The 288,358-nt window shown below is 49.3% G+C and overlaps 1 protein-coding gene and 1 long non-coding RNA gene across 2 annotated transcripts; one reads left to right on the forward strand and one right to left on the reverse strand.

The window, feature by feature from the left end:
- Positions 1-3,548: 3,548 nt before the first annotated feature.
- ASIC2 (acid sensing ion channel subunit 2) lies at positions 3,549-210,195 on the reverse strand. Its single transcript, XM_016207016.2, has 10 exons — positions 209,482-210,195; positions 72,806-72,956; positions 58,755-58,882; positions 16,109-16,259; positions 13,933-13,989; positions 12,280-12,433; positions 10,291-10,382; positions 6,724-6,803; positions 5,791-5,859; positions 3,549-3,911 (listed from the first exon to the last, which is right to left on the reverse strand). The coding sequence occupies exons 1-10, from the start codon at positions 210,193-210,195 to the stop codon at positions 3,810-3,812; spliced, it is 1,698 nt and encodes a 565-aa protein (XP_016062502.2). The 3' UTR covers positions 3,549-3,809.
- LOC107532589 (uncharacterized) lies at positions 14,167-64,200 on the forward strand. Its single transcript, XR_001602756.2, has 3 exons — positions 14,167-14,254; positions 58,705-58,981; positions 63,774-64,200. It is a non-coding gene; the product is annotated as an uncharacterized LOC107532589 (long non-coding RNA).
- Positions 210,196-288,358: the final 78,163 nt, after the last annotated feature.

Genomic DNA, 288,358 nt, shown 5'->3' on the forward strand with positions numbered 1-288,358 from the left:
AATAAGTTGAAAAACAAACCGATGTCTCTCTCTCCAAAATCAATCAATCAATAAAAAAAATAGCTGCAAGCTGGAAAGGGGAACATGAAAGAACTCTGGCCTCTCTCTGCTAAAACAACAAAGTCACAGTATGTAGGCAGCCTGTTCCATCCTGGGAAGGCTGCTCATGAAGTGCTGAGTCCTCTCCCTCCCTCACTGCAGCAGACCCCACTGCTTCTGTTTATCAGGTCAGGTGCCTTTGTTTTATTGATTGATTAATTGATTGATTGAGCTCACCCTCTGTGGTTACTGACAATCCAACCTTGTGTTTCGGGTTTGTGATTTGTCCAGACTCCTGGCCTTTGTATCGCCACTTGGGTCACTCTGAAAATGTGACATATCCCCATGTCTCCTCTGTCTACAAACCTCTCCAGGTCTCACTAAGGAAATGCTTACACACATGGTTATTGTCTGAAATGATGGTAATAAAAACCCCACCCTTCCCAGGAGTTTAGGCAGACAGCTAGGTCTTTGGTTCACAACCAATCAATCATAATCAGTAGCTGGCTATTGATTTGCTCTCCTGCTTTTAATTTTTTTCTCTCCCTTTTAAACAGGTTAAGTTTGTAGACCTGCTCTCAGGTGAACAAAGCCAGAATCCCCAAATCGGAAGGAGCACATGGCTACGTGAGGCTGGAAGCAATGCAAACCCATTAGAATATTCTTTGCTCCATCTCAATTGATCTGAAGTTGTATGTGTGTGTGTGTGTTTATGAAAAGGAAGCCAGAAATCCAATGAAGCACTTTGAATTGCAACTTAATCTATGGATTTTTAAAAATTTATAAAACTCTTAAACTGGGGCAAGGCAGAGCATATGATAGTCTCCAAACTCACTGAAGAGACATCTCATTTGGCTCCTGTCCCTGATGGGAGGAGCATCTGAGGACACTCTCTGCTCCTCTGAATCTGACCATCTAGGCACCAGCAGGGCATTTTCCAGCCTGAAGTAGTGAGAAGTGAGTTTGTCTCAGGAGAGGGATTTCAATGCCCTGGCAGAGTCTGGAAAAACGATCGCTCTCAGTCCTTCTTGCTTTAAGTGGGTTTACAAATGGAAGTGTGAGCTTGGGGGCCTAGGGGCACACCACTGGCACTGCCACTAACTTACTGGGTGACTCTAAGCAACTCCTTCCCTCCCCTTTTGGGGCTGCTCATTTGGAAATGCAGACAGTAGGCTATAGGGTCCAAAGGGCTCTATAGCAAGATAACAATGGCCCCCAAAGTTGTCTTCACCATGACCCTGGAACCTGTGAATATGTTACTTTACCTGGAAAACTAGGCTTTGAAGAGGTGACTGAGTTAATCACCTTGAGGTGGGAGGTTATCCTGGGTTATTCATTGGCCCAGTCTCATCACAGGGTCTTGACCAATTAAAGAGGGAAGCAGGAGAGGCTCTGAGTTGGAGGGAGCAGTGGCTACTGACATCGCTGTTGTGTGAGTGAGAACTGGCCTGTCATTGTTGGCTTTGAACCGAGGAAGAGGCCCTGAGGGGAGGGACGTGGGGGCCACCTGAACCTGGAAAAGGTGAGAAAAGGGTTTCTCCCTTAGAGCTTCCAGAGGGAACCCAGCCCTCCTGACGCCTAGATTTAGCCCAGTGAGACCAGTGTCAGATTTCTGACCTCCAGAACTGTCAGATAATATATATGTGTTGTTAAGCAGCTAAATTTGTCATAATTTGTCATGGAGGAATAGAAAACCAACCCAGGGCCCCTTCCCTCAACTTTACACTGTTTTTAAGAATTCAAACCCAGCTTTGCCAACAGCCATGGACAACCTCAGCTGAGAGGAGACGTCACAGGCACATTCTGTCTCAACTGTCTCCTGGTGGCCCCGGTATTGTGGGCTCCCAACCACCGCTTATGCAAGCGTGAGGCTGGTCTGACTTGTCCCCTGGGGCAGGGAGGGTTGCTGTCGTGGCACCCCAAGTGTGGAGGGGCCTCTAGGGGTCATCTGCAGAGACACAGGTCAGGTATTACCTTCATCCTCAAACTGAAGGAACTGAGCCCAGAGAGGTGTAGGGTCTCACCCCTGGTCAGTCAGCTCCTGAGAGAAGAAGGCATGGGACTGGCCTCCTAACTCCTGACTCCTGCCTGGGCTTTTTCAATTGGTCATATGGGGGAAATACCTTTCCCTTGTGTGAGTGGGTTGGGGGGGGGGGAAAGCCAGCATGCATGCATGGCAGAGCAGGGACGAGAGACGGGGATCTCTGGTCTGGCCGGTGCTTTTGTGCATCTGCACATGAGCTGAAGGCACACACCACAGCTGACCTTTCTTCCCGGGCTGGGGACAACTTTGAATTGGGAGCGGTGTGGGAAGGAACTGTCCCCATGGAATTAGCATATGGCTTGAGAACAAGGATTCTGCCTGAACAGGAAGCTCTCTTTGCCACAGTGGGGCTGGGCAGAGCAGGCCCCCTCCCTACCAAAGGCACCTCCCACCTCCTTTCCCACCTGGACAACCTCTGAGGTGCTGTGAGGAGTGAGACAGGATGCAAATGTGACCTCTTCAGGCCTGTGTGACTGGTGAAGAGGTGAGGTGCAGAGAGGGTCCCAGAAGGCTGATGTGTGGGAGGGAGGCCACACTGGGCCTGTGTCCAGCCAACTGCACTGATGGGGCGAGGAGGAGTCAGGACAGAAGGTAGAGAGCAGAGGGGCGTGAAGGCCTCCTCTATGGTTTTCAGGGCTGGGCAGGTTCTCTGCCTCCCCCTCTTCATGGCATGGTCCAGGGCGCGTCACTCAGACCCTGGGCTTTGACCTGTCCGTGGGTCGTGAAGTGATTTACAAGGTCACGATCAGTAGTTTTTAAAGATTTCCAGTAGAATCCAGCATGTACACAATCTGTAAAGGTAAGTGTTGTTGCATAAAACTTCACATAATCTGTGGTTTTTGACCTGGAAGGTCTGGCCCTTTCCTGAGCGCTCGGGGAGAGAGGCCTGAGGGTGGGGGAGAGGCAGACGCCGCTGAGCCACTTCCACAAGACCAGCTTTTAATGTGACCGTGACTGGAAGCACGAATAAATAAACGCCAGAGAAAATGGGAAAACCAAACCAAACTCAGAACATCAAACCCAAAATCAGAAAACAAAACAAAATGGACCTCTGACAGACAGTAAAAGCCCCCCAAAGACAGAATCAGACTGTACAAGCCAGGTCGGGGGAGGGCAGAGCGCCGAGGGCGCCGTGGACGTGGGCTGGAGTCACCAGGCCACCGCTCCTCCAGCACAGGCGCAGGAGTGGGAGGCGCGTGGGCCCGGCACCGGTGGGCCAGCTGGGGTGGGGAGGGGTTGGTGGGCAGGTTAAGGACCTTTAGGAACCACACAAGGACAGACGGAGTTGACAGCTCTGCGGTTTCCCTTGATTGTGCAGCTGTGATTCCAGCCTGGCCTCATGGTGACTTTGGGGCTAGAACCTGGTCCCACTGCGTGGAAACCGCGTGGAGGAGTGTCACGGACAGAGACAGACTTGGAGGTGGCGCCATGAGGAGTCTGAGCATGCAGGTGCTGTATACGTCTGGCAGTGAGATGTGATGGCAGATGGGTTCTGGGGCAGTTCCAGAGTGTGACTCGTTTCTCCTAAGAGGGACTCACGGCGGCCCGAGGACGCGTCGTGCCCCACGCAGCTGTAGCGAGGCTTGGCAGAGAGTTTGCTATGTGTGCATAGGGGGCTCTTGCTTCTTTCTGTCACCAGGGGCCATCCCGCCTGAGTCTGCTGTCCCCTGTCCTGGGTCTTGGGCCTCAAGGTCTGTTTGGGGGGTGCCGAGTGGTCCGAGGGCTGTCAGCAGGCGATCTCCTCCAAGGTCCCCAGGGCTGTCTGCAGGGGCACGTTCACAGTGTGGCTGATGGTTTCAGAGTGGTTTGGCATTGTGTCACAGGTGCTCTGGAGAGAAGGGAAGGCAGTGTTTATTTTCATTCAAAAATTCCTTGGGTGCCCCTGGCAGCCTGGGGGAGAATGTTCCTCACTGTGGGCTCCCTGGGGCACTGCTGCTCCTGCCTCAGGCATCCCAGGCACCTGTTTGTCATCTAAGGCATGAGGTTGAGGGACCTCACTGCCTTCAGAATCCTTGCCATTGCCCACCTAGGTGCCCCCTGGGGCGGGGAGAGGGCTCTGGTGATGGGGTTTGTCCTTCTCTCCTAGAGGCCCCCTGATGTGCCACTTGAAGCTACATCTGAGTGATGTGTAACTTTGGGGCTGGATAACCCATCCTAACCTTGACCTTGGGGGCCTCCTTTGGGGCCTATTTGGGATGAGGAGGTGTAGCTTGTGGCTAGGCCTGGAGCAGGGGTGTTGATCGCTGAGGCCAAGCTGCAGGGGCAGAGGCCTCCAATGGCCAGAACCAGAGCTGGTCACAGCTGCCCAAATGACCTTTGGGTTAGGCTGGCCACAGGAAAAAGTCCTCCTGGGTCCCTGAGCAGGGTGTGGCTGAGATGGTTGTGAGTCTTCAGGCAGATTCCCAGGCTGTCTTGGCTGCTGTGGGCGGAGGCAGGGAGGGATGGGAGCAGAGAGACTAGCCAGGAGGCTGTGCCAAGAATTTGGAGAGATTCGATAAGGACCAGAGTGGGGGAGAGGGAAGGGATGGGGGGCTGGAACTGAGACATTCCGAAGGCAAAAGGAAAGGTGCTGGTGGGAAGCTGCACTTGCTGAGCTCTTACTGTAAACTAGGCCTGCTGATTGCTTCACAGGCTGGTCTCACTTCACCTGAATGACCCCCCCCACCCCCGCCCAGTGCCTTTCATCTCCAGGTCCTTCCACCTGTGATGAGGCAGATGCTCAGGGAGATAAGTACTTGTCCCCAGGCCCACAGCTAAGAAGCAGGGACCTGGGATCCAGCCAGGTCAGCTCTGTACGGAGCCTGGGCCTTCCACTCTGCCCTCCTCAACAGCAGCTGTCTCCTGTTCACACAGAGGCTGCAGGAGCCTGAGAGAACCAAGGGGAGATTCTGAGCCTGGGAGAAGGGTGGAGAAATGGTGTCTGGAACAGAACTGGGAGCCAGCAATACCCGCCCCAGACGGCTGAGCCTGAGCCCAGGAGAGGCCTGAGCTTGGGAAGGAGAATGGACGGCCATGAGAGGGGCTGCCTCTCTGGCTCTAGGAAAGACAGGCAGAGCAGGGCAGTGGTTAGGGGAGCTCTGTGTCCAGGTCTGACACCCCCAGCTCCGTGACCTTGGCCTGTCGACCCCACCAGCCTCCAATACAAAATGAGGTAAATATCGACCCTTCCCTGGGTGACTGCCCAGCTAAAATGACATGGCCTTTTAGGTCCCGGAGCAGAGTCTGACCACGTGCAGGTGAACAGGAGGCCGTGGGTATGGGTATGTTGCTGCTCCAAGCTTCACCAGGCCCCACGCCCTCTGTCCCCTTCAAATGGAGCAGAGTTCCAGGGACATCCCTGCTTGCATTCTGCCACCCAGGGCCTAAGGGAACAGACCTCCACAGAGCATGTCTCCCTCTCCCAAAGCCATGAAATGGGAATAGAGCCCTGGCCTGGGAGGAACTGGACTGGGCCAGGCAGGACCAACCCTTGGAAGCATCTCCTGGCATCCACTGCATCGGTACCTCACTACCAGGCTCTGGGATGGGTCTCAGACAGAGGCTCAAGGCTTAGTCTTGGATCTGGGAGCTGACAGGCAGGGTGTCACGAGCCATGGGAAGGTGTGTGGCGAGGCCCTCCCCTCCTGCTCTGGCCCCCGAACCTGGTTTCATGTCCCCTGTATAGGCCAGAGGAGCAAATGGACCTACAACCCACAGACGGCCCTTACCACGTTCTCGTCGTGGCTCCCTTCATCTTCTTCTTTGCCAAGCAGGTCTAATAGTTTCTCTTTGATCAGCTGCAGGAAAGGCAGGAAGGGAGTGTCACGCTGGGGTATGTGCGGAGGTAGAGAGACCTCCCTGCGCTCGCCTCAGCGGGGGGAAGCAAAGTGGCAGCAGTTGCCTGGGCTGTGGCTGGACAAACGGTGGCAGGAGCTCAGCCTGGCAGGAGCCCCTGCCCAATCTTTGGGCGGCCAAGGGATTTTGGTGCAAGAGCTAGAGTTTGGAAGAGGGCACAGGAGGGCCCTGTCTCGCGGTGTGAACCACCCTCCCTCGTGGGTGGAGAGTGTGATTAAGTGGCACGTGCTTGCGTGGCTGGCCCCCCATCTGTCCTCAGGAGCAGCCTGGGCCCCTTTCTGAGGCTGGGCCTGGGGGACAAGTTTGCAATCACTTTCTAAGCCTGTTAACTCCACAGTTCATATGATCAGGGCACACTGGAGTTCGTAACAATTTTTTCTAAGCAGTAAAGGGAAGTTATTAACTATGTTACCTAGTGTGATTCAATTTCCATGACTTTATATTGCTTCTCACAAAATTAATAAACAAAGCAGAATAAAATCTGGCCATGGGATGTGGTTTGGGCTTGGGGAAGGAGGTTACCACGCTGAAAGGCATGGGGTGGGGCTCCCGGGAAGCCTGGTCGCAGGGGCCCTCCAGCCCCATCGTGGTTCCCAGCGACTGAGCTTTGGCCATTGGCAGCCCTCCCTGGGAGGCAGACCCTGTTTGCTGGGCTGACCCAGTGCCTGGGGCCTGTGCAGAGCTGGTGTGCCCGAGGGATTCCGAGTCCTTGGGGCCAGCTGGGTCTGCGGACATGTGGGTGGGAAGGCCGACGAGCACCAGGACTCGCATGTAGTCATTTCCCCACGACTAATTCCAAATCTTACCTCATAAATATAATCAAAGAGCTCTAGTATTGTGAGGATACTAGCACCAATAAACAATCCCATCTGGCCACCAATATCACCTGGAGAGAGACAGAAAAGACCAAAGGTTTGGCTTCACTCGCACTTCCAGGAAGGGCGAACAGACTCAGAACTCAGACACCAGACCTTCTGAGTGGTTCTCCCACCACGGGGAGCCTGGACTTGAAACCGGAAGGCCAGGCCTTTGACAAGTCCCTCCCTCGAGGCACAGCTCTCAGAGCTGACAGTGTGCAGCACCTAGTGAGGATGACAACTAACCTGAGTGCTTATTGGAGGGTTCTAGAATAGACCTCATAGACTAATGGGCTTGCCAATTACGTTAGAAACCACACTCACTGGGCCCTGCTTTGGCTCCGGACTAGGTACAGAGATAAGACATGTGTGATCCTTGCCCTGGGCAAAGGCACAGTCTAGCCTGAGAAATGTGCCAGGTGCCCTGGGTGGGAGTGTTGGGAGCAGTGTCACAAGAGGCCTCCCCCTGCCTTTAATCATGACACGGCCTTCAGGGCCACCTTGGGGCACCTCTCACCTTTGGGATAAGGCCATTGGAAGCATCTTCTATCTCCCTTACCCAAAGGTAAATGTTCAATTTGGTCTCTTTCTAGAGCAGAGGTTCTTACCCTGGGATGAATGGACCCCCTTGACCAAAGTTATTCTAGAATGATCATCAGACCTCCCTGCATCAAACTCCTGGGAGACTTGTAATCGATACAGAGGCCTGGACCTACTCTAGGCTACAAAATCAGAATCTCTGGGGTTGGGGTCTGGAAGTCAGGATTTATGTGCTCTCCAGGTGGTCCTCTGCCCACCAGAGTTTGAAAACCACTCTCCTGTGGGAGCTTCAGATGGTTGGAGACCTCCCAGAATGGATGAAAACCCTATTATGTGCCCCTGGGCACTTGCAGTGGAAGAGTTCATATTTGAGAAGATATTAGCTGATTTTCCAAGGAGTTATGATCCCCCAGAAGCCCAAGGTGCTTTTCCTCATTGCTCTCTGGGGCTCTGAGCTCGGAGTGGCCACCAGCTTGCTGTGTGGTTTTGATGAGCCCTGATCTTCTCAGTAGCATTGCCTTCAAAGGACCCTTGGTGGTGAAGGTGGTTGGGAGGGGTTGGAGGAGGTGATCTGTGACGTCCTTCCCAGTTGTAATCTCTAAGACTGGGCTGGGGAGAGTGCTGGGAGTGGGGGTGCTGTTGGGGGTGGGCATACAGTCCTGGATATTCCAGGATGACCTCTGGTCTGGAATTTCCTGATGGGTACATCTGCCCACTCCTACCCTGATGATAACTGGGAGGAGCCCAACAACCACATCCTGAACAAGCCGAGATTGCGGGGAGGGTGTGTTTCCTGGCGGGACTTGGTGCTGAGCTCAAAAGCCTCCCTTCCTTCCTTTCCTCCCTCACCGCTCACTCTAATGTCCTTAATGGGAGTGTGTCGGGCAGTGTGCACTTATGTGTGTGCTCACAGGGTGTGACTGTGTGTTTGTACGTGCATGAAGTGTGACTGAATGCAGGAGGTATGTGCCAGGGTGCTGGGTGCGCACGTGTTTGTATAGAAATAGGCAATACATCTGGCTGTTGACAGCTCTATGTAGGTGGCTGTCTATGTCTAAGTGTGTGTGGCTTTGTGGAGGTGGGCACAGTGTGCCTGAGTGTGGAGCATGAGTGAGCATGTGCCGGGTGTGTTTGTGTGCATAAGCAGTTGTAATGAGTGTGAGTCCGCAGGCCTGCAATGGAGTGCAGGTGGGTCTGTGCAGCCGCTGGGGGCCGTGTGCGGTGAGGTGCGGGTGCGGGCCCTGTGGCAGTGAGAGAGGGCCTGAAGCCCCGGTGGCTGAGGTTCACAAGGGCACACACTCCCACCACGAAGCTACAGATGCCGGGTGCTTTTCTCAGTGGCTATTCCAGGTGGGAAGGAACAAAATGCTGGGGATTCTCATCCTCATAGCTGATGGGGAGACGAGCTGTCCCTCCTGACAGATGCAGAGCTCAGGCCCCCCTCGCTGTGTGTGTGTGTGTGTGTGTGTGTGTGTGAGAGAGAGAGAGAGAGAGAGAGAGAGACACTGTGAGCTTATGTGGGAGTGGGGAGGAGGCATGTCCTGAGCCCCCTTTAGGAAATGAAGGTGGCGAGGGCAGGGGAGGGACCCACATCTCTGGTGCATGACCTCTACCTCGGGACCAGGGCACAAGTCTCTAGGCTCAGCCTCTTTGGCCACAAGGGTCTCAGAGGCCCAAGTGACAGCGATCCAGCTAGGACCCAGCTGTGGCCCAGCCCCTAGCCTCCTGGGAGAGGTGCAGAAAGGCCCGCTGGCACCTGGAAACACCAGCTGGGTCCTGGTCTCTGGCATGAAGACTGTCCAGGTACTAGGAATGACTATTAATGGACTTTCTGTGAGCTGGGGCTTTACCACATTTAACCATCACAACCAACACATAAAGTGGGTTTTATTAGACCCATTTTACACATGAGAGACCTGAGGGCCAGTGTGGAGAAGCCACTGGCCTACATTCTCACAGTTGATTTCTTTTATACTTGCAGGTAGAAGGTGTCTAGGTCCCCTCCCTCAGCCCAATTCAGCTCACAGAGGCAACAACAGCTATTTTTACTTGCAGATCTTTCTTTTTATTTTTTTAAATAATTTTTTTTAAAAAATATGTTTTTATTGATTTTAGAGAGAGAGGGAGAGAGATAGAGAGTTAGAAACACTGGCTTCCTCCTGCATGCTCCCTACTGGTGATCAAGCTTGAAACTTGGCATGTGCCTTGACTGGGAATCGAACTGGTGACCTCTTGGTGCCTGGGTTGATCCTCAACAACTAAGCCACACTGGCTGGGAGCAGGTCCTTTCCTGAGAGTGAGTGGGAGCTGGGAGGAGGGCCCAAGGAGCAGGTTTTCTAGCTGTCTGCCCTCAGGGGTCTTGTGAATTGTGCATTGGACTGAGGCAAGGTTGAAATGGACTCCCTGCTTCCATCATATGCCTATGGGGCCGGGGAAACTTGTGTGGGGTGGCAGTCAGGTTTGTAGATATTTGGGGATGAGTGGACTTTCTTTTGTGTTTAATAAAGGACTCAGTCCAGGGGGGCACCTGGCCTTCCAGGTGGGGGTGCTACTGGGGGCCCTCACTGTGTCCCTGGCCTGGGACCACCCACAGCTCCGCCTTCCCTGCATCTTATCGCTCTTTCTTCCTGCCAGGCCCCAAGGCTCTGACTCCAACCTGGGGGCAGAAGGCCTCCAAATCCAAGAGGGCAGCTCTGGAAAGGCCCTGGGAGACCTTCAGCCCACCTGCCTCAATGTGTCGATGGGGAAACTGAGACAGAGAGTGCAGCATGAACTGGCCTAAAGCCTGCAGCACACTGGAGCTCTTCCAGTTCTGGGACAGGAGTAGTGCAAGGATGGAGGGAAGTGCCTGAGCATAAAGGCTGGGCTTGTCAGAAGGCGTGTATAGCAACCCGCCTGCCTGCCGCCCGCCCGCCACCCTCTCCCTCCCACCTCCTGGAAGAGATGGAAATCTGTGCAATAGACGCTCCAACTTACCAAGTAAGGCAGCGACTTCATACGCCTTCTTCTGTTCAATCGTCTCATAATTGAGAGCTTCAAAAAATATATCCAAGACAAGGATGTTCTCTCTGCAGGGGGAACGTTTGTACCATGCATGGGTGGAACCACCAGGATCCACGGGATCATCTAACACAGCTCTCCCTTGGCCAGATGGAGAAACTGAGGCCCCAGGAAGCGAAACAGCTGACACAGGGTTTGAGCTGATCAGTGGCAGAGCAGGGCCTTGAAACCCGTGCTCCTCACAGGACTGGGGGCACATATCAGCTGTCCCCCTTTGCTTCTTACTTCTCTCCCCCCCTCTGCACGCTTTCCAGGAGTGCTGCCTGGCCTCCAGGTTCATGGGCCCCCAAAGGATCTGCCTGGGTCCTTACCTGCAAGTGAGCTCAGGACTCTCTCATCGAGGCTTGCCTGCCTCAGCTGACCTCCCTGCCCACTCCCGAGAGTCCCCCCAGTTCCCACTGGGATTTACAACAAGGTTCTCCCAGTGGGAGGCCCCAGCCTGGCATTGCCAATGAGCTGCCAGAGCCCGAGTGGCTTTTGAGGGCACAAACCTATATCTGGCTTGGGGGTTTTCTGGCAGAAGTACCTTGGTTCCCTTCTTTTCCTCTAGGCAGATGCGTTAATGAGATACATCTTGGCAGGAGGAGTCGCTGCCTGCAGAATGTCTGCTCAGCAGTGGGACCTGGCGCCTCCTACAATTCCCCATCTCCTTCAATGCTGCTCACAATGCCCTTAATGCCTGGTGCCCAACCCACCGAACAAGAGCAGTCAGCTTTGCAGATATCAGTCCCAGGATGGGCTCTGGCGACTGTGTTGGCAAGAGGGAGTGGCTGGAGAGAGAGGAGCAAACCCTCCTCTCTCCATGCAGGGCTCTCCAAGGCGCCCAAGTGCCACCATCTCTTGCCTGGTTTATGGCAACTACCTCCTAACGAGCTCCTTTCTGCCCATCTGGCTTCCCATCTATCTTCTAAACTGCTGCCCAAAGGATCTTTCTAAAACTGCTAAAGTAATTCAAATGAAATAAAATTACAATTCAGTTTCCGAGTCACTCAAGCTATGTTTAAAATGCTCAGTAGCTACATGTGGCTCGTGGTTACCATGCTGGACATCACAAATACAGAACATCTCATTGCAGAATGTTCTATTGAAGAGCAGTGGTCTAACACACAAATCTGAGCCTGTCACTCACCTACCTGAGGCTCTTAGGATAAAGTCCACTCCCCGCCCAGCACCCCCACCTCCTCCTCACACCCAGCTCAGCCGACAGCACCCTGTTGCTCAGACACAGCCGCTGGTCCCACCCAGCTTTCCTTGCAATTCTTTTGTGTCCAGTGTTGCTTCCCTCTGCTGAGCTCTGCCTGTGACACCCTCTTTGGGTGTCTTTCATTCATTTATTCTGTTAAAAGACATTTTTTGAGCACCAACCATGTGCTAGGCACTCCACAGCAGAGAACAAAAAGGGAAAATTCCTGCCCTCAGGGAGCTTTCAATTTAGTGAGGCAAGCAGGTAATAAAAAGGAAACACACATGTGAATCTAGAATTACACAGTGAGTGTTATAAAGAAAAACGTAAGAGCTTCGAGAAAAAAATAATAGGAGGGGTTCTCATTCAGCTGTCTGAGGAGATGACATTTAAATGAAGACCTGCACAACAAGGGACCAGTCAGGTGAAGAGTGAGAGGAAAAGCATTCTGGGAAGAGGGAACAGAATGTACAAAGCCTGCCTGGAAAACTCCTATGCATCATTTTTAAAAACCTCTGGAGCTTTCCTTGACCGCATCTCTATGCAAGGTGCAGTCAACCATCTCCCTGTATCCTTACTGCCTGTGCCAGCCTTTGTCGCATTCAGCTGTCTACTTGTCACCCTGCAAGACTATAAGCTCCTTAAAGGCAGGGGCTGCGTGTTAATCATCTTTGTCTTCATATTCCCCCCAACTCCCCTGTCCACATGCACCCTGTGCTTACGAGATATATTTTTCTGATTTGTTAAATTTCTTCTCGAGGTACTTGGCTGATGTCTTGCTGGGGATCTTCACCATGGAGAGCTCTTTGTTGTAGCGGGTCAGGTTGCAGGGTGTCCTGCAGAGACAGTAATTACTGTCCTTTTCTGCCAGCAGACCTGGAGGGGAGAGGGAGGTGGGGCTTAGTCAGATGTGGGGACTGGGACCTCTGAGCCCAGAGTAGCCAGACCAGCTGCAGATAAATGAGCTGGGAAGAGGTGCCCTCCGGGGTGAGTGAGGGGTGAGGGCTGCGGAGAGAAGGGAGCTGGGCCTTTGCTCTAGGTTGAGGGTGTGAGCGCTTATGAAAAAGTACCCACTCTTCCTGAGTTCCTCTTGGCGCTGTTTTCCTTCTGCTTCTTTTACTGTTTGGTCGCCCTTTAAAAATTGTTGAAAAGGCACCACTTTTGGAGAATAAGCTTCAAGGGAGTCCTGGCCCCTTCAACTTCCCAGGCCTTCTTCTTTGCTCTTAGCCTCAGTGTTCTCATCCACAAAATGGGCCACCCAGCAAAGGTAAATGTGGGAGACCACGGCATCTGAAACCCGGGGCTCCGCAGATTCTCTCTGGGGCTCCCTCCTAGCTTATGCTCAGCTCCTGTGCCCCCTGGGTTAGGCCACAGGCCACGATTCGCCACTCCTTTCCTTAAAGGCAATCTCCCTGTGTCCGCATCCAGTGTCCCTCTCCTCTCTTCTCCATTTAGAACCCCGCAGTTGAAGACAGCATTTCCCTCCCCACCTCCTCTAACCATCTCAGAGTTTCTGGCTACCCATCCATGGGTTTTGTTGACTCTTCGATCCAAGGAGAGTCTGAGTCTTTACACACATTGGAAGTCACTTCCTCTCCTCTCAGCCAGGCCTCCCCCCACTCGTCCCGGAAGCATCTGGAAGTGTGAGTCCGAGGCTGCCCCCACTTAGCTCCAGCAAGTGCAGCCGCCGAACGAACTCGAGTCCGTATGATTTAAGAGTTCGCTCTGCTCGACTTGGTTGTAAACCGCTTCCCAGTCCTGGAGAGAGGCAGGCGTGGGGAATGGGTCTAGCTTTGGGGATGCAGCTTGTTGGTGGATCTCCCCCACCTGACGTTTCTCAGCTGGGGGCTGGGGAAGAGGGGACGGAGGGAACCAGCAGAGTTACTCCAACCCCAACACACCAAGCAGGGCGGGGAGTGCTTGGCGCCTTCAATTTGCACACATGGAATGCACGCCGGCCTTACCTCTTTCCTTTCCTGCACCTTCCTGGGCTCAAGGCTTTGGCACAACCTTGGTGGCCTCCCTACGTGAGCCACCAGCACGCGGGGAGGGAATATTGCCAAGCCCTTGCTGCGCCCCTCCAGGCCGGCTGTGCACTCTCTCACCCCTGCCCCTCCTCCGCGTCCCTCAGCGCCCTCCATTCCCCCTGAAATCCACCCCTCTCCACCTCTCTGCCTCCTTTCTCTCCCCAGTGTCCTTTCCAGCCCTCTTCCACCCCCCTCAATCCCCTCCCCACCCAGCACCGCCCCCTCTCCTGCAGCCATTCCACCCTGTCCCGCCCCCACCCCTCTGTTGCCCCTCCCGCCCAGTCTCTCTGCCACAGCAGGACGTGTGATCTCAGGCCCCCCATCACTGCACGTGTCCCCAGTACTGACCGAGGGCAGGCTCTGCGCACTCCTTGTGCTGCTCAGGGGTACAGAAAGGGGCATCGCCTGCAAAGGAGAAACACAGGGAGAGGTACGCAGGCAGCAAAGCCTCCCCTGCTGGGCAGGGCCGGGCAGGGGCCGGGCAGGGGGGCACCCCGTTAGGGGCGGGGCAGCGGTCTGCCTGTGGCAGTCTGAAGGGAAACCTCGACCAGGGCAGCCTGGGAGCGCCGGGGGAGAAGGGTACCCGGAGCCAGAAGACTGGGTTCCCGTCTGCTCGGTGACCTTGAGCAGGCGACGACAGGACCCTCCCTGACCGCTGGGCTGGTGACGGGTGAGAAAGCCTTGCTGGCCGACGGTGGGGGGAGGTGAGCTAGGAGCGGGGCGGGGTCAGATCCTTAACTCACACGGGCACCGTCTGCGGTAGGAAACGCTGCCCTGCTTCCCAGGACACCAGCATGGCAGGGACGGGGCGGGCTTTGACCCCAGGCCGGCCCGAGCCGAGGCTGGGGCCCTTTCCTCCACACCACAGTGCCATGTGAGGAGGGCTGCTTTGTAAGTCCCTCTCTGCTGTGCCCTTAGCTCCACATTAGTCATGGAGATGCCAGTGCCAGTGTCCCGGGTGGAAGGATTGAAATTTCCGCCGCTTGCTTTTAGCTTAGGCTCCATGAGGCCCAGTGCGAGCAGCAGGCAGGTAACATTAACTATTGCTCTTCTGGCCTTTCTGGCACATCTTTGCAGAAGTCCAGGACCTACTGTTTTCTCTTTCACCAAGTGCTAAAGTGAAAGTCACTGCGATGTCTCTTCCTCACCATTTCCCCAAATACTTCTTTTCAAGAGCTGAGGGGCTGTTATGCTCCCTCTTTTCCAATAATAATCATTGAATGACACGTTTTCCTTTTTGCTCTGTCTTCTAGGCAGCTCAGAGGCAATTTTATTTATTTCTAGATTTTTTAATCTATTGATTTTGATAGAGAGAGGGAAATATCGATATGAGAGAGACACATTGATTGCTTGCCTCCTGCTCGCATGCCGATGGGGGCCGGGGACTGAGCCTGCAACTGAGGTACATTCCCTTGGCTGGACTGACCCTCTAACTACTGAGCCAGACTGGCCAGGGCTGGTTGATTCTTGTATGTGCCCTGACCAGAGATTGAACTCGAAACCTTGGCGTAGTAGGACGACACTTTAACCAACTGAGCTACCCGGCCAGGGCCTCAGAGGCAATTTTAAAGATCAATAACTCTAATCTTAGATTACTAAATAAATTACTGATTATTAATGAAATAATTCAGAATTTAGCTGTGAGGATGTTCATTTGAGGATTGGTTAATATCAGAAAACAACTGGTAATGAACTAAATGTCCAATATAAGGATTTCGTGAAATATGCTTAACTAAAGCATGCTATAAACATGAAATAGTAGCTGTTAAATATGACAGCAAACTTCCTGGCACATAGTAGGTCTTTAGTCAACAAGACTTTCAGTTCCTCTGCTAACACAACCACCACTGACTTTTGCAAAGCATTTTTATGTCTTAGCCTAATTTTATCCTCATAACAACTAATGTTTTGTTTTAATGATAATGAAGGCGAGAACAGAAAGGTTTAGAAACTTGGGCCAGGTCACGCAGCAGGTGAGTGGAGGAACCTGAATTAAAGCTGAGGCCCCTGCCTCCAGCCCCAGTCATCCTTCCTGCCCAAATTAGCCCCCGTGTCCTCCTCAAGTCTGCCTCTGACATGCAGACTGCCTCTGATGAGATGGCCACATGCACTGTAAGTCTGACAAGATGTATGTCTGCAGACGCACATTTACTTGCTGGCCTCATTTGAAAGGGTGCTGGACTTTTAGAAGAAAAGAAACATCTGCATGAAAGCAACAAACATCTGGATGTGTGAACATGTACCACCAGGATGCAATGATTGCAAGCATCCAGATAACTGGACACAGCAGTTAGCAAACATATCGAACATTGGGAGGAATGTTCTCCAAACATCTGGATGCTGTGGACACCAGGGTGCTGCCTTGGTTACTAGAGTGAATGTTTCTGTCTGCCCTCTAAATGTTTGGGCACCAAATAACACCCCTTTGGATACTCATGGGGTAGGCCAAGTGTTTTCCATTAGGGTGAGAAATGCAAAGAAGGTCCCAGGCGGTCCCTGTGGCTGCCCCTCCCCTGGCACTGACCTGGCATGTGGACCATGCGGCAGTTGCAATTCTCCACGATGTAGCGGGTCTCACAGTCGATCCTGCAGGCGGTGATACTGTAAACAGGAAAGAAGTCGAGCCCCATCTCTGATGATCGGCACTCGCCCCATGGCGGGGGCAGGTATGTGAGCTGCAAGACAGGAAGGTTCAGCCTCGATGGACTCAGTGTCTCCTTCATTCACTTATTCAGTCAACAAACAATTATTGAGCATCTGCTATATGACGATCTAAACTCCATTGACCTGACATGCTTTCAACATCTGACTCTAACACTAGTTTTCCTATTTTATCTCTTACAACCTTTCCAGAAATGCTGATCTTCGCAGAGCCTTTCACACATGGCACATGTCTTGCCGCTTCCACACTTTGTCATCTCCCGTCTCTTGGAAGGACCCAGTTAAATTCTACCCTCTTGACTTGGGACCCGAGACCTAGACGAAGCCTGTGGGAAGGTTTGAGATGAAATGGCCTTAGGCATAAACACTGTTATTTATGATCCTCCTGACTAGAGCAGCTCCCGGGTGTAAGCTGTGGACAAACTCTTTTGGGGAACATGTCACTTAGTCTCAGAGGTTCAATGACCATAAACTGTCCTAACACCTATGGCACTTACCTCCTGAAGATGAAGAGGGTGAAGGGTGAGGGAACTAATGGTTGTTGAGCACTTACTATGTGTTAAGCCCCAAGCCAAGTCCTTTACACTTTAAAAAAAAAAAAATTAAGAATAAAAAAATACAATAAAATGCAGACATTTTCAGTGCATAGTTCAACAAATTCTGAAAAATGTATACACCTATGTAACTACCACTTCAATCAAGAATAAGACGTTATTGCCCTCGCTGGGTAGCTCAGTTGGTTAGAGCGTTGTTCCGATACACCAAGGCTGCAGGTTGGATCCCCGGTCAGGGCACATACAAGAATCAACCAACGAATGCATAACTAAGTGGAACAACAGTTCAATCTCTCTCTCTCAAATCAATAAGTTAAAGATATAAGATATTTTTAATCACCCTAGAATGTTCCTTTCTGTCCCTTTCCAGTCAGCCTCTCACCTGCCCAGGCACTCACTGTTGGCTTGGCTTTGCCTGTTCTCAAATTTCATATAGGTGAAGACTTACCCATGTGCTCTTTTGTGTCTGGCTTCCTTTGCTCAACAAAATGTCTATTACAGAAAGTAAACTTCAAAACAAAGATATTGCATGAGATAGAGAGGGTTATTTCCCGGTGATAACAGGATCCATCCATCAAGGGGAAATGATAATTCTAAATAGGCATTGCCTAAAGATAAGTTCCATAAACACATGAAGCAAAGCTGGACAGAACTAAAGGGAGAAGTAGACACAGCCATAGTTAGAAACGTCAGCTTGGCCCTCTCAGTAACTGATGGGTAGACAAAAAGTCAGCAACACCATCAAACAACTTGACCCAGTTGCCTTTTTAAAAATTTTTTATTTTTAAAATATATCATTATTGATTTCAGAGAGAGGAAGGGAGAGGGAGAGAGAGATAGAGAGAAACATCAGTGATGAGAGAGTCATTGATGGGCTGCCTCGTGCGTGATGCCCCCCACTGGGGATCGAGCCTGAAACCCAGGCACCTGCCCCAGCCAGGGATCGAACCGAGATCGCCGGGATCCTAGGTCGATGCTCAACTGCTGATCCGTGGCCGGCTGGGAGACCCAGATGCCTTTTAAAAAGCACGATACAAGCAATTACAGAATACGCGCACTTTTCAAGTGAACGTGGAATATTCACCATGATACAACATATGCTGGAGCATAAAACAAATCTCAATAAATTAAAAAAAAAAGTGAAACTGTAGGGAGTGTGTTTTCTCACCAAAGCACAACTGAATTAGAAATCAGGCCCTGCCAGGCATGGCTCAGCGGTTGAGCGTAGACCTGGGATCCAGGCAATCGGGGTTCGATTCCCGGTCAGGGCACATGCCGGGTTGTGGGCTAGATCAGTGATTCTCTCATCATTGATGTTTCTATCTCTCTCTCTCCCTCTCCTTTCCTCTCTCTGAAATCAATAAAGATATATTTAAAAAAAGAAAAGAAAAAGAAATCAGTAACAATAAGTAAAAAGATAACACGAGGTACCAATATCAGGAATGAAAGAGAGAATATCACTACCGATTGTACAGACATTTCAAAAATGATGAGCAACTACTACATACAACTTTATGTTAATAAATTAAAAAACTTAGATGAAATGCACAATTTCCTTGAAAAAACACCCCCCTCCCCCCAACTTAACACAACTTGCACAAGGCAGAAATAGAAAAGCATAAATCTTATGCTTACTGTTTAACTTTCCCCATTTCTTGCCCTTCCTTTTACTTTTAAACCGTCAGAATATTTATATATTTAAGCTAATCTCTTGTAAACAACCCATTAGAGTGCTGCTATTTTGTCCTATCTGACAATAGCCGAGGATTTAATCCACTTAAATTTAAAGTAATTCTCAATACCATTGAGTTGAAACCCATTACCTTGCTTTATTTCCTATTTGTTCCTACTGCTATTTCTTCCTTAGCTATCTCTTTCCTGATTCCTTTGGGGTTAATTGACTATTGTTTTAGTAGTTAATTCCGTTTCCTCTATTGTCTTTTGATTTATACCTCTTTAAGTAATTATTATTATGGAAAAAAAACCCTGAATCCCCACCTGAGAATATGTTTTTATTGCTTTCAGAGAGGGAGGAAGGGAGAGAGTGTGAGGGAGAAACACTGATGTGACACCTCTGGGATTTCAATGGAAAGCCTGAGGTGTTTATCAAGTGCAACTTGGCGAGACTTGAATTACAAAGTCTGTCTCCCCCACACTGGCAGCTGCTGAAATTACTGCCCAGCTCTTTCAACGATTGTCCTGGACTTCTTGGAGTGTCACCCCTCCCTATGTGAAGTTCAAGATTCAGTCTATGATTTTAAGGAACTTTATATAAAAATTTTGGAGCTCCCCCTCTGTGGGTCTCTCCTTTCTAGGATATTTCCCCCCAATTTTCAACCTTTCTGGCAACGCTGAACCCTGGCTTGTGCCTTTGTAGCTTAATGACTGCTGCCTTCTGCCAGAGCCCTGCCTCCAGGGTTCCCTTAGAACTTGACCAGGCCTTTCCACGAATCTCCTGTATGAGTTTGAATGATTCACTGCTCTTCTCTGACCTACTTTCCCCATCTGTAAATAGGAAGGATTTGGGGGTTGATATTCCATGATGTGAATGGATGAGGCCTCCTACATTGCTCAACATCCATAAACACACTAATTGGATTTGGGAAGGACCAACAGTGACTTTTGGAAAAGCTGGGGATCTATAATGATGTATTTTAACTTTAGGGGACACTCATTTCTTTTTCTTCTACTAAAACAAGTACCCATAATGGGTGGGCCAAGAGTTTAGCTGGTGAAGCTCTGGTGATGGATGAGCCAAGGCCTATTGGGGGTCAACCACTTCCTTTTTTTTGCAGAGGTCATGGTTCAGATACCATGGCTACCCTGCTGTGGCTGGCTCATCCTTTGTTCCATCAGCTTTTCTGAAGCCTCACACCCCACAGCAGCTGGAAAATCACAGCGTGTACATATCAGCTCTTGCCTAGCAGTGAGTGTCTGAAAGTAGGTTGGAGTATTTGTTTATCCTGGGCAACCAATGCCTCAGGGGGACCCTGAAGCACTGTCTTCATATATAAGAAGGGCTGTTTCTGGGAAAAGAATTATATTTGTTTTTGGGTATCCCAAGGGAAAGACAGACTCAAGAAGAGTTGTAATAAGGGAAGTGGAGACCATGATAGCATTTATTGATGTTTGCAGGCACTACGGTAGGCACATTACACATATTACGTTATTCAATCTTAAAGCAAGAAAAATTCTGGCTCAACTTTCTAATTTACTGTATGATGCAATAATAAAATCATCGTCTTGAGAGTAAGTTCCCCATCATGAGGGGTGTTCAAGCAGAAGCTACCCAACTACCCGGCTGGGATGAGAAGAGAGAGATTCAAGCATCGAGTATGCAGTGAATGAAATGACTTCTAAAGTCTCTGAAGCCCCTATGTTTAATCATAGGCCCTAAATCTATTATTCTGATTTAAGAACTAGAGGCAGTGGAATGAGCCAGACAGGACCCCCCACTCTTTCCTGGACTAGCTGTGTGACTTCAGGTAAACTTCATAGCTCCCATCCCTCATCCTCGGCAGTTAGTCTTGTCTGATTAAATAAGTTAAGTCTTGGTACTCACCAAGACTTAGCTCCCATCCCCTTCTCTTAATAATCTCTTTCATGTTTTCACATTCTTTCATTCATTCAACAAATAGCCCAGCTCCACCTCTGCTCTCCTTACAATTTGGTTCTACAGACAAGCAAATTTTGGAGCCAAGTTATTTTGACTAGGGTTATTATGATAAGGACTCCTGCTATTTCAGATATCCAAGTCAGGATGACACCAGGCAGCTGGATCTCGGGGTCTGGAGCTGGGAGAGATCTGGGCTGCAGATGGGAGTATGGGAAGCTTTGGTGCCTAATGAAGCTGTGGGGTGGATGACCCAGCCCAGGGAGAGAGAAGAGGGACGCCCAGGACGAGCCTTGACATGTTCTTGCATTTACTCGACAGCTCATCCTCTCTTACCATTTTTTTCCCCATTGTATCGTGGACCTGGTGGCTTTGGATAATTGCTTAACTTTATGAACTGAGCAAAGAATCAGAACTTTTGTGACTGAATACTCTAGGGCTTGCTTTTCATTGCTCCACCGCCTTGAGGCTTCTCTCTAGAGTCTTTTTCATTTTATCACTAGAAGCTTGCGTTGGCTCCCTTGCTGCCCTCTGGACATCCTGCGCTGGGGCTCAGCCGCCGGCTCTCCCAGCCTCTCCCAGCCCACAGACCCCGAGGCAGCCAGCAGGTGGCGCTGCAGGTAGCGGAGCTGCCGGAGGCCTGTCTGCAGCCGGAGCTGCTCCAAGCCGCTCTCCCAGGCCGCTGCCAAGTTCCCTTGGCCTTTTCCTTGTGTCTGCAGCCCACTCTCTGAGCCCTGGGCTGGATGCTGCTGTGTGTGTGTGTGTGTGGGGGGGGGGAACGGGACGACACACTGAGAAGATGATGAAATTGCATAAGAATATATTCATTCTGATCCTAGAAATGGCAGGAAAGGCATGAGGGGAGGGAAAAGAGGAGGGGGCAAGGAGAAATGCTCACCTACCTCACCTGATGCCCAGCTGGCTCTTTTGTTATGTGAACCACCTGGCCTCTTGTTTCAGTGATGACACAAAATGCCCTCCTGGACCAAATCACTTTAGTCTTGGGGGTACTCCTGCAGGCTCCCTCCCTGGCTAGATCAGGGGCTTCGTTCTGATCTGCCTGGCACCTCCTCTTCTTCATTTATCCACCTGCCTGAGATCCTGAGCCCCGTCTGCTGAGAGCAGCCAGGTTAGGAGCATGTGCTCTGTGGTCAGAGCCAGCTGGGTTTCAATCCTGGCTCTGCCACTACTTAGCAGGGGACTTGGCTGAGCCTCTCTGACCTCTCCTCTCCGCATGAGAATCACCTAAGATATTAGCTACTGCAGAGGGCCATGGGGAGTTTTGAACATGAGGTACGTGTAACCAGCTGTCACCCTTGGCTGCCATCTTCCGGTCTCTGTTCAGTCAGATGAACAGATGTGAAATGAAGCCCTTGTTAGGATCCACAGAGAGCCACTCGCTCGAGGCATTAGAACATATGGAAGCTGCCAGAAAGAGTTGGAGAAGGGGTTTGCATCACCTTGCCCAATCTTAGGCCCTCTCCTTTCTCTCGCATGTGCTTGGCTGCCCTTTCCAGGAGCAGAATCAACCTATTCTCAAGCCTTTTCCCAAGAGAAGGCAGTTCTAGAGGAACCGTAAAGCTGAAATGTTAAGATGCTTTTTCTGCCTTGTTCTGTAACAAGATGAAACATCTCCCAGATTGCCCAGTGCATAATAGATGCTGCCTAAACTGGAGCAATGGTCTCACTGTGAGCCTTCATTGCCCTCCTGTCTCCCCACTAGGGGTCTGGCTAGAGTGCAGCGACCTGGGAACAGAGCCACAGATACACACTCGGGTGACCAGAAACACAGAGGCACACCCTACCGACCCGGGGCCCACACCTATTTTGCGTTTCCTCTGAAGTCTCTCTGGGATCTCTACCTGCACGTCATTGACCAGAAAGCCAGCATTCCACAGTTTTGACCACTTCTTCATTGTTGTGCCAGAAATGAAATGTAGTGGGCAGCGCTATGAGAGGAGCACTGTGGGGCTTCTGGGAGGCGGGCAGTCCTGTCTGTTGGGTGCCCGCCGGGCCTTAGGCTCTGTGCTGGGCCCTGTTATTGAGTAAGCTTGTTTCATCTTCCATCAAGCAGCATTGTTATCCCATTTAATGGAAGATGAAACTGAGGCTCCATCAGTTTCGTGCTTTGTACATTTCCCTGAGTCACAAGTTGCATGGATTCCAGGTGTCTCAGACTCCCAAACCCCTCTCCTGTAAAGTGATTTGCAAACTTTCAAAAGCCATAGAACTCCCCCTACCCCGCCACTTCAAATCAAGTATGATGTGGACACCGATATAATGAACAAGCGACGGTGAGCTGCTGTGTGTGCAAGTGCGGGTGGGGAGCCCAGAGTTTTGTGCTCAGTCTTCTGGGCTCTGTGGTGCCCTGAGGATCTCTCAGGACCACCAAGGCTCACAGTGCAGAGTCTGAACAACCACCCGCGTGAGGTGCCAGAGACTTATGTGGTTTCTCAGGCAGGAATTGTGACCTCTCTGAGCCTCAGTTATCTGCTCCACTAAACAAGGAGTCTGGATCAGAAAACATCTAAACCTTCCAGGACCTTCAGCTTTGAGTCTGAGTGTCTCACGACGATGCAGAATAAAGGGTGGGAAGTGGGTGTGCTGTTCTCCAATGACTGATCTGGTCTAAATATTTGGCTCAGGAAGTGTTTTCTTCCAGTCGTGTGTTTGGAGAAATGGATCAAGATGAGCCCAGTATGGCCCTGGCTCAGAGCCAGCAGGAAGCCTTCACTCTGGGAAAAACTGCCTTCAGAGAGGAGGAAAATAGGTCCGATTTGTAATCCGTTCCACAGAGAACATGGTTAGAAGGGGTGTTCCTCTTGCTCAGAGGCTCCCATTGACCAGGGCCTGCTGCGCCTGAGGGGGTGGTCTGGGGGTGCAGGGAGCAGGAGCCAGGGAGTATAGCCTGGGCTGTTCCAGAAGCCTCAGGAGGGCTTTTGTTGGCCCAGCCAGCCCGGTGGTCCAGCCCACACAGCTGAGGGGCAGTAGGGAGAACATGGAGGCACCACGACCAGCAGGCTGTGTGGCCTTGGCTAAGTTACCTAACTACTCTGGGCCTCAGTTTCCTGACCTGCAAAACAGAGCTGAAAATCTGCAACTCAGAGGGCTTCCTTGAGGGTGAAATGAAACAATAGGCATGGATGCACAGTGTTTATATGTGTTTGCTGATTTTTTAGGCTAGGGAAGCACTTGTGAAAGTCCTTTGTTCCAGGTATAAGTCCCACCTAGCACTTCCCTTTCCAGCTGCACCCGTATGGTCCTGCTCTCTGGACCTCGGGCCTCTGGTACGGGATCTGGCACACAGCAGGTGCTTGATACTTGTTTACTAAATGAATGAATGAGCTGCCAGAGCCATCCTGCTTTCTCCTCGCCTTGGTACAGAGGACGGGTGCAAGGGTTGCCCCCTCCAAGCTGGCAACAGCAGAGGGTCCACCGTGCCGGTGCCCGTGGGCTCTGTGTTGAGGTCGGCTCAGCACTGAATCCCATCTGAGTCCCAGGCTAGCTGAGGTCAAGTTTTCCTGTGTGACGTTGCACATGCCACTCAACTTCTCTGTCCCATCTGTAAGGGGCGGGCGCAAAGGGTACTGTGCTCTGAGATGCCCCAGGTTCCAGGATCAGGTGGCCCATGAGGTCCCCCTGCTAGTAGCCGAGTCCTGGGATCACCCCCACACCCCCATTTTCCACCTTCCACTGCAGTGCAAAACTTCTGCCTCTCCTACCCCGCTGGACGGGAAATCAGAGCCTGCTTTTTAAGCCATAATTTTCGGTTTGATGTTTTTATTGCATCCCACCGAGTGATTTAAGCATGTTCACAAATGATTATATTGTTCTCATTTTAAACAATACTAAAATCAAATCCAATGCTCAAATCAAACCCACAAATCAGCTGGTAACAGAGGCAGCAATGGGGTCCCAGGGGAGACATGTCCTCGCAGGCAGCACGGCAGCCGGGAGGCGCGCCGTCCCCCCGCCTCCCCCAGCTTCAGGGAGAGTTCAAGCCACAAGGTCAAAGCGGAAGAGACGGCATCAGGAAGAAGCACGAGTCATCGTAGAGACGCAAATACTGTCCCTTTCAGCCCTCACAATGACCCTGAGAGAATAGGCACTGCTTGCCCAAAAGACTGGCTGCAGCCTCATTGATGGCACAGACGTGGCTGGTGTCTATAGAGCCCTTGGTAAGCTCCGTGCGTGGGCTGTGTCCTTGATCCTCACAACAGCCTCATGGAGTTGATATTTCTCTCTATTGTGTACCTGGGGAGCCTGGGGCATTGACCTGACCGTGGCCATGGACAGCAGGGACCGAGCTGGAATTAGAGCCCAGCAGACTACACTTGTCATAACTACCTACGTTGCCTCGACTGCAGGAAGACTGTCCCGCAGGGGTGGGGTCGGCAGGGAGCAGAGGCAATTCCTGGGCGGGTGGAGGCCGTGGCAGGGATTAGAGAGATGGGAGCGCGAGTTCTTTAGATGACGACGTGGGAAATATTGCACAGGGTCACTGAACAGGTTAGTCCTCACAACAACCCTGCCAGTTAAATATTATTACCCCTGTTTTACTGATGAGCAAACCTGGGTAACTTGCCCAATACCACATGGCTAAGAAGCAGCAGAAGCAGGATTCAAACCCGGTTCTGTCTGGCTGCAAGGCTCCTGACTGTGGGGGTTGGGAGACGTCCTGTCCTCTCCAGGGGACTTAGCTCTTTCACCTGCAGCACCTGGGTTCAGACTAGATAACCTCCAGAGGTAGTGTAATGTAGTGTATAGGTGGAGCTCTGTAAGGCAAACCAGGCGGCTGCTCCCCTTCCCCTATTCTGGGCACATGGCAGACATTGCCAATCAATCACAGATATGGTCTTAGAACGTATCTAAAACTGCCATTTGATTGAAATGGGAACCGAGGAGAGATGTATTTTGGGAGGTCTCATCTGTAGAGCCCATCAAACTACACATTCTTAAATATTCACATATACCAGATAAAAATTATGATGTACTATATGAAATACAGGCTGTGACTGCCCTCAGGAAGAACAACCCCAGCCTGTCCCCTCGTGTGGGAGCACCCTTGACTGGCCTTGGCACCACCTGGGCCACAGGGGGACTCACCCAATCACAACTCGGCGCTGGGATCACACACAGAGCTGCTGGCTGGAAACTAAATAGTAGTAGCTGATGCGGCACTTTAACAAGCAGCGAAAATCAATTTAGAAAGTGAATTACTCATGGTTTGTGACTAATAATAAAATAATAAGGTTATAGCCATTGCAAAAATGTCTATGAGTGGAGAGAACATGACAAGAGCAGAAAATGTGAATTGTCTATGCAAAAGAGCAACAGGATGTTTTTCTGAAAGACTGACTCGCCTCATTTCAACATGACTTTCCCCTTGGACCTTGCTGGCTCTAAGTATTGAAGCTCTACAGGAATCCTTCCAGCTTTGGTGGCACGGGGCACACAGCCTCTGCAGCTCTATTTCCATCTATCCACCCAGCCACCCACCTATCCATCCACCCGCCTCCCATGCTCAATAAATATTTATTTAGCACCTAATCTGTCCTAGGAGCACTGTTAGGAACTGAGGCTGCGAAAATGAACAGGATGTGGGTCCTATGACCGCAAATGGGGCTCCCAGTCTGGAAAGCACAGACACGCACACAACAAAGCGAGTGCTATAATGGGGTAACAAGGTGCAGGAATAGCGGGAGCCCTGAGGGGGGCCTGGCCAGGCCAACTTGGAGTGGGGGGGGGATCAGAAAAGACTATGGAGGGGGTAGTTCCCTTTCAGCTGAGCCCAGAATGACTGTGTGGTTCCTTAGGCAGATCAGGTGTGGGAAGGGTGTTCTGGGTTGAGGGAACTGCCTGGGCAAAGGCGCAGAGGCGAAGAGTGGCCTGGCCTGGAGGGGGAGCCTCCGGCAGCCCAGAGAGGTGAGTGTCAGGCTTGGGCACAGGGCTTAGTGCCTAGGGAGAAGCCCCAGGCATGAACAATTCTCCTGATTGTTACTCTGACTCCTGCACTTGCGGCAAAGCTGCATCCCCCGCGGGAGAGAGCTGGCTGAGCTCCGGGCGTCCCCCCGCCCAGCGCAGAGCTGCCTCGCAGGAGTGTTTCCAGCGTGCCCGGGCATGCCGCCGCATCATTATAATCACATCTTCATCGGGACACAATTTCTTGGGCAAGTGCTGGCGGTGCTGCTGGCAGCGTGTTCTCAGCAAATCGCCTGGGTGTGTGATTTGTTGGTGGAAACAGTGAGAGGGAAGTGTTGCAGGGATGCCGGTGGGGAGGTGGCCTCGTGCCCGGGAATGAGCTTGGAGTCACACAGCCCTGGCCTGGCCACTTACTCACAGGCCCATGTGGGCCAGAAGCCCCAGTTTTCTTCACTCCCTCCAGCCCTGTGCCGGGATTCTGCCTGAAGGGTCCCTTTGCTTTTTCCTGTCCAGGGCCCAGGCAACTTCTCCCCCTGACTTGTCAGTGCTGCAGGGACCCCTGTGATGTGGTACGAGGGGGTCCCGTCCCCCTGTTCCTTTCTCTGACCCGCACTCTCAGCCATGTTAAGCTGGAAAGGGGCCATTTGGGTTCTAGACTGCTGTTCTGCTCTGCCTTTCCTTCCCTTTTCTTCCTCACCCCCCAGCCCACCTAGTTGCATTTTCATCTTTCTAAGAGACTCTGTCAGTCACCCTTGAGCATCAATGGAAGAGTCTGGAAGAGGCTGGAAGGACTGACCTCTCTCTAGGCTAAACTGGACTATGTCAGAGCTGCTGTGCACAGTTGTGCAGATGTGGACTGCACAACAGCAGGACGTTCCACTCACTCGGACTAAAGTGTGAATGTCGCCGCTGGACTGTGCACCTGGCAGCCCTGCGCAGTCTGTTTCTTTATTGCAGTCCCACCTGGGGCTCCACTCTGCTCCTTGGCAGCCATCTGGTTTCAATCCCAGTCCTCCCACTGTCTCCCTTAAAGCACATTGGTTTTACATAGCCCTGGAGACATTCTTGTATGAGCGGGCGGGGCAGGGGCTGGAGGGGTAGTTGTTGGGAGTGTGTTTGTAGGGGCAAAGGTTCACCTCTGTCCACAATCTTTTTTGGAATGAATGTCTTTTATGACCTTGCTTTTTTTACTGGGTATATCTGAAACAGAAGTTGGATCCAGGTTGAAATGTTTACTTAGTGGGTTTTCTTAAAGTGAAGCCCACCTCAATGTGTTTGCCACAGCGTAGGCCTTCTGCTCTACTCCAAACCCACTTTCCACACGTCTAGGAAGGGGCCGAGGCTGGGGGAGCCGTCCATCTTCTCAGGGTGGCTTCTGCCCAGGCTGGCAGTGAGGAATGGGTGCCAGGCATAGGGTGGGCTGAACACAAGGCAAGGCTCTGGCCTCTGCAGCCCTCCTGTCCTCCCCTGGGACCACCTGCCTGCCCCTCTCTGCACCCCTGCCCGAGCCCTCCACAGGCCCTAGAACAGATTAAGAGCTAGGTGGCAGGGTTTTCAGCCGAGTCAGCACCAGGCTTCAAGTCTAACTCTGAAAAGGAAGGAAGGGATGTTGGTTGAGCCCCTGCACTGACTACTTCAGTTCATCTTTGTGAGAATTCTCCAGGTAGGCTCAGGTAGTTTCCCTGAGTGTCAGGGGACAGCACTTAAACAATTCCACGCCCAACACTCCACAGGGAAGCCTCTGAAGGCCTAGCAAGGGCATCGAAATGAGGCACAGGGCCCTCTCCCTCCGGGACTCCACTGCTGCAGCCGGAGCCTGGCAGGGCAGACCCCACCCTGGAGCCCACGTAGGAGCCCAGATGGATGTGCTGCCTGGGCTGGTGACAGTGCATCATTAAGGCTCCGTTGCATCCCTTCGAGCCTGAGATGGCGCAGTGTGGGGGCGCTGTGTGCATGGAGCGGTTGCCATAAAACACATCTTTTATCACCCCCTTCCTGTAGCTTTTTGGTGGGGGGATGGCATAAAACGTGTGGACTCTGGAAGGGTAAGACTGATGTTCGCCCCAGGGAAGAAAGGTTGGAGGACTGGGCGAAAAGGTGAAGGGATTGAGAAGCGCAGACTGGTAGTTACCGAACAGTCACGGGGATGTAAAGTACAGCGCGGGGAATACGGTCAATACTATTATAATATATATGGCGCCAGGTGGAAATATCAGGGGGAACACTTTGTAAAGTATATGATTGTCTAACCACTGTGCTGTACGCCTGAAACTAATACAAAATAATACTGAGTGTAAGCTGTAATTGAAAAAAAAGACATGGAATCGAAAGTTTATGCTCTTGGGCTGCTTTGCTCTCAGAGGGGAGGGTGAGCTCTCAGGTCCTAGCTCAGCACTGTACCAAGTGGAGCCACATTTAATGGAATCTCACATAATTTTCCAGAGGGGTAATCGCTTTGTACCGACACTATTTATAACACCACACCATGGCCCATAACTCCCTAAAGAACTAATATTCATGGGGGGCTCATTATAATTGCAAAAGCCCACCTATCACTTTCTATTAGGCCTTCAAACTGTGGTTCCTTTCCACCATCCCTAGAAATGCCACCATCATCAGCACCCTGGGCTGTGTTTCTCGCACAGGCCAGAGTGCTTTACAACCGTAAAAACCATTATTTTCCACTAAATGGTTCCAATTTTCAATGGCTGAGCTGGTGGTCTTATATGGCTCCCTGTGACACTTCCAAGCCTACAGGGTGCGTCCATGAAACACTTCGAAGGGGAGCTGGGCAGACGCTGTCCTTTCGTGGACAGAATCTTAACTGTTTTGACCATTAGAAAGGACTGCAATGGAAAAGATCAATAGACTGCTGGCCTCGGGAGTTCACTGTCATTTGTACCTGTGACAGGCTGAGTTGTGTCCCCTCCAAATCCATATATTGAAGCCTTAACCCTCATGTGACTGTCCTTGGAGCTTGGGCCTTTCAGGAGGCACTAAAGGTTAAACAAGGTCATTCTGGATTGAGGCCTTGTCCTGATTGGATTATTGTCTTTATAAGAAGAGGAAGAGCCCGGCTGGTGTTGCTCAGCGGTTGAGCATCGACCAATGATCCAGGAGACTGAGGTTCGGTTCCCGGTCAGGGCACATGCCAGGTTGCGGGCTCGATCCCCAGGATGGGGCGTGCAGGAGGCAGCCGATCAATGACTCTCATCGTCGATGGTTCTATCTCTCTCGCTCTCTCCCTTCCTCTCTCTGAAATCAATAAAGGCATATTAAAAAAAAAAGTGGAAGAGACACCAGAGCTCGCTCTCCCCACGTGTACACGGGAAAGGCCACATGAGGACAGGATGAAGACACCGGTCCACCCACAGGTTTGCTGTGGGGTCTGACCACGGTGGTCAGAAGGGTGTCAGCTCCCTGAGATAGAGCGGGTTCCGAGTCTACACGGGGGAAGCACTGCATGGGTAAAAACTGGGCTCTGGACTCAGGTAGACCTGACTTTGGGTTCTGTCACTTACTGTCTTCGCTTCCCCACCTGTAAATTGTGAGTAATAGTACATATTTCACTGTTGGGAGAATGTCTGTATTCCATCGGTTACAAAATACACATTTTCCCACATCCTAACATCAGTGGCCTCTTAGCATTGTGTTATAGTTTAACGAGTAGTGTTTTTCTTTCTTTTTTAAAAAATATATCTTTATTGATTTCAGAGAGAGGAAAGGAGAGGGAGAGAGAGATAGAAGCATCAATGAGAGAGTCATTGATGGAGCCCACAATCTGGGCATGTGCCCTGACCGGGAATTGAACCCCGATCGCTTGGATCCTAGGTCGATGCTCAACCGCTGAGCCACGCCCGGCCGGGCGAATTTTTCTTTCTTAGTGGCTCATAAGAAAATGCTGACCCTTACAGTTGTCTTAGATTTGATAAAATATAGCAAATGAGCGCATGCTTGAAAGGGCTCAGCAAAGTGCCTGGCACAGAGCAGTTGCTCCATAAGTGGCCACTGCTGCTATGACTTCTTCTGGGACCGTGGCAAGTTTTAACATGTCTGTTAGCCTCAGTTTCTTTATCTGCACGATGGGACTAATGATCTCTACTTCCTAGAGTTTGAGGGAGTATTAAATGAGATAACATGTAGGCTGAGACACCTACCACAGTGTTTGGCATACAACAAGAGCCCCAGAAATACCTGGGGCAAAGCTCCGCATGGTGGAGTTTTGGTACAGGTGGGATAATGAAGGGTGAGGAGTCCTTACGCCCGAGCTCCTTGGCTGGATAAGGTTCCCTGCTCATTGCTGCCCCCCTGGTGGCTCCAAGGTTACTTGAACCAGATGGGAAGGTTAGAGAGGAAAATAGTGGCAGGCAACCCTGCTCAGTGTGAGGAAGACCTTGATTGAGATTGTGACTAAGAAAATGTAAATGAGCCTCTAAGTCCTTCACTGAGGTTGTTTTTATACTGAATGTGGCTGCTGGGAAAATGCCCCAGATCACACATCTTAAACTGAGAGCCACTCCTTGGTCTCTGCCTGCCTCCCGGGAGAACACACGTCTGGGCTGGAGACATACGGCCCCTGGCTGGCAGTGTGGGTTGGCAGCATCCCTCCTCCTGCTTTGCCCAGAGACCACAGTCTGGACTGGGACCAGTCAGACCCAGTGTCAAATCCTGGCTCTGGGTGAGCATGGGCGCATGCCACTCCCCCACAGGTCTGGGGGCTGCCAAGTCAGTGTGTATAGAGGGCCTGTCATATTGTGGATCCTCAGAGTGTTACGCAGCCTGCCCCACTTCCCTCCTCCCGGACTCAGAGGAGCGCTGGAGGAACTCCTAAGCAATACCGGCTTAACTACAAACTGCTCAGATGTACCTGTCGCTCTGATAAAACGGCCTTTGAAGTGAACCTTCCCCTGCAAGTCTGGAGCATCTCAGATGAGCAGATGCAAATTGTCAGACCACAAGGAAATCCTGGGTGCTCGCCTTTCCAAGAGGAACAAATAACCCCATTCAGGCTCTTTGCTGGCTCCCCGAGATTGTTCCATGGCCCCCAGGCCTCTCGTTTGGCTGTGGAGAAACTGGCCTATCCCACCACAAGAGAGGGTGGGAGGGTTGATGGAGGAAGGGGGCCTGGACTGACATTCTTTGGTCCTGGCACTTTGCATAGATTAAGTATGAGGGGGGTGCTATTGTTGTCCCCGTGTTAGAGATAAGGAAACTGAGGCAGAGATGTGCAGAAGCTTGCCCAGGACCTCACTGCTGGTAAGTGGTGGAGTCAGGATTCAGACTTGGACAGCCTGACGCCGAAGCCCTGCACCACTACCCTAGAGTCCTCTCTCCCAGGTAGCCCTCCTTGTCTAATCCCAGGTGATGGCCACTGCCCCAGGAAGAGGCCATTCATGATCAGAGACCTACCAAGAGATCCTGCATGTCTCAGGATGTGCCACTGAAGGCCTCTTCTCTTCTTTCCCTCTCACTACATAGGACAACTGTTATCACCATTTTACAGATGACAAGACTGAGGTTCATAGAGGCAAAAGGATTTGCCTGAGGTTATCTAGCAAGTTGAAGGCGGTGTTTGTATAGGAATCCATGTCTTTTGACTTCTGTTCCTGCCCCATACTGAACCAGGTGCCCCCCCTCCCTTGTCTTGTCCAGCCCTCTTTCTGGGGCACTGCCCAGCCATTTATGAGGGGCAGGATGATCCCATATACTGAGTTGCCCATCATAGTATCCTGTGGATTCAAAGTTTTGTTCTTTTCTAGGAGCTTTTTTAAAAATACTAATCCATGGACTTATCTCTGGGATCTTCTGGAGAAGCCCACAGACAGACACTTTACTTGGGGATTGTGTTGTGAGTGGCAAGAATTAGAAAGAATTTGGAGTCAGACATTGTAAGCTTGGAGCTCAGCCTCACCACCTGCTAGCTTGGTGACTTTGGGAGTTACTGAACCTTTCTATCAGCTACCTCTATGTGAAAGAGGAATATTAGTCTGTCTTGGAGAGCTTTTATGAGATAATATATGAACATAAGCCAGCATGTTGTTTATATGACACATAGCAGGTGCTCAATACAGCGGAGATCCTGTCCTCTGTCATTGGCAAAAGAGTCTAGAAAATTTTGTTTACCTTTAGGAAATCTGGTCTGTAAAATTCACCCAACCTTGAGCCAGGGCAGGGTTTATTTTAATTATTCAAGGTTCCCTGGTTTTCACAAAGGGCTTAGGCAGGGTGACTTTAAGTGGCAGCTACATGTGCATGCTGTCCTCCCTGTTTATGACTCATTAGCTACTTGACAGTGACGTTAGTGGGGAGAGAGAGAGAGAGCACAGCCTGTGTTGTTGGAAGCTAGTGCTAAGAGCTATTACCTGCTAGCAATCAAATAGGATTGGGGAGAAAAAATAGGTCTGAAAGAGTAACCTAAGGAAAAGATTTCACTGATTGATATCTATCTCACCCTCTTCCCAGGAATCCATCCTTCAGTTGTTCAAAGCAAGATGTAAATGCAGAGTCAGGCACCCTCAAATGTTTCCCCTTAAACTCTAAAAGCCTGGTGACAGGTGATTGGAATGAGCCTTCCCAATATAAGATGCCAAGGTTATAACTGTTCATTCTTCTGGCTGTAATTTATCCTGCTATCCCTTTGGGTAGCTAAACAGCTCTGATCATGAGTTGCCCAATCGGCTTATAAGTCTTCTTGATGAATCACTCTCATTCTCTCAGTCCTTTCTCTGGGCTGCAGTAATTCTTGACAATTGTCTTAGAGCCTCTTGTCTCCTGCGGGTGTGAAAGGCAAGGGCCATCCATTAGGAAGAACACGCGGAAGACAGAAAGCTCCTGGCATTGGGGAGGTAGGCAGGTGGAGGGCAGAGGGAACAGAAAGCAGGACACGATATATGCTCAGTGACCTCCAGACCATGAGGCACCCTTGCCTGCTTGGGGTCTTTGGATCAGGGGTAGCTGCCCACTGAGCTCCAGTAAGTATCTAGAGCATGTTCATTAAGGAAATACCGTGTGCTAAACTGTGAATCCAACACATAAATTCTGGCAGCATGGCAGAGACCACAAGTGCTCCATATGGGAGCTCTCATCTTCCTGATGAGGGTTGGTTTTCCCAGCCCCCTTTGCCTCGAGGTGGGGCATGTGAGCAGTTCTCACAATGAGACGTAGGAAGAAGTGATGTGGTTGGGATGGTTAAGAGTAGATGTCCTAGAGGACAGAGATGCAAGATGGGAGAAACCTGGATCCCTGGATGACTGAATGGAGCAGAACTCCACTGCTCATTGCACTGGGCTGGGACATGAGTGAGGAATACAATTTTGTTGCAGCAAACCACTCAGATTTAAGGGTTGGTTGTTACAGCAGTTAGCCTCTCTTGCTTACAACAGGCAACAGGTTCTTGAATAGGACTCGAATGTTCAAATTTAAGGAAATTCCAGTGGGCAGATTATTCTGAGTTAGCAGGGTGGCTTCTACTAACTAGATAGCACATTGTAACTCACCTCTGATAGCTGTTGTGTGGACATTCACTTATAACACTGGGTATACGGATTCTCAATTTTTAGACCTGATAAATTGCTCCTGTTGGGGGTCTGAAGGAAGGACCTTGACCCCTCCTCTCTCTCTCTTAACTTCCACTGAATGGGTGAGCAAGTCAGATTCCATCGCCAGTGCAAATATCCCCTCTTCTCCAGAAGCTGAGGCTATCATCAGTTCCCCCCTGGACTACCCCAACAGTTTCTTATCTGGCACCCCCTGCTTCCCATGTACCTTCCTCCAATCTGACTCCCCACCTGATCTTCCAAAAATGCAGACTCAGTCGTGTCACCACCTTCCCTTGAATAAAAACCCAAGCTCCTTTTCTTCAGAGGACCCTTGATCTGCTTCCCCGTCTCTCCTCTCATCTTTCCCCAAACCACCGGGCTGCCATATCCTCTCCATCTGTGCTCTTCTGCCTCCCTGCCTGGAAGGTTCTTTCTGTTTCTCAGCCTGTAGCCACCTACCCAGTTTTTAAGGCTTGTGTCCCTCTGCCAAGAAGCCTTCTCCATCCATTCCTTCCCCCTTTGGACCTGGTGTCCTGGCTCACGTCTTATCGCAGCACCTGCAATACCTTGTTGTAGTTACTGGCTGGCACCCTGCCTCCTGCTAGCCTTCAAGCTCTTTGGGAACAGGGGGCTGGGGGCCTGGTTTCTCTTCCCCGGGACGGCACACAGCTGGAGCTCAGCTGCCTAAACTCCCAGCTCTGTTGCAGCCAAGCCAGGTCACAAGGCAACCTTCCCTCCCTGGGCCTCAGTTTCTCCATAAGCAAAATCAGGAGGCTGCTTGGCAAGGCTAGTCCTTGACGGTCCCCCAGGGCTTTTCCAGCTCCTGTGCTCCAGGATTCTAGGATTTTATCACTAACAGTGCAGTCATGGGAGGGGAATCAATACTCCGAGTTTTTCCTGAGCCACGTGTGAGCCGCAATTCTTCAGAAGGCTGTCCTCAGGGGCGCCGGGGGCGTTCGGCTTTGCCTGACACTGGAGAGAATTTATCATGACAGAAAAGCTTATGCTGCAGGTTTAGCAAATGTGGCGTCTCAGGTGTTCCAGCACCTCATTTATCCACCAAACACCGCTTGCTACTTAGACCTCAGTTACTGGGAGCATAAACCAGCTCAGAGAGAAAGCTGGCGTAAGTGGCCTCTTTTACTGACCCGAGGACAAATGGACGAGGCCCACTGTGCCCTGGCATGGGAAGGAAGGTCATTGCAGGCTTGCCACTCGCTGCGTAGATCCCTGACTTTAGACACCAGAGTGTGTGGGGGGCAGGCACACTTCATGCAATGCCATTAGCAGGCTCAGGGGGCTCTGAGGCCACTGGCCATGTGGCCTTGGGCAAGGTCCCTCTCCTCCATGGGCCTATTGTTAGCCCCAGAGCTGGGCCTCTCCTCTCTGCACATTACACTGGGGTGGTGCCATGGGTGGTGCTGGGCTGGGTTGTCACTTTCCCAGTACTGCAGAACAGTCAGTGTGTCCAGTGGAATTACATTCACAGGTTAACAAACTCAAAACAGTGAGAGTTCAGTCCGTGTTTATGAGGCTGTTCATGCCTGGCCTTGGCCTCCTAGGACTTGGCCACTGCTGGCTGCTTGTGGAGTGAGTCGTTGGGCATCTCCCGCTGGGTCTTGCTCAGCTGACTGACTCTGACTCTGGCGCAGCTCCTCACCTATGAATGAGCTCAGTTGCCACATTTTCCTCTCCTGCCCCAAGATCACTCATTCCCCAAGAGTCACTTCTGATTTCTGGTCAGCCAGTCTTCTCAGCACTTCCGTCTCCCCTGTCTACCTCACATTTCTACATCAAGGCTGAGTCTGCTAATTTGCATATCAGGTCCTGCCTCCTCCAGGAAGCTTTCCTGGCTTGTTATTCCACTCTTTCTCTTCTTGGCTCCTGTAGCACTTCCCATCTTACTGGATGCTTATTAACGCACGCAGCTGGGAGTCACCATTTATCTATGATATGATATTTTTCTACCTGTCCCAAAGGCCTGGATCTTTGAGAACATAAGCCTGCCTGGTGGTTCTATATGACCTTACTTCACCTAGTGTGGGGCACCCTGAAGGTTCCCATTAACTATTTGTTGCATGGCAACATAGCAAAAGATGGGGATGAGCCAATCCCTAGGGTTAAAGTCAAAATTCTTAACCTGCCCTGCTTGATCCAGCCCTGCCTGCCTCCCAGCCTCCCCTCTCCACTTCCTGATTCAGGTTTCATGATCTGGAATGTGAATTCCTCACCAAGTGGCTGTTACCTTTTTTGTTTTTCTTCAGGCTATTCACGGTGCCTAGTGTGCCTTTCCTCCCAGCAAGTGCTTACCAATCCTTGAATACCAGTTTAGACAGCGCCTCCTCCAGGCAGCCTTCCCTGACCCCTAGTTGAGTAAGGATCTGTCCTCTGGACTCCCACAGCACCCCCTGCTGTTCCTCTCCTAGCACTTACTACAAGGCATTAGTGGTTCACATATTGGCTGCCCAGCTCCACCAGACTCTGAGCTCCCCATAGGTAGGCCCACGTGTTAGGCATCTGTGGATTCCCAGGTTGTGAAGATGCTCAGTAAATATTTGCCAGATTCATGGATGGCTGGATGGTGGGCTCAGCTGGAAATAAGAAGAGCACAAGGAAAATGGGAAAGACAGACTTAAAGTTGAAGTCCAAGGGCAGAGAGGAGCAGCCAAGACTAGGCTGGCCGTCGTGGAGCCAGTGAGGTGACGGGCTCTTCGGGCGAGGGAGGGTCAAGGAGAATTCCAAGGGCAAGGCCCAGGAGGAGAGGGGAGAGCAGGTGTCACATGGTCAGTGAGGGGGAGCGGGGCCTGCTGCTGGCACCTGCCCAGGCCCAGTCTAAAAGGGCGTGGCTTCAGCTGCGATTATGCACCTGCCCCACCTCTGGCTCTTAAAGGAAGAGTTTGTGCCTCTATCCCCTCAGGGGGGTAGAGAGTTTACACAAACTGCTCTCCACAGCATATGCAAGCAGGAAATGAAACGGAGCCCCACGCAGGTTCTTACCTATAGTGAGGATCTGGCTGTGTGTGTGTGTGTGTGTGTATGTGTGTGTGTTTGGCAGAGTGCACGTGTGAACTTTACTGTGCCTAGAATCACCTGGGGATCCTGAGGACATGTAGGTTCTGATCAGCAGGCCTGGAGTAGGGTCTGAGACTGAATTTCTGACCATTCCTGGCTGCATTTCTGGTGTTTCTGATGTTCGGTCTTGCTGATGTTCCTGGCCCATGGACAGTAGCACTGAATAGCAAAAAAACTAATTAAAATCAGTGCCCCTGCATCGGGCTTGATGAATATACACTTGGAAGGTAAAGATGATCTGAGTGAAGGCACAGAGTCTTGGAATCATGGAATTTTTAGGATGTTTGAGTTGGGAGGGGCCAGAGATGTTACTATATTTTCCCCGTTGCTTGCTAACTATTCCCCAGATGCTAACCTGTGTAAGATGCACCATTGTTTTGTATATCGCTGGGAAAAAAGGTATCCAGCCAATTAATGACGAGAGGCCATCAACTGTGAAATCCATCTCACTGTCGGAGATGTTAAATGTGTGACTTAGAATTGCTGGAACAAGACATCGGTTGAACTCCACCCTCCCCCTTTTACTAAGGAAAATGTGAGGTGTAGAGAGGAAGGACTTGCCTGGGGTGTGCACGTGGCCAGCAAGAGGCTGAACCAGGATTTGGTGCAGTTTCACTGCTGGGGAGGCCTAAGACTGTGCTCTGACAGCATCGTGGGCCCCAGGGCGAAGCAGGGGGATGTCCCTGTGATGGCTGCATGGCCATGGGGCCTCCGAGATCCCCAGCTCATCCAGAGCTCAGGCGGCACCCTGTGGGGAAGGATCCCTTCTTGTCCCTTGGCAGGGTACTTCTGCTAAGAAACCTCAAGCCCAGGGCTTCCGTTGCCTAATTTTATATTCAGAGCACTCTTTTCTTTCTATTCGGGAAACTCCTAAGGGTAATTGAATCCCAGATGGCGCAGTGTCAGCCGTTCCGCCCTTGGCCTCGCTTCATGGGAATTAGAAGAGAAGGGGCTATTCCACCGTTTCTCTCCGTCTTGTCTCCTCCATGACAAATATTGGAATCAACTGAAAAGCAGAACTGGATCACCCAGGGCAGTGGTGCTCAGCCCACACTGGGTCAGAATCCCTGGGGAACCTGAATAAACCACAGCTGCCCTGGGCTCACCTGCGATTAGGATGCTTTTGTTCTGGCATAGGGCCCAAATATGCATATTTTTCAAAAGCTGCCTAGAGGATTCTAACCCTGTAACTAGGTTGAGATCCAGTCCAGCCTATTTGACAGAGGGGAAAACTGAGGTCCAGAAAAGCCAAGTGATTTGCCTGGGGTCATGCGGTTGACTGCAGAGGTGGGATTAGGCTTCGGGTCTCTGGGTTATCGCTGAATTCCTCATTCAAAGCTTGAACTAGCCTGTCCCAGTGAGCCTTTCCTGCAGGCAACAGACTGCATAAGCACACAGCTGTGTGTGTGTGTGTGTGTGAGAGAGAGAGAGAGAGATAGAGAGAGAGAGAGAAAGAGAGAGAGATTCACTCTCTCTTGGAAAATCCATGCAGAAATTAACAGTAGAGCTTGGAAGGAGTTCAAGTAAAAAGACCTCAAGTTGAACATGAACATGTTCGATGCTGTTGCCTGATTACCATTCTTGACAACTCAGAGTGGGGAGTCTAACCCCTTCCCAGCTCCCCAGACGGAATTCAGCCTCTTTTGGTGAAATGGGCACATCACCAGGGCTCACAGGCCTTATTTCCTAGCCCTGAGGCCATGTTAGGGGCCATCTGTGGACCGTCTCCAAGTTCCCTATGCCCCCGTGTCAGAGAGCCTGCCATCCCCAGGATCAGGGGCTGGCTGTCCAGGGCTGGGTGGCCTGGGCTGCTCTATAAAGTTTACTGACCATGGAATGGCTCATCAGAAAGCGATGTAGTCCCCGTCAGAGACTGCCCTGAGGAAGAAATTAATGGGAAGGATGAGCTGTTAAATTAGGCAGAAATGAAACACCCCGTTGAGCTGGTGTCTTCAGGCAGGTGAGCCGCGGGCACTGGAAGGAGGTGGGTGTGTTTGCAGCCCGCCGCGGCTGCCCAGGGTTTCCCTCCGAAGCAGAGCGCCTCTCCCAAGGCCGCTGACCATCCGCCGAGAGGCCCAGGCCACAGTGCTCAGTCCGCCCGAATGTGGAACTCGCCTGTGCACTCACCTCCACGGCAACAGCCCAGTGTGAGCGTGCTGGTGCGTGTGTGTAAGGGGGTGCCGGGAGTGCAAGCAGTACCAGGGAGGAACCAAGCCAGGGCTGCCAGCAGCATCACTGGGGCTCTGGCCATCGAATGGCAGTGGGTCTTCTGGTCCTTCTCACCATTCGGAGTTTTCCAACTTTGGGGTGCACCTGCATTCCTGGAGGGGCTTGTTAGAAAGGCAGATTCCTGGGCCCCACCTTCCGAAAGTCTGACATAGGTGTGTGTGTTGGGCCTAGGAATGTGCATTTAACTTTCTTCCTATCTGCTTCTGACACACTGAAGTTAGCGAGAGACCAGCTTTGGAAAACTTCATTCTCAATACTGAGGTGATGGGGGGAATTTTGGACCCTGATATCTCAACTGTAAATCAGGAGGAAGAACTAGATGACCTTTAGCATCTTTCCAGCTCTATGCACCTGTTGTTTCCCTACCTGCCCACGGAGGTGGACGCGAGCATGGCAGCTGGAAGCCAAGGTGGAAGAGGCGTGGACGTTTAAAATGCGGCCCAACGTGTGCTCCTGGCAGGGCCGGCTGCGCTGTAACCACTGACAGCCAAACCCCAGGGTCTTCTAAGATCTTGCTGGTCGGAGGAACCAGACACCTTTCTGGAATAAGCCTCTGGAGAGTGGAAGGAAGATCATTTTCAAGCAGTGGGGCTCCGTGGTGTTTGGTGGAACTGAATGGAGGCTCTGGTGTCTGTGCCCGGCCTCCAGGGCTGGCTCAGGGTTGGGGGCTCTGGCAAGATTGTGGCTGCGATCCTCAGTGTGGTTAAGCAGCCTGGTCACACAGATGCGAGCAGCTCAGCCCCAGGGGGCACTCGAGGCAGCACAGTCTTATCTGGCATTGGAGTGGGGGGCAAGGGACAGACAGAGGCTGTACCTGTCCAGATTCAGAAAGAAGTCGTTGTGCTTTGGTTTATACAATGAGTCTTCCAGTAAAATTGAGCCTGCCTCACTTTGATCAATTGATATAAGCCTATTTTTTTTAAAAAAATATGTCTTTATTGATTTCAGAGAGATGAAGGGAGATGGAGAGAGAAAGACAGAAACATCAATGATGAGAGAGTCATTGACCAGCTGCCTCCTGCACGCCCTGCTGGGGACCGGGACCGCGACCCGGGCATGTGCCCTGACTGGGAATCGAACCCCCATCGCCTGGATCCTAGGTTGACGCTTAACCGCTGAGCAACGCCAGGCCGGGCGATATAAGTCTATTTGAACAGAACTACATAAAGTTCATTGGCATATTAAAACATTTTGAGGAACGATTCTGGGATGCCTTCTGCAGAGCCACGACGGTCCTTGTACTATGCATGATAATTACTAGGAAATTAATTTTTCACCAGCACATCAGAAGTGATTGAAATTTTACAAAGGACTTTCATTAACATGAGCTAATTTATCCTCATAATAACCCCTGGGAGGTAAGTCAGGCAGGCCTGCAATCCAAGTACAGGGAGGCCAGCGGGTCACAGAGCTGCTGGGGACAGACCTCACGTTGGAATCATGCTCCTTCCTTGAAGCACAGAGCTGTGGCAGGCTGGGAAAGGCAGGGAGGATTGATAAATGAGAGTGTATTTCCATGTGTCATTTTTTTTTTTTTTTTTTTTTAGCAAGCATACCTGTTGTGCTTTTAGAGTGATTGAAAATATCTTTATTTGACTTACCCACATGCAGTATTTATATCTGTTCTTTCCCTCCTGAGAAGTAAGAGAACGCCTTTTTGATTCCCACTATAGCTTCTCTCTGACATAACCCAGTCCGTGATAAAGCTTTTTCTTGTCTGTGGCTGTCAGCTGTCTAGTCACCATCTATCTTCCTTTGGTCGCCTACTCTCTTTCTTTTTTGACATGAAAATCTTTGGGAAAATATTTTTCAAGAACCTTGCAAATGCTGATTTCCCTTGACCCCAGTAATCTCATGCTTCTAAAAACCACACTAAGGAGAGAATGAATATTAGCCTAAAAAATGATCTTCAGGCTCTGCGCACAAAGATGTTCGGCGGAGTATTAGTTACAACAGCAAAAACAGATAAAGCCACTCAAGCGTTCAACACCAGAGGGGGGGTCGACAGGTAAATTATGACACGTCCACTTGATACAAATGTTACGCAGCCATTCAAATGGTGGCTACGGAGCGCAGGTAAGGACCAGGAGAAATGCTTTCAACAGCTTGTTAGTGAGGACACACACCTGCTTACACCATATGACAGTGACCTTTTCACCTCATGGCACATAAGCTAATTACTAAAATTCTGTAGCACACCAAGAACTTTATTTTTTGCTAATATGACCAAAAAAAGGTATAATTCTGATTCATTCACACCAGAATAGTTGTGTTGGCTGTTGTCATTTTTTTATTTGACAATCTCAGGGAAAAGAGGTCAGTTCCCCTGCATATTTTAAACATTCTTGCGGCACACCGGTTGAAAATTGCTGCTGTATAATTATGGCTCTAAAACAAAAAAACCCACAACAATGAAAACCCCACAACAACAAAACCCAAATCCATGAAATCTATAGGCAGAAAAATAAATCTGAAAGAACATTCCAAAGCATTAAACTCAGGATGTCTTTGGCGGTTAAGCTTTCATGCTTTCTATTTTTCTGTCTTTTCCGAACGTACGGCGATGCATGTGTGTGATTCTGAAGGGAAAGGTGGCAGATCCTTTGGTGGCGCTGCAGGGAGTGGTCAGGAGCGTGGACTTAGAGAAGGGCCTGGGCTTGGTTCAGGGCCCAGTCACTTCCAAGGGCCGTGGGTAAGTCCTCTCAGTGTTCGTTTCTCAGATGGGAAATGGGGACCCACCCTACTTAATGGACATGGTCATTTGGGGTTTAGTTTACTAAAATTAATGGCACATGGTAAGGGCTCTACCTCTAGTGAAAACGACTGAATGAATTCTTACTCCAACGATACCGGGAGCAGGGTGGGGGGCAACGCCCGGCCTTACCTGACGGGTCTGAGCAAATGTGTGTTCATTCATCCATGTATGTTTACAAACTGTCTACCATGTGCGAGAAATCGCGCCAAGGAAACGGTTTCTGTGCCACTAACATCAGCCTCATGCGACATAACAAGCTAAGGAGAGAAACAGAACTGGGAGGAAGATTGGGCTAGGCAGCGGAAAGAAAAAAGTGGAGTAAAATGAAAAACGAAAAAAGCTCTGGATCAGATTTTGAAAGCATTTAACCTTCACAACAGCTCCCTGAGGCGGGAATGCTTGGCCTTGGACTTTGACAGAGGGGGCCTGAGAGATTAAGGCCCTTGATGGGGAAGCCACAGCGGTGGGGACGCTGAAGCACACACTGAGTCACCTCCCACCTCACAACAGACGGGCTCTGTCTCCCCAGGTCCTTCCCCGCCAGGCCAGGACACAGGGCCATCCGTCCGTCAGGGTTTCCTCTGGGCCCTGGGAACACTGCCTGCCAGTCTTTTCACTGTGCCCTTCTCTCTCAGAAAGGCAATGGCTTAATTAGTAAAGAACTAGAGTTGGGGACTTATTTTTGGTGAGCCACGAGGGTTAGAAAGACAACTCGGAGCACAGGCACGTGGCACCTGCGGGGAGGGTGGTTGGCCACCCTAGACTCAGCCCCTAGAAGCTGCAGGGAGGGATTGCGGATTTGAGTCATTGCAGGCCACCATCCGGCCCTAAGCTGTTGAATTTATTGGCATACAGTTATTAAATTTTCTCGAATTACCCCTTTTATATCTGTAGATTCTATACTCTCTCCTTCCCTTGTGTTTTTCTCTTGATCATTTTAGCTAGAGGTTAATCAATTTTATTAATTGTATCAAACAATTTCTTTGGCGTCATTGTTTTTCTCTGTTTTTATATTTCATTGACCCCTGTTCTGAACTTAATTATTTCCTTTCTTGAGCTTACTTTTGGTGTAATTTGCTTTTCTTTCTCTCGTTTCCTAATGTGGAAGCTGAGGTCATTGATTTGAGACTTTATTTTTTTTAATATAGGTGTTCAATTCTATAAATTTCCTTTTTAGTACTGCTCTAGTGGCACCCACAAATTTTCATTTTTCCTCAGCTTGAAATGCTTTCTAATTTGTCTTTGGATGTCTTCTTTCACCCGTGGATTACTTAGAAGTATGTTATTTAGCTTCCTCATATTTGGGGGTTTTTATATCTGTCTGTGATTGATTTCTAATTTAATTCCATTTTGACCAGTGAACCTAGTCAGCATAACTTTGAACCCTTTTAACTTTATTGAAATCTGTGGCCCAGAATAGGGTCTATTTTGGCAAATGTCCTTTGCGTACTTGAAAAGAATGTGCATTTTGCCATTTCTGCAGGGGGTGTAAATGTCCATTAGGTTGGTTGACAGCGTGGTTCAAATCTTCTGTTTCCTTGCTGGTTTTCTGTCTACTTGTGCTAACAACAATTATTGAGAGAGAGGTTTGAAATCCCCAGCTGTCATTGTGGCTTTGTCTACTTCTCTTTGCAGTTCTATCAGTTTTTGCTTTACGTATTTTTGCAGCTTTGCCATTAGGTGCATAAATGTTTAGGGCTGTTTTGTCTTCTTGATGAACTGGCCCTTTCGCTGTATGTAATGACCTTCTTTATTCGTGGGGATGTTATCGGCTCTGAAATCTACTTCGTCGTGAGGATAGCCATTCGCACTTTCTTTTGGGCGGTGCAAAGATGTCATATACGAGTCCATCCTTTCCTTTGACCTCTTTGTATCTTATACTTAAAGTGCATGGCCTTGGTAGCCAGCGCAGTGTTGGGACTTGCTTTTTTATTGCCTGACAATCTGCCCTTTAATTGTCGCGCTGAGACCATTTCCATTTTATGTGATTATTAAGCCTACAGTCCTGCTGTGTGTGGTCTGTCGGGTCCCCCTTGCTCTCCGTTCCCCTTCTCCTCATTTTTTGCCTTCTAATATTCGCTCTTGAAAACTATTGTTTCATATATCTTGTCTGGCTTTTTTTGGTAGTTTTGTGTGAGAGAATAAACCCACTCTGTCACTGTTTCTTGACTAGAAGCAGGAGTCAGGGCCTCTGCTGCCACCAGCCGTCCAAGCCATGCCAGCGCCAGGCTCACTTTAATACCAGGGGCTCAATGCTCTTCCCAGGCAAAGAGCAGGCCTGAGTCAGGGATGCCCGGGCCACCATGTGGCATCGCCTCTCCACCCAGAAAAGAGTGATGGAGCCACTTCACGAGGAAGCACTTACACAGTCATTAGCAAATCTGATTCTCTCAAGAGCCAAGTGAGATAAATAGGCATTATTAGTCCGCTTGACAGGCAGGGAGTCGGAGGCCCGGAGAGGCATAGTGAGCTGCCCGTGGCTACATGGGGAGCAGCCGGCAGGGCCAGGGCGCTAACCAGGGCCCTGTCTTCCACTCCTGGGCTGGGCTTGCTGCTTCCTTCCCCCCTCACAGCCAGGCCGCCGGCAGGGAGCTCAGCTTTCATTCGGGATTGTGAAGACAAACGGATTTCCCTGCTGGGAATAGGAAAAACAATCCAGTTTGCTGCTAGAAAACATGTGGAAGAGCAGGGCCACAATGGGCGCAGTCCCAGGAGGGTCGCTGCGCTGCAGGGAGGCGTGTCGTGTATGGTACAATCCTGTGGTTTTTGACCGTTGCCATGGTGTGTGGACAGAATGGCAGTGTGTTTCCTTGGAAAATTTCAACAGTCACTCATCCTCATTTCTACTAGGACCCACTGAAGGAATGGGTGAGCCTGGGGGAATTGCCATAATAATAAAAATGTTTGCTACCCATCAAGAAGTAAGTTGCTATCACTAAGCGGCTTCTTAAAAGCTTGTAAAATAAAGCCACGTCAATCACATTTGAAGGGGAGTTGGCATTAGAAAGTTGGGGAGCTCTGAAATGGATTCTCTTTCATTGAGGGTCTTCTTTCCTCTCGGTTACCAGGAATTCTGTCGCACACAGCTGTCAGAAGGCCCCGGCCTCTTTGGTGGCCTGTGAGCTCAGACAAAGGGTGGGATGGTAGAAAGAACACAGGCTTTGGAAGCTGAAAGGTCTGGGTTTGAATTGTGTCTCTGAGCTACTAAGCCTTAGTTTCTCCACCTTTAAGATGGGCACAGGAAAGCCTGTCTTGAAGGCAGGACTGATGAGGCAGCCTGGATTAGGTAGCTGGCCAATGGTGCCCACGGATCACCACCATCACACGGGGGGTCCTGAGAGTTGAGGCATAAGGAATGATGGAGCCCTCTCCTGCAGAGGAGCAAGTCTCAGTGTCAGGGACAGACACACAACAAGTAAAAGACCTGGAAGGTTGGCAACCAAAGTCTTTATAGTGGGGCAGGGAGGTGCTGTTGAGCTGACAGCAGGGACTAAAACTGAGAGCCTGGACATCCCTGTGACGCAGCGCAGTACCGAGGGCATTGAGTTAGGGAAGAGGCTTGCTCATTTTAGGAGCAATGGAGTGGTTAAGGACAGCTGTGGATCTAATCCAACCTAATCAACCCAATCCAATCTCATTCAAGCTCATCCAGCCTGCTGAGCTGATAAATCCACCCCACACGGGTGGAAGTCAGAAGCGGTGCCGGGCACTGCGCTCTTCAACGGTCCTTGGGAACTGCACACTGTTGCCCAAGACTGGGGGGGAGGGGTGCCTTTAAAAAAAAACTAACTACAAACACAGAAAAAAAATATTTACAAAAGTTGCTTTTCCTAAAAGGGAACCTTCAGAGCTGCAGGCCTTTCCCTGTGGCCTCTGCACGTGCTGGGAGCAGAAGCAGGGTTTGGGGGAGGATGTCCCTGGGGAAGGCATTGCAGGACCAGCTTGGGGAGGAGCTGTCCCTGGCTGGAGGGAGCAGGCCCCCCCACCCTTACGTGAGCTTGTCCGTCTGTTAGATGTTGGGTCCAACAATAAAACATATTTGTCAATAGCTGCATTATGCATATCCTTAAAAATCTGCACAATTAATACATATAAATACACACATTCATTCCAGGGCTCCAGAAAAATAAAAAATCTTGCACCCTCAATTCTGTTCCTTTTCTCCAAGCAGCTCTCAGTATGGCATGCTCCTCTCTGGAAGTTTTCTGTGGCTACTGTGCATACATGAGCATTTAATAAATATATCTCTTAGTTTAATGTGTATTTTTAACACAAATGGGATTACACTGTATGCATTGTTCTGGAATTTGCTTTTTTTTTTACTTACTAGTATATCTTGGAAAATGTCCCCAAGGGACCTCCAGGTCTTTCTAAGCTGGTTTACCTGTTGCAGGGAGGTGGGGGGATTCATATGCATTTGCCCTCCTCTATTTAATCATTCCCTATTGACGAATATTTAAGTTGTTTCTAAATTTTTGCTCTCACAAGCAGAGCTGCAGGAAAGATCTTTGTGCTTCTTGGGGTACATTTGTAAGTAAGTATTTCTTTTAGAACAGATTCCAAGGAGTGAAATTGTCGGATTGAAGAAGATGTGTGCTTTTGTATTTTAATGGATCCTCCCAGGTCCCCACCCATCTCTCTAGCCCGAAGGCTCTCCCAGTTTACACTCCCTCAGCAGCTGTCTCATTTGCCCTCTCCAGAGAGGGTGGGCTTATTTGCTGGGATCTCACGCCCCTTCTGCGTGTTCCTTTTACAGTCCTCTTGCCTCTCCCTATAGACCTTGGCTAAATGCCATCTTCCTGTCCTTTGCCACCCAACTGAGTCAAAGGTCCCATTTTAAGGACTCTGAGTGCTATCTCAAAACATAAAGCAGATAAATCAAGGAGCAAGGACTCCCATTTGAGAATGATTTTTTGTTCCACCATAAGATCTGCTGCAGGGTTTGTTGCAATCCATTAACTGTTGATTAAATCTGCAATTCATTCATTCATTTATTCATTCATTCACAGCATTAAGCTCTGTGCTGGCTTTTTTGGAATCTTTTCTTTCAAAGGGCATACTCTCATTGCATAGGGCAAGACATGCCAATAACTTGTGTTATTAGATAAACATGCATTCATAGTTGGCTGGCTAAAAAAAGAGAGAGAGAGAGCAAGAGAGATCTCAGTAGGTGAGAGACCAGAGATACTTTGGGGATAGAGCAGTGTAACAGATTAGCACTAAGATTTACTAGCGCACAGTGGATGATTACTGGGGCTGTCCAGCCAGTTTGTCACAACAGAAACAAATGGAGGGACTTCGCTATCCCTGGGCAGCAGTTGTTTTCAAGCGTGAAGGAGAAGGGGGGAAATAGAAAAGAGATGTCTTACCAGGCCCCTTTCCTGTGCCCTTGCCAAGGCAGTGTGACAGTCAGCAGGACCGTTCACATTCATTCATTCATCTTTCAGTCATGTTGATATTTCTTTTTTAAAAAAATTTTGGTTAATCCCAGCCAGAGGATATTTTTTCCTTTTTTTTTTTTTTTTTAGAGAGAGTGGAAGAGAGGAAGGGAGAGAGAGAAACACATCGACGTGAGAGTCTCCCTCATGTGGGATTGAGCCTGCAACCCAGGTACCAAACCTTGACCGGAACCCAACCTGCGGCCCTTCAGTCCAAGGGCTGACACTCTAACCACTGAGCAAAACTGTCCAGGGCATATTTCTAAAAGACTTGTTTGTGATTAACCTTCCCGGCTGGCAGGAAAAAAGATGAAACAGCTTTCAGCTGCATACGGAAATGTCCTCTACAGATAATTTTTTATCCCTTATTATAAACAAACCCATCGGAATCCAAGGCCGCACTGTTTGGAGTTCAGATAGTGAGCTGCTCATGAATCAAAAGAGAATGCGGTACTGGGCCGCAGGACCCAACCAAAGAATGTTCTGATTTATTAACTTGTCCCCCGAGTAAGATAAAGTTGATGAGTGAATGGACAGTGGGCCTCCTCCCTACTGCCTGGGTTTGAGGAGGAAACAAGCTGTTGAGAGATAAGCAACTGGCGTCTGATGCCAGTTAGTGCAGAGAGGGTCCAGGAGAAGTCCCGCCCTGATGGATGCTGGTGAGCGTGGGCACCCACCTTGGACCAGACTGGGGCTGCCCTGGCAGTTACTACAATTTACGGCTTACCCTTTTTTATTTTATGCGCTCAGTAAAGGGATTTTTATTTTTATTTTTTAGATCCTCGTGTTAAAGACTGTTTAACTCATATCTGAAGGCTAAGTAGAGCTTAAATGGACTGTAAGTTATTGAACATAGCCCTCAGAGATCATTCTACAACATTCTATCCATCCATCTAAGCATTGTAGGACCTAGTATTTTCCCCTAAGAAATTTACAGTATACTGTGCTGGGGCACATTATATAGACACATATAGCTCTTACTCTATGATTGATTGCCTGCCTCTCCTGCTGGACTGTAAGCTCTGAGAACCAGGTCAGTCCTGTTCGCCGATGACTCCCTCGTGCCTAACACAGTGCCTGGCACGTAGTAGATGCTCGAAAATAAATGAGTCAGCAGGAAATGATCAGGAACAGGGCAGGAAGGCTCCAGGCCTGGAGGGGGGGGCAGTGGGTGGAGCAGAGGGGGCCGCTGAAGAGCAGTGGGATGTAACCTCTGGGAAAGGTGAGAGCTGGAGCCAGGGCGTGGCATTTGGACTTTGTTCTCTGGGTTGGGAAAGGCAGTGCTGTGCATCAAGCAGGAGAGTGACATGATAAACAAGGCTCCTTCTCTCTCCCTCACACGTTTGTTTATTTATTCATTCCACTTAATACAGTTTGTCAAGCATCTTCTAGGTGTAAATGCTGAGGTATAAAACCCAGAAATAAGATAGGGTCATATCTTCAAAGCTCACAAGCTGGTAGGGAGGACGGGTAAATAAACAGATGATCACCGTGCATAAATTTTAGGCGAGCGAGTCACACAGAATACTCTAGGATGGCCTTCTGGAGGAGGTAACATCTGAGCCGAGTCTCAAAGGCTCGTGTGAACTAGATAAAGGATGGGTGGGGAGGGCGTTGTTGGCACAGGGAGAGAGAGGGAGGGGCATGCGGGATGCTCGGGAATGACTGCACGCAGCTCAGGAAAGCCGGTGCCTGTGTGGGAGGCGGGGAGTGGGCAGAGAGGGGCAGAAAAGGTAGGCAGGGGCCCGAGCAGAACCACCCATGCGGGCATTCCTGGGCTTCACCCCGTAGGTAATGAGGGGGGACATGCTCGGATCTGTGTTTTAGGAAGAGCATGTTGGTGCACTGACTGCATCGGAGAGGGGCAAGGTGGGCAGCAGGGAAACCAGCAAAGCAGCTGCTGTTCTTCCCCAGGTGAGGAACCATGGACTGAGTTCAAGTAGTGCCCGGGGTGAGGGGTAATAATAGCTAGGCATTTACTGAGCGCTTACTATATGCCAAGAGCTGTTCTACATGAATTCGTTAACTCACTCAGTCCTCCAGTCACTCACTGAATGGAAGGATCATTATTCCCATTTCACAGGTGAGGAGACTGAGGCACAAGGTCACACACATCTAATGAATGCAGATTTGTATGCAGGCCATTCACAGGGTTGGGGAATCTAAGGGAAGCAGCAATTTTAGGGTGCAGGTGGGGGTCACAGGAAGAAAAGGAGCCCAGTTTAGACTGTTCATTTGAGATGCCCATGGAAATCGGAGAGGAGGCGCCTGGCAGCTCCCGGACTGCTGGGTCTAGAGCGCAGGAAAGAGCTCTGGGCTTGGGGTGGCAATCTGAAAGTCACGGTCAAGGCCGAACTCACTCAAGGACATTGCAGACTGGGAGATGACAGAAACAGCATCCTGGAGTGCCTGTCATCTCAGGGGTGATCAGAGAAAGAACTGCTTAGGAAGGGGACTCGGAGGAATGGGTGGAGAGGCGAGAAGAAACCCAGAGCGGGGTGGAGACATGTGCCACAGGGAGGGGGCGGTCGAGCCCACATGAGGCTTCGAGACCCAGTGGGCTGAGGGCTGAGGAGGGAGCTGCGTTCTTACCAACAGATTGGGGTTAGTCACAAAGACTTCATGGCTGACCTTGACAAAGAAAAGTTTCAATGGCATGCTAGAGGTGGCTGGGAAGGGAAAGAGAGGTAGAGACAAGTAAGTCTAGAAAACTCTTTGGAGACTCTTTGTTGCAAGGAAAGGAGAGGGAGGGGCTCAAGGCAGAGGGGGGCAGGATGGGGCAAAGCTGCCTCCTAGACTTGAGCTCACTGCGTGTGGACTCCCCAACAGAGCTGAGCGCGCCGGCTCACCCTAGCCGGTCGACTGTTTCTTCCTCCCTCCTCCAGTCCTTGCCATCACCTCCCCCTGCTAACATCGAGTTCTCATTGGGTAGGAAAAAAATGGTGAAAATCTGACTATTGGTAAAACCATGTGGGGATCTGAAGATATTTCTAGTTAAGAGGCTGAATGGCAACAAGTGATGAAGTGGCTAAGCTGGTAGATGTCTAATTGATTTTTATTTTCATCTGTTGATGGGAAACAATGTTCTCTGTTGCTCATGGAGCGAATGGCCTCACAGTGGGCTATTCTGCCGTCTGATGCCTTCCTGGTGCTTTCTGGAGCAGAGTTGAACGCTGCTGTGTTTATGAGGCTCCTGCTTTGGCAGTTTGAAAATTGCTGAAGGCATGCATAACAAATTCTCTCCCTTGCCTTGAAAACAACAACAACAACAACAACAATTGGGCAAACCTCCATTTCTAAAGGGCCCATGGAAACGCAGATATTAAGGATCATGTATTCGCCTGTCAGATTGACAAATGAGCCGTCTCTTGTGAAAGGCACTCGGGAAGATGTGTTCGGGAGCTTGAGGGAGCTGTCCAAAGTGGGCAGGGGGCACCCCACCCAACAGTTGGGCCTTTTTGCTTGGGGTGGGGGATACTGTTTCTGGTGGTGAGCCACAGAGGGATTCCCTCCGAATGTTGGAAATCTGGTCAACCTATGTCAAAGGCAAAGACTTAGGCTTCTGCAGGAGCCAGCTGGCCTCACACGTCCTGCCAATGACCTAATTGAGGCCAACAGGACACAAGTGTTAGTGTTTGTCTTCATTTACAGCCTGAATATGCTAGAGGGCAGCTGCTCCAGGCAGGGTGCGTGTGACAATGGGCGTTCTCATGGCACTTAGGATACAGCTCAAATGAGAAACCAACACAGAGTCCAGGCTATGGAATTAAAATCCTTCTCATACCCAGTGCTTCCAAACTGGTAGTGGAAATGGTTCCTGGTGAGAATGAGATGCCTCTGAGTAGTGATTTCTAACCCGGACTCCCCAAGGTGTTTCTGACACCCTCAAATGTAAACCCAGGGCCACATTTTCCAGAGAATTTCCTGGACCATGAAGCTGGTGTGCCAACCACAGCCAGGTTCTCCAGATTTATTCTCAGGCCTACCAAAAAGCACAGGCAAGGGCAAGGTGGTGGTTTAAATATTTGATGAGACCTAGCCGGGTGGCTCAATTGGTTAGAGTGTTGTCCCAAACACCAAAAGGTTGCAAGTTCGATTCCTGGTCAGGACACATACCTAGAGTGGGGGTTCAATTCCCAGTTGGGGTGAGTGTGGGAGGCAACAGATAGATGTTTCTCTCTCACATGATGTTTTTCTGTCTCTCTTGTGCTCTGTCTCTCCTCTTTCCTCTCTCTCTAAAATCAATAAACATATCCTTGGGTGAAGATAAAAAAAATATTTGATGACTACATGGATAAACATTTAGAAAACAAGAATCTCCGCCAGGCTCTTTGAGCAGGGGGTGGGAGATGATAAGTCTTTTTTGATATCAAATCATGACTGAGGCTCCCACCAGGATCAGTAATCACCTTAACTTTGGGGCAAAGAGTCTGACTAGTGATGTCAATACCGAAGACAGCTTGTCTGGTGCTCCTACCACGTGACTGCCTCAGATTTGCACTTGCACATATATTTGCTTACTAATTTAATTCCTCCCCAATTCCAGAGCTCTGTCCTGGCCCTCTCATCTGTTCCCTCAACTCTCCTGTGCACAGATGGCTTCCAGACCTGTATCTCTAGCCCTGACTCCTTTTATAAGCTTTTGGTTTGATTCAGGCCTCTATGTGTGCACCCAGAAATGACACAGAGGTCATCATCTCTCACAGGTGGGCTTCACGGCCTCAGGGGGAAGGGCCGCGAGGGCAGATTCTAATGGGAATTTTGGCAGGGGTGGGCGGTGAGGCGGGGAGAGCATTAGAGTGCTATTTGAGCATAGAGTGCAGACTGGAGCATTAGAGGGTGTTTATTTTTTCAACAATGCACTTTTACTGAGCTCATATCTAAGCAAGGCACTGGGAATATACCATCTGACAGACAGTCCTTGCTCTCAGTTCCTAAGAGGCAGGTGGAAGGAGCAGTGATACACAGGGAAAGCAAGTCTTATAAAGTTTTAGGAGTGTGACAAAATTGTCCCGAACCCACTTCATCCTATGAGCTCTCCAAGGCCAGGACCAGGTGTTGCTTGTCTTCATATTGCCAGCACACAGTAGGTGTTCAGTGAATATTTGTTGAATGAATGCACAACGTGGAATATGGATGGACAGAAAGGTCTTCTTAGAGACCATGGTCTATGAGCAGTATTTGGAAATAGGAAGAGGCCTTTGCCAGGTAGACAGACAAGGAAGGGATTCTGGGTAGAAGGAACAGTGGGTGCAGATGCACCGAGGCAGGCACCCAAGAGCGTGGAGAGTTTGGTGGATGGGTCTCCATTCTGGAATGTAGGGCACCTGTTGGTCAACCACAGGCAGATAGTGTGGCTGGAGAGGGGGCAGGGGGCAGGGGGCAGTGGGAACAGGGTCTCAGAAGCCATTCTAAAGGGCTGGGATTTTGCAGATTACAGGAAGCCTGGGGAATTTAAGGGTTTTAGGCAGGGACCACTATGTGAGGGGACTGAGGAAGGGGCACTAACAAGGCGCATGCCCAGAGCCTCTCTTCTAAAGTTAGGGCTGCTATTTATTTTAGCTCCTGCAGAGGATATTTATTATAAATAAATTAATAAAATTGCTGTCTGCCAAACTTCCAGGCAATAGCTGTGTGCTTGAGTGACACGGGCAGGGACTCCCAGGCTGTGCATGCTGGAGGCCCTTTGAAGTCATTTAACCCATTCCTCCCATTCTCTGGATGGGAAACCTGAGGCACAGGGTTGTAGTCTGGTTTTCTCTCCACAGAAAGATCTGGCTCAAAGCTGAGCCCTGCTACTTCCCTGCCTATGTGACCTTAAGCTCTTACTTAACTACTTAGTTTTGTCATCTGGACTGTGGAGGTAACAACAGTCTCCTTTTGGGGTTGTTGTGGGGGACTAAAGAAGATAATGCATGACAAGGGTCACTGCAGCTCAATGCCTGGCAGGTAGTGTGCGCTCAGTTAGTAGTAACTTTTTGTCTGAGCCTTCGGGGTTCTGCTTCTGCTCCCAGCATGCTATCCCAATGTCTGTCTCTGGTGGTGGTGGTCTTGGGATCATGCAGGGGCTTCTGTAGCAGCTGAGCTAGCTGGGGGGGGGGGGGGGGGTGCATTTCTCACATTGTCCACAAAGGCAGGAGCATACCTTGGCCTAATTGGGGTTAGGGCAAATACTGATTTAAAAAGCAATTTGGGCCCGGCTGGTGTGGCTCAGTGGTTGAGTACTGACCTATGATCCAGGAGATCGTGGTTCTATTCCTGGTCAGGGCACATGCCTGGGTTTTAGGCTCAATCCTCAGTTGGGGGCATGCAAGAGGCAGCCAATCAATGACTCTCTCATCATTGATGTTTCTCTCTCTCTCTCTCTCCCTCTTCTTTCCTCTCTCTAAAATCAATAAAGGTAAAATAAACAAACAAAAAAAGCAATTTGATTCAGCTGGTGTGGCATTGGCCCATGCACCAAGAGGTCATCAGTTCCATTCCCAGTCAGGGTACATACCTGGGTTGCGGGCTCGATCCCCTGTAGGGAGCGTGCAGGAGGCAGCTGATTGATGTTTCTATCTCTGGCTCCCTCTCTCTTCCCCTCTCTCTAAAAAAACCAATAAAAACATATATATATATATGTGTATATATATATATATATATATATATATGTAAAAAAACATATATATTTTAAAAAAGCAATTTGGTCTGGATTACAAAATAAAATGAAAACATATTGAAAGGATTGTGTGGGTAATTTTGCATGGCTGGGATGAGTTTTTCCCATGCGAAAGGACTTTTCCATTTACTTAAAGATTCATGGCATGATTCCTTTAAGTCACCAGTTCCTCTTGGAGCCCTCACTCAGGAGTCAATTTCCCTAACGCGATTCACACCAACTTTCCAGGAAAGAGCCCTCTGCTCCCACAGTCCTGTCTCCCCTTCCTGGCCTTCTTCAAGACTCCCGTGAGCTTTGACCCCAGGCAGCGGAATCCTGGAATGGGAACGATGCAGACTCCACAGGCTGTGACACCCACCATGATCTTATGTGCCACCAAGAAAGAAACAGCACCGCCGATTGTAACTGTGAGATACAACTGACTGGGGAACAAACCCTGGTTTCAGAAATGTTACAATGTGAAAAAATAAATATGAAACACAGTGTTTGAGGAACAGGGTCAGCTGGATGGGATAGGTCAGTACCAATGGCAGAGCGAAAATGTACAAATGGGGGCCGATCCCCAAGTTATATGTGGCCTCGAGTTATTGGATTACTATCTTTTCTTTGTGAGAGAAACCACGACTACACAGGCTCTGTGAGGACAGACACTGGCTCTGTCGTGTTCACCACTGTGTCCCCATCACTTCACTCATAGTAGGTGTTCAACAAACATTTGCCGAATGAAAAAACCAAACAAAGCCGCATTATAAAACACGAGGAAAAACCCAGAAAAGAAAGTAAATCATTCATAATCCCCCAACTGTGGGTCTTTTGCTTATTTCCTTTGAGTCTTATTTCCTATGAATATGCTCTTTCATATACGTGTAAACATAACGCATTATCAGATTTAGCTCCGGGACGTGTCTTTGTATTTCTCTATTAATATGAATGAAATGATCAAATGAGATGATGCGGAAATGCTTTGAAGACTGTAAAATGTTTAACTGAATATCTTATTATTAGTTATAATTATCATGGCAATAAGGGTATGAATGAGGCTGCTTTTCTGCAAATATACTTCAAAGCAAACAACGAATTTGCCCTGGGAAGCTGGGAATGTGTTCTGCTCCCACTCATGGTGGGGAGCCCCCTGCCTCACATGGGGAAGGGAAGGGGACTGAAGGGTGGTTAGAAGCCATCAGCTCCAACTCCCTGCCCGCCCAGGGATTTCTTCAGTGTGAGGGATGGAGGGGAAGAGGGGGGCAATAAGTGCATCTTTCGGGCCCACGACAGACAGCAACTTGCAAAGAGCTTTCCTCTTTCCAGCCATCGCCGGTGGCTAGATGGAGTCACACAGCGGCTTTCAGAGAACGCCGCTCCCCTCCCCTCAAGCTGATAGCAACGTGGTCAGAGATGTCAACACGAATAAGTGACAGGTGTGGCACTTAACAGTAAACAACCCACAAAGTCGGATTTGCCCTGGACGGCTAGTCAAAAACTTGCCTTTGGAGAGTCAAAGAAATCATGTTCACAGCTAGTAAGAGGGGAGAGTTTACTCACACAACACGCAGAAGGAAGGACCGACAAAGATTCTCTCCTTGACCAAACCCTAGCCAGGCCCCTCTGAGCCGCTTCCCAACTAAGCCTCAATATTGGTCTATAAGGACCTGAACAGACACTAACATAGTTTCTAACAACTCAAAGCTACGTCTCTGGAATGACCTTGCCCCCGTCCCCTTAAAGTCCCTGCCAAGAGAATTCACTATTTGTTCCTGCCAACCCCTGAAGATAGGGCCTCCATCTCCCTGCGCTTCCAGGAGGGTGGGAGCCTAACTTGGATAAGCGCCAGTCGGACACTCAGATGGACCAGCCTCTCCTTTCCACTCTGTAACTTTTCACTCCCCTGACTGCTCAGGCCTCTTCTGTTCCCACTCCTTCCACCCTGATTTTTCCTTTAAAATGCCCAGTCACCTCTGTACAAATGGAAGTTGAGTTCAGTTCATGCGGAGCCCTCTCTCCTCTTGCAGTGAGTATGTTACCGAGGCTGGCAGCCGCCTAGGTTAACCGCTCGGGCTCCGGTTCACCCTGACTGCCCATCCGTCCGCACACCTCGACTTGTCAGTCTACATTCTCACTCTAAAAATTTTTTATTTCAACTACAATTGATATTCGATATTATATTAGTTTCAAGTGCACAGCATAGTGGTTAGACATTTATATAACTTTTGAAGTGATCCCCTCAATAAATCCAGTACCCACCTGGCCCCATACATAGTTATTACAATGTCATTGACAGTATTCCCTGTGCTCTACTTTCCATCCCTGAGACTAGTTTTCTGACTCAAGCCCTCAGCCATGAATTTGGGTCCCTGCTGTCTGGTTCCTGCCTCCTTCTTTGTCCTCAGAGAGGTTGTTTTTGGGTGTACAGCTCGGTTCCCACCTCGCACACCCTTGCACGCTCCATTTCTGCTCACACCACCTGTCTTAGTCCCTGGGGCCGGTGAGGCCGGGCCAACCTCCCAGCCTCCTCTGCCTCTGCCTGTGCCTGTGCCTGTGCCTGTGCCTGTGCCTGTGCCTGTGCCTGTGCCTCTGCCTGTGCCTGTGCCTGTGCCTGTGCCTCTGCCTGTGCCTCTGCCTGTGCCTGTGCCTGTGCCTGTGCCTCTGCCTGTGCCTGTGCCTGTGCCTGTGCCTCTGCCTGTGCCTGTGCCTGTGCCTCTGCCTGTGCCTGTGCCTCTGCCTCTGCCTGTGCCTGTGCCTCTGCCTCTGCCTGTGCCTGTGCCTCTGCCTGTGCCTGTGCCTGTGCCTCTGCCTGTGCCTGTGCCTCTGCCTGTGCCTGTGCCTGTGCCTGTGCCTGTGCCTGTGCCTGTGCCTCTGCCTGTGCCTCTGCCTGTGCCTCTGCCTCTGCCTCTGCCTGTGCCTGTGCCTCTGCCTGTGCCTGTGCCTCTGCCTGTGCCTGTGCCTCTGCCTGTGCCTGTGCCTGTGCCTCTGCCTGTGCCTGTGCCTGTGCCTGTGCCTGTGCCTGTGCCTGTGCCTGTGCCTCTGCCTGTGCCTGTGCCTGTGCCTGTGCCTCTGCCTGTGCCTGTGCCTCTGCCTGTGCCTGTGCCTCTGCCTGTGCCTGTGCCTCTGCCTGTGCCTGTGCCTGTGCCTCTGCCTGTGCCTGTGCCTGTGCCTGTGCCTCTGCCTGTGCCTGTGCCTGTGCCTGTGCCTGTGCCTCTGCCTGTGCCTGTGCCTCTGCCTCTGCCTGTGCCTGTGCCTCTGCCTGTGCCTGTGCCTCTGCCTGTGCCTGTGCCTGTGCCTCTGCCTGTGCCTGTGCCTCTGCCTGTGCCTGTGCCTCTGCCTGTGCCTGTGCCTGTGCCTCTGCCTGTGCCTGTGCCTGTGCCTCTGCCTGTGCCTGTGCCTCTGCCTGTGCCTGTGCCTGTGCCTGTGCCTCTGCCTGTGCCTGTGCCTGTGCCTGTGCCTCTGCCTCTGCCTGTGCCTGTGCCTCTGCCTGTGCCTGTGCCTCTGCCTGTGCCTCTGCCTGTGCCTGTGCCTGTGCCTGTGCCTCTGCCTCTGCCTCTGCCCCAACACTGCCACCCCACCCCTACGTGCTGCAGTGGAGGCTGGACTTGGCCTTTAGCAACTGCCCCGGCATTAGGTACAGGGCCCAGTTCCTGAGGCCTCCACCATCCATTTCCCCCCAGAGATTCAAAACTACAGCTCACAGATTTCAACCCAGTTTCTAATACAGAATTTTGTTTTATAAAGTGGCGAAAGAGCTCCGGTCGGTACTAGATGAAAGATGACATTTGAGTTCAGTTTTAAAAACAAGGTGAACTTTTAAGTTACACGTGTACCTCCTTGCTGATCACTCCTTCCCTGTTCTCCTGGATTCTTCCTTTCTGACTCGCGGCAGCTGGTGTCACCTCCCTCTCACTGCCCTCACTCTTTGCCCCAGGCCTCCCAGGGCGACGGGACTTCCTCAGAGCCACAGCCTCTCCCGCATTTATTCTAGGCACACCACAGATAGTAGAAAGGAGGGTCCCTGTGTTTCTCTGCAGTCCTGCTTTGAGACTTCCATGCTATTGAGATTCTGTGAACGTCTCCCTTCTAAGATGTGAAACCCATGTCAGGCATGAGCTGTGCCAGTCCTCACTCCACTGACAGGCAGGGTTGACGCAGCAGTCCTGCATGGCTGGGAGTGTCCCTTCCCTGGCACTAAGTCAGAGAGATCGGGCAGGAACCCACCCATGCAAGAGGCTTCCCTCCACTTAAGCTCTATTACGGGACTCCCCAATCCTTTGCCTTTGTGTAGGCAACTTCGAGTTCTATTAACACAAGTGATGCCACATATGAAATCCTGCTTAGCAGTTTCCTGTAGTATCCCTGTTCTCTCTCCCCACCCTTCCAAATATTTCCCCTCCAGAATGTTCCAGCAAAAAGAAAACACAAACACGAAAACCAACGAAAACCAAAGTGAAACAAAAAACCCCACAAACCCAACCAATTCAGAGCAAAAGATAATAAGCTGGGTTTCTTTCACACCCACTTTTTGGAACCAGTAGTTTGTACTGCAGAATCGGGTCGCGAAGGTTAGCTGACACCTTCTCCACTTTCAGAGTAAGTCCCTTTACGGAGCCCAGCTGTGCCCCAGCCTCCAGGGTCATTCAGAACCTTCCAGAAGTGGGAATCCCATTTTTCCTCCTCATGCCTTTGCAGGTAGCCTGGAGAGGCCGAGGACCACGGACCAAGGGAGCCCAGGAACTTACCCTCTGCTCCTGTGTGGCCACGAAGGTCTGGAACCCTGGAGCCACCCCAAAGCCCAGCTCTTGGATGAAAGGCGGCTCAGACTGGCTGTGGATCTGAACTTTCACTCCTGCTTCAAATGTCGTTTCCTCTGAAAAAACAGAGAAGGACAGGACCGTGGGTCAGAGACAACAGGTGCTATGGAGTCCTGGGACTGAACAGCTCCAAGGGACACCAATGAGGCCATGTGGTAAGCAGAATACAAGATCTCAAGGTTGACCACCTCTGTATCCCGTGAAACAGTCAATAGGTCGCCTTCCATGGCAAAGGGACATGGCAGATACCATGAAGTTAGGGACTTGAGGTGGGGACAGCATCCTGGACTATCTGTGGGTTTCAGTGTAATTACCAGGGTCCTTGTAAGAGGGAGGCAGGAGAGCAGAGCCAGAGAGAGAACGGAAACATGCTACACTACTGGCTTTGGAGGAGCCACAAGCCAAGGAATGGAGGCAGCTTCCAGAAGCTGGAAAAGGCAAGGGAGTGGGTGTTCCCTAGAGCCTCCAGAGGGAACGCAGCCCTGCTAACACCTAATTGTTAGCCCAGTGAAACCCATTATGAACTTCTGGCCTCCAGAACTGTCAGACAATATGTTTATATTATTCGAAGCCTCTAAGTTGATGGTAATTTGTTTCAGTAGCAATCAGAAACGAATTCTGGGCAGTTAGGCCAACACCTTGCTTCGGTCTCCAAAACTATAGAACAGGGATATGATGTGGACGGAGCACCTTTATTTTATTTACACACTTTTCTACGGGGCTGTGAGCTGAAGGTGAGGAGATCAGGGGGAGGAAAGCAAGATGATACGGCAGCAGAGATAAAAACACAGGCTTGCCTGGATTGTACGCCACATGCCTGCGCCTCGGAGCTGCAGGAGATGGGCAACTAAAACAGAAGCTTCTGCCTTTTTTTCTTTGGCAGGAGAAATGGCCCTTGGCAATGGGAGGTGGCAGAGGTGACAGGAGATGATGGGACCACAGAGCCTAGCTCATCTTAGATGTTGGCACTCAAGCTTGGTGGAGAGTGCACCTATGTGACATATAAGCCTTTAATGGGCTTCCTTCTCTGTCTTAATCTTCCCAAACAGCCCGCAGAATAAGCTTTCCAAAGTCCAAACCTGTGTAACTCCCCCGTTCTTATCCGGCACCCAATCCCCCTAACCCGCCCTCTCCCAGCCTTGCTCCGAGCAGCCTTGTGCTTCGTGGTGCGAAGGGTCCAGCCCTCCAGGGCTGCCCAGGTTGGTTGTTACCGGTCCTTGTTCTGCACAGAGGCACGTATATCTCATTCTGCCCGGATGTCTCTACCTCGGCACTGGCGATTTAGCTCCCAGCCCCACCCAAAGCAACTCCTTCGCTTGCTCTGTTGAATTCTACACACATGCCTGATATGCCCCTGCCCTCCATGTATCAGTCCTTTATCTGACGGCTGTGCTTCCCCAGGCTGGAGCATCCTGATACCAGGTTCTGGGCTCTCTCTCAGGATCTCGAAGGTCCTGCACAGGACCAGGCATCTGGAACGAGTGAAAGATTTGTGACTCAAACCTCACTCACTTACTAAACGGGCAAGGCCAATTTAGAGTCCAAACCAAGGAATGCTCTGAGCACGGGGGCCTATATGACTGCCCAGGTTGCATATTCAGAAAGCCAGCCCTACAGTAACCTGGATTGGTGCTGGACAGAATTATTCACATCCTCACATTCCCCTCCCCGCTAAATGATTCAACACAGAGCTGCTTCAAAGGGTGCCAGGCCCCAGGGCAGTGAAGGATTTGTTTACCATCAGGAACACTGGGATTCAAATCCCCTGGGGATGGGGGGGGAGGGGGAGAGAGAGGGAGAACAGGGAATGGGGAAGTCACTACACACACAGTGTTAGGAGCCCTTGTTAATTGGGACCAGGCTGAAACCCAGGCAGCCTGACATGAAAGATGATGTTGAATCAGGAGGAGGGTGGTAGAGCTTGTTCAACCTGCAGCGGCTGAATGTCTCTTTCATTTTTCAGGAGCATGGCCACAGTGGCACAAGGAGGCGAGGTCCACCTGTGGTGTTTTCTGCTCATGCAGAGAGGAGGGGGCTCTGCAGGAGGAGACGGGGAGCCATGGGCAGAATGCATAATTGGGCAGGGAATGCACATTGCAATAAAAGAAGCTTAAATCTTTAATCTTTGCAAATTACAGGAAACACGCCGAGGAAATAAACACTGGAGAGAGGTAGGAAGGGAAGCTGCTCTGAAAATCCGGGGAAATTTTCTTGGCTAACGCAGGGTTGTGCTGATACAAAGCAATTTTATGCTGGATGAGTCTGACTTTGTGACAGTGGCTGGGATGGCCAGCTTGGAAGGAGGGGTGGGAGGGAGGCCGGCTGTATGGCGGTGGGGTCATCTCAGCGCAAGATCGCTTCTGTTTGTCCATCCCCTGGCCAGTCCTCTCCTCTGTGCTCTTCCCTTGGAAGCTGCCCTTGTAGAGACTGTACTGATGGGCTCCCTTGCCCTCTGCTTCTGGTTGGGTTCAGCCAATGGTGGCCCAGGTGGGAAACCGGAGGACAGTGGAGGATCAGGCTGGGACTTTCAGTCTGTCAACTTTATTTGCTGGGTCCTGGCAGGTTAGCAGCAGGTCACCTTGGGAGACCACAGCTCTGGGGTGGGGAGCTGGAGGAAGCTCTGCATACCGCTCTCTCCCTGGGTTCTGATATCAGCTCGTTCTCCTGTTTCTCTTCGGGAAGTTCTCCCTCTTACCAGGCCCAGGACACTGCACCATCCCATATTGCCTTCCCTAAGCCTTGCCCACGCCTTTGCAAACAGTCCTCCATGAATTTTTCCTTGTATTATCCCATCGATGGGTGCTGTTGATTTCCTGTTTAGGTCCTGGTTGGTCGAGCCCTTAGGGGCCTCTGAGAGACTACAGGAGGCCCCTCTTTGACACCATTCACTGAAGGCCAGCCATGATGTTTGAGCCTTTTAGGGGTGCAGACCTCACTACCTGCAGGGCAGCCATGGTTTGCAAAGTTCATCCTTATATGGAGTGGAAATTGCCTGCTAATAGATTTTACCCCTGTTCCTAAAATCCCTTCTTCCACTTGACAGCCCTTCAGGGATCTGAAGGTGGATACTGTGGCCACCATAGTCTTCTTGTTTCCATGCTAACCTTCCCCAGTAGAACGGACCCAGTGTGTCTTCATTGCTGGAGGCTTTGTTAGAAGGGGGGCACTCAGGGTTGTGCTCAGCCTGGCCAAGGACCAAATTAGGAGATATGGATTGAAGCCTGACTTCCAATACTTTCAGCCATGAGATCATGGGAAAGTCATTCAGCGTCTCAGAGCGTTGCTTACCACATCTGTTAAATGGGTTCATCTGTTAAATCATAGACCTGCTCTGTCTATATCATAAGAGTGAGTGTATGAGGATCAGAAGATAGAATGCAGGCAAAGCACCATATATACTGTAGAGTGATGTGCCCATGTTGGGGGAGGAGACAGTTAATGTTAGGTCTTAGTTGTGCAACAGAGAAGAGTGGCTACACTTAATACATTCCTGTCAAATAGAATATTTACAAAACCGACATTAGTGAAGGCACTCTGTCGTGGAGCTGGGTTTGGTCTCATTACAGAAAGATTTATTCCAAGTCTTTTTAAAATGAGTTTCCTGGTGCATTCAGGCTCAGAGATTATAAATTACTTGCTAAGAAGGCTGATAAGTCCGGGTGGACGACTGGCATGCAGGAGACACCACCCTTGAGAAGCTGCCAGGAAGTGTCATGTCTCTGAAATTACAGGGGAAGTTGGTGGATGATTAAGATTCTATTCATAAAAATTCTGTTGACATACACTGGCGGCAGAAGTAAGGTAGCAGCAGACTGCCGGACAGATCAGATATGTAGATGGCGAAGTGATTATAAAATTCAAAATCATTCAAAGCATTACTGAATTCATAGCAGCTTCTTGTTACTATTTCCTCAGCCAATGAATATAAAAAAGCACGATAGTGTTCATGTGGGAGTGATGTTGGAGAAATAGCCAGATGTTAAAAAGTCATCCTCGTATTTCCAAAAGGTGAGAAGCTCAGAGCTTCCCACCCTGGGTTGTGAGCCACCTGGGGACCATCAGTTACAGTGCAGATTCCGGGTGGGGCCTGAGAGTCTGCATTGCTGATGGGTTCCCAGGGGACAATGATGCTGCTGGTGGGAGGACCACACTCTGGGTAGAAGAACTCACAGGAGAATATCCATGCATTAGCAGAACCCGCCAGGCCCGTGGTGATCTGACCTCTGCCTACCTTTTAAGCCACAGGGCCCATCCTTAGATCCAGCCACTGCAGGACACCCACGATGTTCTTGGCCTTTGCTTCTGATTCCCCTTCTTCTCCATGGCACCTCACGTGCCACGACCCACACCCTAACTCCCACAACTGCCTAGCCACCTGGCACACAGGCCTGAGACTAAGACCAAGGTCATCTCCCCTCTGAAGCCTCCCCCTAGATACCCTTTGCCTCCCTTCCAGAGCCTATTGTCCCCTCCTTTGTGCTCCATCTCTCCTCTATCTGTCATAGCACTTGATGGCATTTAATTGTTCACATGTCCCCTGACCAGACTGCGAATGCCTGACACTCCTTAAGCACTTTACATGAGGGCTGTTGGATCAATGAATGTCCATCTGCTACATAAACGGAGCCTCAACATGGTCCCTAAATTGTGAAAAAGCCTGGACTGGGCCTTTTCATCTGTATCCCTGTGTGCCTGGCACACAGTAGGTGCTCTTGGGGATTTAGTGACCAGGCAGATGTGAACTCTGAGCTGGGTGTGTTTCACCCACCTCTGAGATGTTTCCCTCAGACCATTGCCTGCTTGGCCGGGAGTTTTAACTAGAGCACGTATTTTCTCTGCATAGCACTGAGCAGGTCTTCTAGAAATTATAAAAGTCAGGTTTCTTCTCACTGTGTCAGGGATGCCTGACTGCAGCAGTGCTTCTGACTCACGGCATCATTTCTCCAGGCACCTGCAGAGACCCTCCATCCAGCACGAAGGCCACTCAAGGAGTGAGCTCAGGATCCCAGCTGCCTGCTGCGTAGCCCTGTGCTCGGGACTCTCCAAGATCAGGTCACAGCCTGCAGCTGAACTTCTGTGGATGTCCTTGTCACCAGGCACCAAGGCCAGAGTTTTTCCTGGGAGCAGAGTTGTTGGAGAAACCGTAGCAGCCACCTGCATCCGCTCCTGCTATGTTCCATCTGTGATGGAGAAAGGGGAATGGGCTACCCTTGATAGCTGCTCAGGCCTTCCAGCTATGCGGAAAATTCATGATTATTTTAAATTAAATTTTAATTTTGATCAAAGCAATATATGCACATAATTTTAAAAGCTGACTGGTACCTTGAGACTGCTAATGAAAAAGAGCAGGGCCCGGCCCCACCTCTCCCCAGCCAGCCAGCCCCGAGTCCCACTGTTCGGAGCAGCTGCTCTCAGACGCTTCACCTGGTCCTCCTGGCGTCTCCTTTCGCATGTTCATGGACATCAAGTGCTTGACGGTTATTTCTTGGTTTCTAAAATTTTAAGTCTTCTCTGCCAAAGTTCTACCTTGGAGATGAGAATATAGGCTCCTTACCTGAAGAGTCCACCGTATTTGCTTTCCTGTCACCCTCCTAGACATAGTTCTGTGATATTTTGTGTAAGTCGGTGTCCAGCTTTTACATAATTATGATTATGACTACTGGCTCCCCCAGCCTTGTAGTAGATTCTGCTTTTTATTTCTTTCTTGTGAAACTATTTTGTTCTTATTGTTTGTTGTTGTTTTTTTTATTCTTGTCTGCTGGTTTGTTTGGCTTGCTAGGTACCCTATCACAGAAATGGCAAAGAAAAGTCAAACTCCTAGAAACAGAGTAGAAAAGTGGCTTCCAGGGGCTGGGGAGAAGTGGGGAGAAATGAGAAGCAGGGAGAGGCTGGTAAAAGGGCACAAACTTTCAGTTCTAAGATGAGCAAGGTCAGGGGCTTGCATGTAAAACGTGGTGGCTGTAATTGATAACACTGTACTGTATAATTGAAATTTGCTAAGAGAGCAGAATTTAAATGTTCTCATCAAAAATATGTTTTTGAATATATTTAAATGTATTTGAATATTGGAATATATTTGAAACCAAATTCTACCTTCACACTTCATTTGTAACTTGCTGGATCTAGAATTCTATCTGAGAGCATCAGGGAAATACAAATCAAAACAATGAGATACAACCTCACCCCAGCCAGAATGGTTATTATAAAAAAGGCAACAAAGAATGTGTTGGCGAGGACTCGGAGAAAAGGGAGCCCTTGGGCACTGGTGGTGGGACTGAAAATTGGTGCAGCCACTGTGGAAAACAGTATGGAGATTACTCAAAAAACTGAAGATCGGTTTACCAGATGACCCAACAATTCCAGTTCTGGGTATTTATTCGAAGAAAACAAAAACACTAATTGGAAAAGATATATGCACCCCCCATGTTAATAGCCAAGATATGAAAGCAACCTAGGTGTCCACTGATAGATGAGCAGATAAAGAAGATGTAGTGTATATACATGATGAAATATTATGCAGCAATAAAAAGGAATGAACCCTTGCTATCTGCGACAACAGGGATGGACTTAGAGGGTATTATGCTAAGTGAAATAAGTCAAACAGGGAAAGATGTGGATTCTAAAAAAGGAAAACAAACGAACAAAACAAAAACAGACTCGTAGAAACAGATCAAAGGGGTGGTGGTCAGAGGGGAGGAGGGTGGGGATGGGTGAGAAAGATGAAGGGGACAGATGATTACTTGAATGGAGGGGTGGTGGTGACCACGTTGTAAGGTATAAAAATGCTGAATCACTATATTGTACACCTGAAACTAATATAACTAATATAACTAACATAATATTGTAGACTACCAACTATACTTAAATTTAAAAAAAAAAAAAATTTTATCCTAGAAAAAAAAGTCCCCTTTTCCTTCACCCTGGATTTGAAAGCATTGTGCCATTGTCTTCTGGCTTCAACTCTATCTGTTGGGAAGTCCCAGGCCATTCTGATCCTAGATCCTAGGTATGTGACTTGTTTTCTCTCTCCAGAAGCTTTTAAGGTTTTTCTGTTTATCTCTGTCAGCCTGAATTTTAAGGATGTGTCTTGGTCTGATTGTTTTGCCATTTACTGCAGACAGGATTTGGTGAATTCTTTTGATATGGAATATCATGTGCTTCCGTTGGGAATGTTTCTTACATTATTTCTTTGGCAAAGTCCTCTTCTTCATCTCTCAGTTTTCTTACTCTGGGACTCCTCATAGGATGTTAGACTTCTTGGATTTACCTTCTCATTTTCATATTTTTTTCTCTCTCATTTTCCATCTGTTTGTGTTTTTGTTTTACTTTTCAGGAGACTTCCTCAATTTCAGTCCTTCTGTGAGTTTGAAAAAAAATGTTTGCAATCATATTTTTAATTTCCAGTTTTTAAAACTTCTTTTTTTGAATGTTACTTTTTAATAGCATCCTATTTTAATAGCTCATGTTTATGGATGTAGTACCATCTCTTATCTCTTGAGAATTTTAATTAAAATGGTTTAATGTTTCTTTCTGGTCCCTGCATTTTTTGTTTTTGTTTAGACTTACATAGTGCCTAATATTATTAAAGCACTTTTCTAAGCACTTCACAAATATTAACTCATTTCAATCTTCCTAAAACAGCACAGATAATAATATTATTGCCATTTTACAGGTGATGGAATTAAAGCCCAGAGAAGTTAAGTAACTTGCCCAAGGTTACACTGCTGGCAAATTGTATAGGTGGGATTTGAACCCAGGCTCTAGTCTGCCTCTAGAGGTTGTCCCATTAACCATGATCTCTATTTCCTCAGCGATTCTTTCTTGTTTGGTTGGTTTTAGTTCCTCCTCCTCACACATCTGGCTTTTTGGATGTCCATTCATAGTTAAGAGGCTCTTAAAAGCTGCACTCATTCCCTGTGTGGGAGGACCTGCCAAGGGACTTCACTCGAGAGTGAGTTAACCGGCCGTTTGGTTCGGAGACTCCTGACTGCCATTCTGTGGGGGCCTTTTCTATTGAACTTGTCAGTGTCTCCAAGAAAGGGTTGCCCCAGAATCCCATTTGGGGGTGGGGTAGATGAGCCTGGCTGAAGGTCTCAGTACTCAGTGAGCAGAGTTTCAGCTCATCTGGGTTCACAAGTGGCGGTTTTCTGGACGGCGCCTCACCTGGCACTCAGCTCGGCCGCTTTCCCCAAGCCCAGAGCCTGTCTGTCAATCTTATCTTCCTGGCGAGAGATTTGTTGCTGCTTTGGGCCAAGGGAGGGTATCTGGGGGACTTAACTGCTCCTTTTACAGACTTTGAACTAATCCTCCCAGTTTTAGCTCCACTTCTCGTCTCTCTCTTTAGTAGAATCCGATGCCTTCAACCCCTGATTCTTTTTTGAGAGTCTGTGATGAGACCTGCTTGGCGTTAGCTGGCTCCCCAGTGCAGAGCCTTATCTTTCAGCCTCGCCTGCTCTGCCCAGTCAGTGACCGACCATCTGCTTTCCATCTTCTAAAAGTTTGCTGACATCTACTGTTATCTTCTCTCCTATCCACTTTGCCCTTAAAAAAAAAAAAATCTTTCATTGCCATTTAGGTGGGGTTTGGGGACAGAGCTCCATAAACACTGATGTTCAATCCACCGCGTTCAACCTGAAGTCTGGACAGTCAACCTCCCTGAGGCTCTGGAGCTCAGCAGACACGTCCCAGGCTCCTTTCACCATCCCAGGAGAAGGGGAAAGATGTTGAGAGCTGGTCTCTGTGATGTACACAGCCACAGATCCAACAAACTCTGCTTCCATCCCAATAACATCAAACTGGGATGGTTGGAGCCCTTGCAAATTTCCTTAGGGAATATCCTAAGGTTGGCCACAGTGAACACAGAGAAATCGAACTGGGTCTCCACCTCCAGTTCAGCTAGAGCTGCTCTGCCTTCCTCTGTTTTATAAATTGGGGCTGTGCGAAAGCTTTTGTTCAACACAAGGATTCTGCCATTGGAAAAAAACAAACACACAGGAAAAAATAGGAAAGAACATCAACAGACCTAACCTTATATGTCACCGAACCCTTCCTTCCCTGAGCTATTTTCATGGCAGTGCCTTTACAATCACATTTTGAACGTTTAAGGGATGTAGTGAGAGGAGAATTGCCTTTGGGTTCACAAGTAGGGTTTGGGTTTGGTTCAGCTACGTAACGAGGGGTGTGTTCTTAGGAAGCTTACGCAACCTGTCTGGGCTTCAGTTTCTTTATCTTTCAATAGGGATTATAACCCTTGACAGCAAGGTAACTGGGAGGATTCATGGGACAGAATGTTGAAGGCACATAGTCGCTCCTCATTAAAGTTAGTGTCTCCCTCATCCTGGCCCCATCAGTGTGCACAGCAATTTCTTTTCTCTCTCAACAAACATATCAACAAGTATTTATTAACCTGGTATATGTAAGTGAGCCAGACATTCAAGATCCCTAACCTCTTGGAGCATATATTTTTGTAAAAGGGGAGGGGCAAGAAAAAATAAATAAGTAAATTATATGGTATATCTGAACGTGACACATATCCTAGAGAAAAGGACAGGCAGAGCAGATGAAGAGAGGTGACGAGTGGGAGGGGCAATTGTAATTTTAAATAAGGCGGTCAAGGGACGCCTCCCTGAACAAAGACTTGACGGAGACGAGGCAATTAGCCACGTGGGTCTGAACAAAGAGGAGGATTCTAGGTGGAGGGAATGGAGACTGCAGATGCCCTGAAGTGACAGCGTTCCCGGAGTGTTCCAGAAGCCACAGGGGAGCCAGTGTGGCTAGAGCCAAGTGAACAAGGGGACAGAATAGGAGGTGACGGAGCAGAGGGGAGTAAAAGGGGGCGGATACACACCTCCATTAGAGCACAGGCTCTCAAAGTCACTCCTTTGTTCAAACATATAGTATCAAATTCATTTTTCTACAATATTAACATTTGGAGAAACCAAGGAGATAACATTTGATAAAAACGTATATTGCGTTGGAGTGAACGAAGGATAGAGGGAGATGAGAAAAGGAGGGGCCCTATTTGAGTCTATCTATCCAGAAATTGAGTTCATTTAAGAGCTCCCTGTACAGGCCCTGGCCGGGTAGCTCTGTTGGTTAGAGCATCATCCTGATACGCCAAGGTTTCGGTTTCGGGTTCGATCCCCGGTCAGGACACATACAAGAATCAACCAATGAGTGCATAAATAAGTGGAACAACAAATTGATTTTCTCTCTCTCTCCCCCTCTCAAAATTAATTAAATAAAAGAAAAGAAGTCTATTTTTTTAAAAAAGAGCTCCCTGAACACTGATTCTGGTTTCCTCAGATGTAACCACTGCCACCCCTCACCCTGGTCCCTGCCTCCCTCAGCATGGCCGTTCATGAGACAATCTCTTGGGACCTCCTTCCAGTTGCCATCTCCCCAGCTTCCTTAGGGCTCCCATGTCCTTCCATGAATTCACCCCCTGGTCACAGGTTGGACCAGGGGCGGGCACCTGACTGAGCTGGGCCAAAGATTCCCTCCCCTGATTTTTTTTTAAAAAAAAATAGAGGATCAGTGAGAGACTCTGAATAGTCTCTTGATAGTGGTAGGATGTGTAAAATATAAAACTATTGGGGACCGTGTGTGGAAAAAAAGTGTGAAAAAACCCGTCTCTACTGCAAGAGAATGAAGGGACCCAGGGAGAGGAGGGGCCAGAGAAAGAAGGAGGGACACGAGAGGGCCAGAGCCCTGTTCCAGTTGTTTCTGAAGCTGCGCCCTCCCCCGCCCCTGTCCCCTGCTGTTTGGTTGTTGAAGTTTGCCTTGGATTCTGGGGCAACACAATCCCTTTTATGCCTAAGCTTGTTTGAATCCGGTTTCTCTCATGTGCAACCCAGATAACCCACTGCCTGTTTCTGTTTTCTTTGAAGTTTCTCAGAGGCATCTACACAGAGTTTCATTTTTAACAACCTCCCGCCTGCCTTTGGTTTAATTTCCTTTAGAAAATGCTGGCCATGAAAACCGCACTCCCATAGCCTAGGACAGCTTTTCTGTCTCCTTTCTATTTGCAAGCTCCTCCACGAGAAAGGAAGTTTCCACTCAAAGGCATCTGGGAAATAAATGCGGCGTGCAAGGTTCCTCTCTGGGAGGATTCACGGTTCAGCGTATGAAAGCCTCCCTGCGATGAATACACGTGTCTAACTTGTCTAACAGGAGTTTCCCTGGTCTTCTTTATTCCTGGAACGTCAACTATCCCAAACGCCTGACATTGCACAGGGCCATCTGGGGGCACAGACTAGGCCCACGTGTGACTGACGGAGCCTGCCTTCTTTCGAAGGGCTCATTTCCAGGGCGCCCTGCACAAGCATATTTGGCTAAGGGGGGTGTCCTGGTGCACGGCACTGTCAGCCCAGAGGAAAGGACTCTTGATCATTTTGATAGTCACCTTCTTTTCACTAAGCAGGAGTCCATTGGGCTGGGTCAACCCGACAGAGGTGCCTTTTCCTAATTCACCTATGGGTCCCAAGGTCCTTTCCGTCAGTCAGAATTACACCCAGGGGGTGGTCCCCTCACTCCTTCTTAAATTTCTGAGAGATGAAGCTGCCCAGGCCAGGCAAGAATGTCAGAGGCGCTGCTTTGAACACATGCGACGTCAGATGTGGAGGTGTTTTAGGACCCCTGTGACAGCTGTGAGACACGGACAGTGTTCCCTGCCTCTGGGACCGCGTGACTGTCCCCCCAGCTTCGACCGTCATTATTGCCCTTCTGCTGGGTACGCTTGGCAGAGAGCTCTCATTCGATCCCTCAGCCACCTGCCAAGGGGATGGTTTTACTTCTTCTATTGATCTGTTTCACAGATGAGGTAACTGAGGCTCGTTCACGGGCCCTCTGTCACACCAAGAGTAGTGGGAGAGCTGGAGGTTTGACCCAGTGTCGGTCTCCATGATGCTACTTTCCTGCCCTATGACACTGCCTCTGTTGTCAAGCCATACGTGGCCACTCCCTCGAGAGACATATTTCAATTAATTTCTTCTTTATCATCACCCAGACGTCTCCTGTAAGGACTCAGGCTGCTTTCCCCTGGGGCTGGGAGGAGGGGGGAATGCCAGGAAGCCACGCGGAGTGTGCGGCCCGGAGGCAGGGAGGCGGCCTCTCTCCTGCGGCCCACGGGGGGGAGGCCCGGCTGCCACAGACCTCGGGGGCAGGACTCATTTCCATGGCCTCATTGCTCTCCTCTTCCACAGGAGGTCCAATAACAAATATGCTCTGATGCTTGTAAGGCAGGGTCTGTTTTTGGACCAAGATCCAGCTCCCGGGACCCAGGGTTATTGGGGGCCCCTGTGGTCATTAGACACGGGCTGGCCCCTGGGATGTCTGGAGAGCCGGGCTCTGCTGGTCAGCGTGCAGGATGCCCGAGCTTGGCGGGGACGCACACCTCCGTCCATCTGCTGGAGCGGTGGCATTGAATTACTGAATTTAGAAAAGTGGACGGGATCAGCTGTTTCCTTAGCCAGTGGCAGACGGGGTTTGGAGGGCCTGGAGCATGAGGGCGTGGTTGGGAGGTGTTGCTGGAATGACCCTGGGGTGCCCATTTTACCTTTCAGTGGAAGGAGTAGGAGAACTGACTGTCCCATGAGGTAAGTGGCCACACGCACCTCTTCCCGCCAGGGTGCTCAAGCGAGAGATGTGGGAGGAAGGGGGAGCCTGCTGGTGGGGGGAGAGCCTGGAGTTTGCCATCAACCCTGGGTGGAAGCCTTCGCTGCCTCAGAAGCCTGGAGGGCCGGGCGTGGTGAGGGCTGGGCACAGGGTGGGGGCTGCGGGCAGAGGGGGCTGGGCTGCTTGGCCTCCATCCCCTCCCCATCCTCAGCTCCAGTTTGAGGGCTCAGGCCTCCCTCTTGCTGGAACCTTCTCTCTCCTCCACCCTCCCCTGTGGTCCCTCCTCAGGCCCACCTCGTGAGCCCCTCCCCCATTCCTAACAGCATTAGTCTTACTTGGGTCTCTTTTGCAGCCACGGCCCCACTCCTGGCCCCTCTTTACTTCCTCCACCTGGTGGAGTTCTAGAGGCTGCCAGCATCCCTAGGCTCACTGGCTGCATGGCCCCATCTCTGCTTCTGCCTTCACATCGCCTGCTCCTCTGTCTGACCTTCCTGCATCCCTCTTACGAGAGCCCATCTGTATAACCCAGGATGATCCCAAGACCCTGTTCAAATGCCCCATGCACTAGGATGCTTTCCCTGACCCCCCCCCCCCATGCCGCCACCTTCCCCTGCCCAGGTGGAGGCCCCCATCCCTCCACAGCACCGGGCACACCCGGGTCACAATGGACTGCAACTGCGTGTCTCCTCCAGCCTGTGGTCAAGGCCTGTCTTTTCCACCTTAATGTCTTTACTTTGGCGAGGAGCCTGAGGTGGCATACATGGCGAATAGATTGTTTGAATGGAATAAATGAATAAATGAATACATGCAATAAGCTTTGAGCCCCGTACACACACAGGCCCCCAGGGGCTCACACAGGTACGGTGCCGGCCCCCTGAGTCCCTACCTTTTGGCTTTCCAACACTGCACAGCCTCCCCACCTTCCCCCAGTGAAAGGAGCCTGCCTTCCTTTCTGCTGGGCCTCCTAGCTGGGCTGGGATGTTCAGTATGGCTGGGAGAGGGAGGGGCTGGCTCATCCTTTCCTCTTCTCCTAAAATCAAGCCAGGACCTGGCTTGATTGACCAACCATACTGTTGATTCAAACCTTCCTCCATGGCTCCTCTCAACACCTATCCTCACCCTACCTGCCTCCCCTTCCCAACACTCCCATCATCTGCCCCTCTCCCATCTAGTGAAATCCAAAGAAACTCATCCCAGTCCATGCCAAGGGCATCCTTACCACTCTCCAGCGTGCCACCAACTCTTCGGTGGAGATCAGTTCTTCATGGAGTGGGCCACGACAGCCCACCCGAAGCAAACCAGTCTTTCAAAGTCCTGCGCCCCTCCACCATCACCCACGGCCCAGGTCCATGTGCCCAGCTCACCTGTCTCTCCCCAGATGGGCAGGTATTCATCTTGCTGAATGTCCAGCATGATCTCCAGCCCGTTGCCTGTCCCCCCCTTGACCGTGGTGAGCAGAGGTTTGCCATCCTCGCCTGAGTTAAACATGTAACACTTCCCATATTTTGTAAACACCTGAAGGAGAGAAGAGAGAGAGAAAGAGAGAGAGAAGCACATGGGTGACTTCAGACAGGGCTCCAGAGACAGGTGAGACCCCAGAAATCCAACAATAGGCTAAAGTCCCCACAGTTCACCACAATCAACCCCTCTTGGGGACCAATGATTTCTTGCCCTGGCTAATGGCTTGACTTTTGTGATGTGGGATTCTGGCATCAAAGAACAAATCTGGATGCCAGATTTGTTCTGGCAAAACCCCTCTGGGGTTTGCTACAATGGCACCTGGGCTCTTCTCCCTCTGTGTGCTCCCTCTGTCCACTTCCAAGTGTCAAACACTGTTAGTAAGTTCTTGACCCTCCAATCTGCACCTCTGGCCCTGAGACCCTCTGGGCTCCAGACACGCTGATCCCACTGCCTAATCAGCATGACCTCAGGGGGACCACAGACCCTCGGCACTCAGCACGTCCCAGTGGGAACAGATCTTCCTCAGCTCCCCCGCCCCCACCGCTATGGGTCTCCCGCATCCCTGTTCTAGGAAATAGCACCCCTACCTGCCAAGGGCTCACGCCAGGCCCTCAAGTGGCTGCCCAGGCTTCCCATTCCTAATCCTCAAGCCCCACGCAACAGCAAGGCCTGTCCACGCTGTCTCCACAACCCCCTTGCACTCTGCCTTCTGTCTTCTGCATCGCTGCATCCCAGGACCCAGGCATTTTGTCCTGGGCTGCTGCAGCCTCCTAGCTGGGCTTCTGGATTCCAGACAACTTTCTCTAGCCCATCCTTTAACCGTGGTTCTCTCTTTCTGACATGCCAACCTGATGTTGTGAATCCTGTGCTTAAAATCCACCTGGGCTCCTCTTCCCCCTTAGGCTGAAGTCCAGGCCCTTCACACCTAGCCTTCTATGATGCCTCCACCTCCACCATCTACCATTTCCCTTCTGAGTCCCCGGAAACCCACTAGAAGGTAAGCTTTGTGGGCTCAGGGACTACATCCACTGAGATATCTATCCCTAGTGGCTAGGGCAATGCCTGGCACATGAGGGCGCTCCAGAAATATATGTCGAAGGAAGGAAGGAAGGAAGGAAGGAAGGAAGGAAGGAAGGAAGGAAGGAAGGAAGGAAGGAAGGAAGGAAGGAAGGAAGGAAGGAGTGGGTGGGGCCAGATCAAGCAGCTTGCAGCACCCCAAGAAGTGCCCTGCTGGTTCACACACTTGTAGCTTTCTCATTCCTTTTCCTGCCTGGGCAAACTCTAGTTGTTCTCCAAGACTGGATTGATGCTTTCCTGAGGGTTGGATCAAGTTGGGGTTACCCCCCACCCCCAACACACACTGTCCCCCTTACCCCTTCACCATGGCAGCTACCACATGCTACTGAGCAGCTGGTCCTACATCTCTCCTGAACTTGACTCTGCCTTTCATTTCTGAATCGCAGCACTTAGTACCTGGCCTGGAGCACAGTAGGTGCTCCGTCCACTTTTGCTTGATGAATGCACAATTACAAAGATACAGTGTGATGGTGTGGGAAAGCCCAGAGCAAGGGATAGAGCTCTTTGTCCAAGTTTGATGTTGTCACTTATTAGTTGTGTGACTTAAGGTGAGCCAAAGAAACCCTCTAAACCTTGATTTCTCCATCTATAAAACAGTGGTTCTAGCCCTAGCCAGTGTGGCTCAGAAGAAACCCTCTAAACCTTGATTTCTCCATCTATAAAACAGTGGTTCTAGCCCTAGCCAGTGTGGCTCAGTTGGTTAGGCATTGTCCCGTGCACCAAAAGGTTCCCAGTTCAATTCCCAGTCGAGTCACATGCCTGGGTTGCAGGCTCAATACCCAGTGGAGGGTATGCGGGAGCAGCTGGTCGATGTTTCGCCCTCCCATGTATATATGTCTCTCTCTCTCCCTTTCCCTTCCTCTCTCTCTAGAAATCGATAAAAATATTTTAAAAAATGGATGTTCCAGTCCTTGTCTTAGCTAGCTCCCAAGGTTATTGAGAGATCGACTGAGGTAATACGTGCAAAAGTGCTTTGAAACTATAAAAACTCTCTCCAAATTCTAGGGTTGTTATGATTACATAACTGCTTTGAATTTTAAGCGGAAGCCAAATTACATCTGGCAAGACTGGCTGGAAGAGAGCCAGGCCAATGGTATTGGATTCCTGCAGCCACTGAGATTTGGGCCTGGGTCACCTCCCCAACCATGCTCCACTGCACTGTCTCCTCCTGGCACGGAGACCAGAGATACTCTTCGGCTTCCCATCCTTCAGCACAGGGGCAGGTAATAGCAGGGGTGAGTGCTGCAGGCTGCCTTGCTCATGCAGATCTTGATGGCTGCATGGAAGGAAGGGAGAGGGGCCTCTACCATGTGCCAGGCACTGTGCTAGATAGATGCTTACCTATGTTGTCTCATTTAACCCCTGCAGCTGTGATCACGAGTGGTTATTGCTGCTCCCTTTGTGCAGGGGGGGAAGCCAAGGCCCAGAGAGGTTAAGTGACTTGCCTAAGGTCACACAGCTATTAAGCAGAGAAGCTAGAATTCAAGCTCATATCTGTCTGATTCTAACACATGTGCTCTTTCTGGGTGTGCTGTCCTGGGTCTTTGTCATTGGGATGTTTCTGAGCCATATACTCTTCCCTTCTGCCTGGCTTTTTCTGTCAGTTAATCAATATTCATATGCATGTGGTCCTACTATGAGCAAGGATTTGGGAATTGCAAAGAAGTACAAGCCTTACTACCTGCCTTCACGATCCATAGGAAGGGTCATCAAAACAACAGATTCCACATTTTTCTCCTCTAGACAACATGGCTCCGAGTCCCTGGCAGCCAAACTATTTGAAAACAGACAAGCCCCACTCTCTCAGCTTTGTGGTGGAGACGGCTGGAACATGATTTTTCAAACTGAGCTTTATCATCAGTACTGTATACAGCCACTGAACTTGGCTAATGAAACTTTCCCCCGGAGAGATGCTCTTGGGGACCTCTATAATGAATGGAGGAGAACATTTTATAGTTAGCATGTCCATTGAAAGGGGATGAACCCATCAACCCATCTGGAGTGACTTCGGGGTGCTCCAATAGAGTTTTTCTTTGTAGACCCACCAAATAACCTCTTTGGTTCCAAAATTGTTTATAATATTAATTTCCCTATCTATCTAAAGAGAGTTGTAAGTAAAAGTACATTTCAGCTTAGCACCAGATCATTACAAATTCTAGCCTCCCCCCCTCCATTTGGTACTTAAGCTTTAGAATATCATGCTGTGTGGCACTGATAAAGGTATTGACCTCTCTGTGCTTCCGAGGGTGATGACAAGGTATGAGAACTAAAAGGGGAGTTAGAGATGATTTCCCCCACCCACCTGACTTTATAGGTAAGGAAATGGAGACCTGGGCCAGAGGAAGTGACTTGCCCAAGGCTATGCAGCAAGGATGTATCCATTTGCGACAGGGACTCCTGGCTCAACCTATTTCTTCCTCAGCCTCCCTCAGTTTCTCCACTTGCAAGAGGAAATGGAGGGTCTATGGCAGTGCTAAGTTCAGATGATCATTGACTGAGTGCCTGCTCTGTGCCAGGCACTGGCTGGCAACATCGAAGCCTTGTGAATCAGTCTTTCCCTACAGAAGAGGGAGCAGACAGGTCCTTGAGATGGGAGTGATAGAGACTTGCTACCCATCCTTGATGCCTCCTTACAGGCCTGGGACTCATCCGAGGCCCAGGCCACAGCTCCTGCAGGTGCCTCAGTGTCAGTCCCATCTCTCCTGCTCCCTCCTCCTGGGCATTGGTATAGGGACAAATGCATGAAGTTGCCAGGTGTGGACTGACACAGAAGGGAGCTTGGTGGGGACTGGTGGCAACCACAGTGGCAGAGGGTGACCACAGCCATGTCTGAGAGACGGCCAAGGAACAATCTACAACAGCCAGGTTCTTTATGGAGTCAGACCACCATCAAGAGGCCTAACACCCTTCTGCGGCTTCCTGGTGCATTTAAGATATAGGCCCAAATCCTCACTGGGTCTCCCATGGCTCGGCAGGGGCTCCCTCTCTCCCCTCCCACATGCTTCACACCCTCTGGGCTCTTCAGCTCTGGGAGTGTGCGGCCAGCTCATCCCCACGCGGCCTTCTGTTTACTGTTCCTTCTGCCTAGAGTGTTCTCCCCACATCCTTCGCCTGGCTAACTTGTGATCCAGCCTTGGCTCAAATGCCAAGTCCCCAGAGGCCTCTCTTCAGCACCTGGCTCCTGCTGCCAGCTTCCACTTAAACTGGGGCTCCTTGGTATACAACCTTGCACCCCTGCTTTCTTCCTTTATAGTACATATCAAAGTATGCAACTAGGTTATTAGTTGGACACGTCTTACACTGAACTGTAAGCTCCAAGAGAGCAGGGACTGTGTTTGTTTTGTTGCGTGAACGAGTGAATGGGTTCCAAGGTGCTGTGGCCCCCCACCCCCTTGCCCACCTCTGGGAGGCGCCCTGAGATGGTCCGGTTCTGGCGGGAGCTCAGGCCGACACCTCATCCAACTCCCCTCCCCTCCCTTTCTCTGCTCTGGCCTCTCAGATGCCCACTTAATTTTACCTAAGCATTTTTTTCTTGCTCCCCTGTGAAGGTATTAGAGGAAATAATCCTGTCAGGAACTAAGACAGTTTACTTTGGTGGGGGCAGGAGAGGGGGCGCAGACACAGCAGGGCACCCTCAGTTGGCCCGCCTGCCGCCTGCTGAGCCCTCTGCTCTGCCCAGCTTTTCTGAAAGGATTATTTTCCTTTCCACTCAACATCAAAGGCTTGAGGGCTATTGACACTCAGTGCAGTTTTGCTACAAACTTGGGATAAGATGCAGCTCTCTTTCCCCATCTCGGGGCATAGTGATGTATAAGAGTAACACACGCTTCAAATTTAGGCTTTATCACCTCCAGCCGAAACCCACAATTTATTTAAGTCCAGACTGTCAGTCAGGTGAGCTCGCTGCTGCTTCAGACCTGCCAGTCTCCCAGGCTCATCTCTGCTCCCCAGTCCCACCCCCTGGCAGGGCTGGGTGTGCAGGGCTGCTGAGCGTCTGGAATTGCTCTTAGTTGGGTTGATTTGGAAGAATTCATTTCAAACCTGCATCTCCAGGAGTGACGGGGGATCCTGAGATAAAAACGGGGCCACGACTATCATTTCCATTGCGAACATTTTGCATGCGCCTGACAGTTTAGAGATGGCATCTACTTCAATGACTCAATGGCCCATGAAGTTAGAGGAAAAGGAACTGATAGTTCCTGAGCCTCTGCCTTTTCTCCTCTGCAAATTGGGCGAGATAACCTTGCCGTGTGCATGCGGGGCCTAAATGAGGGAATGAAAGTAGATTTGTTTGGAAGGTTCATAATAGATATTTTTACTAGTTATGAATCCATACCCGGAGTGGGGGGATTAACTGTTTCTCCTTTCAGCAGAAGACGGATCCGTCTTTTGGGTCATCGGGGTAGGTCAGAGATGAACAAAGACTGGGAGGATTGAGTGGTCCTGTCTTGCCCGCTTACGCTCATCCTGAAGTAGTCAGAGGGGAAGCAAAGCACCGGCGCCACTGACTGCTTAGTCCTTAATAAGCTAAGCCTGCTGCTAGAAGCCCAGGGCGGCCAATGAGATACGGGGACCGTGGAGTTCTGGAGGAGAGGGAGATGCTTTGATGCTTACAACTCATTTTGAAAATCTATTTTTAAATTCCAACAACTGAATTTTACCCAGTTATTGGTACAGTGGATAGACACCACCAATCCGAACTTGGCACATTCTAAATCAAAGAAACACGGATATGGGGGCAGGGAGAGGGTCTCACTGCCTTCTAGTAGCTCTTGAGTCACAGACTGGCTTTGCTGCCTTCCCTGGAGTGCCACTCACTTTATATTTGCTGTCACTAATTTGTGCAACAGCCCAGCCACGTTGTTATCATCTCCCCCATTTTACAGATGAGAAAACTGGGGCCCAGAGGGGCAGAGCCAGGTCACAGATCTGGCAAGTGGAGAATCCAGGATGAAATAGATCTTTTCCTAATTCCAAACCTGCGCTCTCTGCTCCCTGGTCCCTTGTAGCTACAGCTCACACCCATACACCCTCCCAACCAGCTCTGTTCCCAGCAGGTGAGATTGGTGCCTTGCTAACACTAGGGCTCTCCCACTTGGCAGTGGGGGAGGTAGATCTCAGAATCAGGGAATCCTGAAAAAACGCAGGCACCAAAAATATTATTGCCCAAACATCTCATTTTGCACATGGAGAGTCTAAGGCCCAGACAGGTGAAGTGATCTGTCCTAGGTCACACAGCTAGTTTGGGGGCAGAGTTGAGGTCTGACCTGGGTTTGCTGGCTTGGGTCTGTGTGTGCTCTTCCTCTAAAGCCTCTATCTGCATATGCAGTGGGCTGCAGATAATGGCTGGCCCCCCCCTCCCAGGCATTGCATCAGGAATAAGAGAAAGATTGGCAACTGCTGCCTGCCCAGGTGCCAGCATCCAGGCTCGGCCTGATCTGTTGGGGCGCCCTGCCTTAGAGTTCCGGAAATGTGAAGTGGAGCCCTTGCTGGGAAATTTAGGAAAAGCTGGTACTCATAAAGACACAGTTTTCTGGTCCAATTAACAGTGCAACCAACATTTCTACACCACGTACCTATTTAAGAAAATAAATTATGGATTAGCTCCCTTACGGACTGCTGAAACACCCACTTACCGGCACACAACGGGGCCTGCAAGCTTCAAACCCTCCAAGCCATTCATTAATCCTGACCTTTAAGGCTTCTCCCAGGCAGTGGGTTTCTTGTCTCATCTTGCTTACTACACTTGCAGGAAATGAAACTGTACTGCTCCAAAATGCCTCTAAAAAAAAAAAACCCTTTTTTTTTTTTTTCCCTCCCTGAGTTGATAGAGCTTTCTTCTCGATGAATTGCTAAAGTTTCTCATTAGGCTGTTTGCAAAATATTGTGCATGTTGAAGCCAGCCATTTAGTGTCATTTGTTTTTCTCTAACTCCTCAAACACGTTTCATACAATCGGAAAGTGAGAAAGTCTGTCAAATAGGTTATCAAGCTTCCAGTACACAAAATGAATCTGTCTTTTGTTTTCTGAAGCTGCAATTAATACGTTTGAAAATTAAGTACAGCCGAGGGATGTATGTGTGAGGAGGCTGCCACAGACGGCCAGCTCTCTGATGGCGAAGACTGTATCCCTGACAGGATCATGAAAAAGTCGGCTTGCTCAATCATTTGGTCCTGTCCCAGGAATTTCTGACCATCCATTATTATGTTCCAAGGACTGTTGTGTGACTCTGCCCACAATGCCCCCATAATGAGATTAAAAAGGCAATTTTGACAAACACCTAGGAAAGCACCTCCACGTGGCAGGTGCTGTCCCTGGGAGTGTAGGAGATGAGGGACAAGCCATACTTTTGCAACCACTTGTCCTTTCTTCCCAACAAGGGGGCCACCATCTCTCTTAGGACATCCTTAATATCAATCTCCTTAGAGGCTACATTTCTTGGGGGGTGGCGGGGGGAGCATGAGCAATCAGTGAGCATTTACCATGAGTCGGGAATGGTGCCGATTGCTTCATGTACCTTCTATTTTTTAAGGCCCATTGATGTAGATATTCTCCCCAGTTCGCAGATGAGGAAACTGAGGCACTTCAAGGCTAAATGCCTTGTCCAAGGTCCTACAGCTAGAGAGCGGTTCTCCTTTTCCCCTTTATGCTTGGGTTGTCAGAAGAACGCTTAGCATGATTTGAATGTATGATACGGTAGTGGGACCCCCTTCTCTGTGCCCCTGTACCCATCTGCTGGGATATGACATTTCCTGGGCCATTTTCACAAAGAGGCCCTGGATCTCTCCTCTCCCAGCCTGAAGCGCAGTTCAGGCCTTTTCTGCTGGGCAGCTGTCCAGACAGCTTCAGCCCGTGCAGGAGATGTGTGAGCGCCACGCAGGAGAAAAGAGCAGCGAGCGACTGCAATCTCTCTGTCGCCTGGGAAAACAGCACCCGGCTCTGGGTAATTCTGAGTGTTCGCCTTCAGCCCAAACATTTTGCCAGCAAAGGTTCTGTTGGCGGGCGGCTCGCCGAGGGAGAGGGAAGCGTGAAGGCGTTCCAGGGGCTCATCTGGAAAGTTGCTCGAAAGGCCAGGCCTCCGCTGATGGATCGCTCCTGACGCCTCACGTGAGAATCCAAGTTGGGCCCGACTTGAGGTTCTGAAGTGGGAGGTGGGGAACCGGCTTCCAAGTTGGACAGCAGCTTGGCTGGTGGAAGTCTGGGCTTGATGGAGGCTTTACACGGGACCCAACGGCAGCTTGGTTGCTCTTTCTGCTGAGAGGCCCTCCGCTGTCTGTCTCCTGTGCAGAGAATTTTCATCTCCAGGTTCCCATACCTGGCCCCGTACCAGGCACAGAGCAGGCACTTCGTGGGAGGTGTCTGGGCAAGAGAAAAAGTCAGGCGTGGAACTGGGAACCAGGCAGCCCCAGCTTCCAGGGCTGGCTCTTCACTGATTTGGGGGAGACATTTTATTTCCTTTGGATCTTGATCGCTCATCTTGGAAATGCTGGTAAGAGCACCTTCCAATGAATTACCGTAAAGATCAAAAGGGCTTTAATGGGTCTGAAAGCACTTTGCAGAAAAAACAGTCTTCAGCCCAGGCAGAGAGCATTGCTGTTTACGGTTTGTATGATGCCTGAGTTCCTCCAGAGCAGGGGAGGGAAAGAGCTGTTGTTTGGCTGTAGAAACGGAATCTGAGCTGTCGTTCCATCTGGGACCACGTTGGTGGCTCATCCATTCATTCGCATAGTGAACATCTATGAACCCCTCTTGTGTTTTAGGCACCTTCCCAGGCGTTGGGGATGCAGAGATGAGTCAACCCGTAAGGAACCAGTTCGTAGGGAGGGTGGCTGGGCAGACTGATGCTGGGTGGTGCCAAGTGCTCTGGGAATGCACAGAAGGAAGCTGGCTGGTGGGCAGTGATGGGGAGAATGTGGGAGGCCGCTGCAGAATTCTCCCTAGGGACAGTAATAGGTGCCACCAATGGTATTTGGCAGGTTGAGACAGATCCCTCAGATGGCCTCCTGGTCTTGGCAGGGCCATGTTGATGCTGTCAGGGAGCCCAGAGGTGCGGGTCTAGGGTGCTGGCTGCCGGCTGAGCCCCGCCTAGCTGCCTATCATTCTAGTTCTTGTGCGCATCCAGAACCTAATCCCCAAGCTAGACACCTACGGGCTCTACTAACAGGCAGGCAGGATTTTTGGAAGAACAGTCTCTGGAGTCACATTGTCCTGGCCGAACACCTACTGTGTGTCAGACATTGTACACAATGAATAATGGAGCTTTGCTGTCAGATGGTACATACTCATTAAGACAGAGATGCAGTGACTGAGAGGAAGTGGCATCTGGTTCTGTCCAAGGAAATCGGTGTCAGTCCTAGAGGTACCTCCCCACCAAGCCTGAGTCTCTGACCTGCCCAGTGTCAATAGGGATGGGGCACGTTTCTAGCCAGCCAAGGCTAACTCCGAGGAGTGAACTCTTAGCTGTTGCAGGAGTTGGGGATGCAGAGATGTGGGGAGCAGGACTCAGGAGGGGTTTCCTGCGTTCAAGGAGGGCAGAGGCTCAGGAAAAGTGAAGGAGAAAGTGTGGCTGCCAACTGTCCACAGTCCCTTTACCGTTTCCCTCTGCTGCCCTCCTCCCCCACTGCTAACCCTACTGATATTCCAACTCTCAGGCAAAGCAGACTGGGGGCCGGGTGGCACCCAGACACCCTGGGGAGGTGGCACCGAGTCCTGCCACATCCGGCTGCTCTGGGGTGCAGAGCCCCACAGTGGGGCACATCTTCGTCCGCATTCTGATTACTCATGATATAATGAAAGTGCCCGCAGAGGGTACCCACTTGATAAAATTAGCGAATGTAATTATTATTAGGCAGGACTGTGCAGCTGAGTCCTGAAATCTGAGCTTCTACGGGATGTGGCTTCTGGGTTCGTGGCCCTTGCCACACGTCCTTTTATAGCTCAGTGCCTGATCCTGTGAGCACAGCCCTGTGTCCATTTCTCAGTGCTGCCTGTGGGACCTATAGGAATATGTGCCTACTTGGTTTTCCTGTGGCGTGCCCAGGTCCTTTCTGGAACATCCCTTGGGTATTCTCGTATAAGACGTTTGTATCAGCCTTGCTGGAAGTTTCTGCTTGTCTGAACTTCACTTCTCCCGCGTGTTTCCAGCACCTATCCCAGGGGCTCAGGTGGGCTTCACCCTCCCACTGTGAGTGTGTTTTATACCCGGATAACCGACCCTGACATAAGACACGTGTCACTCCTTGCATCTGCCTCACTACATACCTTCTGGGAATCGCCCTTCTTGTGAGCAGATGTGAGATGGGAGAGAAGAAGGGAGGGGACCGGCGATGTGTTCTGTTGTGTTTCTGGCTAATTTTGCATTATTCTACAATGCTGCATTGAAAACGATGCAGCAGTGAAAACCAAATGATGGTTTATGATGTTTACAGAGGAAAAGCAGCTGTTCCAATTAATGCAAAGGCTAAAAACAGTCTCAAGGCGGGTGGATTCTAAAAGCTGATCAAGAAAAGGTCAAATAAGTAACTACCCACATGGCACTGAAATCCCCACACCGCATTCTGGCCCGTTTCATGGTTTCGCACTTAGAGTGTACTTCATCATCTTCAGGAACTACTCAGAGGATGTCACTGTCTCCTAGTTCTTCCCCAGGGGGGGTCCAGAGGTTTCGTCCCATGGGATTTTAGCAGCAAGGCTTGCGCGACGAGTGGTTGAAGCCATTGCAGACTCAACAACGCAGAGGCTTTTCGGTAGTTTAATCAGATTGCTTTCCTGGCATTTGCAATTAAGGCCCGGCTGGCAGATCCCCAGCATGCACGATGCCGCTCTCCTTCCAGGTCCCTGGCAGATGTAACTGATTGATCACAACACTCTTTCCCTCTGGCTCACAGTTTCTTTCAGCCCAACAATTCTGGAGGCCACTATGAGCGAGATGAATCCTATTTAATCCTTGTGCCAGAAGAATGTATGCTCTGCTGGGTGTGCCAGTGTTTCTGTGCTCAGGGACAACATCTGAAGGTGGGGAAGGTTTGGGCACATGCCACAGGACAATTTGAGGGGCACTATCTTGGGGGTTTAGGTAGAAGGGACTCTAGCCGGTGACAGTGGCAGAGACAGGACTTTGTATATTTAAATATATATATTGCTCAGACTTGGGCCCTGCACTATAGTGGTGCGAGTGTAACCTTTGGAATCAAATCCTGACTTTGCCATTTTTCTAGCTTTGAAAATTGGGCTAATATTTATTGAGCGTCCCTATGTCTTACTGCCTCAGATTGCTGGACTGGCCTCCCAGAAGACTCTAATTTTCATTGTACCACAGGACTTATGATCCATGTTTCAAAGGACCTAAGATGATTAAAGGTTTTCAAAATGAAAGACAAAGCATTCTTTAGTTCATTCAACATCTAATGAGCAGGCATTACCTATCTAATACCCTGCTAGGTTCTGGCAATACAAAGATAAATAGGACACGGACACTGCCCTGAGGTAGTTCGTGTGCTGTCTGGGTGGAAATGGAGATAAAACTGCTTCAGATCCTCAAGGAGGCAGCGCAGCTTCAAGACCATCATTGATATGTGCACATTAGTTTACAGAATGCAGCTTTTGGGGGACAATTCCACGAAGCAAGGCCCACCCTTCGCTTCTGCGGAGCCGTGCGCGTCCCTAGCAAGGCCTGTTTTCAGCTGCTGCTTTTACACCCCCATGCCATACAGCCTGTCTGCCCTGTCCTCTCCACACTCCCCCAGCCCCACTTGTACCTCCTCACCTTCAAATCTGGGCCTGGACAGGGGTGAGGCAGGTGAGGGGCCTTGGCTGTTTGAAGGCTGTGGAATTTAAGGAGACACTCACTTCTGGGGGCTGCACTCACACTCAGCTGAGAGGGAGCCCCTCCTTAAATTTTGCACCCTTTTGGTAGACACACAGCACCCATGATGGTGTCTCACTTGCCTCGCCCTAGTCCTGGCCACAAAGCCAGGTGAAGACAGGAGTCCAGATATTTGTGATGAAAATGACAACCGATTTCACAACAAGCTTGCAAAACAGACACTACTGTCCCATCTGCAGGTGAGGAAACTGAGGCTCGGAGAGGGTGAGTGACTTGCAGAGTCATCATGGAGTGGTGAAAGATTACAGGTTGTTTTACTGAGACAGATCCAAGGGGGGATCCCAGTTCCACCAGGCTTGAGCCACGTGACCTTGGGCCGGTTACTTATGTTCCCTAATTTCTGATTCCTTATCTGAAGAATGGGGATAATCACACCCCTTGGGGTTGAGTGGCCTTGCAGAGCTGTTTTGGCTTGAGACCAGGGGCCAGCCACTGCACCCCACTGAATTTGGACCATCTCTGGGGAGAAGACAGAAACTAGGGAGAGGGACCTCTCTACACAGAGGTGCCAACACTGCAAATGGTGAGTCAGTCCTGCGGGGTGAGTCTATCTCTGCTCCATCCCCAGACCGTGAGATTATGTCTTATTTACCCAAGTGCTCTATGCAGAGCCTAGCTTAGCATAGGTACTCAATAGAAGTTTGTTGAATGAATAATTTAAATTAAAAGAGAATGACTGGAAGAAATGATGCTGCAATTTTTTTTATAAAGAAAGATAAATTTGCACACAGCTTAGCTGTTCAAAGGCTGCATAAAGTGAGTGCCTCTGTATGGCCCCACCCCAGGAGCCAGCCGTCTTCTAAAGAGAACTTTGGCAAGTGGACAAGACCTCCCATAATAAACCTTTGCCTGTCCTCATGGCTCCAGGTTGAATGGACTAGGAAGGAATTTGGTAAGGAGGAAATCAGGTCTCTTTTTATCAATGTCAGCAGCTAGTCCCCCATTTTCTGAAAACAAAGAAGAAATGGGGTCTGGGGAGGGTTTATTTGGCTGTGACCCTGCCCTAGGCCCTGAGCCAGTCCGGACCAGGCCCTGAGTTACACACAGTGAAACCCACAAGGGCAGAAAAGGCATCTCTTTCATCTGTCTGTCTCCAGTTCTTGGCACACACTGGGTATCTAATAAATGGGTGGCAAGCAAATAAATTCTCGAGCTGTGTGTGGAGATAGGCGCGGTGGCCAGGCCTGCCCACTCTAAGCTTATGTCCTGCCCTCCCCCAGCTGGGCCCACAGAGACCCAAGGGGACCACTGACAACCACTGGCAGCAGGCAGGGCTCCCAGCAGATGGTGGTGGCCTCCTTATTTCTCCAAGCACCAGCATGGCCACCCCTGAACATCTATATATCAGGTGCCTAATGGCGCATTTTAGAACATAAGTGGTAACCACCAAATGAGACCCGGGAAGGGAATTAGAGCCAGATGCACAGCAGGGAGGGGAAAAAACTAAGAAGAGCCTCGGAGGAAATGAAGCCAGATGCAATCATTCTGAGACAGGAGAAACCATCTCCCAGTATCTACAAGCCAGGGGAGTTCATTTCCTTTAAAATTGGCACCGTTGACAGAAAGCTGGGCTGAATGCTGGGCCCCTCCCATCAGCGATGCTGGTCCTGGTCCTGACCATAGCATTATAAAGGCTCTGTGAGCTTCTCCTGGCCACTTATTCTGGCTTTCATTCAACAAATATTTTTGCACACCTACTATGTGACATGAGGTTATGTATCATAGCATTTAAACTCACAGGTTCAGAGTCAGAATTCCTGGCTTCAAATGCTGGATCCGCCCCGAGCCAGGGACTAAGTTAACTTCCCTTGCCTCCGTTGTCTGTGTAATAGCCTCCACCTTACAAGATGTCACGAGGTTAAACAGGACAGTATGGAGAAGGGGTTTAGAGCAGCAGTGACCTGTCCCCAAGGGTGTCTGCCCTCTTGAGGATGCACTCTGCATTCGAGTGGAGAGAGGGGACAGTGGGCCAGGTCCCGTGTCCAGTTAGGGACCTCCACACAGAGGCATTCAGGTCATTCATCTGAATTGAGCAGAGAACATACACACAAGCATACATACATGGCACATATGCATGCACACACATACACACACACACACACGCACATACATTTATACACACACATCCATACACACATGGCTATCCCCATGCACTTGTTGAGTCCTGGCTTCCTGCAGGCACTTGTTTTCAGGGCTTGCTCCTTCCTGGCACTAGAAATTTCCATTTCTCTAGGGCCTGGCTCTGCATTAACATTTTTTTTTAAATTGCACTTTGTCCTGCATTTCTATGTGCATGTCGTGGAAGATAAGTTTGCATTGGCTCAGTTCATCACGGAAATGGAACTAGAAATCATGACCAAAATTTTAACTTTACTTGCTCATGCCCTAACCACATTTTACGAAGTTTCTGAGGTCGTTTATAATACAGAGACGAAGAAGATAAAGTTCCCCCTCAAGGACTCTGTAGTCCCTTTGGGGGGAAAGGAGAGTAAGCACATAGCTACTACAGACAGGAGCAGAGGAAGCATGTGGTAAGTGGAGGGACCAGCATTTTACGTACAGGAAAGCTGGGCTCAGGCACTCCTCCAAGGTGGAGTGGGATTAACGCCCAGGTCAAGGCAACACCAAGTCCGCTCCTTTCCCTGTGCACACCTCCCGCCTCCCTGCTTTCATCCCCACCCTCGGGAGCTTAGCGGTCAGGATGGTTATAATCTTTATTGCCCTGATGAGGACTCCTTTGGGAGTAAAAGGTGAGGGCGCTCTCAGTAATGACGCCAGGATAGCAGGCATATGCTGGCACTGCCCAGGGCAAGCTGGGATGTAGGCTCACCCTATACTAAAGGCGAACTGTTTATATGCGCACAGGGCTTTAAAAGTGTGTTCCCACCTTCAGTCATGCTTCATATGGTGCAATGAGAAAGTTTCCCGGGTAACTAAAGTTCATCCTTTCAAACATTGACATTTCAAAACTTTGGATGAGTCTGGATGGTAAAACTCTAAAATGCAGCCCAGGTTTCCTGCCTGAGTCAAGGGCACCTCACCCGTGGCCTTGTCCCCCACTCCACCGGGAAGAGCGTTCCAGAGCATTCCCTGCCCCAAGAGAAGGATGGCACCCACAGTCGCTCTGTCAGACCCTTGGATTCTTAGACCGCAATAGCTCCCCACTGGCCTTTCTGTGGCCGGCTTCTTTCAAACTCACTCAAAACCAGCATCAACCACGTCAGAGACTTAGAGCGGCAGTGTCACCTCGGGAAGATAAGGAGGCGCTGGGGATGAGAGAAGATCTTTGAGCTCAGTGAGTTCAAACTCTTCATGTTTCAGATGAAGACATTGGGACTCTGAGAAGGACGCCGACTTGCCCAGAGTCACACTGCTAATTAGTGGCAAAGGTGGGACAGGAACCCAGGTTTCCTGACTCCCAGGCTAGAGGTCATTCCTCTGAGTCCCACGGCCCTCACAGGGACCCTCGTCTTCCCCCCTCCACCCCAAAACATGGAACCTTTGGCAAATGCCTGGATGAGCTCTGCTCTTCCAGCCCTCCGTGCCTTTGCACCTGCTGTTCCACCTGCCCAGCACACCCTTCCTGGGAGTACCCTACATGGCAGACTCCTTACTGCCTCCCAGAATCTCATCTGGGCATCTTTACCCGAACACTGTGTCTCGCCAGACCTTGTTCTAGGGTTAAATTTTGGTATCTGTTACACTGTGGAATTTATGTGTCTGTCTCTCCATTTGATTTTAGGCTCCCAGAGGGCAAAGATTTGTTCTTGCTCATCTCTGTATCCCCGCACCCTGCACTCTGCACCCCGCACCCCGCACAGGGACTAATATAGGGCAAGCTTTCAATCAATGTTACTGCATTAAATTGAAATGCCTTCGGGGGAAGGGAGCTATGACAAGAGAGGCTAAAGAGAAGGGGCAAAAGATGGGGGCCGGGCAGGGGACAGGCACTGACGGCTCCTCATGTCACCATGGGGTGCTTCTGTGTGCAGAAGTGGTTTGGAACAGGCCTGAGGGCGCAGGGGGGCCTCGGGGGGCTGGCAGGCCCCGAGACTGCTCCACCCTGCATCTGCCTGCTGGAGTCAGTGTCTGGAAAAGTACCAGTGAGTTAAAGCCCAATAAAAAAGTCAATTAAATTCAAACTCGTTTATGCCTTAAGCTCCCCCAAACCAGTGAGCTAGAATGCAAGCCGGGCTGATATTTCTCCACCTCCCTCCACGTCTACGTCGGTCCGCAGTGAAGCAGCTGTGACACATTTTATTTCAGCTATAATTGGGGAAGATAGGCTGATAGCTGAATGATGGCTGCTGGGTCTCTCTGGATCCCATTCAAGAGATTCATGTCAGTGGGCGTGACGTGCCTGTCCTGACCTTGGGCTCTGGATGGGGCCCTGGGGACCTGTGCATATCTGTGTGTTCCCAAGTACATGTGTGTTTTCATGCACATTCTGGGTGGGGCAAAAGTAGGTTTACAATTGTTCATATGGAAAGTAATACAAGAATTAATCAATAATAATACAATGGTTAGAGCGTCGGCCTGTGGACTGAAGGGTCTCGGGTTCAATTCTGGTCAAGGGCCTGTACCTCGGTTGCAGGTTTTATCTTGGCCCCGGTCAAGGTGCGAGCGGGAGGCAACCAATCGATGCGTCTCGCTCACATCGATGTTACGCTCTCTCTCTCCCCCTTCTACTCTCTCTGAAAAACAATGGGAAAAATATCCTCTGGTGAAGATTAAAATTAAAAAAAAGAATAAACTCTGTCTTTCACGTGCTCACAACTGTAAACCTACCCCTGCCCCAGCCAGCATGTTGTGTGCACTGTCATTTGCTACATGGTGCGGTTTGCACACTTGTGGGTGGATCCATCCATTTATTGCACAGGCGCTTATTGAGCACCTCCTATTTGATGGACTCTGCTTGCCTCTGAGGTTCTCACGGTGAGAGAGAGTCTCAGCCCCTGCGGGTGGCCCAGCCCAGAGGCCTAGAAGAATAACAACACTGAAGTGAAGTAAACGTCGTATGGGAGCCGGGACGCCTGTGCACGCTGGAGTATAAATGTGAGTGCACGCCTGCCTGGCAGTCCGCGGGCGGGCGCAAGAATAAAGTGGGGTGTGCTGTTGCGTGCTCACCCGGGGCCTGTGAAACATCCTTTGATAGTGATTTCAGGCCAGTGATGGCTAATGTGAGGTGATACGTGCGTGTGAGTGGGGGGAAGGCGAGAAGGGGGAATAAAGTTGTCGGGGGCACCTGAATCGGAACTGGTGTCTGCAGAAAGGGCCTGACAGCAGGAAAGGGGAGTGAGGCCGCGGACAGAGCCCTGACAGCACCTTTGCTCAGGCCCCTTCCGCCCCTCGCCTCCAGCCGGGCCGCCGCTGGGCCCTCACTCTCCACGGCTCGTCGCACCCCGTGTATTCCTGGGAGGCTCCCCGCCGCCTCAGGCACTAAGGGCATGTTCGGTTCCCAGCAGTTCTGGCAGCAGTGCGACGGGCACGCGCTCACGCTTCCGTCTGGGGTTATGTTAAGACGCTATCCTGGCCCGACATTTAAAAACGGCATACTTCAGTTGGTGCCTCTTCTGTCTCCACGTCCAGGATTGTGTAGCATTTACTAAGTGGGATGGTGGAAGTTGTTGGGGAGATGCCCTCAGCTGGAAGGAGTGCTGTCCTGGGGGTCAGAAGTCACGGGGTCTAGTCCCCAGTCATGTGGCCTTGGGCAGGTGACTTGTCATGTCCGGGCCTCGCTTTCCTCATCTGGAAGGTGAGGAGGTAGGACTCAACAATCCCTCAGGCGCCTTTCAGCTTAGCCTTTCATGACTTTTGAACTGCCAGAGTCCCCCCAGAGCTCTCGCCTTCTTCCATCATCTTTTCCCTGGATGCCAGGGCCACCAGCAATGTCATCGCTCTCCTGGGACTATTTATATGCTGGACACACTTTTACCCGCCTACTTGGTAGCTACCTGGCTCTTACCTTCCAGACCTCTCACCCTGAGCCCAACTCCTGCCCCACCGGAGTTAAATATGCTAAAGATGAAGCTGTTTCAAGTCCCTTCCCCAATCCATCCTTCCTCCAATGCCCTAAATAATATTTCTTGGAAAATCTTGGGTCCTTCCATCCCTGACTCTATGGCCAATGGGTTGCTAAACATGACCCCCTTTTTGCTCATCCAGTACCTAATGGTGACTACTGGGGGCAACACTGCTTGGGCACAGACCTCCCACACCCCTTTCCTTGGTGTTGTCTCCCTTCACTTCAGTGGCTTCCCCCATCAGGCCTCTGTCATCTCTCACCAGGGCTCCTGGAGTCTCCCTGGCCCCCGGGCCCGCTCCCTTCTGGCTGGTCAATAATGCTTCTAAAGCCCCCTTGTTCCCTGAAGCAGCCTGTCCCCTCCTGCAGGCCCCAGAGACCGGCCCCTGGACCCACTGACCCACTCCCAAACACCCTCGCATGGGCCGTATTGTGAGGATCCCTGAGCATCTCCCCTCCATGGCTCCCCAGGGATAAGACTGTGTGCTCAAACAGGTGCCAACTTGGAGGCAGGAAGACATGAGTGCCGGCCCTGGCCTCGCCACTATCTGCTGTATTCTCATGCTATTGCTATACAGAGATTCACTCTCCTGTGTGTAACCTGGGACTAGGAGGTCTTGCCCTGCCCACCTGCCAGATGGCTGCAAGGATCACATGAGATTATAAAAGTGCACATGTCTATAAAGGATACCACACTGTGCTTGGAGTAGGGCTATTTGGTGTTTCTGCAGATGTCTTCGGGAGGCTCAGCTGCAACAGGACTGCCTAGAACATCAAGAAAAAATGCATTTCCAAAGCCTGGCCCAGAGCTACCACACTCTGGCGGTAAAGCTCAGTGATCTGGGTTTTAAATAAACCCCCCTGGTGATTTTTATGAGTCCCGATGTGTAAGGATCATTGACTTATTTTATTATGTCTGCACCTCTTAGATTGCACACTCAGCTCTCCCTTTAGCTACCTGGGTCCACTGAGCATGCTCTGGAGGGTTACTACGTGCCTAGTGTCTGGGTGGCTTCCCTCCCACTCCCCCCGACTCCAGGGTATTTTCTGAGTATGTGCAAGAGGCACCATGGAACAGTGGGAAAAGCAGGTGCTTGGAATTAGACTATTATCTGGCAGCAGTTATCTCAGGGTTATGGGCAGGGTTACAGGAAGTAAGTTAATATAGGAAAAGTAGCTGCCACATTGAACAGGCTCATTAAAAATGACTTCCTTCCACCCAAGGGGCTGAGACCTGCCTTTGCTTGTTTAAAGCGGGTGTCATGTCACATGGCATGTTTGGACCTCTGGAGGACCTGATTCTCAGAACCTGGCAGCTGTTGCAAAACTTCTGCTGAATTCCCCTGAGCCTGAGCCCTGTCCTGCGTGAGACCCACTGCTTTCTGCGCAGGACTATTAAAGTTTAATTAGCAGCTCTGGGAGACGTGCATTATTAAAACCCTGCTGGACCGGCTGTTACACCCACCAGGGCTGCCCCCAGCGAATGGGACTCCCCTGGGGCTGGGGTGTGTGCCAGGCCACCAGGCTGAGCCAGAAGACACTGTGAGAGGGTGGGGAGAGCCTTCACTCTGGTTGGGGACTGCAAAGCTTGGGTAGGTTAGCACAGTGGCGTCCTGCAGAGCTCTGTGGCCATACATATCTGTGCTGAGTTTGGCAATGGCTCGGAGTTGCAGCTCTCCATCTGCAAAGAAAAGGAGCCACCTGTCTCCCTCATTGCACTGGAGACTCTCGGGACAGAGCTTTGCCTCTCTCTTCAGCTTAGGATTCTCTAAGGCAGGGTTGTGTCTCTCCCATCAGACTGGGGCTCCAATTAGGGCAGAACGGTGCTCTCCCCATCAGCCCAGGAGGTTTCCTGGGCAGGGTTATGTCCCCAGGATCAGCCTGAAGGCCTCTCCCCCAGGTGGAGGCTGCTTGCTGGCCTCTGTCCCAGAGACTGTCTAGAGTGCCCTGTTTATCCCAGACCTGAAATGCCCGTTGCCCCAGGTCTCTGCCCTTTGCTTTGTAAGCAGTAATAACAGAAAGCAACCAGCTTTCTTTCACAGCTTGTTGGTTTTAAAATAAAGATAGTTAAGATAATTTATATTTTGCTCAGGGGAAAACTGGAGAGAGGAAGGAGGAGTAGGTTTTCCTGGCAAGAAAAAGCTGCATAAAATGTCCTGCTAAATGTTCACTCGGCGGCCTCCGTTCCTTTAAGTGCAGGGCAAACACGGTGATTTAAGCTCAGCTTCCGAGGTGGGTTAGTGCTAGAGCTGTGGCCGCAGATTTGACCCAAACACTTTGAGGTTGGAGTCGGGCTTCCCAGAAGACAGAGGAGAGAGACGGGAGAGCTGGTTCCCAGGCGGGGAGAGGGGGGGCTGGAGAGATGCTGGTAGCTCCCAACTACCATTTCTTGGGCATCAATATTTGTTTACTAATTTGTATTCTGAGCTTTAGCGCAGGAACTGAACTAGGAGATCAGGGCCTGGGTGTCTCCTAGCTACTAATTACCTGCATTACCACAGGTAATCCCTTACTCTCACTAAGCCTCAGTCTTGAACGACCTTGAGGTCCCTTCTAGCCCTAATATCACAGAGTGCTCATCCCAAGTCATTCTGTTAAGCACCTCTTAGCCTTCTGAGGTTTTTGTTAACACAGTTTGTAATTATACGGGGTGTCCACGAAGCCCGTAAGCAGACAACTCTACCTAATGTCAACAAGGACATCTTCACTGTGTTCAAAATAAAATAGTCCTTATATTTCCAGACCTTATTGGCATATATCTATGCATGTAAGATTATATATATCTGTTTCCTCCACTGGGCTGTAAACCCCGCTAGTGCAAAGCAAGAAGCTTGCTCACTGCTGCTTCTTCAGTACTTTGTGCAGTGCTTGGCACACATGGAGGGCTCAAAAAATATTAACTAAATGAATCAACAAATAAGGGAATAGCAAGGCTTATCTTGCCAATGAGGAGGTCAATGAAATAAAGTGAGACTCAAAAGTGGGCTTTGAGACAACATGTCAGGTGTTTGGGACACCCAGCTCATTAGCTGAGCCCTCTGTGGAGTCCAAAGGTAGAATTTCCACCCAGAGGGTTAGGTTGTGGAAAGAAAATAAAAACCAGACAGAGAGCTAAGAGTCAGCACGCACAGATGAATCTATTATCACTCAACTTCTTCTGAACATTTATAGATCCTATCTTTGTCTTCAAAGGATAGCCATATCCTTTGATAGAGGATCACACTCCTGCTTGGAGAATCTGGGCTCATGGCAGGTCAATACACGCCCAGTCTGGAGTCCTCAAAGATACATAGCAGGCTATCTCTCTGGACAGGGCAGACTGGTACTGGGCCTTGGGGCCCTTGTGGGATCTTTGCACATGGTGCTCCTCTTGCCTGGAATGTCCAGCCCCTCCTAGGCCACTTGGCCCCATCTTTCAAGGCCAAGTTCAATGACCACACCCTTTACTCAGGTAGAACTGTCCTCTTCTTCCTTTGGACATCACTGGAAAAATAGATATTATTTTATTATGTATCATAATGTACCAGCAATAAACCACTGATTAGGTATTCATCCATGTCCTCAGATTTGGTGACCATCCTGTATGTGTATACTGTAGGTGGTAGGCTCACTGAGCTGTTGGTGTGGCCAGAATGAAGTCTGGCTCCCCACACACGGGGCATGTGTTACTGTCCATGGTCCCGAAGGCCAGGGCCTTGTGTCTTTCTGACCCTTGGGATACGGGTGCTTCCACTGCCTCTTCCATATATAAACCAAGAAGGGCATGGTGGCGGGCTGGGGGGGGGGAATGCATGTTGTCTAGTGGGAGGAGAGGATCATTAGTTCTTCCTGTCCCTTGTGGCTCCATGCTACCTGGTGGCAGGCAGACACAGAGATAGCATAGTAGGTGGGTTGCTTAGACCTCTGAACCTTTCCTAGTTCTTGTGTGTGCTGGCTGGTTAGGTAAAGCTTTTCTTTGAAATGCAGCTATCTCAGGTAGACAGCATTTGGAGATAGCTACTGTTTGGACTCGTGGTGTGTTAAGGTCTCTCTCATTCTGTGAGGCTGTGAATGGTCTATATTGACTAGTATTAATCTAATGATAAAAAGCGACTACTACACCCATCAAAACATTTAAGATATAATATAAAAAGTACAATTTATAGAAAACTTACTATGTTCCAGGCACCAAAATGGTTGGTTTTGCTTTTTATATATTCTCCCTACTCCTCCAAATAACCCAGTTAGGAAAACTATGTTTATCCCATTTTTGGAAGAAGAGAGAATGGTCAGAATGGTCGAACCACCTGCCCAAGGTCACAAAGCCTGTTGAAAGCTGAGTTAACTCCAGATTGTTGGCTCTACAGACAGACTGTTTGTGTCTTTTTACTAGTCTTCACTACCCAATTTTTTACCAATTGCCTAGCAACAGAAAAAACAGTTTCCATGGCAACAGTAGTAAAATCAGTGTTGGTATTTGGATAATCTAATTTTTAAAAATCCACATAAACTCTAAGCTATGTTCCACATCTGGGAATGTACATAAAGAAAACAATTATAACTATGAAAAATATTTATGCATAGAGAAATATACTGAAGCATTATTCATAATCTCAAACATGTAGCAACAAGAAATGTCCAATAGGGGGACAACTAAGTGCAGTGTGGTGCTATTGTTCAGTGTAACATACATGCTCTGTTGTAATGTGGTCCCACTGGTTGTCCACCCATCTCTCTTTCTAGGAACTGCCCCAATTTTCTGGGAACTGACTACCCCTGGGCAGAAGTCATTTACGTGACCCTGCCCTCTTAGTCAAGGTGGCTGCTCCAAGGTGGGCACCACCTTACTTAAGCTGGACCAATCAGTTCTTTCCCTGGAATTTCTTAGAATAGGTTTGGAGTGAGCTCCGTTTTTCTTTGGGAACATGGACTATATTGTAACATCAGGCATACTGGTTGATGGCCCTGTCCTGTCTCTGTGAACCAAGAGATGAAAGGGAGTGGGGGAGAGAGAGAGAGAGAGAGAGAAAGAGAGAAGGAGGAGGAGGAAGAGGGGAGGAGGTGGTTTGAGAGCAGTAAAGGGACAGGAGGAGGCCAGCTCCCATTCCATATGGCACTCCAGGTCCTGGTTCTGACTGTTCCAAGAACTCAGCTGCACTTGAACTCTGCAAGATACCCTATCGCCCTCCCCATAAACGCTTCCCATTGCCCAACTCAGTTAGAATTGGATTTGTGTTACGTGCAACCAAGACAGTCCTAATTGAAATGGCAGGGGTTTAAGAGACTGTGTTCTGTAGAAGAAAATGTGGGGCTGCAGAGGTGAACAGGTGTAGTTTCGAGGTGGAAAAGGCCTGGACCAACAAGAAAAGGCTGGATGAAGAACTAGACACAACCCCTGAAGAAGGTGTGCCCTGACCCCAGAGCTGGTGAAAGCTGGGGGCTGGGCCACCCCACTATACCGGCATGTATACGGGTCTAATGTGGTGGCCTTAGGGCACGTACCTAGACTCCTGTCCTCCCAGAAAACTCATCCTCCTTAAGATGCTTCAGGAGAACCTGATGAGCACAGGATGGATCTGATCAGAGGGGCTGCAGCTTCCTGAGACCCAGGCTGCCTCCTGTTCAGCTCCGTGTTTCCAGCACTAGAACAGGGCCTGGTACAGAGAAGGGGTCAAGCCAGCGCCTGCTCACTCCTGGGAGGCAGACTGGGGTTCCAGTGCAGTCCCCTCCTTACTTGGCTTATGGGGTTATTTACACACAGTCTCTCAGCTCTAACCTACCCTTCTCTTCTCTTCTCTGATGCTGGGGCCAGGACACTGCACCCTACATTCCCCAGATGCCTCTTGCCAGGAGACTGGCAGATCTAGGTGGCCTTGTAGCACGGTGGAGGCAGGGGAATGGAGAAGGGACTGTCTACCAGCTAGCTTCCAGCTCAGCATCCCTTGGGCATCAGGGGACATGGGTGGCCCCGGCCTTCAGCTTCCTCTGTCACTCACAGCACCAGAAAAGTGCCGGCCACTCCAAGATCTCATTCCCTGGGCTGCCATCCCCTTCTGTGGCCTGGACCACGTCAGACTGCACATCATGGTTCGTTTCACACCACCCGACTTGATTCCAGCAAACCCATATGTTCCCTTTCCTTCCCCACCTTAGCAGGTGGCAACCGCTCCTTGCAGACGCTAGCCTGTGGCTTCCCTGGGCACCCTGCCCTTCTCCTAGCCTTCCAACACACGAGTTACAAATCTCCCAGATTAAACGGCCTGTGTTTGAAACCCCTTTTCTATTTCTCTACTCCCAACAATATATAACTTTTTAAACTTTTTTGAATCTCAATTTCTTCATCTCTGAAAACAAAGTAATAATCTTTAACTCATGGAGGTGTTCGGGGGATTCAGTGAAATGGCAGTCAAGTGGCTGGTATGCAGTAGGGGGCTAATAAATGCTGGTTACTCCCTTCACCCTGTGGCCGAGACAGTCAGTTCATGTACGAAGGAGTCTTCCTCCTCCTGGTGATCTGCCGAGAGAACTGGTCCCCAGTAACTGTACCCTACGCGGTTAGAAGCGAAGCCCAGTGGGCCCCCCTCCCCTTCCTGCCACAGCCAACCTGGAGGCCCGGCCAGCTCGGCTTCACCTACAGGTAGGGGCAAGAGTGTTCAGAACGTTTAAAAAAATCTTTCTCCCTCTTGGCATCCCCTATCTAATTTCCTCGAGCAGATTCTAATTTGGTCTCAAAAATATCCTTCTATGGCCCCAGGCAGGTGCAGGGAGCTCGACTTTCCATCCGGCCTCCTTGGAGTCAATGACAAATCCCTGGAGATCCGCCTGAGAGAGGAAAGAAGAAAAGCTACCCTCCCTTTGGCAGCGTAAGGAATGACGGACTGGGTGACTGAATGAGCACCTCTGGGCCTCGGCTCTGTGTTTGGGACCTTAAAAGCATCACCCCTCATTCAATCGTCCCTACAACCCACAAGGCAGGAGGGATTATGTCCATATTACAGACCAGAAACCTGACCTTTGGAGGGGTGAGGGAGGGGCCCACGTCCTGTCATTCAGGTGGAGGAGCTGGCTGGCCGCAGGGCTGTCAGGTGGAGGGTGAGCTCTGCCCTCTAGGTCTGGCCCGTGGACACCAGACTCCACTGCCCGTGATGAAAAAGTAGGAAACGGGTGGGTACGGAATCTGAGTAGGTGACATTCAGATCACATTTCCCAAACCAGGAGGCTCCATGCAGGTTAGGCAGACAGAGGGCCCTGTCCCCGGCCCGGGTCCTCAGGGCTGGGAGGGGACTCTGTGCCACCGGAGAAGACTGCATCCCACCTGCGGCCTCGCCTGCGGGACCTTGGCTTCTGGCTGGATTCCCAAGAGCAGCTTCGGTCTAGACTGGAAGGAAGGGGGGAAGCATTTGGAAGGCCCTAGAAGTCTACGTGGTAAATTCCAGGGGCGTGAGGCTATCCTTTTGGGAGCTCTGGCCACTCAGTGGCTCTCTGGGGAAACTAGCCCATAGGAAACCAAACCTGGGGGATCCTCGGTGTTGATGCCAACTGACGGGCCCAGTCGAGTCCTTCTGTTTTTCGCTGCTGCTGTATCTGTTTTGCTCCTTGATGTCTCTCAAAGAACCCTGCTTCCCACTCTGAAAATGTGCTCGTTTTATCTCACATTTGAAGGAAGGGCTTGATAACATCTCAAGTCTGGGCAAGGTTAGGTTGACTGATAGTATCACAGGGCTGGGGATAGGTGGGAGGAGTGCTATTATTTTTATTACTGTAGAGAATTTGAGGAAATAGAAAGGTTTCAGAATATATAAAGTGAACAGTAAAAATTACTCCCCCACCCCCAAAAGGGCAGATTAAAAAGCAAGTTAGAGGAGAGAGAAGCTAGTTGAAGGAAACATTTGAAATGAGTTAGTAAATGCATGGGAACTATGAACTCAGATCTGAAAAGAGAAAGTGTTCACTGTTTGATAAAAGACGCTGTACAGGTTCAGCGGGTGTTTCAGTCTAGAAGCACAGATGGGCTGATGACATCTTCCTGAACCGCAACTTGATCACACTAATAAACACCTCTGCTTGGGCCACAGGAAGTGTGTCCTCTGACAAGTTTCAATTCACTGTCATTTTTTTTTTTTTTACAGTTAATGAGACACAGCAGGGTCATCCTAAAGAAACTGTGGGGTACTGGCACAGAGGAGGCAACCCAATCTCACTGCTATTTCCACCACAGGTTTTGGTTGAGGAAGGAGCTGCTAATGATTTTTCTAATGAGCAAAAATGACCCCACAGTCAAACCCAGGGCCGGTGCCAACTCGACTCGGCTGGTGAGCGGGGAAAAGAAGGGAACTCATGTTCCCTGAGCACAGTGCATCCACCATCACTTTTAAATGCTCTCAGCAAGACTGTGGACCCGAGTCCAGCTCTGACCAGTGGTGTCCCTCTCCCGGTTGGAGCTACCTGCCTTGGGCACTGGTGTCATCACAGGTTGGAGGACCAGGAATGTCTAGAGCCCTGTGTTCACCTGGATCCTGCAGTGCCCAAGTTGGGGGAGCTTTGGAGGTCAAAGAGTCCCTTTGCCCCTACTGAACAGATGGGAAAATGGAGGCCTGGGGAGGTGCTGAGGCGAGACTAGAACTAGGCCGCCCACTTAGGTCAACAAGAAAGCCTCGCTACGTGAACCATGAATAACAGTGACAGTTACCTATCAATGCACAGTTTTCAAGCTGCACTCAAGCCACTGTGCCATCCCATCCGCCCCACAGCCCAGTGAGGTTGGCAGGGAGATAACCAGACCTTACGTTTGTAGAGAAAGTCGTCCGGTGCAAAGAAACACTGACCCATGTCACGTACCCCCTACGTAGCCCAAGGCAGGGATTATGAAGCCCATTCCACTGATGATGAAACTGGGGTTCCGAAAAGGAGAAGTGAATTGCCCAAGATCGCCAGGAAGTCGCAAGGCTAGGACTTAAATCAAGGTCACCTGATGTCACATTTAGGTCTTGTTCAGTTACCATGCGGCTCTCTACGTACACGCTGAGGAGAGCTACAAGCAGCGAACTTAAATACCAACAGGCCATTGACAAAACGCAGAGTGATTCGCATCCTAGGGTCTGAGGTCAAACTGCGCAAGTTCAAACTCCAGTTCTGCCACTCCCAGGGGGCTGTGCCACTTACCCTTACAGTGCCTCAATTTTCTCATCTGTAAAATGGGGATAACAATAGTACATTCCTCATCGCTCTATTGGGGGAATTAAACAACCAAGTCTGAAAGCGTTCAGAGCAATGTCCTGCTTGGCCCTCAGTAAATATTAGCTAATAGTATTTTTATTATAAAAGTAATAATAAAGTGGTAATATTAAGAAATTAAAAAGTAGACCCATATCTTTCTTGACACTTCAGCTTCAGATTGGCACTTTGATTTGTAGAAAAATGGAAAACATAGAAACACAAAAAAGGAAATAAGAATCACTGTAATCCCAACACACAGTGATAACCACAATGTTCTGACACTTTTCCAGCCATCTTTTTCTAAACACATCTAGAACTATATACACGGAGAGTTCTTATCCTGCCTTTTAAATTTAGCATTATAACAAGGGCCTTTCCCTATGCTATTACCTAGTTTTTAAAAGAGAACCTTTAGTCATTACAAAATCATGCCATTTTGCAGGTGAACCATAATTTATGTACCCATCACATAACGGTGGATGCAGTTGGCTGTTCATTCATTCTTGGTGGAAGAGGCTGTCTCCGGTCCACGGCTGCCTGCCTAACCCTAGCACTGCTTTGTACACGGTGGATGTGTCATAAATATTTGGGTAAATGAAAACTCATGTTTTGATAGGAACTTCTAGAGAGTTTCTACCAATTTACTTCCCTACATTTATTGTATGAGTGTTTTTCTTACTCCAATCTCACCTGCATTGGGTTTTAAATTAAAAAAAGAAATCTTTACCAAAAAGGAACCCTCATTCACTGCTGGTGGGAATGTAAACTGGTACAGACATTGTGCAAAACAGTATGGCGGTTCCTCAAAAAATTAAGAATAGAGTTATCATATGGCCCAGCAATCTCTCTTCTGGGTAGCTACCTGAAAAATTTGAAAACATTTACCTGCAAAGATATATGCACCCCTATGTTCATTGCAGCATTACTCACAGTGGCCAAGACATGGAAACAGCCCAAGTGTCCTTTGATAGAGGATGTGCTACCTACATACAATGGAACACTACTCAGCCATAAGAGATGAAATACTGCCATTTGCGACAACATGGATGGACCTTGAGAATACCATGCTAAGCGAAATAAGTCAGTGAGAAAAAGCTAAGAACCATATGATTTCACGCATATGTGAAAGTAAAACTCATAGACACAAACAACAGCATGAGGGAAGGGGGCAGAGGGGTAGCAAAGGGCCAAGGGGGCCAAATATATGGTGACTGAAGATGATTTGACTTTGGGTGGTGGGCACACAATGCAATAGACAGATCGCGTATTATAAAAATGTACACTTGAACCCTACATAATCTTATTAATCAACGTCACTGCAATAAATTTAATTAAAAAAGTAAAATAAAAAATATTCACCAATTTGCTAAGTAAAATACAGAATCCCATTATTATGATTTTTATTTCATTGATATTAATATATAAACGTTCACTCATCTATTCGTCAGCTGTCTGTTTTGTAGTTTTCCCCTTTCCTTTCCCATCCTTCCCACTTTCCTTTGAAAGGAGCCTTTATGAAAAGAGAGGCACCAGCCCAGCAGTCTCAACATGTTTCCTGTGGATACCTTCACCTTTCCAGGTAATCCATGAGGCTCATCACAGTGAATTGCGTGCTTGCTAATTATTTTAAGGTAATTGTGTTAATAAGCTCACGTAGTCGTTAATTCTGAGGAACGTCTGACGCTCTCGGGTGTTAATGAATTTCTCTCTCTAGTTTAGGGAGCTTGGCAGCTGCTGCACACTTTGCTGACATTTCGGCATCAGAATGCCATTTAGTTTTCCTGTAATTCCACACACACCTTATTAAAGTTCAATCGTGGCGTCGGAGGAACCTTAATCTAAGGCATGAGCATCCCATTAATTACTAAGAAGTGAGGACAATAGAAGAAAAATGGGTTTTATTTCCTATCATGACAACATGCTCCCTCCCACCCACCTGCCCAGTACAGGTGCATATTTCTTTGGCACAGATGTCCCGCCTGCTGCTCAGGGAGTCACAGAGAGCCTCACAGAACATCCTGGAACTGGAGTGGTCAGGAGGTTTGATCCTTTGTCTCCAAGTGGATGTCCAAATCCTCCTGGAAACACATTCATTTTCTTCTGGGAGCATTTTTGGAAAGCAAAACCTCCCGTTGACCTGTAATCAATCATCCCAGGGTCTTATCACTCCTGAGCAAGACTTTCTCTTTAATCAGAGCGAAGTCATTCCTGCTTTAATTTCTGCCACTTACTTATATGTGACCTTGGGAAGCTCTTGTGTTGTGGATTTCTCGTTTCCAGAGTGATGGTCCCGGAGCAACGACTCTGCCAAGTCGTAATTCTAAAGTCTAAGATGTTCAGTCAAGGGCTTCACACCTGAGGGCCGCTTAGTCAGTGCGTTTCCCCGCTGCAGTACCTTCTGCTTCCACAAGGGGCAGAAGGGAAGCAACACTGATCAATGGGCCTATCATTTAATCTCGTCACATCTGGGCATTTGGTCTATATCATGTTTAATACTCATAACAATCCTAGGGAGTAAATGCTAATTTTGTCTTTATTTTACAGATGAGGGAGCCGATGTTCAGAGGGTGTAGTTCTCATTCAAGGTCACACAGATTTGGAAGGACACCTGCTCTGCGCACTGCCTGGTGGGGAACTGCTAGGTCATACTATGCACCGGGGAGTCGGTCTAGGGAAAGGGGAAGCAGGACGCAGGAGAAGCCTACACTCCCACGGAAGGGTCAAAATGCCTCCACCAGACGCCTAACACTGCAAAGCCGTGAGGCTAGATGCCCTGATGTTTCACAGGTGGACCGACCCTTGCAGACCGAGGCCCTGGGGAAGCCTGCAAGGGGGAGGCAGGTCTGAGTTTGGTCTCAGAGGGTGCAAGGATTCAGATAAATAGTAAACCAAAGCAAGAGGGAGTGAAGGAATCATGAGCAAGGCAGACAGGTAGGAGTGAGTGTGGAGGACTGAGTGAGGAGACCTCGGAACAAGAGCTTTGCACAGAGCGGTGGGAGAGAGAGTGCTGGAAAGGGAGGTTGGCCTATGGATCAGGGAGGGTTCCCGATGTCAAGGTAAAGGCTTCGGATTTATTCTTGAGACTTGGCTTCCCAAAGTGAGCCTCTAGCGCTGACCCTGGGGAGAGCCTCGGAGGAAAGAACGGAACAGGATTCCCTGCCAACCACCCTTTCTTCGAGGGAGGGGGTAGACTGGCTTTCCTTACTGCAGGGGGTAGTGCATATGAGAAGGAGGGTTCACTAATTTGGGGGCAATGTGATCACAAGCTAAACAGGGAAACTCTAGGGAACTGGTTTTTGTTTTTCTTTGAGTGCCTGTTATGATCTCTACCCTCATGAACACATTCTAACCTTTGGCCAGGAGGTAGGGAGATTTCTTGGATATGGAAATGGTACGTTTTAATTTTCTATTTTGATGACAGATTTATAGGGTGCACACTTTCACAATTTAAGTGATGCATGTTTTCTTGGTAATGGGCTTGGTTTCATGTCTGTGGTAGACACTGATGCCCTGCCCCATTCCCCTCCAAAGAAAGACCTGTTGCCCTCGGCTGGGAGTGCTGCCAGCTGGGACCTCCGGCGTCAGCCCCTGTAGGGGAGCTGCACCTCCCATCTCGCCCCCAGACCACATTCAGTGACTCATCCCTGAGGGCCACACATGCCCAACGTAGGGTTGCTCTGAGGGGAGGGGACAGTTAGCTCTGAGTGCCTGCGGGTTTGACCAAGGCTCTTGTTGGGCCTACCTCACAATTTATCAGCTTCCCTCTGCTCTGTCCTGCTTTTTCCCCCTTTGGTCCCCAGGGTGCCTCCTAGTGGACACTAAGTGCCATCTCAGGGTCTGCTTTCCAGTTTGCCCAAGATGTGAGACTTTCAGTGCTCAAACCAAGACAGTCCTGGGCACACACACTAGGACCCTACAGAAAACCCAAGCAAGACAATTAACCTCATGGTGATCAATAATTATTTTTCATTCTTTAACAAGTTGGTAGAGGGACATGTGCCATTTCCCCCTTTACTCTTCTAACAATCTCACGATAGTCTTGGGGAGGCAGGTCTTATTATCTCTATGGGGAAATTAGGGTTCAGAGAGGTTAAGAAACTTTTCCAAGGCTACGCACCTGGTGAGTAGCCATGTGGGATTCAAACTCAGGCCTGCTGAGCCCAACACCTGTGCTCTATCTCGCAGCATTTTTTGTTTTTTAGATGCACACCTTGGCTGTATGTTACAAACACGGCTGCAGGTAACTATGGATGCATAGTTACCATATGGATGCAGAGAGGAGCACTTGCAGAATTCCAACATGCTCAGACCTTCCTTTTTGCAAAATAAAGTCACATTCCATTCAATGCCTCCCCTCCTCCCCATGCAGATCCAGTTCTAAGCATCTGAACTCTCTGTTAATTACTGTCATGTTCATTAAAAATAAATACCCTTTAATTTCATAACAGGTGGTTTGTGAGGCTGGAAGAAAAGTTGAAACTTATGAGGCTTATTTGCATTTCTAATTGCTTTGTGGGACACCGAAGGCCAAGCTTCTAGACTCCAGGCTGTCTCTCACCTGCACCGGCTGCACCAAGCTGCTGCTGGCGGTGGCAAGTACTTTTCTGCAGGTGCCACCCGTGAGGGCTGCAGCTCCAGCTGGAGTCCCAGGGCTTGCAATCCACAGGGAGAGCAACAGGGCTGGTGCCTGCTCATCAAGGACCTGAGTGTCAGACCTGGAGCATGGTGTACGTCAGGTGCCCAATAAATGTTGGCCGACCATGGGTGGTTCCTAAACTAACCCTCATTTTGCTTATCTGGCCCAAGCACGAGGTGGGCCCATGGAAGTCTGGCAGCTCCGGTCCCTGATGAAGGGACTCTTTGATTTGCCCCACAGACAGGTCTCAGCTGTCACCTGTGAACTGAATCCATTTCCCCTCTGACTTGCTTTGGATACGTGCTCTTATGGGCATGGATTATAGACATGTCATGGGCTTCCCAATGCTTAAAGGAATGGTGCCTGACCACAGTGGGTCTGGGAGGCACTGGGTCCTGGGCAGGTTATGGAGACTGAGATCCCACCCTGGAGACGATGGGAATCCACATATGTGCTAGCCCATGAGGTGGGGCTCGGTCAAGGCAAAAAGCCAGCGGTCCCATCTTCTCCCTGGCCAAAGAAAATGACAGCTTATTTCAGTGATTCTTCCAATCCCAGACTCCCCAAGGAATCCAGCCAATCAGAGGAGTGAAGGGTGTCACAGAAATGAAGGCCCAGAATGATGTCCTTGAGGAAATGGCACCAAATTTGGTTTCGGGCAAGCCTCACATTCCTTATAGCATCACAGTCCTGCAAGGTGGGGCACTGTGATGCCTATTTCATAAATGGAAAAACTGAGGCTCTGGGAGGCTAAGTGACGGTGTCCTTTAAGCAGTGGAACCATGAGTCAAACCCAGTCCGTCTAGTTCCCAAACATCACCTTTCTCCTGTGCACGTGGCTTTCCTTACATTAGTAAACGGCTGTTATAAACTCCATCCTGTGGTTTCGGGCCAGTCACCTTTGCCTCCTCTGTTTCCCTCGCAGTCCGCATGTGAGCTATTGGGACATCCCGCTGGGCCTACCTCTACCATATACCGCTGTCCCTGAATGAGGAAACTGAGGCATAGAAAAGTGAAATAGCTCGCCCAAGGTCACATAGCCAGTGAGCGATGAAGACAGCATTGCACCCCAGGCCCTCTGAACCCAGTGCCTCTCCTCGCACTATGTTTCTGCCTCAGGTACTCGTGGACTGGGGGATCATAGTCCCCTCTTTCCTACTCAGCTGAAGCCATCTTTTGTGCACAATTCCCAAGGGCAACTTGGTTTGTTCAGAGCTAAGAGTCTGTGGCAGGCTTTCTCGACTTTGGTAATGTTGGGCTGGACAGTTCGTTGTTGTTGGGACTGTCCTGTGGCTAGGAGGATGCTTAGCAGCATCTTTGTCTTCTACTCACTACCAGTAGCATCTTCTTCCTTAGTGGTGACAACCAAGAATGTCTCCAGACGTTGCCAAGTGTCCCCTGTGGGGGTAAAACCACCTCCGATTGAGAATCACTGCTTTAGGGGGTGAGTGGTGGGATGGATCAGAAGGCCTGTGGTCGATGGGCTGCTGGCAGGGCCATGCCTGTGGGTCACCATAAGCTCCAAGGATCTCCCGGTGGGCTCTGAACTAATCCAACAATGCAAGTCCTCTCTTGATTCATTTAGGTGAATGACTGGCATTGCCAAAGAAGTTCACTTTTACCTGTTACTGGGGCCGACTTCTCAGTGGTTTTCCAAACACTGTATTGCACAGCAAGCTCAGAGCCTGATGGCGTGGATTCAACACCGAATTCCACCGCTTACCAGGCATGTGACCTTGGGACACTGCTCCATCTCTCAGGACCTCCCTTGTAAGATGAAAACAATCCTTGTGCCCAGCTCACTGGGGTGTGGGGATTGCCAGAGACGATGCCTGCAGAGAGCTTAGTGGGGAGACAAACACATCTGGTGTTTAACGAAGGGCTCCTGCTTGGAAGTCAGGTGTAGGGGGCTACCAAACATGGGTATTCACATGCGAAAATTGATATGTGGCTGGAGATTACGAAAGACTTTAATTTGGTGTTCCACCCCAAAAGCCCGATGCCAAGCCACATGGGGGGCACCGCCCTCACCCGGCACAGCCGACAGTTGGTCAGGGAGCGTGGTTATCAGCGAGAACGTCGGCAGTGTTGTCTTGAGCTGGTGCTGCGTTCCAATTGCCACTGATCTTGCTTTTTAATTATAAATTACCATTCGTTTAGTTTCATCATTCCCAATTTAGCTTGTTGTGGGTTGTTTGCTTAACAACAGTAATTTGGGCTTATGATTTTTCAATGGCTGGGCTTTAAGGCATGTGTGCATTGTGGTTCAACTATGAGTCATCTAGCTCCCATTCCTAAAGCAAATGTTTCCAGTCTCTCCCCAAACTGCCTGCATTGTAACTTGCACATTACCTCCGAGTTCCTTTCCTGATGAAACAGGAAGGGAACTCGGGACAGATGGGGCAGGCGGCTGTGGTTCTTGTATTTATTTTATTTTATTTTTTTACCTTGCCTAGGTAGGCTAGAGTCAAAAAGGATGAGAGACTGTTCTAGAGCAATCTTCCCTCTTGGGGAAACTGAGGCCCGAAGAGGTGAAGGGTCAGAGGTCATACAGTCACTAAAACCTAGTTCTCCGATTACCTGTCCTGAGCTTCCTGCACTCACCACATTACCTGCGTAGGCCAGGACCCCTTCCCCACAGAGGTGGCTTGAAATATCCTCCCCTTGGGTTAGGTGCTCCTCCTGGGTTTTCCCATATGGTGCTGGCTTGTAGGGACGAGAGGACGTGTAGTGTGTAAGGGGTGGGGTTCTGGAGGCAGATTACTTTCCTGCTCTGTGTCCTTGTGCCTCAACTTCCTCGATCGTAACATAAGAATAATGTTAACACCTGTGCCCAGCACAGGGCCTGACACACAGAAAATGTTCAGTGGATGATGGTTATTGTTAATATTCTTAGATATCAACTGATATCTAAAATGCCATGCCCACCTGGAGTCTCTCAGGAGAAAGAAAAAATTATAAAGCTTTCAATTCTACAAAGTAATTTTATTTGCAGTGTCTCATTTGAGATTCAAGGGCAAGGATTATGATCCCCATTTCATAGATGGGAAAACTGAGACTCGATGATGCAGAGACTCTGACCTCAAGTCTTGTGGCTTTATGACCAGAGCCCTTCCACTCCCGACACTGCCTCCGGAGCTCACCCTAGCATTTCTGGACTCACGTCCTGCCTCGACTCTGCCTCCTCACAGAGGCTCTGCCTGGCTGATGGAAGATGGCTGGGATGGGGTCTGGGTGGGGAGGGGCTGACAGGTTCCAAACAGACTGGCAGCCCCTCCCCACGGACTGTGAGCTATACGTGTTGCTTGTGGGTGGGGAGAGGCCCTCAGGCACCGTGCCAGGCATCTATCTTGTCTCCCTTTATATGCTCCAGTCAGTGTAACCTTGTTTTCCTCTCAAACCTAGTTGCTCCACCACAGGGTCTTTGCATGTACTGCTCTTCCTGTTTCTTCTCATTGCTCTTTGCACGATGTCTCCTGAATACCATTTAAGTTTTAAAGTTGGTCTTCTCTGAAAAAGCCTTCTCCAACCCCAGTTAAAGCCCTCCTTCCACCCTGCCCAGCACACTTCCATGTCACCCTACTCTGTACTGCTTAATGCATTCTCCACACCCCAGCATTTCATTTATTTGTTTGCTTGCTACCTGCTTCCCATCACTAGAATATAAACTCTTTGAAGATTCTTTTGGCATTGATCGTGACTGTATGCCCATGGGCAGTGCCTGGCACATAGTATGTGCTCAACAAATAGCTCTTCCTGTCTGGAGGCTGCGTCCTTTCCCATGGAGTTTTATGTAACCTTCCCAAGCGCCCCGGGAGGTGAAATGACTATTCCATTGTGCAGGTGAAAAACAGAGAATCAGGCGCTTGAGGGACTTCCCAGCCAATAAATGAAAGATCTAAGACCTGAACTAGCACTTTTATTTCAAAGCCACACCTTTAGACACACCACACTGCTTCCCTATCAGCACAACGTAACGATATGTCCCCGATCAGGATAATGCAATGGCATTGGCTCTTAGCAGCACCGAGATGCCTTAGTTCCCATCAAGCAACCTTCTGGTCCTCACCTGGCTTTCTAAAGAGATCCTGCTGAGAGAAGTTGCCAACCATCCGGCATGAATATTTCATGTTGCCTGGCGGTTCTCTCTCCCAGGAAAAGTTAATCACTGGGTATTTCTATTTACCATTCAGTCTTTTGTAAGAGCTTGGCTGACATGAGCCCCCACCCTGCCCGTGCCCCACGGAGGCTGCCTACTCCTGGGGGTATTGGTATAATCAGTTCCTGATCACGCTCAGCTGAGAAGGAAGGCCTGCAGCCCACGCCCTGGAGGCTGGGGTGGCTGCCAAGTGAGATTTGGGGTGAACGAGGCATGCTCCGATCACATTTGCTTCAGTACTTTGGGCCAAGCAACATTGCAACACAAATCTCCTTGCACAAAACATCTCCCCAAACCCAGAGGGTGGCCCATTTCTTTCAAGTGATATCAGATAGAAGAAAATTCCCAGAAGAGCAAAGGATAGGGAGATTGGAAGCCGGCTGTTGTGCCTGTTTGCCCGGCTCCGTGCCCCTCCCAGCCCCCTCCTGTCTACAAGTGAAGCCACGGGCTCAGCCCACCTACAGCTGAGTGTGGATCTGGGCTCCAGAACAGGCCTGCCTCCCCTCAGGTCCAGGTCTGACTCGATGGCCTGTTCTAATTGTTGGATAGTCCGTCTTGTACACCTAGACTCTGCTTGTCACTGAATCCCAGTCCTAGGGATGGGACATATGTCACACATTGCTGTTTCTGTGGGTGTCTAAGGCAAGTGGAGTGGGGAGGGGAGCCATGGCCTCCTGGTTCCCTGCCTTCCAGGTAGAAGCTCCCCGATGGGAACTTCTGGGCTATTCTGAGAGGCATGTACGCACCTGACGGGAAGGCTGCTCTGTCTTTCCCGGCAGTTTTGTAAGCACCCAATTTCCTTTCATACCTACACTGATCATGGTTGTTTCTCTCGCCTGCACTGAACCTTGACCAACACAGGCCACTGTGCCCCCAGTTTTGGGCTGTGCCCTGGGAATAAGGAGGCAAATAAGACACAGTCCTGCCCACCAAGGAGCTGAGTCCATCTGGGCAGGAGTTGAGGGGGAGCGTGAACATGAAGGTGACCCCGGAGAGACCTCTGACAGAGGGGAGCCCAGGGGCTACAGATCTCAGACGGGGTATCTGGGTATCAGAGAAGGCTCCACAAGCACAAGGAGCATTTTTTAAGCCAGAGAAAGAGAGACACAGCCTTCTTGGCGGACAATGACCACGTGCTGTTTTTCCAGAAGCCCATGTCCTGCCTCTTACCTGCCCTCCAAGAGGTGGCCCTCCAGCAGGCCGACTTCTCAGACCCAGCTCTCTGCGCCTGCAGCTGCCAGCAGTGACATGCAGGGCCTGCTCCAGCCCCCCACCTGCACTCTGAGACCCTCCCATGTTACCTGCGGTTGACGTGCTTGAGGCTGACCACTTGCCACATGTCATCTACTCACTGCCTGCCACCAGGCATCAGTGCCGAGTGATTTCCACATGCCGTCTCATCCACTCATTCATGCGCCTGCTCGAGCGTTCATCCACCAGGTATTTATTGAACGCCTACTAGATCCCGAGGACTGCTGTAGGCATGGCAGGCACAGCATGGAACCAAACACACGTGAGCCCATGAGCCCGTGAAGCTCACGTCCCAGTGGGGCAGGGTATCAACAAGGAAACAAGTGAAACACACAGCATGTCAGGTGACGATGGATGCTGTGGGGAAACAAGTGTTAGGGCAGGGCCGGGGCCCAGGAACGCCAGGGCTGGTTGCAGTCTTACCAAGGCGGTCAGGACGGCCTCACTCACAGTTCAGTGCAGAGCAAGGGGGCGGAGGACCTAGCCATTCAGGCATCACGGGGAAAAGCACGGGCAGAGGGAACAGCAAGGCCGAAACCTCAGGTGGGGGATCCTAGTATCTTCAACTGTGGTTGCCCTCACTTCACAAGTCAGGAAAGCAGGGCCTCGCCCAAGGTCACATAAGTAGAATCTATAGGCACGTGGGTCCTGCCACAGAGCCCACACTGCCATGATCCTCTCCTGGCATGGGCTCCTAATTCCTGCCAGGCTTTTTCTCCAACCTGTGGCCTGGCCCAGGCCTATTTGAGCACCGCAGGTGTGTCTGGTCACTGGTCCCATTCTTTCCCCCCCAGCCTACCCTGTGCTGACAGCTGACAGAGCTTGCCTCACTTTTGGCAGGACAGCCGTTTCTATATTTAGGTGACTCATGAATCATTCTGGGGTTCTGATGAGTTGCTGTCGTCCTGGGCTCTCACCTGAGTGGCTCTTCCCTGGGATTCAGACACTAAGATCTGCTGAGGTCTTTCCCATGGGAGTGACTGAAGGTGGCAGAACTGACCCAGTTCCTGCAGGAGGCAATGGCATTGGAGGGTAGATAACTGACCAGGCTCTCTGGAAAGAGCTGTCCCCAAACCATAAACATACACACACATAATTACACACACACATACAACTACACCCCCACCCCTGACTATTGGCAAGAGTTGGCTCAGATTCGGGGCTCCCTGGCAGCTACGTCATGTAATGAGCCCTTTGGAAAAATAACCCACCTGTAAGGAGTGACCTTCCAAGGCAGGGCCTTCAGTGACCCTGGCCTTCTCCATATGTACATTTCCCTAGCATCCCATTGTCATTAGGAGGGGGTCCTTTGTGTGTTCTTTCTCCATGACACTTTCCTAACCTCCAGTGTAGGAATCAAGTCCCCACTCTCCCCTCAGTGAGCTTTCTTCACCCTCAACCTTGATTTCATAAGTCCCTTCTCCTCTCATTTACCATGTGCATTGTGACCCTTCTCAGTACCCTGTCATCTCTAATACATTAAAAGTCACTTGAGACTTAAGCAAAACAGAGACAAGGTGAACACCTGGCACAGGTGTGGCAGCTGGTCCCGAGGCCTCACTGGTCCCTGGGCTCCCACCTAAACCTGCTCTGAACCGAGGGATCCTGGAGGAGCGAACCTGTGCCCAAGGTTCACCTGGCGACCCTGGTCCAGTCTACCCAGAGAGCCTGCCCTCCCCTCTGCCAGCTCTGGCATTTGGGGAGGGGGAGGAGGGCTTAAAATCTTGCCATGCCATGCAGAGAGTCACAGGACCCTGGGCCTGGCAGGGCGCTCACACTCGGGCCACTCCAATTGTCTCAACACTCATATGAGAAACTAACGTGTGCCCGAGATGGATCGTCACAGACTGGCTCAGGCTTGGGTCAAGCTGCCTTCTAAGATGTGTGTGTGTGTGTGTGTGTGTGTGTGTGTGAATGCATAAGCTGCAGGGCCCTTTGTGGGTGTTTCACTGGCTGGTTGTGAGGGCGTCTGGTGGAAGTGGGAGGTCTGGTTAACCTTTAAGTGGTCTGAGCCCATGAATCAGCCAGAAAAGCCTCCCTTTCTGGGTTCCCGGGTTTCTGGCACTACTCTGACCAAGTACTTTCTAGCCCATTTATAAGAAACTCAGTTCCAGAGAGAGTGGCAGAGACTTCTCCACGCAATGCCTCTGCCAAGACTCAGCCACTCTTTGCAGAGAGGAGCAGGGGCAGGAGAAGGCAGTGGAGCACTTAGCTGTTCGCGCAGGGGCTTATCCGTGGGGGGTGCTCCCTGCAGGGCAGCGAGATAATCCAAGCGCTCTGTGAGGGTGTGGAAGGGTCAAGGATATGAAAGAAAGTATAAAGGACTTAACTTGGAGAGCATCTTCTAAATTGCTGTAGTGGACGCTGTCACGGACTGAGAGCTCAGGCACGCAGCGACGCTGGGCTCAGTGCAACTGGACTGAGCTCTGGGTATGAGTCCTTGGACAAGCCAGTCAATAGTAATCGCTGTGATTTACAGGGCACTTGTGCCAGGCACGGGTCCAAGCACCTTTCCGAGTTTACTCGGTTGCTTTAATCTTTAATTTCCTCATCTGGAAAATGGGGACGATAATCTTTTTCTCATTTGGTTGTTACGTGATTAATAGTTATAGAGTTACATTGTTTGACCCATATAGGTGCTTATGAAACGTTCCTTCCTTTCTTTTTTTCTGCCCTCAAGCAGCTCACAGCTTAGAGGGAGAAATAATCTAAGAGCATCGTGGATAATGAAGACAAAGTTGAGAGTCAAGCTCCAAAGGACAGTTGTGACCAAGTGCTATGGGGGTTCAGCAAGGTGAGGCATTCCCTGTAGCTGGGGAAAGGAAGAAATTCTTGGGTCCCTGAGCCCCATCCCCCATTACCAACTGCAGGTGCCCCTGGGGTCTGGGTGTGCCTCGTGCTCCAGGTCCCCTGAATGAAGGCAGGGCCTGCTTGCCTAGGGCTTCAAATAAAGCCCGCCCTCCCGCTTCATCCTTGCAGTAACTGGAAGGAGATGGGCCGCAGGGAAGTGCAGGGAGAACCGAGACAGCGCGCAGAAGCAGGGCCTGAGCGAGCCCCCAGCTGCCTGCACTAGCAGAGCCGCAGCGTGGCACCGAGCGGCTCTGCGGAACGCATCTGCACGACTCATCAGAGAACATCAGATTCAGCTAAAGTGTTAGAAGTGACAGTGATTTGTTTGTTTCTCCAGAAGAGCTCAAAAGAGACAGGATTTCGACTTGCTCCTATGAAAAGAGCGTCATTTGGGAACAGACTGGAATCACACAATATCTTACGGCTGGAAGGGCAGGCAACGCCTGTCTCCCAGGCAGGCTGTGACGATAGACGAGCCAGTTGAGTATAGAGTTTCTCATATAAGGCTTGGCACATAGTAGGTGCACACTGCCTGATCAGGTGGCCCAACACCCTTGTTTTAAAGACGAAGTGTCAGGCCAGCACATGACGCTGAACAGGTTCCAGGCCACTTCTGTCACCTGCGCTTCCTCCTTCGCAGGGCCCTGGTGCCATCAGACCAGCCTTGCCTCTTGTGTCTGCCATTTCTCTTGGTGGCACCGCTCCCCTACGTGAGCCAGCCATACCCAAGGCCTTGCAGGCAGTTGGGACTCCTCTCTTGACTGTTCAGTCACCTGACAAGTTGCAGGGGCTCTACTCCCCCAGCGGCCCTCAGTGCTGCTCCTAGCTTCTTAGCGTTGCTACCATCACCTGAGTTGAGTTTCTTGTCATTTCTCACCTGGATCACTGTTGTTGCCTCAGAATTGCCTCCCAGTCCATTTTACTTCCTAATTATACCTCAATTTCAACATCATTACCGTGTTTATTATCCATTACCTGTCCTCCTGCACTCTAGTAGGTCTCCCTGCGTCCCCACTGGCCTACCTCCAGTGGGTTCACCAAATTAAAGAGCGATCCCTTCAGAGCGCAAAGTCGATCATACCTCTCTGCTTAGAACTACTCGAGGGCTTCCCATTGTCCTCAGGACAGAAGCAGGACCTTTGAACATGGGGTCCAAACCCTGTAACGTGGCCTCAGTCTGTTCCTAGCCATCTCCAGCCTCATCCTACCCTGGGCTCCAGTCCCTCTGGCTCATACTTGCTCCAGCTGATCCCTCACAAGGTCTTTGCAAACATCCTTCCCTCTGCCTGGAAAACCCTTCCTTGGCCCCGCAGCCTAGTTAAACCCTCATTCTTCAAATTTCAGCTTCATGGCCAATTCCCCTCCTCAATATCCTCTCATAGCACTGTGACCCTCTCCCTCATTGCACCAGTCAAGGTCAAAACGCTTATTTTCCCTTACGTAATTCTTTGATTCATGTCTGGCACTCCTACTAAGTTTTAAACTGCACAAGGGGAGGGAGCCATGGGTCTGTGTCTGCTCACTGGTGTGTCATGCTCCCTGGTAGTACAGCTCCTGCTACATGGGACTTCCCAGTACCTACTAGTGGCCTGTACCCATTCATTCATTCATTTACGCGTTAAAAAAACCCCATTTACTCTGTGAGAGGGGCTGTACTCATGCTGGAGATACCAAGATTCATAAGATGTGGGCCCTGCCATCAGGGAGCTTGTCTCAGTGGGGGTGCAATGGACTCGATGGCCTTGGTGCCGCTGTGCACTCCCTGGGACTGTCCATAGACATCCTCCTACCCCCAGGCACACGGTAAGGTAGGATGACTTCTGGCCACGGGTGACTTGTTTTGCCCAGTGAAAGGAAGCAGCAGATGCCACTGCAGGGAGGACACTGTAAGAGTCAGAGCACCTCCCTCCCTCCCTGCCCTGGAAACGATGGAAGCTCATACGGAGATGGAGCCTGGGTCCCTGAGTGACCTGCTGTCGATCCGCCTTGGACACATAACATGAGCCAGAAATGACTTCGTGTTGTGCTTAGCCACTGAGATTTGGAGGTTGTTTCTTACACAGCATAACTCAGACGGTTCTGACTGACACAGCCGCCAAGCACCCTGATGTCTTTGTCATTATGAATGAACCCTCCCCTCTGCTTGCCCCCCAACTCCTGCCAAAAATGAAGCCTCTTTGACTGGAATTTAAAACCCTAAACAATAGAATAAAATTACTCTTATTTCTGATGAATGCAAGATGGCTTACATAAAGCTAAGTATTCTGGTGGTTAAAAAATAGCTGACCTAGAATATCAACACCTCTTCTGTTTAAGTGGTCTATTAAATCGGTACTGATTAGGCATTTTTCTTTTGCAAAATCTCTCTCTCTGAAACAGATGCTTTCAACCCCAGGTCCGACCTGGCTTGAAATGCTTCTCTCCTCTCGATCTCTACAGGGGGCATTTCTAGGCACTTCTTTCAAGTAGCTGTTGGCAAAAGGCAAGTCCTGCGGGTACTCTGTGTCCCCCGTTTCCAAAGACAGGCCCGAGTGAGTCTCACTTTATTTTTAAAAGCATGTCTGCTTTACTGTTATTTAATTGTTTTGCCTTTGTCAGACTATAGAGATAAAAGGGATTCACAAACAGAAGGACGGGGCCTTTTTCCCCTCCCTCCAGATAAGAAGGGGTGGGGTCTGCAGCAGGTTGAAATGACTTAACGTGGCTCCCACACTTAGAACACAAAGCTCTACCATAAAGAAGCAGCACTGTTCAGTTTGTAAAAGCTCTCTCATTCACTTGCGAAGGCCAGCTGCCTCCCGGGTGTCCCTGGGACCCATTCCTCCCCTCCCATCTCTGCCGCTGTCATCTCCACTCAGGTCCCCTGACCCCTTTCCCAGAAGCTCCATCTCGCTCCTGGCCACTCCTGGCGCGCTCAGTCTTGCTTTTCTAATGTATTCTCTACCTGGAGCCAAGAGTGACCTTTTGAAAATATAAATCTGAATTTTTTATGCCTCTGCTCAAAATCCCTCCCCACTGTTTTCTAGGGAAAGCTCAATTTTCAGACCTCTAACCCTCCCCCCGCTCACCTCTCCAGGAGCCTCTCTGCCTCTCCTACTGGATACCAGGCAAGCTGTGACCACCAGGAAGATGCCATAGTCTTACCTACCGGCCTCTGCATAGACAGTGTCCCCTTCTTGACTGTCCTTTATCTGTTCTGCTTTGACATTGTTTCATCCTTCGGGTCCCCGCTGCTCCTCTGAGCGGTGTCCATTTTCAACTTTTCACAACTGGGCTTTCCTATGGTGCTGTGTGCCTTCCACACTGCGTCGAGACTGATCGTTTGTCTCTCTCCCCCACTCAGCTGTGAGCTCTCTGAGAGCAGGGCTTGTATCTCGTTTCCCTTTATACCTCCGAGCCTGGCACGTCACGGGTGATCAGTAAGTACTTGTCGAATATGAGAGAAAGAATCTATTATGTCATTTAATCTTGATGACAGTTCAGGGATGTAGGCTGGGCAAGAATGAACCCTAACTTCACAAGTGAGGAACTTGAGGCTCAGAGACACACAGTCTGATTGCCTCCTTTCCATGACTTAATGCTCCTCCCCACAGAGGCCTTGGCCCGAATGTCCCCTCCTCAGAGTACTTTGGAATGGCCACCACAGAAAGGGTGAGAGTAAGTCCCAGCCAGGTGCTCTCCAGGGGCACAGGGCACAGAGAGAAAACAGAGATGGATTTGCAGCAGGGCCTGCACCTGTGTATCTGATCTAGTCCATTCGCAATCTGGATGCCTTGTGTCCGAGAATATGGGTGGCTGGGGACAGCTTACATCTGTATGCGAAATGGGATTTCTGGTAATAGTCTCCTTGTTTTCCCATGGCAATTCCTCCCATGTAATGATGACACTCGTCTGGGGATGGGGGAAGTCCCTAGCCTTGCAGAGGTGTCCTTTGTGCCCTACTGGCCTTTGAGCTGCCTGATTCATTGAGTTAATTGAAACCCCAAGAGAGATTTGCTGGTGCTTGTTTTATAGTGTATGGAAACCCAGGGTCCCCTATATTAAAAAGGGGATCCCATGTTACCGGGTAAAGATGGCAATTGCCATGAACCCAGGAAATATGCTGGAAGGAGCACTGTGATGGTGAGGGACGACATGACCTCGGACAATGGAAGGTGGGAGAGGGGCTGCCACAAGGTAAAGGGAGCACCAAGCACAACAAATAAAGCTGGTAGACTGCTATAGACTGAAAGTGTGTGTCCCCCCAAATTCATATGTTGGAACCTAATGCCCAGTGGAATGGTGTTAGGAGGTGGGACCTTTTAGAAGTGCTTGGGTCATAAGAGTGAAGTCCTCGTGGATGGCATTAGTGATTTTATAGCGGGGAACCCAGAGAGAGGCACTATGCCTTTGACTGTGTGAGAGAACAGCGAGAAGGTGCCATCTATGAACTAGGAAGTGGGCCTGGCCAGACACTGAATCCGCCAGCGCCTTGATCTTGGACTTCCCAGACCATAGAACTGCAAAAAATAAATGTGTGTTGTTTATAAGCCGTGGCCCATGGTATTTTGTTACAGCAGCCTGAACAAAGACATGTGCAATGCCAGGAGGGGAGGGGATGAACTGCAGGTGGGGTCCCCTGGCTTCAGGAGGGGAGGGGATGAACTGCAGGTGGGGTCCCCTGGCTTCACTCAGGAATAGTAGGCTGGGATATATGCTTGGCATTCTCTCTGGCTTCTAACACACGATTATCTCCATCAGCTGACAACTACTGGTGTGAGGGATGCACAGTGAGCTATCTGCTCTTGTGTTCATTTCTTTTAAAAAAAAAAATATTTTTATTGATTTCAGAGACAGGAAGGAAGAGGGAAAGAGAGAGATAGAAACATCAATGATGAGAGAGTCATTGATTGGTTACCTCCTGCATGCCCCCTACTGGGGATCAAGCCCCCAACTTGGGCATGTGCCCTGACCTGGGAATCGAACCCTGACCTCCTGGTTCAGAGGTCGATGTTCAACCACTGAACCACACTGTCCGGGCTTGTGCTCATTTCTGAAATGGCCAGATCCTCTGTCGTGGGGGCAATGACTGGAGGCATCAATGTCTGCAAATTTGGTAACAGTGGAAACTCAGGTCGGGGCCTAGCATCATTCTCTCACTCACTTGCTCAGTGAACACATACAAATTCAGGACCTACTGTACACCAGGCCTTGTGCTAGTGAGGACCCTGGCCTCAAAGGCAGCACAGTCTAGTCCTCAGCAGACTAGTCTGATTCCAGGCTCAGCCTCTAGGAGAAATTCAGGGGCTTCCTGGATTCCTCTGAAGCTTGTCCAAGTTCCCTAGGTTAAGAGCCCTTGGTTTAGATGGAGAGACAGGCATGTAAACAACTGTGTGATATGAAATGAGGAGCTACGAAATTACAAGTGAAGCTCCACCCTTTAGGGAAAATGGAATTTAAAAAGACTGGGCTTGTGACTTGCTCAACAAATATTTATTGAGCACCTACTATATGTCAGGCACTATGCTAAGCCTCAGGGACAGAATGGTGAATAAAGCCATATAATCCTTATCACCTGGATCTTATAGTCCAATGTCAGGGGCAGTGATATTTAAACTGAGTCTTGAGATCAGTCAGGAAAGAAGATAGCTGGGGATGGGTGGGAGGCGCAGTCCAGACAGAGAGCAGGGCTTGAGTTGAGAGGCATGGGCTGAGTTATAAGAAAATAGCAGACAGGCACTATCTTCCCCCTGCTCCTCTCCACCCACTAGGTGAGGCCGGTTTCCAGTGCTCTTTCTTTTTTTTAAATCCTCACCAGAGGATATTTTTCCCATTGCTTTTCAGAGAGAGTGGAAGGGGGAGAGAGAGAGAGAGAAACATCAATGTGAGGGGCTCATTGACTGGTTGCCTCCCTGACGTGCCCTGACCGGGGCTGGGGATCAAGCCTGCAACTGAGGTACATGCCCTTGACTGGAATTGAACCCGGGACCCTTCAATCTGCAGACTGATGCTCTAACCACTGAGAAAAACTGGCTAAGGGCCCAGTGCTCTTTCTAGAAGAAGACAGTTCAGCAGAGGAGGCCCCATGGAGGGAAGGGAGGCGCCATGGGTGTGCATGTGTGTGCGTGTGCATTCGTGCACATATACAAACACGAGTTAGCAGACCAGCTCACCAGCATGGACCCCGCTTCCCCTTCAACCTCCCCGTAGCAGTGCCCAGAGCCATCACCAGGGTTGCTACGCCCAAGGCACTACCAAGGCCTCTTCCCCTATCTCAGTCCAGAGCCCACCTTGGGAGAGGGCCTTCTCTTCTTTCTTTCTCCACATTGGTCAGAATTATAAGTGCATTAGAAATGGAAGCTCATGGGCAGCTCGGATACTAAAGGGTCCCTGGGGGCCAATACTCCGCATGGCTTCAGGCCTTTGTGCATAGCCATCGATGGGGACAGGGACACAGGGGGCACAGCATGCAGTTGTCAGCTCAGCTACCTCTTCTCTGGGCTCAACACTAGTTTTTCACCTGCAAGGCTTCGCTCCATTTTAATGGGAGGAACCAGGTTCCTGCCTCTTTTCAGTTTCCTGGCACGTTTAATGCCTTCTATGATATTTTTGGCAGATTTGTTGCTGGCACTAAGAGGACGTTTTGTAACTATGACAAAACAACCATTAAGTACCAAAAAAAAAAATTAAAAAATTAAAAGAGATCCTTTTCTGGATAGAAAAAAATACAGACATGTCTGGCTTTGAAAAATTACTGTCAGTTAGTAAGCATATGGGTTCCTGAAAAGTTGGACAGAAATCACAATATTGTTGAAAGGATCCTCCAAATGCATCCCATTCTACCTGGCAAGCTCTCATTTTTCCGTAATGACCTGCTTAAATGGTCCCCCTTTATAACGCCTTTTCTGAGCCTCCTCGAGTGGAAGGGAACAGATTTTTGTTGCATTTCTACCATGTGCCGGGGACTGGGCTACAATTTCTATTATCTCAAGCCATCCTCTCAACAACCCCATAGGTAGATAGCAGTGCCATTTTACAGATGAAGAAACTGAGGCTGCAAAGTTAGAAAGCCCATATGAGGTCCAGCCGCTCATGGGTGATGAGGCCAGATGTTGAACCCAGGCTGACTGATGCTATGTTCATTACAAACAGCTGCAGTCAGTCCCTCTGCTCGAAGGACCCTTTCATTCTGACTTTTCATCAGGATTCACACCATTTTTCTTCATCTTTTGGCTGGTCCTTCCTTTCCATTTGGTGGGACTCCTTGAGGCCTGGGCCAGCACGGCCTTCCTAGGGTCAAGGGTGCCTCGAACATACACAGGGAGTGTTTGTGGAATGAAAGTAGGAGCTAATTACAGATTCCCTCGGAGATGCTTTATCTCTAGCCATTCGCAACCTATAATTCCTTCTTAGATTTCTTTGCCTCCTGTGGCCTTCTAGACAAACAGGAAGGCCACCTCCACTTTAAGAACCCGAGCCTCCCCTCAAGTCCTCGAAGGCATAAAAACAATGGGAAAGGAGTGGCCAGGAAACTATGGAAAGATTGACTACAGAGTCTTGACCCTGAATCCCAATACACTGAAAACGGGTCTTGGCCGACAACGGCTCTATTTACTTCCAACTTTCAGAAACGTAACTTGTGATTACTGAGCAGCTGAGCACGGTACAAATGTCCTGCACATTCGCTTTTGCTCCTGTTTGCCCATCGCCATCCCAACTATTCAGCCTTGGTCCTCCGTCTGGGCAGGTCTTCCCCAAGCTGTGGCTTTTTTTGTCGCTCCCGGGGAGAGGCAGCAGGCGGTTTAGGCAGAAGCAGGTTCGGGTTGTGGGTCTTCAGAAAGCTCTTCCATGCAGCCCACTCAACCCCTTTCAGAGATCTGCTCACGATAGTAACAGTGATAAGCACAAACGCCGATATTTATTGAGTGCTTGTTATATGCCAGGTACTACGTACTTCCTATGAATTAACTCGCCCACTCGTCTCTGCCAACGTCATTTTACAGATCCGGAGACATCGGCACGGAGCTGTGAAGACATTTTGCTCTTAACGGAGCTGCAAAGTGGCAGCTCTGTAAAGTATTTAATCCAAGCAGGCTGACTCCAGAATGTGGAAGTCTAACTACTTTGTAATAAGGGCTGACCCTAGGCTCTGGGACCATCCCAGGATCACCCTACCCCCACCCAAACCGCCTCTTAGTCGCCAAGTGCTCTGCCCAAAGCTCCCCGCACCTGTCCTCTTGATTCCAGCGTCTGAACTTGCCGTAGACACCGGCTCAGAACTGTTTCCTGCTTGTCCTGGGTGCTCTCCCCAGAGGGTGGTTTCTCTTTTGTTCTCAAGCCCTTCCCGCTGGGTGTCTGGATGACAGACCCCGCCCCAGCCCCGCTTCTACATCAGGAGAGGGAACTCGGACTCTGCTTGCCCATCTGACTCTACTTGCCTGGCACGCAGCCAGTTCTCCTAATGGGGTGCACTTTGCTTGCAAGATGCCCTCAGTTAGAGGAGGTATTTTGTTAGTAGTAATGTTAGTGCCCACAACTCGGCAAATCCCTCCACCTACTCCAGGCCCAGTCACAGGCAGGGGAGGGAGATGGTCTGGGTACCACAAGGTGGTGCCTCAGGAAAGCACCATGGAGGCAGGGAGGGTCGCCTGGCATTCCCTCCGGTTCCCTCCCCACCACCGGCTCCCTCTGTTTCCAGCATATTCGGAAGCCAGAAGCCAGTGCCCGCTGAGGATCACTGACACCCTTCCTGGGCCCAGTGCTCATGAGGTAGGTAGAGGGAGTAGTTTCACTTGAAGTCGATCCTCACTCTATATTCCACCACCTCAGCCCCCACCCGGCCTGGAATGACAACAAGTCCTTGGCAGTGATTTTGGGCTTATTGATTTATAGGGAAAATTTCTACCGGAAAAACATGACTGGGAGACTCATTCAGCTATTTGGGGACCTCCTGATTTAGAAACCATGCTTCTAGAAGCTAGTTACTTATTGACCAGAATCCTAACTCTAGAGGACATCTGGGCACACTGCCCACCCCCTGAGCCTATGCGTGGAGTGTGAAGCAGCCAGCTCCCAGACGTGTGTGTGCCACAGGGGAGGTGGGGGCCCTGTCAGGCGTGTCTGGCTGGTTAAACCCTCAGTTCCTCCTAGTGTCTGTGGGCAACCCAAAAGTCCCCAGGACATTCCCTGCTTCACATCTGGAACATTTACTTTAGCAATTCATAGAACCTTTGTTGAAAAGCATATGGCCAATTCATAGGATACTGGGAGCTGGAATAGGCTTAATCGAGATGCCCATCAGCCAGGTGCCGCCTGTCATCAAAATGCCAGGCAGCCTGGCAGAACCTGGAGCCGCAATATGGGAGCTCTGGTCACCTGGTCCACCTCATGGCAGGTGTGAGCTTTCTGGATGAGTCGTGTTACCTCTCAGCACTTCGATTTCATGGTCTGTGAAAGGATAATACTAACCGTGAACACCTTTAGAGCTACTTATAATAAAGCTCGTTATATAGAGAAGACCATTCAATCCTTTCCACGGCCCGGTGGTATTAGTTTCCTGGAGCTGGCCTAACTGTCACAAACTTGGTGGCTTAAAATGACAGAAGTTTATGCTCTCACAGCTCTGGGGGCTGGAAGTCTGAAATCAAGTTATCGGCAGGGCCACGCTCCCCCTGAGGGATCTAACGAGAGTTCGTCTTTATGTATTCCCATTCTGGTGGCTCCTGACGTTCTTTGGTTTGCGGCAGCATCACTCCAAGCTCTGCCTCCATGGCCTTTCTCCCTGTGTCTCAAATCTCCCTTTCCTTTCTCTGGAGCATACCAGCCATTGCATTTAGGATCCTCCCTAAATCCAGGATGATACCCTGCTGAGACCCTGAACTCAATTACAGCTGCAAGGACTGTTTCCAAATAAGGTCACATTCCCAGGTGCCAGGGGTTAGGACATGGACACGTCTTTTAGAGAGACACGCTTCAACTTACTACGCCTGTGAAATAGGTGCTTCTATTAGCCACATTTTACAGGTGAGGGGGCCAATCAGAGTCACACACTAAGTGGCAGATCTGAAATGCAAACCCCTGTGGTCTGTTTACAGAGCTCATATTTAAAAAAAATCACTACATTACACAAATATTTATGGAGCCAGTTACAGTGCTAGGTGCTAGAGACACAACAGTGGGGGAAAAAAAAAAAAGACGAAAAACTCCCAGACCCCAAACCTATTCCAGGAACAGCAAGAAATTCAGTGCGTGAAGCCAAGTCAGGGAGCGAGCGGGTCTGTTGCATGAGCTGAGATCTGAAGGTGATAGTGACCAGGTTGTGTAGAACCTTCTAGTGACTTTGATGTTCAATCCAAATGAGATGGGAAGCTCCTACATGGTTTGGAGCAAAGAAGTGACAGGATCTGCTTTGAGTTTGAAACGATTCCAGGAGGCTCCTGGGTTGAGAAGGGAGTGTTGTGCCTCCCAGGCATAAGCAGGGAGTCAGTTGGAAGGTTGCTGCAATAATCTAGGCAGGAGATACTGGCAGCCTGGGGCAGAGAGGCAGGGGTAGAGAAAGGTCAGAGTCTGGGTGTATTTTGAAGAAACAGCTAACAGGATTTGCTGGCAGGGTGCATGTGGGCTTTATGAGAAAGAGGAAGCCAAGGTTTCTGAGCTGAGAGCTTGGGAAGCTGGAGCTGCGGTCGACTCTCCCGCTCTCTTCGAGGGCTCTCGTGAGAACCAAATGAGCCAGGTGGGAACCTGCGGCTGGGAAGCACTGCCCAGGGCCTTCCCTGACCGCTGTTATTATTACTGTTCTGCGATTGGAAACGTTTTCCAGCTCTGGGTTACCAGGAGGTGCCAGAGTGGGCTGAACCACTTGTCAAGAAAATCAGGGCCTCAATTATAAGACAATAATTAGCCGAAAATAATTTTAATTTGTCCTTTTAGTACTTCCCTCCCTTCCTGCCTGCGCTGAGTACACATTTGATATTCAGGAAGCCTCTCTCTGTCATAATAAGCAAGGCAGTATTGATAAAGACAGCAAGAAAGGAAACAGTGGCAATTTTGAAATTATCTCCTTGAGATCCTTGTCATTTTTTCCCCCTGAGCCACTGAATTGAAATGGATGAGTCGCAGGCTCTCCATTCCTCACAGTGAGGGGCAGGCAATGACAGGCTGCTGCTCCAGAAGCAATACATCTATTCCCTTCCAGTCCCCTCGCCCCCCGGTTTCTAGCAACATTCTTAACCACATGACAGTTGCATGTTGATTTTTTTTTTTTCTAAAGGAGAGTAATATTCCATATTTGATTCCTGAGTGTATTGAATTTTCACTGCTTTTAAGACTATACTTTCCGGGATCATTTCTATAGCTTGTGAATTTTCACTGCTTTTGCGGTCCATTCATTCGAACATTTCACAACTTTTATTAACAACGTGGTAGCTATTATTTTTGTCACCCCTGTTTTATAGATTTAAGAAACCGATGCTCAGGGAGGTGAAACTAACATGCTCAAGGCCACGCCGCTGGTGAGAAGAAAAGCTCAGGCCTGTAGGCTCCTCACTCCACACTGGGCAGTGGGTTTTCAAAGAACAATTAACCCTTGAATAAAATGGGTTTGAATGGCTTGGGTTAACCTATATGGGGATTTTGTTCAATAAATACTGTAAATGTATTTTCTCTTCTTTATGATTTTCTGAACATTTTCTTAATTTTTTTAGCTTACTTTATTGTAAGAATACAGTGTATAATACATATACAAATATGTATTAATTAACAATTTATGTTATTGCTAAGGCTTCTGGTCCAAAGTGGGCTATTAGTAGTTAAATTTCGGGGGAGTCAAAAGTTAAACGTGGGTTTTTGACCACATGGGGGGTTGGCATCCCTAACCCCTGCGCTATTCGAGGGTCAACTGCACTGGTTTTATGGAAATGGATCTTTATTTTTTTCCCCCCTTCATGAAACAGTTTTTATTAACCTTAGTGAAATGTTGGACTTATAGAATGACTTTAATGAAAAAGTTTTATTACTTTCAAATGTTATATAAATGGTCAACTGAGATATAATAGAGTGCAAATAATGACTATGAAGGGAGGTAATGAAAAAATTACAATTCATAATAAGCCCGCAGAATGCAAGCGTGCATCCTAAACATAGAAGACCTTTAACATTACAATAATTAATTGCCGGACTCTGAAGTTGCCGATGCATGAAAGGAATGTTGAATTTGAGAGCCCTTAATTTTAGAGAAAGGATACTGATTTAAAAGGGATTTTCACTACCTACTGAGACCCCCAAGTTTTCAGGAGTGGAAGTAATTTCAAACTATCTACTCAGAAAAGGCAACGGACACTGTATCAGTCTTTATATCAAAATCTGAATGAGTAGGACTAAGCTTAAAAAGTATTTATTGGATCTATGATAATCTTTCATTGGCCATTTTCCATCAAGCCCTGGTTAGAGCAGTGGCCTGTTTTCCTGAGGTTTATGTCAGATTTTAAGATTTGCGTTCTAAATGCATAGGCTCAGTCATACTTTGCAAAATCATAATTAGAAGTAGAAGGGAGCTTACAGCTTTGGAACTGAGACCTGCCATGGAGTCCTGGTTCTCTCCCTCCTCGCTGTGCAAATTTGGGCACATCCTTAAACTCTCTGAGCTTCAGTTTCTTCATCAGACAAATGAAGCTAATGATGGTCACTTTTATGTCATAGGCATTTGGAGGATTTTGAGCATTGCACGTGAAATGTCTCCCATGGCAACCAGCACAGTAAATTGTGCTGAGTTAAAGGGGTCTGTTGCTACAATTGAGCCATACGGCCCAGCACCTTTATTTTAGAGAGGAGGGATTAATGCATCAGGAGGTCAAAGTGACGTCCAGATCCACCTGGCTATCTAGTGACTCCAATGCTATTAAAGCGGAATCAAGGTGTTCAGCTTCTAGGCTCAACACTTCATCAACCGTTATGTTAACACTGAAGAACACTTCCTCCCAAGTACCCATCATAGACTCTTCATCTGGAACCTATCAATCTAGAAATGCACTGCCTGCGAGCGAAGGTGCTAAAAGAGGGTAAGTCATGAATACCCTAAATTTCCTTAAAAGGCTGCTGTCTGAGACTTTGGAGGGAAGGATGGGAGTCCCCAGTCTCATGCCTTTAAGACAGAACTTTCTCCTAGACATGTGGTCAGCAGCCAGACACATCAAATTGCTGGTCTCTGTGTCCTTCACAATAGACGTGCCAAATGTGACTACCCAACAACCTGCTTCTAGATCATTGTGACCTTTGACCCTGGGCTCTGTTGTCTGCTCCAACCCCTTTCAATTTAAAGCCTCCAACTTCTCCTGGGGCCCCATCTTCAACTCCCATCCTTTGCTACCATTTTTACATACCTCCCCATATCCCATCAACCTATGGCCTCTTTGGGGTAAGTTCCTGGCACCATTGACCTGTTAATTCTACATGAGTATTGACCAATGTGACCTGTGGCCTTGTTGGGTTTGCTCCAATTCAACAATAACTTTAGGACATTAAAAGACAGTTCTATTTCAAACAGAGGGTATGAAGCTTCCAGACCGTATTACCCCCTGGGAAATGATATAAATTTACATGAAACTGAGCACCTGCTTAATATAAGCAAATGCAGTCAATTCATTAGGCCTAGAACCTTTATTAAATGTCCCAGGAGCAATCAACTCCCACCACTCCTTCTACAGTGTTAATAACAGAGAGAAATTTGCCCCAAAGATTTATTCAGTTCTAGTCCTCTGGCGCCTTCTCTGCAATCTCTTATTAAAACAAAACAAAACAACAATAACAAAAGTGTAAGTGGGAATCCCACCGGCATTTGTAAAAATTGGACTATTACTTTGAAACGTTCCTGTCCTAGCGCAGTATGTTGTCGTCCAGGGTTTGAATGGGTTTTGTTCGTTTCTTCCACTATCTCCTTCATGACATGGCTTTTTTGGGGTTCAAAGGAGTAAAATGTCCTCCACAAAACCGGCAGCCTGTCCTCTTGGGTGAGTGTCAGTTAGGGAGTCTGGGACTGCAAATGAGAGAAAAATCAACTCAATCTGGTTCAAACAGTAAATTCTTTAGCCCACATAAGAAGCCTAGGAAAAATTTCAGAATTGGACAACAGTCAATGCAGGACAGTGCTCCCTGACGGAAGGGCAACAAAAAAGGTGAGCCCCACAATTGTCCCATATTGCTGCCAAGAGAGTTTGTAGACTGTGGTCAAGGAAGAAAGAACCCTAAGAGACCCTGTCAGTCTTCTTGAATTTAGATGATAGAGTTGAGAATTCAGGAAGGGCAAATAGCTAGAATTCATGGGGTTGGAAACCTAAGAGATAAGGCCATACAGAGAAAGAGTTCCAGAGTTCTGCAGAAAGTCTCCCTCGAGGCCTCAGTGGGTACTGGTGAATGCACGTGTATGAGGGAACTATCAAGGCTGAGGGAGAGAACCATCGCAGGCAGAACAATCCCCAGAGATCAAACGACTAGAAATATGTGTTTCTACCAGTCAGAGTGCAGTAAGTTTGCGAAACACCAGGCATCGAGCAGAGTCCTCAAAAGGGTATTGCTTCAGTGGTGGAGACAAATTTGCCATGACCAGGGCTGTCCTGAATTCACCTAATAAAGTTGAAAAGCAAGCCTCTGATGCAGGGGTCAGCAGATGTTTTCTGTAAAGGGCAAGATAGTAAATATTTTAGGCTCTGTAGGCCATATGGTTTCTGTCTCAATGACTTAAGTGTCCTGTTGTCATGCAAAAGTAGCCACAGACCATACATAATGAATAGATGGACCTGGTGACTATTCCATTAAAACCGCATTTACAAAAACAGAATGTGGGCTGGATTTTACATGCAGAATGTATTTTGCTGATCCTTGCTCTAAGGCATCGAAATTGTTTCCAAGTAATTTAACCACATCCCTGAACGAGGCCCCAGATATTTAAAGGAGTTGAAAAACGACAACACCCAACATCATAAAATTCCCAATGCCTGTCATCCAATAAAAAATTATCAGGCATTCAAAGGAATAGACCCAGTTATGATCTATAATAATGAGAAAAGTCAATCAATAAAAACATCCAAAAATTAAAGAGATGATCAAATTAGTAGATAAGGGCATTAGAACAGCTGTTATTAACATATCATTTGTTCAAGAAGGTAGAGAAAAATAAGCATGCTAAGGAAAGGCACGACAGATGTCAAGAAGGTCCAAAGCAAAATTTTAGAGATGAAAAATATATCTTTGCTGAAAAATACAGTGGATAGAATTTATATTAGATTAAACACTGCAGAAGAAAAAATCAATGAACCTGAAGACATGGCAATAGAAACTATTCAGAATGAAACACAAAGAGAAAAGACAAAATAAAAACAATGGAGTAGCAGTGAGCTGTGGGATATCAACTGACATGATACTCAGGTAATTAGAGTCTTTGAAGACAGGAGGAGAGAGTAGAAAAGCATTTGAAGAAATAAAGGACAGAGTTACAAAATTTGATGGAAATTACAAACCCATACATGCAAACAAATCAATGAACTGCAAAGAACCATGCAGAAATTACATTAAACCACTGAGTGACAGGTGCGGGATGCGTACATACTTCAGTTCCCTTGTGTACTCATTGGGACAACTCTGAGATGTGATCAAAACCATTATAACAAGACCCAAGGATCTAATTCACTCGGCAAGGTCCCCGGTGGTTGCCCCTGCTGCTGGTCCAGAGCCACAGTGGAGTCCCTCAGGTCCGCACTGTATCCAGGATGCTGGTGGGCCTGAGTAAAGTTTGCATCTTGGGGAGTTTGGTCACCTTGCTCGGTTGGCTTGGGATCGTCCAGGTCCCAATTCACTGCTGACTTATCCTGCGAATACGTCCTGATAAATCACTGTATAGATGTAGACGTGAACAAAACCAGCTTCATCTGTGTCCTGGATTTAAGTTCCATGCGGTGGCCTTTGACTCCCTGTCCTTAGCAAGCACATCAAAGTCTTCTAGTTGACGATTATCTGTGTTCCTTACAATGTAGCCTTAAATATTTTTGTTAGCAATGGCCGGAAGGGCTGACAACCGAGATAAATATCACCCCGGTAACAGTATTGACTACAGCAATCATCTATCGCAGGACCACCCGAAGCATGGCCCCTGGCGCTTCTGTGTTCTTTGCTCCTTTGTCTTGTCAATCATTAGTCCCTGACTTATACTACACAAAAATGTACTGTAGCAGGGGCCTGGTAGCCGAGAATAATTTTACAAAAGTGTCGGGTCGTCTCTCCCATTCTAACCCGATCTTCCCGTGAGTCAATTACCTTATAATAAGTTCAGCTGTTTCTATGGAGCTGCCAGCTTTGTTTGCTGGTCTTAAGACACCTTCTCGCTATGGTGGCTGTCACGCTTTTGCCCCACCGTCAGGCAATCACATTCACATGAATCTTTGTCTCAGGTCCTGCTTCTGGGGAGCCCACCCTAAGACAACAGGTTAATAAATGCCTGGGCGGGTAGAAGGTGCTGGTCAGGACCCACCAGTCTCGACTCCCCAGTCCAAGGCCCACCACAGCTTCCCAAGACCCCTGACTTCTGGCCCTGCTGTTCCATAAGGCTGGAAGTACCGCTTCCACTTCTCTGCTCACTCCTCATTTTCAGGACTCATTTCTAATGCCGTCCTTTCCATAGAGTTGCTCCTGATCTCCCATGTCAGGATCAGTCCCTCCTCCCCGGGTTTTCATCGAATGTTGCTTATGCCTTGGTTTCCTCACCCAAATAATGGGTATATATTGATACTTGCCCCTATTGCTGTCATAGAATTGTTGTGATGATCAGATGAGAGGACAGGTGTGAAATTCCTCACTAAGCTGATAAGGTTCATGTGAATGATTATTATATAGGAAAAAAAATACAGCCCCTGTGATCTTTCATATGCAGTTTTCCTAAACTAGTTTCTGTTATATCTATATGTGAAATCTTGTATTTAAGCACTGGAAAGTAGGGGACATATTTATTATGTACAGACCTGAGCCTTAAAGTTTTCAAATTGGGGTAGAAGTCTACTATTTGGGAGCTCCCACTGCTAACTGATAGCACTTAGTCCCTCTTATTTACACTCTGCAAAACCAAGGCCAAGGTTGAAGGCAGCTGAGTTCCCAGGGTAGAATATGCGGTGGAATCCAGCTTCCAAAGGGTGTCAGCGGCACTCAGGGCCGTCAGCTGTTCCCTCCCCAGCACCCCAGGCTGCAAAGCCTATCCCAGTAGGCTGAGTGGAAAACTTCGGGGAAAGACAGAAAGTGAATGTTTGCCACTTCTCAGGAAATGCTGACAGCACCCAGGCAGAAATATCTGGAGCTCAGCAGGATGTGTGAAGACTGGACTGAGAAAGAGGCAGGAGGCAGGAGGTAGGAAGACAAATGTGGGAACCAGCTAAGGTGGGCTTCGGGCTTGATAAATTATTATTCAGTTGGCTTGCCTGAATCGTGACATATTATTCACGAAAATGGAAAGAAGACTTAAAAACTGAGGCATCAGTCACAACCCCAACCTTCCTGAGCGCAGGCAGCAGGCATAAAGCAGCCTCTGCCCAACCTTATGATGGTAGCGTGGGGAGGGAAAGTCACGGAGCTCATTTGGAATCACACAGATGCTGGTGCACGCGTGGCTCCATCGCTCAGCCCTGCACGGCCTTGGAATAATCCCATGACTCACTCTTATTGTAAAATGAGATAATTGCACAGAAGAGGGTCATTGTCTGGACTCAGGTGGAGTATGGATGGAAAAGCCAATGACTTCATTGCACTATGACTATTATGAGTGATGATCATGATGGTGGTTGGCTTGATATCTTACAGTTTTATAGTGTTTCCAATCCACATATTAAATGGCCACTGGTCATCAACTTTTTTACATTAATGAATAAATGCCGTCTTCAGGGAGTTAGTAGGTTATCATCGGAGGTAGACTTAAAAAGCCAATCATTAAGAGATATTATTTTGGTCTAGAAAACACATATGATCATCTTTATTATACAGAAAGGGAAATTGATGATCAGAAAGTCAAATGACTTGCCCAAGGTCATACACCTAGGAAGGAGGGTCATAGCTCTGGTCTAGGTGTCTGACCCTGAACTACACCTCAAGGGTGGCCGCCCTCACCTCCTCACCTTCCTGGGACACAGTGAGGGGACTCTGAGATTAATGGTCTGGAAGGAATGAGGGCCAGGAGGGAGGCTTTTGATATGAGTCCTGCCAAAATCTTACTGGACCTGGCACTTAAACACCTATTATAATCCATGAGATGAAGCAATGTGTTGGAGAGGTGGAGGCTGTCCTGGCATCATCTGGGGCATTGGGGGTGTCCTGGCATGGATTCTCAACTGTCCAATTTCAGGCTCCCATAACTCAGGTTGTCACCTGCCCACACACCTTATCAGCCAGGCTGCTTTCCTGGCGCAGGAACGCCTGGGCTCTCCGAGGATGAATGAAGAGACTCCTGAAACTGTGGCCAAGCCTCCCAGGTGTAGGTCCAGGCAGCACAGCTCACCTGCTGGCTGAGCCTAGGCGGTCAGTGGCCTCCTTTGTAAATAGCAGCACTTACACATGCCCCGCCTTATGCCATGCTCTGCGTGCCATGTGCAGACACCCTGCTGGTTGCTTACATACACCAAAGGGAGTAAGACAGCAGCGGGGCACAGAGTGGGTGCTCCGTGAAAGCCACGAGCAGGTGAGCAGCTCATTTCATCTTCACCGCGATTCCTCTGTCATTCCCACTTTACAAATGGGGAAACTGGCCACAGAATCCAGGTCACACAGCTCTTAGACACAGATCCTGACTTTCAAACTGTGCTCTTTCCACTGTACTATGCTGTCTGTGGCTTGAAAGTACACGAGAGGACGGTGACTGTTAACACTCATGGAAGAAAAAAGTCATCATAACCCGCAGCAAAAGATGCTCCAGCCTTCTCAATCCACCAGGAAGGGTAAAATGTGCAGGGTTCCCTGTGAGGTGTCCCTGCAGCTATCTGCTGAGCAGCCCACAAGCCTAGGAGGTGTGTGGAGCAAACTGAGGAGTAGAAATACAATTGCAAATGGCTTTTCTTGGTGAAAGCGATGTACCATTGTCAGAAGCAATAAGCTCCAAGAACGAGGGCCTCAGTGCCCTGGGTCTGATTAGGAAACACCTTGGAGCTTGGTGGCAGTGCCTGATGTCATGAACTACTGATGTGACAAGAGTGTTCCTTCGGGTTTGAGACAGGGAGGAACAGTGGAAGTGGTTAAAATTCTTTTCTAGTGGGTGGAAGTGGTTGGATATACATATTTTAAGACAACAAATATGATTCAGAAGGCTCATTGGAATGCACTGCACTGACATCACCCAGGCTCCTGGGAGCATGACACACAGATGGGGGTGGGAACCTCTGCCTCAGCGTTAGGACGCATACTCTAAGTCGCATGGAGGGAACTGTCTCCTGCAAGGACACACATCCAAGTCCTCTCTAGAAAGCTGGCAGGTGGGGTAGGAAGAGGGAAGGTGGAGAAAGGCACAGCCTGGCTTTTTGTCTGTCCTCTTGAGAAAGTCACTTACCCTTTTTGAGCCTGGGTGGGGGAGTGAAAGCGTGAGTGGGCAGGGGATGGACTGGATGCTCTTTGAAATACTTCCCTCCCTCCCTGCTCCAACCTGTGGGGCTCTGGAAATCTATGTCCACCACCTGATTTTATGTTCTGTTGTTGAGAAAGAATATAGCTTGGGGTTCAGCATCTGGACCCTGCAGACAGACAGCCTGGCTTCGAGCATCAGCTCGCCACTGGGCCTGTACTTAGAAGGTGCTCCTCTGGTCCCTTTCCACTGTGTCCTTCCCTACAGGGGCCAAGAGGACATGCCCACCTGGAAACCGCGTTTCTCCTTCTAGACCACACTCTGGGTCCCTGGAGCCATGGAACCCTCTGCCTGGTTGACTCCAAGCCAGCTTCCAGGACCTGGGAGGGCCTCACCGCCGGCCCATCCTCCCTACGGTGGGCATGGCGCTGGTGTGCACACCCCCATATGACCTTGTATGTATAAGCTTGGGTGTCCCATGCATGTGGGAAAAGTTCCTCACAGTTTAAGATAGAGCTGCGGGGGCAGGGAAGGAATGGAGGTGAGCTGTGGGCCAGGGATCGCTCTCCCTGGGGCACTGGGTTCTGGTCTGGGACGCCAAGGAGTGTGAGGATTCTGAATTCATATTGGGCTTTCCAGTCATTACACAGGTAGAGTTGTCAAACAGGATGACAGAACATTTTTTTTATTTAACAATTTGTTGGCTGGATTCATGCTTTCTAATAGTTAGACATGTGGTCTATGGGCCTCCATCGTTTCTCTTGTCTTAAGTGCCACAAATGTTAACAAGGAGCCTAGACCCTGGGGACACGGCTTAACCTCTTGGTACTGGGTTTCCTCATCAATAAACTAGAAATAATGTTAGAACTAAGCTTACAGAGCTGTCGTCTGGGCCAATGAGGCGACACATGGAAACTAGTCCTACAGCCAAAGCACAGTGAGCACTCAGTAGAATGTTAGCTGTTCTTATTTTGCCACCCGGGCTGGGGTCCTACCCTCCCCCCACCATGCCCTGCAGACTTCTTGGTCTCCCACTATAATGGCTTCACTGTGTCCCCCCGTCCTGCCACCTGGCACATGGTAGCCCTACCACAACACTGGCTGCATAGTTAGCTCTTGTGGTCACCTTCAGCTTGGGCAGCCCCTGCCACCTGAAGAAGACTCCTCTGTCTCTCCTGGAATCGTCCCACCCTTGGGGACAAAGGGCACATCATCTGCATGGCCAAAGCCAGCACACAAGACATGTGCACCAAGCTGTTTGGGGCAAAACTGAAATGGCACATAAAGGCCTCCTTAAATGTCACCACCCCAGCTGGGGAAGATGCATGGGCACCTAAGATGCACAGTCACCCTTCTAAAGAGCAAATAAATAGTCTGAATTCAGGTCTCAGGCCTTGACCGTGCCATTAACTGACCCGGCTCATGAGAACAAGCCAGTGGGAAGGATTGCTCTTTCAGTTTAGCTTTGCTGTCATTAACAAGCCTTCTGTACTTCCTCCGATATGCTTATTTTATTTTTCCAACATCAAGCCAGTTGAAAGTAGGATAAATGATACGTCTGTTAACTTATACCTCAGTTAATTTTATGGCAGAGGGAGTTAGAGGAGGGAGCGGGTGAGACCAACCCCACACTGTGGGCTCATAATCATTTTGAGCATCAAATATTTATTAAGGACCAATAATAAAAGCCCCCATGATGGTGTAATGGCTCATTCTAAATGCTTCCTGCTAATAAAAAGAGCATTGATCTGAAAGACAATATTTAAATTCTATCCACAGTATGTCAAAGCAAGAACAACGGCGGATAAGGCATGAGAACCACTAAGCCAACTTGTTTAATCATCAGATGCCCGGCAAATGGTGTGTTCTTGGCAGGTGGAAATGTTCACTAGAAAATGCTTCATCAGAGGAAGCACCCACAGACTAGGGTTCAAATCCCGGCTCCCCATATTTGCACTGAGTGACTTTTGACTCAATACATAAATCTCTCTCTGAGACTTCATTGTCTACTGTAGAAAGCAGAGACACTCACACCCCTCTCATGTGATGGTTTGGTTGTTAAAAGATGAAGGACATATAGTAATGTAGCAGAATTGAGCTCCCTCCCCCTTGCCTTGACCCTGAATGTGGCCCTGATGTGGAAAGCACACCTCTAGCTTCAGGCCAGTTACCGGGCCACCAACGAAGCAGCGGGCTCAGAAACTGATGTCTCCTCTCCCTTACTTCACATAAATACCTTGAGCACCATCACCAACCTGGATACATATCACATGTCCCAGATTCTGACTGTTAATAAAGGGAACTTGACCATGCCATTCTCATGAGTACAGTCTCTCAGTGGCCCTTTCCTGTTTATCTCAGGACGAAGTCCACACTCCCCAGCATTGCACTGAGGCCTGCCTCCATCTCTTCACCTCCTCTAGCCTCCCCACCCCCTCACTCTTCCACAGGCACCTCCTGTTCCAGCCCATGTTCTGTGCCGATTTCCTGCCTTTGCACATGCTGTTCCCTCTTCCTGGAGAGCCTTCCTGCCATCTCTGCTGAATGACTCCTTTTACCTTTGTGGGGAGCTCAGGGGCTCTCCCCTTTAGAAGACCTTCCCTGACATCACCACCTCATTCAGGGTCACCCCTCCCTCTAACCCCTGAGCTTCCCACCACCAGCTCGTCGCTGTATGTCAAGCAGCCATTGCGGTGCCTGGCATGGAGGCAACAATTGAGTTTTTTTTGACCCAGCTTTCTCTCGCTAGGGAATCTTATCCAGTCTGAGATTTAAAAACTGTCTACATGCTGAGGACTCACAAATGAACGTGGCCCAGTCCACTCCGTTAACCTCCACACACATACACTCAGCTGCCCACGTACAAAGATCTTAGAGTCCAAGCTTGCCCAGAGCTCGGCTCCTAATGGAAAGTCTGTCTTTCCATTGCTCAGAACAAAAGCTCCAGTGTCACCCCTGGTTCCTTCTCTTATACCACATACCTGTCTGGTCTAAGCCGCTGTGGGTCTCACCTGGATTACCGCGCAGCCCTGGCTGTGTCCACTCTCCCCCTTCGGTGTATTCCCAGAGCAGCACTCAGAGTGATCCTGTGAAATTATCTCGTCCTTCTGCTCAAAACCTTTCAAAGGCTTCCCATCACATTCAGAGTGGATGCCCAACTCCTTATAAGGCCCTACGCCATGTGGGCCCTGCAACCTGCCCCGCTCATCTCTGTTCTCCGGACACCCCGGGCAAGTGCCCATCTCAAGGCCCCTGCCCTGGCTGTTCTCTCTGCCTGGAGCACTCCTCCCCAGGTCCATAGGGCTACTAGCCTCCTGACGTCCCCCAGGTCTCACATCACCTCAGGGAGGCCTTCTCCGGCCACCTTATCAAAAATTTTGGTCTGTTTTGTTAATGAATGTGTCCATTGTGCCTATAGCAGTGCTTGGCCCTTAGAAGGTGTCCGCTAAACATTAGTTGGTAGAATGAGTGAATGAATGAATGAATGAATGAATGAAATTCTTCAGGGAGAAGCCCTCCAGCAGCCCTCCAGTGCTGCAGAACCAGCAGGGGCGATTCCACGGTGAGGGGTGAGCAGTCTAGGCCACATCTGCAATAGCAAAGCACTGCTTCACTCCGCACAGGGACAGTTGTGGATTCCTCTGTGCAGTGAGCTTTGAAGGGAGATAACTGGACTGTTTGGGGTCACTGGGCTGCTGGAAGCAGGGATGGTTTTCTCTCTGGGGAATATGCTGAATTGGATTTGAGAGCAGGAAGAAATTGTGAGGTGGAGAGCACCAAGTGCAGGGCCGGATACCTCACCCACCAGGATTGTTTTCCCCATTTGGGTGGTCAGGGTGTGGCTAGGAGGTCAGTACCCCCCTTTGGGGTACCACTAAGAGGGGCAGCAGGGCTCCAGCTGAACTTGGCAGCTAGCCTAGACACGAATCGTAAAGCGAACTGTGCACCCATTCATCCATTAACTTATATATTAGGAAAAATTAGATATGCATTTCTACGGAAAGAAAATGTGACTGCAAGAAATGATTGTGGCTCCCTTGCAATCTTCCTAAGTAATGTAGTTATTTAAATTTCTCCTTTCAGTTTTATTTAGCACAACCCTTGCGTTTGGGGCTTGCTCCCTGAGGCTTCCCCAGGAGGATTAGCACTTAAAAAATCCGAGAGGAAAGAAAAGCCAAGAATAGCCCTACAACTCCATGAGAAAGGATGGCACAGGGTGCCTGCTCTGATGAGCTTGGAACCTTCAGCGATTAAACCAGAGAACACACTGGCTTCTTTTGGCCAAAGAACCAGGCAGGAAAGAGAGCTGTTAGCAAAAGCAAAGGCCAGAGGGCTTAGGGGAGCACTTTCTGACAGTGGAGCGGCTCTGCACTGATGCCACAGGAGAGAAGATGAGGCCTGGCCGGGATGGAGGGAGAGGACATCCTCAGCAGAGCTCAGAGAACAGGAGAGAACACCTGGATGGGAACTGTCTGGTCCAGAGGTGTGGTGCCCGGTCCAAGGCTGGGCACCTGTCTTTGCTCCTTTCTGAGATACTTCTCTGGCTCAACCACGGAGGCACAGGCCCCCTCTCTGTGTGCAGCCACAGCCCCTTCCTTACCCGGAGCTCCCCAGCACATTGATCCCACTGCGTCAGAATCAACAGTTTCCAGGCCTGCCTCCTGCTCTAAGCTGGAAGCACCGTGAGGGCAGGGACCACGTCCAGTGGATTTTTATGGCCCCAAGGCTTAGCTCAGTGTCTGGCACGCAGTGATAAATACATTTGTGGATATATGTGTGTCTGTGTGTGTGTTCACATGCCTGTTCAAATCATAGTTCTTTGGTTGTTCTGGGAAACAACACCTCTGATCCTGCCAGGCCCCAAGGTCTAGGCCACAGGCCTGTGGACAGACTGGAGCCACATGAGAGGAAACTAGCCCTGTGTAAATGATGCAAAGAAACTGTCTCCTTCTCTCTGCACATCCCTACTCGTCACAGAGGAGGGAGCTTCCATACACTCTGCCCTCTTGGGGAACACTGAGGATGAGCCCCTTTTAATTCCACCCAGTTGGAGAGAGCAGCTCATCTGACTGCGGTGGGAGCTGACCTTCAGTGGCCCCTTTACTAAGAGGGGTAGTAATGGAACCTCAGGAGTCCACAGGACACACCTGGGGACTAACTCCTCCGCTCCCTGCTCATGTGGCTGAGCACCTGCGGATGGCATGCAGGCTGGGGTGGCTTGTCACTCTCTCTGGGGGTGTGGGGCGGGGCCAGTGACCGGCTGGGCTGGTTTTCACCATCTGCTTGACTGGCCCTGGCAGGCTCCAAGGTCTAAGTTAGGAGTGAGGGTTATGAGACCCCTGCTTCAGCCTCAGGGAAGCCATGCTCTCCAGTTCGCTGTCTGAGAACCCTGCATTTTGAGAGGCATTAAGCACACACCTGGCCTTGAATCAAGTGAATATTTGGTTGGCATTGGGTTGTGGTCTCTGTATCTATTTTCTATTGGTCACACCTGGGCGGGGGGTGGTGGTGGTGCCCAGGACATAGGTCCCCTTGCCTCAGGGAGATGGGCTTTGACAGAAGGACATGCGCTCAGTCCCATTCTCTTCAGTCTGGTGACTGTCTGGCCTTTCATTTCCTGAAATGTCAAATCTTTCAGAACTTAACCTGTCACCTCTCTCTTGGGAGCCCCTGCCGCCCCTTCCCTTGTGTAGCTCTAGTCACTGTGTTCTTGTTACCTGCAGGCTCAGCCCTTGTCCAGCCCCTAAGTCAGTGAGAGGCCAGCCTGGTGCAGTAAGAGGAGCCTTCATCTGGGTAGGAGGTGAAGGTCGGCTGCTGCGGCCCCTGGAGGTCACCAGGAAGACAGCCGGTGTGTCATTTATTGTGTCTACTGTCCGACACCCATTCACCCTCTTGGTAACTAGTCCAAGGGGACTTTTCTCTGTTGGGGAATCACCTCTTCCACCCATCCCATGTGCTTCAGCTGAAGTGGACTGTCCCCAGACTCCGTGGGTGGCACCCATGGCTGAGGCCGAGCCACCCAGTGAATTCCATCCTTCTGCACAGCTGGACCAGAGGTGAGCATGTGATCCAAGTCAGGGTAATTATAGCCAATAAAACTCAGTTCCTGTGTGTGTCCATGTGCGCCCTATTGGAGGAGTGGCCTTTCATTTCCATTGGACATGAAGCTGGAAGGGTGGGGAACTGGGAACTTCACGGCCACCGTGAAGAGACAGTCTGGCCCAGAATGAAGCCAACGCAGAGTAAGCAGTCAGAATGGACAGAAACAAACCTTGTCCCAGCGACAGCACCAGACCCCGTAGCATTCCCATACAGCCTGCCTGGACTAGTAAGCTCTCCAGTTCACTTAACCGCATTTCACTGGGGTTTTCTCACTTGCAAACAAAAGTGCCCTCACTGATTCAGAGCCTCTGTCCCCACCGATCACTCCAGTAGCCTCTCTTGTAATCCTTGCCCTGTGGGGTCTGCAGCTTTCTCTCCCCACCCTTGGTCAGTGGTGATCCGCTGGAACCTGTGATGGAAATGGAGCCTGGGTCTGCAGAACAGATGCTTACTCAGCCCTCGTCCTGTAACAGGTCCCCCTTAGCCTTCCCTCAATGCCTGGTCCTCAGAATCCCCTGCATCCCTTAATACTGAGAACAGCACAAAGTACAAGCTTCTGCCTCATGGCCTTGGAAATATGTTCTGGGAAACACAGGTCCGATCAGATGCTCTTTTTGGAGATTAAAGAAACAAAACAAAGGTTTGTAATTTCTAAAGGTTGACAAAGCCCTGTGTTTCATATTCCTCTCTTGGACATCGACAAGCACGTTCACTTATTAAAGGTTCTGATAAGTACTGCAGTAAACAGAAGTGTTTGCTATATCATGATCTAGCATTTTGAAACATACGTGACTCCCGAGCACATATATTTTTGGTGTAGGTATAACATCTATAACAACCTGAACATATTTTGGGAAACCATGACTAGAATTTGCAGACGTCCCTGGGACCTGGCAATTTGTACAACTGGCTACTTCCTGGAGGGGGCTGGCCCGGCAATCCCCGTTGGGTCCTGACACCCCCATCCTGGCCTGGTGATACTGACATCATTTCTTATCTCCCAGCATGCCACAGGGCTGGGACCATGCGGTCTGTGATGTCTCTCACATAGCGTTCCCCGGGCAATGGCAGAAGGAGACAGTTAGATTGGGCTGACAACATCCATTCCTTTCTGGGCCATGTGGGACTCCCTAATACCCCATTCTGAGACCGCAGTTCATATTTGGCAACAAGAGTGTCTGCAGTTACTTGTAAACAGGGAGCTCAGCACTAAACTGTGATTGATGTTTTGAATCAAATGCTCTCAGGGTCAGGATAGTAGATGAGATTCCAGGAAATCAGGGCCTGTCATGAAACCCACCAGGGTGATAAAAATGCAGGATGGCCACAAGAGGCCTCCTGGAGACTCAAACCTGGATGACAGGAAGAGAGCTACATTTTAATATATATATTTTTCCCTTCCAAAACAGCAGTGCCATACTTCCCAGGAAACAGAATTGCTTGCTTGGTATTGGCTCGTAAATTCCCACGACCTGTGAGGAGGTGGAGGCACCAGCAGCCCAATTGTAATTAGTTCTGGGATTGGTGGGGAAGGAGAGGAGAGGGAACACCACCATTTGTTGAATACCTACTATGTGCCAAGCTCCATGCTAGCTGCTCTGCGTTCATGATCTTTCTTAATCTTCATGAAATCCTATGAGGTGAATGGTATTTCTGTTGTGCTGTGGAAGGAACTATGATTGAGAAGAGTGAAGCCTTCTGCCTAATGGAGGCCCCGGGATTTGAACCCAGGTCTGGCAGCCATCCAGAGCTACCCCAGGAAGGGATTTCTCACTGGTGTCTTATGATAGAGATATCTCAGACTCAGTGGGTCTGCCTGTTGACTCTTCTTGGAGGGGGGAGGGAGTGTTGTTTTCTACTTTCTATCCCTTGAAAACCCCTCCATTGTGTGTCTCAGTCAAGGTAGAACATCCTTCCATGGGTTCTGGCCTCTCCAATGGGTGGAGGTGAGAATCTGAGGGGATGCAAATAAACTGGGTCCTGGGTGCAAATCCAAGGAGATGCGTATACCTCCAGGTTGGAGAAGGTGCTTTCAGACTGACCTTAGATAAGTTATCAGAGGTCGGTATTGCCAGAGAGCTCCCAGGAAACATCAACATTTATTTTTGGGGGGTGTATCCCCCAAACAGTCATTCTAATGGGTGGTAGTGACGGACCCACTGGATCAAAAGCAAGACATCAGGGATCTTAGTCTTGCCTCTGCCCCCACCTAGCAGCATGACTCTTACCTCCTCTCTGAACCTCAGTTTCCTCATCTGTAAGCTGGGTTTAGTAATTCCTTCCCTGTCCACTTCACAGTGACAACTGATGTGGCATCTGACAACCCAACCAGGATTTACTGCACACTGACTATGTGCCAGGCACTCTACCTGGTCTGAGGGGAGGCTCGCAAAGGCGGACCACACGAGCTCCCTGTCCTCAACTGTTTCCTTTAGTGCAAAGAGGGTGGGTGCAGGGGGTGAGCGGTGGCTCACATTTCGATAGCGTTCTAGTGCCTTCTCATTCGTTACTTCCCTGGAAGCACATGATGGCTGTCTGAAGTCGGCAGAGCCAACACTCTTACTCTCATTTGCCAGATGGAGGAATCTAAGGTTACAGAGAGTGACTTGCTGAGGGGTGATAATAATATCTAAAGTCTGTGCCCACAATTCATCCGCAGGAGGTTTTCATATGTGGCATGTCAGCGAATCTTTGAAACATCCCTGTGCGGTAGAACTTATTAGACTTTATTTTATAATGAGAAAGGATGCTGGGCCGGAGTGGCAGCTCCTGGAGAGGAGGAACCAAAGCACCTTCACCCACATATCCTCGGCACCAAGCACAGCCTCTGGCAGTAAGGGCCAACTCCAACACTCGATAGCAGAAAAACTAATAACCCAATTACGAAATGGGCTAAGGACTTGGGTAGATATTTCTCCAAAGACATGAAAATCGCCAGCAGGCATATGAACTAATGCCCAACATCACTAATCATCAGGGAAATGCAAATCAAAACCACAATGAAATAACACCTCACACTTGTCAAGATGGCTATTATCAGACCGAGAGGGAGGGAGGGACACAGAGAGAGAGAGAGGTATTGGAAAGGATGTGGAGGAGCGGGAGCACTTGTGCACTGCTGGTGGGAAGGTAAAGCGGTGCAGCCACTATGGGAACCGGTATGGAGGTGCCTCAAAACATTACAAATGGAACTGCCACCTGATCCAGCAATCCCACTTCTGGGAATGCATCCAAAAGAGTTGCAATCAGGATCTTAAACAGGTATTTGCACTCCCATGTTCACTGCAGCATTGCTCAGAAGAGCCAAGATGTAACAACCGAAGGGTCCCTGCGCAGGTGACTGGAGAAGCGAAGCGTGGTTTGCACACGGCGCAACGCTCTTCAGCCTTTGAAAAGAAGGGCGTTCTGCAACGCGCGACCACGCGGGCGACCCTGGAGGGCATCATGATAAAACAGTCAAATTCGGAGATTCAAATTGCGGAATGGAGGTTGCCAGGGCCTGGGGGGAGGGGAAATGGGGAGCCACTCACCAAAGGGCAGCAAGAGCAAGACGCTCGAGTTCTAATCTGCACAACGCCGCACCCACAGTCAGGGGTGCTGTACTGTCACGAGCCTCTCATGGTAGGTGTTCTCACCAAAATAAAATAGAAATAAATAAAATTAAGTGCTTACAAAACCTGATAGTAGCACATGCTTTTGACGCCCTCTCCTATCCCCGTGGACTTAACGATTTTAGTCTGGGGTAGCCCAAATTTCAACTACCAGCATCTTTATTGTTTTGTTTGTTTTTGCCCGAGGCCTTTCTCTGACTGCAAGAGCCCTCCTCGCCCACATACCGGGCAGGCCAAAAGTACCCGGAAAGTTAAGGCTCCCTGGGAGCTACCCTTACCAGACTGTCAGGAATTGGTACCTAAATACCCCCACTCCCTGACCCTTCAGGTGAGAGAACTTTCAGGTGCGTGTCCCCTCTGGCTCCCAGAGCCCCTGGGGGAGGTCTAACTTGCTTATATATAATGCACTGGTTTTGGCTACTTTCCTTCCCTGTCTCATGTCCTATTTCCCTATTAGTGTTTCCTGAGATCATCTCCCCAATAAGCTACACGTCCTTTATTAAGGGTCTGCTTCTAGGGGAACCACATGGAGACAGGGTTAAGTAATGGCTATGGAGTGAGTGGATGGATGAGAGAATGTGTCCCATCTCTGACCCTGGACTGGGAAGGTTGAGGGAATGGGGTCACTGGGCCTTGATGGGTTTGTTTCCTGGAGACTGAGCTGGGCTTGGGAGGGCTGCATTCTGCCAGCTGGACTGGTGTGAAGAGCAGAGAAAACATGCTAGAAATCTCGGGCTGAAGTTAAGGTCAGGCAGGTGACTCCACGCTGGGCAATCGGTCTACGAGGAACACAGGACCCCCTTGTTAGGTCCCCACCCTTGGCTGCCCAGTTCTCGTGGAACAAAGTCCAAACTACTCACACCTTGCACCCTCTCCAACCTATCCCAGCCCCCTTTGCCCTCACTCGCGGTCTCCAGCCTTACGTCTCCTGATCCTTGGACACGTGGAGCTCCTCTCTCCCCTGGGCACCTGCATTCACGCTGGCACTTTGCCTGGAAGGGCCATTCCCGCAGAGCTCTGCCTGACTCCCCTTGTCTTTTCCTTTGGGCGTCAACTGGAAAGTGACCTCCTTAGAGAGACCAACCAACGTAGTCACTCCTTGTTGTATCATCTCATTCTATTTCCATCAAAAAATCTGTATCTGGAATATATTATTGTTATTATTACTAGCTTGTTCTCACTATACAATGCAGGCTCTATGAAAGATCTTTGTTTTGTTCCCTGACGCAGCCTCAGCCTCGTAACAGGGCCTGGTGCATAGTAGGTGGCCTGTGAATATTGGTTAATGAGTGAATGAAAGAATGAGTGATAGATTAATGAGAAGACGGCGGTGGCAGAGGTCTGCAAGGATGCCGCAGTGTAAGGGCCAGCATCTCTGCCTGCTTTTTAATGCCTCGGTGGATACTTATTTGGACCAAGTAGCTGCCTTTAAAGGACCATAGGAGAGGGGGAGGGTGATGTGAATGGCTCAGCATCACTCAGGTGGGGCAGGAGAGTCAGACCCCGAACCTGGGGTCCTGATCACAAAGCCTGTGCTCTGGACCACCCTGGTCCTGTAGGCATCCTCTACGGGTCACTTGCACGCCTGACACAGACCTTCTGACCATGCAGCTTGGTCTCCTACCACGTTGCATAGACAGAGGGTATTATTCTTGTTGCTGTGATATTTCAAACTTTATTTAGAAATTGTCCCAGTTTTATCTTTTGCTGGTTTACGAGCAAATATATAGGTCAGCCATACAAATTAGTTGCCCTTAAAAACATGTCACATAAAAAGGAATGTTTCCCCCTAAAGCTGCTAGACCATGGATTTTCAGCCTCGGCACCACTGACATTTAGAGTTGGATCATTCTTTGCAGATGGGCATGCCCTGTGCATTTTAGGGTGTTCTGCAGCATCCCTGGCCTCTGTCCGCTACATATCAGAAGCTCCCCTGAGTTATGACAACCAAAAATGTTTCCAGACTGTTCCCTGGGCACAAAACTGCCTGCATTTAAGAGCCACTGCCCTGAGTTCTCGGAGAGCCGGTACTATGTCTATTTTGCCGATGACTGTGTTGTCAGTGTCTGGCCCACGTTAAACGCCTCATAGAAATTTGTTGGAAGAAAGAATGAATACATGCATGACTAAGAGAATGAATGAATGCCTGAATCCAGCCAGAGTTCTTGGACTGAGCTTGCTGAGTCACCCGACCGCAGCAGCTCCTCACTCCCGTCTCCCTGACATTGTGTCGTCTGCCAGCCTCACTGACCGGTCAGAGCAGCCTTGGGCAGAGTTATTCCATCTGGCTCCCCATAAACTATCTCCAAATAGGCAGCAGCTCCCATGGATCTGTCCCAGCCTTGTGCACAGAATCCAGAAACATCTAACCTTAACCCTCAAGTGACAAGGGAAAGGAGGACGCAGAACACGGGAATGTATGCAACAGATGCCCCCATCCATCTGGGGCGGGGGGTCATTCACACCCTTCAGGATCCAACGTAAGAGGCTCCAACAGAGGGAGTTGAGGAGCTGCTACTTTCCCTGGGCCCCCCATGTTTCCCCATCTCACAGACACCGAGGGAGCAAACATCCATCAGGGAACATTACACTGTATAATGAAGCAACTGCATGCAGATTGCAAATAAGAAAATGGGAGGCTTCTATCAGACTTTAAGCTGCTCAAGCTCACTGAGCCTCTGCTAATGAAAATATGAGCGGCATCGGAGGCTGAGCCTGCCCCCCCAACGTGGTCCGGTAAATATCTCCATCTCTGCAGATTCCTCTCTGCCTTCTAAATTGTGTGCATCACTTCTGACATTTATGAGTTATCTATGATGCTTGCGAGATTGGGCCACCACGAAAACTCTCCACCTGCACTTGTTTCCACACGCCCTCCCCAACCTGGGCTGAGCTAGGATAGCTCAGGCCTTAAAGCCTCATTCCATATGGATGAGATTGGAGGCCAACCGCAGACCTTTGAGGGCGTGATCCCCCCTCATCTCTATTTGCATTGCACATATTTGGAGATTTCATCTCATTTCAACAAGTCTCAGCTGAGTGAGAGCCTTCCGAGTACCAGGAATGTGAGGGTAATTGAAGGAGAATGAGACTTGGGCCTGCCCTCCAAGGAAAGGCCTCCCCAATTATTGAGCACCTACTGTGTGCACTCTGTATATACCCTCACAGTAAGCCCTCAACAGAAAACGGGGTGTGGGTTGGTAGCTTTGTGCCACAGTTGAGAATCTCATGTGCTTTGAGTCACAGAGCTACTTAAGGGGATTCGACTAAGGCCACTGTCTTTCCAAAGCCAGGTGACCGGGAAAGAGGCTTAGCTGTATACTACAAGGCAGGATGAAAGAAATGCCAAATAAAGGTATAAGGAGTATCCTGTGGGGAAGCAGAGAGAGGGAGGATTAACTCACTTGAAGGACTTAATGTGTCCAGGCTTGAGGAACAAATATAACTTTGATTGAAGGGAGATGGGAAGCTTCCAGGGCTGTAGGATAAAGTGTACAAATGCACAGGTGTGCCTGCCCCTTCCATGGGGCGAGGGGTGTGTGAAGGGTGATGTCAGAGGGTTGCGGGTGCAGGTGATGCAGTGAGTGCTGGAACCAGCCTGCATCAGCTCATCAGTCCACTGCCCATCCTGCCCAACTTAGTGTTCAGGGAGGTCAGGTTGGTAGCTTGAAATCTGCCACGGTGGGAATATTTACACCATGGAAATGGGCAATCATGACGCTCCCCCACCCTGAAACGACTTTTTTTTTCTTTTCTAACTATATCTTTATTGATTTTGGAGAGAGGAAGCTAGAGGGAGAGAGAGAGAGATAGAAACATCAATGATAAGAGAGTCATCATTGATTGGCTGCCTCCTGTATGCCCTGGACCGGGGATCAAGCCTGCAACCTGGGCATGTGCCCTGACCAGGAGCCGAACCTCAATCTCCTGGATCCCAGGTCAATGCTCAACTGCTGAGCCATGCCCAGCTGGGCCTGAGACCACTTTTTAAACATTTACCAGCACATATTGAGGAGTGGTGGGACATTACCTCCAAGGTCTCATAAAACAGCAGGTTGGTAAGGCTGCTGATGAAAGTGAGGGCTCCAGGAAGGTGACGCTAATGGCTGGAAATTCAGATCTGTAGTTCAGAAAACCAGAAGTGACTGCTTTTTCTTTCTTGTTTCTTTTTCCCTGCCAAGTGGGAATGCCCCATCTAAAGAGAAGCAAACATCTCTTTATATGAAGAAAAAAAAAAAAAATCAAAGTGAGGCTCTGACCTGCTGTAGTTTCTCAGCGGGGAAGCAGGCCAAGCACACAGCCCCTTCCATCTATTACGGATATTACATTATCTCAAACTCATTTATTCAGAATTCTCTTGCCATAGATCAGCGCTTTGCCTCTTCCATTACTAGCTAATCCAAATGGACCTGGTGCAAACTTAATTTCGAGGATAATGGAGGTCCAATCTGTTTGTACGATCAGCTGGCTCTTGCCTCCTTAGAGCATTTGCTGACTCTGCAGAACCAGCAAGGCTGTGCCAGACCAGCAGACCCTCCTGTGAGTAAAGGAGCAGAGTTCCAGAGCCCTCAGCACCCCTGGCTGCCTGTATCAAACACCCACAGTGCACCCGCTTATGATGGTGGGGGTTCAGTGAGAATGGTACTTGATTCTCAAGACAGCCTCAAAAGGGAGATAATTCAACTTCCATCATGCAGGAAAGGAAACGAGTCCTAAGAAGGCTGAAAAATGTGCACAAGGTCTTGCAGGAAGCAAGCACCAGAGCTAGGAGGTAGCGCTTGTCTCTAAGGCGCTTACTCTTTTAACTATATCTTGTGACTCCCTGTGGTCAGCCAAATAAAGATCCCCATCAATATCTGCATCCGACTCCCTGGAACCTGTGACTATTACCTTACCTGGCAAGAAGAACTTGGCAGGTGTGATTAAGTTAAGGTTCTTGAGATGGGGAGATTATCATGGGCCCAATGTAATCACAAGGGTCCTTAGGAGAGGAAAGCAGAGGGAGATCTGACTACAGAAGCAACGAGGGCAATGTGATTGACGAGGGAGGCTGAGATTGCAGTTGTGTGGCCACAAGCCAAGGAATGCCACTGGAAGCTGGAAGAGGCGCAGAATGAATTCCCCCCTGGAGCTTCCAGAAGGCACCAGCCCTGCTGACACCTTGATTTTAGCTCTCTAAGGCTCATTTTGAACTTCTGGCTTCCAGAACTCTGAGAAAATATATTCTGTTGTTTCAAGCCACCGTTTGTGGTCATCGGTTACAGCTTCAGTAGGAAAGTCACACACTTCCCAAAGCAGGAGGAAGAGAGCAGAGTCGAGACGCCAAGGCAGGAAACGAATGAGATGAGGCTGGGTCTCCAGGTGGCCTTCCCTTCCTGTCATCCCACCCATTTCAGCCGCACCGACCTCACTCTGAAACAACGCCATCTGTAATGAAAAGGAGCACCCGTGACCCCCGAAGGAAACGGAAGGAGGCGGCTGAGGAAACAGGACAGCACCCTGGGCTCCGTCACTAGGGATCTGTCTCAACTCTGCCAGCCACTTGTTATGTTATCTCGGCCGAAGCACTTCATCTCTCTCAACTTCTGAAGACGTCAAGTTTTCTCAGATCCAGCTCTGCAATTTTTATCTCCATGTGCTGAGCAAACTAATCCTGTAAACTCGAGTTGGATAAAACGTGGAGCCCACCAAAGGAGCCTCCAAAGCAGACTCCATGCAGATTATTCCTGCTCATCTTTTCCGCAAACAGTTTCCCGGGGCTCCCTGGGGAGGCCTCTCGAAGTTGGAGGCTGAGGAACCATTCCTCAGGGAGAAACTCTGATGCATACTAATTGGGGAGGATTTCGCAGAGAGTGGGCACAGGTTGGTCCTATGAACCGAAGGTGAAAAAAATAAAATCCTGATTGGAAAGACTAGAAGCGATTTTTGGAAACGCGCAAACGCGAAGGCTCTGAGTGAGGTTGCTGGGCCGGCAGGAGGGGGCAGTTTGGGCGATGAGAGGGAATGGCACGGTTCAGGGTCGGCGTGCTAGATTGCCAGCGGTGGTGGCGTTCTGCGGGGCTATGCTTTTAGCCACTGGAGGCTGGGCCTGGCGACAGTGGTGAGGTCAGGCCTGGGAGGAAAGCTTGGTGGGCTGGCGTGCGGCTTAACTGAAAACCAGGAACTAGGATTCTGAAGCCCTAGGCTCTGTTTCAGGGCCTATCACCATCCTTACTTGGGACTTTGAGGGTCTTAAATTTTCAACTTCAGTTTCCTGATCTGTCAACTGGGTGAATGATGAGCTCTTTGGAGCTGCAGAGCAACGCTGCCCCCCCCCCCCAGGCCAGGTGTTCTAGCTGCCAATCTGCCTGAGCCTTAGTTTACTCAACTGGAAAATGGGTTGGTTCCTCATCAGAGGGTTGATGGGAGGTTCAGTGAGATAGGATACCTTAGGGCATAGGCCCTGGAATGCTGCCCCTGCAGACTTTCTCCCAGGCTGAGAGAATAACAGGACATGACAGGATAACAGATATGAGGTCCCCTGCTATTCTTCCTGAGGGAGCTGGACCCATGCAGCAGGTGACCGTGGGCTGGAAAGCGTGCTTTCCTCCCTGTCCCCAACCAGCTGGTGCTTTGCCATGTTAAGAGCAAAGTTCCCCTGCATCTCTCATGCCCCACATAAGCATGCACCAGGAGGGGAGCCTAAATCACCCAGGGCCTGGTCTCCAAGCTCTAAGCATCCCCGACTCCTGTCTGAGGCCTCTGCAGCAGCTCCAGGCCCCTGCAACAAATAAGAAAGTCAACCTGAAACGGGTCAGGCTGCTACATCCTGCTGAGTCTACAACCTCTCACCTGCACCCCTGGTTCACTTTTCTGGGTGATGTAGCTCTTGCTCAGGCAAAAACACACCCCTGAGCTGCTGGCTGAGGGCTGCCTTCCTGGAGATTGCAACCTGCTGGGACTTCAAAGAGGGTGGGGGCAATCTGTTCGCACACTGTTCTCTGGGGCTGGTAGAAGCTGGGTAAGAATGGGGTGTGTGTTAGTGTTTCCAGGTACCAGTCTCATAATCTACCCCTGGGTTGGTGCTGGTTACCGGGCCTGGAGAACATACCCATCACCCTCAAATATCAAAGTCTCAAGCAGGAGTCCTCAAGCTTTCCTGTGCATATAAACTAGTTGGGGGCCTTGTTAAAATGCACATTCTGATGCAATAGGTCTGGGGTGCAGCCCAAGAATCTGCATTTCTAACAAGTGCCCAATGGATGCTCGTGCTACCTGGATGATCTCCAGGTAGCAGGGGCTTACGAGATCACCTTGAGGCAATGACCGAAAGCTCAAAAAGAAGGAAAGGAAAGGGGGAACTAAAATTGCATGTCTGCTGCATGGCAGGGGCTGCCAGGTGGGTGAAAGTTGCTCCCTCTCCCATCTCTGTATCACATTTGCAGGGTGGGATTAGAATCCTAAATTCACAGACAAGGACAAGGGAGTGGGGGGAGCCACAGGCCTGCGCCAGAGCCACACAGCTGGCGCCAGGAGCCCGGGATGAGTTTGCGCGCCTGGCTCACGCTCGCTCTGTCTGCTAAGGTGTTTCCCAGCAAGTGAAGATGAAGCTCTATTGCAATTCACAAATGAGGAAATATATCTCGTGAGTAAACATATGGAACACCCTGGGCCTCATTCTTCATCCAAACGATACAAAGCGAAACGGTGTGAAATGATTTCTTGCCAGTCAAAATATAATAGATGCTTTAAAGTAATAATTGCATGTAGGGCAAGGTGCAGTAAAATGGGGATTCTCATGCACTTCCAGGGAGAGTGTGTATTGGGGCAACTGATTGGACAACAGATGGCAACATTTATCAAGTGCCTTAGAAATGTTCTAGCAAAAAAGAAAAAAGAAAAAAAAAGAAAGAAATGTTCCTAGCCATTGACTCAGTCATTCTGCCTCAGGGAACCTGCACTAACACAGTCTTGAAATAGGTGTGTCCAAGCATTAGTTAGGATAAGAAAGTAGTAGAATCAGTGTAAACATCTAACAGTAGAAGGGACTAATCTATGGGACATCCACACCATGGAGTTTTAGGTAGCCATCGAATGCTGCGTCTGTAATTCCATGAACATGCTAATGTCATAAGGAGAAAAAGTGGTTGGCAAAATGATACATTGAAAATAACCTAAAATTGATATTTAAAAACCCCCTTAAACCTACATAGAGAATAAAGACCGAGAGGAATTAAGCCAACACGTTAGTGGTTGGATTTGGGTTGTGAAGCTATGGGTGATTATGTATTTTCTAAAATGTGCATGTGGCTTTTATAGCTATTTTGTAAAAATGTCCTTTCAAGTGAATATAGATCTACTGCACTTACCCCAATGACATAAAAGTCAAAGGTACACTAAAGTTTTAGAAATTATTCCTTATTTCCTCATTGATTCACACGATGATTTCAGGGACAAGAACTTCTCTTCTGATTGGTCATTGATTGGTGCAGCTGCGGTTTGTCCCCAGCTCTTATGAGTCAATATGTCACAGTGTCCAAGGAAACAAAGTCATCAGGAGGGTCAGGCATTAAAGAGACCTATGAGTGATCATTTATTCCTCCAACAGACTGGGCTCTATGGACGCTGAGGTGAAAGGCAGTTTGTAAGTGGCATGGAGTCTGTAAGGGGAGAGAAGCAGATCATTTACTATGGTCCCATGAAAGCAGACGTTCAGGGCCGATTTGCACGCTGCATGGTGGAGGGGATGTTGAAGGAGCCCTTCCGCAGATGTCCCAAATGAGGAGGAGCTGGGCAAGGAAGGGACAGAAAGATGCTCCAAGCAGTGTTTGCAAAGACTTAAAGGGGACACATCGAGAACATGGTTGGGTTTAGGGAGCCACCTAAAGTGTGGCCTGGCCTAAGGGTGGCATGCTTGGGAATGGCTGGGATCTGCAAAGGCTATAGATGCGGTGCTATGCGGTTTGGATTTTATCAAAGGTTATGGAAATGCCAGGAGGGTTTTAAAGACGGGAGGATCATGACCAGATTGGACATTAATGAAGACCACCCTGGTCAAACTGAGAGTGTGGGTGGGGGTAGTGAGAAGCAGTCCGGGAATGCTTCAATAATTTATGTGAGAAACAATGAGCGGGTGGCAGTGGGGATGGAGAGAGCTGGACAGCTGGGAGGGAGATTTAGGAGGTAAATCAATAGCTACAGCCCTTGCAAATTAATTGGTTTGGAGGGTTAGGGGGAGAGAGAAATTCCCAGGTTTCTGGCTTGGACAACTGGGTTGACTGTCAGCACATTCGTAATTGCTAACTTATGTATTTTTGCAGGCTCAGATTTCAGGGTAAATTAAAAGGCAATTTGATTGAACAAAATATGATTTAGTCACAACCTTTTAGGAATATATACAGCTTCTTGAAAACGTAGGTACATGCACAGACCAAAGGCCCACATCTTATCTGCAAGCCATTGCAAAGATGGAGTGGTCCGGCTCCTTTCCCAGGCCTCCGGGAGGCCCTCATCCAGCACTCACATGCTTTACCTGGGGTGTGTGTGTGTGTGGGGGGGGGGTGTGTGGGGCAAAGTCAAGATGCTGGCTCTGCTGGTTGAGAGCTCCTGCTCTTATAGCAAAAGGCACTGCAGTGCAGAGGTGTTTCCTTTTGACTGATTGCTATCCCAGATCGAGGTGGAGTGTGGAGAGTAGAAAGCAAGAACCTACAAAGGTACAGTGGTTTCTGGGAAGCTGTCAGGTAGATACAGCTGTGCTTCCTTTTGCAGGTCACAGAGCAGAAAGGAATCACGAATTTGTGATTCACTCTCACGTTCGTGAAATGCGTGCGCACACACACACACGGGCACGAGTGCACACATTTTATAGATGAGGGCCGGTTTTGCAACATGATGCCTGTTATGGCCAAGTCAGGCCTGAGCCTGAGTCTCCAGCTTCTGGGTGCTTTTCCTTTCTCACCTGCCACACTCAACATGTTTAAACATTCCGTGGCTGTGCCACTCTCCCGGAGCACTTTGGAACCTATAGCTCGGTGTCGGGGAAAGAGCCTAGACCCTGACTCCAGAGATAGCTGGGTCTGGAAGGGAGGGAATGCTTCCTCTTGGATCCTTAGATTTCTCTTTTGTAAACGGGATGACAGCATCGCCTTGGAGACTTGCTGTGAGGAGTAAATGAGATCATGCAGGTAAAGCTCTCAGCACATAGTAGGGACTCAATACCTGTTTCAGAGCTGAGAGCGACACACTCGGGCCAAGGGTGCCCTGGGTAGCAGCTTGTCCTCTGGATCTCGGCAGAGGGGACTTGAGACAGGTATGTAGGTACATGTGCCTGCACAGAGGCCCTCTGGGGTAACCCAGCACTGTGATAGTCCTGAATAATAGGGCAGTTTCTGCAGCAAAATTTCCTGTGATGGTAAAGGCAAAGTCCTATTTGCTAGACAGTGCAACTCACACTTTTACATATTTTTGTTTAAAATAAATGAGCTGTGCTGTTGACATGGTACAGACCATGGCCATGCTCTCAGGGCACCTCCTTGCACCGCAAGGCCGCCTCTGAGCGCAGCTTGCGGACATCCCACCCCTGGGAGCCCGGGAGCCTGGCTGGGGCCCGGTGCAGAGGCAGCCTCCTGATGCTGCAGGCCGGGCACAGGTCTGCGGTGCACAGCCGGGCTCACGCCCTTGCTCCCACTGCCTGCTAGTGACCTTGGGAAAGTCACTGACTACAACACTCCGCTGAGAGCATGTGTTCTATGCATCTGTGCATTCTCCTGTCCAGCCCAGCTCCTGGCACAGCGGGGGCCTAGAGTCCTTTGGATGAATGAATGAAGGAAAAAAAGGTCTCCACTTCACCTTTCCTAAAAAGTGGATAATAATACATCCTTTGAAGAATTGTATTAGAGATACAAGTAGAAACTGCCAAGCACTGTGCCTGGTACATAACACATGCTTAGTGTGTGGGAGCTTAGGTTACTGTTCTTATCATTTTCAGTTGAGAATTGCCTCTGGGTGTAACTGTTTCCTCTACCATAGCTGGCAGTGGCCTCACACATAGTAGGTGTTCAGTCACCGATGATGAACTTTTTGAAAAATCCTCACTGGAGGATACTTTTTCCATTGCTTTTTAGAGAAAGTGGAGAGTGGTGGAAGGTGGGGGGGGAGGGTTTGTGTAAAACATCAATATGAGAGAAACACATAGATTGGTTGCCTCTTGCATGAGCCCCGACTAACAGAAGGAATCAAACCTGCAACCCAGGTATGTGCCCTTGACCGGAAATTGAACCCAAGACTCTTTGATAAGTGGGCTGTTGCTCTAACCACTGAGCCACACCAGCCAGGGCAACGATGATGGATTTTTACATGTTTTCCTGTTTGCTTCCAGTGTGGACTGGAAATCAGACTGGGTTGCCCAGGGCATCTCTCCTGCCTTCCTCCCTCCTAACCCTTCCCTTCTCACCCCTTCCGGGGACACAGTGATACATGGGGGCTACGGTACTGATGACTCAGGATCTGCCACGGATATTTCCCAGCTCCACCCAAGTAAGGCAAAGCCAAACCAGGCCCAGGGAATTATTTTTGGTATTTTCTCCAGCTATTCTAATCTTTAACATTTTGCAGTGGGTGGTTAGAGCTGGTGATTTTTCTTTCTTTTGTGCAAAGCAGACCAGAATAGACGGCATGGGGTGAGTCACTCCAGACTCTTAGCACTTCAATTACTTAAAAACTCAAGGGCCTGACAAAGCTTAGAATGTCACCTTCTCCCAACAGCCGTAAGCAGATGGGAAAGGCTCCACATTCCAAGTAGTTGATGCCTTCCCGGCACAGGAAACCTGCTACTAGCTCGCTACTAGCGTCCAGAGAGGAGGCAGGGAGGCAGGCAAATCAGCCTTAAGAAGGCACCCCCGAGATGCCAAGTGCTTGGCACACATTATTTCATATCTTACTTCATTTAATCTTCACAATGACCTGATGAGGTAATACACTTAATGCCTAGGAGGTAATAAATACCAGCCCCATATATATTCCTTGCCTATGGAGGTGTCAGGTCCCCGCTCAGCACGTTATATCCATTATCTTCACGAATCCTTGCAACCATCCAAAGACATAGTTCTGTTGTCTTTGTTACATAGATAAGAAAACGGAAACTCACAGAAGTGAATGGGGGAAATAAAAACTGAACCTGGGCCCTGGCAGGTAGGGCTCAGTTGGTGGAGCGTCCCCCATGCACTGAGAGGTCGCCGGTTTGATCCCCAGTCAGGGCACCTGCCTGGGTTGTGAGCTCAATCCCGGGTAGGGGGCGTGCAGAAGGCAGCTGATTGATGTTTCTCTCTCATCGATGTTTCTCTCTCTCTCTCCTAAAAAAAAATCAATAAAAGCATATTTAAAAAAAATTGAGCCCGAATCTGTGTTTATGACGCCCATAGTCGTAAAGTCCTCTGTTTCCCAAACTGTGTCCCAAGGAACCTTGGGGCCTCTTGAGATGCTAATGGGTAATTATCAGAGGGGAAAAGGGGTTCTGTAGTCCAAGCAGTTTGGGAATTTTTGCTTGCATAACCTCTCACCCCCCATTAGAGTCAGCACACAGTTGGTTATTGAAGGCCCTGAGAGATCTTGTGTTAAATGTGTTGCTTTCGTTAAGCCTGGCCATTTCCCTATCATGCTTGATCACTTGGCCATTCATTCATGTGCTCATTCGTTCATTCATTCCCAGAGTGTTCATCACCACCTCACGGACCCCTGAGCTCTGTGGAGCAGGGCTATGGACATGCTACACTACTGTTGGCCAGAGGACTCACAGACAGTGCAGTTTTACCCACTGTTCCCACTGGGCTCAGTTCTTAAGGGAAAAGTTTTAATCAAGAGAAATCAGAATTTAAAAAATCACTGTCAAGAAAAGGGATTGAATACACAATGAATAACATTAAGAGTGCTCATCTGGCACTTTTAGTTGAAGAGGCACTAAGAGGTCCTTTAATCTAACCTTATAGTAGATACTAGAGCCTTCTCTCCACCCTGGCCTCCCCAAGTGATCTTTCAGCCTCTGTTTGCATGCCTCCAGGGACAGGGAGCTTGCTACCTTCACAAAGCAACCTGTCCTACAGAGAAAGAAACTGTTAGAAAGTCCTTCCTCCTGTCAACGTGAACTATACCTTCCAGCAGTTCTTAAACGTCTTGTCTCTGTCAGCTCCAAAACATGCGAAGGCCATTGTCACTTCCCCTGGGCTAAACATCTCCACACCCTCACTGACATGGTTTCCAGCTCCCTTGGGAGAAGCAGATACACTGAGAAAGGACATGGGCCTTGGGATTTGGGGGTCCAAATCCTGAATCTACTAACTACTAGCTAGCTGTATAACACGGGCAATTTACTTAATTTCTCCAAGTCTCAGTTTATCTATGTAAAAAAATCTATTTACCGCACAGGTTCCGGGATTACGTGAGATACTATATACAAAGCATGCAGGACAACCCCTGCACTGGGCAGGTAATCAATACCTGTAACTGATGTCACACGTCAGTTCCTCTACCTTTCTAGCCCCTCGCCCTGCCTGTGGCTCAAGCTTGCTATATTGCCCTCTGTGATGCTGAAAGGATTCCAGGTGTAGTCACACTCCTGGAACAGACGAATAGAGCTTGGTAGCAATTCTCTCATTCTAGGAACTGGCTCTAGTCCCGGTTCTGCTGTGAATCCAAATGTGACCTTGGCCATGTCATTTCCTCTCTTTGGGTCTTGGTTTTCACATCTGAGGTCCACCTCTGGCACTCCGGGGTGTTTCAAAATGTCCAAATACTGTTCTGTATTTTGGAAAAGGCCGGCAGATGATCTGAGTTTCAGAAGAAATGGCAAGAAACAATTTTTTACCCCAAAAGAAAGAGGTAGAATCTTCAAGGACCAGAAACCAGCGTGACTGTGTCTTTTTCCTTGCCTTCTGAAAGACTTGACCTTCTGAGTGTCTCTTCCATTGATCTTGGGATAGTAAGACACCTAGCTGATTAGACTACGAGTAAAGATTTTAGGCTTCCAGGTTCTGCTTCTACTTGGCACTGAGAAAACCCAGAGTTATTTAAGATGCTTATTTTAAAGGGGGCCAGATAAGAGAAATTCACTTCTTTCAGATTTGACTTTGGAAAACAGCCACAATGCACAGGAGGAAGAGTCTACTGAGTTGTTTTTTCGTTTGGACCTAATATAGAATATATGTATTTGTTTGAAGCTTTGAAATGCAGACACTGTTCAGGAAGATCATAAGACATTTTTTTTCTCTCTCTCTGAAAATTCATCTTAAAGATAATTATTTAGAATTCACTTCCTCGTGAAAGCCAAGTTGTAAAGGGCGGTCAAGTTCTCAGGCTAGTTCCATAGAGGAGGATTTAACCCATTCACATCTCTACTTCCCTTTCGAAGTGATTTATATCTTAATGCCTTCTGCGGTCTGCCCAACATTTGGGAGCTCTATTATGAATTGAATGTGTTTGGGGGGCTATCCTGGGCTATTCCCTAGGGTAAGTAGGTTCCCTGTAGTGCCACCAAGAGAGAAAATGGTGATGTAAGGGACATGTGGGTGCTCTCTGTAGTTAAAAAGAAACATGCTGACTGGGGGAATTCTTTTTACCTCTGGCCACAACTTCATGGCTTAACATCAACCCTGGCAAAAATTAAGCAAAAAAACCCAAACCAAACAAAAACAACAAATGATGAGTGGATGGATAAAATGTAATCTATCCATACAGAAGATTATCATTTGCTAATAAGAAGGAATGAAGTACCTACAAATGCTACAACATGAATGAACCTTGACAACCTTATGCTAAGAAGCCAGTCACAAAGGACCACATATTTTATGGTTCCATTTATATGAAATGTCCAGAAGAGGCAAATCTACGGAGATAGAGAATAGATTAGCTCTTGCTGAAGACTGGAGAGAATAGAGTGACAGTAATGGGTACGGGTTTATTTTGTGGGGGGCAAAAAGCTGCCTAAAAGCAGCTCTTAGGCAGTGAGGTTTGCACATCCCTGTTGAATACACTAGAAACACTGAATTGCTCACTATCAAGGGGTAAACTGTATGACATGTGAATTATATGTCAACAAAGCTGTTTTTTAAAGAAACAGAATTAAACTAAGCAATGGAGGGAATATTTCTCGTTTTCTTGTGCTCCAACGAGAGCTTTCGCCACTCCCCTGGCTCGGTGCTGACACGCTGTTCACATAAATATATAGGAATGTTTGTAACAAGGGGGTTTGTAATTTAGGCAGTATTTCGATGTGTCTCTCAAGAGAGAGTATATTTCTCAAAATGTTATTCAATGAAACTACCATCTAGCAGCATTCATTCATTCATTCCTATCCTACAATAAACTTTTTCTGATCACCACTTCTGCCCCAGATAGCCAGGTTCACACCAGGAAGCCCTGTTAGCAGGGGGGAGCCAGATTTTCACCGGGGGGCCAGGTTCACACCAGGGAACTAGGTTCTCACCAGGGAACAAGATTCTCACCGGGGAGCCAAGTTCACACCAGGCAGCCAGGTTCCAAAACTGCTTCGATGTGCTTGCTAAAAGCCTTAATTATCTCTATTTTACATTCCAACCCGCGTCTCACAGAACTGAACCAAAATATATCCAATTCTCCCCATTCCCTTCAAATGTTTGCCCTTTAATAGCAAATTATTTTTAAGGGGAAAAACGAAGGAACACACATCCCAACATTTGAGGTACTCAACTAAATCAGTTAATGTGCTTTACAAAACGATTTCCAGCACGGCATCCGGGGGGAGTCTGCCTGGTGCATTTCATTGTTTCTCTACTGAATGTTTGGTATCAGATAGGAAAGCTCTAGACAAAGAAATGTTCAAGGCAGCAACCCACCAGAGCTCTCCCTCAGAACCAGGGAGACAGTGTTTCTGAAGAGACAACGCGAGTGAGGGGCAGCCCCAAATCTTACTGGGTGCCTCCTCTGTGCCTCAGGATGCTCTGCTGGGACCTGGGTGGCGCTGGGGTTGCAGATGACCCTCTGTCCCCGAAGGTCGGAGTTTGCTGGGGAGAAGATCAGTCAAGGGGCAGAGGAGATGCTGGTCGTAGACCCCTGATTCTTGCACGTGACATTCTGAAGGACAGAGGTTTGGGTATTTCTGCAGGCAGTTTTGTTTCATTTCTTTCCAAGGATGTTACTAATCGACTGGCTTCTGGAAAGGACTCCTGTTGGGATGAGATGAGGCTCGGGCACGTTGTCTCAATATGGAAAGCAACTTCAGGAGCAAGCCGGGAACACAGGGTCAGGTGTTGTGTATTTAAACTTGGCAACATTTGATCATAAAACCAATGGGGCCCTGTTGGAGCTGGACAGCCCCCTCCACCTCATGTTAATTGCTATGCTCTTGCTTTCTGGGCCCTGAATTATTCATGAGGCCGGATATAGAATAGGGTGATGACTGGTAATTGCCAGCTGTGGCACCTGAATGTGCAGATGGGGCATCTGTGTCCAGGAAACACGGACTGGGCTAAGGCACTCACCCGTCTTAGGGCTTTGGAGGAGCGGGAGGTGGCAGGGAGGGCAAGAGGGAGGCCAGAGCAGTGACAGAAAGGAAAAGCAATGTTGCTCTCAGAGAAGGTGGAGGCCAGTTGACAAAGAATGGGCTAAAAAACGGGGAGGAAGAGAACAGACCCAACTGAAGAAAGTGCTGGGTAAAGGCCAAGTGAATGAATGATTGAATGAACGAATGAGTGCTAGAATGTTCCCACTTGAGTGGACGAGGGAGAATGTTGGCCTGAGCTGGCTGTCATTTATTTGTCACTGGCGTTACACGAGGGGAGGTGTGTGTGGACATACACCTGTTTCATCTAATCCCAGGACCCTGCGATGGGGGTGTTAGTGTCGCTGCTCTACGGTGCTAGAAGCCGGGGCTACACGAGACTGGCAGTCATTGCCTCGTAGTGGGGACTTCAGGCCATGCTGTCTGGTACCCACTGGCCAGATGCTGATTTGGGGGGTACATGGGCAAAGCTATGAGCATCAGGTGCTGTTGGGAGAAAGATGCCAAAGCCCCCCCTCCCTGGGAGGAGAAGCAGCTCTGTGGGGGACCTGCCACACTGAGTCCCCTTAGCCTGAGTCTGACGGAGAACTGATTGCCTTTTCTGGTCCCCTCCATGCACAGCAACCTCTGCTGCTCTCTGGGAGACCTCGCCTAGGAGAGGCACCTCCTGAGTGTAAACAGGGCAGCCTTTCTCGGAGGGCGACGGGGCACTCTCTATCAAAATGAAACATGCCCAACAGCTCTGACTTGGCAGTCCTGGGGGGGTACTTGGGCACATACGAAATGAAGCATGGTGATGCTTGTTACAGCAAGGAACCAAAAACAACCCGAGTGTGCACCAACAGGGGGGTGATCAATACAATGCTCTGTACAGAGAAGCCTGGTTACAAGTCAGGATACTTATCCCAGCTCTGCCACTCACTGTGATTTGAGCCAAGTTATAACTGTTCTGTGCCTCAGTTTTCTCATCTGTAAAATGGGGAATAATAATAACACTTACAGGGTTGTTGCAAGGATTACAAGAATACATACATAGAAAGTGCTTAGAACAGTGCCTGGCATATAGTCAAGAGTTAATAAATTATAATTAACAGTACTTCATAAATATGGAAATCATTAATAAGACTCCCTCTGTTCCCTGCCTCCTGCCTGTCAGCCCTCTGAGACTCAGGCCTTTCCCACTGAGCAGGTGACCAATTAGCCAGTTCTGGTCCTAAGAAACAGCTGACCCCATGGAGAAAAGGGGCTGGGACTGTATCCAATTCTGAACCTCAGAAAGTGAAAGGAGTTACTGGTATAGTATAGCTCTGAGTAGCCAGCTGCAGCTTCCGAGGAAACTGGGATATGCGGCCAGCCCTCCCTGGCTCCCAGGCTAAGGCAACAGTCTGTATCCACCATCCTTCCCTTCTCTGGAACCGAGGTCTCTCTGACCCCCCGCTTCTGTCCATGCCCTCTTGTGTCTCCATCATATGAAGGTGACACACCTGCATCCCACGTTCCCATTTATCCTCAGGGGGCTGGATCTCAGATGGACCGACGCAGAATCCAAGAGACTTGCAGGGGCACCCAGAGCCGAGCATGGGGAAGAGGAAGGTCCCAGGGAAGGTTCATCCACAGGAGAAGCCACTCAGGAGGTGGCACAACTGGCCACGATGTTTGCCTTGAACTTGGAGATGACCTGAACAAGAATGGCTGCTTACAGCTGGGCAACAGGGGAGTCAGAGATCAGATGAGCTTAGCGATATGGAATCCAAGGTGACAGTGCTCTGAACTGTGTCCTGCAGGGTGAGCAAAGACAGGGGACCTGAAACAGCATGGCTTGCTTGTTCCAGGAATTGATACACAACTGGAGCGTGGGACGTGCAGGAGGCGGTAAATAGACCTCTCCCTGTTGTTGGGCTGGCTGGGTGACCTTGGGACAAGCTGTTTTTCCGATTTTGGAAATGTCTCCATCTGTGAGATGAGGTTATCAGATTAGATGGCTCTCAAGGGACTTTCCAGCTCTGGCTGCTCCTACAGGCAATGAGTTCCCCATCACCCAAGGTATTCAAGCAGGGAGTAGGCATCACTGTGTGGGATTCTAGCTTTTGATAGGTATTTGGACCAGATGACCTTTAAGGTCCTTTCCAGCCCTGAGCTGTCCTGATTCTGGGACCCAGATGGGGCTTAAGGAGCTGAGCCAGGCAGCCGAGGATGGTCATGCAGGACATCTGCCCCTTCTCTGGGTCCCAGGTGGAACCCCTGCTGGCTCAGGAGATGCAGACTGACCATTGAATGACTCACTGGGGTGAGGCAGTGCCCTTCACTTCTGCCTAATAAATTGTCAGAAGGCCTTCGGGGCCCAAAGCTGGCAGCTGTCCACTTAAAAATGACAGCAGACAACTGTGGGCTCCAGCGTCTGCTCCGTTAACTCCATAAGTATCAGAGCCTCTGCTTTTCTGGGCTCAGAAGTCACTCTAGTGAGGTTGGCCCTCTATGGTGGAAGCTGATGCTTGGTGACAGGTTATAAACTATCTAGGTGAAAGGGAAGATTACATGGAGCCCGGCCCACTGGTCCAGAGGCCACGGCCAAGGGAAACAAGTGGTGTCCTTTTCATCCAGTGGCGTGAGGGCCCAGAGCAGGGCCGTGGACTTGGGGGAGGGCTTCCAGCTCAGTTCTGCCACTTCCTCAGCTGGCTGGTCTGAGGGAAGCCACGTCCTCTCCATGAGCCTCTGTTTTCCCTGCTGTACGATGGGGATGATCATGTCCTTATGGACCAAATACAATAACGGGATGTGAGGGGTATTGTGTGAGCTGTCACACACACACTGGGTGTTGAGGTTAATGGTAAGGTCCCCACTCTAGGTGGCATCATAAGGCCAGGCACTCGTCTTCCCTGCCTTCAAGAGGAAATATACCCCCGTGCCTGCCCAGGCCTATCCCTAACATTTGTGGGGCTTGGTGCTTTTTGGGACAGGCGTTCCAGGAGCTGGGGCCTGAAGTAGGGTCTCGCCCCCCAGTGGCCATGGTCCCTTGGCGCATGGACTCCTCACTCCACAGGGAGGTGCATGGCTGGACAAGAGCCAGAATGGGGCTCTGTAAAGCATGGGGCCTAGAGCTGAGGGTATCTTTCTGCCTTAGCTTGTGTCAGCTCCGTCTCCTCATGGCTGGACCCTGTTGCGCTAGTTGGAGCTCTATCTCAGAACTGATGGGCCGCTGCTGTGATCCCAGGCCCCAGATCTCAGCCTCAGATACCGACCCTGGATGCCTGTCGGATCTAGGCCTAATGACCACTCTGGGCTCTATGATCAGGGTCCTGGAACTGCCACCTGATCCTGTTATTTCTCAGGCTTAGAAACTCTCCTTCCCAGCCTGCCACTGTGGTCAGAATTGTGTGTCGTTTCATTGTTTCTCAGCAATGAAGTCTCCTGTTTTGCAGGCATCACTCAGCAAATACACACCTTGTAACAACATTTGGCGAAAACTAAGAAGATGAGAAATGGGGAGGGAGGCAAGCAGGAGGCAGGACCATTGGGTGGGATTCAGGACACTGGGCACTAACTCTGATACTAATTTATTTTTACTGTGGTAAAATATTCGTAAGGTAAAATTTACCACTTTAAGTATTTTTAAGTGTACAATGGAGTGCCACTTTTAAAAAATAGACAAATTACATGTCCTCTGCCGCCTCAGTCTCCTCATCCATATTCATTTATCTTTTTTCGTCCCACAAATATTTATTGTGTAGGACATCTCTAGCACCATGCTAGGTACTTGATCAGTTTTGCTAACATACTCCTAAAATAAATTAGAAAAACTAAACACCTCAAACATTTTAAAGGAGCAATTAAATATAATTTATGCTGTATGTGTGCTTTAAAGATATTTTCACTGAAACCCTGGGCTGTGAATTTTGCTCATTGAATTTATGTAAAATATCCATCTTACAACCTGCGGGGGAGGAAAACATTTCACTCAACCCTCTTAGGGTCCCTGGCTGGGTCTGAAAACGAAACTGACAAAGCATAATAGGAGAAAAGCACACACACTTAGTTGAATTTTTATATGTGCTTGGGAGCTTTCACCAGAGAGTAAGGACCTGAAGAAGCAGCCAGAGCAGGAAGCCTTTATACCTTTAGACAAAGAAATAATAAATTTGTTAAGAACTGATAAGGCAAAGGGGTTTGGGGCTATTAGTTTAACAAGGTTTGTTTATAAAGCCTCTTTGGCCCTAAATTTCCCTTCTCTGGTGATAAGAATATCTTCTTTCCTCCTCGTAGGGGGAGGGCACCTTTCATTTGGGAGTTTTATGATCTGTTTCAGGGAAGAGGGGCAAGGCAGGGAGGTCAGTGTGACCTTCCTGCTTCTGCTATTTTTTCAAATTCTTTCAGCTTAAGGTATTTGATACGTCTTTTCTCTGTATCTGTGAATCTTTTCCTTTTGTTTGTTCATCTATTTTGTTCTTTAGATTCCAGAAGTAAGTGAAATAATATGGTATTTGTCTTTCTCTGTCTGACTTGTTTCACTTAGTATAATACCCTTGATAGTCACAGGGATGTAAAGTAAAGCATAGTCAATAATATTCTAATAATTATGTATGGTGGCAGGTGGGTTCTGAAAAAATATTGGGGGGATCACTTTGTAAAGTATATAATTGTCTAACCATTATGGTGAACATCAGAAACTAATACAAAATAATATTGACTATAAATTGTAATTAAAACATAAAATTAAAAAAATATTCGGTGTGCCAGGGTACCATATTTTGGGGGTAGCATGTACTGAAACCACCTTTGCTTTGTCCTCAGGGGCTTCTCTCTCGGGAGCTGCACATTCTTTTTTATTTTTAAAAATATTAAAAAAAAAATTGATTTTAGAGAGAGAGGAAAGGAAATGGAGAGGGAGAGAGAGAGAAACATCCATGAGAGAAAAACATAGTCTGCCTCCTGCATGCCCCCTGCTGGAGATTGAGCCTGCAACCCAGTTATGTGCCCTCACCGAGAACTGAACTAGTGACCTCCCTCCCATCCAAGTACTAAGAAGGCCCAATCCTGTTTAGCTTCCAAGATCAGACGAGATTGGGCGTGTTCAGGGTGGTATGGCTGCAGACTGAACCGGTAACCTCTCGGTGCATAGGGCAACCAACCGAGACATACCAGCCAGGGTTGGAGCTGCACATTTTTGAATTGTCCCTTTGATTGCACCAGGAGATTTGCACCTCTCAGGGCAATGCACCCTAGAAAGTGTGAGGCTTGCCTTTCGTCAGTAAAGGGTGGAAAAGGTGGGTTATGAAAGGGAATCTGAGAAGAGCCACTCTAGCAGACTCCAGGCACATTCCCAGGCAGACCATGTGGAAGTTGAGAATCTGGACATTGATTCTTTTACCACATTCTCTGCCTGTGCACCCCCTGGAAAGTCTTCTTGTATCCGTACCCTCAGTGGTCTAGGTAGCCTGGTTTGAAGACAGTGGCATGAGATGAATTTCAATCCTAGCATTCCAGGATCCATGTCTTGAAGACAGCTGTACTAGATGGTTCTCAACGCTAGCATTCCAGGATCCATGTCTTGGGCCAACACCTGTGTTGAGGCTCCACCTAAATCCCAAGTCCTCCCTTTCCCATTCCACCCATCCAGGCTGCTCCAGCCAGGGCCCTGAGCAGAGACCCCCTCACACCATTTCCTTAGGAGCAGGAAGGTAGCAAGCAGCATATACCACCCTAAAATGTGACTGTAGGAGTTCAGGACCTGCCACCCCAAAATGTGCCACTTTGGAGCATGGATTATTTTGAGCTGTAGGCACTTGAAAAATGGCAAAAGCAGAGAAAGGCCTTTTCTGAGCTCACCTTATCTGCCTCAAGATAAATCCTTCAAAAAGAGATCAAGTATCATAGATCCCGTCCTGGGCGTTTCATCTCTCAGGAAGGATTGATTCTTGTCGCAGGAAAAGAGATCAGAAGTCGAGGCTACACCCAAACTACCACAAACTATCATGGCTCCCATCTGTTCTTCTAAGGACCCATTCGTCTTTCCTAAAAATCACTTACTATCCCTAAAGAGGTCCACATTGCCCCTCTCTTTTCCCTATTAAGATGGTATTTAAGCTTAAATTCTAAAGCTATCTTAAAAAAATTTTTTTACATTGATTTTAGAGAGAGAAGAAGGGAGAGGGAGAGAGAAACATTGATGTGCGAGTGGAACATTTATTGGCTGCCTCCTGCACGCCCCCTATGGGGGGGGGGGGGTCAAGCCTGAAACCCTGGCATGTGCCCTGATCGGGAACCGAACCAGCAACCTTTCAGTGCAATGGACGACGCCAAACCAACAGAGCCACACCGGCCAGGGATAAAGCTACATTTCTGAGTTACTCATATTTTCCTGGGTGTCCCCCATATATACATGAGGTATACACGTTACACGGGCACAAGTGTCAGACAAGGGTGCATTTATCTCCTTGTCTGTTTAGTCTGTACACAGAACATGTACAAAAAACTGGGCTAGGCTCAGAGGAAGGAGGGGTGCAAACTGGTGGAAGAAACATCAGTCACTTAAGATGTGCAGATGACACCATCTTACTGGCAGAAAGTAGCAATGATTTGAAATGACTGCCGGTGAAAGAAAGCAAAAGATGAACGTGTCAACGCAGGATTGAATTTGAACATCAAGAAGACAAAAGTAATGACTACAAGAAGAAATACACAATTTTCACAGAGGTAATGGAGAGATCAAGATTGTTAGAGATGTTGCTTACCTTGGTTCAGCCATCCGTTCAGATGGAGACTGCAGCCAAGAAATCAGGAGAAGGTTGAGACTCGGAAGGGCAGCAACGGAAGAATTAGAAAAGATCCCCAAGAGCAAAGAGGAGTCATTAGAGACCAAGGCTAAGATCACCCACACCCTCACATTCCCAATGACTCTGTGAGGATGCGAAAGTTAGTGAAGGAGGCTGATGGGGGAAAAAAAATGATTTATTTGAAGTATGATGTTGGAGGAGAGCTCTACCGATATCACGATCTGCCAGAGGGATGAACAAGTGCGTCCTAGAGCAAATACCACTGAAATATCACTGAAGGTAAAAATTATAAAACTGAGGCTGTCCTATTTTGGGCCAGGTTCATGAGAAGGCAAGACAGTAATAAAGCTGGGAAAAAGAGAAGGCAGCAGGACACGAGAAGACCAAGTAGGAGATGGATGGACTCCATAAAGAAAGCCACAGGCCTGAGCCTACAGGAGCTGAGCAGGCTGCTGAGGACAGGACACCGGCCGTAATTCATTCATAGGGTCCCTAGGAGTTGGAGGCGGCTTAACGGCACGCAGCACACACACACATTAATACTCTTTTCTTATTCACGTGCCTTCCGTGACAGGGGTCCCAGCTAAGAACTCAGGAGGAGAAGGAAAGTGCTTCTTCCTCCCCTACGGAGAATTTCCCCCGACACAGAAGGCCCAGGGTTGCTCTGCTGCATGTTTCCTTGAGTTGAGCTGGATTTTACTACTTGACCCAATTCGTACGCTCATGGACTCTTAACCAGAATTGCAAAACTGAAATGACACTTTTGATCACCGAACTGGAAATTAAACACACACATACACACTTTCATTTTAGTTTTTGGTAAAGCACATAGTCAGAGACGCCCCGGAGCACAAGCCTACCAAGCTGGGTGCCTCTTCTCGGTTTCCTTTAAGCGGGGCAGCCCTGCGGAGCCCCAGGCACTGAATCGTAAAGAGGAAAGGAGGTCACGGCCACAGGCTGGCAATTCTCAGCATACATCATTGGGGGGAGATAAAACCTGTCACCCACAGGGAAGCGGCCACGTGGCCATCCACGTGGCCATGTGACCTCCTGCTCCCAGGCTGAAACACAACCCGAGGGGAATGCATTTTATTACAACCACCAAAATGCCTAGAGCAGTTTCTCTTTTCTTTGAAGTTAGCGCTTTTTAAAGGGAAGGTGAAGTTCGTAAAAAGCCCTGAATGTTACACAATGAGGCCATCCATCTTTTACGAGGTTGGGGGCAGGTGACTGCCTCCTTGTAATTGACAAAAACGGGGCCCGAGGGGCTGCCAGCTCTTGCCAGGTCTCTCTTGGCCTCAGAAACAGCCGTGATAACTGACCGGGCTGGGCCCTGCAGGCTCCAGCCCGGCTGGAGGAAGGGTGTGGTGGTTTGTGGGTGGATTGTTGAGCAGGGTCCTTTGGTGGGAGGGGAGTGGGCTCAGAGTGTGTGTGGTCTGCTGCTCACAGACCCCCCATCCATATCGAGGGTCCCAGCCTTCGATGCTATAATTCATGCTCCTAAGTTCCCCTGTGGAATCAGACTGAAACCAGACACAAAGCTGTGACCTGCCCGGCTCGTGTTGCTCAGTGGTTGAGTGTTGACCCATAAACCAGGAGCTCAGGGTTCGATTCCTGGTCAAGGCACATGCCCAGGTTGTGGGCTCAATCCCTAGTAGGGGGTGTGCAGGAGGCAGCCGATCAATGATTCTCTCTCATCATTGATGTTTCTATCTCTCCTCTCCCTTCCTCTCTCTGAAATCAATAAAGACAGATTTAAAAAAACAAAAGCAACAAAGCTGTGACCATATCCTTTTTTGCTTCCTTCATTCCCTTTCTCCTGAGGGCATATGACTCTGGCCACATACTCTCTTCTAGACAGCACTTGTCTTGCTGTCTTCGGTTCTTGAAAAACAAGGTCACTGCGGGACCCTGGAGCTTGAGAGACAAGACAGACACAGCCACGAATGCAGGCAGCCATGGTGCACCCTGTCTTCATTCCCAAACTGGCCCAGTGCTCCTGCCCCTTTTCCTACCCAGGCTCCTGCAGTCGGTCTGAGCACAGGAACCCCCGTGGAGGGCACAGCATGGGAGGGAGGGGGCACCTTGTCACTGACAGGGTTTTAGCACAGCCAGAGGAGAGCCGGGCCCCGATGACTCAAGCATGGGAATTGATCCCTTCTAGCCCTGACAGTCCCTGCTCTATTTCTAACTCAGATCGTTTTTGGAATGAGTCAGGGCATAAGTACAAATCTATAAATGTATATGCTGATGGGAGGAGTGGCTTGGGGGCGAGGAAAGCCAGTGGGTGACTCTAGGACACCTCCCTCAGGACACAGGTATCGCCTGGGCTTCTTTCCTAGTCCTCAGAGGAGCCCTCTATGCTGCTTTGTTTACTGAGTCCCAGGGTCTACTGGCATCTGCTAGGAAAGGAGCCAGCTCTGTGTGTGGCCAGCCTTGGCTTTCATGTAGCCAGTGTGCCCTGAACTTCTCTTGGGTGCCAAGTGGAGAGGAATTTGGCCCCAGGATGGATCAGACCCAGAGTCTCATCCATACCCGGTTTAGATGATTTCAATGTTGAGATTGGGTACTTTTTGAATTGATGAGATTTCGATGAGATTTTTGGACTAGAGGTGATGCTGGAATGGGTTGAGACTTTGGGGGATGTTGGAATAGGGTAAATGTATTTTGCATATTAAATTAGGGGGGCAGAAGGTGGACTGTAGTGGGTTCAATAGTGTCCCCTCCAAATTCATGTCTACCTGGAACCTCAGAATACAACCTTATTTGGAAACAGTCTTTGTAATTAGTTAAGGATCTTGAGATGAAATCATCTTAGATTTAGAGTGGGTTCTAAATCCAATAAAAAAAGAAAGGGAGATTTGGACATAGAGAAACACAGGAAGTGTCTTTACAAGAGAAAAGAGAGAGAGTTTTGGACACACAGACACGGAGAGAAAAAGGCCATTTGAAGATGGAGACAGAGACTAGAGTTACGCTGCTTCGTACATGCCAAGGGATGCCTAGAGCCACCAGAATCTGGATGAGGCAAGGAAGAGGTCTTCCCTAGAGCCTTCAGAGGGAGCATGATCCTGCCAACACCTTGATTTGGGACTTCTGGCACCAAAATGTGAAATAACACATTTCTGTTGTTTTAAGCCACACGGTTTGTGGTCATTTGCTTCAGCAGCTCTAGGAAACTAACACAGAGTGTGATACAGGGACACGGAATTCTCAGGGATGCCAAAGACAGGCTACCAAGAAGTCCATCACCTGGGCAGGCAGCAGGGCACCATCAGAGCCAGAAGGAGTTACTGGTGGCTTCCCCTCGCCCCCCCAAATATCAGGCAGCAGCTTGTGAGGCATGTCAGGGGAAGCTGAATGCCAGCCAGGACAGGCCTGGGCTCGCACACTGTTGGGACCACAGCGCGGTTCTGTGTGGGGAGGCATCATGGCAGGAGTTGGGTTCGGGAATTAGATGGGCTTGACGTTGCCGCTTAGTAGATGGTTCTTGAGCAAGTTCCTTGACTGCTCTGGGCCTTGGTTTTCATATCTGTAAAGTAAGAGGAATTGTATTTAACTGGCAGGGCGGAGGAGAAATTAAATGAGGGCTGTACACAGAAGGTATCTCACTGCTAATCCCAGGCTGCTAATGCTAATTTAAGGGACGTGGGGAAAGTCCACTCTCGGAGAGTCTCAGTCACCTCCTCCTTGCTACTTCTATGAGGAGCACTTTCCCCATGCCATGAGCTGTGCTAAGGACTTCTCATACATTATCTCATTTAATCCTTACCGCAGCCCTGGGAATCATTATCATCTCATTTTACAAACGAGGAGGCTGGGGCAGGGAAGATGTAGGTAATTAGGATTCACACCCAGCAGGCCTGTGTGATTCTAGAGCTGGGGATGCTTAGCGCTATCATAAAGGCCGCTGCTTTCATGCTCACAGGTTTCGTGTTTGTGGAGAGCTCCCTCCACCACCTGATTCCATTGCCGCCAGGGCCTGAAGTCCTGTGCTGGCGGGTCTGGTTGTGAAGATCCCTGCAGGCGAAACGCAAGAGGCTGTGCTGAAGAAAAGGGGAGGCCGCCCCCTCAGGGAGCTGCACCCTGAGACTCTGAGGCTGCTGTGACTCACTCACCCTGAGAGAGGAGGAGGCCCTGGGTGTTCTGCCAGGAGGCAGGCAGCATGGCCTAAGGCAATGCTGAGGCTCTGGCTGCCGGGAGCTCTCTTCACTGGCCTCCCCACTCCCTCTGTTCCCTCCCTGCAGACTATTCTTGACTCTAGAGGCATCAAATGTAACCCACTGATCAGTTCAAAACCTGCCCGATTTTCCCAGTTCACTCCCAGTAAAGCCGCATGCTTACAGTGGTCTGACCTCACCTCCTCTTCTGTCCCTCACGCCCACTTAGCCTTGGTTTCGGTGTCCTCCCTCCTGGCACTGAGGACTCTAGGTGTGATTCTGCCTCAGGGCCTTTGCATTGGCTGTTCCCTCTGCCTGGAGTATTCTTTCCCTAGATATTCACAAAGCATACTGATACCACTTTTCAAGTCTTTGCTCAAATACGAGGTCTTTTCTGAGAACCCTAATTAAAATTGTGACCCCACGCCCACCCCCGACCCCAGCAATGCCTGTTCCCCCCTCTGCTTTAGTTTCCTCCATGGCACTGGCCCCATCTGACATTCCATACGTTTCAGTTATATACTTGTCCCCTTATGTCCATTGTAGCTTGAGCGAAAGCTCTGCAGGGCAGGGAGTTTCTATGTTTTGCTCACTGCTGTACAGTCTAGTGCCGATGACACTGTTGAGTTCACAGTAGGTGCACACCCTTAGATAGCTGACTGGATGCTTTGGGCCTATGGGTGCTGGTTCTATCCCCACCCTGACTTGGGGTCTGCAGAGTGAAGGATGCCCAAACTGTCTTGGTGACACACAGGTCACTATCCAGGAAATACTGCCCCCGCGTCTCTCCTGAGATAGAGGCCTCAGGCCAGAGCAACTTCCCATAGCAGGCTGGGGACCCAGCCGACCTCACTCTGGGCCCAACTCATTCGTGAGGATTTTGTTCAGGCCTATTGTTGATATTCCTCTTTGGGAGATGTCTGGGTGCTAGGCAACTGGTCAGGAAGCAAATACCGGCCTCACCTCCGGGGGCCACAGCCAGGCACTGTGCGGCTCAGGCCTGGAGTTCTCTGTCTGGGAGAGAGTTTCCATGTCTTTATAGACCCCACCTCATCTGCTTGTGGGACTACGGGAGGCGAACAGAGACTGTCAGCCCCGGGCAGCCAGGAACAGAAAGTGGCTGCGGATCCAGAGAAGGCAGGCTGGGTCCCCCGCCTCCCGTTCCTGCTGGGCCTTGCCCTGCTGCTGTCCTCCCTCCATAAATAGAGATGTTCTAAGAGCCATGTTCTTTGTACCCTTCCTGGCCAGCCTTCTCAAGAAAAAGCATTGAAGCCCTGGGAGGTGTGGCTCAGTGGTTAGAGTGTGGCCCCACGCACTTAGGAGTCTCAGTTCAATTCCCCGTCAAGGGCATGTACCTGGGTTGCAGGTTCAATCCCTGCCCTGGGATGTGTCTCTCTCTCTCTCTCTGTCTCTCTCTGTCTCTCTCTTTCTCCCCCTTTTCCCCTTGCACTCTCTCTAAAAATCAATCAATGGAAAAATACCCTCTGGTGAGAATTAACAAAAAAAAAAAGAAAAAAAAAAAAGAGAAAGCATTGAAAACAGGACTTTGGCATAGCAGTATCTGGGGCTTTTAGCTCTTCAGTTAACATTTTCATTTATGGAGCCCCTACTCTGTACTACCAACGAGGCACCTGGGCACCTGCATTCTCTCATGTATCACTCGAACAGCCCTGGGACATAGAGTTCATAGAACTTCTTTTACAGATGAGGAGACGGAAGCTCAGAGAGCCTAAGAGAGAGGTTCAAGGTCGCACACTTAGCAAGTGGCAGAGTCATACTGAAGTCCCTCCTTCCAGCTTCTTCCTTCTGAACCCGTGCTGTTTCTCTCAAGGGCCACCCCTGTTTTACAGATAGGTCAACTGGGCATTGCGTGCTTAATTAAAGACTTAAAGGGTGCTGGTTCCGGGAGGGAAGTAGGGGCGGGAAAACACAAATTAAACGCATTTATCCTGGTTGAGAGGATGCTTCCTCTCCCCCGCCGCTTCCTTCATGTGGCGGTGGCTTAGTTCGCACACCGTTCCGCTTTCCTCGGCTCCCAGCCTCCCTGCTGTCCCCCAGGAGTGGCCTGTCCCGGGCCCCCGCTGCCTGGCCACGTCCAGGGTTTGGCTTTTGTTTCCGAAGTCATTTTCCCACAGATATAAACCATCCCTCATCTAGACCTATCGGTCCTATGGGAAACATTTCGGCCTCTAGCTTCTTTATTCTTTTTCCAAATGGTTCAGAACCTGGGCAGGAAAGAGCTGTATTTATTGGAGGTTCTGGACCCTGGCAGTCCTGTGATCTAATTCCTTTCTGTTCAACCCAGGGCACCTGCTCCGTGAATCCAGCATGCACGAGGTTGTGCCAGCACCACGGGGCTCTCTAAAGATGCAGAAAGCGTGCTCCCCGTGCTCCCGGGCTTCACGGCCAAGCAGGGGAGGCCCCGCCGAGCCACGAGCCACTCCCAAGGCAATTCTAAGGCGAGGCCCTGGATGGCTTCACTGCTTCATCCGGCAAGCATCCGGTGATCCGTTTAAATCAATGTCCCTGTTGATAGTTGTCGTATGTAAACGGAAAATACAATCTCAACATATTGGAATACAATAATAAATATTCCCCACTTTAACTCTGAACCTGTACAAAACGGAATCGATTCTTTCTTCAATGACTCGGAACATCTTTCATGAATTTAGGGAACTCACAACTGCCCGTATGGTACAGCCTGGCGCCCCGGCCAGTTCTTTCTTAATCTTCCACGCCACCTGCTCAGGAGGTTTTTATTATCCCCATTCCAGAGGTAGAGAAATGAGGCTCCAAGGACTTCAGTAAGGTCTCAAGATGACTTAAACTGGATTTAAAGCAGCCCGTGTGATTCCGAAGCCAAGCCCATCTGAGCACACCACCCTGCCTCTCCATAAACACAATGGCATTAAGCCCTTGACATTCATTAGGGTAATCCCAAGACCTCCAGAGGCTCCCAATCGACAAATCCCACTTTAGCATATAATCACCTCCATAAAACATCGATTTTCTAGCTAAGGCCCATCCCTTCTTGGTCCTACTTCCATCACCAGCAGGGCAGTTAGGGCTCACTTTCCGGGGGGCTTGCTGTGCAAGGCAGGTGGGCAGAATACAAGTGTGTTTAGAGGTGATTGTTGCCAGACTGTGTGCTCAGCTTCCCCACAAGCTGCACGCTCACTGGAACATGATACGCCTGTTGCCGTGGCCAGAGGGCCAGGCCCTGCTACTGAAGACACACGTGTGCACTCACACCTCCCACTCGACTGATTCTGGGCAGAAGCACTCAGCAGGGCTGTTCCCCAAGACTGGCAGCAGATGACAGTTTCCTAAAGCACAGTCTGCACTGAAATTTTAAGTTGTACATCGATAGACATTTTGACTCTAAATAACTATGCTTTTTATAATGACCGTTAGAATAGGTGTACCTAGTACCTCAAACCCTGATTTCATAGATAATATGGCCGATTTTCCATCTATAGTAGTGATATGTAATTTTCTCTGAAAATATATTGAAGTAAATAAAGCGAGTCAGCTCAAAGGCAAGTATTGAGTAAATGGTAGCGCTGCAGTACTTGGTGATGGCGAAAACCCCGAAGATGGTCTGTAGGTGAATGAAATTGGGGGTATCCTGGCCCTGAGGGTTTGGTGTGGGCAGATCGGGGAGACATGGGTGGGGAAGAAGCCTGAGGTCACCTCCTGGAGGGGTCTGGAGCTTCGAAGATAGGATAGCTTGCATTCTGGCTGGTGGACAGAAGGCAAAAAACAAACCAAAAAGACCTCTGCTTAATCATTAGTAATTGCGTGTGGAACAGATTGTGTGTCATGTTGAGGAAATTCAAAGTACAGGAAGGATCCCTTCGGGAAGAATTAAACAAGTCTTCTTTGAAGATGTGGATATAAAAACAGAACCCCCTCCTGCTATAATCCGACACTCTCCTAAGGCTTTTAAAAATAAACTTTTTTTGTGTGAGCAAAAGTAGAGAGAATAGTATAAAAAATTTCATATACCATCTCCAGCTTCTTCCCGATCACTTTGAACCCTCTAAAAAAAGGATCACCTAATGAGGAATTGGGAGAAATAGGTTCTAGTTATGGCTCTGCCACAGTTAGCTGTGTGACCTTGGAAAAGTCACTTAACCTCTCTGAGACTGTTTCCTCTTAGGTTACATGAGGGGGATGGACCAGGTAATCTCCCAGACACCTCCTGTCACCCCAACCCACTTCTATAAGTTCATAAACAGCAATAAATAACACACATTTCTAGGCTAAATGTGGCGCTGAGCAAGTTGAACTGGCAGGGTCTTTCTACCCTTTATTCCTGGCATCACCTTTCCCATGGACCACATCTAAGGAAGTATGGGGACATGCTAAGTGATCCTGTTAGGACAGACGCTCATACCAGGTCAAATACGCTGAGAAAGGCCCTCATTTGAGTGAAGGAAGAAGCAGAAAAAAAATCATTTTTTTTTGGAAATAATATAGAATAATAGTGGATTTGTATCGGCCGTGTTTGGGGACAACTGCGTATTTGTCTACAATTCATACTGGAAAGGCAGATTAGGTGACCACCCATCGATTTAAGAAAACCACGTGGACCAGCAGATTAGAAAACAAGGCCCCTGGGAAGCCCGTGAAAATCTGATTTACACAGCTGGGTGGCCTTTGTTGGTCAAATTGATCAGATCATTGTTTACATGAGGGAGACATATAAAACGCTTAGCACAGTGCCTGGCGTGGTAAGCGTTAGACATAATTTTGATGATTTCTATTTTCCATGCAGATTTTTTAACTAAAGGGTTTAAGTATACACATAGTATAGAGCTCACACAACACAACCAGCTTTGGTAACAAAACAGCAAACAAAACCATAATCTGCTAGGTGGGGAAAATCTATGCCCTAAACAGCACCCTGGGGGAAGTCAGCAGCTCACCATCTCAAAGAATCACCTGCTGTCCCTTCACACCTTGCCACCCCTGAGCTCTGGGATGGGCCTTGCGTATGGAGAGTTGCGCTTTCCACACACAGCCTTCAGCACTGATGACGACAAGCAGCCCCCCCACCAACCCGGCCTTTCTCACTGGCTCAGCATCTCTGCTCGGGAGAGAGACGAGGTGGTGCAGGTAGCAGGGAGGAGCAGAAGGAACAGGACAAGGCCCTGAGCCTGGTCTTGGTTCTGCCATCACGTGCTCTTGGCCATGACCCTCTCTCAGCGTTCTTGGTCTCAAGCACTTAACAAAAGGGTTTAATGAGATTTGGGGGGTATTTTTAGCATGAACATAGTCTATTGCATCATAATTATGATATAATAATTATATTACTATAGATCATAACTGTAACAATGTAAAGGAATAATCAATCATATGCATTATAAACACTCCCAATCAGGCCCCGATTCCTGGGACTGCCTCACCATAAGCTCTATTTAGTCTTTAATTGCATTTTCACGGGGCTGGATGCTGAGACACGGGGTTCCTGTCTTTGAAAGCTGATAGGCTACCAGAAGAGACACGGAAAAGAGCAATCAAAGTGCTATTACGGAGATAAGAACAGGTGCTTGAGGAGTCCAGAGGCGGCGGCTGTAATCCTGAAGGGGCTGGATTTCGGCTCGTCTCTGGGTTCAACATCTGCTCTGCCACACTGAGTCAATATGGAAATCTTCATTCATTCAACAACTGTTTGTTGAACTTCTGCAGAGCCCAGGTGCTGTGGAGGCCACTGAGTTACTGATGACAGGGAGGCAGGCATTACTCAAGGGAAGGAGCAAGAATGCGGGTTCCACATTGTGTGTGGAGCTATGAAGGAGGCTCAGAAATGATAAGAGAGAACGACAAGGACAGATGTACCTTTGAGATCTAGGGAGGCCTCCTCGAAGAGGTGACTGCTGAGCCGGCAGCCAAGGGGTGAGATGGAGGCGTTCCAGTGAGGAGTCTGGGGAAGGGCATTGGAGGCAACACACGCAAAGGTGCAAAGAGCTGGGGGCTCGAGAAACTGGAGGCTGAGTGGCAGGAGTGCCATGAGTGAGAGGGCGCGTGGGGAGGGATGAGGCCCACGGGTGAGGCGGGTGCTGTACAAGGAGCCCAGGAAGAAGCGCTGAAGGGGAGAGCAGGGGAGTGGACAGATCTGGGCTACCTTTCAAAATGCACGCTGGCTCCCATTAGGGGCGGGATGGATGGGGGACTCCGTGAATGCCAGATGGCTAGTTTAGAGGCAGCTGTGCCATCCTCCTGGTGAGAGGTGACAGTAGCGGAGAAGATGGAGAGAGGTGGGTAGATTTGGGGTACATGTTGAAGGTAGGCTTGGCTGGTGGCTACGATGTGGGGACAGGAGGAGGGAGGGGGAGAGTAAGCAACGACTCCCAGCCTCCTGGCTCACGGTATGAGGCAGACAGAGGGGCTATGCACTAAGAGGGTGAAAGCAGGGAGAGAAACAGAACACTTCTGGGTCACAGGCTTCCGTGAAATGATATGTAAAAAACACCCAGCACACAGCAGGACCTCAATAAATACCTGACCCTTCACTGCAAGGGAGTAACTTTGCTAAAACCCAGGCAGGCCTGGAAGCCAAACCAGCGGGCAGAATGGGGTTGGGATGCAATTGGGCAAACAGTAGGTGCTGTGCCAGGAGTGGTGCCAGGGAGCGAGGGCCGACCCCTGCTCAGAAGGAAGTAAGGCAGACCTCCACACCTGCCAGGTGACATCAGCAGGTGTGGCCGGTCCAAATGATCGTCAGGGAGAGCAAATGCACACTGCTTTACTGACCCCATCTGGTTCCTACAAGCACATGGAAGCAGAGCTACAACCCCAATTCTAGGATCGGGAAGCTCAGGCTGAGAGTGTGTTTGGCACTGACTTGTTCAAGTTCACACAGTACACCGGGGGCAGCCCGGGCCTTTCTGATTCCAGCCTAGGGCTCCCCAGCAGGGCCAGTTTATCCATCAGCTACTACTGACACGGGCCCTGGGACCTAGAAGGTTTTCAAGAGCCTACAAGAAAACAAAATTGGGGCCTGAAAAACCACACAAAACATATTGGCTCTAAAACCCCGAAGGAAAAAGGGTAGAGATGAAATAAATGAATGTTTATTTAAATGTCTACAAAAAAAGTAATGTCATATCAACTGCATAACTTCATTAATTGTTCCATGGAGCATGCATGAAGATTTCATTAGGCTGAGAAATAACATGTGGGCTAGATGTGCCTCACGGTCGCTGCGAGAACTCCCAGGTGCACAGGGCGGTGGTGGAGAAATCACAGCCAGCGGTGAGTCAGAGGGGCAACCTGTGGTCAAATGACCACCAAGGCAGCGTCTCCCCAATCCTTTCACAATGTGCTGCTGTTGAAAGTTTTATTTCATGTGGGATAAGGGGTTCACGTTAGTGTGTTTGATATAAATAGGGTACAGTGCCCAGTGCAAATGTCTAAGGCCTTGGAGATATCGGGTGTCCAGCTGGCAGGTCTCCCTTGGGTCTTTTTTCTAAGTTTATTTGGTTTTCATGAACCTCTGTAAATCCAGAGAAACAGCTGAAGTGGTCTCTCAGGTTTTGAACCCATTGGTATTTTTTGGAGAGAATGTTTCCAGTGGGGCAGGACAAGAGAGAGGGAACAGAGTGGCATCCAGAAACCCAAAGTGGGAGAGCTCACCTGTCTGCCGACAGCCAGGAGGCCAGTGAGGAAGGGACCTGGCAGAAGGAGCTCCCCTCGGGTTCCCTGGGGCAGGAGGAGTGAGCCTGCTGAGCCAAGAGTGGGTTCCTGAGCAGGTGTTTAAGGAGAGGGAGGGTGAGCCTTCATACATCATACAGTCGTCCCCCCCGCCCCCCACCTGCATGCAAGACACTGGCTGCAGAAACTCAGTTCTGCCAAAGGTGGGGTGTGGGTGGGTCTGTATCCAACAGGCTGCGGAACAGGCTGAACCCTCTGGACTCTCAGAATGTGGCTGATGAGACATAAGCCTGGGACCTCTGGCCTGCCAGCCTGTGGCTGGGGAGGCGGGAGAGGGAGAAGAGGGGTAGCTCCGGGACACAGGGAGTGCCGCCAACCCAGGGGTCACGGGGGTCTGGGTTCAAAACAGGGATTCTCGGGCCAGAACCCTAGGAAGTAATCCTGCCTCTGACACGTGCTGTGTCGATTTAGGTGAATCACCTGTCCTCTGTAAGCCCCAGTTTCCTTATTTGTAAAAAGGGACTGCCCAAATCTACTTCTCTGGGAAGTAATAAGATACAGTATTTGTTCCAAGAACCCCAGCGGATGCCTGGAACTGTGGTTAAGGGGGGACTACCGTACTGTGTTTAAGCTATAAGGCACATCAGAGGTGCTCAAAGAATTTTAGTTTTCTTTCCCCAACACCTACCCAAAGGGAGCTGTTTCCTTTTAGAGAAGCCAGGAGGTGGAGGCAGCGAGCCTGTGGACTTGGAGGCTAGGGCCAGGAGCCTATTCCTCGTGTGGGGCAACTGGCCTCCTGTCTCCATCCAAAGGCCAGCCCAGCACGGCCCAGCCACCTCGCAAACCCACGTCCAGGGAGGCCTGGGGAGAGCCTGCTGACGGCTCACAGCAGCCGCTGCCTCTGGACTCAAAGAACATTCTCTGAGTAGGTCAAGAAGGGACCTGGTGCACGAGTCCTGCCCCCGGTCTCACTGCCCTTGCCCGCTCACGGTGTCCTCGGCAAGTCATTCTTCCTCTGTGTCAGTTTTTCAACTCATAAGACGAGGGCTTTGCGCTGCATTTGAACTACACTGGTTGTTTGCACATTTCTGTTTTATAGCAGGAACACGGCTTAATTTTTTTTAAAGCTTTACGTGGTACCTGATAGTTAAAACAGATTAAAGAGCCCTAGCTGGTTTTGCTCAGTAGTTAGAACCTTGGCCTGAGGACTGAAGGGTCCTAGGTTTGATTTCGGCCAAGTGCGCGTATCCTGGTTGCAGGCTCCCTCCCCAGCCCTGGTTGGGGCGTGTGTGGGAGGCAACCTATTGGTGCATCTCTCTCTCTCTCTCTCTCTCTCTTCCACTCTCTGAAAAGCAATGGAAAAAAAAAAATCCTCCGGGAGGGTTAAAAAAAAAAAAAAATTAAAGAAGCCCTGGTTAAAGTGGGGAGGGACATCAGAACCCTCCTCATCCCACCAAGGTAGCCCCAGGCACTTCCATAGACCCCTGTTGCTCTAAGGAACAGCCTGAAACACTCTGACTAACGGCAACATTTGCTAGCGCTTCTGAATTTAAAGCTATATGTGATTGGAGTTAGATGAATTGGTGCTGATGAATATGTATTTCAAATAGTTATGTATAAAAATGTATTTGTGTGTATGCTTTATTTCCATTTTTAACCTGCAGATAGCCAGCCAAATTCTTAATGTTTTATGCCTACTTGTTACTTTCTTGATGTCAAATTTGCTGCACGGTTACATTCTGATGAGGGGGTTGACTTAGTATTTGTAGTCAGTTAAGACAGAAATAGAGAGACAGATCCTGAGCTAAGTATTTCTAAGGTCTTTCTGAGCTCAAAAAATCTCAAAAATGGTAACTTTTTCTTGTGGTAAGTCTCTACAATTTTATGAAGCAGTTCTGGGTTACCAAGAAATTAGGGCAAATGCTTCTGTTCAAGAGTTAGGGCAGGAAGGAGAGTAAAACCAGTTTTAGTTGAGCACCTACTATGTGCCAAGTACCGTCTTATTCCTTATGCTAGTTAATTCTTTGACCAATGCTATGAAGGTGCAAGTATAATTACCCCCATTTCACATATGGGGAAACCGAGGCCCAGAGAGGTAGAGTGACTTACCCAAAAGTTATACAGCTAATAGGTTCAGGATTCAAACTCAGATCTATATGCAAAGACTGTGCTCTCCCCATCCCACGTTGTTTCTAAGGGCAAAAAATCTGTCTGATTTTAGTAGACAGTCACTGAATTAAAAGCAATCCCTTTTATTAATCTGCAAGTTCTTGGTTCAGCTCCAGCTCCCCCACCTACTTTACTAACGCTGATCTTTCCATGAACCCTGTAAGGTAAGCAGGCCAGGACCATTGTGCCCTTTTTTTCAGATAGGAAAACTGAGGCTTGGAGAGATAGAGTGAGTTGCCTACACCAATTGTGGGGAGAACTGGGTCTTTGCTGCTCCCCTCTGAATCTTTTCCCCATCAAGAGTATGACCATGAACCTCAGGGCTAAGTTGCTCAGGAAGTTCATCCCCTCCCCACTTCCCTTTAGCAGAACCCGTTTTGTTTACAAAGTGCACCAAATTTTTCCTCACTGCAGGCTTTTCATGTATTAGGCATTTGCTTTCCCTTCCGATCATCATTTATTTGCTTCTGCTTTCATATTTTTAACAGGGGAAGGAAATGCAAATGAGCAAATGAATGTCATGCATAACACAGCCAGCCCTGCTACAAACAGCCTTTGTCACAGCCTGCTCTGTTCTAGGACAAATTGGTCTACAAGGACCCAACACACCTCCCTGGTGTGTTGACACAGACCCAGTCTGGAGACCAGATTTCCTGCCCGTGGCCTGCTGGGAAGGAACATTCGCAAAAGTGTGTTTTTGTTGGGTCTGCCATTCTCAAGGTTAATACGTTGGGCAAAGTCAGGAACGTTGTTTCCCTGACCAGCAGGAAAATGTGTTTGCAGAGCCCAGAGATGGCAGCGCAGGTGTTCCAGTGGTGCTCACAGGGTCACCTGGTGCGGGCCCCTAGTTCTTGGTCTCAGCTCCTGACCTGGTGTGTCCCTTACACTCTGACGCTTCTCAGCTCTCCTAGATGGAGTTTTTCTGTCCTCCCTCCTAGTATGTCTTTGCCCATATATTTGGCTCATTATATCTTCTCTTTCCTTCTTTCAAGAACTTGGCTCTTCGCTGGGCTACGGCTGCATCTGTCCATTTTAAGAACATGGCCTCTTAGATTTACTGAGCACCCTCCTGCCCTCTACACTCCGCCTCTGACTTACTCTGGTGGCTGGAGCTCAGATACACCTGGATCCCTCCTCACGCATACACTGAGCTCTGTCAGCATAACAGTCACCACTGACTGCACGCTGGGCCCTGTGTTAAGTCCCTCTGCTTGCTGGTTATCATCTCAGTCAGTACTTACCCCTGTGAGATGGATATTATAGTATTCCCACTTTGCAACTCAAGAAGCCGAGCCTTAGAAAAGGTACACAACTACCCAAGATCTCTCGGCTTGCAGGGGACAGAGCTGGGGTTCAAGTGCAGGTCTTTATATTTTTAGCAACATGCAATCCTGCCTCCCAACCAGTATGCTTATCCTCATGAATTCAAAACCAAGCATGTATTCCTGACTGTGGTTTTTCGCTTCATGTTGGTCACGAGGGTACACAGACCCGAGCATGTGCGCACACACACGTGCACACAAACAAATACCACTCCTCATTTGTATCGTTGGGAGGTACATGAAGTAGACCAGGATCGAAAATGAAAAATTACCATAAAGTCAGTATTATTAGCGGCTCATGGAAAACATCCCACTTCCAAACAGGCTGATAAATAGTTTTGCTTTTTTTTCTTTCTTCACTTAATGTGACAGGTGTTTATAAGAGGGAAAAAAAAAGGCGTCTGCCTACGCAGCGTTGACTGGTGCTCCCTGGCAGATGTGACCCTCTTTGGATGGGCAGTCAGCCAGGGGACTCAAGGTCGAGGTGGGGTTCAGGTTGGGGAAGGAGTTGGGGAAAACAGGTGAGCATCCAACCCTGGAGACTCTAGTTTTCATGAAAAGAAAAGGAAAGGAAGGATTTGATTGAGAAGACAATTTTTAAAACAAGTGATACTTCTAGTCTTTTCTTCCAAGAGTCATGGGTTTCCCAACGGTAATATGTGGAAGGTGGCCTCGTCTCTGGCGACGTCTTAGGTCCATGATGCTGAGAGCATGGGACTGGGGTCAGTAGGTGGAAAGAATGCTCAAACTCACCCATGGTTCATACCATTAAACGGTCACTATGTGGGTTCCCAGGACCTTGTTTCCCCTGAATTTCTGGTTTTTGAACTATAGGTCGTGGAGGGCAACTGTAGAAGAGACACACAGGTTTTTTTGGGAGCACATTTTCCAAAACCATCTATATCAAATTGTTAGTGGTTCCGCTAACAGGTGCTCTGGGGCTTGGAGACACCATCCACCAGCTGAGAACTTCCCAACTGCCAGGAAAAATTAAGAAAACTGTTCTAGGAGCTGCCTGGGCTTGCAGGGGAGAGGGAGGCCTGTGTGGCTTTTCAGATATCAGTCTAAAAAAAGGCTGTGGAACGTGGGTTCAGGAATTTCTGTGAAACCTCTAACCCTCTCCCTAGTCCTACCCCCACACTGTCACCAGTGCGATTATCCTAAAATGCAAATCTCAAACATGATCGTACAATCTTCCCTTCCCTTCCTGGATGAAGTCCTTCCGCAGGTCTTCTTTGCCTTCAGGACAAAATCCAAGTCCCTGAATCTAGCCCAAAACCTTCCGGGAGCTGGCCCCCATCTCCCTCCCGCACTCCAACTCACCCAACATCATGTGGGCTCTGGGTGCACCGAGCTTCCTCTTGCCTCTTGGCCTTTGCCCTTGCTGTTCCCTCTGCCTGGCACACCTATCTCCCCCTTCTCTCTAGCTGGTTGACTTTTACTCCCCCTTCAGGGCTCTGCTCAAGCATCACCTCCTTCCCTAATCGTCTCTCCCACTTCACAGGCACAACATACCCCATCTAACTTAGAGTTTGTTTCCTCTCAAGCTTCCTGTTAAAAGAAAATTAAATACTTGGGAATAAGGCTCATAATAAGTCAAAAGAGCATGACACAAGAAAGCACACAAAACGGCATCACTTTCATTAATGACCCCCACACAGACGCACACACAGCCACACGAATGCCTGCACAGCAAGCAGGCCCAAAGGAAACAGACGAGAGTGCTGACAGTGGCTGCCACCAGTGGGGGAGCTGGGTGATTTTTATTTCTTTCTTTTAATGTTTATAAATAATCTACATTTTTTTTTTTGGTTAATCCTCACCTGAGGATATTTTTTTCATTGATATTTTAGAAAGAGGGCGGGGGAGACAGAGAGACCCATTGATTGGTTGCCTCCCACAAGTGCCTTGACTGGGTCTGGGGATCGAACCTGCAGCCAACCCAGGTAAGTGCCCTTGACTGGGAATCGAACCCCTGACCCTTTGTTGCATGGGCCAACGCTCTAACCACTGAACCACGCTGGCCAGGACTCCTGGCCCTTCTTAGAACACACTCTCCCCCGGTTTGGGAACATGGAAGGAGGTCGTTCCCAGTCCCCCATGGGTGTGCCGAGGCAAAGGTGACTCACGGGCAGCCTTTTGCCTTCTGAGCAGCCGTGCCAGCAGCCCCTCCCCCAGCAGGCACAGATGCAGAGATGGGGGCTGTCAGCCCCCTGGGCCTAATCCAGCCCACAGATGTGACTATCATCACAAACTGCGGTAAAAATTGTCGACATTTCAAATGTATAGATTTCACATAAAATATTCAGGTTCCTGAACCATCTGGAGAAATCTGGCAAAACCGGGGCTGTATTTGTGAGTGCAGCACTAAGCATCGGCCAGGTGCGGGCTGCCTTTAGCAGGTGCGCACTCTCGGGGGCCTAGGTCCCCTCGTTCACAGAGCCCATCTGGCTCCTGCCGCCGAGGGGCGGTTGTGTCTGCAATTCCTGCTCCTAGGGAAGTGGGATTTGAACATCTCTGCATTTTGGCCTCTCAGTCCAACAGTATTTTCTAGTGGAGTCTATCCAAGCCCATCCTAAGAAGCTCCGCTGTGGGAGGAGGGCTGTGGCTCACAGAGGTGAGGTGACTTCTTTGAGGTCACACAGCAAATTAGTTTCAGGGGTAGGATAAGAGCCCAGAGCACCAAGTGCACATTACATTGCCTCCGACGGACCAGCTTCCAGACTGGGTGTGGCTGAGAGTCAAGGGGCTGGGTTCCCTGTGGGTCGGGCCCAGCCCTCTGCCTCTGGCACCTTCTCCAGAGTAAGGCAAGAGGGCTGGCGTGTGTGTGGGGCGCAGGGCTCCTTGACATCCAGAGAGAGATATAGCAATGATCACAGCTTCACTGATTACACACTCATCTCAACAGGAGTACAGAGCAGAGGAGAAGAGCACAGCTTTGAACCATAGCTTTAGTACCTATTATTTGGGTGACTTTGGGCAAATTATTTGTCCCTCTTTCCTTCTGTTTCCTCACTTGCTAAGTAGAAATTATAATAATGGCATCCACTTCAAGGCATTGTTTTGAGGATTAACTGAATTAATAGGTGCAGAGTACTTAAACCATGTCTGGAACACAGTAGATGCTCAATAAATGTAAGGGGATATACTTACTATATGGTGGGAACTATGCTAAGTGATTTGCATGTTTATCTCGGTTAGTTCTCTTAGGTGGAACCAGGTAAGTGTCCTCCATTCATTCAACTGCTAGTGACTGTCTTTATGCCGGGCGCTGTCCATGGTGCTGGGAATATTCCATTAAAAACTCAGAAAGCTTATAATGTTTCTGCCTTCATAAAGCTTACATTCTGTTCTTTGGGTAGGAAGACACAGATAATCTATCAATTCACCAGTAGTCAGGAGTGATCCACACCGTGAAGGGAAATAACAGAATAAGGGAGAGAGAATGAGGGTGTGGGGGTTGGGTGAAGAATTTCGGAAGGGTGGTGAGGGAAGGCCGCTCCTATGAATTGCCTCTGAGCAGAGGCCCTAGTGAAGTGAGAGAGGCCAAGAAGATGAAGGCAGGAAGAGTGTTCCTGGCAGAAGGCAGGGCAAGTGCCGTGGCTCTGAGGTCAGGGCGAAAGGCCGGCTACGTGCAGTGTTCCAGGAGCCCAACAGAGGTCCTAGCGGCTGAAGCCAGTGGGCAAGGGGGAGAGAGCCCATGCACAGGTCAGGGAGAGAGACAAGGACTGAGCCTATACTCTATTCTACAGAAGAAACTATAGCTCAGAGGAGTTAGGAGTTCAATGACTTTCCCAAGATTTCTTAGTAGAACGAGGGATTTGGATCGAAGACTGTCTGCTTTCAAGGCATGTGTTTAACCGCTGGTATATACATTGCCTTGGGTATGAACCACCAGCAATACGGTGGAAGTCTAGACACACCTATCCCTGCTCCCAACTGTCTCCCGGGAAATTAGGCACAGGGTGTAGGACAGTGGGGAGTGTGTGTGTGTGTGTGTGTGTGTGTGTGTGTGAGAGAGAGAGAGAGGGAGAGAGAGAGGGAGAGTGTGTGTGTGTGAGAGAGAGAGAGGGAGAGAGAGAGAGTGTGTGTGTGTGTGTGTGAGAGAGAGAGAGAGAGAGAGAGGGAGAGAGAGAGGGAGAGTGTGTGTGTGTGAGAGAGAGAGAGGGAGAGAGAGAGAGTGTGTGTGTGTGTGTGTGTGTGTGAGAGAGAGAGAGGGAGAGAGAGAGGGAGAGTGTGTGTGTGTGAGAGAGAGAGAGGGAGAGAGAGAGAGAGTGTGTGTGTGTGTGTGTGTGTGAGAGAGAGAGAGAGAGAGAGAGGGAGAGAGAGAGGGAGAGTGTGTGTGTGTGAGAGAGAGAGAGGGAGAGAGAGAGAGTGTGTGTGTGTGTGTGTGTGAGAGAGAGAGAGAGAGAGAGTGTGTGTGTGTGCATGGACGTATGTGCAGGAGTGGAGCAGAATGGAAGGGGTGTCTTTTCTGTCCTGACTCACCCACATTCACCTTGGCAGCTCCAGTCAGCCACTCTGGGAAATGGTGAGGGCTCGTGGTTCACATGACAAATCTTGTCAGTTCTTGGGACATCTCAGAGCTTGCAGTTTTAAAACACCAAAGGCACTTAAATAAAAATAGCGCATTTCTAAGTGCAACGTCCTATTTGGTGATGATATATTAGGCCTCCATCTCTGGTGGCCTTATCTTACACAGCGATATATTGCTTTGGTACAATTCATGCCATCATTCTGCACAACCAGAGTCATAAAACCCCATAATTTACAACAGAACCGTGCAAACCTATGTATTATACATGTGTAGGTATCATTGCCTGGCATTCTCTATGCTGTAACCGCTTGGTTTAGAAGTTAGGCCCAAAGCAAGAGACAAGGTAAGGCATGCATATCACTGCCAGAACCCAGAGGTTGAGCAGTAAATTAAGCAGCAGGCTGTGTCTTGGTGGTAGAGGAAGACAAAGGTACTAAAACAGCAAGATTTGGTGGAAAGAACAGGGAGTGACACTCTGGAGATCCAGATGTGAGTGTAGGTTTAATCATTTATTTGAGGGTCTTACTAGGCTATCTGATCCTATGGCCCCTCCCACATGTCTTGCACTGAGCTGAAGATAGGGATGGATGCAGGATGCAATCCTCCATCCAGGGCAGAGTTTCTCAAACTTCAACATGCATACAAATCACCTGGACCCTGTTAGACCACAAATGCCGGGCTCCATCCCGCTAGTTTCTGATTGGGGTCTGGGGCCTGATAATTTGCATTTTGCACGTGCTCTCAGGCGATGCTGATGCTGCTGGTCTTGGGTCCTTACTTTGGGTAATTCCAGGGGACATTGGGGGCCTCCATATAAAAACTACAGAGGGAGAAACAACCTGTCCAAGTTATCGCAGCAGAATAAACAGAGCTGCAGATAAAGCAGGTCTCCTGGCCACTGAGGCTGGTGCTCTTCCATTGGGCCGCCCTGCCTGTCTCCTGACTTTGTCCCCAAGCATACTCCAACCACGGGAGCCACAGCAGTTAGGGGAGGGCACAAGGATGGCAACCAGAGGCACGTGACTCCCAGCAGAGCCTGCCCTACATTAACTCCACGGGGGCCGGCTGGAGCACTTGGCAGAAGCCACTCTGAGCTTCCCAGGGCTCCCTGGAAGGTCAGCTGGAATCATCTAATGGCTTCTTGAAAGGAAAATGATGGTCTGATGTTTTTTTTCCTGCTGAACCTCATCACCTCCAACAGCCACACGATAGATCGCTGCCACCAGGAGGCCAAGGAATACAGGTCTGGGCTGCACTGTAAGGCAGAGGCTTTCTCAAGAGAGGTCAAAAATGACTTATGGGATCAAAGTAGGAGGCGGGGATGCCATGGCGGGCGGGGCCCTGCAGGCAGAGATGCTGAGACATCGACCTCTCCCCACCCTAGTGCCGGGTCCCTGTCTGCTCCCTCAGGGAGAGCCCCAGCCCTCCCCAGGGGCCACTTTCTTACCACCACCCCTCACGGGCTCCCTGCACAGTCCAGGTCCTGGCCCCTGGGCGCCTGCAAGTAAATGAGCTTGGGTGGACCAGATGCTGGCCTCCCACAGTGGCCTCACATGATTGCAAAGATGCTTTATTGCCAATAAATTGCTCTTCCTGGGGAACCTCTTCTTCAGAACCCTTTTAAGTCTTTCTGACAAACATTTTGATTTCATCCCTTATTGCCCTGATCTGAGAGCAGAATTTCACACTCCTGATTTGACTACAGACTTAGAAATAAATATTCAAGCGTGCCCTACTCAAAGGACCACTTTTGCCAAGTAAAAAATTCATTAGTGATCCAGGCAGTGTCCTACTCCCTCATCACTAATTTCAAAAATTTGATTTCCAGCATTGCGAGCTTTTCTCCTATTATTTCCTCACCTGGTTATTAGAATTACGAACTACCCCATTGAGAGAGACAGGACACGTAAGAATGACTACTGTCTCCTGCCTTCCCCTCATCTTCCCCATCACAGCATCATCAGTGCTCATCCCCCCGTCAATCATTTATTCAACAACTGTTCCCTGAGCAGCCACTATGTGCCTGGGGGTGGGTGCTGGGTCCTGGTCCTCATGGAGCTTCCAGGGTTATGGGAGAAAGAGCAAGGCGATGGGGAACTAGGCTTTGTCATGAATCTCCTGGTGACCTGGAGAAAGTCAATTAGCTTTTGCTGAGTGAGCCAGGCCTGGCCCCTGCCCCTGGGGAAAGAGTCAGGCATCCAGACCGTTGCAATAGTAATAAGCGTCCAGATGCTCAGAGCAGCGACCCCAGCCAAGCACTCCACGCACGTTAGCTCGTTCAAAGCTCACAACTGTCCTAGGACGCGAGCACTGTTTATTACATCACCCACATTTTCCACACAGAAGCGACATGTTAGCAGCGGAGTAAGGATGTGAACTTGGGAAGTCGGCCCCAGAGTTCACGTTTCCAACACTGCAGTCACAGCCATGGGTGTGATGGTGGCGAACGTGGGGACTGGTGGCCGTCGTCACTCGGGAAGTGCTTCCAGCCCCAGAGGCCCCCAGCCGCCCTGTCCCTCTCTGCGTCCATGCAGGGTGCCGGTGGCCTCTCCCGGCCAAGGCGGCCTCTGGAGACAGGAGCAGTGACAGGGAGCTGGTGCGTGACCAGGTTGTCAGGAGGGGTCTGAACAGTCTGAGCTGGGAGGTGACCTGCAAGCCCACGGGGGCTCCAGAGAGCCGTGGAGACGCCTGGCTCCCCCAGTGCCTGCCAGGCAGGACAAACTCCTGGCCCCTGGCCATGCAGACCTCAGCTACCAAGCCACTCCCCAGGAGACCCACCTTGACCCTGCCACTCAGCAGAGTCACCGGTCACCCAGTTTTAGTCCTACGCACAGCTCGTGTGTTTTCATGCTTTCTCCCCTGTGGAACACGAGCCCCGTGGGAGTGGGAGCCGGGCCTGTCCTCCCCTTTCCCTGACCCCACGGCCTGCGAACAGCACCCGGTTCAGAGCCGCGTTCAATAAGCACCTGCCTTCTGAGGGAAAGAAGACGACCTGTGATTAATGAGCAGCAACAAACGCAGTTTCCATTTGCCCTGAAAAGAAAGTCTGCTCTTGCATTTAGTTCTCAGGAGCAAAAGAAGGTAGAATACTTTTTCTTTCTTTTTTTGGGGGGACACGGCAGGGGCAGGAACTTCCTCCTGTCCCCCAGGTCCCCCAGCTGCTGCACTGCAGCAGAACCCGACACCCGGAGGTCTCCATCTGACCCAGATTTGTCCCCCATCTGCACTCCCACGGCTGCCTCCTTAAACATGCTTCCCCACCATCTGGAACCAGACACTAAGTGGATGATCGCCATGATTAAACCGCCTTTTAATTATTCAATGAGATGTCAGTGGCGCGCGCCATTGTGACATTATAATGGACTCTGACTCCCTCGCAAATGTCGAGAAAGGCAGGGGACCATTACCTTGTCAAAACGTTCGCTCCCTGTGACTTTATTTCCAGTACATCAACTAATTTTTCAAGTAGCACAGAATGGCGGAGTGAGGCGGGTGGTTGACAAAGGCTCCTGCTCAGAGTGATTTTGGTGACACAAGGATTTAGATAATTCTGTCCAGACACAACAAAATATCTACTTTTTGAAATTCATCGACTCTCAAAAGATATAATGTTTGGGGTAATCAATCAGCACATCTTGGCTACTCAGTGGTGGGACACCGAGCCCCTAGCAGCCATTCTCTCTTCTTTTGGCCACAATACGTTAATCTCCTTTTGGGAAGCGCACACATGCTTAGGGGGAGGTTTATGCATCAAGGAACATGTGACCCAAGGTACATCCACTGGCTTCTCTCTCCAGGACTGTGACTTGAATGCAGTTAGGTCTGGGCATGAAAAATGCCTGCTGTTCATTCATTCCAGACACAGGGTCCTGATCTGACTGAGAGGTAATATTGCCACCTTTGAACCCTGCAGTCCCTCAGTCCCTGCCTTTTTCTCAGCCTGTTTCCCAGCATTTCTTTCTGTGTGTGCACCTGTGTGCATATGTTTGTGCCTGCCTGGTGCTTGTGTGTGTCCCACCTCTCTAACTAGGCTCTATCCTGGTGCCATATTTGGTATAGGAAAACCTCATTCAGTGGCTGTTTAATTAAAACAAAGCTCTTCCAGGGCTATTGATTCTGTGAGCTTCCTGATATCTTTCTAATATAATCCCTTTTGATTAACTTAGCCAGGGTCAGCTTCTATTACTGACCAATAAATCCTAACTGATATTCATTTATTCACTCATTCATCCTTCCATCCATCCATCCATCCATCCATCCATCCATCCATCCATCCATCCACTCCCCCACCTATCCACTCATCCATTTATCCATCTATCCACTCATCCATCCATCTACTCACCCACCTATCCACTCATCCATCATCCATCCATCTACCCGCCCACCTATCCACTCATCCATCCATCCATCCATCCATCCATCCATCCATCCATCCCCCATCTATTAGAGTGTTGAGGAATAAAGAAAACAAATAAGAACAGACAAGGAGCACAAAGTTAAAGGGAACTGAAAAGCCAGAAGGAGTTTAAAAATTAATCCTATAATAACAAGCAGATCAGTGAGAAGTAACAGAACACAGATGGTCTGCTAGATAAAGAAGCACCAGGGCCAGCTGGGCTTAATGGGAGGGCTCTTTGGAGGGGGGAATCTTTTAAGACCAAAGTTTAAAGGAACCAGCACTTATAGAGCATATAGTGTCAGTATATAGTATCATTCTAAATACTTCTACTAAAGTGATCTCCTTTATTTCCCAATCACCTTACAAAGCACGTGTCATCAACTCCATTTTCTGGAAAGTGTGGCTCAGAAAGTTTGGGCAGCTTCACCTGGATTACACCTATTAAATGGCAGAACCAAGATTCGAACTCAGGCCTTACTACTTCCAACACCCCTGGTGCTTCCACTACCCTTCGCTGCCTAATGTTGACACTGTGTGATCTCGGCCAGGTTGCCACACCTCCTTGGGACTTAGTTTCCACCTGACCTATCTCCTCCCTCCCTCCCTCCCTCCCTCCCTCCCTCCCTCCCTCCCTCCCTCCCTCCCTCCCTCCCTCTTTTCCATCTTTCCTTCCTCCTTTCTTTTCTATGTATTTAAAAACATTGGGAATGGTGGTAGAAATATTTTCTATGTTTAGAGCAGGGGGGGGCCCTGGTCACTGAGACTGCCTCATCGCCCAAAGTCCCACTGCTTTTTGGTTCTTTACAGAGAACAGAGGAGAGAGTTTCAAACCTGAACACACTCACTCCAGGCCCCAGCAGACCCTGTGGTCCAGGCAGAGCCCCCTCCTCTCCAGCCTAATGAGGGGAAGCCTCTGGGCCCCTGCACTTAACTTTCACTCTAACCAAACGCTAATCTCATTTACAACTTTTACTGTCCACAGAGAGTGGTTTTTTAAAATCAATAAACTAATTCCTTGCAAAATCAATTGGTTAAAAAAATACCTTACTTTTTTCTTCAAACGCCCACTCAAACCCCGAGGTTGGCAAGTTACTTCCATTAAAAGGAAGAAAACCCTTTAATTGTATAATCATCTTTATGTTTTTTCAGATGATAAGCCTGCATACTGATTACACAGCTAATTATGTTATAACGAGTCATTTCCTCATCCCCCCTCTCCTTTCACCTGAGAAAAGGGTTTCCTGGCTCCTCTCCCTGGGGGGTAACTAGGCCCACCCCCTGCCATCCTCTCTGTGCATTGCTTCCAGAAGTCGTCCTGAAATGCAAAGCTGAGCCTATCGATCTGTTTAAACTGCGTCTCTGGTCCACCATAAACTTACAGGGGTCTCAAAGCCAGGCGGGCGGAACAGGGCCCGTGAGAATAGATTCTGTTTGGCCAGCATGGGACTTTAAACATTCTAATTAGAATGCCTGTAGGAAGGATGCCTGTGCTCCAGTTGGCCAGTGGCCCTACTTTCCCTGACGCCAAGATCAGGAGGTTAGGGCTTCCACCTGGCTAGTTCTTATATCACCTGTCTGAGCCTTACAGACTATTTCATTTGCAACCCTGTGCGAAGGCAGAAACGCCCAACTGATATCTTCCCTTCATAACTTGGGCACCTCCGCCACGCCCCTGACTAATAAAAACTCTACCCACCTGAACAGTTTTAGAAACAATATGACTAGCTTCTGTTTATTGAGCACTTACTATATGCTAGGTGGAATGAGTTCTGAAATCTGAAGTTGATTTTGGGTGTATGATTCTTTACTGAGCACCTATTTTGTATACATAGAAAAGTATAAGGCTCTGAAGAAAATCTAATTCTCATCACATAAACCCATAGGCTCTACCCTGCACCACCACCACCACCACCAGTATCACTGACATCATCACCATGGCCATCACCATCACCATCACCATCATCACCACCACCACCACCACCACCACCACCATCACCATCACCATCATCACTACCACCACCACCACCATCACCACCAGCATCACCACCATCACCATCACCACCATCACCATCACCACCATCACCACCACCATCACCACCACCATCACCACCACCATCACCATCATCACCATCATCACCATCACTACCACCACCACCATTACCACCACCATCACCACCATCACCACCACCATCACTACCATCAGCACCACCACCACCACCACCACCATCATCACCATCACTACCACTACCACCACCACCACCACCACCACCACCACCATCATCACCATCACTACCACCACCACCACCACCATCACCACCACCACCACCATCACCACCATCACCACCACCATCACCATCATCACCACCACCATCGCCACCATCACCATCACCACCATCACTACCACCACCACCACCACCATCACCACCATCACCATCATCACCATCATCACTGACATCATCACCATTGCCATCACCACCATCATCATCACTATCATTACCATCACCATCACCATCATCATCAGTAGCAATAATCTCCAACATGTTTATAGTCCTTTTCATTGAACAAAAATAATTTTCTATATATTATCTCTTTGGATTCTCAGAACATTCCAGTGAGAGAGTATCAGTCCCTAATTTTTGTCTGCATTTACAAATGAGGAAACTGAGGCCTGGAGCTAAGTCACTTGCCTGGGATCACTCAGCTCCAAAGTGAAAAAGAAGTGACTCGATTCCAGCACCTGAGCTGTATGCCCAGTTATGACTGAACTGCCTCCATACTAGCCTCCTTGCCACCTGGGGGCAGGTGAGGTAACCTAGGCCCAGGACTCACGCCTACTTTAAAAACACCTAATTAAGAAACTGCTCCGAGTCTGTACATTTTCATCCTGGCAATGTAGGAAAGGCGATAGCTTTTAAATAGTAATCCCTGGTGACATTTTATGACTACTAAAGAGAAAAAAAATAAAAGCTTAAGGAGAGTTTAGGAGGACTTTTTGGTTGGTTAAGGAAAAAAATTACAAAATTAAAAGAGTGGAAAAAAATAAATTACTAGTGACTATTTTTACTACATCAGCTTGCAAGCTGGAGTGGAACATTAAAAAGTTATATAGCTGGGGTTTCTCATCACGTCTTATCACAGACAAATCCTCCATATTTATGGCTTTTCCATTTTTCCCCTCCTCAGGATAACAAGCCATCCCCTGATATAGGGTTGCCTCTCTCTGCCGGGAACCCCTGGGGGCCTGTGTGCTCAGCAGAGCTGTCATGCCTGAGAACACAGCCAGCAAGTGGGGACTTAGGAAGTTGTGTTTCTTTACTGTCCCTCTGCCTCAGAGAGGGGGGATCACTCTCTAGATCACTCAACAGCCACTGGGGGCAGGGAGAGGGGCACAGTAGTCCTCTGTGCCAGGGCCTGATGAGGAGAAGGGTGGCTCTACAAAAGTAGAACAGTAGCAGCCAGCACTCTATGCCAGAACCTGTGCTCTCAGCATATTTACTCCTCACAGATGCAAATACCACTAATATCCCCATTTTACAGATGGGGAAATTGAGGCCCAGAGAGATTAAGCAATTTGCCCAAGGTCATGCACAGTGAATTGCTTCTCAGGGTCTTAGTCCTTAAAGAGTTTAAAAACCAGCAGGGGGAAAGGAAAGGATAAAAGGAGACTGGGAGGCCCGGCCAGGCGTGGCTCAGTGGTTGAGCGTTGACCTAGGATGCAGGCGATTGGAGTTCGATTCCCGGTCAGGGCACATGCCTGGTTTCGGGCTTGATCAATGACTCTCTCATCATTGATGTTTCTATCTCTCTCTCTCCCCCTCTCCTCTCCTCTCTCTGAAATCAATAAAGATATATTAAAAAAAAAAAAGGAGACTGGGAGAAATGATGGAGGTAGGAAGGGGAACAGGAAGGAAATATTAATTGAGCATCTGCTTAGTGCCAGGCTCCACAGGAGTTTTGCCTGGTTATCTTTCTTCCTTCTTACAATCACACTCTGGAAATGGGTGACGTTTATGTCCATTTTACAGATGAGGAAACGGAGGCACAGAAAAATTAATAAAGGAGTCCATGTTTGGAAGCTGCATTGCTGGGGTTTGAACTGATGTCTGTCTGGCTCCATTTCTTCCCTGGCTGGATGGCCTTGGGTAAGTTACCTGACCATGTGGAGCCTCTGTCTCCTTATCTAGGGAATAGGAAGACTATCCTCTCTCAGGCTGACTGCTCAGGCACCAGATGGGACAGTCCTCTGTAAACCACACGGCACTAAGACTGGTCCAACCCCTGCTTGCAGGCAGGTGGAGTTGAGCTACCCTCTCATCATCTAGGGAGGAGACTGAGGCCTAGGGATCTCAAGGTAACTGATCCACGGCCACAGAGCTAATGCAAGAGCCTGGAGCTGAGCCTCCTGCCTCCAGGTACAGTTCTCCAACACTCACTGGCAGGAGAGAACCTCACTGCGAGGAGGTGAGACACGAGCAGGTCCAAATTATTGACAGCAGTAATCTAAACATGGAATCAAGTGACCTTGAACCTCCAGGTCACTGACTTGTTGACTTTTTTGATGACAAAGGCTCCTAGAGCTCCCATCTTCAGGAAGGCCGCATAGATCAGTTTAGTTCAGGGACTATCAACTCTGGCTAGAAGTTACCCATGCCTGGGCTCTACTTTAAGCTAATGAAATCAGAATCTCTGGGAGTTGTGCTTGTGATGTTAGCAATTGTTTTGTTTTAATGGTTCCCCCAGGTGATTCTAATGTGCAGCCAGAGTTGAGAAATACTGATCTATGATTTCCTTTATTTTCCAGGTAGGGCCCAGGGGCCCAGAGAGGACAGCTAAGAGCTCAGTGTTGCTCAACAGTCAGTTGCAGACTGCACGCTCCAGTCTCCTGGTTCCTAGCTTGGGACTTTTTCTCCACTCCTTTTACTCTCTTCACAGGGATCAGACATCCTGCTGTCTGTCCCCTGATGCCTGAGAGATGGACACCCCAACCTCCCACTCTCCTAATTCTCTAACCCTCTTCAGCATCTCATGTCCCCAAAGAGAGTCCTGGGCACCTGGGAGGCCTAAGCTGAATCACATCCTACGAGTCTGCACCTGGGCTGGTCTACACACGGCAAAATGAAGCAGAGAACGGAGGCAATTATCTAATGTATTAGCAAGCCTGTCCCTGCGGCACTCTTGTGAGCCAAAGTAATAAATACAAAATGGTAATTTCTCTCTGGAAGCCTGGCTCTGGCCTCCCACTCAATTCCCCTCCCACCCAGAAGTCATATACCACTGCCTGGTTGTCCTGCATGGAGTGGCAGTAACTCAAAGTTATTTAAATATCTTGGGCAAAACTTGCTTTTCAAAAGCTGAATCATCGTATAATAACCTCAGTTCTCCTCTGTGGCTTGCTTGTCTGGCCAGAGCAGAGTCTTCTTGCCTTCAGTGGGAAGTAATGAAAACGCCCAGCAGGTATTAATGAATGTCACCCAGCGGCTAACATCTTTGTGTATTTGTAGACCAGCATCAGCCCTGGAAAGGCAGTGAGAAGATCTAAGTTGTAGTTAAGACTTGGCTTCTTATTAGCTTTGTGACCTTGAGCAAGTCACTCCACTTGCCTGGAGGATGAATGTGAAACTGTGTAGGCTCTAGTAATCTCCCTCTGTGGTCATACAGCTAGCACATGGCACAGCCAAGACTCGAACCCTTCCTCTTACCCACTGTATGTTAGAACGTCTCAGGGCATGGTTGACTATATGTAGCCCAGGAGTAGAAGGCCCTAATTCTACCTAGCATGGAGGCACAGGGAAGGGGACAGGATGCCAAAGCTGAGTCTTGCAGGATGAGAAAGGGTTTTCCAGGGAAATGTGGGGGCTGCAGGACATTTCAGGCTAAGGGAACAGCATATGCAAAGGCTTGGGGGAGTATGCATTGGCAAGGAACCCGAGGCAGCTCAGCACTGCAGAAGGCGTGATGTGTGGGGGTGAGAGCTTGGAGCTTACCTGGGTGCGTGGCCTTCTTATCTAGTAATGGGGAACCATGTGACAACTTGAAACAGAAAAGGTTCTCACAATACAGACAACAAATGGCTGGCCCAGGTTTTCAGCACTCAACTGAAGAGGCCATTGAGGCGGACGGCCTGTTGCTGGCTATACGATATACAGTGGCGAGGAGCCTGAACTGATGACTTCGAATGAATTTACTTTGAAATCCTTAGAGCCCAGCACAATACCTGGTATACAGAAGGCCTTCTACAAATGTATGAACCTGAGAGTCATGAATGGATAAAAAAATGTGCAAAGTAATGAATGAGCGAAATACCAAGGAGGCTATGAATGAGTAAATCAGGTGAACAGCCCAAGGCAGGGTTTGCAAGCAGCCTTGGCAATTCTAACTGATGGCCTTGCAGCAGCAAAAGCGCAGGCTCCTAGCGGAATTACCTAGAAATGCCCAGTTATTGGCACGCCTCCCTCCAATTGAAGTCTTCTCCTCTCAGGAGTGACACGCTGCACAGAGACAAAGACTGATGACTGTGATCAAGCCAGAAGCCATCCTTCTTGGACTCACGCCTCTCATGGACGCGTCCACTGACATCCACAAAATCAGGAAAGTATGCAGAAATAGCCGGCGTCGGCTCCTCTTTGCCTGGCCCTCATTCTGGAGGTGTGTGACTCCCTTGTCATTTCTCCATTCACACGGTCTCCCGAAATGACTAGTCATTTCAGTATCAAAGGGAAGAGTTATCCTTAATAGAGACTTAGCCACGACGGTGCCGACTGTGCCGTCTGCATTTTAAGCAGCAGCGGCCTGGAGCTCTAGCCTGGAAGCAGCAGCTTTGCTTCTCAGGGCAGGGGCAGGGGCAGGGGCAGGGGCAGGGGCAGGGGCAGGGGCAGGGGCAGGGGCAGGGCAGGGGCAGGGCCAGGCCGAGGTGGTCCCTCCTTGAATTCTGTCCAAAAGGGATGGCTGTTGTAACACAGAATAACGCGTCAGAGTTGATAGGCACCCAGGTCTGTCCAGAACCAGAGGCCCTTCTTTTTCTCACACTCCAGGCTGCCTTTTCCTCCTGCCTTGTAGATCCTTGGCACTTAAAATGTGGTCCATGCAGCGGCGGCATTGGCGTTATTTGAGAGCTTGTCTGAAATGCAGAAACCCAGGCCCCACCTACGGAACCAGACCCTGCATTTTAGCAATACCCACAGGTGAGGCTCATGCGTGTAAGTTACTGAAGTTGAGAAACACTGAGGGAGAGCCAGACACCTCTGAACCAAGGATCCGACTACCTGGCCAGGTTTCACAAAGCCCTCCAGGGGCATCAAGGAAGATGTCCCCCAGGCGGTGACAAGGACACTGAGATCTGCAGAAGGGCACAGATTTTGTCTCCCGGTGGCGATTCACCACCATGGGCAGGGTCATACCAGGGGGGTCAGAACTGAGCTGCCTCTGGCACTACCTGGGTGATCTTGGGCAAGTCAGTTCTCCTCTCTGAGCCTTAGTTGTCCCATCTGTAAAATGGGGATAATACTGTTTGCTTTCCTGTCACATGGTCATCATTAAGATGAAGAGATGTTGAAAAATTTGTAAGTTCTCCATCAAACACAAAGCCAGGCAAAGGGACCTGTTTTCAGGGTGAACAACCTGCCGTCCTGACCCAGCACTTTAGATGATAAAGAAAACCCACCGGGAGGCTGAAGGCGTGAGACCTGGCCCTTGGAGCAATTAACCAGCAGCAGAATGGGGTGCTGGTTAAGCAGGATGCAGCACTCACTCCACAGAAAGGGCCTGGCCTCGTGGGTCTCATAGAGCTGCCCTCACACAGGGATCTGTGACTGGCTTTTGGGACTGTGGGTTTTTCTGCTCACTTGCAGCTATTTTCTAAAGAAGAGTTCAGCCCAAGGACCTGCGGCTCCATTACATTAGCATTCCGAAGGCCAGTATTTCCAGAACTGCTGGAATCATGTTCTCTCAGTTGTGTGGGCAGCTACATTTTGGAAGGAGCCAGATGTACTCACAGTACATAGAACAAGAGAACTGAGCTACTGGGCACTGAATTTCCAGCGTCGAGAGGAAAAAGGTGAGTTTCCACCACCACTTCCCAACCCCAGGGTCTTTAGCTTGCTGTTCCCTCTGTTGGGAATGCTTGTCCCTGGATTCCCCACATGGCTTCCCCTTCTCATCTTCCAGGTGTCTCAGCAAAGATGTCACCTGCCCAGGAAATCAATTCTTCCCTCCTCCCGTCTTCAAGTAGCCTCCTGCCATTCTCCACCACATGCCCATAATTTTTTGCCTTCACGGCATTGATTAATATTGGAAACGCTCTTGTTCATTTGTCTGTAGATTATCTGCGCCACCCTGCAACACAGCATGTTTTCCTGAAATCCTGTCACCTGGGTCGCACGTTAAAAATAGATTGATGAGCCTCTCCCCCTAAACTCTGACTCAGTAGTTCCGGGCGGAGCCAGGGATGTTTGAACAATGATTCAGACGGGCTCGAGGATGGCTCAGTGAAGGGCCCTAGGTACCCCTTTCCCGCCGTCGTCACCCCCAGCGTGATGCGGCACACACAACTCTTCACTGAATGCATTCATGAACCACTGAACGAGACCACATATATTTTGGTGGGACCGATTCTTTCTCCTGTTTTGGCAACTCAGTATTCAGACTTATGAGGAATGGCAGGCACTAGGTCTGGGGCGCCAGAGGGTGGAGCTGGGCATGTCCCCTGCCCTCTGGGAGGTGATGGGTCTGATGAGTTGCAATAAAAGACCAGGACAGGAAAGGCCAGATAAGGTGGTTGAAGGAATGAGGCCTTTATTTTCCAGCTGGTTTACATGGAGAAGTGGCCAGAGATAACCTCAGAAGAGATGGCATTTTTTCAGAAAGTACTTTTGTTTTGTGCCATGTGTTTGTTTATTGTAAGTTACACATAAACATGGTTGAGAAATTCAAACCATAGGAAAAAGTGCAGGATAAGACACCAGGCTCCTTCCCACCCACCTGTCGCATCCCCTCAGTCCCCTCCCGGGGGCAGCCGGTGTCAGGCCCCGTGCACCCTCCCTGGCACAGTGTGTGCATATCGGAGCACACGGCTGCGCAGAACAGAGAGGGCTTGATCCGAGGGAAGGGACAATCTGAGCAAGGGCATAGAGGTTGGAAAACACCTTGAAAAAAGAGCTGCTCGTAAGTGGCTTGGCTTTATGACTCAGGGCCGTGCACTTCTGACTCCAGGAAAGTGGGAAGAGGTAAGAGGTGGTTTCCCATCTCACTGGCTGGTTGAGATGCTTGCAGCAGGAGTCAGGGGAGAGAAGGGAGAGGGAGGGAGGGAGCCAGAGGTCAAGAGAAAATTAAATATTCAAGTTGCGATTGCATGACATGCAGGTTCCTCCTCACCTCTTCCCACATTAACCTTACAAGCCTTGCTTCCCTCAGCATGAAAGAGGCACAGAGCCTGGTGCAGAGCAGGTGGTCCTCCACCCGGGTTCCCCTATCCCCACCCGCCTCCTAACATCAACCATTATACCCAAGAGGCCAGAAATGCCTTTGTAAAGGCCTTCGCTGACTCCGGCTCCAACACTTATTAGCAATGTCACTTATGGCACGTTTCTGTTTGCTCTCTGGGTCTCTGCTCCCTCCTCGTTGTGGCTGGGGTGGTGCCACAGCGAGAAGAGCTGTGATGACGCTCTAGACCCTGCCTGTCGCTCCTGCCACACAGGGGTGCCCACCGTCCCAGCCTGTTTCCTTCTTCCCTCAGCATCATAGCTCACCTAACCCAGCTCCGCAGCCACAGCTAAAGGGCTGTCGCTCTTGCCGTTCCCAGAGACAAGGCAGAAGAAGGCTGGAACCTGAGACACTCACCCGGGCCAGGATTTTAAAAATGAAACCACTTGAATGTAAAAAATGCAGCCATGTCTCCCTGGCTAAAGTATTGATGCTCATCGAATATTCAACAACAACAACAAAAGACTCTCACTCCATGTACTGTCAAAATGTAATGTAATTATAGTCATGTTAAATATCCCCAGCTGTTCTGAGATATCGAATCTTAAATCAAGCCTGCCTGCGCGATCCAGGGGCTGCAGCTGGAGCCTTGTGCCGAGAGCCACACAGACGCAGAGCTGGGGAGATTCGAGCAAGAACTCTGGGCAACAGTCTTCAAGCCTATTTGTTACATCTGGGCTTCACCCAGACACTGGTATGAGGACCCCCAACCCAAGCTACTGGCTGCATTGCCAAGGGGAGTCATGCTCCCCAACAGGGCTGTGCAAACTGGCAGGTCAGACACATCTATCCTAACAGTCTTTCACAGGGAGCATAAAGAGATAGTGTAAAATAAACGGTAATAAAGTGGATAAACACGCGTCTCACTCCGGCGCCTTTGAGGTGCTTCTATAAATCACATTCTTGCCATCGTTTGCTCTGCGAGGCTGTGCTGAGATGCAGAATCAGACCTCATCTGCTTTCCCGAGCAGCAGGTGTAGATTTATAGATGCGAGTTCACAGTGGATGCCCATGCCATTTCAAAGCGGGAAAATAATTTTCATTGGGAGAGGTTCCAAGAGAAGATTAAACCCTTCACTCTCAGGGATCAGAGCAGCAACAACGTTCAGATCAGATGTGCCATTGGAATCGGAAGGGGACGGCCAGCATACGTATTTAGGAAAAAGGGTAAGTTCACAGAGGGAGAAGCAGACCCTGCAGCGATGTAAAAATATCTTTCCAGGCTTAAGCACAAATATCCTGGGCCTACTTCAAGCTTCCCAGAGGGCTTTTAAAAAACTTTAATTATTGACTGATTTAGAGAGAGAGAAAAGCGGGGGAAAGAGAGAAACATCAATTTGTTGTTCCATTTAGTTATGTATTCACTGGTTGCTTCTTATAGGTGCCCGGACTGGGGATGGAACCCACGACCTTGGCGTATCGGGATGATGCTCTAACCAGTGGAGCTACCCAGGCAGGGCCCCCCAAAATAATTTGTTAATGGATTGACACATTATCTTTAAGTTTCACAACAACCCTGTAAGAAAGGTATAATCTCTGTTTTACAAATTAGGAAACAGTCTCACTGAAGCTAAGCAACTCCCCAGCAGCCACCCAGGTGATACCTGGCAGACCTGGGATCTGAACCTGAGTCTGTCTGAAGGACCTTCTTCCTATTCCTTCAAACCAGCTCCTTTTTACGTTACTGGGGTCCAAATTCTCCATCTTGCATGAATGTAAGCATGGATAGGGCATTCTCATGTTGACTATTTTGTAACCTAACCCAAGCAGGTTTGTTATGAATTATTTTCTCTTCTTGGTTTTGGGATAGACACTGATTGAAACCTACCCAGCCTGGCTCACTCTGTAGAATCAGGTGTGTAGTTAAGAGAGCTCTGTATGTCAGATGAGGCTTATATTAGTTTTCTGTTGCTGCTATAACAAATTACCACAAACTCAGTAGCTTCAAACAACATAAGTGTATTAGCTTATAGTTCTGGAGGTCTGAAGGCTAAAATCAAGGGGTCAGCAAGGCCGTGTTCCTTCTGGAGGCTCTGGGAGAGAATGTTTCCTTTCTTTTTCCAGCTCTTAGAAGCGGCCTGCTTTCCTTGACTTATGGCCCCTTCCTCTCTCTTCACAGCCATTAACATAGTGTCTTCAAATCTCTCTGCTTCTCTGACGTCTGTTTCTACAGTTACACCTCCTTCTCTGACTGATCCTCCTGCCTCCCTCTTCTAAGGACCTCTGTGACAACATAGGGCCTGCTGGATGACCCAGGAGAATCTCCCCATCAAACCCTTAACTTAGTCACATCTGCAAAGTCCCTTTTGCTACGTAAGGTAATGTAGTCACAGGTTCTGGGAATGAGGACATGGCTCCCTCTGAGGGGCCATTATTCAGTTTACCAGGTGGCCTGAGCATTTTGGTTTGATTGACACTCTGGCTAGGCCCACGGCCCCTGCTTTGGTGTGACATGAAGGCTGCCCCCAGAACAATGCCGCCTTTGTTAAGCCCACCCTCCTGGGTTCACTGGGGAGCCCAGCACTCCTCCCCCAGGCCTCATTCCTTGCTTTACTCTAGGATGCTCATTCCACATGCACTTCTACAGACCCAGTGAATGGGACATGACTGAAAGGGACTGATTCCTTTTCAGCATCCATGGAACTTCAAGGAGCCCATAGCCTTGCCCTGCCAGTGTGGCCCATGGACCAGCCACACAACTGCATCACCTGGGAGCTGTTAGAAATGCAGGTCTCAGGCCAGGTTCCAGATCCACTGAATCAGGAACTCCCCAGTGGGCGCAGGAAACTAGGGATGCTAATGTCTGAGAATCATGGGCCTCAAGGGTTCCCCATTCATCCACGGCCAGTGGAGTATGCCTCAACAGACCTGCTTAGGAAGGAGGGCAGGTCTCTGGGCAAATACAAAGAAGAAACTCAACATCTGCCTCAATGCCTCTTCTCAGCAATCAGTTTTAGCACAGGTTCTTCTCTGCATGGGACTCAGAAGCCTAGTGCTTTTTCCTGGAGAAAATCTCCCAGGGCAGGAAAATCCCTCCAGCCCCTACTGACCAGGAACAGAGGAGCTGTGGGGGAAGAAAAGGCATATGGGAGCCTTAAGAGGTCCGAGTCCAAATTCTGGCTGTTTTCTGTTCCCATGCCATGTGACCCATTGGTCCTGCCCTCTCTGAAGTTAGGCAGACAACAGAGTGCAATAACCAGCCTCCACTGCTGCAGAGATAAAATGAGATGGTGATGCGCACTGTGATAATGAGGACTCCACTGCACTGGGGTTTCTCTGTGGAACAACTGTGATGCAATGCAAAGAGCACTGGAACCCTAAGATCAGGGTTTCTGCCTATGACCTTGGGCAAGTTACTGAACCACTCTGCGCCTCAGTTTCCTTATGAGTACCAGGGACAAAAGAATATTGTCCTCTTGTTGTCAGGCTGAGATAAATTAATGACTGTGAAGTGCCTGGCAGAGAGTAGGAGCTCAATAAATGTGTGTGGAATCAGAGAAAACAATTTACTAAACCATTTAATAGCATAAACAGTGGTGTCAGGGGAGATATTTGACATGCTCAGGAGAACAAACCTGCCCAGTATGTTCGCTGCCTCTATTTGTTTTACCAACAATTCATGTTCCAATTACGAGTGAGTCATCTATTTGTTAGCACAGGTCTGAGCTGGATCTCAATTTGGCAATGGTTCCTTAGCCAGGACTTCAGTTACCAATGTCCTTGAAAGGATGGAAATGGTAATTTAGCTCAGATTATGGCTGAATTAGAACTTTCCCACAGCTCAAGTAGATCCCCGTTCGTAGATCTACTTCCATCCACCTGTTTGGCTGATGGAGCAGCAGGGTACAAGTCCATCATCGATCCTGTACTTTTAGGGACGGTCATTTGTATCTTCACTCTGCTGTCCCCAAGCTGCAACATTGTACCTTCCTGGGCCTTGCTCTCCTCATCTGTAAAATGGGTTCCATAAAGCCCATTTGATTCTGGTGGAAGTGATGTGACCGTTTACTTAACGGGTATCTCATACATACCCTAGGCTGTCACATGCCTGGTCCCACTCCCTGTATGATGGGCAGCTCCTAATAGATCTGGTCACCTGATGACGCACACTGACCTTTACCAGCCTGTTTACCAGAAACAGAGAGAATTTATGGTCATCTCTGTGGCACGGGGCCGGGCACATAATAGCTGCTCAATGAGCACTGGTTGGCTGAATCTCCGAGTAGCCAATCCAAGCAAATCACTCAAGAGGATCAAAGCAACTGAAGCATGAAGCAAAACAGCCTAGTTAGTCTTCCAGCCCTTCTCAGCTGGGCAGATCTGATGGATGTTTTCCTGGCCAGCCACAGTGGCCCCCAAATAGCCACTATTAGCATCAGCCTGCCGCTGGTCAATTTGGATATCTGCAGACCCTAGCAGAGTTTACATCTGATTCCCTTAAACTAATTTCCCCGAAGTCAAATAACTGGGGCAGGTCTTTTCACGTTCCTTGTATAAATGTCTGTTTAATCATCATCCTGCCTCTAGCACTTCAATAACTTGTCTGTTTCCCCCTTGGTCACTGTTTCGGCTCTGCACAGAAAAGAAATGGATGGCCGAAGAGCTCGGGCCATCTGTAGCAGTTAAGCCCTATTTTTCCGACTGCTCGCTTGGATGGAGAACTTTGTAGCCGAGTCCCACTGATCATTTAGCTCATGTCCTCATTTCACAGAGGAAGATCCTGAGACCAGCCACATAGCTGATCAGGGCAGAACTGAGGCTGGGCCGGTGCTCCCAGGACTCCCCGCCTCCCACCCACGCTGTCCCTTCCTGGGGCTGCACATACCTTTCCCATCATGAGGACCTGGGTTCAAACCCCAGTTCCGTCGCCTGTTGGCTCTGTGGCTTTGGGTCGACCACAGACCCTCCCTGACCCACGTTCCCCCATCTGTAAAAGGTGGATAATCCCCAACCTTTTAAGGCTATTTCGAGAATTGACGTGGCACGAAACATGCCCAGCCCGGGTCCGGCATGACAGCCGTCCAGTGCTATTTGCTCTTATTCTTCAGTCGAAAAGCTCGCTGCAAGTAATGATAACCGAAATACCTCACATTTATTGAGCCTTTACTTGTTGCCAGAAACTGTTGTAAGCATTTTACATGTACTAGCTTATTTATTCCTTTCTCTAAAGGCAAAAGTATCTTTCTTGCCTCCTAAAGACATCCATCCTCACAACTACTGGACTTCTCAGGCTAGCATCGTTTCAACAGAATTTGCTGATTTGAAACAATGTGCTGCTGAAACAATGTCTTGTTTTCTGTCACTGGCTCGGACTAGCCGGCCTGCTTGCCTTGACAAAGGGTGATGGAACCTAGTGCTGTTCCCTTGTCTTTAAAGGATGACTAGTCCAAAATTTGGACCAGAGGTTGATCCCTGCAAATGGGGCTAGAACATGGGAGAAGGGTAGAGGGAGGAGTGGCCTCTGATGGAGTAAGGAATGGGGGTGGCAGTTGGGGGGCTGGGGCATAGAGGAGGTCTCCTACCACAGTGTAATAGCCAGTAGGAAAAAAGTCAGAGCTTTTGCTACAAAGTTTAAAAACTCAGTTGGGCTTCAGGTGTCCATTGTACCTTTGCATTACCATCGCTGAACTCCACCCCCTCAGCACCCCAGCCCTCCCTCCAGCGATCCTGAACTATTCTCGAGCCTAGAAAGCTTGTGCTCAGTCTCCTTGTTTCATGCCCCTGTACGTATTTGCACATGCTGTGCCCTCTCCCTGAAGTCTTCTTCCCCTCCTTTTCTACCTTGCAACTACTGTTGATCCTTCAAGACTCAGGTCAGGTGTCACCTCCTCCAAGAAGCCATCAGAAGTCTCCAGTCTGATCTGGGGCCCCCTTTGAGCCCACAGAGCACCTCTGCACTCCTGGCAGACTGTTCACACATCTCTTCCCTCAACAATACTGCAACACATCAGGCCTTATTTAATTTTACATCCCCAAGGGCTAGTAGAGAGTTTAACATATAGTTGGCACTCAATAGATGCTGATTGGTTGTATATATGAACCAGGAAATGAACATATCCTCTCTCAGGTAAGTGGATATGACAAGATACAATAATTATACTGATAATAATTAATAACTGCTACCACCAGACACAAGGACTCTTTCGGTGTCAATCCCTTTCTCCAAATTATAACCGTAGTTCTTGAATATCAGCACCTACTGAAGCCCAGGCCCGGCCCGGTCACTGCATACATGCTCTCTTCATCCCAGCTCTCCGAAGCTTCGAGAGTTAAGTGTCTGCCCAGGGTTAGTACGGGGCAGAGACGGAGCCCTGAGCCAGGTCTGCCCGACACTTTCCCCTGAACTGCGCCTCCATTCAGAGAGGGGCACTGCTCCTTGTTCTAACAGTGGACCCTGGTTGGCCTCTGTTGGCCTTGTCCCCTCTCAGTTCCTCTTCCAAGCCCCCGGTGCCCAGATAGATTGGCCTCACAGTCTGCATCCTGCCCAATTATTAGGAAGACTGCTCTCCTCTGCCCCCTGGGAAGCGTGGAAGGGCCAGAGTGTGCAGAGCCCAAGGTCCAGGGCTGATGCCAGGGAGACAACACAGGCATTCAGAAGCGGAGCTGCTTTGTCCGAGTGCTCGGTGATTAACCCCTGCACAGCTGCAACACACAAACCAAGGAGCTGCAAGGAAACCCATCCTGAGTTGGCCAGGTCAATAAAATTCAGCAGAGGCCTCTTCACAATCTTCTCTCCCTGCTGAGTTTATTTCCAGACCATGAAACTAACTGAATGGAGTGAGACCTTGGGGACAGCTGGCACATTCCCCTAAAGGTGTCCCCTGAGAGCCCATTCCTCACCTGTTGCACTAGTCTTCTTAGGGCTTGGGAAGCACAGGTGTCTGGGGGAGTGCCTGGCATCCTGCTCCCCCTCTGTCCCCAAAAGGAATAAATGTCCCAAACTTGTTTGGGCATTTACTCATTAGAAATGCCCTCCACTGGTATTTCCTGGAGAAATTAAGCCAAGAGCCTTGGAGCAGATGACCCAGGACAACAGGAAGTCCCAGAGGTACCTGGTGAAGGCATTCCTTCCCTAGTTCTTTCCTGAGCACTTAGAATCAGACTCCATGCTGGCTGGACAAGGCATTAGGGAAACTGGACATGATTCCTGCCTGGGTCTGGAGTGTGAGACAGACGGACCAATAGGTGTGATGACAAACACATGTGAGGACTGACACCTAAACAGGGTGGTGGTAGAGGGTAAAAGGGAGGAAGACATCCATTGTTGAGGGGAGGAGAGTGGGGTGATCAGGAAACATCCGCAGGGCTGGGTGCTGAAGGAAGAGTAGATGTCCCCAGGTTGACAAAGCAGCAGGGGTGGGGGGCAGAGTAAAGTGAGAGTCTTGAGGAGCGGAGTCTAGCTGTCGTAAGTTTGCAGAGCTTGAGTATGTGATATGAGTGAGGGCACAACAAGAGAGGAGGCACAGCCTAGGTGCAAGGCTTGAGGAACTGGACCTCATCCTGAGGACAGGTGAGCCACTGAAGGGTTTACAAAACAGGATTGCATGCTCAGAGTAGAGTTTTAGAAAGTCAGCTCTGGCTGTAGTGCAGAGGATGGATGCAGAGTGGAGAGAGTACAGAGCTGGAGGCCAAAGGCCATGATAGGAAGCCAGGAGGGGTCACTTGAGTCCCTAAGTATACACCCCCCCTCCCCCAATATGATGTATCTGCTATTGTTACCTCCACTAGATGGAGCAGGAAACAAAGGAACAGAGAGATCAAGTCACTTGTCCAAGGGCACACAGTAAGTGGCAGCCTCAGCATCTAAACCATCAGTGCAGCTTGAGCATTCACGCTCCTAACCACTATGCGACAGCCACTCCATCAAAGATGACAAAGGCTTGAGACAGGGTGGCATGGTTAGACAAAAGGATTTCTGAAGGGTCCACTCTGTATTGGGGATTCCCTGAAATAGCTCCTGGCTTCTGTGGACAGAGGGGCACAGCCTTTAATTCTGAGGCCCTTGGAAAAGAACTACCGCGTGAAATGTTAAGGGGCAGGAAACTCCCAGGACAAGGCCATGATAGGAAGCCAGTAGGGGGTCACTTGAGTTCCTAGGAACACACACCTTTGGGAAATGGAGGTAATACTTTTGCTTGGTTGGGTGTGTGCCTACAAACTCTTCCAATGCAGGAAAGCCGGGTATGGGGCAGGAAGAAAAGGGTCTGCCCAGTAGGAAGGACCCTGCTTTCTTCAACTCATGGCCATGCTGGCACTTGCTGGGGCGGCTGAGGTCAGGCAGCTCCTGGAGGTGCTATGTGCTTGTAGGCAGGGCTGAGTTAGGCTTGGGTAACATGTGGCCAAAGACATGACCACCTGGATCCTTGGAGCAGTTCCAGTTTCAACTCTCCCAGCCATGCTCCTAGGAGGGACAGGATTTAGTCTGGGCAGGGGAGGGCCAGAGTCCTGCCTAGAGGATCCTCCAATAGAAGAGAAGCCCAGGGTCAGAAAGGAAGGTTACATGTGGCTTCCATATAATGGATTTGATAGTATGCAAAGTCAGACTTTGAACTTGCTGGCTCTGAGCTTTGGACAGTGTTTAAGGGCCTCATCTTTAAAATGGGAATGAAACTCATTGCTAACGCAGGGTTGTGGAGAATGTCCGAGGTGGACACTGGCTGTTAACATGTGATTCTGCATGCTTTGTAAAGCTGTCAGATGTGCAGAATTGTATTTGGTGGGCCACGTTGTATAACTTGGAGCTGCTGATGCTTGAATGTGACATTTAACTTCAGTATAACTCTAGGGGCTGCTAGTTAGTGGCCAGACAAAAAAACAATAAACAGAAAGGGATCACTGCCCTCATTCCTTCATCTTTGTGGAACTCAGAACTGTATTCGCAGTTTAGAAGAAGTCACTTAGAAGTAAATGTCCACAGCATCTCCTGCTTCCTGAAGTAGGTTAGTCACCAGGTGGGTATTTTTTAAAGACAAACTGAATAAGTCCAGAAAACAATAATTTAGGCTTGCGTGACAAACAGGCTGAAAGAAAGCAAGGAAGGCAAGACTGAAGCCAGGGTCACCATTCTAGACAAGGAACTAGCCCCACCAGCCAATCAGAGGCCTGGCTGATGTGCCAACACCTGTTGGAATGGTGGCATCTCTTTACCATCCCAGAACAAGCTTTGTCAGAAACAGTCAGGAGTGATGCGTTAGGGCTGGCAAAATCACCATCGCAGCACTGCCAATAAACACACACAGCAACATTCCCTGCATTAGTGGAGAACCAGGAACCCACCTAAGAGGCATTTACACATAAATGGCTGGACAGGCTCGCTCCATGCTGGGGCTTGGCGCCCCAACTCCTCCTCTGCAAGCAGCGCAAAGCAGATAGATGCCTTCTGTCCAAGAGCTGCGTTATCCAGACCCACAGCGTGGGGGAACCAGCACAGCAAATGGCTTACAAACCCTGAGCACAGCTTCTCCTGGCCCCAGCTGTTCCATCACTACCTCGGCCCTGCTGCTTTCTCCACTCCAGGGCTTTGGTTCCTCTAGGCCGGAAGACCCATACTCACACCTGGTGGGGGCAAGAGCCCCGCCAGTGCCCACCCCTGCTCAATTCCTTTGGATGCTTAAGACACAATTTTTAAAAGTAGCAGAAGGGACGGCTACCTTCCCCATCAAACCAGCTACAGCTTCAGTGTTAATATTCTGGCAGTTTTCCTCCACAGTCCTCCTAGATGGGAAGGGTCTTGGAACTCTAAAGCCACAGCTCTTAGATTGGTAAGCTTGCTTTAGGGGCCTCTGTGTGCCTCTCCCCATGGCCCATTTTTGAAGAGCTTCCTATTGGTTTTCCCAAAGACAACAAATCCACACTTAAGGCAGGCTTCCTCTCTCCTCCCATCCCTTCAACGCAGATACAGGGCAGTTGCCTGGAGTCCTGTGGATCCAGGGGGCAAGGCCCTGCAGAAGGAGGCCTAGTGTTCCCAGAAGGGGCCGCAAGGAGCGGAGTCGAGGGCTTGGGGGTTGACAGTGGAAGGAGAGAGGCAGGGGTGGAAGCGCCGGAGACTCCTCCTACAGTTGCGTTCAACTTCCCACCGCCTGGAGGGGAAGACGCAGGGGACCCAAGCGCGGGTCATGGAGTGGTGTCAAAGCAAGGGGCCTGGTGCCCAGCCCCCACCGCACCCCAGGGGCGGGGACCCACTGCCGCTAGAGAGTGGGGAAGCAGGGGGGCGCGCTGGCGCGGAGGGCAACTCACGGAAGAGAAGTTGTGCGGGCCGCAGAGCTCGCCGCGGTACTTGCAGGAGAGCAGCATGTCCTCCAGCTGGTGGCCCAGGCGGTCCATGAAGGCGGCGCTGATGCCCTCGAAGTGGCGCGGCGGCAGGAAGAGACGGAAGTCGGCCAGCTTGCGGAACCACTGGCGGCGCGGCTCGTCGCCCCGCAGCAGCTCGCTGACCAGCGGGCGCGCCGTGCGGTTGGGCAGCAGCAGCCCGAGCCAGTGGCCGGCGTAGTACAGGTCCCCCTTGGAGAGGCGCGGGAAGCGCAGCGGGTTGTTGTTGCACACGGTGACGGCGGGGAAGGGCAGCTGGCGGCTCCACTCGCGGTGCACCCGCGTGTGCGACGGGAAGCTGAGCCAGTAGAGCAGGCGGTTGGAGGACCAGGACAGCAGTAAGCCGAGGGACGTGCAGAAGGCCAGCACCCACAGCGCCCGCCGCCGGAAGGAGCCCCCGGCCGCCGCGCGCCCGGCGCACATGTGCCGCAGCCCGTGCAGCTTAGCGCGGCTCAGCGACGGCCGCCCCCTGCGGGCGCCCCCCGGCCCCTGCAGCGCCCGCTCGCGCGCGCCGCGCCGGCCCCCCCCGGGCTGCCCGGCCGCCGCCACCGCCGCCGGCGCCGGCTCCTCGCGGGCCATGCGGAAGCGTCCCGGGCCGGCGAGCGCGGCCGGGGGCAGCCCGGCTCCGCCGCTCCGGCTCATTCATTCAGCCCGCGGCTGGCGGCAGCGGCGGCGGCCCCGGCCGGGCGGAGCCGCCATGGGAGCCCGCGGCAGCAGCGGCAGTGGAAGCAGCAGCAGCAGCAGCCGCGCGCAGCCCGCGCGAGGGAAGCGTGCGCCCGACAGGAGCTCCGGTGGCGCGGCATGCCCGCCCGGGGCTGAGCACCGCCTCGGCCCGCCGCCCCCGGCGCTGGCCTCTCCCGAGCGCCTCCCTAGACTTCCTGACGGATGCCCGACGCCGGCCACTACCTCTGCACGGGCCCCCACCGGGCGCCGCCTCTCCAGTCCCTGGGTGCTGCGCCCGCCTCGCTGCGTCCTGGACCTCGGGGGACCCTGGACTGAGTTCCCCCACCCGCGCCGCCTAACCCCAGCTTTTACGCTGGTCCCGGGAGAGCAGCCACTCCGCCACCATGCCCGGTTCGGACATTTCCGAGGACCCCGCCAGCCCGGCCCGAAGCCCAGCGGTGCTGGGACGCGGGAGAGAAGCCGCCAGGGAATGAGCGCCCCCAGAGGCTCACCGCGGCCCCTGGCTCGGCGGGCAGGGTGGGTGTGTACTGGGGCGAGCGGTCGCTCTTTTGGATGCTGCCTTCTTTCGCTTTCCCCCAGGACCTTTCTCACTGCTCCTCGGGCTGCGCTGCGCCCAGGCTGGCTAAGGCTCCCCCCAGTCCCGCGCCCGCGCCCGCGCCCTGCGCGCCCAGGTGCCCGCTGTCGCCTGGGGCCGGGGGGCTCTCGAGGCGTCGGGCCAGAGGCTGCGGACTGCTGGGCCCCGTCGAGGAGGCTGGCCGGAGGGAAGTGTCGTTTCTTCACCGGGGTCTCCTGGGTGCCTCGAGTCTCCAGAAATGCCCGGCCTCGCTGTCAGCGGCCGCTGCTTCTCCCTGCCCCGGCGGCGCCAGGAGCTGAGGACTGCGGAGACCCGGCGTAATCACACCTCCCGGGGTGATCCGAACTCGCCGCTCCTCGTGCCCTTCTCCTCTCGAGACTCCGAGCCCGCGGCGGCAGCGGCGCCGGCTGCGCTCCTCCCCCGGCTGCCCGGCCCTCTCCGGGCCTCGGGCGAACTTGGGCAGCGGCCGCGCGGCGACGGCGCGGCTGGGCTTCGGGCACCTGCTCCTCAGCTCGCTGGCCCCGCGGCTCTGCGCGGGCGGGGCGGCGGCGGGCGCTGTGCGCTCCTGGAGACGCGCTGCTGACGCGCCCGGCTCCTCCTCGCTGCATTTTAATTCCCGGCCACTGTGGCCGCTGCACACCGAGCGGGAAGCCTCTCGGCGGAGCGCGCCGGGGAGGGACGCGCGGCCAGATGTGCCGGGGTGTGCGCGCCGGTGGGAGAGGGGCGGGGTGGAAACACGGTGTTTCCTTGGGGCGCTGTGCAGATAAGTGTGAGAGCCCTCTGCCTGCGTGAGGCGGGCTGGGGAGACGGTGAACCCCTGGGTAGCGTGGGCATTTGAACAAGTGCGTGAGTGGGGTGTCCTGTTCTGGGAGCGGATGGGATGTGCGCGCGTGTGTGAGAGCAGGCTTTTCCGTGTACCTCACGAATGTGAGCTTGCGTGCGCCTGCTGTACGTGCGCTGTGTGTAGGACAGAGTGTCTGATGGTGTGTGTTCTATGTGTGTGCGTATGTGTGCACTTAGTGGGTGGTAGGTACCAATGGATGTGTGAGGTGCACAGTAGGTCTCTACCCCTACTTCCCAAACACTTGACTCACTGAGGCCTCATGGGGACAGGTAACACTTCCTGCCCCTTTACTTCGTGGGATAAAGGACATTTTCCAGACATTTTTCAGGGGGGTAGATTTTGATTGGGGGGCAGGTGGGAGTAGAGACAGTAGGAAGGGGTCCTTAGGGCGGGAGGGCGCCCTGGGCAGACCTGTTAACTGAGCAGCAGGTGTGGGAGAGGTGCTGGGTGGGCCTTCCCTCCCCACAGACCTGGAGGGCATCCTGTCAGCATGGCGACTCCCTGCACCTGGCCTCTGGAGAAGATACACCCGAGCCCTACACATCCCCACTCACCCCCATACATATATATACACACAGAGAACCACACATAAACACGACACACATGTATATGACACACACCCGGAGGCCCTTCTCATTCACCTGGGGCACAAGCTATTGAAGTCGGGCTTCGCTGAAATTCTGCTTTGGATTCCATTCCTTGAAGATGTCCGTTGCTGGCTTTCGGGGGCAGGTGGTTCTGAGTCTGCCAGTTTTATGGGACCTCTAACAACAGCTCATACACCAGTGCTCCCAGCCTGGTTCCAGCCGTCCTGGGGGCTGCCATAGCGACAGGTATCCCAGCCAAGGTGGGGCCACCTTGTGAGCTCAGTGCAGTTACTGACGAACAGCCAGGGCAGCATGGGATGTGTTCCCGCATCACAGCTCCGGGTGGCACTAAGTTCTGTCTTCCAGAAACCTTCAGGACGTTGCCTGTTTCAGATTTGTTCAGCTATCATAGGCCTTTTCTTTCTTGGAAATTTCCCCCTTGATATGTACACACGCTGCTTTTGGTTGCCCAGGTGTCTTCTCTGCCATGGGTTTTCCTGTTAATTCTCAGGTGGTTGCTTCTCCAGAGGGAGAAGGGGGGTACCCTGCATGGCCTCCAGGGGTCTTGACACAGGAATGCGGAGGTGGACTCAGAGGTGGATAGTGACCCCAAGCATGACCAATGGCTGTCTTTATGTCACATGTATGCAGTGTGTTCCCTACACAGCCTGAAATATCCCCACCTCCTCCCTGACCAATACTTTGACCAGCTCGGTGGAGCTCAACTCTTTCTTCAAATCCCAGCTCAAGCATTGCCTGCTAGGTAGTTAGACTGACATCCCTATCATAGGCCTTGTTGCCCTTCATCATTGCTTGTGTCCAGGCCTTTCTTCTGGATGTGAGCCCTTTGAGGACAGGGACTACCTCTCATTCATATTTATGCCCCTACCTCTTAGCACAGTGCCCTGGCACAGTGATGAAGGAAGAAGGTGAAGGAGCTAAGATTGCTTGAATATTTCTATATGCCAGGCACTGAACCAGGCACAGAAACTCTGCAGGGGAGGGTCTCCCCCTTTTTACAGTTGTTGAACCAAGGGCTTGGAAAACAGGAATTGAACTCAGCTCTAACTCATTCCAAAGTCCAAGATTTTCCCTCTTCATCATGCTTCTTTCTAAAGCATTATGATAGTCCTGGCCGGGTGGCTCAGTTGGTTGGAATGTAGTCCCATGCACCAAAAGGTTGTGGGTCCGATTCCCGGTCAGAGCACATACCTAGGTTTCAGGTTTGATCCCTGGTTGGGGCACGAAGGGGAGGCAATCTATCAATGTTTCTCTCTCACATCAATGTTTCTCTCTCCCCCCTTTCCTCTCTCTCTAAAATCAATAAAAACATACCCTCAGGTGAGGATTTAAAAAAAATATTATGATAAATAACAATAGTAACAATAATAATATAATAAGAAATGTAGTACTTCCTAAGCACTAGGTCCTGTTCTAAGTGACTTACACTACAAATAAGTGTCATGAGTGTTGTAAATGTTTAATCCTCAAAATAATCCTTTGGGTAGATCGTTGTTTTCTCTACTTCAAAGAGGAGGAATCCACACCAGAGAGAGGTTGAGCTACTCTCCCTAAGCCACACAGCTCCTAAGCAGGAGAGTAGTCTTTGAACCCAGGCGGTCTGGCTCCATCCCCTGTGCCCTCGAACCCTACCCCATCCCATCTCTGCTCTCGAGCTACATGGACATATAGCTCCTGTGAATGAGCTTTCCCAGCCTGGCAGACTCTCTTGGCCAGAAAAACAAATTCACAGGGAGGGCAGTGCGCAAGCTGACCCACATAACCTGTCCACCAAGAAATTAGACTTGAGCGTCGTGATTTCCCAACAATAAGCTTTTAAGGACATTTCCCTTTTCGTGTTTATTTCTGAAACATCTGTCGCTCCACACCTGGCATCCTGGCATTCTGTGTGGTGTTTGTGTGCAGCGGCAGAAGGGCCTGTGGCCAGCCAGTCCCCAGTCTGCCGTGTGACCACCACCATTAATAATAAGCTCTTTCTCCCATGAAATGAGTTTGTTGAGAGAAAGAGGTCCATTTAAGTCAATGCAATTTTCTGTCTTTATAGTCTAATTTTAGGAGCTGACACTTTTGTTGGCTTGATCAGGCTTCAGTGGAGCCCCTGATGCTCCTTTTTACCCCAAGGGCTACTACTCAGGGGTCTGGCATTGGAAAGTATCTGAGGTAGCACCTCACCCTGTGGGGAAACCCCTCCCCACCCCCACTCAGTGACCGCCCAGCACCGTTTCTGGGAACACCTGGCGGTGTTTAAAGCTTCTTCCTTTCATCAAATTGGAGTCTGTCTCCTTGTGACTTTCTGTAATTTCTCCTAATGTATCCATCGGGAGCCACACAAAATGAGGCTGATCTTTCTCTCACATGAGAACCCTTCAGAATACTTTATGGAATCAGACTCCTTCAAGGCTGAAAGGGGCTCTTGTGGTCTATCTAATAAGGCAGTCTTTTAAAATCCGGGCTAAATGTCACCAGTCCCTTCAACTGTTTCTCCTGTATGTTCTGCTCTTGGGGTGGGATCTGAGATGTCAACATCCTTAAAAAGTGACCGTCCAGCCCTGGGCAGGATAAGCCCTTCAAGCCTGTTACTCTGGACCTGGTCCTTGCAGCTCCTGGTCTTACTTCTGAAGGCCGTGGGCTCTTATCTGTCCTCTTACCCCTGGGGTTTAGTGGAGGTGGTGGGTGGGGAGAGGGGACTTCAACAATGGGCTCTTGGTGTCCCTGCTTAGAATGCCTTGTGCCCTTTCTTTTAGGACTCTGCTGCTCATGGGGATGAGTCAACACTACTTTTAATATTTAAGGTCGTCGATATGATGGGGCAGGTAGTCATCTAGGGGGCTGCCTGTGAATCTCATCATCTCGATTTCCCTCCTGTCTCTTTCTTTTTCTGTCTCTGTACTGCGCTTGGCTTTCTGTCACTCTGCCTTCCTCTCTCTTCTTTCCCTTCCCCTTCTCCTCTCCCCAACCTCTGCCTGAAGCCTAGCTGTCCTCTCCGGCACCTTCTTGCCTGTGCTACCAGTGGCCTCAGGGGCCCCAGAAGTGGCTGCGGTGTCACAGGTCCAGAGCAGAAGCCTAGTCATCATGGAGGGGATTCCTGTTCTGGGGAAAGAGAGCAAGGAGGACTTCTCCACTGTGGGTTTAGCTCCTTGCACACTCATTTTTGCCACCCATCCCCCATGAGGTTGGCACTGGAGCTGCTGTTCCATCCCACCTTGTCACGTGTTTCAGCTCCTCCATTGCTTTTCCTCTCACTTTGTGGCTTTCTTGTATCACATTTGGCCTCTCTTAGTTTTCTCTTCTGGGCTCTCTCCTAGGCTCGTCAGATGCTTTTTTCCCCTTTTAGTCAACCCCATTTTTCTTGAGTTCGAGCCATCAGCTGCCCACCCTCCACCAGCACTAAATCCCAGGAGTAAGAGGTCAAACAGGAGCCCAGGAGCACCACATAAAAGATCAGGGGCTGCAAGGACTGGGTCTGGAGTAGAGGGCAGGTACGCTCATGCTCCCCAGAGCTGAGGGCGCTGGGTTGAAGAACCATGATCTTTGATGAATGGCAAATCCTGAGAGACGGGAGCTGGATGTGAGATCTAATTTAACCCCTTCAATCTCAGGGGAGGAAGCCCAGGTCAGCCCAGGTCCAGAGAGGGGAGAGGCTTGCTCTAAATCACACAGACTGATACCGATAAACACAGAACTAGAATCGGGATTCCAACTTCTGGTTCATTCTCAGCTCACCCAATGAAATAACTTTTTGAAAGTCCATTTTGTAATCAGTAATGTATTCACATGGTTCAAAAAGGACACAAAAGGAAATAATCCAGTAAATTTTACTAAATTTTCCTCCCTAGGGGCACTTACTGCTATGAATTTGTTGTATAGTCTAATAGTGATACTTTATGAATACATACGTGTGTGTAGCCACCATATGTCCCTTTTCTTACACAAATGGTTGCATTCCGTGAATGCCATTTGCTAGAGTAATTGTAGCTCTATTCTTCACACCTTCTGCCCTGTATTTTCTGTTATTTTATGGTTGCCTTCCTCTGGCACCTCATCCCAACTTCTGTTATTTTTCTCAACTTCTCATTTCACTATGTCCTGCTCTCCCATCCAAAAAGGACAGTGTGCACTATGACAAGGTGGTACACAGAGCTTGGCATTTTATTATCAGATTTGTTGTTAACTCTTTTCTAGATATGCTGATGGAAGGAAGCTCTCATGGGAAATCTCCAACAGCAGGTAATGCAAAGATATCTCCTCTTTGCCTCTGGAGAGTATTACATGATGTATTTGCACAGGATTTAATTTTCTGGTCATATTTTCCTTAGGCTAATTATAACACACATGCTACTGAGCACTCTGAGCACACAGCTCTTGTTGGTTTGGGAAGGTGGTCCAAACAGGCATTGGTTGGCAAAGAAAGCCAGGTTGGGATTCAAGAGCTTCTGTAACTAATATATGGAGAGCGTAAAACATGCCACAATGAGAACCAGAAGGTACCAGTGCCCAAAGTGATCTTAATGAGCACATAATTGAGCTTAGAAGAGGAAATTGATGCACACAGGTTAGTGACTTGCCCCTGGTCAGTGGAAAGTTGATCTGATGATGATGATGATGATAGTAGTGATGATGGTGACAGTAATGATGGTGATGGTGATGATGGTGGTGATGGTGATGATGATGATGGTACTGATGATGATGATGATGATGATGATGGTGGTGATGATGATGGTGTTGATGGTGATGGTGATGGTGGTGATAATGATAATAGTGATGGTGATGATGGTGATAATGTTGATGGTGATGATGATGATGGTCCTAATGATGATGGTGGTGATGATGACAGTGATGATGATGGTGATGATGTTGATGGTGATGATGGTGATAGTGATGATGGTAATGATAATGATATCTGATAACTGACATTGATTGAGCACTAACTACGTATCTGGCACTGTGCTCAATTAACATCCATTAACTCATTTAATCCTCACAACAACCCATGAGATATGTACTACTATTAAAGCTCTTCTACGCAGGAGGAAACTGAGACAGAGATTGGATATGTAGCATGTCTAATGGCTGGATTAAAACCCAGGTATTTTGGCATAGGTATTTAATAAAACCCAGGTATTTAATTAAGTTGGTTGATATTAGCTGACAGTAATGACTAGGGGATATTTATTGAGCACCTAGAATATGTCAGGCATTGCCCTTGGCACTGGGAATGCATCATCTACTCAGATGTGGTCCCTGACTTAGCTTACTATCCAGTGAGGGACCAGGGTATAAAAATAGATAACTTTAATAATACATGACAAATGTTATGCCAAACATGAGCACAGCATATTGAGAGGGTCCAAAGGCGGGCACTCCCCTCCATCAGTCTGAGATCTGTCACCATCCATGTTCTCTGTTTTCCTCAGAATTTCTCTGTTCGTTTTCATTATTTCACTCCAGCCCATGGAGGACTAGGTGGCTTCTCCCAGGAGGGTCAACCTTTGAGCCAAGATCTGAGACCAAAGCGATGCCAGCATAGCCCCGCGTGAGGATGCCTTGACCCTCTCTGTCTATGACATCCACATCACCTCCTCTTCCTGATGTGGGTTTCTGTATCCTCAGTGGTATCTTGTTGACCTGCAACATTTACTCTCTATGTTCAGGCCACCTCAATGATCTGCCCCCCTCCCCTAGCACAGCTGTGCCGATCACTGACTTATTCTGGGCCTACGCTTGAATAACTGGGCCTTGGTTGTAACCTGGGCTATAAAGTTAACCTGGCATAGAAATGGAGCTTTGCACACTTTCCTACCCAATTTCCTCTCCCATACACATGACAAAACTCTCATTAAAAGAGTTAAGCACAGTAGCTTTCTCCAGCACCTACCATCCACTCACAGCACGAAAAGGCATCCGGTTAAAATAGGATTTAGGGAAATATACAACTGTAGGTACAGTCTGGCATTTTATCCACAGTTCCTTGACTGTCCCCTTAACTGTTTTCAGTCATGACTTAGTCTTGCCCTGGCTCTCACCTCTGCTTTGGGGAGCATTAACCGCCCAGCCCTGAATCTGTTCGGCAGACAGGCTCCCTGCGGTGACTGGGAGATTCAGGGGCGCTGGTCAGACGCCTCCATCCGGGCTGCTTTTCCTCTTAGCCACAGCTCTCGTGTCGCAGCCGCTGGAGGTTTGTTTACTCTCTCGCTTATAAACGACCTGGCCAAACTGCTGCTGTGGGCCTCTCTGCTCCCAGTTTATCTTGCCTGTCCACCCACATAAGGAGCAGGAAGGAGGGGGCCACTGCATTCTTTTGGTGGTGTGATGATCCAGACAGAGGACAGGAAGGACAGGGGAGGCGGAAGGAGAGGGAAGGGAAAGGGAGGGAGGGGAGGGAAAGACGGGAGGGGAGGGAAAGACGGGAGGAGAGAGGACAATAACACAGAGTACCAACCAGGCACCTCCCATGTCCCGTTACCTGTGCCTGAGGTGATCCTTCATCACAACCCGCCCAGGCGAGTAATCTTGCCCCATTTTACATACGGGGACCTAGAAACTTTATCTTCCCAGTGTTATTCTCTCTGTTGTGGGTTAAAGCACAGCTTAAACCACAATAACAGCCACGATCACATAATGCCGCCGTTCACTGAGCTAGATGTCAGGCCCTGAGTTAAGCCTCTCTGTCCAAATGAAGAAACTGAGGCCCAGAGAGGTGAAGTTTCTCACCTGGGGCCACACAGGGTATGTCACACGGTATTAAGAGCCAGGATTCCGACCGGGCCTGCCTCCAATGTGCTGGAACTTATTAGAAAGGCAAGAGACAGGGAGTTCAGAAGGAGCAAAGACAAAGTGGGTGGCAGCAGAACTGAGAGTTCTGCAGAAGCCCTGGGGGAGATGACGGAGGTGATAACGGAAGCTAGACTCTCAGTATCCACTGCGCGTCTGGAGCTCTGCTCTTCCCGGCTGCGGTGTGATGCCATCACGGCAGAGCTGGCAGAGCTAAAAATACGCACCCCCGGGGTGGGGAAGAGGTGCAGAGGAGCACCCATGGGACAAGTGGCAGGCTGGGCCAAGCAAGCTAGAGAGGGCCACACAAAATATTTCCTCTCTCAACATCCAAGTCACCTACACACTGAGCACCATCACATGGCCACAGAGTGGGAACCTACCCTTACAAACCACAGGTTTCCAGCCTATCTACCCACCCTCCCTCCTCCCTCCCTCCCTCCCTCGTCCCTCCCTCCCTCCCTCCCTCCCTGTCTCCCTCCCTGTCTCCTTCCCTGTCTCCCTCCCTCCCTCATTCCTGACTTCAGTCTTGCTTTCTCCTCTCTAATCAATACTTGTTTAGCTCAACAGTGCTTAAGTTGACTCATCCAATATTTCTCAGCAGCCTACAGCACTAACTCACAACATTAGATTCGAAACAGTTTTCTGAAAGCGCTTGGAGTTATAAAGGCAAGTTCATAAGCTTCATGTGTAATAAGAGCATGAAGCACTTCATACCCTTTGACCTTGCAATCCCACGCCCTTGTAGGTTCCCCAAGGAAATAACCCAAAAGCAAAGCAAAATTACAAAGGTATTTGCAGTGAGGCTTTTCATGGATAGAGGGAAAAGAGAGAGAGAGAGAAAGAAACACATTAAATGCCATTCACATGCCCAACACCAGGGGAATGGCCAAGCCAATGATGGTGACGGTGATACTATGTCATTGGAAACTGATGTCATTTTAAAAGAAGAACTAGGACGCCAGTGTGTTGAGTTATATATAAAATAACACCGAGTAAAGAGATCTGCGTTCCAAGGCACACAGGCCTGACCATCTCTTTGTCCATGAACCATGGCCAGAGGGGCAGCAGGAGAGGCAGGGGTTATTGACAAATAGTTAAGCCAGGCTCGGGAAGCAGGCACAGTGGAAGCAGAAGGTATTCTGTCTCTATGAAGCCGTATCACCTGTGGCCAACCTCACCATCCTCCCTCCAGCACAGCCTACCAACCAATGAACACGAGCCACAGATGTCACCCTGATATGGCTGGTTACAGTCACCCTGAACCGTGCCCACTCGGAGCCATGCTCCTCTTGGCTTCTGACTCCTGGGTCCCCCTCCGCCTGAATTACCAGGCTCCATCAGGATCCCCACCTTTGTCTCAATCCCTCAATTCCTCAGCAAGGCCTCACGAGACTGATGCTCTGGAACCAAATAGTGACCTGTAATGAAAACTGACTCAGAGGCTAAACTGTCCCCAATAAGAGGAAATTGTTATTTGCCTCTGAGGTGCTGTTTTCCTTGTGTCTTTTCTGCTCGCTGCATCTCTATGCTCTGTTCCCAGTCTCTGCCTGGAAACCTTGCTCTGACTTGGGATTAAATTCTCGACTGGAAGACTGGTTTGGTGCACTTGACCCTGGCTGGACCTCAACAGCAAGAAGGACCTGAGCACTCTCTCCATCTTCAGCTGGAATCCCCCCTGGTCTTGGCATCCATAATACGCTTCTTTCAGGTTTAGAGGCAGAGCATGGAGATAAAGAAAAACACCATTTGAGCAGTCACAATGCGTGTCACAAAATCCATAATAACAACAATAATAACAATAGCATTAATTAATTGAGGATAGTCATGGGGTGGGCATGCTGGGAACTTTGCACGCATTATCTCGTTTAATCTCCACCGTAAACCTAATGAAGTAAATGCCGTGCTTTCTATTTGTGCCAGGGAGGCATCTGAGGCTGAGAGTTAGCAAGGGGATTACTGAAGGTCAAATTCGGGTTCTGCTGATGCCAAATCCTCTCTCCCTGGCCCCCGTTACTTGATTCCAGACACTAAAGATACCATTGCAGAGTGTAAGCATGAGTGAGCCCCTGCCTTTTCCCGGAGCCTGCGTACTCTTACTCTATGTACAATCTTGATAACATGCTGGGCTATTTGTTTCTCTGGCTCTCAGCAGAATAGAAATGATGCATGTTATGAAAAGTAACAAGTAGGCTTAAGACTCAAGAGTAGCGATAGACAGAACAGACAGCCAAAGCCCCACAACAAAGGAGAAGAGAAAAACCACTGTAAAAACAGAAAAGAACTGAAAAAATGATGCGATTTCATGATGGGCAAACACCACACATGAAAAAAAAAGTCCTGAAGTCTCTGAGTCCAAAATAATAGTCAGAACTGACAATGATGGCCTTGAGTCACCAAGATTACATTTTGTTCTGTATAATTTGCATAAGAATATAGGAAAGGATGGGATATATTTCAGAAGGTGTTTTAGCCAAATGGTTCCATTAAAAAAGCAAAAAAGCTGGTGCTTAAAGGAATCCATAAATCCTGGAAGCACTGGCTATTCAGGAAAATGTACTTCGTTGGGGGAGAGTGTGAAGAGCGAAGCTTTGGCTCTCGCATTGGCCCACTGTCCCAGCCACCATCGTGAACCTAAGTTTCCCTTGTTGTCATTTTGTTTGACGGACAAACAGCGATTGGGGACAGGACTCACGTTCCCCACTGGTTACCTGGCTGCCGGCTGGGTTTATGTTGTGGGAAGTTAGTTGTTCCATAAAAGGCAGTTTTGTGGCGTTTAAATGTTTCTATCGCTTTTCTAGTTTCTTCAACTAAAAGCAACAACAGACCTATTTTTGCCACAGTGTTTCCCCTGCAGGAAGACACGAGAAAGGAAAAATGGGATTTTAACTGAGAAAACAGTTCTAACGTTCGTGTCTCCGTCAGACGCATTTTAGGGTTCTGTTCCCTAGGACTCGGAGGCCTTGTGCAGTAGGAGACGGCTGACTTCCAACTTACAGAGGGATGTCGCAGGAGCTCATCATTTGGGTCCTGAATGCGAACCTCCCTTGGAGGGTTTTTCCTTTGTGTGCATGTGTGTGTGTGTGTGTGTGTGTGTCCCTCTTTTGCACACTCACTCATTGACTGATACAGAGGAACATGCAATGTCCCTACTGCTCTGTGAAATACTGACAACATATCCTTCTAAATTTGGGACTGGGATTTTACCCAGAAGAAGAGACATTTCAGTTATAAATCTGAAGTCTCTCTTTTTTTTTTTACCTAGAAATCTTGGAATTATCCTCAACTAAGCCCTCACCCCACCACGCTCCATCCAGCACCAAAGGCTGTGAAATCTGTCTCCTAAATCATCCTCAAGCCCCTTGTCTGTGTCACTGTCACCTTGGCTGGGCCTTCCTGGTCTATGGCTTACAGCTTACCCTGGTGTGTAGAGCTCTTAACTGGACCCCTGGCCTTTGATTCCCTCCCTGTTCAATCCTTTCCCCACTCTGCCCTTCCTACTGGGTCCTTCCTCTGCTTAAAATCCTTCATTGGCTCCCACTGCTTCCTGCGGAGCTTACAGCCTGTGTGCTGTGTCCCACAGTGGCTGCAGGGAGTGCTCACAGCTCGGGGAGCAACGGGGCAGGCTTGGGGCAGCAGGAGCCCCAGGAGCTGCTCGGGGCCACAGTCTCATTCATTTATTTTTTTATTTTTTATTTTATTTTATTTTATTTTATTATTTTATTTTATTTTATTTTATTTTATTTTATTTTATTTTATTTTATTTTATTTTATTTTATTTTATTTTATTTTATTTTATTTTATTTTATTTTATTTTATTTTATTTTATGTCTCATTCATTTAGGCCCCAGTGAGCTGTGAACAAATAGATATCTATTTGTTCTTGAAAAAAAAATTCCAGAAAGTTTTGGAAAAGCCTAGCTCATAAAACTCCCTTACCTTGGCTCCATCTGCCTCACCAGCCTCTCACACTACTTCCTACCCCCAACCCCTTAGCCCTGGTGATCTAAGCCTCTTGCTTTTCCAGCTTAAATCTACATCACCTGTTGGGTTTTTGGTTTTTGCAGTGCATGCCTTTGAAACGGTTCCCTTCGCTTGGGGACCTTGCACGCTCGCTGCTGAGACCCTGTTCAACCATCCACTCCGTGGCGCGCTCCCCTGGGCCTGCGAGCGGGAGCACCCGCCTCTCCATTTGCTCCAGTGCAAGCCAGCGACGGGAAACTGGGGAAGCTCCTTCCACTCGCTGAGTCTTAATTCTCTCGTTTGAAAAATGGAGATAATAATATCTGCCTTGCAGGGTTAGCGTGGAGATTAAATAAAATAACGCTGTAAGCACTGAGCACAGAGCTCGGCATACAGTAAGCGCTGGGTAAATACGCGTTGAATAATAAATGATGGTTGTGATCATTAACCTTTGAGCTTCCGCCGGTGGCCGCATCCCATGACGGCGCAGCGGTTGTTCACTCTGTAAGACTTTCTGGTCGTCGTAGTGAATGGATTCTCCTCTGCCGGGGCGTGAGCTCCGTGAAGAAAGGGATCTGGAGTTTGCCCACCGGTGTATCCTGCACACGCTCAGCAGGGCCTGGCACGCAGGCGACCTCAGCAACATTTGCTGATTGCTCGCTTTCCTCATTTGGTTCTTGTGAAGGTCAAGTGTGATGATGCAGAAGAAAGACGTTGAGGGTATGAATATCTTACACATCTTGTATAATTCTAGGAATTGTCCTTTCATTCAGACTTTTTGTCTGAAGGCGGATGCTTGGGTAGAGCTGTCAGCACACAAACCTGCTTCCAAATTCATGTTTCCTGGTGTGGCTTGTAAGGTCTAGGGACATCTGGTGCCCACATAAAATGCCAACACTTTTGCTGAACAGAGGCAGGCATTCTAGTTTGTATCATGACCTTCTGAAATAGATGCCTAAACAGAAGAGCGATTTATGGATCTGCCAGCTTCAGTTCATATGCTTCTAACACAGATGCAGCTCCAGATGTTTTATACACTGAGTCCAGTTACTCTCATTCTCCAAACCAGGGTGTGACTACTGTTATCAAGGAGAGTCACCTTGGGAAGGACAGCCGAGGGAGGCCTTAGGGTGGATCGCTCTTCAGTTGAGAGCTGGAAGCTCCTTAGCAATCAGCTGGTCCAGGTTCCTTGGTCCAGTTTATAGACAAGAAAACTGAGGCCCAAAGAGAGTCAGTGACTCATCCAAGGTCACACAGCCTGCTGTGGGACTCCCCTTAAGCATGCCTTCCTCCCACTTGACTATGGTTTCTATAACAGAGATATGATGAGAAGGCAATACCCTCCAAATATTGGGAAAATCAAGTCTATTTAAGGGTTCCATTCATCTATATTTGGTAGCTCAGGTTTGTGAACAGAGTCAGAGAAGTGAAAATCCTCTGTACGTGCAGGTGAGTGAACAAAGATAAGGCACAAAGGTGGCTTGAGGCCACATTGAAGTGTGTGTGTGTGTACTTTATGATTTGGGTAATGAAGATGATTTTATTTTATTTTATTTTTTGCAGGAAATTGGAGCAGGGAAATACAAGTAATATAAAACTTTTAGAAAGTTATTTTCTCGACAGGTAGTAGAATGTATTATAGGTGGGAGGAAGGGGAGACGGGGAGACGATTGAAGTCTTCTCTCCTTGACTTGATGAGGCCTGAGCGCGAGGGTGGTGGTGGGAGTGGGAAGAAGCATTTCCATGGAAAGAAATAATGAAGAGATGCACGTGAGAGATGCAGGGAAGGAGGAGTCAACCTGAGGCTCCTTAATGAAGACATGGTAACAACTGATCAGGTGTCAAAGTGATGGAGTGGAAGTCAGACAGGTATCAAGGCTGGTGGAAACACCCCTTAAAATGTTCAAGAGGCCAACAAAACCGGGGATCTCATTGAAGCAAACAGACTTTGGCTTTAATAAGAGGGATTTCTTGCCTGGGATAGAGAACCAAGCTAATTAGGGAAGGAATGACTCAATGGCTTTCAGCTTAATTATTGAAGAGACCTCTAAATTGATGCTTTCTTTCAGTGAGATGGTGTTTACTCAAGTCTTAACAACCACGCACGGTTCCTTTGCCTCCTCCAAGGGAGCAAGCCTTTCTCAAGTTCAAGGCCCAGGGTCCAGACAGTGGGCACGTTCATGCTACATACAGGATCACATCTTCTCTCATGTTAACCAAGTCATTTGGATTTGATCTCAGAATTTCCTCCCGTTAGGATTTCCAAGACCCCACAGGGTTGCCTTACTTGAACACCTCTCCTGGGATTGCTATCAGCCCAGCCAGCTGCAGGGTCATAAGCTAGACCCCACTGGTGGAGCCTGGCCCAGCAGCTGGCATCCGTGTTGCTGTTGAATGAATGATCAATGAACGAAAACAGAAAGGAAGGGAGGAAGATAGGGGAACTCAAAGGAGCAATTTTATTCCACTGACAGGTTTAACCTATAGGATTCCAAAAAAAACACCCCAAAACTTGGCTTAGCTGGTTTGTTTCTGGTAAAAGTCAGTACCACCGACATATCAAAACCATCATGAATCATCTACATAATTTAGATAGTCACTTTTTTTAGTGAAAAGAAAAAAAAAAAAAGATGGAATAGGTAGCTTCAGTGAACTGGTGGCCCACTCGGTGATAGCTACCCATCCTTTGGCAAATCGACGTGGACGGTAGAGGAGTTTGGCATTCGGGCACCACCAACTCTGTATATTGAAAGGCTCCCCCGACTTGGGGGTGCAGTCTCACCATAGAGCGAATAAGGGTACCGAAGCGGCTCCCTCCTGTTGCGCGCCTCCTGATTCTCCTGCGACACCTCGCACCTTCCCTCGGGCCCCCCTCTTCCCCTCGCCCCCTTCCTTCTGCCCCCTCCTCTTTCTCTCCCCCCTCCCCTCCTCTGCTTCCCGCTCAGATGCTGACTTTTGAAACTCCTGGGGAACTGTCTGCAGACACACATCTTTTACCTCCACCCACTCCATCTAAATGGTAGTCAAAGACGAGCAAAGGGGGCTCCTTTCAAAGACAAAGAGGCGACACCAGTGGATGCGATGTTTCAATCCGCTTTTGAAGGGCACGGTGCACACGGCGGGACAGAGGAGCTGTGAGCTGAGGTGCGGGCCGAGGGGGAACCCCACGGCCGTGAGCCTGGGCCGGTTCACCCGACAGCTTCTTCCCTGGAGCTTTGGTGCCCCTCAGGCTGCTTGAACCTGGCTTGTCCCAAACTGCATTCCTCATCTCCCTCCTACTCTTCCTCTACCAGTAGCCCCACTGCCACTGACACCACTGTCACCCTCCCTCTTCTGTTCGCCTCGGGGCATCCTTTGCCCATCCTCTGACCACACACACAGAAGCACCCCCCCCCCCCAACGTCCAACACTCAACACCTACTATATCGACCGCCTTCGTGACACAAAATCATTTCATGATGCCAACATGTGCTCCTGTATCTATTTTCCCATCTGACTGTGAGATCTTAGAGCTCATTTTATCTTGACGGTAATCTCAAAATTGAGCCCATGCTCGACATAAACAGGCATTCAATAAAAACTGAGTGAAGCATCCCTAACTCTGGAGGATATTTGGTACCTGGAATCCCATCACTGTGTCCACTCCATGGAGTCAAGTAAGATGATGCCTTCATCAGTCAAATGTGGTTTTAAGATTGAGTCATAGAAGAATACGCAGTGAGAGAGTATTATATTCCATTAATATGAATACTCGATGTTATTGTAATACGGCTGTTCGGTGCCTGCCCATTGAAGCCTGGGTGTTTCGATCCCTACGACATCCCTGAACCCCTCTGATGTCTTTCTGCAGCCCAATCTGTGATGGGAACAAATGACATTTATATTCAGCAAAGGCAGGTGAACTCTGGGTTCATGTCCCAGATCTGCCACCGACCTACCCCATGACTTTGGGAAACTCACCTTCCCCCTCAGGGAGTAGGTCTTTCTTTCATCTTTAAGATGACACAGTTGGACTAGATGACCTCTAGGATTTGTGTTTCTTTAAAACTTGTACACACCTGAGCTGATCATGATCCTTAGATACAGAAGCCCCAGTCTCGTCTTCAGAGCAATCCTGAGCGCCAGCACTACCTCCTTAACTTAGGGGACTAATGTGTATTAAAAAGGACAGAGGCTCGGGACTGCGGTGCCGATCTGAGGGAACAGCCAGGACTTTCATCCTCGGGCTCAGAACCTGTGTAAAACATGCATTTGAAGAAGCTGGACTCTGCCTTGAGTGAGTTTGATCCTTACCTTGTATCTATTGCTGTTCTTTCTTTTTATGTTTTTCTAGAAGGGGGAAACCACTCAAATAGGGTCCAAGAGACAGAGTCTTCTCTTGGAATATACACCTGCTGAATTCAGTGATGTTTGCTTGAGGCTGCAAGGAAAACTTTTTAAATTCTTTTATATAACCAGGAGAGGTTGCATTTTTTCTTAGACTTACTTATCTGGCCCAAGGGTGAGTTTTCTTGGAAATCTTGGAGCCTGACTTTGCAGCCTCCAGCTAGAGAGGCAGACAGGTAAACACAGATCTACTAGAGCCCTCTCAGGGTTCAAAAGACTTGGGAGGAGTGGTATGAAGCTCAGACTCTCTGCATGGCTGTGGCTCCATCCTACCCTGGGGAGAGCAAGAGGAGGAAGGTGGCACTTCCTTAGTTGGGAGACACTGCTCTGTGCAAGGTGCTGCCCTGACTACCCTGTATCCCACCTGATCTTTTCAACCATGCTTCTGGGTCTCTAGGGAGGATTACCTACCTCATAGATCTGGGAACTGACACTTGGAGATTTGAAATAACTTGCTCAAATTTCCACATAAAACCTGGGATTTTGAGTCCAGGGCTGTTCGACTCCAAAGACTGTGGTTTTTTTCTGCTAGATAATATACTTCCTCATTCATACGTGGTTGTTCCTTGGGTGTGTTGTGTGTGTGTTTGTGGGAGGAGGTGGTAATAGTCAGGATGGGAAAATGCAGGGCACCTCACTCTCTTCTGAACACAGATTTATCTCATGGGCAGGAAATGACTGATTCATCATGTCTATGCTAGAAGCAGAGAATCTAGGAGTGTCGGGGATGGAGAGAGAAATTCTCAGCGATGCTTGGGGAGCTCGAGTCTAACAGAGCCCCGAGATGCAGGTAGGAGCGGGTGGTAGGTAGCCCAGGGACTGGGAGGAGAGCGTGAGGCTTTCATCTGAACAGAGAGGAGACGCTTGCCTGCCATCAGCTATATCCCTCGGCTTCCCTCTCCATCCCACTTTGTATTCTATATGCTTTCTTTGGAGAGTTATTTACTTTCCTGGTTTCGACTCATGGATGAAGCGATGACTTCTTAACCTGCCAAATGTTGCTTCTGAAATTCCAGGCCTGTGTTTGCAACTCATTTCGTACACTCCATTGGGTGATCTTCAGACACTGAAAAATTCAGCATGACCAACCTTCAGTGCCTCATCTTTTTCTTCCAAACACCTTTCTCTTAAGTTTCTCTCCTCAGCGGCTGGCTCCACCATCCAGCCAACTGCACGTGTCAGAAACCCAGATGTCATGCTTGACCTCCTCCTATGCCTCTCCCCAAGTCTTGTGGGCCCAAACTCTATAATTTTCTCAAACCTATTTAACTTTCTCCCGCTATAGCCACTCTCAGTAATGTTCTCAAGACTCCTGTCGCCTGGCATCCTTCGACAGTCTCCATCTGGTCTCCACTCCCACGCCCTCTCATCCATTCCCCGTGCTCTGCCAAATCAGAACACCCCACTCATCTTCTCTAGACCTTTCAGGGATCCCTTTGGCCTTCAGAATAATGTTTGACCCCCACAGAGGTCTTTAGGGCTGCTGTCAGTCACACAGGGGCAGTAGGGGATGATGGGTTTGAATATCAATATCAATTCTGTAATGTACCTGTTTCCTTATCTTTCATGTGGAGCTAATAGCACCGACACTGCAGATTTTTGTGAAAGTTGAATCAAATGACAGTACTATATGGAACCTGTTCAGCCAGGGCCTGGTGTATTGTCGCTTTGGATAGTAGTCATTCTTAAATGGCAACGTCCTAAGGTGTGTTGTCAGTGGAACTATTTTTTTTTTAAATATATCCCCATTGATTTCAGAGAGGAAGGGAGAGGGAGAGAGATGGAAACATCAATGATGAGAGAGTCGTCATTGATCGGTTGCCTCCCACACGCCCCCGACCGGGAATCGAACCACAATCTTCTGGATCCTAGGTCGATGCTCAACCGCTGAGCCACACTGGCCGGGTGTCAGCGGGGCTTTTGATGGTGTTACACAGCAAGCCTCATGGTGTCCAGGTTTCTACCTAATGGAGGAATCTTGTTTCTTCATGGGCTCCAAGGTAGAAAAAGGAAGTGACTTTTCTGCCAGATGGAGCATACTGAGCCCTCCCCGTGCACAGGAGAGAAAATGTCATGGGCCCTACCTGTGGAGCAACGTGGCGGGCATGGGAGAGGACCCAGGTGAGAACACTTAGATCGGCAAAATCGAGTGCCGCAGAACCACCTACCTGCTCCAAGACCAAGAAGAGCAGGGTGGCAAGGATTGCTGGAGAGAAGTAAATATATCCAAGGAGATCACTTGAAAACAATCAGCGAAGAATGAAAGGCCAGAGGCTCAGGATTCTCCATCCTTGGCAGTGAAGGACCTAAGGTGAAAAGTGACCCTCAGCCGAGGTGTGTGTCCTAAGAGCAGCCTGCACACCTGTGGGGGGGTGGGACAGACTCACGAGCCTCCCCCAGCACAGTTGAAGCGTCTCCTCAGTCTCTAGGCTTATCCCTTGTCCTATCATCTGGTATCATAATCCACTGTATGGCTTACTGTGCACAATTATATCTAGTAAATGTGTATCTTTTTGATCACAGGAGTGCAGACTTTGCCGTTTTCAACAAATCCCTGTGTTTTCTTCACAAAGTCCAGAGATTTTAAAAAACACCTTTCTAGTTATCATGACACATGAAAACCTGGATGGGGGCTCCTACGTGACATCTATTAAGAAATCCCTTCTCTGAGCTGCTCTCAGAGGACATTCCGCTCCCCTACTTTCGCTCTCGCACCTGCACATTTCAGAGGCTCTTTGAAGTAATGCATTTGTTTCTGGGCTGGGTCTAGGGAGAGGGAGACTTGTCGCTAGAATAGCTAAGAGGGAGAGGGCCAACCTGAGAGGTCACATGCAATGGTGACCCAGGAGCCTCTACATAGGAGTTGCTGGTGAGAAGAGGACAAGCAGGAGGCAGGGTGACCTCCTCCAGCAGGGAGTTCTTTCACAGAGGACGCATTATTCTTTGTGGATTAGTCAGGGTTTTGCTTCGTTTGTGGCTACCCGCGGGTGGCAATGTCAAGTGAAAAAAAAGCAATGGGGTCGGAAGCCGGGAGATGCTGCTTGGCTCTGCGGCTCTACTCTCTGCTATCTGGGATGACCCCGGGCCATGCTACCACTCAGCCCCCCGTTTCCTCGCGGAAGCCTTGTTGCAAGGCTGCTGAGACGATTCGGGAGCCAGCAGCCAGCCCTCAGCATTCTCTTTCCTTCCATCCCAGACCATGCGGAGGGGACTCTGAATGGTATTGTACAAGTCTGCTGGGCTTTCCCAAGGACATAGTTCCTTCTCGGTTGAGCATTTCCAGAGCCTGGAACTTTCTGAGATGTGGATTCCAGAGGAGAACCCCCAGTTCTGCCTCCACCCCCAACCCCCGCACCCCACGTTCATACGGAAGAATTTCTTGTACTTCAGTTCAGAAACGGCCTCACTGAGATCTGTCCTTCCGGAGAGGGCTGGGGAGGCAGAGGTTTATTACATAACATGGATTTGATGTTAGGATCTGCACATTGAGTTTCATTACCAGTCTCATAGAAAGCAGAAGAGCTCAGTGGAAGAGATTTAAAATTTTTTTTTTAACAAAGATAGACCAGCCAGGGGGTCTGATGCAGCCTCCATTCCGTGTTCTTAGGGACAAAGACAATGGGAAAGAACGAGTCTATTTTTACGATCTGAAAGCACTTACTTTCGGTCAGGAAAATAGCTAGTCCGGATATTTAGTCCTGTGCGAATAGCTGGGACCAGAGCTTTCTCTTTTCTTTTTATTAACTGGGGGAGCTGAACGGGTAGAGAGGTGGGGAGGTCACATGAAACATACAATCTGGCCAACTCACAAAGGGACTAGGGAAACTGGGTCTCCTTCAGCAGAGAGAAAAGCAAACAGGCTCCAGCATCAAAAAGGCCACAACTCAAATCTCATTTCCACCCCTTACTGTCTGTGTAACCCTGGGCAAGTCATGTAAGGGCCCTGAACCTCAGCTTTCCCACCTGTATAATGGGGGTACTAGTAACTACCTTGCCTGTTAGCGTGATTAGACGTGATGCGGTGTGTAGCAACGCCATGTCTGATACCTAGTGGCTACTAAAGATGAAACGAATGCATGAAGCTCACACAGAGAACGTGCAGTCATCACGGTGAGCAGCGATGTCCTCTCTGAGAGCACGCTGGGAACAGAACCCAGGGAGGGAGGAACCACGGGCCTGCCCACTGCAGCGATCACTCTGAGATTTGATCAGAGTCAAGATGGAAGGAAGAGCCAGATAAGTAGAAAACACATTTTGTAGTGAAGTTCATGCATTCCCCAGTTTCATATCGAAAAGCTTGGAGGCGTCTTAAAACAAAGTATATGGGTACAATAAAATAGGAAGTTCCAAAAAACTATATAAGGTTGGGAAAGCCTATGTTGTAATTACTTTGGCTGACGGCTGTTGAGTTGAAACGCTGAGCTTGGGGCTTCCTGGTAGACACGCCAAGAGGAAGGAAGGATTGGATGACAGGATTCTCACCATCGGAGCCAGCACACGGTCCCACTATTTGGGGAGGAAACGTTTCCTCGGCATCACATCTCCAAAGGGATTGATCACAGATCCCTAAGGCATTTGTGACCTTGCACGTCAGCCTTTATGCACAGAGCTAAGCGAGGAACACTGTCTCACAGGGACCCCCCTGCAGTGCCTTCCATCTGGCCCCTAGCATCCTGACTCCTGACTGAGGAAGCCAAGGCAGTAACAAACCACGGCGGAGCGCTGGCTTTGACGTCTAACAGACTCGGGTTCAAATCCTGACTCAATCACTTTGTAATCGTGGGACCTCGTGAATCCACTTACCCCCACTGAGCCTCATTTTGGCCTTTGTGCATATGGAGCTCATCACAGCGCCCTCCCCTCCCATGGCATCCCTGTGGGCACTGAGTGAGCAGACGGGTGTGTGACAGCCAGCTGGGAGTGTGGCACAGAGTTCCTAAACTAGATCGGTTTTCTTCCTCTTACCTTTCCCAGAGTATAAGCTGGTGTTTTACTTCCTGGAGGTCTCTGAGCTCATGAGCGAATTCATTTCCAGGCCTTCCTGTGTCATACTTCTTAACCCTCCACCTGGCACCACAGAGATGGTTCTAAAATACAGACATCCATATGTCTCTCCCTGCTTGACCCTCTCGGGAGCGTCTCAGCTGTCTACAAAATACAGCGCAGATGCCTCGGCCGGGCGTTCAGGGCCCCTCACCCCCAGGGCTCTGCTATCTTCAGGCACCGCTCCCCAGCAGCACTCTAAATTCTAGGCCTCTCAAACCCCTGACCTGAGCAGAATACATAAAGACTTTGTCCAAGAACATAAAGACTTTGTCCAAGCTTCTCCCTCTGCCTGAAGCACCCTTTGCCTCACCCTCCCGGTCAGCTTGGCGCACAAGCTCATTCGTTCTTCAAGCCCGTTCAAGTAGCCCCTTTTCGGTCAGGCTATCCATTGCTGTCCGGCTAGTCTCTCTCTGTCTCCGGATTCCCCTGTTGATTCCTTCCCATTCTCTCGCAACTTTCACTCTCATTCTTTTGCCAGACAATGGGCAGCATCTCTTTTAGTACCTACCCTGGCGCTGGCATCTGCTGCTAGCTGGTGCCTCCACGGTACCTTGCACACAGCCCGGCTTCACCTCTGTGACTCTGACTACCACCTTGGTTCATGGGGTAGCTTTTCCTGCTGGACGTCAACTCTTTGAAAGCAAGAACCTTTTCTCCTTCGGCTTGGCGTCTTTCATGCCTGCCACCTGCCCATCTAGGGGAAAGACATGCTTTGCAAAGAATGAATGAACACACTCCGGGTGAATGAGCAAGTGAGGACTGCTGGACCCCATATCACCTGCTCTTCAGATGAGGGGTGGAGACTGACTCAGCCTGACATTTTAAACAATGTTATTTTCAATGAGAGTATACATTCAATATTATTCTATATTCATTTCAGGAGTACAGCATAGTGGTTAGACAACCATAGACTTTACAAAGTGTTCCCCCTGGCACCATACAAGTTATTACAATATTATTGACTATATTCCCTGTGCTGTCCTTTACATCCCCATGACTATTTTATAACTACAATTTGTACTTCTTACTCCCTTCACCTTTTTCACCCAGTCCCCCAACGCTCCTCCCCTCTGGCAACCATCTGTGTCTGTGAATCTGTTTTTATTTTGTTTGTTCATATATATTGTTCTTTAGAGTCCACATATAAGTGAAAACAAGTAGCATTTATATTTCTCTGAATGACTTATTTCACTTAATAATAACCTCTAGGTTCATCAATGCTGTCACAAATGCTAAGCTTTCCTTCTTTTTTATGACCAAGTAGTATTCCATGGTGTAAATGTCCCACAGCTTTTTTATCCATTCATTTACTGATGGGCACTTGGGCTGCTTCCAGATCTTAGCTATTGTAAATAATGCTGCAATGAACATAGGGCTGCATGTATTCTTTCGAACTAGTGTTTTGGGTTTCCTTAGATATAAACCCAGAAGTGGAATCCCTGGGTCGTAAGGCAACCCCATTTTTAATTTTTTGAGGAAACTCCATACTGCTTTCCACAGTGGCTGAGCTAGTCTGCATTCCCACCAGCAGTGCTCAGGGGTTCCCTTCTCTCCACATCCTTGCCAACACCTGTTGTTGCAACTTGATGTTTTACTATATTTCCATTTCAGGGGAACCCCATTAAGTACAGTTCTCTGGAATTACATCTTAGGTGGGGGTTAGGTTCTAATATGGGGTGTAAGGTGAAAATCAAGTAAATAAAAATCACCCTTGAGAATCTTTTAGGAAGGTACCCCATGGAAGTACTATTTATTAATAAGTTCAACTTCATCAGTTTCTCTTCTGCACTGGAAAGGTTAATTTTCTTTAGTGGAACCCTAGAAATACATAATTAACTTGTGTTAGGGGTCATGTTGAATCAAAAATATGTATCGTCAAACACTGGACTGGGACCCCAGAGGGAGGAGCCCTGGGAGGGCATGTGTTGGGCGGCCGGCCTAGTGGATGACAAATGGATGGAGGCAGAATCTCTAGGGCACAGGTGGTTAGAAAAGGCTCACACTGAGCAAGTCAAGGTAGACATGAGGATGGAGTCCAAGGATGAAGACAGAAACGGGCTGGGGATCAGGGAGGCCATGCCAGGAGACAACATGGGTCTGAAGAAAAAGAACAGAGCAGCTAAGAAGAGACTGCAAGATGTCAGAACAGGGTCCAAAAACAGAGGCCAGGGAGGCAGGGAGGGAGGTCTGGTCCCCACAGGATGCCACAACCAAAAAGGGTGCTCCGAGGCCACGGGCTGGCAAAGCCACAGCCACCCTGTATTCATGGACTCCCCTCGCAGGACCCTTTGGGCTCCCGTGCCCTTGGTTTATACAAGGAGTGGTGATTTTCTGATTTTCATAAAAAACAGTTTAATTGTAAAATTCAAATTTCACCACTGAAACATATAGAATAAAAGTAAATCTTCCCTCTCACCTTCCTGGTGTTTCCCATCCCATTCTCTGAGAATAACTACCAAGTGTTAACAGGTTAGTATATATCCTTTTATAAGTATTTTAAGCACAAACACTCAAACACACAAAAACATTCACACAGTGTTTTTGTATTATGCCTTTAAAAATGCTATTGCTGCCTACAGCCTGTTATGTGCTTTCTCAGTCAGTGATGTATCACTGCAGCCTTTGCATCCCCAGCTTGTGCACCTGATATTTCTCAAAATGAAGAAAAGCCCTTAAAACATCAGTGACGGGAGATTATTAAGACCAAAGCTTGATATTCTAAGAAACGTTTTCTTCCATCCTACTTAGTCTGTTGGCCCCAGTGAACTAGAAACTAAAGATTTATGTTACTAATTATTATTTTTTTTAAATAAAAATTTAAGGGCAAAGCTTGGCTGGAAATAAACAGGGTAATTGTGTTTACTGATCGTCACCACTCCCGAGCAGCAACCCATGGCATAAAACTCCAGTAATTAGAACAATAAGCCCAGGTTAATTAAAACACTGGGTAACGCCGGGGCAAGACTAAAATCCACATTGGAGATTTTCCAGGCGTGCACTCGTTTTGCAGGCGCTTCATCCGCCCTGGGAGCCGGTGCTGACAACGTAGGAGCTCGCTGCTGATCAGCGCTGGTCTGCTCGGCCCACGCCCTGCACTTTTCTCTTCTCTGGCTCCGAGGGCTGGGTCCCGCCGCCTGGAGGGCAGGGCTGCCATCGATTAGGCCTAATCTTGGGTCCCATTCTTGTGTTATTAGCATCCACGCCACTTCCCTTAATGGTTACAGGCTGGAAGGCTGGCTAATTAAAGCAATTAATCAAGCCCCAGAGAAGTCTGAATGCTGTCTGGAGTTTCTTCTGCCATTGTCCTCCATCCAGTGCAGAGGCCTGGCGCCCTTGGGATGCCGTGGGCCCCACGCCTGGTCAGAGGGCCAGGCTTGCTGAGACGCGTTCCTCCTGCTGCAGCAAGGATTCCTATAAGCTCTGGCTGTGCTGCTTTAAGGTCACTCCTCTAACATGTTCTGTGGGCAGAACCTGCCCCAGGTTGGGCGAGCAGTCCTTCGGTCTCTCTTCATTGACCCCAACACACTTGTCAATTTTCCAGTATGTGTCTCTGAGCTCCATGAGGGCACACCTGTGCTTTTTTGTTTTGTATCTGCAGAGCTTTGTCCGAGGCCTGCATATAGGGGGCACCTAATCGAAGTCTCTTCGCCCTCTCTACAGCTCCTTTCCACCCAGCGACTTTTGATTTAGGAGAATCGCCAATGCAACAGATATTTCTGGAGGGCCTCCCTTTGGGCCAGGGACTGCTGTGGGGAGTCAGAGATAAGTAAGACATGGCTCTTGCTTGCAAAGAGTTTACAAGCTAATGGTGTGTGTGTGTGTGTGTGTGTGTGTGTGTGAGGCCCACAAGTGAAAGTCCAAGACAGTGACACAGGATCTTGGAGCAAGAGAAGAACCCTGCTGGCTAGGGAGATTCTAAAGGGCTTCATGGAGGAGGTGGCATTTTCGGCCAGGTGATTTTTATGAGAGTGATTTGGGTAAACAGAGACTGTGTGTGTGTGTGTGTGTGTGTGTGTGCTTGTAGGTGGGGCAAAAAGAGATTGAGATGCTTCCAGAGACAAACCTCTAGCATTTGCAGTCACATATTTGTGTGGAGTCTCGCATTCATCACAGAGGAAACTTCGTTGGACAGCAGCTGGCAGCCCCAGGAAGTGCTGGGTCAGGGTGGACCTCTGCAGCATTATAGGGTGGGTGAATTTGGAAATCAGCCTCCCCTTGCTGCGTTCCTCTTTCCCTTGAGGGGCACGCCCCCTCCTCTTTTCTTCCCACTTCCAGACATGCCCCCTCTATTTCTGGGCCTTCCTGCCTTCTCTTCCCTTTCTTAATGCCCACTCTCAGGGAGAGAGCCACACTCTCTGCCCCTATGAGAGTGCAGGCTCCAGGCTATCTATTACCATGTGTGTGCCTTAGCCCAGGATGGTTTCACCTGCTGCAGAGCTGTGAGGTGGGTCTGGTACCAAAATAAGGCCCTACTATGCACTAGGCTTTCTTCCACTCTCAGGAACTGATGAGAGGAGGGGGGCTCCCCTCCCTGCTACCCTGCCTCATTTGGCCTTCACATCAGCATCACAAATTCAAACCATTTTCTAGGGGAGCAGCTTCCTCGGCTTCTGCCCATTGAGCAACTGGTTTTATTTCTCATTACTTTAATTAATGGAGCCAATAAATAGAGCAGGATGCCTCGCCGAGATAGAACTTGCTTTCATTTCCCATCTCTGCTCTAGTGAGGGTCCCTGTGATCATCACTAGGAAGGTAAGTCCCCCTGAGGCTCCTTGGGGGCCAGGTGTACAGGCACCTGGAGATCAACAGGGCAGCTTCCCCTCCCTCAGGGCGGTAATAAGATGCTGTGCTGAGCAGGGAGGGGACAAATAAGGCCTGTTTTCTTTGAAGTTTAATAGCGAAAAAGATGCTCACTTTCGGGGGGGTGGGGGTGGCGGAGCTGATCTTCAGGGAAGGAAAGTGGATAGTCACCAGGAACAAATTTGGGTAACCATAAATTTGGAGAACGTCTGTGGGGAGGGCTGAAATGGCTGACTATTAATAACTACAGTTCTGCCCAGCCAGTGTTGCTCAGTGGTTGAGCATTGATCCATGAACCTGGGCACATGCCTGGGTTTTGGGCTCGATTCCCCAGTGATGGTAGTGCAGGAGGCAGCCGATCTATGAGTCTCTCATCATTGATATTTCTCTCTCTCTCTTTGAAATCAATAAAAATATTTTTTAAAAAAGAACTATAATTCTCCGCATCTAGTGGAGTAGTTTTGGACATGCTCAGCACCAACGAAATGGTTTTTCCTTCTTCAAGGGCCCACGGTGTCCCACATGGGGGTGGGGGACAAACAGCTGCCCGGGGTTATCTGTTTGGCTGCAAGGGACCAGCTGATCACACTACAGGGCAACCAGAAGTGGTCAGGGAAGAGCCCAGGCTTCCCCTGTGTTAATGTAGATTCAGACCATCCCCTTTTTCGATCTATATAAATGCTAGGATTTGGAAAAATTCTAAGGGAGAGGAGTTGAACACAAACAAACAAACTAGGAACCCCAAGCAAAATAATTCCTTGATGACCTGGCATGTGCCCAACCCTGGGGCTCTCCCAGCAGTTCACGCAGCAGGGAAAAGCAGGTCTTAGCAGGCACTGAGGCGGCTCCTGCCACGCAGCCCTGTGTCTGATAAAACCAGAAGTCTGGAATCCTCCAGAAACCTCCTCCCCCTTAGACAGGTTCTCTAGAAAATTCCCTCGCAAATTGTGCATCTGCTCCTTTCCAGGAGCTCCGTGGCTGTATTTTTGGTGAATGTGAGTTTGTTGAGACATTCGTTCCTTCAGCTGGTGGGTTTACAGCAGCGAGTCTTCCGAGCTTTAAAAGGTATCATCTTTCATTGGGACAGCCCTTGGTGTGTCATAATCACTACAAGCCTAGAGATGATCCGAATCCTAAGGGCCTTTCCAAACCATGTCGCCCTCACCCCACTTCCACCCCCATCTTATAGAGGAGGAGTTGGGATCTGGGGGAGGTAACGGAGGTACCCCAAGTCAGGGAGCCGGTTGCGGCCAGGGCGGGCCTGAGATGGACAGTAGCCTGTTGAGGGTTTTCATGTTGTGAACACATCACTGGTGGGCTCATTCTGGGTTTGGAGCTGGCTGGATTCCGTAAGCAATTCACTTTCCCACGTGGAAACCGGAAGGCATGATGTGTCTGTTCTCTGACCTGCCAACACCCATCTTCTTCTCCTGTCTCTTCCTGGCACTGTGTCCTGCACGGCCACTCCAGCTCCCTGAAAACCCTCTGCTGTTGCCCCAAGGGAGCCATGCCTCTCTCTTGGTGTGTAGGAGGCAACCAATCGAGGTGTCTCCCTCACATCGATGTTTCTCTCCCCCTCCCTCCCTCCCACTCTCTCTAAAAATTAATGGAAAAAATATCCTCAGGTGAAGATTAACAAAACAAACAAACAAGAACGAAAACCAGGCCCCTGTGAAAAGACAAAGCCCTGCTGATAATTCCTGTGCGGTCCGTCATTTGAAATATCTGTTAAGTTGCATTAAAAATCATCTTTCTATAAAATTCCCTTGGGCATAAAGAAAGATTGAAGATTGTGTTTCTAGCATTTCTTCTTCTTATTGCTATTTTGTTTCTTTCTAACAAAAACCATTTTGCTTCTTGCTGGAGGTCAGAGCAGGAACGGCCATTTCTCAGTCTTCAGGGGAATCAATTCATAATTACTCTCTATCACATTTTTGGGAGAAATGGTCCCTTCTTGCAGGGGAGGGGAAGGTATCCACTGAACTTTCATTACACGTTTTCCTCTCACCGAGTTTACAGTCCTGTTGATGAGAAGCGGGGTGCGGGCTTCACCGGAGCATTGGGGGTGTGCACCAGCAGCACATCGCGGACACCGTGTTCTGCACCGTGTTCTGCACCGGGCACCTCACAGCGCTGGAACTTAAGCAGCAGCAGGCACGGTGGTGGCAGTCTCGGGTCTCAGTCTGTCCAGGATGTCATGGTTTTCCGTCTGCTGTCTGGAGCCCAGGAAGGCCCACCATGGATCCCCGCACAGCTTTCCACCCTACATAGTGACATAGCAGTAGAGGGCCAGGCCCAGAATTGGCTGACAGCAAGGGCCCTCTCTGTGAACTGCTCCTGAGGGCTTGGGGGTGGAGGAGGTGGGTTGGTCTTTATTTCCATCACTTCAACCCTGGCTTCTGAACTTCAGATCTTGGGAGATCAATGCCTGAGCCAGCTGAAAGTGGGACAAAGCCAGCTCTGTGTGGGGGTGAGAAATGAGTCTGAATCACCCCACTCTGCCTCCCAAGTGACAGGGAAAAAGCCAGTGGGAAGTATGATCCAAGTGTTGCCCAAAGCCAGCCAGAATGAGAGCCTCATCTGCCCAGCGAGCCCTGCTCTTGTAGTTTTCAAGAAGAGTCTTCCTGCCCCGGCCAGGTAGCTCACTTGGTTAGAGCATTGTCCCTATACACCAAGGCTGTGGGTTCCATTCCTCCGTCAGGGCACATACAAGAATCAACAAATGAATACATAAATAAGAGGAACAACAAATCAATGTTTCTCTCTCTCTTCCTCCCTCTCCCCAACTTGCTCTCTCTCTAAAATCAATCAATCAATCAATCAATCAATAATTTTTTAAAAAAAGAGTCCTCCCTTAAGCAACTAGAGGTGCTGATTTGCAATTCATGCCAATTTTTTGTTGGGTTGGGCACTTCTGTTAAATGTCTGCTGTATGCTCAGTTAGTCCACTGGGGTAATACTAGTCTTGACCCCTGCCTTTAATGAACTTACCAGAAAAATTCATTCATTCATTCATACATTAATTCATTCATTCATTCAATATCATCTGAAAGCCTATCTATGCTCTATACAATATTAAGTACTGAAGGCAGAGAGAGTTAAAACACAATATCTCCCTTCAAGAACATCACTGTCTGATAGACAGGGAGGAGACAGGTGCTTACAAAATGAGTGAGAGGGACAGGGAGAGCAAGAACAGAGCATGGTGGCAGCAAAAAGGAGGGTCCCTCACCCAGCCCTAGTGCAGGCTGGAGGAGGTGATACTTGAGTAGAAACATGAAGGCTGAACAAGAGTTAGTGAGGAAATAAAATTACATGTGCACAGTGTACCTTTAGGAGCTGAAGTCCTGCCCTATTAGATTTTAAGGAATGGTTTACTATTCATGAGAATAAAGGACTAAGGTATTTAAAACTGTGACTACCTCTTTCTGGATATAGCCACAAAGGACCAGAGAATAATTTTTAAAACACAAACAAAAAATAACTAAACTCTCACATGCTGCTGGTAGGAATATAAGCTGGCACAACTATCTCATGGAAAACGGGCAGTATTTGCTAAAGCTGAGCATCTGGCGACCCTATCACACGGCCGTTCTGCTCCCAGGGATATACCCCACAGAAGGGTACACGCATGTTCACCGAAGTCATGCACAGGCACACTCACAGCAGTGCCATTCCTAACAGCCACAGCCTGGAAACTGCCTGATGCCACCCTTGGGGAGCGGATAGATGAACGGTGGGGTCTTCACACAGTAGAGTGCTGTACAACAGTGACAATGGACCATGTACCACCATTCACAACAGAGTGGATGAGTCTCAAAGTCTAATGCCACAAAGTACAAAACCCAGCAAACGAATCTGTGTTATTAGAAGTCAGGATAGCGGCTATATTTGGCGGGGGTAGTAACTAGAAACAAGCATGGGGAGGGGGGTTGCAGCATTGGTGCTGGCAATGGACTAAGTTTGATTTGGGCGTTGGTGACCTGGAGGTGTCCCCTTTGTGAGAATTCAGTGAGTTGTCCACTGATGAGAGTGCGCTGTCTTATGTGGATATTATCATTCAGTAAAAGCTGGAAAGCCACGTGTAATCCAGGGTGAGACCGCAGGCCAGAGGCGGACTATGAGGGATGGAGGATTTGGGTACTTCTGGGTCCCTCGAGAGAAGAGTGGGCACTCCTGGGAGGTTCGGGGCCCTTGTCTCATTAAGTCACGCACTTCAGCCTCTCTCCAAGGAGGTCTCATCCCATTCACTGAGCTTTTGCCACAGATGCTACTATTGCAGAAGGCAGAACGGGGCTGTGAACAGACCGAGGGTTTTTGCACATGGTTGAGTCTCTGATCATTAGCAGTGGGCAGCGTGACTCTGTCCCTCAACTTCCACACCAGATGAATGGGGTCGCAGTCTGGGGGAGCTGCTCTGACAGAGCTGTTGCTGGTTCTCCCCTAATCCCATCAGTTGCAGGCCTGCTGACCTCCAGCACGATGAGGAATGGGACAGGACCATGCCAATTCCGGGGGTCATTGTATCCCAGAGGCCTGGGAGGCCAGGGGTTGTCCGATCCACCTGGAGATGCTGCGCATGAAAATCAGAATAGAAAACCTGAGCGCCTGGTGCGCCCATAGGTAGCCCTCCGCTGCAATGGCACCACTCTCTTTCAGCATTTCACGTTGCCCCTGGCAACTGGCCATGCCGCTGAGCCCACCTTTGTGTTCTCTTGGTTCCATTAAGACAGGAGCCCAGGGCTCAGCGGTTCTCGCAGCCTGCTCAGCAGCACAGGCCGCTTCTCTCTCTGTTCCAGAGAAGAAAGCCAGGGTGCAGGGATGTGAAGCTGAGGCTAATCATCCCTCCAGGCTCTTGGCCTGCCTGCTCCCCTCCTCACTCCAGTCACCAGGAATATGACAAGAAGGCTACCCTGGAAAGAGGTGTGACCATTGTCCCTGACAGCCCAGGATCCCAGCTTGGCCCAGAGCCACGTGGAAGGAGAGAAAAGAGGAGAGAGAACGTGGGCTGAATGCATTTAGCACAGCACCTAACATGAAGCAAGCACCCAATTCTCATTAGTTAGGGAAATACTCTTGAGTATGTGCTTCTCCACCCAAATACCCCCGTTCCCATGAGAAAAAGCAGAGCTCCCAGTGCTGGGGAAAGGGGAGCCTAGAGAGTTGCAGACCAACATCTTCCCCAAGGGTCCCCTATTATTTCTATCAATGTCCCATGAGGACTTTGAGCACAGTTTCCCCTCCCCCCTGCCCTGTTCCCACTGCCATAGACAGTCGGTCACCGAGTCTTGCCAATTCTCCCTCCTTGCTCTTTTTTTTCCATCCCCACCACTGCTCCAGGCCAGATCCCATTGCCTTTTGTGGAATCTATCACAATAACTTTTTAGCTGACCATCCCAGTGCTTGCCCGAGCTGTGGTTTCTCACCGTCTGCGCAGTATACCTGGAACTCTTCGTCAACGGGTCAGGAATCTTTATAGTCCCATCAATCTCTCTGAAATTCACCTCCCAGGGCTAGTCAGCAGGGAGCTTTCTCTCCAACCAAAAAAACCAACCCATTATCTCCCAAGGCGTCGCTCACAATCCCTCCACCACACTTCTGACCATATACTGTTCCTCATGCTGACACATCCCCCCCTCTCTCTTTCCCGTTTCCACCTGTCTTCCATTTCTTTAAGGCAACACTCGGGTCTCACCTCCTTTGGGAAGCCTCTCCTGGTTCTTAAGGCAAGGATTTCTCCCATTGATCCTCAAAGTATTTACTGCGTTTTCTCAGTCTCAGACCGGGACAGCGTCCTGTGCACTTGTAGCCAGAATGTCCAGCACAGCCCCGTATGCGGAATATGATGAGGAGCTTTGAAAAGTCCTACACATTCAGTGGTAATCTGGTACATGCTTCAAATCAGTGAAACCCAAGAGAGGCATTGGTGTGTTGTTTGTTTATTGAACCACAACAGAGTGTCTTGTCTACCTACTGTGTGCACTTGCTATGCTGGGGATGCCAGAAGTGAACGAGACCACTCTCTGCTGTCACGGAGCTGAGTGTATGGATGGATGATGGCAGGTCAGTGGGCACTTACCTACCTTCAGTGTAATACATGCTGTGCTACAGAGCAGGATTCTAAGCCAGTTCAAGAGAAGAGACCCCCTACTCCAGACTGTGGCAAGAATGGGGGTGTCATGGGTGGAACTGTGTCTCCTGAGAAGATGTGTTGAAGTCTTAAGCCACAGTATCTGTGAGTGTCACCATATTTGGACACAGACTTTGCAGATATAATGAAGTTGAAATTGTACAGGATGGGCCCTAAATCCAATGACTGGTGTCCTCAGGAAAGAGAACTGGAGACGCACGAACACACAGGGAAGAAGGCATGCGGCAACAGAGGCAGAGGCAGCTACAAGCCAAGGGGCCCAATGGGGTAACCAGGGGACACAACCTGAGTTGAGGAAAAGCCCCTCGAAATGACATCTGTGCTAGAAGAAGTACCTGGCTGCTCTGGGCATGGTGAGCGGGAAGGTGGGAAGTCTGGGTTCAGGCTACGGCTGAGACATGGAGGAGCCCGGCTGTGGTGCTGATGGGGCCCTCGGGTTGGTGAAGGGAGCCAGGCTGAGTTGCGGACTATGAGCTGGATTGAAGCCACCTAGGATTCTCAGGGAGTGAGACGGTCCTCAGGCTTCCTCCTACCTCTCTCCCCATTCCCCTTCCATCTTCTGAGACAACCAGGCTGCTGTGGACCTCGATACCCACCCACTACCACCTGTAACATCTCCGCTTCTGAGGACCACGTTTCTGTGATTGAGACATGCCCTCTCAGGGCACAGATGTGATGCTGGCTTCGCCCCTACACTTAAAAAAAAATAAATCTTTATTGATTTCAGAGAGAGGAAAGGAGAGGGAGAGGGAGAGATAGAAACATCAATGATGAGAGAGTCATTGATCGGCTGCCTCCTGCATGCCCGCGACTGGGGATCGAGCCCGCAACCCCGGCACATGCCCTGACTGGGAATCGAACCCTGATCGCCTGGATCCTAGATCGCTGCTCAAATGCTGAGCCATGCATGGCCAGGCCCCCACCCCCACCCTTTAAAGAACTTTGCAATTGCTTGCCCTCGGCATTTCCTCTCCTGCACTCTCATCTCCCCCATTCTCCCCTCTCCTGTAGCAGGGAGCATCAGGAAGAGCTAAAAAGGAAAGCCCTTGTCTCCCCTGTAGACTATCTTCAGCACTTTTGCTGTTTTTGAGTTTGCTTGTTTTGTAAATAGAGGTTTGGCAAGCCCTGTGATACTTACCGGTTGCTATCTATACATTAAATTAGTCTCCTGGGGCTGCCCCGCTAAATAGAGTAATTAGTGAACTGGAGTGTTTTTCAGACGTCTTTCTCACGGTGCTATTTTATTCCCCTTTCCTGGGGTTGGGGGTGATGCTGCTGGGAAAACTGGGTGGAACCTCAGCCGACCGGCCAAATGCCTTCCTCGTTTAAGAATAAACTTCTTTAAGAGGCACAAAAAGGCTCAGAATCCCAAGAAAATGATGGCGGGGATGCTCAGGTGATGCAGACAAAGGCGGCATGGAGCGGTTGGTACAGGAGCAGAGGCCTGAGCCACGTCGGCATTCCGCACTGGTGGTGTGACTGTGCCAAGGGCCCTTTCTTTCCTAGGACCTCGGCTTCCTCACCTGTGAAATGGAGGTGTCTGATCTCCCTTTGCAGGATACTGTGGGCTCAGGGATACATATAGGCACAGAAGATAGTAGGTGCTTGTAAGTGGTGGCCGTTAGTGTGATTGGACTGTTAATTCTTCCTTGGCTGAGAAGTTCATTAGCTGTAAGGCTGCTGGGATAATGGGACTATCAGCCTGAAGAAATAAGGAAGCCTGAGCTAATGGGGGTAGGACCCTGAGTCAGAATCACAGCTGGTCAGATCTGGCGGGGATCTTCGGGTCACCTGGGAAAACCTCCCATTTTACAAATGAGAAAGTGAAGGCCCAAATTTCAGAAGTGGCTTGGCCAAGGTCAAGAAGGTCATCCAACAGCTTGATATCCTGAGGTCTAGGGGGCATCCGTGACTTTCCCAGGGTTCATGGTCAATTCAGGGCACACACCAGCAAGAAGGCACAACTGAGCTCCCATGAAGTTCCAGGTATGGTGCTGGGTGTGCCTGGGGGGTTATCTCATTGAATGCTTTTGATAATACTATTGAAGTAGACACTACTGTTATCTTTATTGTCCAGATGAAGAAACTAAGGCTCAGAGAGGTTAAGACGCTCATTCAAGGCTACACAGCAGTTAAGTGGTGGAGTCAAAATGTTTGGTCCGTTTGCTTTGAAAACCTCAGGTATTTCAAGTTGATTCCACTGGCTGCTGCCGCCTTCTCTTCTGAATGTGAGTTTCTGAGACACCAAAGGCACTGAACTGAAAGACCAGCCCACGATCTGGGATACAGGAAGTGCATAATAAATCCAAACTGTTCTTTTTAACATACGGGTTGTGAATTACTGCTACTTGGCTGTCTTTGACTCCCGAGTGGGTCCAGACCTTTGCAGGAGTGCAGATCAAAAGGTGGCAAAATGAAAGCAGGCAAACTGTTCATTTACCACCTTTCACAAGCCCCTGATGTTACGAGAGCGGCCTTGGCCTTCTTGGTGCCAGCGAAGCCAACACCAGGGCTACTTGCCACCACGCTGTCCCACAGAAATACGACACGAGACACATATGTAATGTCACATTGTTCAGTTTCCCTGTTCTTATAAAAAGGTTAAAAGAAACCAGCGAAGTTAATTCTCAAAATACATTTTATCTAATTTAATACATAAAAATGTTATTTTAGCATGTGATCAGTATAAAATAATTAATGAGATGCTTTACATTCTCTGTGTGTGTGTGTATGTGTGAAGTGTGAGAAGTCTGGTGTGTGCCTCATCTCTACAGCACGTCTCATTTGAACTGGCCACACTCAGTGCTCGATGGCTCCATGTGGCCGTAGTGGCTAATGTATTGGACTGTCCTCTCTGGACAATCTTCTCGGGCCCTTGGTTCCTCTCCCAAGGTCTCAGATTCATGCAGGAATGATAGCAGTGTGCCCAGGAGAGGCCTTCCCTTGTTGAATTTTTGTGGCCTTCTAGGTACCAATCTGTCTCATTACCTATATAGCATCTGTTCAATTGTCAGTAATCAATTTCTGCTCTCCCAAATGCCCAGTGATCACCACCATAGCATTAGCTAATACCTCCATCCTGTCACTTAATGACCATTTCTTTTTTTGTAGTGAGAACATTTAAGATCTGGTGTCTTAGCAACTTTCACCCATTGCCTCTTTAAGAAGAGAGTCAAGCCTAGCATTAGCTAATACTTCCATCCTGCCACATAATGACCATTTCTTTTTTTTTTTGTAGTGAGAACATCTAAGATCTAGGGTCTTAGCAACCTTCACCTATTGACCCTTTAAGAAGAGAGTCAAGCCTCGGGATGGGGCTTTGCTTCGCAGGATGATAGAAGGCCAGTCACCTCTCTTCAGATTCCTCCCTTTCTTTGTTTTTGAAGAGTGAAATGTCTTGAGAATTAATTTGATGATATGGATCAGGAGAGAGAAAAAAATATCCAAGTAATTTCCTAAGGAAACAATCTGAAATGCGGAGAAAGTTTGAGGACTAGAGATGCTTATCAGGGCCTTATTTATACTACGAAATAACCAGACATGATGTTGGATGCTAGCACAGTGACTACAGAGTCTGAGCCAGGGCTAAAGGGTGAGCGATCATGCAGCCATTTCAAATAATATCAGAGGCCCTGGCTGGGTGGCTTGGTTGGTTGGACACAGAAAGGTCTCAAGTTCAATTCCTGGTCAGGCCACATATGGGAGGCAACTGATCGATGTTTCTCTTTCACTTTGGTGTTTTCTTCTCTCTCTCTCTCTCCCTCCCTTCATCTTTCTCTCTCAAAAAAAGAAAAATCAGTTAAATATATCCTCAGGTAAGGATTAAAAAAAAATAAAATAAAATAATATCAGAGAGTTAGCATAAGGGGGCTTCTTGTGTTAAAATATGAAGGGGAAAGAGTGAGAATCAAAATTTCTAGGCAGAATTCTAAGTTTGTAAAAACATCTTCACACAACAAAATGACAGAAAGAGAATCCACCAAGGAGTTTTAAAGTAGTTATCTTCTGGTGGGAGAATGACGGGCAATTTTTCCCTTCCTTTTTTCCACTTATCTGTATTTTTTGAAATACAGTGAATCCATATTTCTTTCATAATAAAATAGGTTTTATTACACCAAGTACACAAAGTTAAGAGAAAAAAATAACTTTCAAAAGCAATTAAAAGTTTCTGCTGTCGCATGGTAGAAAATCCTTTGGCTGTGCCTGTAGGCTCCTGGGTGGGGGGGACTGTAGGCTCCTGGCGGGGGGAGGGGGAGGGAAGAAGGGGTTTGTGGGTGTTGGGCTCCTCTCCTGCAGGGCAGATTTGCATTCTGCACACTGATGCATCGTTTCTGACAATTTGGGATGTCTTTCCCTAGAGCCTTGGACTGGGGCTGCCCCTTAAACAAAAAGCTGGTTTGTGAGCAAGCCCCTCTTTAGTGGTGTTGACACAACAAACTCTTTCTTCAGCCTGGAGCCCCTAAATGGACGTATTCAGTGCCCCCAGGAAGAGCCTGGACAAGGGAGCTGCTCAGTGGCGTTAAGTCTAAAATGATGTGTCTGAGAAGCACAACTATTTTCCTAATCCCCTGGGCAGCAGAACCCTTGTCCCAGGGCCCTGAGTTTGAAACCCCGAGGCTTTTCTGAGCTCACACATTCCAAAAGGGAGCCTCATAGCCTCTGTTTATTGCAAAGTGAGCTTGGAGAAGGGAGCAGTTGCTGAGGCATCTCAGGAGGGCGGTGTTTATGGACTCATTTCATGGATGATAACACTGAGGCGCAGAGAAGATGGAGAAAGTCACTGATGGAATGAGGGCACCCCTGGGGTTCAAATTCAGGTCTGCCTGGCTCCAAGGCTCACGCACCTCCCATTGTTTGTCTTCTCTTCTGCTCAGCTCTGCAGGGGCTATGGAGGAGGTGGGCGAGCCCTGGAAGGTGGAAACTTGGCTGTTCAGCGGGCTCCTAGCTCTGATCAATCATATTTCCCCATTTCTGGGTTCTCACAGTGTAATGTAAAAAGGGGCAATAGACCTGTTCTCCAACGACCACAGCCACACAGCCTGTCGCAGACCCCACTGGCGATCAACCTGGCTGGTGTGTGATTTTAGAAGTTGAGAGGAAGTTTGGCCCAAGAGGACATTCTTACACAAAAGGAGTATCTTGAGCCCTCACAACATGAGGGCAGAAGGGGTGTATTGTTTGTAGGGGTTACATGGAATGCAAGCAACTGCCCCTTCTCTGCAGAGGAGCAACCCAACCCAAGGCCTGGATGGCCCGGGTGTCATCCTCTCCTGACAAGGACTGACAAAGGGGCCTCTGTGTGCAGCAGGTGACGGGGTGGTCTTCCTGCAGGTGAGGGCAAGACGAATGATGCTCTCCGAGGAAGCGGAGGAATCACTGAGGCAAGCCGCACGCGTGCCGGCTGTCAGGGTGATTCACGGAGTAATTACGGAACAATACAGCATAAGCTATTAGGAGATAATAACAGCAAGTCAAGATTGAATCATTGCTTCGAAAACTTGGGGCTGACAAACCTGCCAGTTATCTGCTAGTTCTCAAAGTCTGTAAAACATGTCATGTGAGCCAAGCCTGGCAGCTGGATTTAAAGGACACAGATCTATTAGGCCTTTTTACATTAAACTGTGAGAACCCAGTGATGGAAAAATAGAAATGTAAACAGTTAGGCTAATCCCAGAGCCAGCATCCAGGGAAAATGATAATCGCCGGGTGCCTGAAACCCCCACTCAGTTCCCTGAAAGCTGAAAATAAAGCCAGGGCATGAAGCTGCACATGCCTTGCCCTAAGTAGGAGGAAAACAGAAATAGTAGCAATAACGAAGGCTACAAGCGCCAGAGCACCAACTGTGTGCCAAGTAATTTACACACATTCCACTCACGTGAGTTCTCACAAATTAGCAGGTGGGATGCTTAGTCTCATTTTGAGGTCGAAGAATCTGTGGTTTAGCTCATGGAAGCAGTGCCGCCAATGTGACAGTAAGTGGGGAAGACAATTTCAAACCCAGATACGATGGGTTTTCAAAGTCCAGGCATTTTCCACTGTACCAGGCTGGGTCCCAGGAGCTGTAAGGGTGGGGCCAGTGAACCCATAAGGCTGGTTGACATACAGGAGCACTTCTACTCTTTAGGGGCTGCCAAGGGCATGTGGCATGCCCTGCGCTGCCACCAGGATTAGTCAGGGGCATGGCAAAGCACATGGCAGGTCCAAGCACAAGGGGGATCCACCAAGGGGCTATAGCCACATCACAAGAATGTGAGGGTGTCCGAGGTCAGAGTTATTGATCAAACATGGAGAAGCACCTATGTCATATTAGGAGCTGGGACCACAGAGATGCATAAGGCACTCAAGGAGCCCATAGTTCAGCCTCCCAGTCCCCATCTCAGACATGCAACGAATGTTATGTAGCAATAATCGATTCACAGAAAGGGGAGGAAATAAGTTGCATAGTCTCCTTGGAACAGGGGTGCCACCTGAGTGAAGCGTTGAAGGAAGGTTAAGAATTTTCCAAGGAGAGAAAAGGAGGAGGTTAGTGACAGCCACCTAAGCAAAAGCACCTGGGCAGGGAAAGTGCTCGGGCAGCCCTGGGACAGACTGGTACCAGTGCCCGGTGGCCTGGGGGCCTGCTGCTGCTTCTGCCCGGGAGCCTAAGGCACCTCGCTCAGCCCAGGCTCTCTGTCCTTCAGGGCAATTCTTGGATCATATCAAAACTTAAGAAGTGAGGTTTCTGGCCCCAGTGTCTCTAGGTGAGTCATGTATTCTTTCTTCAGAAGGAAGAGCAAAGGGTGAGGCCACGTCAAGCCACACGGGAGCCTGAAGGAAAAAGAAACTTGACGAATACTGATCCTGCCCTTATTTAAAGCGTAGATCTTAGGTTCATCATGAGTCCTTTGAAATTAATTTTTATTTTGATTTTTAAAAAGTATTGCATTAGCTGTGGCCAGTGTGGCTCAGTTGGTTGGAACATTGTCCCATGAACTGAAAGGTCTCAGGTTTGATTCCCAGTCAGGGCACATACCTAGGCTGTGGGTTAGGTCCTGGGTCAGGGTTTGTACAAGAGGCACACGATCGATGTTTCTTTCTCACATCGGTGTTTCTCTCTCTCTCTCACCCCCTTCCTCTCTCTAAAATCAATGAATATATCCTTGGGCAAGGATTTTTTAAAAAGTACTGCATTAAAGTATTCTTTATATTTGTTACTAAGATTTGGGGGGACCTCTTAAATTTGGCACCTGAGGTGAGTGCTTCATTTGCCTCACCTTTCCCGGTGCTGGGAAGGGGACTGAAATGGATGAGTGCCTACTGTATGCTTTACAGAGATCCCTGGTTGAGCCTCCCAGAGCTGTGTGGGGAGGGTGTCATTAGCCCCCTTCTACAGGGGAGGCCACGGAAGCCCAGGGTGGTTGAGTTGCCCAAGGTTGCCCCTGTCTGGTGAGTGATCAGTATTTCCCAAGGTTTGGCCCCCCCTTCTCTCTCTGTCTGGAGAGCCGGCTGGAGCCTGACTGATCCTACAAAGCCAGGCTGGGTGGGTGGTGTTACCTGTCAGACAGGAGGTAATGGGGCTTCTGTTGACTGAAACAAAAAGGAACTGGACAGTCAGACTGGTCAATATGATCACGGCACAGAGGAGCCGGAAAGACTCGGAATCTAGACAAATGGCCTTGCTTTTTGAGACAGAAATATTCCTAGAGTAGAGAAGGGTGATTCATCAGGCTGACCTGGGCTGGATGGAAACATCTCCTGAGAGCATCCAGCTCCCTTTTAATTTGAGTCTCTCCAAGTACCCTCCAGAGCTGGCCTTATGCTCCTGAGGGGTCCTGCCTTCTTCCAGAGGGCAGCAGAGACAAGTGGCCCAGGGCACCTATTGGGCCCTGACTCAATGTCCACTCTAGCGAGGCAGCGGTGAGAGAAACAGAAGCGTTTGGACTCTGCAGGCCAACAGACATGGGTTCAGACACTAGCTCTGTCACTTAGAGTAATAACGCTACCATTGGTTGGGTCCCGCCTGGGCCACGTTGTCTACATCAGTTCCCTGAGCCTCATTGTTGCTACGTTTTACAAATCTGGAAACTGAGGCTCTGAGGAATGTCATTGCCCAAGGGCACGCAATAGTAGCAGAATCCAGATTTTAACCTATGGGTGGTCTGACTCCAAAGTCCTTGCCAGGCTTCCAACAAGTTATGTGACCGGAGGCAGGCTACTTTACGGCCTGGCTCCTCTGTGCTATGAACACATCAACCAATCCTATAGGCTTGAGCTCGGCAAACTTTTTCTGTAAGGATTTTTGGTTTTGTGGTTCATATGGTCTCAACTCTGCTGTCATAGTGGAAGAGCAGCCATGGACAATACGCAGGTGGACATGGTTGTGTTTCAATAAAACTTTATTTACCAAGATGGAGACATCTGGATTTGGCCAGCGTGTCACAGTTTGCCTTCGACGCCTCGTATACCCTTGGAAACGTGCACTCAGGGGATCCAATTTGCATTTAAGGAACAACTTTGGCATCTATGCAAAGATTGGATTGGAGAACGTGGTGCACTTAAGGGGCCCATCCCAGCACAGTGCCCTGCCCTCAGGGAGGTGGGGGCCCTTTCCTGCCCTCATGCCAGGCTGCGTCTTCTGAGTGGAGGGAAGTTGTCCCTCTCTGGCACTGCCTCCTCTTTTTGACCTTGTGCAAACCCAAGCCTGTGATGACTCCCCAGCTCCTGAAGGTAAGAGATGCAGCTCTCTGAGATCATTTTAGCTGCATCAAGAGGAGACAGAGCCAAATTTGGCAGCGATGACGCTAGAATGGCTATCCAATATTTCGCTGTAGGTCATTTGTTAGCAAAATCCGCTCTCTCCACACACACGCCCTGCATTTCATAGCTTTGATTCATTAACTCCAACTGCTGGAATTGCAGGTAACACTTGGAGTTGCATCTTAAGCAGGCAAGGATGACTGCGTTAAAATTGGCCCCTCTATAAAGGTTAATATTATAAATGCACCTTAAATGTCTAATACATAACCAAATGCCACAAATGTGGAAATGTCAGCAGTGTTAAAACTCAGAGAGCAACCTCCCCCCAAACTGTTCACCTTTGCTCTCTGCTCCATTTATGAAGGTCTATGTTGCTCAGTCAGGCTGCCGACTGGGCTGGAGAAACCCTTCAGTTCCCCTTGTGACCAGTGGACTGTGCCTATGAGCTGAGGTGGCCAGAAGAGAAAGGACCAAACTCCCCTGCCAGGGGATGGGAAGGACCACAGTCAGGGGCCAGTTTCATTATTTGCCAGAGTATTGGGTTTCCTCGGATACAAACAGATGATGATAATTTTTCTTGCTCTACTCACATTACCTAGAAAGTTCAGAGAGTTCTTAATGAAACAGGAATCCCACCTAAATGTGGGACTGCTGTTTTTTCTAGGTTAGGGCCTGGTACACAGCGGACGCTTAGTAAATGCTCGTGGAATAACTGTTTCTTCTCTTTCCAGTCATCCTCTTACTTTCCAAGGTCTATAAGGCCTCAAGGTGGGCTAACATTAGTTCAGACCCATGCTAAAATTTCAGGTGTGACCTCCCCCAGGTGTACTTGTGTTTTCTGGAAGATGGTATCAGAAAGAAACTCCTAAGATTTAGGAATAAATGTCTAAGAATAAAATTTCAAGTATATTAATAGTCCGGGGAGAGGGGTATTCACGACCCTCAAATTAGACTGCAGAGGAGGCTCCTGCCTCATCCAACTAGCTCTGCATAGTGAGTGTGTGGGGTGGGGGGTGGAGGGCGTGGGGGGTGAGAAGATACCTGTGTGTGAATGAACAAGTGTGTGTATGCTTGGATAAGCCAGGGCCGGGACTAGGGTGAAGCCAGGGCCAGGGCCAGGGCCAGGGCCAGGGCCAGGGCCAGGGCCAGGGAGCATCATTTAAGGAGGCGCTCACTCTCAGCCGCTGACCCTGCACTCGCACGACCCAGGAGTCGGTGCCTCCTTAAGTACAATACTGTCTGTGCCTCATGGTGCCTCAGCCTTGTAATATTTATATATATATATATATAGGAAGGGGACATTGTTTAAAACAAAGTTCATGAGGGAGAACCAATATCCTTGTCCTAAAGGGTCTTCCAAACCAAGGATAGATTTCCTCACATTTTGGATCTTTGGGGACTCTTTAAGGTCATCCAATGCAGTGGCAGTCAAATGTTAAAGTACATCAGGATCATCTGGGAAGAGCTGGTCAGACCTCCCAGGCTCCACCCCGAAGATCAATGTTTAATGTGCACACACACTGCCCATTTGTGTGCACATGTATGTGGACCACCCACTGAGCTCTTATTTTTAGGGGAGAAATGCAATTCATCATCCAAATGGGGTAACTTTGAGAATGAAAGGAATTTCTGATTGTTTAAATCAGAGGGCGGCAAACTCTGCCTGTTTTTTGTAAATAAAGTTTTATTGGAGCACAGCCATACCCATCTGTTTATGTATTATCTAGGGCTGCTTTTAAATGACAATGGCTGAGTTGAGTAGTTACAACAGAAGCCACAAGGCCTGTGAAACACAACATATTTACTAAGTGGTTCTTTGCAGAAACAGTGTCCAATGCCTGGTTTGAATTATTGCTCAGCAAAAATGTAGCCCTTCTCTGTCTCTTCCTCTTTGTGGGCAGAGCATGCTTTTCCATGTCATTGATGCTGGGTGTAGCCATGGGCCATGCGATGTTAGGGGCCATGCCATGGGCTTGCACCATGGAGTTTGCTCTCTTGTCATTCTCGAATTTCTGAGAAGAGCATGTCCTGACTAGCCTGTTGGTCCATGGAGAATGAAGACACGTGGGGCAGACTCAGACTCAACTCACTGTGTGGAGCATGCTCACAGCACCCACCCAAGACCAGCCAACTTCAGCCAGTCCACAGACCCATGAGCAAGCATCACTGATTGTTTTGAGCCAATGAAAATGGGGTCGCTTGTCAAGCAGCATTATTATGGTAATAACTGACTGATACAGAGACACTATTAATAATTACTCCAGGTTTGCAGGTGTAATCTGGGCATGGTTACCTTAACTATAGTTTAATCTTCCCCCCCTTTCACTAAGAAGGAAGCTGAAGCTAGAGGGGTTAGAATTTCAAAAAGTAAATTTTGGGCAATGCCCAGATATCCGATTGCATTGCATTGTTCAATATTGGATGTGGGTCCACAGGCTATGAACCTTTAAAGAGCGGTCCTTGGGATAAACTGGAGTGGGCACAGGGGGAGGTGGAGTAAGTTAGGGATTTACCCTGGCTTCTGATGCCTCTTTGCCAGAGTGCTGAGCAGAGGCCTGCCACTGACTGCCATTTCTTGAAATGAATGCCCACATCCACTCCTGAACAAATAAATGACAAGAAAAATGCAACCAATGGGAAGTAGCAGCAAGAATAATTACATAGCAGTCACATATTTTGATTCAAACTTAATGTTGCTTAGCAGAAGAAAATGTGCTGTGAGTAAACAGAGATCAGTGTGTGCCACCGCCAAGTGGCAAGTGACATTAGCACAAGATGGCCTGAAATCCAACAACTCCACTCCAACGTGCAGCAGGACAGGGCTCTCCCGGGGTGCCCTGCCAGGAAGTTAGCAGAGTACAAGGGCCCTCCTCTGAAATCCTTACTCTGGTGCTAGGGCTTTAAACCACAGAGTGGCTTTTTGTGGAGAGGCGTGTGCATGGGTGCACCCGCGTGTGTGTGTCTGTGCATGAGTGTATGTGTTTATGGGCCCCTTTGAGCAAGTCTGTGTATGTGCTTGTATTTTGTAAGTGTGTGGTTCTTATGTGTTTGCTTGTGTGTGTCTATATGTGTTCAGATGCATGTGCATGTGTGTGTGTGTGTGTTCCCTGTTGCCTGACATTGTTAGGGTCCCTCTGCTTGCCTGCTCCCCCATTCCTATAGCCTGGCCGCTCCTGCTCTCCATGACTGGTTAAATGTGCATTGGGACTGTAAGTGATCTTTAACTCTCACCTTGGCCTTCCCACCAGAAATGCCACAGCTCTGGTTTGGGGGCTGCCTTGCCTATAGATCTCTTTGTGGTCTCTCTTCCCACCTAACCCTATCCAAACATTTCTCATGTTATTAAGTTCCTACTTGAAGGGTGCATTTATTTATGTCTGTACAATGGAAATTCTTCGAGGACAGAGACTAAGTCTCAACTCTGCATTCTTGGTACCTGCACATATGGGTGCCAACATGCACTTGAATAAATGAATGAAACGAACGAATACATATAAATTCTTTGCTGGGAGAGCCATGCTATATATGCAGCAAAACCTTGTTTCTTTGCAGCTGAGGATGGCAGCTTCAATTAGCAAACTGTAAGAAGACGTTTAAAGCAAAACAAACCAATAGTTTTAAAAGAGAACTTTTCAATTAATAAACCAGCAGAGCTCCTGACTACCAAAGTGTTTCCCGACAGAGGCTTTGCCAGGGAGACTCTTATGTATAGATGAGGCTCATTTGTAATTAGTGAGCGTCCATGTGCAGTTAAATGCAGCAAGGTGCTCAGGTTCTGAAAGAGAATCTGTTCTCTGGAGGAGGTGAAACATTGTCCTTCTACTTTTGGAGATGGACAATATTTTTCTTGGTAACCTTTTGTGTGTGCGTGTGTGCGATCCTTCAACAAATTTTTATTGGGCTCTTAGTCTGTGCCGGGTATTATTTTAAGCACTGAGAACACAGCAGTCAGTACTGCAATGGGCCCTGTTCTCGTATATATTTTGATCTAGGGAAGGGAGATGGTCAATGACTAAATAAATAAAAGAAACAGGAATGGTAGACATGGAACAGAGGTTTAAAACAGGGTGACGTGCTCAGGTGCAACTGGGTGACTACTTTCGGTTGCGTGGTCACACCATGGGGAGAAGGAATTCCAAACAAAAAGAAGAGCTGGTGCAAAGGCCCTGAGGTAGAAAAGAGGCTGGCATACTCAAGCAGTGGACAAGTGGGAAGAGTGGCACAAATGAAGTTGGAGAGGAATGTGAAAGCTCAATCATGCAGATCATTAAAATCCCTGGGGAAAGAATCTAGATTTTGTCCCAAGGGCAACATGTAAGTTTAAGTAGGGGAGTTACACAATCTGATCTATGTCTTAAAAAAGATATATATCTAAGGCTCCTGCATGGAGAATGAATTTTAGGGACCAAGAATGGAAGCCAGAGACCAGCTAGGGGGTTCTTCCAGTAGTATGATGGGAAATGGTGGTGGCTTGGAGGTCTGAGCAGCAGAAGTGGAAACATGTATGTATTTTGGAAGTAAAATCAACAGGCTTTGTTGATTGATTGTTGGGGGAAGGTAGTAGTGAGTCAAAGAAAAGAATAAATGGGAATTCCAAGATATTTGGCCTGTGGAAGGGTGAGCAGTGGTGACACTTTCTGAGATGTGAAAGAACTGGGGAAAATAGTCTGGAATTTTCTCTGTGTGGGCATGTGTGTGTGGACATGTGTGCACATGCACTCAAGCAGTGTTTTGGGGTCCAGGGTTCTGCTCTGGACTTGCTAAGTTTGAGATGCCTGTTGCATATCCATTTGGAGATGTCAAGTAGACCACTGGATATTTGTCACTTGAGTCCTGGGAGCGATTAAAGCTGGAAATATAGATCTGGGCATTATTTGCACATAGGTTACCAAGGGAAAGAAATGTAGGTAAAGAGGAGAAAGAGACCCCAAACAGAGCCCTGAGGCACTTCAATATTGAGAGTTTCAGCAAAGACGGAGGAACCAGCAAAGAAGAGCAAGAAAGAGAGGAGAGGGGTGAGAGTAAAGCCTGAAAGCGAGCTGTCACTGGGGCCAAGAGAAAACCAGGCTCCAGAAGAGAGGGCAGAGCAAACAGTGTTGATTTCAGGGGTGTGAGGACAGGTAAGTGGCTGTTGGGTGGGGCACCCGGTGGCCTTGGCAGGAGCCCTGGGCAGTGTCCCTGCATTGGTGAGGCTGCACACCCAATTACAGTGGGTTGAGAAGACAACGTGAGGCAGAAACAGGGACAGCTATAGGCACCTTTTTGGGTTTTTTTTTGGAAGGGAGTTTTGCTGAGCAGGGGAACAGAAGTAGAGCAGTGGCTGAAAGATAAAATGGGAGCTTGCGTGTTTCGGGTAGAAGATTTGGGAACAAGTTTATGTATCAAGGGAAATGATGTTAGCAGAAGAGAGAAGTGGGGGGTGCAAGGGAGGTGGGCTGAAGAGAGATCAATGGGACCCAGAGCCCGAGAGGAGGGGTGGCCTTTGAAAGGGACAGGGACACTTCATCTCTGGAAACAAGAGGAAAAGCAAAGAAGGTGGGCTCTGGGCAGCATCTTTTACAGAACAGACACCTGAGAGCGTCTGTCGAGCAGCATCGCATCGCATTCCAGCGAGAGATAAGGATGGGGCCGGGGCTGCCGCTCGTGACAATGTGTGTGAGTGGTTCCAGGTGGTGGAGGCGCAGGAGTTTGCGCAGAGGCTACAAGGGGGAAACAACCGTGTTGAAAAACAGGCCCGCGAACCTGGGAGCACAGTGGGACGGCCAGGCAAGGCCGAGCGCCCGCCTGACATTCCCGGCCGCGGATTTACCGCTGGGCCCGTTGCCCTGTGCACGTGTTTTCATCGGCAACTCGGAGCAGGTGGAGAGTCAGATCTCCTCGTGCCCAGGGCTTGCCCAGGGAGGGAAAGAGAGAGAGAAGTGGCAAAAGAATGAAAGGCGCCTGGCAGAGAGTGACGATAATGACGGGGCTGAAGAGAGATCAATGCGATGAAAGAAAGATTGGGAGGGTCCTGAGGACCTGAGGGGGGGACTGCGGTGAGAAGTGGTAGGGGTCATTTGTTTAGAGGCCTCGGTGAGGCCACACACTTGCTGGAGCCCTAGCACAGGCGTGGGTGGGCCGGCAGGACAAGAAGTCATCACGGGGACACTTACGGTCAAGATTTCTCAAGGTGACGCAGCCCTGAAAGATAAAGAGGCCAGGATCGTGAGTGTGGAGCGGGGCAGCTGAAGCGGTGTGGGCGAAAAATGGATTATTGCAAATGAGGTCAAGCAACTGAGAGGCCACGGTGCTGGATAAGCCATCCATGGGGATTCTGGGGTCACTGTGAGTGATGATAGACGTGACAGAGAGACAGGCGAATGGGGTCTGACTGAGGCAGGGGCATCAAGGAGGGCCAGCTGTTGCTAAAGGCTGCACTGAGCTCCAAGGAGCTGTGTGTGTGGGGGGGGAGAGTTATGAATCTATCAGTTCGAAGGCGGTGCTCGGGAACGAGAGGAAGAAGAGCTACCCCACTTTCAGCCCTTAAGGGTAGGTAGAGGCACAAGTGAAAGAGTTGAAATGGGCTACAGTTAGGGCGAGAAGGTGAAGGGAATAGTCAGAAGGGTTGTAGTTGTCGGGGTGTCTTCTGCCCATAGATTGTGAGCTCAAGAGGGCACCACACAATGGTGGGAGGGCCAGGAAACTGGGCGAAATGAGGGGATGTGCAGAGCAGTGGGGGTGGGGTGGTTCTGTGATGAGGGAGGCTTGGGGGCTGAGAAGAATGGGGTGTGGGCCGATAGAACTGGCCTAATGGTCTCCTGGGAGGAGGTGGGCTCAAGCAGGACTCTCCTCTCCTGAGGTTTCATGGTAATGGTCAAAAGGGCTGGTTTAGGTGGTGCTTTGTATTGAACTAGACATACAGCAGGCATGCCATGTGTCCCCAGGCCAGGCCACTGAGGTCTACAAGAGAAGCAGGCAGGCCAGAACTGGGGGGAAACCAGATCGGGGATTCTCAGTCTCCAGTATGCAAACGAAGCACCTAGGATCCGGTCCTGTTGAAATAAGATTCTGATTGGTAGGCCCGGAGTGGAGCCTCAGGGTCTGCATTTCTAAGGAGCTCCAGGCAATGATCACGCTGCTGGTCTGAGGACCACGCTTTGAGTAGCGAGGACTGGGGAGCCCATGGTCTACTAAAGGCAGCAGCTCTCTCTCATCTGTACCTATTGTCACAGGACCATGAAGGCTCACTATTGTTGTCTCTTCTGATTTTAAAAGAGTAACCAGAAATTGGAATTTTTATGTAAAATCATCCCATTTAAAAAATATTGATAAACAATAAAAAATTTTGTAAAACACTGGTGGGCCAAACCAAACGTTGGATTAAGGCATGTTGATGTGTGCTATCTGACGGAGAGGAATTGGGGCAGGATGGGGGGTGGAGGAGCACTGGACTGGGAGTCAGCTATTCGGGGTCATAAAGTTGGCTCTGCCTCTGGCACTACAGGGTACCATTTGTACAGCCTCTGAACATGAAACAGCAGTTTTTCCAGCACCCGGGCTGCCACCTATCCTTGGCAGGCTGCACTCATTCCTACCTCTACAAAAAAGTTTCTGCCTCCCTCATCCAGAACGCCCTCCATCTGCCCCTGCTCCCACCTCCCCATCTATCCTACTGCCACTAAAGTGGTTTAGGTGATGGAGCACAGGGAAGTCTCCGTTTTCTTTGTGAAATTCCATGAAATATTGACATATTTAATTCTATCATTCAGGCCTGAAACCATTTTTCTAGCAGGAAATATGGCCGTATTATATGTACGCAGGCCTCTGTTACTCAAGAAAAGAATTATCACACATAAAATATTTGGGAGAAAACATAGTCCTGGTTTCCCATTAGCATTTATTTCTACTTGTTCATTCTCTGTGTCACCTACAGCGCTCACCAGCAGGCGAGTATAGCAGGTAGCCAAAGTTTAAAAACAGTTTATTTTATTTTATTTATTTTTTTAATCCCCACTGGAGAACAGGTTTATGTTGATTTTTAGAGAGAGAGGAACAGAGAGAGAGAGAAACATTAATGTGAGAGACAAATATCGATAGGTTGCCTCTCATATGCACCTCAACAAGGATGAAACCTGCAACCTAGCTATGTGTCCTGACCGGGAATCAAACCTGCATCCTTCTAGTGTGCGGGACAACTCTCCAACCAACTGAGCTACCTGGCCAGGGCTAACAGTTTATTAAAAAAACAAAACAAAATTTCTTGTCCTGGCTGGTGTGGCTTGGTTGGGCGTTGTCCTGTGCACTGAAAGGTTGCTGGTTCTGTTCCTGGTCAGGGCACATGCCCAGGTTTCGGGCTCGATCCCCAGTGTGGGGTGTGCAGGAGGCAGCGGCTGATTGATGTGTTGTTCTCAGATTGATGGTTCTCTCTTTCTCCCCCCTTCCTCTATCTCTAAAAAAATCAATAAAAAAATCTTTAAAAAATATAGAGAAAATTCTATCCATTAAGGTAATGTGTTCTTGGAAATGAAATGTCTATTACTGTACTTTAGTGGGGAAAGCTGTCTATCGAGCTTGTAGATGCCTATGTTCCAAGTGAGAGAGGGCTGCGAGTTTACCCAGTCCCGTCTATTGTTCAAAGTCCAGGTGAAGATCCCTCTCTACTGCGTCTCTTTGAGTGGTGCCTGCTCCCCTTCAGCACCCTCATCGCTGGGGCGCTGCATCCAAAACATACAGTTCACTCCTAGTTATATACCATCTGAGATGAGTGCTGAATGGTCTGTCCCGCTGTCCAGTCATCCCTTGTGTGGCTGGGACTGTGACTTGAACCTCTGCTGAGCCAGCAAAGAACAGCCTCAAGAAATGGTGAATCACAAACTTTTCTCTGCATCTCAGGACCTTGGCAACTCCCCACCTCCCATGAGTCACAGAAACTAAGAATCTGATGATGTTAGAGCTCCTCTCTGTAAAAAATTGTCCATTCATACAAGATTCGCCATAATATGGGGGTTGTTCTTCAGACTCCCTGAATCTCCCTTGTTCCTACTATAAGGACTCCACTTTCCTTGTAGTGTTGAAAACAGGATAGACTTTGGTGCCAGAAAGCCCTGGGTTCAAATCTTGGTCCTGTTACTCGAGAAGGTACTTGAAAAGGTTATTTGAGAAGGCACTTGAGTGTTTTAGCCTCAGTATCTATATCAGGAAAATGAAACCAAGACCTCTGTCACAGAGCTAGCATGGGGGGAGCCAATTATAGTTAGCCCCCCTCCTCCCCTCTCCTCTCTGCCTGCATGCCCCTCCCCACTTGCAAGGAGCCACTGGTTATTGGCAACTGTCTGGTGTTTGGACACCAGGACCTGCCCCACTGCAGATGGAAAGGCCAGGAGGCTGAAGCTGGCCTGGAGCGCTCCCTTCCAAGTGCCCATCTCTTCTCAGGCTTCCAGGTCACGCAACTCCGAAGAACCAAGCCCCAGGTCCAGCTGTTTCTGTGCAGGTCTAAAGATTTTCCATCGTCTCCTCATCAGTCCTGTCGCTGTTTACATGGCCCCCTGCCAAGGTACAAAGCTCACTTTTCTCCCCAGGGGATCCTTCTGCAAGCAGCCCAACCTCTGAGCAGCGCTCTGGCGCAGGCGGAAGGCTCGCGCTCCCCCACCTCCGAGCTCTTCCCGTGATTACAAAGTGTTTGATTGTGCAGCCTGTCAAAATGCATTCATAACGCAACTTTATTTCGCGGAGAACATTTCCATGGAAAATCAAAGTCTCAGGAGGGCTGGCGCCCTGCATTTATTATGATCCTTGGGCCTTTCAGAGTTTTTCTGAAGGATTTCTTTATCCTGGCACTCAGCGGGGTGTGTGTGTGTGTGTGTGTGTGTGTGTGTGTGGGGTAGCATGTGGTGCTGAGGAAGACCATGAGTGAGAAGCTGGATCAGTTGAGTGACCATGTGACCAGGAGCAAGTCGGCCAACGTTTCGGTCCTTAAAACCGTTTTCCTTCTGCCGTGCCTTCCTGGTGCCTCCTCCTTGGTCTCCTTTAGGTCCTTCCTCTAGGCTTTGTCCTGTGCTCTCGCCTCTTCTCTCTCCTCCCTGGGTTAGCTCCTCCTCTCCCATTGCCCCTACTGCCACCCCTCCAAGGGTGGCTCCTCAAACTCTTTCTGTAGCTGACACATTCAGCTTTATCCACCCGAACCTCTCAGGTGGAATCTTGCAGGTATCTCCAAATCAGCGCGCCCGGAACTGAGCATGCAATCTTCCCTGCAGCCCACTCTTTCTCATGAGTCACCGGCTCCTAGAGTACCAGCCCTCATCTTGTTCTCAGGGACAAGAGGCCAGAAGTCTTGGAAATGTCCATCAGCCCCTCCATCACCGTCTATCCCCCACACACTGGACCAGAGTGTGAGATGCCTTGGTGTCTGCCCACCGTGCTCCCCGGCCACTGCCTGGCCCCAGGGAGGCCCTTCTTACCCCAGGCCTGGACCCATCCAGAACTCCCCTCTCTAATCTCTTCTACCCACTGCATCCAGCTTTCCCCACCTCCCAATCACTAATAGTGAGAACTTGGATGATTAACAGGACTCTCCCTGCTTCCATAAAATGGGGAGATGTAGAAAAGAGGATCTTATAAGACTCTTATGGCCCCAAGAGTCTTTGACTCAATTTTGGTTCATCTAACTCCATTACTCCATACCCTGTGATAGAGCCTCGCCTCTGGATTCTTTCCTCCTCTCCAAACAATCCTCCCAGCCATTTTCAGAGGGAACTTTCCAAGACTGGAGGAAACCTGCGATGTCCTCCAGGACCGACTGCTGCCTGCCTCCCTCGGGGGCCTCAGCACCTCCCCACGTGCTTTCAGTTCAAGGTCCATGGAATGCTCGGCAGCGCCTCACACTTACCAGGTGCTTCTCAGGTCTCCATGCTGCGCACTTTCTGTTCTAGCTGTTGGAATTTCTTTTCTCTCTTTCCTACTCTTTTCTTCCTCACCCCTTATCTTCTTTTTCCTGGGGTCTGTCTGGTGAACTTGTCCTTAGTCTTTAAGGACCACATCAAGTCTCCCTCTTCCTCCAAAGTTGAGCTAACTTTGCATTTACACATTCCCCCCCCCCCATGCACATCGGCCTCCCCACTGGATTCCGAGCACCTTGAAAGTCCTGAAATCACAATCCCAGAGCTCAGCACGATGCTGACTGAAAAGACAGGTTCCATAATTATATTGTGAGTGAATGGCCCCCCAAATCCATGAAATAACGTCCATTCTCCTTACGGGGTGTTTAAGACTCTCCATTCTAGACCCATCCACTGTTAGCACTTAAGCCAACTGCACCCTTCACCCCTCCATAATCACACCCCGAACATGCTCCCCACCTCTCACCCCCTCTCATGTCTACACCTTATCTGATCTTTAAGGCACAGCCAAATGTCACTTCTTGCTTTTCCTTCTTCCCAAGCCAGGAGGGGCCTTTTCTTCTAAGAGTCCCTTAAGTCTTTGAACCACTTTTATGATGCTTAGCATTTTGGGCCTTTTAATAGAGTGATGTGGTCAACTTAACTTATCTGTTAATTACTCTTCCATGTGCATTCTGACCATGTGCAGGGTCTCCATCAAGGTTATTCTCATCATGTGTCACATGGGAGAGTTCAAAACTTTCCCAGTGACGGCCCAGGAGCATCTTTCAATTCGTTCATCCCCATGTCTCTATGTCCACCTCAGTCCTCTAGTGGAGACCCCCCCCCCCATCACACAGCAAGAGCCTTCTGACTAGTCTTCATGTTGCCATTGCAGCCAGTGTGAACTTTTAGCAGTGCAAACCTGACCAAGTCACCCCCTACTAAAAATCTGTTGCTCTTGGGATAAAGGCCCACGCCCTCCACAGGGTCTGTGCCCTGCCCCACCCCTCCACCCCCATCTGCATTGGTCTCCCTGTGCTCTCTGCTCTCCAGCTCTGCTGCCCTTCTAAGAGCTCTGGAATCTTTCCCACTTGAGGGCCGGGCCAGGCTGCTCCTCTGCAGGGAACATTCTCCTCTTCAGCTTTCCCTGGTGGGCACGGTGGACCTCTACCCAACCTCTGATCTCCACTCAAACGTCACTCCTTCTGACTCCCACTACGACCTCCGCTCCCCTGACGACACACTCAGCATTTACAGTTTGTTAGCTTCTTGCAATGAATATTTGGAGCGGAGACCATCGCTTTCTATTCACACTGTCCCCTTTCCGCGCCCCCGTCCCCACACTTGTGCTCCCAGCTCAGTGCTCAACGGAGCGGGGCTCAGGACGCGGGTGCTGGCTGCCTCACATGCATCTTCACTGGGAGCAGGAAGGGTGCTGTGCGTGCGTCCATGTGCACAGTTATGAGGATGTGTTTCTCCAGAGTTTCAGCTGGTGGCAGATGAAACAAAAAGCACCAAAGACCATGTACACAAATTTGAGAAGCAGAACAGAAGAAGCAATCTGGGGTAAAACTCCTCTGAGCAGAATTTTGGGTGAGCCAGTGCCTAGGGCTCTGCTACAGGTTATCCTGAGGAATTTTGGGAGGTAGGGTTTGTTGTTGGGCATGGCGTGGAGTGGGGTGGGGCTTTAAAGGCCCTGGCTTCTTCCTCCCAGGACGTGCCTTACATTCCTTACATGCTCAGCTCTTAAGATTGTAAATTATTTAAATGTAAAGACTGCATTTTATCCACCTTGGTTTCCTCTGTTCCCATAACAGCTCTTGACAAATAATAGAATTTTTGTAGATGTTTGCTGAATTGAATTGAATTTATCTCAATCACAGCCTGAGCCCTGGTAAGATTCATTCATTCATTCATTCAACATTTACTGCACCTCTACTATTCATTTACTCATGCAGCAGTTATTGTAGACTTGCTGATTGCCAGGCATGGGGCTGCAATCGTGAACAAGGCAGACACGTTTCCTGTGTGCTCAGAGCTTACAGTGTAGGGGGAACTGAATGATAGGGTCAGTGCTGGGCTAGACCTGGAGTGAGGGTAGTGCTCAGGGAAGGCTTCCTGGAGGAACTGATTTCTAAGATGGGACCTAACAGATGGGTAGGAGTCAGCCCGGAGTCCAGGATAAACACAGGGTATTTGAGACAGAGGTAAAAACCTACGTGGAGGTCTAGAGAATTCCACATCATTCACCCACTCGCCACAACAGGAGCGAAGGTTGGGGGAAAGGTGTGTGATGAGGCTGGGACCAGTGTAAGCACTAGCCTGGTGATAGAAGGTGCTGGGCCAGGCACCCTAATAAATTCAGTTTTGTTGAGTCTTCAGGACATCATTCCATTTCTTTAGATAAGATTCAGGAAATTTCAGTGCCTTAAGGAAGTTTGCCCAGCCGATCAGCATCCGGACCAGTTTTCAGACCTATGGCTCAGGTGTTTCCCAAACCCTGAACCACCTCGGGGTTCTGAGGCCACAGAGGTAAAAGACACCCAACACTGGGCAGACACTGGAACCAGAAGCCAGCACATCCCAGAGGATGTGGCCACAGTCTGTAGTCCTGGGCTCATTGGCTGGTGTCTACCGCAATCAGGATCTGCTGTGTGCTGCTGAGTTGAGGTAGGATGGGAAGCTAGAAAGGCAACCTCTGCAGACAGTGCTTTTGGCCACAGAGTGTTAACCTCTTGTCTTAACAATATTCAAATGAGGCCCCCACAGGTTGCACTCAGAGCCAGCACCTGGCAGCACAATTTGGAAGAAGCTCCATGGGCATGAAGGCCTCATTACGTAATTAGGTCTTTGGAAAATGGGTGAGTCTTTAGCCACAGCAATCAGAGGGCTCCACGCAGCCCAGGGCTCCCAGGGGAGGCTGGTGTGTGTCTCTGTTACTCATTGCTGCTGCTACGTGAAGACTGTCAAGCTGGAGATTCAGCTGGCAAGAAATCTCCAGGGGGCCCCCAGACTCTGCAAGGAGAACAGAGGGCCCCTTTCCTTTATCTTCCAGTGGGGAATGTCTTGGGGGGTAGGGACAACCTACAGCAGTGGTTCTCAAACCTGAGAGTGCATTAGCATCCCTGGGAGGGCTGATTAAGACACAAGTTGCTGGGACCGCCCCAGAGTTCCCATTGAGTTCAGTTTGGGCAGGGCCCGAGAGTGTGCATTTCTAACATATTCCCTAGTGATGCTGTGATGATAGCTGGGGACCACGCCTTGAGAACTGTTCTTGAGAGTGAACTGAGGCACCCAACCTCCAGCTTCCTTGGAAGACCCCCTACCAGGCCCGGCAATCAGAGCTCACCTCTCATTCCTCGAGTGTGCACAGGTGTACAGTGAGCTTCACAGTCTAGTGAAGGAGGGAGGACAGGGTAGTCATTCTTATTTTTCAGATTAAGAAGCCAAGGCCCATGAAATAGTAGAGCCGGGTCTGGAACTGAGGTCTTCTGTTACCCGTTGCAACAGCTCACCAGGCTTACATTTGCACAGGCAGATCTTCAGCAGTTTTCCTTCTAGCTCAGGGGAGGGGGACCACTAACTAGGCATCAAAGTCTATGTTCTTCCATTCCTCCTGGGCACCAGCTGGACCATGTCTCCTAGCCTTTTTCTAGTTGAGTGGGGCCATTCACCAGAAATGGGGTGGCAATGATGCAGACCTCTTCCAGGCCTGGCCCGTGTTAGCCTCCCCTCCCACATACTGGAATCCTAATGCCTGATATCCCCGCTGCTTGTGAATGTCGACTTCCAGGTGACTTTGGAACTCACGAGAACCTGGGGCCCTGAATATGTGTGTGGAGCAGAGTCACCCACAAGTTGAATAACTACCCGGAACTCCATGTAATAAACTTATGTTGTATTAAACCACTGCAATTCTGGAGTCCATTTGTTTTGGCTGTCTTGCCTGCCTTACTTAATAGGATTAGTTTTTTCATAGCATGACCTGAGGACTACTTGCAGCAGAATCCTTGCTTTCTTAAAATGCATGTTTCTATGCCTCACCCCATCCCTACTGAAATGGATTCCTGGGCTGCAGAGCCTGGCAATCTGTGTTTTAGAAATGATACCCGCTGGTTCTTATGCACACTAAAGTTTGACAACCGTAGCTTAGATCTGGGATCGGCAAACTGTGGCCCCCAGCTGAATGTGGCCCCCTGCCTGTTCCTATACAGCCCATGAATTGAGAGTGGGTTTTATATGTTTAAAGGTTACACAAGTCCAGAGGAAAATAATAGAATCATATGTGGTGACGTGCGAAAAGTTTCATCGGAACGCAGCCTTGTTCATTTGTTTATAGACTTCCTTTGACTGCTCTCGTGCTCCTGTGGCAGCTAAGTAGTTGCAACAGGGACCGTGTGGGCTGCTGAGTCTAAAATATTTACTGTCTGGCCTTTCACAGGAGAAGTTTGCTGACTCATGTTCCGGTTCCTAAAACTCCACTTTACAAGGTGCCTCCGCGTGAATAGCTATGTGCATGTGTGGTGGTGACATCATGACCCATGGGCCTAGAGTCCTTGCTGCATAGACAAATGAGAACGAATATTATCATTCACTCGTTCATTTCTTCATTCGTTTAGTAAACGTTTATTGGATGCGGGGCATTGCGTTGCGGAAGAGAACACGACAGGTGAATAATACATAAGCTTGGCAATTGTGCTTTTCCCATTATGGAACTCATTATTAAATAAAAGGCTAAACACTAGCTAATCTCTAATTACTGTACAACAGTGTTACATATTATTGCAGAGGGATTTTTGCAAAAAGCATTAACAGAAAAGGTTCGCACTGGGAGATAACTGGACCTATTGAAGAGCCTTAATTTTACAGGAATAGAAAATAGCAAAGACTAAACTGGAAGCAATTGCATGCAAAGGGTCAGGGACCTGTATTTTTTTTCCAGCATGCAAGAGCATGAGCCGGCAGGAGAGGAAAACATGCCTCAGTGGACAACACCTAACAGCACCAGAGGAAGGGGAAGAGAGGCCGGAGCTCCAGGAGGCCACATAGGGGAGAGAGGTGATTGGATATATTTGAAGAGCATGGCTCTGGCTACCCACAAGCTGGATGGCAAAAGGGGAGCAGGTGGGCCAGCCAGGAAAGGCTGAATAGAATTCATTTGCTGCTAAGGGCAGAGAAAGGGGCCAAGCTAACTCCAGTATAATCCGAACAGAAATTAATGTCTGAAGGGTCCAGCCTGGGGTTGGAGTATAGGAAAGTTGGAAGGGGGTTTCTAGGTAGGACTAATTCTCAATATCAGGTAAGGTTCAGATTTTAGGTCAAGGAGGTACATCCAAGTTAATGAAAAGAGTTTCTGAAGCAGAATGCCATTTTAGAAGAAAAAGGCAGATGAAAACAAAGCAATAGTATATCGTGCCACCACCACTTACTAGTCTAGGGTTCAGGGCCAAGCCTTAATTTTGGTAGAGGCAGCTAAAAGTCAAGGGCAGAGCCAGGGCAGAAGTTCAGACAAGCACTGGAGGCCAACTAAGGAGGCTTAGGGCTCAAGAGGTACCTAGAACTTGATTCTTACCCACAAAGCAAAATTGCTCTCTCGAAGCTTGAGATAGAGCAAGCCATCTGACAAAGGTCTAGCCAAAACAATGTAAGAGAAATCATTGGAAGCACTTGTAGAAAAGCTCCTCAAAGAAAGCTGACTTAAGGGGCACTCTCTTCTTGCCCCCCTTTCCTTTCCGGCTGCCTCCCAGAACACAGATGTGATGGCGATGCTCCAGCAGCCATTGTGGGCCATGAAGTGACTGTGAAAATGGAAGCACATGCTAGGGTAGTGTTGCTGAAACAATAGGAGTCTGGGCCTCTAATAACTCTGGGGCGGCTACCCCAGGCTTTGGATTGTCTATCTCCAGATTTCTTTTATATTAAAAATAACTTCCTATCTTGTTTAGGGCAGTTATTTGGGTTTTTTCCCCATTATGTAATGCCAAACTTACTCCTAGCTGTTACTTTGGTCCATCCAGTAGCATTTCCCAACATGTGGCATATGTGTCATGGACAGTACACAGACACTTCTAGATAGTATTAACTCAGACAAGCAGGGATCTATGATTATGTTTATTTTAATATATACTAGAGAAAAGAGAGGCAGCACTTCAAATTTGTGGTTTCATGGATAAGACTAAGGTAGGAATTTACATTTAAAAAGTAAGTCAATTTAAATGATATGGTGAATAAATAATAGCACAACCAACTCGAAGCAATGGCAACAATCATGGAGGTAGAATTGAAGGGATTGAATGTCTGCAAGCGGGGCCATGAGGAACGATGCTGACACTGGCCCTGTCTCATTGGGACAGGCCAGTGCTTACCTTGCTCGCAGCAGATGCTCAATAAATGTCTGTGGAATGAATGAAAACATGTACAACTGTCTCCCAGAAAGGGCTCCAGCTTTTCCCAGCAGGCCGTTTGCCCCCCTATAGCCCACTACCTGCATCCCTCCCCACTGGAAGAAAGACCCTACGCTCCATCCTTGTATGCTTTTCCCAATATTCTGATATTTAATTTCTCGTTTCAAAGCACAAGGAGGCAACCTGCTCTTAGGGTTTTTATTTTCTAGGTTTTATTAAATGGAACTTTTAGCCTCAGCCATTTTACAATTCTGTGTTGATCTCCTCCTCACGACAGCTCATTGGTTGGGCCCCATTTCATGTGGTTGAAATAAAAGGAAACTGCCTCTCATATAGAAGATCTATGGCTGCTTGTTTCTCTTGAGCATAAATATATTTATCACCTGTGGTCAGACGGGGCCCCAAGCAGAACTCATTTCCTGGCGATGGGAGGAAAGAGGAATTCCCCCCCTTTCAAGCGGCTTGGCTCACCCCAGAGCCTTTCAGTATAGATGCCCCCATAGTCACCACGCTGTCCCATGTCCTGGGCGTGCAGACTGCCCTATGGGTTTCAGAGTGCTTTCAGACCCCTCACCTGAGGTTCTGCCTGAACAGGACACCTGGGACAACTTGTCCTCAGCTCTGAAGGCCTAGGAGAGATGACTGTGGTCTCCTGCTCACTGGCCATTGCACAAAGGCTGGGAGATACATGTAGATAAGGGGGCTTATGGGGGATATGCAAGGAGGGGTGGTGACATGTTGGATTCACACTGAGAGGAACCATAACAGGACAGAAACTGGGCTGAGAGAGTGAATGGGAAGCCCCTGTGGGAGTTTGGTGGGGTGGTGGAGGGAGAGAAATGGCATAAAGGGTAACCCGAAGGGCTTGGGTGGGAAGGCCGAGCCCACTGAGGCCCAGCTGGGGCAGGTGAGAGCTGAGGCTCGCTTGAAGTGCCCTGAGGGTGAGAGGTGGGGTTGTGGTTGGGGGTGGTAATAAGCAAATTGCTTTCTGCATCTCTAACCTGATGTTAGCTCTATTGGCATACAGGGATGGAAGACATCAACAGCAACTAACTTCTAGAAGTCTGGTTCTCAAATGTTGCGATCTGTCAGTATGACCTCTGCTGGTGGTAATTTCCCTGCTTTAGTAATACCCAGCATCATATCTGAGCCTCATGGCAGCAACCACGGAAGCGGGGCGAGGATGATGTCCCCATTTTACAGGTGAAATAACTGAGGTTCAAAGAGTCTCACCCCAGGGCATCCTGATGATGAGCAGCAGAATCTATTCTAGGTGCCAAGTCTCCCGTCTCCAAGTCCAGGGCCCTTTCCGTCCCCCTAGTGCCTCTGCAATTTCTGAGTCACAAAATAAGGCATTTGGAACAGTTTCTGGAACATAAAATGCACTTGAAGGCATTTGCTGATGAGCCGATTGAGTTGGGACCTTGCTAAGGTCATTGTATTCCCTCTCTTCTAGCTCCTGCCCCTTCAGCTTTCCTCTGTGTGGCTGGGGGTCTATGTCTACCCGAGTCTTCTCTTCTCCGTGACCTTCGCTTGTCTCTGTGATCCCTCCAATTACTCTTCATTTCTCTCTTCCTCTTACAGACAAATTTCCTTGAGAGCACGTGGGGGTTGGCTGCAGGTCTGCTATGTGTTTACCCCACCTAGTAGAACCAGTTGGAAGTGGTGGCTGGGCACTCCTTTTCCTCTGCCTATCAGTTGGGTGCCAGGCTCTGTAGAGGAAGGAAGGGGAAATAGGCACAGCGACTTGGGGGCGCACAGGTAGTAATTCTCAACTTTGTGTGGGCTCTCGATCCCTTGGAGGATCTGATGAATGATCTGGCTTCATTTCCCTCAAAATGCACACGTTCCTTTTCCACCAAAACTTTGCATGAAATTATAGGGCTTCTGAAACTCACCGAAGTCTGTCTGTAAATGCTCTAGTGGTTCAGAGACCTTGGTTAAGACGTAGTGGTGCTGGGGGCTCTGGATTGTGACACTGTAACGCGGTCAGGTGTGGAGAGGAAGACAAGGCAGGAGCTGGAGGGGTGATGGATGCTGCCAGTCGGAAACCAGGGAGGCCGGGCAGGGCCGTGGGGCAATGTTGGGGAATACAGCCTCGAGGGGGAGGCCAGGAGTCTCAGCTGGATCCAGCAGAGATCCTGCAGGTAAGATGCTCTTTATCTCAGGGGGGTCAGTCCTTTCCCTCTGAAATGGCAATGATGACACTTCCCTCGCAGGGTCTTTGAAAGGCTGCGAAGATAAGGGTGTGGGAGCCCTACTGCTGGGTCTGTCTCCCTGGATCTGTGCTCCTCTAGGGCACGGACCTTGTTTGTTATCAATGCATCCCTAGCATCCAGCACAGGGCCTGGCACAGGGCAGGCTCTCCTTAGATGCATTTGAATAACAGTCCTGGGAGCTGGCACTGTTTGAGCATCTGCTGAATAAATAAAGCAGACAGGCAGGCAGAGAGGGAGGAAGTGGCCCAATACTATCTCAAGGGGGTGACATATCAGTTTTGGAACTGCCCACCTTTTAGTCTTCCTAAAACTATCTATGTGTAATTTAAAGTCTGATAAGAGAAAAAATCCTTTTTTCCTAATGACTTTGATAATAATTTCAGAGTAGCTTTGCTTCCATTTCCTCTTGATATAAAATGGGCATTTGTCTAATATATTGGCCCCTAAAGCATTTTTCCCCATAAAGGGAGAAATGTTCAGAAAATCAGTCCTTAAATGCACAGATAATGATGGGGGAAAAATAAGATTACTGGTAAACCTTTACATTCAAAAGACTGCCATTTCCCAAGCACAGACCCTCCAAATATCTCCACAGGCTCCCTGGCAGTCTCAGGCAGGGGAGGGGGAGCAGAGAGCCTGCCTCCAGGTTCCTGAATTGAATTATTGGCTCATTTCACGGTTTAGGAAAGCACAGCCTAGAAAGATTAAATGACCTGCCCAAGGTCATACAGCAAGTTCATTGTGGAGTAGAAAGCAATGACCTTTCCACTGCTGCTACAAATGGCTGTTAGAGAAAAGCGGTGGTTTTCTAAGACCAGGTGATCATAATGTAAAAATTCCCCTTCCAAGCTTTGCTGTGAGGAAGGATGGCAGCCGCTGGGCACACCTGGGTTAAAATCCCAGCCCTGCATTCTGAGCTGTGCGGCCTCGGTCAGTAACCATTAATGCCTCTGCCCCCCAACCCACACCCGTGCCCGCCCTGGCCGTCAGGGCTCCACTTGTAGGTCAGTTGGGCCCTGCTCCTGGGGCTGAGTGCTGGGAAATGAGAAAAACCCAGAGAAAAGTTGCCAAGGCAACGGGGCAGCAGCAGCGGCGGCTGCTCTGGAAGGTGATCTATGGCTCCGCAGACGTCAGAGGGTTTGCTTGTTTGCTTCCCATCTCGGCCCTCCACGCTTCCCGGGGGCTCTGGGGGAATGTTAATGCCACCCCCCCCCCCCGCGCCTCTCACTCTTTCCCGGGGTGGCACCTGGGCTTCGGGCACCACTCGCTGTGAAGCCTCCCTCGGCAAGTGGCTGGGGAGCTGCTTTGGTTTTCAGCCTCTCTCCTCGATAGATGATAGAAGCAACACATCGCAGACGTGGACCTTGGCGTCACGGAGATCTCTGTGGCCCAATGCTCTGCTTTGACATGTAGGGAAACTGAGGCCCAGAAGGACAGTGATATGTAGAAAAACACACCCTGAATACTGTTTCTTAGTACGTGTGGGCTGCCAGAACAAAATACCGTAGACTGAGTGGCTTAAACAACTGAAATTTATTTCTCATAGCTTTGGAGTCTGGGAATCCGAGATCAAGGTCCTGGCAGATTCAGTCCCTGTGGGGTCTCTTTTCTGCTTGCAGGTGGCTGCCTTCTCTCTGTCCTCACAGGTCTTTCCCGTGTGTGCACATGGAGGAATGTGACTCTTCTTATAAGTACACTAATCCCTTCCTGGGCCTCACCCTCATGACTTTAACCCTAATCACCTCCCAAAGGCCCCATCTCCAAATATCATCATATGGGGGCTTAGGGCCTCAATATATGAATTTTGGGGAACACAGTCAGCCCATAAGAAGGAGGAAGGGCTAGAACTGGAACTCACAGCCCAGTGCTCTTTCTGCAGCACCACATTGCTTCTCTGATGCAAGTCAGAAGGGCTACGTAGAGTCCAGTTACCATAATCCGATGACTTTGGCTAAGTCACTTCTCTTTGGGCCTCAGTTTCCCATTCTGATAAATGAGATGTTGGTCTTAATGACCTATGATCCCCTGCTTAATTTATAGAAATGACATAACCTTTTTGATGACTCAAAAATGGGTCGAAATGAGACTCCCAAACTGTATCCTATGACCCCCAGGCTTTTTCTTGGCATCTACACAGAAGTAATGGCAGCTTTAAGGAGCAAATCAGTGACTTAGCCATGAAGACTCCTTCGCTATAGTGTCTGAATCCTGCAACAGCCCTCCTCACAAGTGTTCCTGCCTCCAGTCTAACTCCCCAGTCAAATTTATGGTTTTATTTTCCTAAAACCCACGCCTGACCAGGCCACTCTCCTCCCCTCTTAGCATGGCTATGAGGCTCTGCCTCAGTGCAGCATCACGCCAGCCCCCTTTGTTATCACTCCTCTGCTTCCCTGTGACTGCGATGTTTCTGAACACACGGATGTCTCCAGAGTCATACACACCAACCGCCCTGCCCCTCCTTTACACGCTTGTCCTATTTCCCACGCATTCTTCAAGATCCAGCATTTTCCTGACACTACTGAAGTCCCTCTGCTATCTCTCATCCCCGTTGGAGCTCCTTCACGCTGCATAATTATGTTTACTACCCGCCTCTTTCACTAGGATACAGGCTCCTCCGGTGGGAACTGGGTCTTGTTTTCTGTTGGCTCCCTAGTATCTCCTGTAGAGCCAGACGCAGAGCAGGTCCTTAGATGATGTTTGCTGAGTGAATGAATAAATCTGACTTTACAAGGCTCAGTCCATTATGGAGTTCTGGGGAGTTATCTAAACAAATTCCCAAGTTCCAGTTGTGAGTGTCTGTCACCCATTATTTACCAGCCTGTCGATTCCAGTTACCAAGAAGCCATCTATGAGTTGTTTGCTGGCCCGAGTCAGAAGACCCTCAAGTGAGTCTATGCTGGAGAAGTCATTTCTCCTTCCTGGTGTTAGCTATAACGGGGAGGTTGGGGCCTGATAATCCCTAAAGTGCCTTTTTATCCTTAATTGCCCATAATGCCAAGATATCCAATCAGTAGTCAGCAGATAGCAAGTACAGCAGCTGAGGTTAGGATGAAAAGGAAAAAAATCCTACTGATTTATAGTTTAATTACAGCTGAATCTTGAGAACAAAGGCAGGACATGGTAGGACTTGCCCGGAAAGGCCCCAAACAACTGTCCAGCTGAGCAGACAGAGCAGGCAGATCTGACAGGTCAAGTTCTGGTTGAGGAGCTAAGGGGGTTTGGAGCAGGCAGATGGGGTGTGGAGGTCGGGGTACATGACTAGGTTAGCTAAGAGCAGGTGCTGTCTGCTTCGTGTACCAACCCTCCTATGATGGTGAGAGGGACACTACTAGGTCAGCAACTTAGCCCTACTCTTGACTGATGATACCAGGACAACTTCATTGTCATTTCTTCTTGGAGGTGATTTTGTGAGTGTGGACTCATCAGCTTTATGTGAATTAAATTCCAAGTTTTAAGCTAGTTTTATGATTGTATAATTCTAGAGAAAGACCAAACTCTTCAGTATGGCATTTAAGGCTCTTCATTCTCTCTTTCTCTCCTGCCTCATCTCCTTGCCCTTCCACTCCCTCCCTCATGTCCTTTCCAGGAATGCTGAGCTCCTCTCTGTTCCTTGGAGGCAGCATGTCCCATGCCTTGGTACCTGCACATGTGCGTCCCACCCTCTCATATTCTCCTGGCCAACTCTTACTTATGGTTTAAAATTCAGCTCAGGCGTCACCTCCTCCAGGAAGCTTTCCTTGATATCTCCTTCCTCAAATCTAGATTATCTTCCTCTTATATCCTCCCATAGCTCCCAGTATTCTCTCTTATAACAGCCACTAAAATGTTTCTTTATTTCATTGCTTCCCCATTAGGAACATGAGTTCCTCAAGGGCAGGGACTCTTATCTGCTCATCTCCAAGGCCAAGCACAGTGCGATAATCAATGAATATTTTTGGAGTGAATAAATGGATGGCAAATAAAAAATGGAATCTAACTTTCAAGGTCCAACCATAGTATTTCCATCAGCACAGGACAACAACGAACTTGGGCTTTAAGTCCTTGAGAACCTTGTACACTCTATTAATAAATAATAAGGGGAAATATTTGCAATTAGGATATTCTTTGCTTGGTGGAAAATGCTGTGGTGGCAAATATGTTCATTTTCAGTGTTTTATGGACGAAGCATTCGCTCCTGTGCTCACACAGCTTAGCAAACACTGTGCACGTCCTGTGCACCGGGTGCTATGGGGAACGCTAGAGCTCAGCTGACAAAGGGTCTCCACCAGGACCTTCTGAATTAGCGTCTGTGCGTGGTAATGGAGTGTGTCTGTGTGCTCCTTCATGCTGGGGTTTCCTTTGGAGACCTTCCTTTGGGAAATACATTCTTTGGGAGTTCAGTGGAGCAGGGAGGAAGCCAGAGGCCCAGAGGTGGTGTGTGGGGCAGGGCAGGGGAGATGCACAGAGAGTGAAAGTGCATGATATGCAGAGTGTTCTGGTGTGAGGATGGCAGTTGCTCAAGTGCCTGGCTCTACCTCTCTGGCATTTCACCTCTCCCTTGAGGCGCCCCCACTTTGATCCTTCCCTGCCTCTCTGGGTAAAAGAATCTCACTGAAGCAAAACACAAAACGCTCCAGGGCTGAGCTGAGACGAACTGTGCAGAGGGAGTTAGGGTGGGGGGGGGGCGATGGGCCAGCAGCTTGCCCCCCGCTGATACCTGCCCTCCTTCATACCTGCCCCGTCGGGGGGGGGGGGGGGGGGCGACAGCTCCACCTCATCTCTGACTCAGCCCTGAGCAAATTCAGAGCTTTCCTTTAGTTTTTCTCACAATATTGACATGGGCTCAATTTTCAAAGATCTTTACGAAAAACTAAGAGAAACTGACAAAAATGAGAGACTTCCACCATCACTAACCACCACAAAGCAAAACAGTGACATGACTGAGACAGAGGAGCAAAGACCTCCTGTCCTGTACAGCCAGGTCTCCGGAAACTGCTTCATTCTTCTCTTAAGGAACATGCCAACCACTCCTTTTGTCTCAGCCTCGGGTATCTTCATCTGTAGCCCCATCCTTTGAAGGGGAGACCCATTGTCTGTGCTTTTATGCTTCCACCCAAGCTGACCGCTGCAGCATGAGATGGTATCATGAGAAGTGACCTTGGCCAAAGTGGCTGATTATATTTTCCAAGATGGCTTCACAGATGTTTACCCCATCCCACATGTTCTCCTTACAGTGTGACGCTGGCACTCCTCCATCAAGGAGTGAGATCTATGTTCACCCTTCTGAACCTGATGGGCCTGTGCAACAGCCTGGATCGGTAGGACATGGTGGGAAGGCACTGCATGGCTTCTGAGCCTAGGTCACAAAAAGTGATATGGTTTCCACCTGGTGTCAACATCACGTTGGCAGCCCTGAGCAGACGTGTAAGAAGCCTGACTACCCTAAAGCTGCCAGGTTGGAGAGACAACAAGGAGAGGCCACACAGAGACGGAAAGAAATGCCCACAGAGCCCCTGAGGCCAGCTGTTCGAGTCTTCCCAGCATTGAGTCCCAGGGAATGAGCTTTCAGGTGCTTCTACCTTCTAGTCCCCAAGGCTTCCAAGTGATGGGCCAGACATCGAGGATCAGAGACAGGCCTTTCCTGCTGTGCCCTATTTGAATTCCTGACTCCCCAAATCCATAAGTGTAATCCATAAGTTGCTTTATGTTCACTAGGCTTTGGAGCAATTTTGTAATACAGAAATAGAGAACCAGAGCAAATAAAAGCACTTCTCACAGCCTTGGGACCAGTTAGCTTGTCTTCACCTCCATCACCAACCACTTACCACCTTGCTGTTGGCCCTTCACACCTTCACCTCAATTCCTCCCCCATTTAAGCTTCATCTTGCCCCTTTATTTGAATGTCACTCCTTTGGCCATTGCCTTTACCTTTTCTCGCTGCTGATGGGGCTGCTGCTGGCTTTTCTCTTCTGCCATCTCTCCTCCCTCTTAGCTCAGGATCCTCCAACATGGCACAGACTCTCCACAGAAGGCCCTGGGTTGGGGCCTGGACGCCAGGCACCGGACAGTCGGGAAGGCAACGTTCTCTCTGGTTGCCTTAGTCAGCTCTGGCTGCTCTGACAAAATACTGTGGACTGAGTGGCTGAAATAACTTTTCTCTCTCACGATTCTGGAGGCTGAGAAGTCCAAGATCAATGTGCTGGCAGATTCCGTTCCTGGCGAGAGCCCTCTTCCTGGCTTGCAGCCTGCTTGCTGAGTCCTCACATGGCAAAGTGACAGTGAGGTCTCTTCCTTTTCTATAAGGACACCAATCCCATCACAGGGCCCCAAACTCATAACCTCACGTAAACCTAATACCTCCCAAAGCCCCTACTGTCAAATACCATCATGTTAGGACTTTAATATGTGAATTGGCGAGGGGGTACAAATATTTAGTTCAAAACACTGGTGAACCTCTCCTCAGGTGACATTCACCTAGACTTAAACTGTTCAGACACAACCCTACACCCTTCCTGTTCTTCAGGATGGAGAAAAGGAGCCTGGAGGTGCAGAGGTTCAAGGCCTCTGTTTCCCATGGAAGACCAATTTCTCCGGTGGGGAGTCAAATACTGGGGTCAAATGCAAAAGGACCCCAGGAACCAAGAATCAAAGGCTGTAAGTGTCCCAACTGCAAGTCTCAAATACCTGAGAGGGTCTCCAGGAGCATCAGCAAGAGGCCCCCCCCTTTCCCAGGAGGGCGGGTCTGACACAGAGGGCCAAAGAGACTTCAAAGCAGAGGATGTCTCTGGTACTTGACTCCCCTCTGAGCATCAACTAGATGCTTTAGGGAGATAATGGATGAACCTGAGCCACATGATTGGAAAGAATCCAGAGGCAGGAATTAGATGAGTCAAGTCCTTGCTCGTCCCCTGCTTGCTCTGTGTGACCACAGAGAAGTCACTCTACCTTCCTGAGGCTTCCTTTCTTGGTAAATGGGAGCAACTCCAGCCTGCCTGTCTCTTCCCAGAGCTGTTGGGAAGATCAAATGACACACCACTCATGCTCTGTCACTTATTCCTCCTAATGATCCTGCAGTGTAGGAACCATCAACATGTTCCAGCTGAGGAAACAGGGCAGATCCACACAATTCACCCAGGGTCACACAGCTAACAAGAGGCAGATCTAGGCCCTGGCTGGGTAGCTCAGTTTGTTAGGGCATCGTCCCAATATGCCAAGGCTGCAGGTTCGATCCTGGTCAGGGCACATACGGGCATTGGCCAGTGAATGCAGGGATGGATGCAACACAAATTGATGTCTCTCTCTCCCCATTCTCTCTCTAAAAAAGAAGTAGATCTGACATTCCAGCTCAGATTTGCCTGCTGCCAAGGCCAATGTTCTTTCCATTAAAACATGATTACTGCCATTGTTGTTGTTGTTATTGATTTTGTGCCTCTTCTATGATCCATCGTGTGAGCATATTCTTAGTACAAGGCACATGGGGTGCCTGGGCATCATGAAAGGTACCTGGTGGTCCCCAATTTCCCTCACTTTTTTTTTAAATCCTCACCCGAGGATATGTTTTTAATGATTTTTAGAGAGAAAGTTAGGGAGAGAGAGAAACATTGATGTGAGAGAAACATCTGTTGCCTCCTGCATGTGCCCCTACTGAGGATCGAACCTTCAACCTATGTATATGCCCTGACCAGGAATTAAACCTGCCCCCTCTGCTGTACAGGACAACTCTCCAACCAACTGAGCCACCCGGCCAGGGAAAATTCCCTAAATTTTGACCCCGTGGAACACATTCCAATTGAATTAGCCAGATTTCTGCAATGTTGTCTCCCAAAGACATCTTGATTTCTAATACCAAGGTTCTGGGGGAATGAGGGACCAGAAAAGATGCCCCAATGATGTTGATGAGAAGAGGTCTATACATGCCAGCCCTGCAGATGGCATACGTGAGGCAAGAGAGCATCCTCCAAGACATCCACTGTGGGAATGGCTGACGGGAGGCTCACTTCCTGAAACCTACAGGAGGCAAAAAGGGAGCCCACAATGCAGGCAACCCAACCTGGGTGAGCCCCCTGGCGTGGAGTGAGCAGAATTTCAGCGTGTGCTCTCACCCACAATGCTCCATAATTAACCTTTTCTGCCAAAGGAAAAAAGCCCAAACGGGCAGCCTGGCAGCACAGGCAAAATGAGCAGCTAGGCATGCAGGACACGCTCCGCTTTCTAACAAATCAGCTGAGAATGTGTGGATTCTGACTAAAGAGAGTCAACATGAGGGGAAATGGAAATGCAAGTGCAAGGCTTATTAGGGCAGCTCTCCTGCCCAGTGGAGGGTGGAGGGGAGGGGAGCTCTGGCTCCTTAGCAATCAAAACCGAGGCAGGGCAATGCCACTCAGAGACCCTCGCCCATTTCTGCAAGCAGGTTGGTAGGAGGGGTGTGAGGGATACCACACTTCCCAGCTGAAGAAGCTCAGAAAGTACAAAGCAGATCCTTTGAGTAGTGTTGGGAAATCTATCTCCAGGAACTAGCAGATTCCCACAGTCCCCACTGGGATCCCCTTGTTAGCACAGCATGGTAGAATAACACAGCAGGGCTTGGGAGAACCTCCCAGCTTTCCTATTTAGGAGCCTGCCCCTTGGGCAAGTTCCTGACTTGTGTGTGTGTGTGTGTGTGTGTGTATGTGTGTGCATGCAGAAAGCAAGCATTGCTAAATCAAGAGGATCTCAGGGAGGGGCCGCCCCATATGTTGCACAACAAAGTAAAAAAAACAAATGAAAAAGTTGTAGTTGTCCTTTTGAGGCCCTGTGGCAATCTTATTAAACCTCCCCTTCCTCCTCCAGATGCAGTTTCCACATCTTGACTCTGCCACATACTCATCCCTGCACTTGGCTTTCTTCACCTGTGAAATGGGCATCATCACAGGTTCATCAGGGCCAGTGGAGGGAATCAAATGATGTGACTGCCGAGTGTGAAAAGCACTTGCAAACTATAAATATGCTCTAGGATTTGCTTTTGATGGGAGAGGGTGAACATAAACGGTGGAGAAAAACAAATTTCAAAGCAGCTCTGGGGCTCTTCATGGGAATGAGGTCCAGGGGGGCTTTAATCCTCAGAGATTGTGCTTTAGGGCTCAGGGAAAATTGGTTTCAGAGCCTCTGAAATGCATCGGAAATTGAAAACAAAGCTAAAGTGATTGTGTGTTTATTTGAGTGGGGCGAGGGAGCAGACTGGGGGGGAGGGTTGACCTGGGAAGAGATCCCTGCATTCTCCCAAGGGGAGGTCAGTGGGAGAGGCAGGGAGGGCGGCCATTCCACTGGGAGGGCGGACGCCCCAGACAATAACCTGAATCCCAGGAGAAGTGGGACCAGAAAGAACACTGATGGGAAGAAGTCCTCGTCTGCCTGTCTTGAAGCTGGAACCAAACCAGACGGGGTGGTCCAGGGACAGAGCCAGCTCAAATGCTTCCTGCCTGCAGGATCTATTTTTTGGAAAACTGGAGCGGGGCTGAGTGAGCGGTGGGGCCAGGTGCCGGGGTGGCCATAACAAGTCACATCTGCTTTGAGGAGTGTTGGGCAGCTGCTGTCAGGGCAGGAGTACATTGGGACATCTGGCCCTGTTTCCCATGCAGGAGAGTTCCCACTCTTCTCCTCCACATCTTACTCAGGTTGGGGCCTGGGGGCCCTCTCCATCAGTGGCACTACTGGAGCTCTGGTGCCAAGAGACCAAGGTCAGAGGGAATGCAGCCCAAGATCAGTGAGAGGGAGTGGTCTGAAATGTCAGAGGAGAGCTGAGGAGCACTGGCTGTGAGCAACCCTGGTCCCTTCCAGAAAGGGAACCTGGGGGAAAGGTCAGTATGTCCCTAGATCCTGTGGCACTCATTTGAAATGGGGCCCATGGGGCACATGGTAGAATGGGCCAGACATGCAGATGCTAGGAAGTATTCCAGATGCTAGGACAAAGGAGGGTGGATGGGGACAGGGCCCTCCTCTTGCATAGTAGTAGATTGGGAAAGTGTGAGTGTACAATTTATATGGGCCTGTGGGCGGAGCCTCAACCAGGATTCTAGGAAATGGGGTTGGAGTCCCAATGTTCAGGCCCGGAGTCAACCAATCTTTTACTATGGAGGAGTCTTCCAACGGTTAAGCTGGACCTTCTATGTGCTTGACAGGGTACTAAGCCCTCTTGTCCAGAGATCATCTCACTTACTTGGAACCACATCCCTGAGGGGTATGAGGAATTCTCTCAATTTTACAGGTGAGGAAAACCCCAGAGAGGTTGGGACCTGTGCAGATTCTGCCTCAACTAGGTTTCTGCTGGCCCGAGAATCTGCATTCTAAGAAATCTATAGTTTTATGTGCTCCTTAGGCAATTCTGATCCAAATGAAATCATTACTTATTCATCCAATCATTTATTCAACAGATATTATTGAGTGTCTATCATGTTAAAGGCACTGTTGAGATTATAGAAACAAAACAGTGAACAAAACAGCCCCCATGGAGTTTTATATTTTCTGAGGGAAGACCCATAAGGATGTAAATAAGTAAACACATAGTCGGATGATAGTAAGTGCTGTATTGAAAACTACGGCAGGTCAAGGGTGCAGAGAGTGCCGTGGTGAAGGTGTCCATCCTTTTATCAAGGTTGCTCAGGGGGGGCCCCACTGATAAGGTGACATTTGAGCAGAGACCGATGGGCACAGGGAGTGAGCCACGTGGCTCTCTGAGGGAGAGCCGTCCAGCAGAGGACCAGCATGTGGACAGGCCCGAGGCAGGACGGCGCTAGCATTGCAAACAGGGATGAGGTGGCCTGCATGGTGGCCCGGGGAGAGCGAGAGGAAGAGCAGCAGGAGACGATGCCAAGGAGGAAAGGGGGGGACCATGTTGGGCCCTGCAGAGCTCTGTAAAGACTTTCTCTTTCACAGGGAATGAGATGAGAAGCCACCAAAAGGTTGTGAGCAGTGAAATGCCATGACTTGGCTTGTGTTTTAAAAGAACTGTCCTGGCTGCAGTGTCACGGGTGGACTACAGGGAGTGCAAGGAAAGGAGCAGGGAGACCAGTTAGGAGGCGCTGAAATAATCCATGGGGAGCTTGAACCTTGGCACCCTGGCAGGAGGAGTGGAGGCGGTGAGAAGTAATCAGATTCTGGAAATATTTTTGAGGGTGGAGCTATTTGCAAACAGAGTAAATGTGAAGTTATGAAAAAGGAAAGAAATAAAAGATGAATCCAAAGTTCGGATCTGAGAAACTGAAAGTGTTAAGCATTTTCACTTAATTAGTGGTTTGAGGGCTGGGGATCAGAACTTGGTTATGGGCATTATGAGGTTACCATTTTGGATTAGGCGTCCAAATAAAGATGCTGAACAGGCAGGTGCATTTAGAGCCCAGGGACCAGGTGGCGCCAGGGATGAAGATACAGATTTGGGAATTGTTAGCGTATGAGTGGTAGTTAAAGCCATGAGACTGGGTGAGATATCGTGGGGATTAAGAAGAGAGGTCTGTGCCTTATGACACTTGAGTGCTTAGCGAGAGGAGATGAGAAAAGTCCATACGTGAGACTGAGAAGGGGAAGCCAGTGAACACAAGGGGAGCAGAGAGAGAAAGCTAGTGTTTCCAAAGCCACACCAAGAAGGGGTTGCCAAAGCATCTGGGATAAGCAATCAGCTATATCAAGTGCTTCTGATAATCAGTGTTGAGACCTGCATATTAACTGTAGCATTTAAAAATATAAAGGTCAAAGAGCTGTTCTCATGAAGTGGCGATGGGGAGGGCAATAGATTCAGGAGAAAGTGGGGAAAGAAGAAAAAGTAAAGAGAGCAAAGCATGAGGAGCTGCCCCGGAAAAGTGCACAGCTAAGTGAGACAATAGCTGGGAAAGAAGGTCGAATCAAGGCAGGTTTTTAAAACTTTCATTATTGTTGTTTTAATGGGAGAAATTTTGTTTGCTTTAGGGCATGATCCAATAGCCAGCAGAAAATTAATGGCATAGGAGAGAGGGGGGAATGTTCAGGGCAGAGGATCTCAGCCTTGGGACTTGCTATTAATTCTGATCCCCATTCCAGTTCTGCTCACCTTCTGGAGATGTGTGGGATTCAAATAAAAAAGCTTTGCAAAATCAAAAGACAGCATTCAGGGAAATAAAGCGCATGCCACTGGTTTATAGAATGACTAAAACAAACCCCTTGGAACCATGGTGACAACAAACAGGCAGGGACAAAGTTTCTTAGCCCGGAAGGTAGGAGGGTGAGTCAAAGACAGAGGGTAGGGCCTGAGGACTAAGGGTTGCATTCTCAAAATATGATATTATGCAGTTTTACTGCATGCCATTTTTTTTTCAAACCAAAAACATTTATTGAATTTCTGCCTCCGATCAAGGAGAAGTAGCTCTTAATGGACCATCTCTCCCATAGATAACATTTATTCACTCTCTACAAAATATATTAAAAAAAAGAAAAAGAAACTTGAAGGCATGAAAGCACTAGAGACAACCAAAAGCAAGGAGCAATAGGAGAGGAGTCTCCATTTGGAGGCGAGAAATGGAAATAGTTGAATTTCACATTTTTATGATTTTTTTTTTTTTTTGCTTAATGTCAGGACATAGTTAGCAGTGCTACATGAGATGGTAAAAGCGCAGATAGAAAAATCTTAGGTTTCACGTCTTGAAAAATCAGAGGACAGCATTCGGGGTGAGCACAGGATCTGGAATATGGAAGAAAGGGGATGCCATGCAGAAGACAGCCATAGAAGGGAAGCCCTAAATTTTTTCTATACATTTTCCCCAGCTCTTTGTCTGACCAACCCCTGAACTACACATATACGGAGCAGACTCCAAGCCACCCAGTTAAGAAATAAATAACAGAATCAAGATTTCACATTCTACCCACCACAGGGGGGGCAAAGTTTGAAGTTTGAGTTCACCAACTTAACTGCTTTTTAAAAGAAAGAAAAAAAATCAATACTATTTAAAGGACCATAATAAAATCCAGAATCTCTATAAGATATCAATTAAAATGTCCAGAATACAGCTTGAAATTAGTAGATATTTGAGGAAACAGGAAAATGTAAACCTAGAAAGATGGCAATGAATGGAAGCTGAGCTTTGAGATGACCCAGATGTTGAAATTTGCTGACATAGATTTTAAAGTCACTATTTTAACTATGATCAAGAATATAAAGAAAAATATGCTTGTAATGAATGAAAAGGGTAAAAGAAAATCCCATCTCAGTAAAGATAAAAAGGAGAACCAAATGGAAATTCTAGAACTGAAAAAAATGCAACATAAATAAAAAGTATTTGAAAAAAATATGATCAACATTTTCTTAAATTTGGTAAAAATGCACATTTATAGAGTGGAAAAGTTTAGTGAATCCCGAGCAAAATAAACATAATGGAAACCACACCTAAACACATCATCAAATTGTAAACCAAACATAGTCTGAGTGCCTAGTATGTACCAGTCACAACTGTACACACTATGAGAACAGAGGTGAGGAAAACTGATTAAGCTTCTGCCCCACATTTCAGTGGGGGATCCATAAAATAAATTAACTGATGAATATAAAACACGATGTCGGTATAATACAGGCCATATAAAGGAAATAAAATATAATAAAATATGAAGTATTTTATGAGGAAGTGCTCCTTTAAAGCACAGTTTTAAATTAAATTGTGTTTCTTTCCAGAACTGTCCGTTTCAAGCTGCTCTTCAATGAGCGTGCGATAATAGCTTACATTTATTGAGAATTTACTCTTCGCTGAGCGCTCTTGTAGGTGTTCAACACGTACTAACTCATTTAATCTTCACAATAACTTTTGGAAGCAGGCATTATGGCTACCCTTATATTAAAAGCAAGGAAGAAGAAGGGAGAAATTATTGGTGAACTTTACACACCTCCCGAGTCCATGGCCTTGACTGTCACAGTACAGTTCCTCTATCAAGAGCATTCTTTAGCCGATTTACCTGAACAATTCATCGTCGTCATCATCATCATCACCATCATCTTAGTCTTAGTTAGCAATTATTGGCCCTGGGCACTCTCCTATTCAATCCTCAAAATCACGATGAATGAGAGGTTTGAGGATCTCCATTTGACTGATGAAAAAAATTAAGGATCAGAGGAGCCCAGTCATTTACCTTATGTCCTACAACCTTTGCAAAGAGAAGCTGGCATTCAATTCTGGATCTGCTGTGCTCCAAAAATTAGAAAGATCTTCCTTGAGATAAATCCATCTGGAGACTGATTTTGCAAACTAAAGGCTTTTAAAAATGGTTATAATACCCCCTTATAAATTTCTCTCTCAGATACTAACTTTCACCTACTTCTCATTGCCAACTTCTTATGTTCAATTTCATGGTGGCTTTGACCCAACTGCCTTCACCCTGCACTGTCCCTTCTCTCTACTTTACCCTCCAGGCAAAGAGGAATTCTTGGCATTTCCCCAAGCTAATTCTCATCTACTGCCATTTGTACATGTCTTTTTCTATTCCTGGTCCCTAATCCTTCTTCATGAAATCTTCACTCTTCTTCTAGGTTTAGTTAAAAAAAATCCTTTCTCCATGAAGACTTTTTACGTCTTTTCAACCTCTGACTCCTCTGACCCTCACCTCTTGGGAATTGTTTCCAATCTCAGAGAACATATGGCTCAGCCAATCCAGAGGTTGTCACTCTGGGCGGGTCATGGGCCCTCTCTGGGCCTCATTGCATGAATAGGAAAGAACCCAGGCATCACTCCATTTTATTTTCTCAACATATACGATTAGGGTACAGTGGGGCTCCACAGGGTCCCCAACACCAGTTGAGCTGCCAAATGGGGAGAACCCTGAATAGTAGGTCCCCTCTCACCCCTACTCCTCCTTAGGGGATGCAGATGCCCCCTAGTGGGCACAAGATAGGACTGGATGGCTCTCTTGCCTTCAGAGCATGGCACAGAAGCTTTGGAGCCAGTAGATCTGGGATTCAAGCTCACTTAGAGCCATGCGATCTTTGGGCAAGTCACTAACCCCAGTGCTTCAGTTTTCTCTCCCCTTTCTAAATTTCCAATGATAATAGTTTCAGCAGAGATTGTTGCAAATTATCACGGGCATGACACATATAGCTGTACTGCTCATGCTCTTTCCCTTCCTCCTCCCTGCTGGCTAAACGTGATGGCCATCAGCTTTGGCTGAAAGGCTTAGGAGGTGACTTTAGGGGAAGCCCTCTTTCCTCTGTTACTTAGTGAGTTCCTAGACAGAGAGCATCTGGACTCTGAGCCCCAGAGGCGGCCTCAGCTGGCGTTGAGGGCTGGCAGCTGCACGCTCCTGCCATGAATGATGGGTCTGTCTGCTGGCCCAGGGGGTGGCTGGGACTGGCCTCCGCCTTGCCCTCCTCCCTCCTGGCTCCATTCCGGGGGGTTCATGCTCTGCTCCTCCTCAGTCTCTGGTTCCCCAAGCATGTAGATAGAGCGCCTTCGAGAGGCAGAGCAGGTGAACTGACACTATGTACAGCAAACGGCTTTATGGAAAAGGCTCTTGGTGGGGGATGACTTTAAATGACCAATGATTGGAAGTGAACTGGCAAGAAGGCAACTGGCCTGAGAAAAATGCTAGGTCTTGGGAATTATTCATACCAGCAGACGCTTCTATTTCCCTGGGCTGTGCAACAACTTCATTTCTTGGGCCTTAATTTTGCCCACCCGAGAAATGACACTGACCTTCATTGGATGCGGAAGGGAAGGGCAGGGGAGAAAGGAAGCTGGAAGGGCAGTCTGACCCAAAGGAACAGACATGGGGTTGAAGGCTTTGGGTAAATTACCTCACCTCTCTGGGCCTCTCCTACTATTTCCAGGATTTGTATAATAATTCAATGATAACCAATAACTGGGAAAGGGGGCTTTGTAACTGTAAAAAGTCTCCATGGATATTAGCATTTGAGGGTTATTGGGAGCATTAGATGAGATTTAGTGTGCAAAGTACTCAGCCAGTGACTGGACCAGAGCAAAAGATTTATAACCGGGCTGTCGTCAGTACTGGTGATGGTTGTTTGAGGAGGTGGCATGGTGGGGCCTCTGATGAACTAGGCTTTGGAGTTAGCAGATCTGCCTCCTAATACTGGGTCACTTGCTGTCAGACACTGATCACGTTACTTACTTTTCCTAAGTTTTGGTTTTCTCATCTGTAAAATGGGGCTGATGATAGTACATGGCACCATGGTGGCGGTGAGGATTAGATAAGCTCATCCCCTGGAGGGGAACAATGCTCAGTACACATTAGTAGCACAACAGTGTTGACACAGATGAGGAGAAATGACTCCTTTAGCCTTGTTTCTACTTGCCCCACATGCCCAGATTTCTAGCTGTTTCTCACTCTTGCCGTATCTCTTTCTATACCCAAGTTCCCCCAGCCTGGAGCATCCTTCTCTTTCTCCCCTGAGCAGACTCCCATTCCCCCTTCGACACCTGGCTCAAATGTCCCGTTTCTTTGGTGAGAAGTGCCTTCTGCGGGGTGAGTATCTCCCAGGTAAGGCCCCACTGTAATTCGTCCTTCCCTCCGGGAGAGCTCTTATGGCACATATTCAATTACTTGATTATGTATTTTTTCTATCATTAGACAGCTTAAGGGCTTGGCCAGGTCGCAATTGCCTCTGTGCCCAGAACAGAACAGGAAAAGCAGGCATGCTAACTTGCCTTCCTGGGAATATTCCATAAGCATGTCCACTTCTTCGTCTGAAAACAGAATGCGCAGCCCCTACCTTCTGAGAGCAGAGGGGGCTTCCCAGCTTGCTGATTCAAAGAAATGGATGTTAGGAAATGGTCATGGA

Source organism: Miniopterus natalensis, chromosome 17 (assembly GCF_054644295.1).
Source record: "Miniopterus natalensis isolate mMinNat1 chromosome 17, mMinNat1.hap1, whole genome shotgun sequence".
Lineage (NCBI taxonomy): Eukaryota > Metazoa > Chordata > Mammalia > Chiroptera > Miniopteridae > Miniopterus > Miniopterus natalensis.

Coding starts and splice junctions, on each gene's coding strand:
- ASIC2 (XM_016207016.2), bottom strand. CDS start 210,195: ATGAGCCGGAGCGGCGGAGCCGGGCTGCCCCCGGCCGCGCTCGCCGGC. Junction 12,434..13,932: donor GTGCGCAGAGCCTGCCCTCG/GTCAGTACTGGG, acceptor TCTCCCCTCCAG/GTCTGCTGGCAGAAAAGGAC. Junction 10,383..12,279: donor AAATCAGAAAAATATATCTC/GTAAGCACAGGG, acceptor TTCCCCCTGCAG/AGAGAACATCCTTGTCTTGG.